The sequence below is a fragment of the Calonectris borealis genome, chromosome 4 (assembly GCF_964195595.1).
Source record: "Calonectris borealis chromosome 4, bCalBor7.hap1.2, whole genome shotgun sequence".
Classification (NCBI taxonomy): Eukaryota; Metazoa; Chordata; class Aves; order Procellariiformes; family Procellariidae; genus Calonectris; species Calonectris borealis.
In genome coordinates, this window is record NC_134315.1 from 83,164,948 (window position 1) to 83,405,138 (window position 240,191).

At 44.8% G+C, this 240,191-nt stretch overlaps 5 protein-coding genes across 5 annotated transcripts; 3 read left to right on the plus strand and 2 right to left on the minus strand.

Annotated features, from left to right (window-relative positions):
* The first annotated feature begins 12,199 nt into the window (after positions 1-12,199).
* Positions 12,200-14,853, plus strand: LOC142082531 (16 kDa beta-galactoside-binding lectin-like). The gene is given in 4 exon segments (XM_075150646.1): positions 12,200-12,232; positions 13,752-13,831; positions 13,961-14,132; positions 14,642-14,853. Coding segments are annotated over 4 exon segments (414 nt in total). The 5' UTR covers positions 12,200-12,223; the 3' UTR covers positions 14,795-14,853.
* Positions 14,854-24,681: 9,828 nt separating this feature from the next.
* On the minus strand, positions 24,682-179,179 carry SHROOM3 (shroom family member 3). Its single transcript, XM_075150381.1, has 11 exons — positions 179,015-179,179; positions 132,136-132,290; positions 57,574-57,702; positions 46,813-46,944; positions 40,535-43,793; positions 37,363-37,439; positions 32,959-33,876; positions 31,364-31,882; positions 30,379-30,529; positions 26,483-26,755; positions 24,682-25,830 (listed from the first exon to the last, which is right to left on the minus strand). Exons 1-11 carry the CDS (start codon positions 179,177-179,179, stop codon positions 25,471-25,473), a joined length of 6,138 nt encoding a protein of 2,045 aa, XP_075006482.1. The 3' UTR covers positions 24,682-25,470.
* Positions 109,400-109,698, plus strand: LOC142081546 (uncharacterized). The gene is given in 2 exon segments (XM_075148215.1): positions 109,400-109,508; positions 109,511-109,698. Coding segments are annotated over 2 exon segments (297 nt in total).
* An 8,850-nt stretch (positions 179,180-188,029) lies between the features above and the next one.
* CCDC158 (coiled-coil domain containing 158) lies at positions 188,030-218,723 on the plus strand. Its single transcript, XM_075150647.1, has 23 exons — positions 188,030-188,066; positions 190,551-190,681; positions 191,071-191,315; positions 191,724-191,833; positions 192,087-192,414; positions 192,755-192,831; positions 193,465-193,575; positions 194,773-194,887; positions 198,289-198,408; positions 199,929-200,126; positions 201,391-201,873; positions 202,640-202,829; positions 204,168-204,320; positions 204,778-204,890; positions 205,642-205,800; positions 207,510-207,602; positions 208,961-209,086; positions 211,094-211,257; positions 212,347-212,406; positions 212,925-212,992; positions 214,539-214,751; positions 217,219-217,320; positions 218,533-218,723. The coding sequence occupies exons 2-23, from the start codon at positions 190,624-190,626 to the stop codon at positions 218,607-218,609; spliced, it is 3,363 nt and encodes a 1,120-aa protein (XP_075006748.1). The 5' UTR covers positions 188,030-188,066; positions 190,551-190,623; the 3' UTR covers positions 218,610-218,723.
* Positions 218,724-221,747: 3,024 nt separating this feature from the next.
* STBD1 (starch binding domain 1) lies at positions 221,748-223,502 on the minus strand. The gene is made up of 2 exons (XM_075150648.1): positions 223,196-223,502; positions 221,748-223,033 (listed from the first exon to the last, which is right to left on the minus strand). The coding sequence occupies exons 1-2, from the start codon at positions 223,500-223,502 to the stop codon at positions 222,225-222,227; spliced, it is 1,116 nt and encodes a 371-aa protein (XP_075006749.1). The 3' UTR covers positions 221,748-222,224.
* Positions 223,503-240,191: the final 16,689 nt, after the last annotated feature.

A 240,191-nucleotide genomic window follows, 5' to 3' on the forward strand; every position in this document is an offset into this window, starting at 1 on the left:
CACTTTTCACAAGTAACGGGACAACCCCAATTGCTACTAAATCTTGTTAAAGCTAGTATTTCTCATGACTACATTTACTGCAAGTAGTACCAGATGGCAGGTTAGCACCGTGGGATTTACAGGAAAAAAAAAACCCCATTGACTGTACAATTTTCTCCAGCCTAAGTTTGCCCATGAAAATGAGAATTGTTAGCCCTTCAGGGGAAAAAAATATTGTTTTTGGAAACTAAGTCACACTGAAAAGCATTCAAAGTTGAATTCTCAGTTTAGCTAACTAATATCCTTCATCCCCAACATAAAGCTATTTAAGCAAACAAAACTTATTCTACCATTAGCAAAAAAAAAAAAAAGTATTTTAAGATATCAACTTGAAGTATTCTAGGAAAAATATTTAATGACAATATATGAAAGCAAGCTAACAAAACATTTTTTTTTCAATATACATGAAAAAACATTTATTAAATTAAATTGTCTGCCTTCAAAAATAAAAGCCGTTGAAACGAACAATAAAAGTACAAACTCAGAAACTTCTAAAAGTACCTAAGAAGGTTCTTTTACTAACCTATGCATCCCCAGTCAGAAGTATAAACCCCACACCTGAAAAAAATAATAGTACCTATCCCCTTATATAGCCTTAGTGCTGGGCGAGACCTGCTTAAAAGGAGGCTGGGAAAGGCTTTGTTCTTATTACACATAGTGCTTTTCTTGTGAGGTGAGAGTTGTGTTGGATCTTACTTGGAGAACAGCAGAATGGCAAAGTAAGAAAAAACCAAAATTAGATCATTTTCTGGGTATTGTTTTGTAGCTGAGGGAATATGGTTGGTTTTTAGTTGTGCTAATTTCAAAAAAAGAAAAAAACAAACCAAAGCAACAGATTTTTATCTTACTTCTGGAGTAAGCTTAAAAAGGATAAATGTGTGTGGGTAAGAATTTTTTGGTGCAAAGCATTTAATTGTTGACTTGAAAAAAAAAAAAAAAAAGCCAGTGAAAAGGAGAGGAAGACTTCAAAAGCTAGAAGGAGAACAACTAAACAAAGGTATAACAAAGGACAGAAAACCAGAAGAAGAAAACAAAGTTTTTCTCAATAGGTTGTAACTGAGGAAAAAGTGGTGCAGTTCTTGGTATGACCTAAGGGTTGGTTTTGGCTGACTCTGGGACAAGGGTTGCAGCCTTATGTAAGAGAGTGGTTGGGCAGACTAAGGGCTATGGGTAGGAGCCTTGGTGCTGAGGCACCAGGGTGTTAAAGACCTACCAAAGCACAGCAACTTCTAGTGCAATATTTTGTGTACAAAGACACAGAGAAGTGATCTTGTATAGGTTATGCTTTTTTCATTAGAGCAGTTAATTTGACCTGGTAGAGCAAACTTCTTTCTGGATGGCTTAAATAAGCCTAAGGCTCGCAGTACTTAAAATAATTATTAGATTTTAGCGAAGTCAAGACACTTAAACTCCTAAAGTCTATCAGGACTTTTCTACTGTACAGCCTGTTCATACAATATAAACAAAACAAAATTGTATTTGTGGAATTCACTTTTCCTCTGCTGTTAGTTTTCTTAGCTCTGATGGCACTGAACGAAAGCACAGAACTGCTCATGGCAGATGGGTCTGATAAAGATTTCTGATGCTTTTGTCTCTGTGTGGTAGTGTTTCCTAGGCAGATGTGTTCTATGTGTTCAAAGGCTACAAGCTATTGAAAAAAAATTTTTTTGAAAAGTCGTGGTTTCTGTTGTGAAGGAAACACCCATCAAAACTATTCACAAGCTCTTCCACACAAGCGTGTCAGTCTGTGGGGACTGGCCTCAGTTTGCATTTCTAATGCTGCCACGGGAAGCAATGACCAAAATCCTTCAAGATGTGTCTGCTGGGCCTCTGTCAAAATAGTTATTGGTTTAAGTCTTTTCCTTCAGTTTTCCTGGGACACAGCTCTAGACTTGAGGAATGTTCTGATGAATCTGATACCAGAAGAGGGGTTTTATGGTATTTAATGTAGCCCAGAATATTCTGGTGAAAATGGGAATTAGAAGAATTTGCATTAGTGTGTGTCTCGGACCTGAAGTCCCATAACTCAGCAGGAACAAGTAGTACAGAGCAGGCGTTGCCACAGGTTGTCCAAAGTCCGCGTGGGAGTTGCATGCCACTGGTAAATAAAAGAGATAGTTTAGGGGAAACGGCAAAGTCCTGAGTCTCGCTTACAGAGAGGAGAAGAAATACTTTTCAGGCCTTAATGGGAAGTGTTATTGCCACAGGGACACAGAGCTGTGCTCCCTCCAATAACAAGCACTTCGTCCTCCTTATCTCCCTTACGTTTCTTGCACTGCCTGGTGATGGTATCTAAGCTGCAAGGATTTGGGCTGCTCTCTTATCAGAGGTAAATGAGTGAGTGGGACTGCGGCCTTTGTCTAAAGGGCTGGCAGCAGCCTTGCTGTTTTGGCACCCTGTCCTTGGCCACCAGGAGCCAGCACTCAGTCCTGTGCTTTGTTTCTTCTCCTGGCCCTAGAAAAAAACAGGGCGCTGATAAGGATGAGGGCAGGGTTTGTGCTCAGAGCCAGGTGGTTTGCAAGCCTGCTAGTGGCTAGGGAAGACAGTGGGGCTTTGGAGCAAAAGCCCAAGAGAAAAGCAAATGCTGCTGCTTGCTTGCATCCTGCAGGGCTTCGGTAGAGGCTAAGCAGAGCTTGGGGGCAGCAACAGGCCCTCCCCTGTACTATCACTTGTTTCCTCTCTTGCACCTGCAGTCTCCCTGTGACTTTACCCGAGGGAAAGCCTGCCTGTCACTGTGGATTGCTTTATATACCTGCCTGGCTATGCCAATGCCTCTGGTTTAGCCCACAGGTGCATCCACGTACACAGGCTGGGCAACCAAGGTGGGACCCTGACTTGACCCCCAAAATTGCACTACATCCTGTGTCCGAGTGAGGCCCTGTCCCTTACCCAGTGCCTGTGCTCATGCCAAGGGGCATCAAGTCACCCCAAAGGCAGGAAGACCTTTGCTAGGCATGTGCTGAGTATTATTGAAGAGTGTAAAATGCAAATCCATGCCAACACTGGAAGGGGATGAACTCTTATATAAGAAAACATGTATAAAACAGTCCAACTGCGTTAGGAAATAATCTTGCTCTTTTTCTTCCTAGATAGCGTCTTGTATTAAAATACTTGATCAGCTGAATTGCCAGCTCTGTTTCTGACTCATAACATCAGCGACAAAGAAGGTAAAGCCTGAATCTGGTTTTAGCATGGGTTTTTTTGCTGGAGTTTTATAAGCCACAAGCCTGTTAACTTGTATTTTTTCTCACCATCTGAGTCCCGGTCGCTACAGTCCATAGGCAAAGGCAAGGAATGTACCACAGCAGTAGGAGACACTAGTTCACAGCAAGCACAAGAAGCTGACAAAAACCCATCAGAAATCCCTATATATAAAGCCTCTTTTCTGGAGAGGGGGCATGAGCAATGTTGCTTTATAACACATAGTATGTATATGTCAAAACACATCTGCTTGCAGAAGAAGATGAGCCACTGCATGGCACTGTACAAAGCTGCGTATCTCATTGACTAGATACAGCTTAAGTGTTTTAGAGGGGGGTGAGGAAAAAGCAACGAAATGCTTCTGCCAGGGCAGGGCAGCTTCCAGGCAAGTGGCTTTAATAAATGCCATCTACAGGAGGTCAGTGAGCCTGGCACTCTTGGCTCCAGGTTAAGATGCACAGATGGGTATAGTCAAGGGAAGTTGCACGTTCTTCTCTGCATAAACAATAGAACTGGTTTAGTCATCTGCTGAATGGCATGCTCAAGGGAAATGCAGATTTTTCAGTTCTGGAGTTATTTGCATCTGATTTGGGTTTTTTTATCTCTTTGCTTTATAAATACTGAATAGATGATTTAAGCAAACATCTTGCAACTCTCCCCTCTTCTTGGTTTCTCATTGCTGCTTCACAAGCCCAAGGTTGCTGTTCCTCATAGCCCTTGCCTATTGATTTAATGTTGGATGGCTTTTTAGCTGACAGATGTTGGAGATCTGTGTTGGAGCAGCAGTCAGTCATAGATCTGTATGTCCATGCATACAGACATAGCATCTGGAAAGTCCTATTTTTCCTGCCCGTGGTCAAAGGGAAGGGCAGATGTCGTGGTGCTTCCCTTGGATTTTGGTATCTTGCAGACTTTGGCAGGTGTGCTGCTTGCCTCTCCTTGGGCTGAGATTTCCAAAGGTGCTGTGGGATTATGTGCAGTCTAGCTCTGTTGGACAGCTGACAGTTTCCTCTCTGGTGCAGAGCACACCTTGGTGCACTCTCATTTACCGTGGGAGGAGAGCGCCTTAGAGGATGCCTCGGTGGAGTCTGCCACCTCTAGCTGACTAATGTGGTGGCGGCTGCATTAAGGTAGCCAGTTGTGTTTGTGCTCTCCCGTAGGACTCGAGGGCACGCTACAGCCCATGGCATGAGTCACGGCTGAGGCCTTTGGCATGAGTCACGCTCTCCCGATTTCCTGGTTCTTGTCAGTGTGAGAAATCCTGGCTGCCCTCCTTTTTCCTTGCATCCTGCAGTGCCCAGGGCTCTCCACCACTGCCACATTTCATCATGCTGTGGCCAGAATCTTTTTACGGACCCACCCACGAGCTGAAAGCGAGCGCTCTCCAGCCTGCAGGGGACTTAGGAGCAGGGTTTCTGATCTGCCCACAGTGCTTGGTAATGATGCCCTTGCTTCCAAGCAGAACTTACTGAACTGCCACTTGTAAGTGTATTTCTCAATGTGTGTGTATGTGCGTATTTCTAACTGGCTCTTTCTTCTTTAGCTATCAGCTGAGATGTCACCTTCCAGCCATCTGAGAAATGGCCTGTCATCAATAATGGGAGATAATCAAATGATCTGCCTGTGTTTGATACTGATTTACAGCTGCTGTATTAAACGGATCCAGTAATGTTAGTCTTCAACCTGAGTGTATCTTTGTTTATTGCACTTCAACAGCCAGACGAGATCAGAGTTGGTTGCTGAAGCAAGGGAGCCCTCATGACCCAGGACTTGTTTCAGGTATAGCCCAAATCTGGCTGATAAAACACTGAGGGAGAAGGTAGCAGGAAGGGGAAGGAACTTCACCCCAAGTAGCATCATTTTCAAGGCCCTTCAATATCTTGGGGCTCAGAATGGACAGTGTTAATGTTTCTGCCAAGTTTGTTGTTACTTTTTTAATTAGCTTGTTCTTTCCAAGGCATTTTCCAAATACTTACTGACAATTTTCTTTTGCCTAAAATTGATTTTGAGAAATTTGAGCCAGCTTTAATACAATCCCTTCTCACTGTGGGTGGCTCAAAGGAGACAAATTCTGGCACACACATGTTTTTGTGGGAAAGAACTCCAGATGGCTTGAGTTTCTAAACCATCCTGGCATGTTGTATGTGCTATATGTCAGCTAGAAGAGAGCTCTTCTAAATCAGTCCAGCTTAAGTTTGCTGGAATGCTTTTAGGGACGCTGGGCTTGATGCAGAAGGCTTGGTCCCACCCTATTCAAAAGCACTGTGAGGTATTTTGCCCCATCGATTTGAGCAAAGCTCCAAAAGAAACTTCTCCACAGTCCTTCAGTACAAGGGAGACCCCTGCCTTGCAGGTTTTGCATAATTAGAGGGACATAAGGAAAATCAAGCCTTAAAGTCATAAGGAGAAAATACAAAAGGACTAACAGATAATATTGCTGTCAGCTGCTGGTGGCCTCTACATCTGATACATGGAGAAGGTGGAAAGGGTGACGTGACTACTGCTGTTCTTATCAGTAATTCAGGTTATGCTTGCCCAAGTTTCCCTGTAGCTCTCGAGACAACTTGAGGATATGCAGTCCTGGCAGTGTCACTGTACCAGGAATGGACCTGTGGTTAGCCATGCTGGCAGAGCAGACAGCTCTTCAGCTTTGAGCACAGCACATCTTGCTGTTGCAGAGCAGGTAAGTGATGCCGGCCTCTGTTGCAGATGACCACGCACCAGGGAAGCAGTTTGGTGAATGCACTCCTTCCAAAGATGGCTTTTGGATTTGCAGATGCCTTGGAAGGTGCCAGACCTGCTCCAGGAACCTCCAGCTCCTGCATTCCCTTCTTCTGACTTCAGCACCGCTAAGTAAAGCATTTCAACCTGGGCAGTGCAGTGCTGCCTCTGCCTTCCAGCCCTGCTGAAGCCACTCCTGTGTCAGACAATAATGGAGGAAGTAATGCTTCCTGATGCGTCTACTGTGACAACACAGATCCAGTCTGCTCCAGAAGAGCATCCCAGGTTTCCTGGCAAAACCCAGGAGCTTCAACTTTATGGATGGCACTAAGTGGTGAAAGCTGATCTGTGAATAGGAAATGAACCACAGACTAGACCCCCAACCTGCGTGTAGTCACCATAGCTCAAGACAAAAGCTACCTAGAAGGCATGCTCCAGTGATGATTCTTCGCCGTAGACACCCCTCCTTTAATTTTTAACCAGAACATGCTATGTTACTTAAAATCTTTCTCCTCTTGCTCCACTCACATGGGGTCCAGAACCAGCTAACCAGCTCTACTGCCTGAGTACGTTGGGGAGGGCAGTGCAGATGCACTCCCTTCTAGCTTTCCTCACCTCTTGAATACCATGTAAATAACTTCAAGGCCTGTACAGTTTTTATTCAGCTGGTTAAGGATAGAGAAAGCCACAGTGCCCCATCTCCCTGCCACCCCCACTCCTCTCTTCCCCCCCCTTCTCCTCCCTCCCTCCCCCCAACAAGTCCCCTTGCAGATGATCACGAGTTAAAAATCAAACCCAGCTTGTCTGGAGCTAGACCGCAGGAATATATAGGGCTTGGGAAGTGTTGCTATCCGACTGTGATAGCCCAGTGAAAAGTGTTCCAGGGTCTGTTCCCTGTTGCAGAAGTTTGCAATGTGGTCATAGATGTAACGTAAACAACAATGTTGTTAAGAAAAATCAATAATTAAAACTGCTGGAGTTGACAGACCTCTAGAAAACATGCACTTGAAGGGTTAGTAACCTCGGGTCTCTGCCATGAATTTGTAGTGCAGTAGCTACTTAGCCTCCAGCTCCAGGGCAAGATCTCCCTGTTTGAGGCATGGTGTCCCAGGGGAACAAGGGCAGGTCTGTCCCGGGTGACAAGGGCCTTGCACTTCAGCATGGCAAGAAATGGGAAAAGGAGTTTCTGGCAGCGTACAGCAGCAGGGCAGCAGACTGCTTTTTACAGCTTTCTTGCAAGCCTGATGACTTTGGAGGAGAGATTAACCTTCCTGCTGCCTGGTGAGCTGCAAAGAGGAGGAAAAGATGTACCTGGATTCATAAGCTTAGAGTAGCGGGGAACTCCAATGAGGAACAAATGCAAACAGCTCCTTTGAGGTGAGGCAATAAACTCTGAGGAGAGGTGTTTGCCACCTGCAAACTTAAAACGTATGGGGAGAGGTGCCAAACTGAAATGAGTCCAAAATAACAAAGCCCCAGTTCTCCTGGGTAGTTAAAATTTGCTCTAGTTCAATCTAATCCACTGAGAGATGAGAGAAACACAGGGATTGTCAGCTTGGGTCAGTGTTAATGAGGGGAATAAAATGATGAGACATAGTTAAATCCCACTGAAGGGATCAGCAAACTCCTTTCATCATTAAGAGATAGTGCAAGAAGTTCTTTATAATTAACTTAATTTATAATTAACCTGGAATAGAGGTGCTTCCCTCTTAATGTAGGGAAAGCTGCAATCAGGAAACCCTCTGGGATAAAAATGCTGTAGTGACATGTGGCCATGCAACCCCAGCTGGCATCCAGGGTGGACTGGACCTTCCGCCCTTCTTCCTGGCACAAACTTCCCTCTGAAGGAGTGCTTTGGGAGGCTCAGTGCCTGCAGGCTTTGGGAGGGCCTCCCGACCTCCTGCCAAATTGGACTGTGGCTCCAGAGTCATGCTTTGTCTTTCAGGAGCAAGCTAAGGATTCTTCTTGGGAATCTGGCTCTACTCCCCCGTGGTCTCCAGACCAACCCTGAAGTGTCCCCCATGGATAGCATAGTGCTGGAAGATACGATGGTGGTGAGAGCATTGTTTTACCCAGCCATGCAAGGGACCTTTGGTGCAGAAGGGTCCAGAGAAACTGTGTGCAACAGAACTCTTCAGGGGATTATGACTATTCAAGCAAAAAGGCAGAAACTTCTCGGATGAGACAAACTAACATGCTACAGGAGAAACGGGAAGAATCAGACGCATCAACAGCAGTAGCAGAGGATTGCTTAAGTTAAAGTCCCCAGATATTCTAGGAGGTAGAAGACAGCCTTGTGTGTGTGTATATATATATATATAACGTGTATATCTATTATGCTGTAACAGCATAATATTTAGGTTGCAAGAGTAACCAGAGGCTATTGCTGAGACCAGGATCCCATCCAGACAGTATTGACACAAATATTCCCTAAAGACACTGCAAGAGAAAGATGCTGTCTTTGCTTGAGGAGTTGAGAATGAACTTGCAGAGACAAGAACAAATCTTCCCTAAAGAAAGTGCAAAAAAACCTCCTAACTTAGAGCAAACTGTAAGCTTCAGTTCACGTTAGAAAAGGGCGAGGAGTGTTTCTTGTCATTATTTTACCGGAATAATCGTTGCACTAGCGAAAATCAATTGGAGCAGTTTTTCTCCCTCCCTGGCCAGCCGAAGTGATGCAGGTGTGTGTTCCCACTGGTGTGATGGTTGAAGCAGCAGTGCCCTCCCAGGGAAGCACATGTACAGTACTGCTGTGCTGGAGCTGAGGCCAGATGCCATCTCTAAAGGAGAAAGCTACTATTGGCTCTTTCAGCAAGACGTGCGGCCTCTTTTTCGGCTACAGCAACGAATCACTTGGGATATGTAGCATCAACAGCTACTGGTGTGTGAGGGTTCAGTGCAGGACAAACCAGGCACAGATACTGAAGAGCCAGCAGTGCTGGCCTCTGCACCCCGTGTCACGCAGGCTAGAGAATATACCATACTCCTTGAGTTAGCCAGCAGCAGAGCTGTGTTTTCAGACCTTCCACAACCAAGGGTAAGCCATTTCTAATGACAGGAGTGATTAGCCGGGGATATGACTTGCCAAGGGCTAGGGTGTATTTTCTCTTGTGGAAGATTAAAAAGACTAACAAGCAGCATGGTGCATCCTCTTGGTATTTACGTTTTTCTAAAGCAAACCTAGGGCATTTCTAGGGAGTTACAAGAAAATCAGACTGGCTAGTTATCTGACTTCAGCCTGGGCAAATCAAGAGATGAATTAAAGAGTTTGGGCTGGGGACCTGGTGCTGGGCAGGGCCCCAGGTCCTCAAGCAAGCCTGCAAGGCCAGGTGCTAGGAGGGCACCCTTAATTTTCCCCGCAGGGGAAAATTCCTCTGGATGAGCAGGAGATTATTTTTCTCTCCCTGCTTCTGCCAGAGCTGGTGGGTGGGTGCAGCACTCTTCCCCAAAAGCATGTGAGAGAGCAGTAACTCCTGGAAATGGGAACATGGACGCGGGATGCACCCCAGCTACTCTCTCTTAGGGCCTGTACGTATTGCAATCCCTTGCTACAAGCCAGATAAAGCTAACTTGGGCTCTTCTCTGCATGCTGTCTCCTGCCCAGGGTTTCTTCTCAGAACATCACCTGCTGGTCCCGGGGTGCAAGAGCAGCTTGCTTAGGGCAGCATCTCTCTCTTTCCCCCCCAGGCCTTTGAAGCACACCCTAATCCTCTGCCTGCCTGCTTTACGCTTTTCCTTAGACACAAAACTCCCATCCCAGGAAGCAGAATGTGTCGGGGGCGAGTCCCTTCTCTGCGGGCAGTCCAAGGTGTCCTCCCCTTCATGTTGTGCAGAGGGGCTGGGGTTACCCCGATGGGGTGAGGCTGGGAAGCGTGGCCTTTCTTTGCAGCCTGTCTCTCTCTCCAAACTCTCTGAAAGGGAAGGAGACCCCCTGGGGAATTTTCTCCCGCTTCTTCCCACTACGGGCTGCAAGAGGGAAGACGTTCCTCCTTCTGTCTCCCCGCCATTGGCTTTAATCCTGAGGAAAAAATGGAGGGCAGCTGGGCATCTCAGCATTGTAGTCTGAAAATAAACACTTTACTGATTTCACAGGGTGTAAGACCAGGAGTGCTTTAAATCAGGGCCAAGACCAAAGGGTTTGTTGCTAAACCAACTAGGCTGCCAGTGCAGAGCACTCAAGGAAAACAAACAGCGCAGTCTCCATGTATTATTAGAAAGGTATTTTCCTGTCCGAACGAAAGGGTCTGAGGAGGAGACTTCAGGCCAAAAAAGCAGCTCACAAGAAATGTGCATTTTAGAAGGGGAGTCAGAGTGGCCGGTGCTACGGCACTGCATGGCCCCAGCACCGCAACTCCCCTCGCCAGCAGCTCTGTCTCCAGAAACACTGCAGCACTGAAAGGAGGAGGGAAGTCTCCAGGGATTTCATAGAGCTGAGTGGAAAACAAATACAAAAACCCAACCGACCAAACAGAATTTGCTCAACCCCTCACACGTGGCAGCAAACAGGGGAACAACGGCACAGTAACTCAGGCGCACAGAAAGCAGAGGCCTAAAGCCTATCTATAACACGTGATCTCAGCCAACATCACGCTAGAGACTGGGGCAAACTTAAGGTGGAATTACTTGGGCTTTCTCCGAACTGTCTGTGGAGGGGCCTGCTCTCAGTGGCGTTAGCTATCTGCACCAACTCTGCTCTTGCAGTTAACTCCCGACTTCAGCATGGCTCTTGTGTATGCGTAGCACGGCCAGGGAGTGAGTTGGAGGCCAGAGCGTGTGCGGGATTTTCCCTGTAGTACTTTCAGTCAGCATTTTGCCCTCTTTTATACACCCCAGTCACAGGCTCCAATTCAGGCTTGTGACTTTCTAGTTGAAACGCAGCTCAGCTTTGATTCACCCCGGAGTCATATGGGATGCTGAAATGCCACGTGAATGTTCAGAAATGGGTGTGGGGGAGATCCGGGGCAAAGGATGGTGTCAGGAGTCAGGATGCTGTTTGTAGAACAGCGAGCACGCTCTAGTGAAGTTCCAGCAGCCTCCTGCGGGGCATCATCTTTCCTCCTGCTATCTAGCCAAGCTAGCTAAATTCCTGCGCTGTTTCGTAAAGTGCCCTGTACAGCCCTTCCTAAAGTTATCTGCGGATAGGTATCTCACAGACTAGTTGTGACTTTACCAACAAGTAGAACGCTGCATTTATAGAGCAGCTCTGACTGAAGTTTTACAAGCGGGATTGTGAAGCTGCATGTCATTAATGTCACTTCATATATGAGGGAAACTGAGGCACGGAGGCTTGAGGACCCTGCTAAAGCCAATCCAAAGCTACAAGCAGCACCCAGCTGATCCAGTCACGCAGACCCACAAAGCACCGCAGCTGCTCCCACCTTCACCTCCCTGCAAAGACCCTCGGGGCAGTGATGCTGTGCGCTTTTAAGGGACATAGTAAAGGGGAAAAGCAGGCGTTAGGGACTAGCTGGGAAAGCAGCCTCCTTTCTTGCCGGCTCTGCTCAGCCCTGCCCGGCCTCTTCCTCCGCTAACAAAGCGTTTCTCTTTTCCCTCTGGAGCCTTTTGCAACTGGAATGGAACCAGCGAGATCACGCTACTTTTCAAAAGCTGCAGCCTGAATTCTCACATCTAATAGTGCCCCCCACAAACAACGTTAACTTTCAGGCACTTTTAAAATGCCGGCATAGAACGTAACAAACCCTTGGGTTTCATTTAACTGCCAATAGTGGTGATTTGTACCCAGGGCTCCCATCAGCCCAGGCTCCTTGCAGGCATGACGCTGGGCTGGGAGGATGCGTACACACATGTATTCTCAGAGGCAGTCACTTTGCAGCAGTAACACGAGGAACTCCGACCCTGATTTTAGACAGGGATCACTTAACGAAAAGCAGCCACCTCGCTGCAGGCACAGAGCCACGCTCGGGCTCCCGGGATAAGAGCCAACATACACTGCATAGCAGCTAGAAGAGCTTACAGTAAGGATTTCTAGGATCACGCAGAAGCAAACAATCACTAGCTTTTAAAATCATACACATCCCGCCTGCAAAGAACAGTATCAATAGAGATCTCCCGCTGCCCACTTTAAATGGCTGGGAAAGCTCCAGCCCCGAACAGCTGCAATTGATCCCCTTCTTCGCCCCCCCTCCATCATGTGATGGTCCTGCCCAAGTGATTTAAGCTGCGGGAGCTGAGAGCTGAGTCACGCTGGGCTGTGGAGCAGGGGCTCGGGGGTGTCCTGTCTGGTGGGGCTGGTGTCTGCAGCATGGAGCAAGTGAGTGCCTTCTTCAAGCTGGAGCGGTGTGCCAAGCAGGACTAGGGTTTGGTTGCGTGTGGGTTTTGGGCTTGGTGCCAGAGGTAGGAGGAGAAAAGAATTAGCTGAGAGGAAACGCTGGGCTGATAGATGGCTGTGGGAGGAATAGTTAGGGCTGACCAGCCGTTTTTCTTCTCCTCCTCTACTCTAGCATGTTATTTAAGTGGGGAGGCTGCTCTAATGCATGTTTATATCTTTGAGTACTCTAAAGGTCTGGGACCATTTGCAACTCTGCAGTGGAATATCCTTTATTCCTTTTTTTCCTTAAACTTTGTATTTTCTTTTTAGAAAAATGCCTTTTGGCTACAGGACTGGGTACAGGACAGGGCTAACTCTCAATGCAACAGCAGAGGAAAGCAGGACGGCAGTGTAGTCTGACCTACCCCTACCCCCCTAACTTGCCTTTCCTCGAAAGACCCCCTGGGCGCTGAGGCTGTGTTTCAGGCTGCGCTCCAGCGCTGTACGAGAAATAGAGCCAGAAGGCGGTGTTAGTGCCGTGATGATAAGCGGTTTAGTGACTGGGGGAAATCTGACCTTAGCAGTCTGTGCTGTGGGCAGAGCAGGGAGTAGGCAAGAGGACAAGCACCGTTGGGGCTGGGTGCAGTCCTGGAGGAGTACTGGGCTCCAGAGCAGCCGGCAGCTGCGGGGCATGGGCCTACACAAGCCAGGCAAGGAGAACTAGCCCAAGTAAACAATATACCTAATTTGAAATAACTCTCCCTGCCTTATCTGGCATGTGGTTAAGTGGGGCTCGGCATCACTGCGCCTGGGCCTGGAGCACAGGCAGCAAACCATGATTTGAGTTACATTTGGCCTCACAGGGTCTTCCTCTTAGCTGAGCTGGTGATGATAAGTGCTATTTTGGGGGTATGTGGCTGGGGGAGTGAATAACCTGGCTCCAAGGAAAGGATCGAGCACTTTTCTTTGCAGTGGGAGCTTCCCAACAGGGTGTTTGTTCTGCTTTGCTGGGCTGCAGCCAGAAGTGGGCTCCACTGACCCCTCTCTTCGTGTGAAGGCTGCTTTAAGTGAAGACAAGAAAATTTTTTGGTGACTTCTGTCATTTGGACACCCACCTAGCGAAGGGGGACAGATCTAGTGTTAGAAAAGCTTTGTAACTCATGTTAATTCTATGCTAATGCCTCTGGCCACTACTGACTTGAAGGTGCAAGCTTGCTTGCAAGGATGTTTTTTGTAGCCGCTGGTAAATCAGTGCCTGTACCCTACTCTTGTTACGCTAGCTTGAATCACCTCCTTGTCAGCTTATGGAGCTTAGTGGGGTGGGAGACCCCAGTGGGGTGGCGGCTGTGAACTAGGATTCCCTGGCAGAGGGCTGAGACAGGCAGCTGGCCTGACCCAACCCTTCCTCGAGCATGAAACTGCAAATACGTTTGGGTCTGCCAGAGCTGGTTTGTGCCATGGCCCAAGCACTGCTGGTAGGCTTGCCTTGGGACGGGCTAACTCCTGTGGTTTGGCCCTGCAGGGACTGGTTGTTACTCAGCTGGACATCCAGCCTGGCGAGTGCATCAAGGTCAAGGGGAAGATCCTGTCTGATGCCAAAGGGTGAGTGAGAAGATGGACCGATGTGGCACTGGGGGAAGCCTGAGCTCTTGCTGTGTTCAGCTTGTCAGCACTGGGTAGCTGGAGCTGCTGCGCAGGCGCCTCCTTCACACTGCCTCTCTGTTTCCCCAGCTTTGCTGTGAATGTAGGGAAGGACAGCAGCACCCTCATGCTGCATTTCAACCCTCGCTTCGACTGCTACGGGGATGTCAACACCATTGTGTGCAATTCGAAGGAGGATGGCACGTGGGGTGAGGAGGACAGGAAGGCTGACTTTCCCTTCCAGCACGGTGACAAGATCGAGGTGAGCCCCCAGGGGTGTGTGCGAGGCCCCGGCACAGACCACTAATGGGCCAAGGGCACAGCTTTTTAATGCTGCTGTGTACCTCTGTGGTGGCAAAGGAGCAGGCATGGAAAAGGGACTAAGCAACAGGGGCAGAGTTTGGCAGCTGAAGTCAACCCACTGTTTAGACCTGCTCTGCTCAAGTCAATGCCCAACAGTTCAGAGGTGTTAAGTGCTCCACTCTGGCCTTCCTTTGCAAGCCACAGAAGTAAGAGCAATTAAAACACTGACCTGAGATTCAGACTGGGTCTGTCTCATCCCTTAGTGGCAGAGGCTTGGAGCTGACCTTGGGGCAGAGCAAATGAGCTTCTGCCCCTCCATGCCTCTGCTGGGTAGGGAGGAGGCTGAGCTAGTGAGCATAGTCTTGACACCAGCAGCCACCTCATCTATCCTGCCTTCAGACTGGAGGTAGTGGGGAGTGAGGCTTGTGAGCTGTGATGTGTATCCTTCCTTCTTGTGGCTTTCTACAGATTTGCATCTCCTTCAATGAAACAGAGGCAACGGTGAAGCTGCCCGAGGCGGAGTTCCAGTTCCCTAATCGTCTGGGCATGGAGAAAATTGAATACCTGGCTGTGGAGGGTGACTTTAAAGTCAAAGCCATTAAGTTCAGTTAACAGCTATAGCTTGGTTTGTTTTGTTTTCTCCCCCCTGCGTAGTGAAATAAACCCAAACTTGCAATGGCTGCTTCCTCTGCTGTTTTCTGCTCTAATCTGCTTGCTCCTGTGTGCGCTACAGGGGTGGGCAGTGGAAAGGGGTATCCGTCTGTGTGCCTACTTACATTGCGGCCTTGCGGCTAGTACCGAGTTAGACCACGTGCCAGGCGAAGCATGATTCACTGTGAATAAAGCTACCTTAGCAGTAGTTGCTCTCTTGACGCTGTTTGCTGCAGTGAGTGGTCCCTGGCTGTTTGGTTTCTAAACTCTGGGACTAGTCCCAGCCAGGGAAGCTCGCACAAGTCTATGTTGGGCATGCGTTGTGCCATCTCTGACCAAGAAGTGCTGCTCACACCTCCTTGCTAGGGATGGGGGACTGACAGGGAACAGGGCATGGCTTGTGCTCTTGCAAATAGCTTTGCGTTCCGAGAACACGCTCAGCAGTTGGGTGCGTTGCGGGCTGGCGCTAGTGTACTTAAGGAGTAGACAAAAGCGGGCAAATCAGGCTAACTGCACTTGCTAGGGTTAAAGACATGGAGTGTAAGGTGAAGCCTGACAGAAAGCTTAGGAGTGAGGTCGTGACAGGATCCAGGTTGTCTGTGCTGCTTCATGAACTGTGGTCTTGATGCTGTCGGAGACCTAGTATTGTGTTGTACCATGAAGTCAACAGCTTAGCAACGTGGCAGGTACGGATGACAAGCCATGTAGCAGCCTGTATCAGTGTCTGTAACACTCGGCAGCTAAGCTCCAGAGGGCTGTAGCCTGAGGGCTGTAGCAAATAGGGTTACTAAAGGTATTAAATCCTGAGTGCACCAAGCACAACTAGCTGCAGATAGGCAGACCAAAAGGAAAAGAAAAAAGCTTAGTGAACAGTCTTTTCTGCTTACAACCTCTTCGCTCTGCTAATGCAATGCCTGGGAGTGTGTCTGCTACTGCTATTCCCCAGCTGCCTGCTAGCCATGCCTACCCAAGACAGGGCTCGAGTTGGGACTGCTGCACCATTTGAGGACCTGATGAAAGGTAAATAAATCCTGCCTGCTGTGGAGAGTCAGGAGCCGGGGCAGGCTGCCCAGGTTTGGGGGCTGGCTCTGTGACTACTGAAGCTACAACAGTGCTACCCCAGTGCAGCTCAGCTGGTAACCGACTGTGCTGGTGAGGTCTTCCTTGGCCAAATGCTGCTGAAGTGGTGGAATTTGACTCCTGTTGGCTAATCTCTCTCAGCAGGGCTGTTCCCGACCAGGGCTGCATTTGCTGCTCCTTTGAATAGCTGAGCAGTTGGGCCAGCTGCTTGGGTAGAGGCAATACCGCTCTGCAAAGTATTTCAGCCATTTAAGGCTTTTTTTATGGAGTGGCTGGCAGGCTGCAAGCCTGTTGCCTTCATGTCAGCACAATTGTGGCATGGCCAAACGCTGTCCAGATCTGTACTACAGCAGCTGCCCCAGAGCTGATGAGTGCTGGGAGGATTTTCTTTGGAAACCCTCCTGCTTTACTTAAGTCCTTTCTCTCTGCTGTCTGGTAACTCTTGTTATAGAGGCCTTCTTACAGCTCTGCCAGAAGGGCATGAGTTGTAGCTGTGTCTTGCCAGTCATCCCGTGGGCACGGACATGGAGACGGTGGATAGACAGGGCGCTTCCTCCTTCCTCTTTGTTCGCCAGAGGTGATGCACCTAATGATAGCGAGGGACTTGGTGTGCAAATAAGGAGGCTTTCTGGGCACCTGTCCCTCCGGGGAGGTACGTGTCTGGGGAACACCACAGGGCTCTGCTGCAGTGTCGAAGTTCAGCAAAAGTTTCCACTGTGCACCTGCTGGGAGGGTGGGGAAGGGGTTGCTGTAACCCATCCCCTGTGTGGGAGGAGGACCGGAGCCTGGGCATGCTGCAGGACTATCTCTATTTGACACTGACAGGGGCACAGATAATGGTGCTTATAATTCCTATCCTGTATATACTGCATTATTTACAGGATGGGATGTTAGTTTTTAAAGGATAGGATGTGTTTACTAGGCAAAGGATAAATCTTGCGGATGCTTTGCCTTGTCAAGTAAGTCTTGAGATTTTTTTGGAAGGCTATTGGTATGTGGGGTGGGGAGTTGGGGAGAAGAGGATGGCTTTTGTCTTGTTTCCCCCTCTCTCTCTGTGTTACATTATCTGACTGAAGGTAACCTAAATGATGAAGTGTACAAGCACTTAAAAAGTACAAGGCCCAAGTTGCAGAGGCACAAGGGACCTTACAGCTGGTCCCTCTGCTGTCTCTGTTCCTGTCTGCCCTGATTAGATGAGGTATGTGTCTGTCAGCACTGAGGAGAGTAAAGCCGATCTCATTTTTGCCTGCTAAGCTGGCAGCCCTGATTTCTAGGTAGGTTAGCCACAAGTGTTCCTGACGGCTATGCTCAGGGTACAAACAGTGCCTTCGGGGGGGGGCACCCCCCTCTTGTACTTTCCACATCAGTTAATTAGGCTTATCCTGCTTTCTAACACTGGCAGCTACCGCTAAGGAGACCACAAAACAGGAGAAAGGGTAGGAAGGAAGCATGCCTGTGCCAGCGCTTCCTGCCTCTTGAGTTTTGTTCTCCCACGTCCCAGAGCTATTAATACTCCTGTTCCTATAAGTGATACTGGTAAACAGGCATAGTAAATGCAGAGTGCCCAGGCTGGCTCCGAGAGCGAAGATAAGACTTCGCTTCTGCTAGAGTGATCAGGAAAGCAAGAACGCTACGCCCCGCTGCAGGGAGAGGGTCACTGTGAATGTAATAGCAGTGGTTGTCCCTGCCAAGCATGCTCTCGTGGAAGTGCACGGTGAACTGAGCTTGTCAGTATCTCTGGGAGGACCCTGGGTCCTGCTTGCTGTGGGGAGGAGCAGAAAGCACCACAGCATGGCCTAAAGGTGCGGGGTTTCTTTTTTTTTATTTAAATCCTGCATTGTGTGTAGTGAGTCTTGCAGTCCTGCAACACATCCTGATAGGAGCCAAGAGCCTACAGGAAGAATCTGCCCCTTGGTTGCCTGAACACTGAGGCTGAGGTGGGGGGGGAAACAAACTGATCCCTGGCGAGAGGGATGCATTTACTGAATCCTGCAAGTTTGTTAATCTGTACTCAGCCTCCATCCCTGGCTATGGACCAGGAATCAAAGCTGCACCACTTTATTTCCTTGCAGTATTGTGGCGAGGGAAAATGGCACCTTGCAAACCCTGCAAAACACCTGGGAGGCTTTGCGGTATAACATGGAGTTTTAGATTGGATATTAGGAAAAACATCTTCAGGGTTGTCAAGCATTGGAACAGGCTGCCCAGGGAAGTGGTGGAGTCACTATCCCTGGACGTATTTAAAAAGCATAGACGTGGCGCTTAGGGACAGGGTTTAGTGCTGGACTTGGCAGTGCTAGGTTAACGGTTGGATTTGATGATCTTAAGGGTCTTTTCCAGCCTAAATGATTCGATGACCACAAATTAAGTCATGTATGTTATCACCTCATGTCTAGGAGGAGGAGAACAAAGGCCCAATTGCAGAAGAGATTAGTTTGGAAACAGTACATGTGGCGGGAATTAAAATCTCATGCAGGACCTGAAAGAGGAGTGATGGCTAAGACAGACCAGCAGCTTTGTTTTCTCAGAAAAAAACTTCTCCCTGAGCAGTTCACATTAACTTCACTTGACAGAAATAGGCCATTCAAGTGACTCTGTAGCTACCCAAGCATGCGACACTGTTCAGCACAGCCTCAAAAGACAGTTGAAGGACACCGTGCGCCCGGAAATTGTGCATCGTCTAAGTATGTGCAGTGTGCGGAAGGAGAGTGCTGGGGAAAGCCAATGGGCGATCCAGGTTGTGGTGGGGAATGGGAAGCCAGCTGGGTCACTTGCCAAAGGAATTTACAAGCAAAAAAGGTGCGAGACAATTTCTTCCAAACAATAGACATAAGAAATTAACTGACATCTGTCGTACAAAAGGAAAAGGGGACCACCGGCCAGCTTTGCAGTGTGCTGACAGGCACGTTCTTTCACCTCCTGCTCCCTTAGTCCCACTTTCAACATTTACAAACCAAAGGGAACTTCTGTCACTTACTTTCAGAAAGTCAGCCTCAAACCGTAAGCTGCATTACCTGAGAATTGGTCCCCCATTCTGATGCAGAGCATGGGAAACCTTAACCACACAATTCCCCTTTCCTGTAGTGTGATGGAGGTGTGAGCACAAGGATGGATACTGCTGGCGTGGGATACCAGCCCTTGGGGTCAGACAGGTACAGACCGTGGTGAGCTGTCTGTGGACAGGAGCAAGGGATGAGGGCAAGTCCCACCATGCAAGTGGGGGACGTCACTGGGCCTGCACACCATGCTTAGACCCCCCCTGGATACGTGCACTGTCATGTACCCGCAAGCCGGGGCCCTCCCTCTGGGGAAACCCCTGTGGAAACCAAATCCCCAACACGCCTGTTTTCCAACAAACTGGGACATTTTTCCCCCTCAACCCCAACCTGGCTGCTCCACAGTGGGTGCAAGCAGGCAGACACAAGCTGCAAAACCTTCCCACATGAGGGAAAAAAATGTATAAAAATATATATTTACTCACCTTTTCTCAGCAGGCTTCAGGCTGAGGTGTGCATGCTCCTGCAGTGCCTTGTGTGTGGGCTCCTGGCCAGCTGCTCCCAAGCCCTGCTGTCCCTCGTTAGCCCTGACTACCCCACAGGTGCTAACTGTAAAAACACACCTGGAGGGGTGGGCAGCAAGCCCTGCTATCATTTTTGGAGATTTTGGTGAGGGATGGGTGCCGGGGCGGGGTCCCGGCGTCCCCCTTGCTGCGCACTGCTCCCTTCAGCAGCGATGGCGATGGCAGCCACAGGTGGCGAGGCGGTTGGGGCGGCCCCGCCCGGCCCCTTCGTGAGGTAAAATGGCGCCCACTGCAAAACCGGTTTGGAGAGCCAAGAGAAACGGCTGCAGAAAACCACTTTCTCCTCCAAAATCTCCTGCAATGGCTTCTCATTTTCAAATGCCATCCTTTCTAAGCTTGCCCGGATCCCTTTTTTATCACAATCTTATTTTAGCTCAGCAAAACACCTGTGGCACAACTAGCTGTGCAAAAGCGGGTCCCTCATAACCTGTTTCCTCAGTATTTGGTCATGCTTTCATCAGCTCTTATTCTCCCCAGCTGAATTATGTGGGGTTTTTTTTTGCATTTCAGTCCTAAAAATTCATCGAGTGCTAAACCGAACATGAATGAAAGAAGTAATGCTGGCTTCTCATTTCATTTGAAGGCTATCCGCTCACAGAGCAACCCTAGCAGAAAGACATGGGCTTAAGCTGCAAATCACAGAAGAAAAAGCTGCCTGGCTCACATGCATCATGTTTTCTTTACAGTGTAGCAGAAAATGAACCCTTTTTCCTAATCCCCAATCCTAATCCAGGTGGAGCAGTGCTGACACCCCCCCCAAGCCCAGCCGAGGGCGCTGAGCCTGGCTGGCTCCAGCTCCCCGCCACCGTGCAATGGGCAATGAGAAAGCAGATTTTTGCAAAGCTTTTTAGTACTAACGCGCAGCAAGCTGCACAAAAGCCAGAGCTACAGCTGGAGAGGTTGTGTTACTGTATGCACACAAGCAACAGCAGAAGCTGCATGCGTATAAGCGTCTGGCAAGCACCTTCTGGACTGCTTGATACCCTGAATTCAGCCTATTTGTGGAGTTTGTACTGAAGATGGACAGTGGGGTCTGGCCAAACCAGGCAGGAAAGGACCGTCTCCTAGACTAAGACCACTCTGGCCACATAAATACATTCAGTTGCACAACACAAACGATGTTTGTTCAGTAATGCATTGCTAGAAAAACCCTGTAACACATGAGAGGTGTACGACACTTGGTTTATGTGCAGAGGCATGAGCAACAGTCCTGTAGGAACACAGCCAAACCATAACGCCGTGCCTTAGTCAGCATACATCCCCTCTGGAGGGGATATAAAGGAACAAACAGCTCTTATGTGAATCAAGTCCATATGTAAACACTGCCTTGGTGGATGGCTGAATAAGGCATGGAGAAACCTGGGGATCGGGTCTGTAGATATGCCCTTAGTTTGCTCATACCGATTTAAAGCACGGGCTCTCCTATGAAAAGCTTGCTCTGTTTCCCATTTTGCAAATGACAAGTCACTGCTCGTGTTAATATTCAGGATTTGTGTGGAGTGAGTATGAAATGCTTGCTTCTCTTAATTAACAGCCTAAACGATCACGACAGTGGCTGAGTTGTAGAGATGATGGATCAGGCCTGATGCATGAACTGTTTTGGTGCTCTGTGTTTGACCGATTTTATAGGTAACCTTCACAAAAGATCTTGTGTATAAACTTACAACTGACAGACTCTAGCATGTAAACACTCTTTACTACTTGAGGAAAGCATCTGATGTGAATTCCTTGTGACCATCAATTGCCCAAGGGCTCTGACAAAAAACAAGCAAATAGTAAGTCAGATGACTAGATTTTCATGGCGCTTTTATCACGTGGCGTGGCATGGCAGAGCAGACTAGGCGCAGCATGTTGCTAAAAGCATGTGAGTACTTACTGAGAGCTAGGTTTAAAAGACCTGCTTCAATACCCTGCGCAACAGACAGCATCACGGTGCAAGTGCCTGCCTCCGTCTTTTTCTGTTCCCCCGTACTGGGCCTGGGTGCTCTGACAGCAATGCAGTTTGATTACTTTCAAAGCCCAGGAAAAGTGCACCCCAGCTCTCTAGTGCCAAGGCTACAGCCTGAGCAGGAGGCTGTGGAACGATGATTTATATCTGCATTTTTCCTGAGAGGTCCCTCAGAAACTGGCTGAAAACTGAAGATAACAATTTAAGGAATGCTGACTCAGGAAAAAATACGGTCCCACTCTCTTCCCTATGCCTTTTCTGACTGGCCTCAAAGACAAAAGCCAGTAGCACTGGGTAAGCTGGAAGTTTTCTCTGCCAGTGAGATGTTAACTGAGAATGAACAATATGGAGAAAGCAGATAACACAGTAACATCCTTTAGTTGCAGAGGTGTGCATCCTAAGCCAGAAAGGCACAGAAAAGAATTAAGCAGAATAGAGCTCCAGATCCCCAAATGAGCGAGACAGTACCGGGAAAATGCTGTGTTCCTAACTGTAATGTGCAAACACAACGTAACATAACAGGCAATGAGGCATGCCGTTGCTTTTGTACAACTAACTTTTACTTTGAGCGGCAATGTATATCAAAAGTGGAACTGCTTTGTCCTTACTAGGATTTTTCCTCAAGCTAGTGAAGTGAGACTGCACATTTCACCCTGTGCTAGGGATCGACTGTGGCCAGCTGAACGGGCCAGGTAGCTGTCGCAGGATCCTTCGACAGTCGATGGACTTCTCCGGAGACCGCTTTGGAGAAGGCGCTCGACTCAGGTACTCTGAACTGACTTGGGGAGGAGTCTCATCCACTGTCACCTACAGAGGGAGGCCACGCAGGCTGGTCGGCGAACTCGGCCAGTGCCGCTGTCCCCGCGGCAGGGTGGGAGGTAGGGTATTCCAATCCAGTATCCCAAACAGATGTTTCAATTATAAAAATAATGCTCATTTTTAGCAAAAATGCTTACCAGTTGAGAACCACTGTTTTTTTGCAAGATGTGTTTTGAATCATTTGATTTTAACATGCCATAATGTTTAGCCCCTGCAGTTGCAAGGGGAAATACCCCAGCTGTAGGATGCACAAGATGCTGCATTTTGGGGAAGGGGTAGCAATGCAAATCATGCTCGCTATATCTAGCTTACTGGTTTTTTCCATTGCAGCCACATAACTACAGGTTCCGATCTAGAAATCTCACGTAGCCAGACCCAAAACGCAGATTTGTTTCAGTAAGTTTACAAGGACTAGACAGTAAGTGTAAAATCCTGTCCATGGTACTCCTGTCCCATGAAATCATGTCATCACTCTGGGAAATGAGTTTCCATTATACTCTAGTTTTAAAAACACAAGAGAAAAGCAAGGCGGGATAAGGAGCAATGAATAGATTCCCCTTTTTGGCAAAGGCACTGAGAAGTAAATCTACTGGCTTGGCCAATGTTTAATTACCTTGAAGTACATGTCAAGCTGTGGTTCTTCCAAACTTAGCAAAACTTGCAGTTAGGGGAGCAATTGTTGTGCAAAGACTGTTTCCCTAATGATAAACTTATCAGTGCTTGCAACAGAAATATGGGCTTTAACTCATTTTTCACCTGAAATCTAAGCTGTTATAAAAATGTAACTATCACTTGCCTAATTAGCTGGTGCTGGTGTGTACAGTGGGAGCACGTGTAGGACTTTCATCATCAACACCCACACTGGCTGGACCACAGAGCCGTGCCAAACATCTGAATTTCCTGTAAACCACCATGAACCCATAACCTCAAAATTTTTAGCTGGAAACCTGACAAAAGAAACTATTTTACACACTGTTTAGTAAAACCTTATATACCACCACCACAAGGCTGGCCAACTGCCCGCCACTTGGAAACACTTGACTTGCAGCGTTAACGCTGGCACGCAGAGTGACGATCGTAGTCAATCACGCACCCTGTGTGGGCGAAGGTGGCTGGACCTCGCAGCGTGCGCAGCCCAACGTGCTCCCCCTGAAGTCAGTTCTGGTTCCCGGAGCAAACAGGCAGACCCCGCTTGGATGGGAGGCTCTTCCTGGCCTGAGGGTAGACTGCAGGACTTACTTTCTCAGAAATAACTTACTAAATGGAAAATGCACTGTTGACCGGTCTCAAGCTGTTCACAAAAGCCCACCAGATTTGCCAAGTCTTTCTGATTTGTTTTGGTAAGCGTAGGATGGGAGGGTGGCTGTAAAAAAAAAAAATCTAAATGAAAACAACTTTTAAATATGATAAACTAATCTGAAGTACCGTGTAGGATTTTTTTTTAGGACAAATTAAATGTTTTGATTGGCTTGAAACAGCTCCCCCCACTGTTTTCCTGAAACTCCTCTCAAGCAAATAATTATTCTTGAGTGACCCCAAAAATGCTTTTCCCTCCAATTTTATTTTTGATTCAGCTATTAAGGCATAAAAATCAGCTCCCTTGCTTAGGGTTCTCGTGAAATGCCGAAGGAGCCTGAACAGCATTCAAGCTCAGAAGTAATGAAGAGGACATATTTGCTGTCATCACAAGTAATTGGCTTGCTGCTTCAAAAAGCATTACAAAACCAGGTAGATTTTCTTTTGCGTATTGGAGAATTGATGCTTGATATGACAGAAAGGCACTGGCATTTTCTTTAGTCTGCCAAGCTGCCCGTGGAAGAGTTATGATGGGAGCTATTAAAAAAAAGGGGGCCTTAAAACCAGCACTGAAAGCAATGAATGTTGTAGTTTTCAGTTACATGCTGGAGTTGAAATTCAAAACGAATGGACTTAAAAACTACATGACTAAAATCTCTGTTCTGGTCCTGGTGGCAAGATAGGGTGGGATGAACAATGCAACACCCTGGAGCAAGGAGAAGCTTGAATTGCTGCTGCAGCGATGTTGCCCTGACTAAGAAATAATCCAATAGTCTTTATGGTAGGCTCTTGTCTATCTAACCAGGGTGCACAACATTATCATTACATGTGCTTGATTTCTGTGGGTAGGAAGAGAAGATCAGATTTCAAGTTAATGCCTCTTCTAGCTTGTAAAATAATTTCTGATGAAGTGGGCTCACACAAATGAGCTACTGCTGTGTGAAAGAAGTCCTAGTGTACATCATCCCTTCACAACAACCGGGCTATAAATAATGTCATTAGAGAGCCCTCTCACATCTCACAGAAAGGCATTCAGGCTGCAACAGTAACACAGATCACTAGTTAGATTATTCAAAACAAAGACAGGCTTCCCCCACGCTCCCGCACTGAGTCTAGACCTGAGTTCGTTACTTCATGCAAACTTGGACTCCTGCGATGCAGGTTCTCATAAAAGCGTGTTTAAACTCCAGAATCAGTGGATCACGTGATCCGGAAGAGGAAAGATTGCATTTTCCTGGTCAAAATCTCCTTCACAAGGCCATTTAATGGTATATTCAGCATGTGTTGAAACAAGTTGAAGCTTCTTCTGGTAGCCCTTTATTATATTAAAAAACAACAACAACAGCAACAAAACCACGAAGAGATGTTCCAAGCTAATGCATGACTATCTTTGGGGTTCCCTCTTTTTGTTAAGGTTTTCACAAAATACAAAATTAAATGTCTTTTCTACATACAGAACAAAGTAGAATCAAGTAACTGATTAGAGTATGTACAAAAACTTACACATTCTGTCTTGTTCTTTAAAAAATATAAATATCAATAATGTTCAGTTGAATGGGTTGGTTTTATTTTTAAGGCTTCATTCTTTTAGATCCTTCATTATTTAATGACGTACCAGGTAGGCAGGAAAGGGAAAGAAAAGCGGAGGTCATGTTTTTTATTAAAGGTAATGTGTTTAATGCTCGTGAAACTCTTCCTCATCTCTGGCAGGAGGAGATTTCCCTCCACATTGATTTAAGTTTCCAGGAAGCAGAGGTGGAAGGAAAGGAAAATAAAACCTTTATTATTGCTCTTTTTTTCCTTCATTAAAATCTTGTTTTAAACCTGTCTCTGTTAATTGTCTTTGTAGAGAACCAACTGCCACGTACTTGGATTAAATAGACTGCAGCAGGAGGACTGTATCCCAGGTCCACCCGGGAAAGGTTAGAGTGAGGAAGAGACCGCTGGAGGTGTTTTACCGCTGACCCCGGCAGAGGTAGCAAGTGCTGCAGCTAGGGCAGCTGCTGCCGTTGCATCCCTGGGCGTGAAGTCTGTGGGGAGGCTTTCCATCAGGCACTTGAGCTGTTCCTGACCCAGTTTGATTTTATCGTCTAGCTCTCGCTGCTCTATGAGGAGCGCGGACTTCATCTTTACAAAGTGCTGGTAGTCCTGGAGCTGTTCCTCAGAGAGGTAGTTGCCCAGGATCTCCAAGACCACCCGTTCTCGACGGTCAAGGTTTTCCTTCAGTTCCCGGGCATCTTCGTGCTGGCCAGCCAGCAGCTTCCTCTTCTCGTTCAGCGAACTCTGCACACACCAGAGAGAGTGCTTCAGTATCAGCAGCACCAAACTCACTGATCCCCCCTCTCCTTCCCCCCGACACCGTGTTTGCCACCTCTGGGGGAGGCGGGATGGCGGCTAAGCTCCCAGACACACAGCCAAAAGCCTGGGGGAGGAGTATGAACTCCTCATTGCGGATTGAATGTGAATCCCACTGAATCAGACTCCAAATGCTCTAGTCAATGTGGGGCAGAAAGCGCTCCAAGAAAGTCAGTAAAACTGGCTTGAAAGCAAAAACTACCAGGAATATCTGGCTTTGTCTCTCACAACCACCCAAAAAATGTTAAAAAGCGGCTTCAACTGAGGCAAAAGGCAGCGGGTTGTTCCACGACGCACAACATCACACAGCCTTTCCTCCAGCCGCGGGTCACAGACATGCCGTCCTGAACACGGCCATTCTGTTTCGAGACAAAAGCTGCAGGATCTGAGACGTTTATACAAACTGGGACCGAGATTCCCAGGCACAGAACCGCGTTCGCTACTGGTTATACGTAAGCACTATGACACCTGCTTTCCTGTGAGCCTTTGGAGGTCCTAGCTTATACAAGCACGTTCTTGTGACTGCTGCTGTCCCGCATCCCGAAAGAGGCCAAGACGCTATGGTTGTGCAGATACGTACCCGCTCTTCACTGTTGGCATTTTCCCCTAGACTACTCAGAACGTTCTCTACGCGGGCCAGGCGTCCCGAGAGGGAGAGCAAGAGGTTCACCACCTTATCCAAATCGCCAATGAACATCTTGTACTTGTCAAACTCGTTAGGTTTGCATAGCCTGCTGATCAACAGCTCCACCTCCTCTCCAAGAGCATTATTCATCTTGATGTCTGCAAGCAGGCCTTCCTTGGCTTCCTTCAGGATTTCCAGTTTGTGGGTCAAGCTCCCGATGAGCTCAGCCTGTCAGAAGGGAAACACATTGCCACATCGGTCATTACCATGATCACCCCGGTCATATGGATGACGACAACAAGAGGATATGGCTACAGTTCCTGAGGAGCAGGGTGAAGTTAGCAACAGCTGACAAAGAAGACATTAAGGAGGAAACAGAGAAAACGCTGAAATTCCACATCCAGGTGATAATCTGAATACAGGCACTACCTCACACAGAGAAGCATCAAGCAAGCATTTACTCCAAAGATGCTGAAAATTTACTTCGTGACTGAGCAAAGACATGGAGAGCACACACCCATTTTGTGAAAATGCTGGCAACTGTTTCACTGCTGAAGAAAAGGAGGCCCCCAGGGTTCAGTTACTCCAGAAATAGCAGTGCTGCACGTGCGCTGGAGATCCTAATTTCTGTTACGATTTAGGGGAAAGACATATGCAAAAGCAGGAGTCTGTGGCCTGGGGCTTGCAATTCTTGCTTCCATTTAGTCAAAACTGAGAGCACAGAGAGCAGGTAAAGCTCTTCATACAAGGGTTGGGTATTTTCAGTCTCTTCAGTTTATGCGCTGCTGAGGCACCATTATACGTATGTTAATCTACTCTGCATACAAACGCTGCAGGACGAAATAGAAGTAAATCACAAGGTTGCCTGAAAATATTCTCTCAAAGTTTACTAACACAGCCTTCTTTCCATCAAAACTGACAGTAATTTCAAGTAGGAAGGTGGTCTACTTCAAAGGAGAAACGATCTTCAAACCCAGGTCAGGCTGGGGGTGGCTCGGAATTGGTCCTTCTCCCCAGGGGTGGCCTGTCAGAGTGGGGGGGTTTAAAAGGCTGGTTTCACAGCCGGGAAGGTAACAGCACTGTTTAGGCAGACACCACTAGATGGTACACTTCCCGTACATCCTCTGGAGCGCACGGTTTTGTGGCTGCACTACAGTCCACTGTCAGCTTCCGCATATATGCAAAGGCTGAACAAAATGCGAGTAAAATTCTCTTAAAACAAACGTGAGCTACCAGACTTACGCTGGAATGACTGCTAAGTCGCACTGTTTGTCAGCAGCACAGTTCAGGGGGACAGGAGAGCAAAGGTGGTACTAAATCCCACCTGCTCGGATGAGGGACAACCAAAAGTCCTTTACTTGGATTCTCCCCTCAGTAGCACCGGTAGCATCCAGAGACAAGAACCAACACTTGCCCTTCCCTGTGCCTATGATGCTAATGCCACCTTCAAAAGAAAGATCCGAGGTCCTTACCAGTCGATTGTTGGACCAAATCCTGAGGAGCAAAAGAAAGGATCTATTTTCAATGATTATGATGCCGGGGGAAAACCCTATAGCAGGACTCTACGGGCTGGACACAAAGTCCGCCATGAACCTCAACATGTTTTCTGGAGGACCGAGCTGCTCAGAACTGGCAGTTGTTCTTCCGTGCTCCGAGAGCTCTGCTCAAGGTGCAGACCTGCCCTCCAACCGTAGCAGGAGGCTACGGGACTGCTCGGAGTGACGTACCTTTGTTCTGAAGACATGGGAGCTGGACGGGGCCTGCGAAATACTTGCTTTGTGTTCATTAATCAGTGACTCTTCTGCGATCCCAAATGCCAACCCATATAGCTCCTTTGCATACTTACAATGGAAATGAGCTCGATTTATCCAAATGACCTCTCAAGAGTAGCTTCCTTCTCAGATAATGCTTATGCAAATGTTATTTCACACAGACCACGAACAAACATGCCAGGCAGATCTTGCTGTCTGGGCCTAATCACTCCCATCTATTTCTGTTTTCCATGCAAATGTAACCTTTGAGGCCTTGTCCTCCGCGGCAGGACATCTACTTGCAAGCCTGTCAGATACTTGCCGCATGTCCACCGACTCCTTGGAGCAGCACCCTCATCTTGTTTAATCACTCCCTACCTTTCACGTTGGTATAAGCAGGCAGCCGGTTTTGAAGCGAACAGCACCCCAAGAATCGATCGAGTGCTACAGACATGGCAGGGACTGCGATTACCTTTGAAGCTGGGTGCTCCACAACCAATGGCTTGGGCCAGATAATTAAAGCAGCAGACAAAGGCCTTAGGCAAACGCTTTTGATTAGCAACACATGCATGATCTATCTGTGTAGACTTGCTACCCAGAAGCTGTGTAGGACCACAGAAATAAGAGATGGCAGGCACGGCGAGTGTCTCTAACCCATTCCAGTGGCATGGTATGACAGCTCCTAAAGACTTGACAGAGTCCTACCTGCACCTCAAATGCTCCACAAAACAGGGCTAATCTACTCACTTAGTACTTACAATTTGTGTTACAGAGCACTTTGACGGAGGTCCCATTCTAGCTGTCATTGTATTAAAGCCTGGTAGGGAGCAGATTTTGCTTAGCAGAGAAAGGCTGAGAACAGAAGCAGTAAGGCAATACGAAAAAGAGAGGTGAGCTCTCCAAGTCAGGGCTGCAGGACAAATTGCACACTCGTAAACACCGCTCAGCCTCACGTCTTCTCTGCTTTTTTACACTTGGCATGGGGATGAGGACCCAGAGAGGAAATGTGGCGTTGTGCTAGAGACACATGAATTCTCCGCACTTTGACAGAGAGGCTGAGCTTGGGAGCCTTTCTTTAAATCCATGCCTGATTTCAGTGCACGAAGAATTGAGAACTGTATTTACAGCATATGGGACTTGCACAAATATTTGTATCCTTCAGTATATTTAAACTCTGCTGTTGTACAAATAGCATGAGATACGGGCTGTGCTCCTCTGTCCAGTGCAATGTAGGATGTTTTAAATTTACAGGCAGGCAGGCACAGCTGCTTTTGACATGAAGATAGTAGGTGTGTGAAAGGAGGCACAGACAGGCAAGTACCTGCTTGTGGCTCCTTGGGATTCGTGAGCTTTGCAACATGTCTGTAATTAGCAGGTAACCAATGTGAGACAACCACAGGGACAAATTAGAAGGCCCTGCAAAAGTGCTGGAAGACAGAGCACCCAAGCCTACAGCAAGAACTGCAGGGGCCATTCCTCAGTGAAATGTAGCCGCAATAAGAGAGGAAAGTGTTTCCTCCTTTCCCGCCCTGCTCTCCTCCCGCCCAAGTCATCACATCAAGGTTGCGTTGACCGAGCTGCTGAGGTGCACATGGCTTTCAGGCCAAGCGCGGGGGAAAAAAGAGTAACCAATGTTTCTTTGGAGGCAGGGAGTGCAGATGGCAGGTAAAATGGCTAAATTGGCTTCACTGAAGAGGCAAATCCTAGGCGAAACCTTATGCACTCCGACAATGCAGTCACTAGCATTCCTGTTTCTAACCCAAGCTGTCCTTGCTCAGGTCACTTCACCTCTCCCTTTTCCTTCCTTGCTACAAGACATGGACTGCCTCTTACAACCTGTACGCTCAGCATTTGCCGTAATACAGGCCCGCCTCAGGGTTGTGCAAGATTTGTACTCAAATTTGCAGTGAGTACTCAGATTAGCTCTCTTCGTTCAATCTGGGTCACCCTAATGAAGCTTCACAGGTGGCCTAAATGGACCCAGCCCCCATGCAACTTGGGACTGCCAAAAGCTGACATCAAATAGAAATGCACTTTACTTTAGGGCTTATTATTATTTCAGGAATGTAACCAGCAAATGGTGGTGTGTGCTGAATTTACCTTCTTCTCATTGATGTCCAGCAGCTCCTCTTCCTCACCTACTTCTTCTGGCAAGTCCTTGATTTTATTCAGCAGTTCTGCTTTGGGTGCTGAAACGCTGTAATAAGCAGGACAGGTGACGAGAGTTACAGGAGCTTCCTTTTCTTCTCTCCTACACCACAGTGAAGAAAAAGGAGGAGCTCAGTCTGAGCCTGACTTTTTCCCATGCCTAGATCCGTGGTTTTCCAGCACTCCCTCTTTGGTACCTTCCCAGTGTTATTAACCACAAAGGAAATGGCCGATTCCTGCCGTCAGAGGGTGCATGTCAGCTGCTTTCATATCTCTCCCCTGCGCAGAACAGCGCAGCTGCTCTGTTTAAATGTTGACTAGTTAACAACTCTCTATGGGATCAGATCCTTGCTGAAGGTATATCGGCACAGCTCAGCTGGTGATGGCTAGACTGACTATCTTATCTGGCATGATGCATTACAACTTATTTCTATACGGTTCTCCAGCTGTCACTTGGGAGTCTCTATCTCCACACCGGAGGACTCGGGCTGATCTTTGCATCCCCCTGTAATAAGTAGGCACCCACACCTCTCCTTCCAAAAATTGGCCTCTCATTATCTTTCTGCCCGTCACTGTTTTGGTCCTGCTTTTACTCTCATATTGCTATTACTGTGCTTTGAACTGAATTGCTCCAGATTACAAAGGTTAAGATAGCAAAATCAAATAACATCTCCAGAGATGGTTCATTTCCTGCCCAAGCTCAGCATCGTTTTCTACACAGCCCAGAGCGTGAGCTCAAAGGCCACGCATACGGCCGAGCTCATGAAAAAGGGCATTCAGAAATGCTCTGCCAGTCCTCACACCTGGGAACTGAGAAACTCACTCTCCGCCAACGTCCACCTATACAGAAAAATTCAGCATAGGCTTGTCCTTAAAAGCAGGCAAGCAGCGAGTTCTGCTGCAACATTAGCCCACAACCCAAAGAAGCAGCGCTTACGTGTCATCTTCGAGTACTGTCCTGCTAGCTTTCTTCTGCCTCATCTTCCTTTTCATGTTGTTCTCCTTCAGCAAGCTGGTTCCACTGGGGAAAAGCCCTTCCATTAAGTCCATGGTTGTCTTCATTTTGGAATCTGGATCCAGGATATCAGCCAGAGACTTGTCTTTATGGACAATTTCTTTTGCTAGAGCCTCTGACTTAATATCCTCCGGGGTCTTTTTCTTTGTCTTTACTGGAGGTGCTGCGCTGAGTGTGCCAGAGTCCAGGCTGCCATTTTCTGACTCTCTGGTGATGACTGCTGGCTCTCTGTGGTTGCCTTCAGGTTGAGTTATGGGCTGTCTATCAGCGCTTTGAGGCCCCTCAGAAGAAGCAGGTAACTGGTGCTGCTTATCCACAGCAGATGGAGAGCTAGTCCTCTTTGACGCAGGTGGCGAGAGGGGCCAGTTATTTTCACCGATGCTGGTGCCCAACCCCGTTATCTCCCTCTCGGCCAGGGCTTTGGGAAAGCTTTGGAAGCTGCTATGGACAGAAAAATTCTGTGAGATGAAGATAAACTTACTACACAGGACCATTGTGAACACATGGCGAAGGCCTAAGACAAGTAAGTTTTCCTTCTCTCTCACTTATTTTTGTCTCTTGCTTCTCACTTCGACACGGAAAGGCCCATAGTATGCAGCTACTGGCACCAGAAGCATACTGTCCCCTCAACCTGGACACCGCTGTTCTGTCATTCCAACACAGAAGGAACTTGTGAGTGACAAACAAGTTCGTTTTCTGCTCATAGGCTGGGGACATTGAGTCTCACCACCTGGGAGTAACATCCTGAGCAGCCTATACTCATTCGTTCTTTTCATGTTGGAAAAGCCAATCACTACCACAGCCCCGGCCAGATTCTTCCCAGATGGAAATCAGAGCAGCTCCTTGGGAGCGAAGGAAGCTGTGCCGAGTTAAACCAGCTGGGCACCTAGCCCAAAGTCCTATCCTTCAGGAAAAATTCACTATACAGTGTTACTGTGACATATTTGTGTTGTCACTTCTTGGCAGATGGTCACTGTTTCATAACAGCATTATTTTGTGCCAGGTCTAAAATGTGTTCTGGGAAACTCTAACTGTTTGAAAAAACCGTCATGGATTTTCATAGTTCTCTCTCAAAAACCAGTAACTGGAAGGAGTCAGCAGGCATTTTAACTCTTCGTGCTGGAGTAAGAAGCAACTCCACTGAAATCCATATGGCAACTGCAGGGAGAACGAGACCAGGATAGCTTCTCACCCATAACCCCCTTTGCCTTGCTTACTAAGCATCAGTGCCGCTGCTGATGGCCTGCAAAGCATTTTGCCTCTTGCTTTGTGCCCTGCCCTGGCCACATCATTTGACAACACTCTTGGCAGCCAGCAAAGCCTAGCGGCAGCGAGTCTGTCTGTCTGTCCCTCTCCCCTTATAACGTGTGCACTCCTCTGCAAACTTCCCTCTCAGCTAGCAGCTGTGGGTGGGTTGTCGTGGCACGCCGAGCTGCGGAGGTCAGTCACGTTTGTCTGGAGCCCCGCATATCTTACTGTATATGGCCCTACAACGCCGCGTTACAGCCCTCCCTTACCTCACTTTGGCCTCCTCTGTGAGCCTGGTGGATTTGTCTCCAGCTGCCCCATTCCCCTCAAGCACCGCCGGTGGGGGAGGAAGTGGGAATTCCTCCGTGCCGTTTGCAGAAGTGCAAGAGCTCAGCTCAGGAAGAGGACGGGATGGCAGTGGGGGTGAGAAGGGTGGAGCGACGACACCGGGCTGGGAAGGCATGACAAACACCTCGTCGTCTTCATCGTCCTGCAGCAATGGTGGGGGTGTGAGCTGCAGGCCCGACTCCGAGATGCGGAGATGGGTCGTCCCCTGGGGAGAAGGAGTCTCTGGGTCAGAAGAAGTGCTGCTCTGTGTCGGCAGGGACTGCCACCTCTGCCAGAACTTTGGCCCAGCTGCTGGCGGAGACACCATAGCCCTTGGGTAGCTGTTGTCTTTGACTGAGTAAGCCCACACCACTTTGGGTGGGAGGGATCTGTGAAGCAGCCCGGCTTTCCTTCTCCACATCATTTCTTCCGTGGGAGTCTCGGGGGATCTATCCTGGACAGCATCCAAAGACTGTGCCTGAATATTAGCGTTTCCCTCAGGGGGAACAGCATCTCGTTTGGCATGGTGCTGTCTCAGAGCGGGGCCATCACCTGCACTCTGGAAATCTGAGGGAGTCTGGGTGGGCATATTAGGGGAGGACTGGCCAGATCCAGCATGAGTAAGGTTAAGGAACAAGGGTTTAAAGCCTTGCTTTTGCTCAGGATAGTGACTCCTTGCCTCTGTTGGGGATGGGACAAGTGCAGAAGTCCTGCTATCTGGCCTGCAAAGTTCTGAGAGCTTGTGGTTCTCGGTCACTGTGGCGGACCCGGTGACAATCTCGCTGCTGTGCTGAGGATGGGGATAATAACTTGTGAACACCATTTTTTCTGAGTGGCTTCTTTCTTTCTTGCTGAAAGACCTAAAACCCAAGAGACAGACCATGATAAGATTAATAATGAATCAATGAGCAAGAAAAGCTATTGTGCACCATATCAGAGGCCTGGGTCAGCGCCCGCTGATCTAGTGAGGTGCAGTTGTGCTTTGAAACTGGTAGTAAAATCCAGTCTACTAATACTAGGGACACAGAGCCAGATCCCATCGTTTTCAGTGTGTGCTAAATCACACACACATGTGCACACATGTAGCAAGCATCGCAGCAATCACTTAATAGAAAAAAATTTAGGAAAACCCAAGTGTCTGGCTTCCTTTCCAGCTTTGCTTTGAATTTTGTTCGTTACAGATGGGGCTAGTAGCGACTGCTGTGAGAAAGACGACTTGACATTATCAACCATCAAACTCCATTCTCAATTGCTGATAATTTTAAGAATTTCACCTTTATGGGCCAAAAATTCCCATAACATTATCTGCTTCTTTTGGAAAGGTGCCATTGAAATGATTCAACTGCCTCCAAGAACAAAGTGAGGCCAAAAAACGCACTATTTTGACTGCGCAGAAAAATAAAAAAAAAGCTCTTACAGCCTTGGAATCCTGTTAGAAAAAAGAGCTCCACTCAGACAGGCAGGTGTTACAAAAACCAAAGCCAATACACTTCGACTGCAAACGGATGTTAAGGCTGCAAAGCCAGCAGATTAAATTATTCCTTCCAGCTCTTTAAGGTGTCCTCATGTGAGTCTGAGAAACGGTGTCGGGTCTTTGAAGTGAGGATCCTGCTCAGAATACATAGAATACAGAAACCTACTTGCCCATATGGTTATTTAGCTAGAAAACAAAATGAGCAGTAATAATAGCGCTAACAGTTGCAAGAGAAGATGCCCTAAAAACATGAGGCCACACCATAAAACAATAAAATACAATAAAGCGCTACTGCCAATATATTTTCTGTTCTTGAGATGCATTGTTCAAATAATCCAACACTGCCAATCTGTGGTGTTTGAGACTTGGGCCCCAAATTTGCTCTCAGATGTACTGGTACAAATTAAGAATAACTGCCAAAGACATGGGTCTTCCCGGCTTTATTCTGGTGTAACTGAGAATAGAATTTGGCAGCCTTTGCCTGAGGGTGGGGAAACTTCCCAGACAGACTGCTCTTGGTATTGTCTGTGGTTCCTGGACAGTAGCAATGTGTATTCTTTTCAGATGCTCAGTGTTTGTCAGAAACGCCAGATGGTAATTCTCTAATTGAAAGATCTCTCCTACTGTGGAAGCAATTGTGGATTCCCAAACTGGTGGAGCAACAACCGTTCCCAACAGTGCTTACGAGACAGCTATTGCATGACACCTGGGGAGCAGCATAAGAGCACGGAGCGTAAGTCACAGAGCGCGTGTGACCGGACCAAGTGACTGCTGACCAGGGTTTCCATAACTTCACCATTTGACAGTTTTCCTCCTTGAGTAAGAGAGGTGGTCGGGATGGTCCCATCTCCTCTCCAGCACATTAAGCAGCTGTGTCCCAAGGAAACCCAGAAGCGTAATTCCTATTGCCTGCTATTGTCTTCCCTGAAGGGCCCGTGCACGGAATACGCTGCAGACAGCAACAGGATAGTGATGGTTAGATGTGAGAGGACTGGCTAGAAAACCAGCTATTTTGGGCTGAGAATCACAAAGGACAGACGACGACTGCATCTCTTAAGGGATGGATTAAAGATGCTACATTAATCCCATATGACCCAGACGGTGAAATACTCACTCACACTGGGGCAGGGGAACGTTCAACAGTATCCTAATAGTGGAACTCCTTCTGTGAATCATTGGCACATGGGTAAGGCCCTGGTCTATCTGTCCCTTTCAGTCTGTGGAGGATTCAGATCTCGTTCTCACTGAGAGTTAAATGTAAAACTTCTACCGGCTTCAGCAGTGCACGATCAGAGCCCTCTGGCTTCCAAAACTCATGCCCATTCTCTTTCAGGACATTTCAGGTGCAGTAACATAAGAAAAATCACTCAGCAGCTGAGGCTCGTAGGGAGTGATTTGCAGCCTGTGTAGTGGGACCCTGTGTCCTCAGAGCCAAGGGCTTTTTCCTCTCTTCTCCCATCCTTTCGTTCTATCTTTTGGTAAATCCAATTCTGATCAATAAGGGAAGGCAACCTCACATCTCCCAGAAGAAGTGTGCTCGCAGAGCATGCAGGATGCCTACGCAGCAGAAATATAAAACTGTTAATACAATAATCTTTGTGCAGTGAAGCGTGAAAATGAGAAACCTACATTTCGTGCCCCAATAAACTTGTTTTCAGTCTGGGTGTTCAATCCCGTTACTTGGAAAATAGGCTGGGGGAAAAAAATAAAAGGAAGCAGCAAGCATTTATTGAGAAGAATGATGAAATGCCATCTCCAGAAAAAAACGGGAGGCATGATGAACTAAAACAGCTGTATTGTTCTCTTAGGAAAAAAAAAAGGAAAAAGTTATTCCAAATCAAAATAAACAGGTGTGTTTTGAATAATCATAAAAGGATGTGCCTGAAGGCAGACTGAGTTCCTCTGAAACAACATTATGTTTTTTTAGGGGCAAAAATGGCCAGCCAGTCAGAAGTAAGATCCAGCTAGACTAGGAGCTTTCCTCTACTACTAGCTGTCGCTCCCTGACCCAGAGCTGCACGGTGAAACCTTTGGAGACAGCAGTGTTAACTCCCACCGTGACAAGAGAGTGGGATGACATTTACTGCAAGTTTGTGAGAAACAGAGCTCCTTTGTGAATAATTCTTTTAGTCCCTCTTGATGGTTTTTACTGTAATATGAGTTAGCTGTTTGGGCACTCAGAGCTTAGGGCAAGCATCTATTTATTATTTAAATGTAAATACAGCAAGACCAACTTCAGTTCTAGTTAACTTCGAAACAATCCACTGCTAAGTGGATAGTTACGTAAGTCCTAATATTATGAGTTTTATGATTACACTTTTCTATTTTTAAAAACATTTCTCTCTCCCCTGTTGCTAAGCAAAATATCCTGCCTGCACAAAGGAAAGCAGCCTAAATGCAAGCTCCCAATTCAGCAAGATAAATGAAATCTCCAGGTTTTAGTCCACGCAAGTGTTCGCTTGCTTTTGGGGAGGCAGCACCCTGGATTGGAGAAAACCAGACAGAGTGGGACACGAAGGTATTTTTTCCTTTAGAATCCTTCAGTTACGATAGCATCTGGGTGTGAGTTCTAACAGCAGATCAAACACATTTTGGAAGGTATGCAATTCGAAATTTGCTGCAGAAACATGCTCCAGGATGACACGAGGACTCGATACTGAATTAATGTCTATAGTGAAAAAAAAAGCTCGCAGCAACTTACTCCTCCTAACTCTCCTGGGCACAGCACACCCAGAACTGTGTCCATGCAGAGGTTTTCTCTAGTTTGTCACGATCCATCCGTTTACATACACAACGCATGACAAATGCTGCTGGCAGCAGGATGGCAAGAGCTGATCCTGCAGTGACAAAGGGGACATTAACATATACCTACCTGGCTCCTGCGCTGGTCACATAGAAAGGATCTCTCACCATGGGGCCAAATTCACTGCTTTCCCTTCTCAGCAGGTCCTGGAGCGCAAAGTCAGTATTAGCAGCCAGCAAAAAGCAAAACAAAATAACAAAACACTGATGCTTCCTAGTAAGAAGAGAGCACAGCACGTGCCATATACAGATGGGAGAAAAAATCTAGCGTGGTGTACCACCCTCCAGCACCCTACTCCTGCTTAGAGGACCTGTCTGCCTTTTTCAGGATGGATTGTAAACCAACAGGCAGACTTATTCAGAGAAATGGTTTTCTTAAAACCTCTCAGCAAATCCTTGCCTCTTCTAAAAACACGCTCAACGGTATCAGTGGAACCTGGGTGTTCACCTCTGGTTTACATGCAAGCAAGAAGACGAGACATCACTGAAGCAGCCTTAACCGGGGAAGCTAAACAGTGAACAATCTGTGCCCAAGCCCAGTGCCAAAACAGGACTGAAGGACTGCAGAGATGCTGAATGCCACAAAGGTTGGAAACTCCAGCCGCACGCAGAGGTGCTGAAAAACATGACAAAATCTGGCGCTTGGTTCTTTTGAAAACCAAAACACAGGAACTACCTCCTTGTTAGGCATTTATGTCATCTAAAACCAGAGAAATTTTGCAGCTGAAATACATTTGTGAACGTGACTCTTGCTGCCCTAGAGCTCCCACCTTAGGACTATTAAGAGACAGGAAAGCAAATGCTAAGCCTGCTTTTGAAGAGGTTGGTATTTTCTCCCGTACGATCTTTTCAGCAGGGAGCATTTCAGGGTCCCTCCTCCCCACACCTTAGTAATTTGCTTTTTTGGTCAGTGTTGCTGCAGAGGGAGGGTAAGTGCAGATCTTGATTTAGGAGTCTGGGAGCTGGGAGGTATGCAGGCTGAGACAGACTAAAAAAGCAGGGAGGAAGGAAGGCTGAGAATGCATTCTGAAGACTGAGAGCTAATAATTCCACATGGCTATCAATTTCTTTATATCTTTAAACAAATCCCTACAGTGACATTGCAATGTGATTTATATGTAGCCTGAAAGGAACATTAGACACCGTACACAAGGCCCTGAAAAACATACAGTGAGGCAGAGAAGTCTGCTGCTAAACTGGAAATAAACATTTCCCGCAAAAAATCTGAAAAGGCCAAAAAAACTTTAAAAAAAAAAAAAAATCACCCTGTTGCTTTGGCTTTGTCCCCTACTTTTATAGCTGTGGTTTTGTATTGGAGGCAGATCAGAAATAAACCAAATTAAGAGAGCACTTAAACATATACTTCTCTTTCAAACAGACACGTGGATTGGTGTATATATTTGAAGTCAAACATGCTTTCTTGCATTAGGATTTAAGAACAGGATTTTCACAAGTGCCTTGCTGCCTATGGGACTAAATCCTCATTCCAGAAGTGGATACAGCTAAATTGCTCTGGGAAACAGCAGTAACGGCTCTTCCCTCTTCTACACTTGCATTGAGACCCTGTGAGCAAGTCTGCACTGCTGTTTGTCTTCCTCGAGTCAGCTTCCAACAGGCAGAAACTCTGGTTTGGCTGCTGAACATACGCAAGATTAAAAATGAGCCAACGAGGGGGAAATAAAGATCTTAAGAACTACCCTGTATGTCCCCTGCCCAAGAGAGGGGGCTGGGTAAAAATGAACTAGGGCTGCTCGTCATCCAACCTGTCATTTAAAAGCACATTTTGGTGATTTTTCTCTTTCTGGATGCCTGTTTGTGTTGTTGCTCTGACTGTTCCGGGAGGTAGAGAAAAAGTCGCAGCTTGGCCTTCACCCTAACTTTCTTAAGGACTGTCCTCTTACCGAACGCAAGACTTGATGATCGGCAAGTGTGACAAAATTGCGCAGGTGAGCCTGATGCCTGGCTGGTGTGGAAAAATACTGATGATGGGATGAGACAGCAGTGGTTATGGAAATGCATTCCAGTCACTTGATATTCACAAGCTGCTTTTTAAATTCTATTTAAAAACATAGCGTGGGATCTGAGGTCTGTCGAGGGAGGACTTTTAGAATGAAGCACACAACGAGTCTGGGAGGACGGCTCCTTCCCCCGCACCCCGGGTTGGCCTGTTTCTGAGACGCTGCCCAGACCCTTCTTTATGTTACTTGACTCAGTACCACTCCATCGCACCTAGATAATCCGTTCTGGGCCAGTAGCAAGTGCAAGAGTAGAAGGAGATGTCTTGGATCTCAGCTGCCCCGTAAATATGCGAGACTGTCCAAACACTCAGAGTATTTGGAGCTAGGAGCCTGTCCACACATTTTGGTTGTTTCCTCCCTCTCCCCGTGATGAATGGAGCCTGGCGTGGAGACGGGGATGGGGCGGCAGACCCACCACTGCTGTAAATCCGTGCGGCTCGACCAGTTGCAGTTACCTAAAGAGGTCTGAACAGATTTCAGCCAGCTGAAGAGCTGGCCTGGGCAGTTGTTCTTTAAGAAGCTAGCCTGTTTCTACTATTTACCATCATCAGAGTCAGTTGAATTCCCCATTTGTGACATCAGTGCAATGTTCCCAACCGCCAAGCAGGGGACATGGAAAGAGCGGCCAGGGTCTACGCTAAGTTTTCTCTGCAATGTTTCCCTCCAGGGCTGGAGGCAAAACATAATGGTTACTTGGCAGTGCCTCCGCCGAGCATTTCCCAGCACTGTCAGGCACAGTGGGAGCCAGGGCAATTTCAAGCAGCCTTTAATCGTCTCTACTTTACATCAGGAAAGTGGGCTAAGGCAGAACAGCAGCAACAGCGTATCACCACTTTAACGGTAGACCCCACCAGAAAGGCAATCGTGCTTGTCCGGTGATGCAGGCAGGTAACAACAGGACACCTCAGATGGGATGTCAGGAGCAGCAAGAACACACGCACGCTACCAGCATATGCACTGAAATCCCAGCATCTCTGCAATCCCTGAAATAGCCCCAGCAGTAAGAAAGCTGAACAGAAGCAGTACCGCACCAGCAAGCATTTAAAACAGCGTCCTGGTAATATAAACGCAATAAACTGTCTCAATCTCAACATGCATTTAACCTCTCTCTAACCAATGGAGTAATTGCCGTGACTGAACATCAGCCTGTCCTCCGACACCCCCCCTCTTTCCCTGGTTCATAGAGCCCTGCTTGCCTGTACGCATGATCCAGTTTCCACATACCTGGTGTTTCTTATCTGCCGTGGGAGACGATCTGGAACGTATATGCACAGGGACTGTCTGATTGTCGTACCTATCGAGCAAGTCTTCCACAGACACCGATTTCCCTGATTTCCTGGCAGTGGAGGGTGTTTCAAAGACCTGCTCCCGCTTCCCGTTGCGAGGCTGGCCCTGTATGCCCAGAGGGTCTGTCTGCGTGCCTTTGGTGAGCTCCGTTTTGGCTCTGTAATCCCGGCACCTCTCTGTTTTCAGTCGGCTCATGACCGAGCTGTCCTGGTGCCCTTTCTTCTCATCTCCGCTCATGTCGAAGCAGCCCATCAGCCCAGGAGGAAGGGTAGAAGACATTCGCCCCGTTCTGGATATCCGCTCTACGGACTCTCTCCGGCGGTAAAGGTTCTGGTCCTGGAGGGAATTCATGCTGGAGGCGGAGGAAAGGCTCTGGCTGTCTGGGCCACCTGCCTGTAGGTAGGAGCTGTGGGAGCGCTCCCTCAGCTGTCCGACATCTTGCGAGGATGGCCGTCTCCCTGTTTTGCGCTCGATGTAGTCGGCGAGGGCATTCTGCTGGAGTTGCTTGAGCTCCGGCTTGGAGAGGCTAGCTGTGGAAGAAGCTTTGCCGTCCCTTTCAAAGATCTTGCGCCGGTCAGCCACCGTATTCTCAGGGAAGACAAAATGAATGCCTTTCTTCTGGAAGGAGAACGGTGATGGCTCCCCATCAGAGATGCCCACCTCGTTCATCTTCTCCGGCTCCGAGTAAGACCGCTTCTTCTGCTCTGCCGTCAGCCGCTTTCGGCCCCCGATGCGCAAGACCTGCTGTGTCTTGGTGTAGTCCAGGGCAGAGAGGCTGCCTTCTGTTGGTGTGACGCTGTGCCTCTCCTTTGGGGTGTGGGGAGACGCTGCCGTGCTCCTCATGCCCACGTGGGCTGAGGCAGGCCTCTGGGTCATCCTCTTGGGTGCACTCCCGAACGGGGGGCTGATGCGACGGAAGGAAGTGGCCCTCAGCACCCTGGACTGAGCATCTTTAATGCTGTTCCTGTAGGCCCTGTTAAATGGTGTGTCCAGCTGCGACCCGTGGGCATCCTGGATGTTATCCTTCCAGAGGATCTCCTTCTCAGGCTCACCTCCCAGCTGGAACGTGCTTTTACTCCTCGGTAGCTGAGCCACCCTTATTTGCACCTCAGTTTCAGGACACAGGCTGTAGTATTCGCTGGGTCTTGCCTGCTTTGCTGAAGCCACCATCTGCAGCTCTACGGGGCGCCAGTCAGCCTCTTCCAGCTTCCCGTTCCTGACGGAGGGGCTGGAGACCCTGCCCTGCTCACTGGGCAGCTGGCCAGGCTCACGGAGCTTGCTCCGCATGTCCTCCAGGCTGTGCAGAGAACACCTCGCGCTGGAGGGCTGGTTCGTCCTGCTCGGCCCATAGTGCTGGCCGAAGCTGGGAACGCCAGTACTCTGGGGCCGGTGAGTGCTTTGCTCTCGCTGCTCAAACTTGCTGACCTTCTCCAGCACCGAGCAGCGGGGCTTGCTGGCGTCTGGTTTGCCATAGGGAAAGCTTTGGGTGCTGCTAGAGCTGAGCCGGCTCCTCCCGAAATCAGAGGTCTTTGGGTGCTGCGGAGAAGGGAGCTCTTCGCACTTTGGTTCGGCAGCATGGAGCGGAGTCACGCTCGTGCCCTCCTCCTCCTGCCTCGCAAAGGCCTGTGCGTCCACATCACTCCACTGTTTGTGCCCCTGTCCCCTGTGATCCTTCTCCTCTTTACTGCTGCTGCTCAAGAAGGACAGTTTGGCGTTGGAATAACCCTCGCCCGGTTGTATCTCTTTTAGCTCGGAGCTGCTTTGCCTCCTGGAGCTCTCTGGGATGTTCTGCAAGGAGGAGAAGCCATACTGCTTGGCCTTGCTGTGACCCCACTGGTGGTTAGCAGCAGCGTTTCTCTCGTTTATCTGTGCGTTGCCATTTTTGTCCTCCAGGGATTCAGCCGTCCAGTCCTCTTTGGGCTGGTAATGGGTTTTTCTCTCACTGGCATCCCTCGGCTGGGGCTGCTGGGCTTGAAAACTGTGTTTGGAGGCCTGTGCAGTACTTGCCGTCTCTCGGTTGCTGTGTGCTACCTTGTAAGGGGGTAACAACTCCTCCTTTCTTGACGTGGTCGGGCACTCTTCTGGGCCTGCCGTGCTAGGAGGTTTTTGCTGGAGAAGTTTTGCTGCAGCATCGTGCTTTCTCTCAGCTGCTGGGGGCTGGTAGAAGATGGTTGATCTGTTTGTAGTGCTTTGGTTTCCATTCTCGTCAAAGCCCAGGGTGCTGCTGGCTATGGCCTTGTCGTAAGAGACTGGAAGAGGCGGAGAGTACCCACTTTCTTTGGCCAGAGCTGGATAAAGCGTCCCATTATTGCTTGCAGAAGGCTGGGGCACCTGGGCGTAGTGCGGCTCTGGGGAAGGTACTGGGTAGACACCAGTAGGGAGCAGGGGCTGCCCCGGCTGGGCTGGCTGGGAATAGCTCTGCTTGGGCTTCACGGTGGGGCTGCTCTCTGGGCTCTTCTCCACCACGGTGTGCAGATGTCCTTCTCCAAAGGGGGTTTTCAGCAGCGGTCCCTGGGATAGGGTGCTGACAAGCGGAGGCCACGTCCCTTTCGGCTGGGTTCGACCAGGCTTGTTCGGATCAAGGCCAGCGCATGAGCTGGGCCTCTCGTGATGCCTGATGGCTGCGTAGCTGTCGCTGCGAGTGGGAGGCAAGGGAGGTCCCTTGGGGGCCTGGCTCTTGCTGTCCAAGGAGCCCTGGCCTGGCTGCGCCCAGGAGGGAGCTGCGTTGTGCCGGCTGAAGCCGTGGAGCCTGCCGTGGCCGCGACCGTCCAGCGAGGTCCGGGCCTCGCAGCTCGGAAGCAAGGCGGAGGACTTCACCTCATACTCCTCGGAAATCCCTCGCTGGGCGTCGTAGACTGTCTTGACATACCTGATGTCAGCTTGCCTCATCCCCTCCTGCAGGCCGCTTCGGGACTGCATGCTGTCCGTGGAGCAGGAGTGCTCCTTGCTGAATGGAGGAGTGGGATACTCGGGGATGCTAGAGTTGGTGGAGAAGGAGCTGTAGGCAGAGTCTCTCTTGCTGTGGAGGTGGGACAGCTGGTCGATGCTGTTGGTGGATTTGGCCGGGGACAGGTGACAAGGGTGGTAGCCAGGGGAGGAGTGGTCCAAGCTCTCCATGCTGCCCCGGGAACTGTACTGGTCAGGACTTCTCCTCAGATAGCCATGCTCATAGCCAGAGAGATCGCTGGTTGAGGAGCTGAGGAAGAGCGAGAGAAGAGTAAAATCCCACTGTCAGCAGAGGAGAGGCACAACTTATAAGTGAGCTCAGAAGCAAGATGTTTAGTTTTCAGAAGTGCAGATGAAAACCCATATTTGGGCCTTACTCCATCCCCTGTTTGCAGTCATCCCAGTTCACAAAGAGGAACTGCTTGACATTGCAACACATGGCTCTTATTTACCACAGAAGGGTGGGAGGGAAATGCAGACAGAAAGACAGTGCATCCCTGGAGCCAGGGAGGATCAACCCCACCCATCAAACCTATCCAAAGCACTTGGAAAGCTGAATGAGCACCGACGCCACCGAGGAGGAGGAGAGGAGCACGAGAGGCGTTCTGGGGGGAGTCTAATATCTTCCTTTTTTTCCCATTTCATTTCTTTTTATGGAGATGAAGGCTATGCCCTGGCAGGCTTCCTGGAAATTCAGCTGTCCCAAGGATAGTTTGTTTGCTGCGAGAAAACTAAACTGACAAGACAGAGAAGAGATGCATGTGTTTGTGCGTGGAGGCAAGTGGGGGTGCAACAATAGAAACGGTTTGAGGATGCCCCAGGAAGTCTTCACAGCCACCTCCTCATGTAGCTCAGTAGGTGCAGGTACACCTTGGCACCTGCTCTGAGAAACACGTGTGTCAAAAAAAGACTCGTGGCCGCCAGAGATACGTTCAAAAAGAAGGATGTTCAGAGATCTTTCTGTAAGTGGGAAGGGAGCTCCTTGTGCCAGCCACAGTTCTTTTTACACCTCACATGGGAATATCACAAATTGATGTGGATTTTCCCCTGGCTAATCTCTCCTCTCAGATTCAAGCAAATACACTGAGGATTGGGGAGCGTAGCCCGAGGATTTCACTTTCCTTCCCTCTGTTCCCAGCTCTCCTCCCTTAGATATCGCTTCCTCTAGTTCCCTGTGCAGCTACACGCGCTGTCCTGGCAAAGCCACAAGAAAGCACCAGTAAAGGAAAGACCGCTGTCCCACGCGAAGGGCGGCAAGACAAGGCTCAGAGCTGGAAGCAGGAAAGGAGAGGAGCCTGGGTTTGCCAGGGTGCGAGCTGCAGCCTCAACTGGCACAGGGAAAGGCAAGCTCCATATCTGCACGCTTTGCTCCACTGGGATAACAAAACTAAACCTGCTCCACGCAGTGGGCGAGCTGGGGATGCACAGCAGCAACCCTGGGCATCAAGGAGGCAGCAGGTGTGTTTGGTAACGGCTCCCTCCCTAACAAGCGTCTGCTGAAGAGCCTAGGCTTGCTCCAGATCATATCCCAGCCGCAGTCACTTCCGCTCTGCTGGATTAACACCCGCAAGCCCAAAGGACAGACCAGGGGGAGAAGGCTGCTAAGGACGAGGAAAGGCAGAAAGAATCCTGCCTGCGAGGGGAAAAAGCAGCAGCTCTGCAGAGGAACACAGAGACAGGCAGAAAGAGATAAGGCAAAACTCAGGATAAAGCTGGTTTACTCATTTAAATGCACCACTCTATTTTAGTTTAAAATAAATATCTCCCTGGCAATGCCCAGCGCAGCCCTGGCCAGCTGGCCACTAGATGTTCCCCGTGCTCCTCTTCAAGCACTCAGGAGACAGAGCTGCGCTGCCAAAGGCTCTGCCAGGAGCTGTGGCTGGGAAGCAAAGCCCCTCGGTGGGAAATGAATATGCTACAGCATGATCTCTGCTGAAGGCCAGAGACGAACATACATTTTTTCTGCAACCATCTCCTCACTTTTTTTAATGCTCTGTTTTCTTTTTTGTCCCCTCTGACAAGGCTCAGTCTCGCCTGTAGAAGAAATGTTTAAACCCCAGTGGCTATAAGGAGAGCTTCCTGCTCCTGAAACGCTTCTGCCTTTCCAGGGAAAATCCTCCAAGGGCAGAATTTAAACTTGTCCCCCCTCAAGCTGCCCCAGGGCTTACCACCAAGGGGCTGCTCAGGGTAGCTGAGGGGTATGTCTGCCCTAGGCAGCTCTCCTCCCCGTACTCACCACACTGCCTGGCCTCACAGAAACAGCCCCAACTCGCTGGGACCGCATCACTGCTTCCAAACTGCCACTGTCTAGAGCCAAAACCAGAGGTGCCTCATGCTACCTTCTTTTAACAGCACTAAGGTTACTAGTTTAGCCGTTGGGGACTGATAAACCACTGCACTAACTTCTTAGAGAAGCAGCCATGTGCATACACCTATGATAAAGCTGACCTCTGCAGAAAGCGATTGCCAAAACCAGGAAATCCCTTGCTGAATTTCTCACCCTGGGAATATCGTCGGTGATGCACTACTGTCACCTACTCCTGAGAGTGGCTCAGTTATGCTGATGGGCACAGTTGCCCTGCTACCTACACCCTTTTCTTCCTTTTTTTTTTTTTAATAGGCTAATTTTGACTTTGGATTTCTTTTCCTTTGCTGGGGAAACAACCAGGCTGCGTTTCTACATGGGAGCAACCCGCAGGACGCAGAGCAGGACTCCAGTTCCTGCATCCAGAGCCACAGAAAGCTGCATTAATGTCCTGACAGTGGGCTCCCATCTTGGTAGGAAGAGGGTTTTTTAAAGCAATTAATTTCCTAGCTGTTAATCACCTCACAGGGCATTTAAAGGAGGAAAACACAGCCACTTTATCTGGGTAACCAAACAGGAACCGAAGCCTTCCTAACTCTAATCCTAACCCTGGCTGCTTGTAAACCTGTCGAACTGTATGGAGGCGACCGGTAACATTTTTCCACCACATCTTTTGTCCCTTTCCTTCACTCCTGTGCTCTCGATTCGGGCCCTGATCTTGCAGTCAGTACCATCAAGACACATCCTTGGGCATGAGGCAGAGCCTCCCTGAAGCTAGCATGACACTGGAAACAAGGAAGGACATAGGACTGGGGGACTAGTTTAGAGGCGTGCTAGCTTGGGAGCCTGATCTCTACACCCGTGCGAGATGTATCAAAACAAGGCAAATGATACTAAATCCAAAATGGACACTGCTTTACATCTCTGCTGATGCAGCACAGGACCACAGCTGTGTAGTGCTTACCTGGAGTGGTAGGACTGATGCCAAGGGGTGCCAAGCATACCCTGAGATATTTGCATCATGCTGGGATCGGGTTGGTTCTCCGCAAGTTTGCTTGAATGCCAGGAGTGAGGTCGGCCTGGAGTTTCACTCCGCCTAGGTAAAAGCAGAAGGATTTTGCGCATCAGCAATAGGTCAGCTCTTCCAAGGAAGATGAATGTGAAGTAACACCAAAAGCCACATATAAAATTGTTCGTGCTCACTTCTGTTTCACTGCAAGTTCTTGTCTCTTCCAAGCAAATCAAGAAGTAATCATGCACAGTTCCCGACATTCACACAACACGCTCCCCCTCATATTTGCAAGGCAACAGGCATGGGCAGACAAGCGGGTTATCGCTGAATGCGGGGGGTCTTCCCCTCTACCTCCCAGCCAGAAGCCTTACCCCTCAGGGACGAGCCTGGGGGCCCATTCACAGGGACCAGTTTACAGGCTGGGCTGCGTGTGGACTCCCACACGACGCACCAAGCGGGGCGGCTGCATGTGATTCTTACAGATGCTGAAGGAGCGCTTTTCTCAAAAGGTTCCCTTCATTTTAAAGTGACGGCTGGCAAGGTCATCTAAAGAATCAAATACCATGAGGGGGTGGAAGCCCGCACAATGCTGTTTTGATCTCTCCTCAGTGCTGATAAAAATGCAGGAAGAGACGTGACAACCAAGTGCCAGCAATGTGCGTCCTTCGCATCCCCCAGGGCCTTGCAGCCGGCCAGCTGTCCCCCTGCAGCGTGTGAGCCTGGGTGCGTCCCCAGGCATGGCACGGCTGGCCTTCGGTTGCTTCAGTCACCAACGCTAAGGAAGGCCTCCTTCAGCTCTTAGGAGGAAAAAAAAAACACCGACAACCTTATTTAAAGCACATAATGGTGCAATGGAAAGTCAAAGCAGGGGATTAGCGATCAAGTACCCTGAACACGCCACACAGACTGTCCTTCGCCCCAGTCTTTGTCCTAATCCTCCCTCTGCTCTCCGAGGGGCATCTCTCCCCCTGCTCTAGCACTCGTCTCCGCAGTTTCTAACTCTTCCTGTGAGAACAAGGAGCAGCACTGGACCTGTGTACCACTGAAGTCCCAAATGTGACACCTGCAGGACAACCTCGACTACCTATAAAGCATAAACGCGAAAGGAGGACATGATGCATCTTTAAAGTCTTTGTCTCACTGAAAATTTCACAGCACAGCACGTCCTGAATACCTCGGTAAATAGATTAAAATACCCTCTGCAGATGTAAACCAGACACCGAAAGAGGACTCTCCTAGTACTGCCTAAGATTGCGAAAGGAAACGAAAGGAAAATGTAGAAAGTAAAAAATGATTGTTAGGGTCAGATCCTTTACTAGCACAAGTTAACACTGGCACCAGCTGATGTTCTGCAACACGGAAAAGCATTAGCAGAAAGTGAGAGGTAGAACCATTTCACCAGTAGGTTTTCCATACAGATTTCAGAAGCACAGGTCATTCTCTCATCACCAGCTAAAGGAAGAAAGAAAAAGGGACATTCTTTTCCTTTTAACATGTGTTGTGACAGGATTGTCTTAAGGAAAGCTGAACTGGAGGTTTACAGACGGCGAGCTGAACCGAGCACCGTTTTACCATTACCTGTGTAGGTGTGTTTAAAACAGAGCTCTTTTGTTAGGTTCCTTGCCCAGAGAAACAAGGAAGCTGAACGCTGCCGGATGGGAAGTTGACAAAACTTTATTAAGAATAACCCGCATTCTTGCCTTTTCCGTCGCAGAGATTTAAAGACTTTCTTCGTACTTTCAAGGAGTACGAGCCCCCAGCACTATTTTTTTGCTTGGGAAAGCACACTGAATGATCACAAGTAAAACACGTTATCCCTTGATTTGATCACTAAAAAGCTGCAAGGGAGCTGCGTAGCCAATCTTCCGAGCCACAAGTATTTTAAACCCTTTTGGTCGATATCCTTGTAATAATACAACACGTGGACAGCGAAGCTATGAATTTAAGTCAGAAGACATGCCGTACCAGCTCAGTGCAGGATAACCTTGCATTGTTTCCACACCTACCTGATCCTGGAAACGTGGATTAAGGGTAACCGAATCTTAGCCGAGCTTAAGCCAAGAGAGGAAGCGCTGCGGCACACATGATCTCCAGCTAATGTTGCAGACTCACGCAGGTGATCTCCAAGGAGGCGGCAGGATGGAAGTATGGAGGGTCTCTGCGCACACGTGTGCACCGGAAGGCAGAGAACAGGGGGCCTGATCCAGTCTCCACTGAATCAACTGAAAGACTCTCCTTGAGATGGAGCTCCGAGGTTGTAAAAGGAAGGCACAGCCGATGCTGCCAGTGCCCGTGTGTGGGGTGTTGGGGGAACACCAAGAAGTTCCTAGCTTCAGCCTTCTGTAACACCTGAAAATAGCACCTTGCTTCACCCTACTTCCTTAAGCTTAGTTTATAATTATGATGGCCTAATTAGGGAAAAGGACTGGAACTGGAGTGCGATATGACAGTGAGCACCACAGTGTCTAAAGGAGAACAGCTATCTCCCGTTACAGATGGAGGGGGAGCTGGACATGTTTAATCTGCCAATTTTGCAACAGCTTTTGGTTACACTTACTTTACTGCACAGCACAACTTTCAGGAAGCAATAAAAACCAGTGCAAGATTAAACTCTTTTTGGCCCGTGGGGCAGAACTGTTTTTGTAAAGCCCACAACGTCAGATCCTGATTCATCCCAGACAAACTGGCTGAGTGATAAAACTTGCAAATGCAGCAGCTAATTCCTGACTTGAGTAAAGACAAATAAATCATTAGATCTTTAACTGGTAGAAATTGGGTGTAGCTCAGTAGCTCCGCCTTCAACAAAACCAGGAGCAACAGCTGACGCTTTGTTCCAGGAGGTTGTAGGATTTCAAAATGCAGAACTGTAATAATAATAATAACAACAACAATAACAATAATAACAAAATGACCTCGTCCCCTTATCCTTTATACTAGTTCCTCAAGGGCTGCACCTGTACCATAGTCGCGAAAGCATCTGGACAATCTCATTACTGAAAAATTCTCCACTTCAGAAAATGGAGAAAGTGATCCCTCTGTTGTAAATGCCAAGGCTGGAAAAGAGACTCCCGGTTCCTCATGGACACCTCCAGTGATCAGATAACCTGGGCATCCAGGTCAGGCTGGCATCATGACAAATGCCTCAGAGCAAAGATACCAGAGAAACCAGTGGACCTTGCTGCCATGCTGGCATCTAAATAGGCTCCACGGCAGCTGTAACACTGATTACGTACCAGATACTGCCAAATTCACACCGTAATCTGGGAAAGGAAAGGGAAAAGAATAGTCTTTAATCTTGCCCAGCTGCTGTTATCTGGGTGCTCCTTGTTTCTATACTAGTCACAGCATTTTCAGACAGAAACGTGACCGGCACATTAGCAGTCTCCTCTAACGCGGTCTGGCAAAGGCTTGATGCAGTCTGGGCTGCGAGGACCATACTGACATTTCTGAGGCCCTTTACCATTAATAGCTCTTTAGCCCTCTCTTATTAGGAAGAGCTGAGCGTGTTCTTCTCTGTAATCTGTGTAGATTTTTTTATGCTTTGTATGCAAAACAGTAATGGAACTTTATAAAGATACTTTGGCACTAACTCTACAAATGAATCAGCACCTAAAGACCAGCCATCTGAAGCTTTCTTCACAGTATAACTGAAAGGTTGACTTATCTTTTTCCCAAGGTTACAAACTAAAACCATCCAAAACAATGTATTCAGTCTAATTTCCATTCTTTACATACTGTTCTCACTGATGCCAGAGTACATGCACAACCTGAGCGCTTTGCAATTCAAATGTACTCCAGCCCAGTGTCCTCCAAGAGCACACAGATACTTCTGTGTAAAAAGGCCCGTCTTTAACCAAAGCAAACAACCTAGCTTCTTCAAATTGCCTTTTTCATTGTTTCTACATTTGCCTAGAAAAGTTTCCCTGTACCTAAACCTCCAAGTGGAGCAGTTTTGGGGGGAAAAAAGAAAAAAAAAAGAAAAGAAAAAGAGAAAAAGATGTTCAAATAACCCGTGCAGACTCCTCTGCTCCAGGTGTCCGACAGCAGCCTCCAGCACACTTTGGCTGAGGCCGAGGAGCACAGCAATACAGCAATACCGACCGCTGCTGCCACGACAAGAACTGCAGATGGATGACTGTCGTTATGCCCAATTTATGGCACTGGTTTCTATGTTAGGATGAGAAGCAGGAAGGAAGCAGTTCCCTCCCCTCACGTGCCATATCCTGGTCTTTCATGGAGCAGGATCCTGGGGCACATCATAGGAGGTACTTGCTGTGCAGATTAGACATAGCGTGAGAGTATCAAAGCAAGCTGCTGAAGCTAGAAGAGAAGGATTTCACATGGAAAGCACCTTCTCTTAGGAAACACAGGCTGAATTTTATCCTTGCAGACAGTAACAGGCTGTAACTCAGCCTTTTAGAAAGCTAATGAGGGAAAGAAGGGGAGGGGATATTGTGGCTGATCAATTAGCAACTCAGAGTCATCAATGCCCCAATGAACTGATCTACTTCTACTGCAACACACCCACAGAGCTTGCGGGGAGTTAAGTTTTCATCAGCCTCACGTCTGTCAAACACATCATCCAAGATGGCTGAAAAGAGACCATTTGTGAACAATTCTTCTTTTACCACTGACCTTGTGCTCATGTTTTCTCTGTCCCAGCAAGCTTCAAAATCCTCCTCAGCAGAGACGGGGAACGCTGAAGATAAAGGCAGCAAAACCTTTCAAGAAAAGCATCTCTCCCGAAGGAGCAGAATCCACCTGCGGATCCAGGCGGGAGCACCGGTCACTGGGACATATTCTCCATGACCTGCAGGGATGGTTTTGACTAGCTGCTGGTGTTAATGGGCCCAAAAAAGATGGGAAACATAGAGAAGAGACCTAAGGCCAAGAGGGTCACTCCGTGCCATCGCAGACAACCGCAATCCCTGTGGATGTGCTTTCCCCCAGCAGCCGTGTGGCCCAGGTGGCTGTGTGAGAGGTTCCCGGAGCTGGAAGGGATAGCCATGGCCTGGCCTGTTCCTCTGGGGAGGTGGGAAAGGACGGGGGCCCTGCAGCAGAGACCCTCCTCCTGTAGAAGAGAAGAAAGATTTGGATGCAAGTGCAAAGTTTGTGCCTCTCGGATCCGATCCCAGGCACTGAGTCACAAGAGAGAAAGCCAAGAAGGCAGCTGGCCATTCTTACCCTGTCATCCTCGCAGTGGTTAAGATTTCAAGCTAGTGATATTTCTAAACTAACAAAAAGTATATGGCAGAGGTAGTATGACCTGAGCCGCACCCCGATGCACGGTGCAGTAGGCTCTTTCTACATGGAGAGATCCTGATCATAGCAATTCATGTGTACCCTCCCAGGGTGACTGAGTACCTGCATCAATACAAAGCATAAACAACGATCTGAATTTTCACTGGTGCGGACCTGTCTCCAAGATGGCCACATCTAAAAGGAGCGCTAGCATAACAAGGATACGTTCTACAGACATCCTAAAGCGCTGCTGCAGTCCCTATGCCTAGCTATTAAGCAGGAGATGAAGGGAAAATTAAAGCACTCGGAAGCCTATTAGGATTTCGACAGAGCGAGGCCACAATCTACTCAAAGCAACGTCGCTCTTAATTAAGGTTCAGTCATGGTTCTAAAAATAAGCATAACAGATGAGGCCAATTAGAAAAAAGTCGGACCATAATGGCGTCAGCTTGATGTGTCTTTCATTGAATCTGTCTTTTTAGGCTCACAGAGCCGTCCTGCTCAATTCTGGGGCAGGAGAGATCTGGAGTGAGCTCTGTCCCTTCACAATTTTGACTAAAAAGAAGGAGAGCTCGTTAGAAAGACCAGAATTATATGAAATTATATTTCCTGTCACAGATCTTGGGCAAGAGTGTCTCCTCACCTATAAAGGAAAGGGAGAGTCGCACCCCCCACCCCTCTTTATGCTCAGATTAAAACCTTCCCTAAGTAAAAAACACACTGAAAAACCCCTCACTTCAGAACACTTAGGTGAAATGTGTGAATATTCTCATAACAGTACACAACCTTCTATTCCACAATATGTTAATCCCTGCAGCTTCTAGAGGACAACTCCCCACCCAGCGAATCCCTTCAGAGTATCTCACAGTTTTTAGCAGTCCCAGTCTTAAAAAAAAAAAAAAACAAACAAACCTCGAGAAAAATACCCCAGGCAAGTTCAGGGCTCTACCCCAGACCAGTCTGGCCTCACTTCTCTCTCTGGTCCCTCTCCCAGTGGCATAGGCAGATGTCATGCCCGCACGTTGCTTCCAGTTGACGTGTCAGACGCTGTTTTCCCCTTTGATGAGCACCACTTGGGCTGTCTGGGTAGCATCAGACCAGGCCCTGAGTGCCACGTCAGAACTGGGAGACAGGTACTGAGCTCCCTAAAGTCTCTCTGGGGCGAGGAAGCAGAGAATCAGAGGCTTCTGCTCAGGTTCCCTACCATTACCATCGCCGACTCTCACCATATCACTGGAAAGAAAAGCTCTGTGTGAAAGCAGAGACGACAACCACGTATGTGGATGTACATACAGATTTTTTCTACCGTTCTTCTCAACTCCACATGCAAGAAACAGCCTGTCTCTCTTCCTCCTCTTCGCTCCCTGGCACCAAAAGCAGGCAGAGAAAAATGGTGCAGAAAGATTATTTCGTGGGTGGGAATGACCAAGGGCACAGCAATGTTCATCACGCTGCCTCTGGTAAGGGCCAAGGTGTGGATGGCTGTGGATTCTTGAAAGTGTCAAGTGCTGCAGCAAAATTTGCCAGAGTTTGCAGGTGACGAAAGATGGCTTTTCTTGAAAGGAACGCTCTCCACCCCAAGCTGCAGAAGGAAGTGCTGGGCTCGCTCAGAGGTGATGGCAGCTATGAGCAACGGTCACTCCTTAGTTGAACTCAGGAACAGTCAAACATTGTAATTAATGATTATTGGTCTTGCATGTCACACCTCTGTGTTATCACATTTCTTTGGTAACCCCCAGGCTGTCTTATCCAAGAACGGGGTATTTATCCATTTTCCAGAAAAGGAAACAAAGGCCTCGAGAGGTGAAGTGACTTACACAAAATCACCCAACGGGCCTACCGCAGAGTGCAGTGCTAAGAACTTGGCCGTGCACTGCTGCTTCATTTTCCCTTTGCCCAAGCATATGTCTGACAGGCAATATTTAGATTGAAGACTTTGCCCTACACAAAGAAAGGGTCCCACTGACATTCCCTGACACTAACCAGACAACAGGCTCGAATAGGAACAGCGAGGCTTTGGTTATTAGTGCGAGAGGTGATGTATACAAGCTTCATTCTGGTTGATAACTGGATTCAAGGACTTTGTCCTACCGGGATCTTCTGACAGCTTTCTTTTTTAAAGAAAGCATTACCAAGCAACACGATAAGTATGATTCAAATTGCAAAATAAAGGGTATTTCAGATCTCTATTTTGAGAAAGTACTGGCCGCCAGGATAGTCCGTCTGCACCGTTCGCACAGGGCTCCGGCTTAGACACGTGGAAGCCAAGACAGCCTCCTGCCTGGTACTTAGAACATGTGTAGGCTAGAATGAGGAGCTGGTGAGCACTGGATTAAAGACCCTCTGCAACTTTCCTCTTCTTGCTACAATTTTACTCTGTTTCCTTTGCTGGAAAAAGAGGAAGAAAAAACAGATATGGAAAAGAGACAGCTGACGAACTTACAGTCTTTGAGAAGGACCCTATTATTTCCTGTCTTCTCCAGGCATTCACATCATCTCTCAGAGCATGGGCAGAAAATCTCAGCAGCCAGACTCTACAGTGGCTTCCCCTGCCCGTGGCTTTGCAGAAGTCACAGAGCCGCATTGATTTATCCGTATTGATGAATTGGCCCAACGGGCTTAATTCAAATAATTTTTCCCCATTCTTCTCCAGTCAGTAAATTAGTTAAAAAGACAGAAAAACAAGCATAGTTTAGATTCTTTCGCACCCTGATATCAAACACACAGCAACTTGCAACAGGAGAGACTTAGAAACAATGGAAGGAATGTGTTTTCCTAGTCTCGTTCAGTGCTTTGGAGGAACTCGGTGGCTGGCAGCAGAAACACTGCCCTGTGAGCCTGATTATCCAAACGTAACGTGGACAATGAGTCACGACAGGTAACCAAGGCGATTTTGAGGGCAAGCGTTTCAGACAGTAGCTGGGTCCTCCTCTGAGTTACGGGGTTACAAATCACAAGCAACGCTAGTAAACTCAGCACCAAAGTGCTAATGTAGAAATGACGAATGGGAGAGAAGAAGAAGGTCCTTTAGGTCCGTGTGCTGAATGTATGTACATGTATACACACATTCGGGGGGGGGGAGGGGGATCCGCTCACAAACAGACTGCTTGCTGAGGTACTGCAAGGAAAAAAAAAGGCAAAGGGTACCAAGGGGAGTTTAAACTTTTAGCTAGTCAGGTGAACTCCTGATTTACTCCCAGCTGGGAATTCACCTTCCCGCTGTTCCTGCAGGGAGCAGGTGGGATAGGTGGCCATCCTTGAGTACATCACTGGGACTTACACCAGTGGGGCAAGTGAAACAGCAAATCTGCAGTGATCTAACACAATTCCAGCCACAGAACAGTTAACGAACCTGTCCTCTCCCTCAGGGAAACTTTTAATCACTTCGATAATAAACATTTTTTTGGTGAAAGACACCCCTGCATCTGGATTTCTAGACCTAATTCTTCCCTCCTTCTCACCTCAGATTGCCCTTTACCGACAGCTAGAGCTGTAGTAACGTGGCTGCACTGGCTGGCAATACCACCCTGGCCTTGTTTATTTTGCGCAGCGGAGGAAATGAGGCAAGCTTCAGGGAGTAATCGTTGCATGTACGCTCGGGAGGGTGAACTGCAGACTGGTGCTGTGCTGCTCCTTTCCATAGATGCTCAACTGCAACAACACCTGAGAAACCGGTCCTGAGCTCTGGATGTTCCCTTTGACTAAGGACATTCATTCATCACCCCAAATTTCAGAAACTGATCGGGACCGCTGACAGCCCGTCACCTTCATCGCCTAGGGTGAGTCTGCGGAAAGTACACAAGCAGGGGAATTGCACCCGCTGCTATGGCCAAAGCAAAGGCCGCTGAGTCTGAAACACCCTCCCACACTCAAATTCTTACACATTAAAGCAACTTCCTGTTTGTAACCAAAGCTTCAGCCCGAGTTAAACTGAGATATGCAGACACAGCCTCCGACACTGCCGGAAAAGTCAAGCAAAACATTGGCTCTGCATCCAAAGACAAATTAATCCAAGTGAAACGCTAAACTTTGGAGCTTCTGCAAAGATCTGCTACTAGAGGGATTCACAGAGGGCATATGCTGAATAACTCATTGCTTTCGGAAGGTGGTGGATGTATGGGAGCTTCTTTCCCAAAATCTCTGTGGGTCACATACCTCAGGAACTGCAGAGTCCCACACCCCAGTCAGAGATAAATCTCTCCCTGATAAAACTAGCTTGAGGAGAGATTTCAGCCTCTAAAATCTGCTCCGTCTGAGAGATATAAGCTATGGTGCAAATCTTCATCTGGAGAAAAGCAATACAAATGTAGTGAGGTTACACATATGAACACTGGCGGAAGAGCTGAGCCCTTTCTCCTCCTTTTGCAGCCTCCCAGGCTGTGCAGGGTCAGCATCCGTAACTGTTTGCAGTGGCTAAAAGCTGGAGCAACTCCACTGAGGTCAGTGAGTTTGCTCCAGAAGTGCATCCTTGCTGGATAAGATCAGAACGTGATTTCACATGTCGCATTCCCTTCTCAGCTGCTCACTAACAGGCACCGGGCCACATTTCCTTCAGCTATAGGAAATCAGTGTAGCTTCTTGACTTCAAATAAGTCAAGGTCTAGCCTGAACGCAATGTTGCCAATAAAAGTCACTGCTTTGACTTCATGGTGCAAATCTCAGAAGACTGAGACACAAAAACCTATGAGGTCACCCAGATTACCACCTGACTCATTTAAGAGGCTCTTTTAATGCCAGCAAAAGCTTTGCCTGCATAAATGCTGTAGGATTTGGTCCTAAACTGCATGGACAAAGGCAAGAAAGCAGGCTCTGCCACAACACTGGCCGATCCAGAGCAATTCAGGAAACTGACTTCTGGAGACATTTAATCATTTAAAAATGCAGATAGGCACTCAGCAGGGTTGTCATGAATGCCAAACTCCCACTGAAACTCACAGACTTGGAAGAAGCCAGGTGATTTTGGAAAGCCAGGCACCTAAAGCTGGGGAGCCACAGCAGGCTTACACCACTTCTGTGGAGATATTTTGGTCCAGCACCTCTGATAACCTTTACCACCCCTGACAAAAGTTTTTGAGGAGAAAGGACACCTCTTCCAGGACTCCTTCTCAGTGAGTCACCCTCAGGCATACTGGCAGCCAATGCAGTAACTATTTTACACCCAGCCCTATGTAGATGTTCCTGACATCCAGCAACGTTGATGCTTGACTCAAGGCCCAAAAGGTGAATTCATTTCCCTGGCACCATGCTGAGGGCAAGGAAGCCTTGGGAAAAGGTGGGCGTGAGGTTAAGAAACTGTCCTGGACCTCTTTCACCACCTAACGCTGCAGGCGCTGGGGATTCACGCTGCTCTGCTCCAGCATTACTGCTGCCCTCACTCCCGCAAGAGGGAAGCGGAGTTTGCCAGCCGCTCTCCAAGAACAGCAGCCACAAGACACACACAGCAGACAGGGACACAGATACACGCATTCCCACCTGGTCTTCAGCCGTAACTTAACTCCTCCTGACCACGTGGTTTTGCTGGGCTGAAAGTCAGTGGTCACACAGTCCGGACTGAGTGGGCTGGGAGACAGGTCGGCGCATCCCGTTGCTGCATGTGTGTCCCTGTCAAAAGAAACCGAGGCCACGTAAACATCAACACACAAAAAACTCAGACCTCGTATCCTACATTTAATAAGGATTTTAGGAAAGAAGGCAATACACAGACCCAGGGGCATCAGTCTAGTTTTTAAAAAGCGTCACAGAAAGCCACGTGTATCCCTTTTCTTCTCTATGTTTTTGTCCAGGCGGGCTCTAAGGGTGAAATTTTGCTCTCCTTTATACCTAGGCAGTGCTCAGCCCCTGCGGGTGCCCCTCACGACCATTTTGGAGGAGCTGCACAATACCGCAGCACTGCTTCTCGGAACGCTGGAGAGAGATCAGCTCCAGCATCCACGGCACAAAACTCATTATCCTACACCTTCATTTTGGGACTCTAAATCCCTAAGTGTGGAGTTCAGGGGTTCCACTGTGGGATATGCCCTTTCCACACCTCACCACCTTACGAGAGCTCAGGGAACGCTCTGAACACACAAGAGAAAAGCTAAGAGAAAGGTCCACACAGTGAGAGCAAGAAAGAGAAGCCTATCCCCCCCTTTACTGATATTTCCACAAAGTTAGCAAACAAATATTTACCCCGCTTCATCACACGCATGCAGAAGTCACACAAACATCGTGTAACCATCACTTCAGCTCCTTCCTTCCCCCAGGCACAGGAGAGCCTGAAACGAGCCAGTATTCCCACTTGCTCCCATTTTTAGCACTGAAACGCGGGAGAGATTTGAAATTTCTGCTTGTTCAAGGAACCCCCACGCTGAATAAAAGCGCGTCTGAAAGGACCCCCTCCGTGCCTCCCTCGGCCCGCAGCGGGCCGTGGCCCGAGGTGCGCTGTAATTGCCTCTTGTTGTGTGCTTAGCGCGCTGCAGGCTGAGCGCACATGCCGGCATCTGGGGCTTTGGATAGCTGAGATGGCTTGGATGCCATTCCGGTGAGAGGCCAGCCGTCTTTGTGTCCGGCTGGGTCCTCCCCCACGCTCCCTCCCCAAGCCCCCACGTGCCAGGCAGGAATGTTAAGCCTCACATTGCGGATGAGATATACCAGGGAAGCGCAGCAGCACTTTCACCTAGATTAGGGAAAGCGACTGGTCCGGAACGGCCTTTTTGCTTGCCCTGCTTATCTTCATCCAAATTTTACCCTAAATCCTGCCTTAGCTGCCTTTTCTTTCCATGTGCCAAATCCCATTCTGCTTTGTCTCTGCCACCCCTCTCCTCTGAGATGATGTCAAGCCTCTCATCAAACTAGAAGGATCTCCCTCCCTGCTCCTGTACCAGCCTTGCTATGTACTCCTTTACTGCAGCCCTGTGAAGTGCCAATACCGTTAACTGCTCTAATTCTCTTTGCTTACCAAGTTTACCATGAAAAATTACTAATTTTTAGAGGAGATTTCACTGCAAGATAGAGAAAGGACAGAAGGCCTGCTACCCATTAGGATTGAAAAGATTGTACATAAACATCTTGTATGTACAAAGAGGTATACAATTTTGTAAGCAAAATATATTTACGGCTGTAGTGTTTAGAGGACAAAGTCCTCCGTTTAAGGCTTTGTATGGAAACACTGGAGAGATGGTCCCAGCCACAAAGAACTGCACTTCTGTCCCTACAACACTGCTGCTGAGAGGTTTCTGTGACGAGGGGCCCCACAAAGCCCCTGGGAGTGTTTAAGCACAGCTCAAATTCGTGGCAAGGCTGCTGCGTATCGTGCTGAAGCCTAATGAGGTGTCTCGCTGACAGCGTCATGGCAGGATCCCATTAGAGGGGAAAGGATCTCAGCAGAGGCACTTGTCTTAACTCCGGGATAAATCCTGACCTCCCTACTCAGGCCTCATTTCCCACGCAGGCAACTACCAGCCCTTACACCTCCCTGGTTTGCTAACGGGGCCATGAAGAGAAGATAGAGTTTACCTGAAGATCCTTCACAGACAGTAGCGTGTTGGGGTGACACGACCTTAGTTTAAAGGGGAGAACAGGCACTTGGCTGTGACCGTACGTGCCTCATTGATTCGGGGTAACCCTTGCATGAGTCAGAACTGGTGGGTCAAAACTGGGGGCTGCCCAGCAGCTGTATTTGCAGAAGTGCCGATACCTGTGGCTCCTCCTGCTGATTTTGAGGGGCAATGCAGGTGCTGAGCCCTTTCGGAAAGTGCATCCGGATGTCCCAAAGTGCCGCCAACTGCCACGGCGCTATAACCCTCCTCACAACACCGAAACACGTACAAAGTCACGGCGATTTCTTTGAGACAATTCTCAGAGTGCTGTTTCAACCTGTTTGAAAGGAGACAGTGACACGGTAGAAGAAGATCTTTGCCGTGTTCATAGGAAACCTCCCTATTCGTTTCCTAAATAGCAGACTTTGGCTCTCCCAGGCTAGACAATAGCTGTACTCCTGCAGTGAGTAAAGCTGCTCATGTCTTCTCTCCGGTCAGCTATCTCCGAATTAGCCAATAACAATATTTAGGACTGGGAAATTGTCCCTGTGCCAAATACAGAAAAAAAGAGTAAGCAGCCTGAGAAACTGATATAAAGGAGTAAGTGCTTACGGCTTCCCCATCACTAGAGCCTAGTGATCTTTCAGCACTTAGGGTCTTCTTTTTTTTTAAAAAACAGCTTTCGAAACACGTGAAGAAAGCAAGAGACAACACAGACTCTAAACTCTGCTGCGAGCAGAGCTTTCTAAGTAAGTCACTTCCAAGCGTTCCTGTGTGGATCCACACAGATCTGACCCTCACAATCAGTGGCTACAAGCAGCGGGAGGGTAAGCAGCTTGGGTGTTCCCTCTCGCACAGTGAGAAACCCGTGCTTGCCAGCATGCATAACTTTGGGGTTTACCTCACAGAGACAAAGAAACGTTAATTAGTGTCTGCATGGGCTCTGGGGTTGTTGTTCGGGGGTAAGAAGGAAATGCAACTGAGTTTTTCCCGAGCCTCTTAAAAAACTATAATTACGGAGCTCTGTGTGGAACGGCGGGCTCAATAAGACATTGAAAACTAATCAGCCAGTCTATAAAAATCACCATTAATCAAGCCCAGTGGGGAACACAAGAGATAAGGATCCTTCCACCAGTGAAGCACACACACATCAGGGATGGAGCACAGCAGCCCGTCAGCAGCGGCCACCGCCGGGTGCTTTGCCAGAGAGGACGATACCCATGCAGGGGTGCCTCCAGCGAGAGCACAGCTGGCTGAGCAGGGAAAATACCTGAGGCCAGCATCAGGGCTGCAGGTGCAGAGGTGGAGACCTCCTCCGACCAGGACCCAAAAACCCAGCACCTTTCCTCCCCTTGCAGCTTTCCGCCTCATACTAAGTCAAGCGATCTGACTGCTTATCCCGGAAGATATCCTAAGTAATTTCTAAATCATTTTCTAAGGCAGCTCAATCTACCGCTCAGGAGTGTGCTAATCTCTATAAAGATACTTCTCCAACCATAAGATGGAAACAGCCACCCTAGTGCAAAGACGTTGAGGGCCTACCTTGCGTCTTGACTGTCGCCACTCAAGCCTTCTCCTTAGGGTGACCGCTCTCTAAAGCCCGAGCTGCCTCCCGACGGTGCAGCGTGCCGGCTCTCTGCAACAGCACCCAGCCCGCTGGGATGCTCTTTAAAGCTGGGGCTGCATTTTATTTCGGGATATTGCAAAGTGCCTCATCACAATTGCATAGCTAAAAAGTATCCCTGGCAAGGAGTGGCCTGCAGTTGTTCTTTTTGTTATCATGTTGTTTCTAAAGCTCGCAAGCGGGAGACAGGAAACCTAGCGCAGTCTATTTAAAACTCCTTTACCTCCCACCTGAGGCTGGCAGCTGCCTCTGAAATCCTTCCTTTTCTGCAAAGTTCATGTTTAATTATGAATTGTTATTTATACTTGCTGCTTCCATAGTGCCTTTGGTATTTAATACCACACATCTTAATGAGTAGCTGTACAAAGACACTCTGCTCAGCTTTTCCCTCATCTAAAAATATGGCCTGCTAGGATTTTTTTCTTGACGCTTGCTCAACAAACAGCGAAAGAATACAATAGTACAGATTTAAGCCTTTTTTAAAGAAAAGCCTGCTCCTCAGAAGTTTCATTGCCCCACAGCTTGGTCGCCTCTGCCTTGTGCAGAGAGCACCAGCCGCCAGAAGAAAGAGGCAGCACCTCTTAACCTACGCAGCAGTATCTCCTCTGCACATCCAGCACTGCCTTTTCTGAAGCAGACATCTGCGAAAGGTTCCCCTAGTTTTTACCACCCGTTTCAGAGCTCTACAAGAAAGCATGGGTGGCCTTATTTTACATTAATCAGCTCCCTACGAGACTGGTTTCCCTGTTGCTGCCATCTGATGTCTCATGTCCTTCCCAAGCTGCCACAATCCCTGCAGAACTCATTCGATGTTTTAGGGAGATCCTTTGCTTCTGACCATACACGACTCTGACCTCCTCTGGCTGTCTTATCTGCCTCCTGCGCTGACCTCCCATTACCTGCATACTTGAAACATTTCATACCATTTATCTTAACCTTTTGGGCTCTTGGCTCTTATTTCGCACTTTCTTTGGTCTTCCTTATCCTTACTTATAATCTCCACATTCCAGTACAGATTGGTTTCCTAAATCAAGCCTAGACAATAAGTGGGGGTGCGTGCCTCCGCCCAGCAGATCCCCCAACAATTACGTCTGAACCAGCTGACCAATTTCAGCCAGGGTCTGCAGAGATATTATTCTCAATGAATTAAAGTCCATGTTTGATAAAAATAGTTCCCTGCGTAATGGAAGTAGCATAAATCATTGCTCTCATCAAGGAAACGCTGCCGTGTGAGCTCAGCTGCCTGGCTACAATTCCCAAAGAGGAGAGAGATTTTAGTCAGGGAAGCTGTACAAAACCAAACTTCTGAAGTTTTGTCTGCTCGTAGCATTTGTTTTCCAGCACATCAGCCTTACATTTCTTCTGTCTGCACTACCATCCCATAGCCTGCTTTTCTGCTTAGCTGTCTGTAGTTCCAGGTAGGATACAGCTGAGACCATCCATAAACAGCACCTGGAACTATGTTTAAAAATGATTAATGGTTTTTTTTAGATTTTTCAAAACGGGTATTTTTCTAATGGTTCCACCTCTTGGAGTCACGATTACTTATTCTAAACTAACGCCAGGTTTGCTGCCACGGTAATAGAAAACCTAAGTCCCAGAGGATCAAACCCCCAAATGTTAATAGGTTTAGTAATTTTTAATGTCTCATTACCTCTAAGCCCAGTGTTATTCCTCGAAGAGAGGATGGAGCTTAAATTCTGATTTTTAAATCATTCGGGATTGACAGGAGGGTTTATAACCACTATCAGAATTAAAAGCTTTCCTAGAAAAATAACTGCTCACACACTGATGCTTCTGAAATTGAGATGAGAGCAAGGAACTCCTCTTCCAAGTTCTACAGCGATTTGTAGGCATTTGCTGATATTTTTTCCCTTTGTCTTAAAATCAGAACGTAAGAGGCAACCCTCCTCCACTACAGAAACATCAACAGCACAGCACAGACACGAAAATAAGGAGAAACAGCAACAAAGCAGAACTCGGCTCAGACAATCCTGCAAGGAGGGAGACGAAGGAGTTAAGGCTGCTGTTTTATCCTTATAGCACCCCGCGTTACACAATGTCACAGGGCGTCCTGAGATCCTCAGCTCAGCCAAGTGACATAAGGACAGTTCGGCAGCTTCACCTCTGGCTATCCTCATCCTGCAGGCTACAGGCAAGCTCTCAGCAGCTGATGAGCTGGAATTACGTCTCCTTGTGAATGAAAACGCCGCCTCCACGACAGTTCCCCATCTCTTGGCAAACAGCAAGCCTTCCTGCCTCCTCCATGCTATTAAGGAGAGGGATCCCCCCGAGCAGGGCTGCAGAAAGGGAGAGAGACCACGCTCATCCTGGGCACCGACCTTGTACGCGCCAGTGGGCATGCTGCTTTGCAGATCCTCCTGCTCCGCCTGAAGTGAAAAGACCGGATTGCTTACGTATTTCTTATTTTGTTACCTCCTGTGGCTAGTCCAGAAATAGCCTGTAATCCACCTATCTGTCACGCTCACAGAATCTCCTTTAGCTGAAGTGGAAGTGCCCTGTGCCCAGAGCACAAAGGCACAGGTCCTCTCCTGGACAGAGCACATGTGGGTCTTAGCTGGTGGTGGCAACGCCTGCTCGGCTTTGTTAGTCTGTGCTCATGAGACCCTCAAACCAGACAAAGAGCCAGGACCACTGGAAATACATGGACAAAACAATTTTTTCATCAGAAAAATTCTCATAAATTGAACTGAAACTTCTCGTTGGAGGGCATGCAGTTTGGACTAAAGCTTTTGCTGGGAAAAGTCTCTCAGTTCCTGGGTAAAATCTCCAGCCTGCCACTTAGGACACTCACCTGAGATGGGGAAGAGCCAGGTTCAAGTCCACAGTCTAATGAGGCAGATGAGGAATTCAAGGCCCTTTCATGGACACCTCAAAACGCAACAAGCTCTACCTGTGAAAACCCCTGGAAGGACTTTTTCATCCTAACGCAGAGCAAGACAGGTTTTGAAATCTCAATAAGCCTCACTGAGCACATGAATCTTGGGGCCGAGTTAGGTATTCTTCCCAGAGTTCTGCAGCAAGATCCAAGTCTCGAGTAGAAACAATAATATCCATGTCTTGGATTCAGATGGGTCAGTAAAGCTCAGGGAAAAAACCCACACAACTCAAAACCATTCAGAGTGCTGCTGGCTGCCACTTCTAAGAATCACGACTATTTAATACAAATTTTCTTGTATGCATCACAGGCACATGCACGTTGATATCTGTTAAGACAGGATTACTAGAGCTGATCTTCATGCCATAAGCCAATCACCAAAAGGGAAAAGAAGAAATTTTCCAGGAACAGAGCAGAGGTGGCTTGTGCTTTTCTAAATGCACAGGCCACTGCTTGAAGGCAAATTAAAGGGCTAAGAAATCACGGAGCTGTGTTGGGATGGCAAATTTTAGATGGATACATCTCACATTCAAGCACCCATCACTTTCAATCTAAGGGCTCCTACGCGGTCATGCCGAGCACGTGGTATTTCAGGGCAAAGAAACACAGAGGCCGAGAAGTCACTTGGAATTAATTCAGACTCACAGCTTTCCTACTAGGAGGGCTCTTCACTTAGGCAACTCCAACTTAAACAACTTCAATGAGCACTGACCTTCAGGTCCAGCGAGAAAAAAATCTAGAGAAAGGAGACCGCATTTTGACTGTGCAATACCATCTAGTCCCACTTGTCCAGTGTTTTTCTGGCTTTCCCTTCCCTCTGAGATTGGATGGGTTTTATTTGACCCGACCTCAATCCCACAATCTGGCTGCGCTATGTTTGCACAGACCCACACAAACGCACAAACAAGCTGCTTCGGCACTGTACCTGTTTGCAAGCAGAGATCTGAAAGGAGTATTCGCATTCATTTGGGTTCCTCACTTCATTTGGTATTGGCCAAGGGATCTTTGAGAAAATGAACTCTCTCTTTGTCTGTGAGAGAGACCTAATCCTCATTTTGCCCTGGAGGATTACTGGGTACTTAGAAAGGCACTCACATGCACATTTTTGGTTCGTGCCAGCTGCATTTGGGTCCACAATATGTAGCGTTCGCTTTGGTCTTTAGGTTTGACAATAGGCATTCCACTGCACCCAGACCTTGCCCCCAGAGACTGCCACCCTTTTAAAGACACTCGAAATCAACACTTTCTGAAATGTGGGCCTTTCCTTGCTTTGCATGAGTAGTTCGCCCTCAGACAGCGCGTGTGAATTCAGTGTGCAGGCAGGCAGCTGGGCACGCAGCCCTGACGACCAGAGTCTTTTCTTGTGCTGCCGAGCCAGCAGCCGGAGTGCATGGTTCCCTGCGTGGCCCTGCCAAAAAGACCTGGACTCTGGCTGGAAGGAAGAACCTGTAGGGCTGAGAGATTAGCTTTTATCCTGGCTTTTTGTCAATTCCTGGCTTTTTGTAATAGGAGTTTACGGTTATACTCAATTATAGCTTACTGTTTGTGCCACAGTACCACCCAGAGAGTCTGCCTGTTCAGGCACTGGAGCCCACCATTCCTGGGTTGTACACCCCCAGGAATGTACGCATTCGGGATGTAGTTCAATGGAAGTAAAGGACTCATCTTCAGCTGGTGTAAATTAGTACTGACTTGAGCAGCACTCTGCCTGCTCAGGGAAGATCTCACCTCCTCAGGAGGTGAGAATTGAGAGCTTACAACTGTCTTGGTCTGTCAAATGGTACCACCACAAAAAAGTGGAGTGCAATCCACCCGGCACCCTGACTCTACTTGTAAGTGAAATGCTTTCCTGCACCTTGCACTCAGACAGTTTTAACCCCTTTAGAAAACAGGTCTGCCTACTTACTGTGTCAAAACAAAAGTAAAAATACATTTCATTCTATTCTACCCCAGGACTAACAGGGCTATCTGTAGACTTGCTCTTGACCATTATTGAAAATCTCTTGAGTTTTTCAGACATCAAGTCACACCGGCCTTTGGAGACGCTGTGGGATTCGCTTGGGGAATCAGAGGGTCGCCCCTCTTCACGGGCTGTTCAGGACCAGACGGCCATTAGGAACAATCTTTCAGACCTGGCCGTAAAAGATTGGGATCAATTCTCCCTGAGGTGCAGAAGCGCTCAGTTCTGTTAGTCAGAGGTGCCCAAAATGAAGACAATGTACTGCAGAGCTCACGTAAGCAGAAGGATCATTAACACATCTGTCCCTTTAAGGACCATGGTTACTGCACACAGGTAAAACAATAACGTTATCTTTGCAGGTTCTGCGGTATCCCAACGTTGAATCATGCTGTTCAAAAGTCATTCTATATAAATTACAACATTTAACTTTTCTTATATAACACAAAACAAAGCACAAGCTGGCTCTAAAGGACAAGTGTAAACGAAAAAAAAAATAATTGCGGCCCCTACAAAGAAGGCAGCCATAAGAAGGAAGCAAAAGCCATACTCATATAAAATAAGGGCTGGTTTCCATCTTAGAATTAGAGAATTAAAATGATTCCATGGGAAGAGACTACAAGCCCTCCATGCAGTTATGTTCACAGAGAGAGATTCAATAAGCAGAAGGTATTTTCCCAGAATTACTCTTTTTACACTCACCCTTCAGAACAGTGATATTTTCCAGATACAAAAGGGCCGTCCTAGGGAGGGGTCTGAATGTCAGGCAAGACGTGTCCCACCTGGGACCTGGCCACGGGGTGCAGACCCGAGACCTGAAAGGCAAGACTAGCCCTCACCAGGACCTTTTCCAACAGCACGTAGGAGCTGGGGCCAGACTCAATCTGCTGGTGCAGTGGTTTGCGTGAGCACTTCCTAATATGTTAAAGGCAAAACAAACTAGGTCAGTTCAGACCAACAATTTAAATGGTTTAAAGCTAAAGATTAAGGGAGTGCTTACACGAACTGTTCCAGTGGCAGATGGATGAGATCTCTGGCACTGATGAGCAAGCGAGGGCATTAATCTCTTCCGCCAGCACAGCTGGATCTCTCTTCCTGGCTTGCATACACATTGCGCTTTAAGGAACACGTCCCGAGATTTTACCCTAGCAGCTCTCCTTTGAAAATATGGATGTTACTGAAGTGCTGGAAGAATAGCTCAGCTGTTTTTTTTGAAAACTGGTCTCGGAGGTTGGTACTGAGTGAGTGACAATCTGAGCAACTATTCAGAGGGGGCAGAAGAAAGCCTCATATTCATATTTGTCACAGGCATGGTGGACATTCAGCATCAAGAACTCACTCAAGTCTGCCTCTGAGTTGTCTCTCTGCTCTCTAACCTGATTGTTTTGCAGTGCTTCCTGGTATGCCAGATTTTAATTGCAGTAACTTGAGGGGTGGAGTGAATTTTACAGGCCTAAATCACCTTCATGGGTGTAGCAATGCCTAATCCCCAGAATATGAGCTACTTCTTATAAGCTGCTTCTCCATCCCACTCACCTACCTCTTCCTGGACAAATTCCTGAATCCCTTACTCAACACAGCACTCATTTACTTCCTCAGGACTTCAGCAGGAGATTTGCTCAAGTGAGAAATGAGTATAGATTGAGTAAGGACATAAGGATTTGGCCAGCTGCTTTACAAAACACAAACTCTGCAGCACCTGCAGCATCATTTTACACAGAGTTCAGAGACCTGTAGCTCTCAGGGACCATAGTATAGCAAAGAGAAAAATACGGTTACTACAGAAACCAGCTATGCCTCTTAATTGTCCATCTATCCCCGAGGCAAGAAATGCTATCGTTGGTTCATCATACCTCCTCTGCACCACGTTAACTGGATAGGTCCAGTGGAAAACCAATGTACTGGTCCAGGGAGGGCACAAAAATAGCCTGGCAACAGCAGAAAGACTTGAGCTTTTCAGGTACATACAGAGTCCACAGAGCGCGGTATAAGCACAGAGCAAACAAAAGCCTGCTGAATACAGCAGAGTTGCAATCTGCCTGATCGCCTCCTTGCATTTTCATTTTTAAAGAGTACAACAAGTTTGCTGTGGTTACTGTCCCCCTGCAGCAGTGATATCACAGCTTTTTTATAACTTCAGCCATAAACGCAGCTATAAATCAATGCAGGCAGCAAAGCCCGTGGAACTGAAGCCATTGGAGTTACAACAGTGTGCCCAAGCTACGGCTATGCCCTCTGAGCATTTTCTGATTCTTCGACTTTCGATGAGAGTGCCGGAGGCGAGATACAGAAACGCTGGCTGCTAAGCTAAAAAATAAATAAATATCTCTTTGTCACTCAAATTATTTTTAGCATCTGCCAGTCCGGCAGAGATGAGAGCTACCTGACAAAGAGTTTGGAAAAGGAGGAGGACTGCAGCCATGACAAGAGACATCAGATGAGAGAGGAACCCTTGGCCCCTCTCGCCTGGTGCTATGCCTCAGTGCATCCCCACTGTGCTCACACAAACCGCCTCAAAGGAGGAACCGGCCTTCCCGACTCCACTCCCTCCCGGCAGCGACGGAGGCCCCCCGGCACCTGCGGCTCCTCCAACAAAGGCAAGGGCCAGCCACCTACCCCTGCCCTGCGAAGCCAGCTGGAGTGTGGGGCGGTGGGGGGCCGGCCACCCCGAGCCCGGTGCCGGCGGTGCGGGAAAGGCTGCCCCGCCGCCCCACCGCACATTCCTGCCGCCAGCGGTGAGGGGCACGCTCGGGGGACGTGCACAAAGCAACTAATTTTAAAAAAGAAGCGGGAGGGAGGTGAAGAATAGGGAGGATTGTAAGTGACTATAAAGCAATTATTCCAGTTTCAGCGGGCTGGGGAAGCATTGTAAGGGTGGAAAAGACAAGTGGGCTTGAGTCTCATGATTAGCACCAAACGGAGATGGATGAGAAACTAACACCGGAGCCACAAAAACCTTCGCAGTTGTCAGCAGCCAGGTCTCAGCCCCTGGTGGGACGCTGCCTGTCTTTGCATGGCGCAGCTGAGTAAAGAGTTAACTCGTCTCTGTCTACATAATAAAGTCTTCATACGTTAGAAACAGGATTAGTAACATCATCACTGATACATGAACAACTGCTAAGAGTAAAGAAGTCATGAACATTTTTCTTTCAATCACAGGACTGGGGAATGTAGAAATTTCAGGCCATTTAGGACTAAGCCCTATTGTTATGCAGCATAAATAGACCTCTGCCTTCCTCCTGCTGAAAAGAGACTACAAGCATCTGTCCTGTACACAGCCCTGTGTGTGGGAGCTCTTCTATGCACCCTGCCAACAGAAAAACTCTTCCCCATCACCTTGTCTGCCGTGTTTTGGTCCGACAATCCCAAGTCGGGACCCAAATCATTCCCTGGGCCCAAAGCAAGATCTGAAGCTGGGACTTTGGATGCTCTACTGTGTGCACTGCAGGGCTGGATTAGCACCCGCAGAGGCTCAGGGAAGCTCACACACCTGGATGAGCTCAGGGTCTTCCCTGGTGATGCCCTTGAGTACCAATGAGGCAAAGCACCTCCAGGAACAGTTAAGAGAAATTACACTACAGATCAGCACGTGGCTTTGATTTCCAGGGAAATGTCTCAAATCCTGCTGGATTCCTGGGAACATGAAGGTGCCACTCTGTAGATAAAGAACCTTTCACAGCTCTTGGGAAACCCAGAAAACCCCACTTAGCCTAAATGCCTATCAGCTTTTAATGGGACTTTCCTCACAAGTCACTTAAGACACATCTTAAAAATCCACCCAAACCCACTCTGTTTGAAACAGTATGAACTGCTTTTCCTTAGAGCGGCTCCAAGCACATTAAGAAAGCACGGAAGAGGTGACCACCCACTGCAGTGCCAACTGACAGTCTGACTTCACGTCTTCCACAGCTAAGCAGAAGGCGGCCATTTACAAGTTAATGAAAGACAGCTCACATGAAAAATTATTATTCCCCAGTGTGAACACTAGCACCCTCTCAAAGGAAGCCGCATCTTTGCTAAGGACATGCAGTGACCTGTAGCCACAGTCTGGAAATCTCTGCTCTGCATTTTCGTCAATACGAAAAAGGGGAGCAATACATATCCCCAGTCTGAGCCTCTTCTCATACACAGGACATGCTGTGACCAACCTCATTAGAAAAAAACCACTCCAAAATTAAGTCATGGTGGAGCCAGTCCCAAACACAAATTGTCATTTCAGTCAGAAGTGCCAAACTCTTTCACGGAGCGAACAGCAAACCCAAATCCTATTAAGCAGCCATCAGTGTCAATATTTATTCCTCACAAATCAGGGACAAGTAGCCTAATAAATGGTGTCAGACAGAGCCTGGTGAGATGGAAGAGGAAGGGGATAGCCTTGGGGAAAGGACATGACATTAATCAGCATCACCCCTGCAAAACCCTTGACAGAAACAAGGTAGTAAACTCATTAGCCACTTAGAAACTAAGCTCCTTTTTTGCTTTGCACAGTGATAGCCCACGGTTTCCAGCCTGAAGGTTTGGCATCCTTCACCACAAAGCCACTGGGCCCCATAAAATCTTTTCCTTTCAATCTACCTCTCAACACGCACCTCTCTCTGGTCCAGAGCAGCTTTGCTGGCTTAACTGCTCTCTTCCCCGACACAAAGCAGCACCATCCTGAGGTCTGCACTGCAGTGCATTAAGCACTCAAATTAGCACGGAGTAAAAGAGCTCCTGGGCCAAAGATGTCTGCACAGGAAGACAAACAAATAAAATGATGATTTCACAAGGCAAACTCCTTGACCGCAAGAGTCACTTCAAATATCGCAGCTTCTCCTTCTCCCCGTGGATCATTCCTGCCCCTGGGTGGTGGTATACGCTGTCTCGTCGGGTGTGCTAAGAGCAGCCGCACCGCAAACCAGGGAAGGGAACCGGCCCAGCTTAACTTCTGCCAGATGACTCTGCTGAAGATGCCTGTGCCAGAGCCTGGAAACAGACGCAGCTTTCCTCTGCATCTCGTCACAAAAAGGAGTTCACGTTGGGTGAAACACAACGATGGTGCCAGGTCTTTCGACTGATGTAGCTCGGTGAAGATATTTCAATGTATATTTGCCCCTCGCTTGAGACACTGGCAAAATTTTGGTTTTGTTTATGTGCTGTTGCTAGGCCTTCTTTTACCCCTGCATTTTCTTGTTTCTCTTTAATGTTTGCTACCCTATTCCTCGTCCTCTGCACCTGGGATCTAATAATCCGCCTGGAGCAGCCAGGACCAATACAAACCCTTAACAGACAAAATGTTGGGAAATCTGCTTAAAAGGAACTTGTTAGCTGCGTAACAATATGGTTTCCTTCTCCCTGCCTAGATGGGAAAACACAATGTTAAGACAAACACAGTCCAGGCTTGATCCTTCCATCAGGGATGTAGCTTAGTTTTTAGAGCTATGCCTTACAGCACAGATTTGCTCCCATCTATCCAGGGAAACTTAAGCTGCCATAGCACGATTAGGATGCAGCCATCTTGCACGGGGGGCCCTGTCCCCGCTATAACTGTACTGTGCACTGGCCATCAGTTATCATCACGTACTTTACTTAAATTAGTCTGAAATGGAGTCTGTCTCCAGCCTGGAGCCTGTTTGTAACTGCAAAGGAATCTGTGCCCGCCGTAACACACGAGACGGGATCAGTTCACTGCTGGAGAGCACTTGGCCTGGCTATTTTTATTGTCTGCCCGAATACTTTTCTTCAACGCCGTTTTAAGTTGCTGAAAGAATAGTAAAGATGAGATTTTTTTAAAAAACAGATACACTGATAATCCATAGGAACTATGTCCTTTTCACTTTTGGACGTTTCTCAAAACTTTACCCTTGTTGCCAGGATGCTGAAGGAATTTTGAAGTCACAACATGATGAAATCTAATCAGGGTGAAGTGGGCTGGTTTCATTTTCATCAGATTCCTCTTTCAAAGGCACAAATTTACCCTTCTGATCCCCCTCCCTACCACTAGAACTGAGCTGATGCAGCAGTTACTGCTACATCAAAAAAACAACCCAACCCTCTTCCATCAAGAACAACTGATGACTGAAATCCTTCATGTTTCTTTAAACCCAAAGGACAGTGCCACTAATTCAAGCACTGGATGTAAAGAATTAGAGAAGTGGCTCTCATCTCAACACAGGCAAGCATGCATCACATCACAGTTAGCCAAGCTTTTCACTCAAGTTAAACTTGGTAACAACCCTCCTAAATCATCACTTTCAAACACACACGGTCTTTTCTTTGTGTCTCTTCTTTCCACTTGGGTATCACAAAGTTTTAGGTATTTATATCCCCTTGCAACTTTGGATTCTTTGGAGTGAATCATCTATTTTCAACACAGCACTTGCCAAGAAAGGGAAAATGCTTGCGAAGACGAGCATGCAAATCGACAGTTTGCATCCTTCTCGGTCTCCTCCGCAGGACAGATGACCCTCGGGGAACCTGCTGCATGCACAAGAGAGAGGCAGCCGCAGTGACAGAAGAAGGGTGACCCACTCTCTGCTTGACTGTCACTGTCAAAATGAGGGACGGGGATGGCTGAGACAGCGGGAGGCTGTGAAATCCTACTTTTGGAGCAGTGTCAGGGCTTGTCTAAAACTGGTACAAGAATTAGGGAAACACTGTCATTGTCTCTCCCCTGGTTTACAGGAGTTTAGCCGAGCTCTAGGTATTGTTCATTCAGGGCAATACGCTTTATCCCCACTGTGCAGCTTGCTTGTATGCCCGGTGATATAAAGGTAGTCTTTGTGTGGCGAGACTCAAGACTCCCAACTGCACTCTTACAGGAATCCAGAGCACAAATAAGCTTCCACTTGGGGACATTCATGAATAAGCATTTGTAACGGGCAATTAGTACTTAATTTCAAATGTCTGACCTGTCACAGATTTGGGGCTAGGTCTGCAGCTAGCAAAAATCGGCTTCATTCCATTTCCACGTCAATAACAGGTTTTCCTTTCTAGCGACTTGAGCATCTGATATGTTGAGAATAGTGTGGCTACAGTCGGCCTGATCCTGCTGACCATAAGTCATTCTCTACTCCCACATTCACTAAAGTCAGCCAGCTTGCCACTGCGAGCACCAAGAACTTATCACATAAGCTCTGCTGAAACTCATGCTAAGGGTCAAGTCAGCCCACCCCAGGTTTAAAATTGAGTGTGTGTTGTTGAATCAGGGCCCTCAAAACCGGGGTTCAGCCTTCACCTGGATTTCCAAAGGCCAGACACTAAGCCATGGTTACCCAACACCTAGTGCCGGCCACGATAACTCTTTGTCTAAACAAATGTTAGCCAAGCTAGAAATTCTGGTGGGAATCACGCAGGGCTAGGGAAGAGTGGCATTATAATATACTGCGTTTGACGTCATATCCTGCTTATTTATTTACTTATACTGCCACTGAGGTGAGGAAGCCCAGGAACAGACCAGGCCCCACTGTGCCAGATGCTCTGCAAACACCATGGTGAAGGACGATTGCTTACCCAGAGGGCTTACCATTAAAGTAGGGTCCACCCGAACTAAACAAACGCAGGAAGGATGTTTCCCCTGTCACTGCTGTTCCCTCAGCACCCTTCTCGAGTCCATCTGCTCGCCGACGCCGACTGTATCCTACTGCAAGGAGCACAGCTTTTCTCCCCTTGCTGCCAAGAGCTAGGCCACTACGCAGAAGAAGAAGGGCTCTACATGACAGTGCTTTTCTTCTCATAAAAAATCCGGGGTCTGCTTGTTTGCCATCTCCCGAACAGAGGGACATTTGACGAGGCTCTCGGCTGCTGCAGAATCACAGCTTGCCTGTCTCCCAGAGCCAGGATTCCCACCTGCCGCGGTAGCAGCCCTCTCTGCAGAGCGATGCCAAGGAGGCTGGAGCTGACTGTGTATGTAGTCATCAGCTTCTTAGCAATGTTTTATACCTAAACTTCTGGCCTGCTGATCACTGGAAGAAAAGCCTCTGTGATTATTAAATGACAGCCTGAACTTTCCCATTAAAATTACAGTAATCCTTATTTCAGTCAAACTGAACTTCCCTCTTCGATTTAAGAGCCACAGGTGCCAAGCACGATTCAATATGGGCCAACAAGCTCCCAATCCTCTAAATCCCCGTATTATGGACCTGCAGGAGCACCCCTCTCTCTCCCAAGTGTACGCTGGCCTGGACTTCACCTCTCTTAGTCAAAGGAGTTTTAGGGCATTAATTTTTCCCTAACATTGTTCCTGCTGGAGTCGAGGAAAATACCAACAAGCACTTAGCAAGACCTGAGTCAGGCCTCCACTGCTGAGAAAATACACCAGGCTGCTGAGATTCACCCCACTGCTTGCTGGGCAAAAGAGGGCAAAACATGACTGAGGTTTGGGATGAAAAATGCACATGCTTCAACGGGTGCTGCTGGTGTCACCTAATGGGCAGGGAGCACTGAACAGATAGGAAATTTAAGGCTGGCTATAAGCAGAAGAACATGCAGAGGTCAGTCTTTAAAAGGCATTATAGCAGGGAATGAGAAAAACAGACCTTTGGACCTTCTGGGCAGAAGAAGCTGAGGAGAAAATTGGAGTGAAGGCAAATGGACAAATGAGGTCTGTGGGTCACATTCCTCCCAAATTTACAAAGAAAGATGCTGGCTGATAATGTTGAATAGACTATAATTTTGAATTATATTCATTTGAGTATAATTCTGTTCTTAGCTATTTTAAAGACTCTGTGGGTCATTCCAACCAGGTGATAAAAATTCTCAGCTTTTGTCCCAGTATCTCATTGCAAGCTGCCTGCCAGCAGAACTACCTCCAAGAACACTACTCAACTTACTAAACCATGCAACAGCCACGCGGCGCGCGCAAACAAGAAACCTCCTGCTGTTCAGATGCCCAGCAATTTCCTCTAGAGAAAGTGCTGTAAAGGGACCCTTCAAACACCGCAGCCCTCGCCCAGCTGCAGCATGGACAGGACAGTTGAAGGATGTGGTCCTAGAGGTGTGTGTGCAATCAGAGCAAAAAGATGGGTTTGAAATCACACCTGGAGAACCCTCCGAGTAATGAGCTTTCACATGTGGACAGAGGGAAGCACAGCACGGCAGGATCTGATCCTACTCTCCTTCCCTCCCTGACCGCTCCCTCCCTGCATCCAGACGCTCCAAAAACACCAAACAAGAAGACAGCACCTGGAACGGGAGGGGGCGGCCGCCCCCAACCGCCCTCCTCCGGGAGGCTCCGCCGGTGCCAGCCGGGCTCCGGGGCCGCCGCCTTTTGTTAGCCCGCCCTGCCCTGCCCTGCCCGCCCCCGGCCCCCCTGCACCCCGGGCACCCCCTGCATTCCGGCTGCCGTGCAGCCCGGTCTCCGTCCACCGCGCCGCTCCCAACACCCCGCTCTCCGCGCACCCCGGCTACCCTGCAGCCCGGCCGCCCTGCCCGCCCTGCACCCCGGTCCCCGCGCATCCCCAGCCGCCGTGCACCGCCCGTACCCCGCTCCCCACGCACCCCAGCTGCCGTGCACCGCGCCGCCCTCGCCCCCGTGCATGCCCCGCCGCCAGCCCGGTGCCCCCGGGCCCCCGCAGCCCGGTTCCCCGCCGGCAGCGGCCGCACTCACCGTGTCCCGGGGCGCCGGCAGCTCCCGGTGCGGCGGAGGCGCCGCGCTCACAGCCCCGGGCGAGGGCGCCGGAGCCCGGCGGCGGCGCCTGCGGCCGCCCCCGGCAGGTGCCGCGGCGGGCAGCCCGCCCCCAGCACCGCCCCGCCGGCCCGGCCCGGGCCGGGGGAGCCCCGCCGGCCCCGCGGCTGCCTCGGGAGACGCGGCCTGGCAAGGAGGGGGCCGCGGGGAGGCTGCAGCCCGAAGCCCCCTGCGAGGTGTTGGTGCGGGCACCCCCCACCGCTTCCCGCCTCCCCTCAGCACCCAGCGCGGGGTGCTGGGGCGAGTAACCGAGGCCGAGGGGCAGCCCGCGGCTCTGCCCACCAAATCTCGCCCGTGCACCCTACCACAGCTGCACAGCCCGGCCACCGGTCACCACAGCCTGCGACACATGCAGCCGAAATCTGCACCGGCCCCCAGTGAAGCCGTACCAACACACGCTGCCTTGCGCTTTTTATGGCCACAATGGCTGGGCAGAAAATCAGCAGTCGCACCGTGCAAAACTTGGCTGGGTACCGAGCTCTCCCTCCCCGCACAGCTCCTCTGGGGCTGCGCCACCAGCATGAACTCCGCCTGAGCTCCCGTCCGGTCGTGGTGCGCAGACCTCGGAGAACTGGGCTCCCGCCAAAGCACTGCCACCCTTTCCCTGACCTGTCCCGGTAAAAGTCCAGTCCCACCATCCCATAAATCAGAGGCCGTTGGGCTGCGCTGCGGGTGCTTCTGATGGCACGCGGATCCCACACTATCGCAACCCTGCGGTCCTCGAGAGCGAGTCTCACCAGGCACAGCAAGCCATGTTAACACAGGGGTGGCATCTGCTGTCACCTACTAGATTTGTTTATCACAGGACATTTAATGAGCAAATGAGCTATATTAAATTAATTTAAAAGCTACATGAAGCTGAACCATTGTATCTCACAAAGGAAGATGACAGGCAGAGACAAGATAAATAAACCCTTCTCATTTCTCGTATTTGCCGTAACTAAAAAAACCCTTTCAAGCCGTGGAACGATTTGTGTTACGCACAGGAGAAGGAGTTAAAGTTTAAAGCAGGAATTTGTACTTCTAATGTCCTGTTCTTGGCTGGTATAAAACGAGCACAGCGCTATTACTGAGCCGAGCTGGTTTATGTCTAGGAATTAAAGTGGCCAGACTTCATGTCGACGAAGTCTTCCTGGCTGAAGACTGCAGGATTTCACTTTCCCGTACCCAGTGATGACAGATTTTGCAGGTGAAATGGAATCGGTTTCTGCTTTCCCTCCCTGCCACTTGCCATCCACCTTCCTGCCCTTTCGATGCCTAACACCTTCCTTTCCCTTTCAGCCCTGTACCCTCCTTTAGGACTCCTGCTTTTTGTCCGGTAGCTGTTCCCTCCCGAGTGGTTGCTCCACGTTCACCCTTGTTCTTTGGTTTTGCACACGGATGCGAATACAGCACCTGCTCCTGACACTACGGCCTTGAACACCAGAGAGCCGTGCAGCAGGGAGATGGCAAGTCCGTGGGGGAACGCGACGCATGTTCAATGAAGGAAAGAAAATACCTTTTGACCCCAAAGGAGATGCTGGAAAAGCTGCTCTTCACAACATGAATATCTGGCCCATAATGGATCTTTTATCCAGGGATGTCCAAGGGCCATCCAAAAGTATCCCTATTTTACAGAGGAAGAAATTAATATTTTATAGAGGGAGGAAAAGGGATGTGCCCTTAATTCGAGTGGGAAAAGATCCCACTCCCCAATGTGCTCTTCACAAGAAAGAGGCACTGGCTTCCCTGAAGCCGTTTATTCACCCACTGTTAAGCTGTCATAAAAGGTTACATGGATAGTTTTATTTCAGTTCATAAGTAACTTATTCTGTCTTAGCTTAAAATGGTTCCTGTCGGTCTTATTTGAACTAAAATATTCTACTCCCCAAAATAATAAAAGTGGCTTAATGGCCTTTTGCACGGGTGCATCTGCATCAGGTTAAATTATGCTCAGCCAGTGCTACTTTTCATGCTGACATCTCCTTCTCTAATCACCAGCCTAAAATGCTTAATGTTTAACAAGATGCATAAATCATAGAGCTTGTGATAAACCAGAATGTGAGACGCGGAAGGAACACTTGATGTGACGTTATAAAGGCAGTAAGGACTAGCTATGAGTCTTAATTATGAAACCCATCATGAAGTGGCACCTCTCACAGCAGAGTAAGTACCGTTTCCCATATTTTTTCCACGTGTGCTCCCTAGTGAAAAATACTTGTCTCTATAAAATCTGGCGTGCTATCACACACCTGGATACAGCCCCGGTTTGTGATGACTTTGAGCACGCTACACAGTTAGCATGGCCATCACGGTCAAATTTCCATCGGGGGACAACAACATACTCCTGCCGTGCACGTGCCTGAGGGGATGCGCCACCAAAATGGGGCAATAATTTCAACAGCTCTAAATGGTTATCTTACGACATGAAAGGTCAGGTTCTGGAAACAGGATTAAGCGGCCTGGTAGTAATGGTGAGGAAAGATTACTCAGGTGATGTCTGCCCTCCGGTTTGCTTTCCGGGCAAGGGTCCCTCTCTGTTCTGAACCAAACACACCCATCATGAGCTAAAAAACCGATTGCTTTATCCAGAAGCAAGTGTGACTACTTGCTGCCAGCAGAGCTCCTGCTTGCAAACGTCATTCAAAGGCATGACTTTTGCTATCACTTCTCTTAAGAGTGATTTCTCTCTCTGACTGGAAAGCTACGTGGAACGCTGTATTTTCCCACACCAGCATATGCAGTGTATGTCACCTGTTCAGGATCATTCCATTAGGAGCCAGATGGACCCACAATAATTTGCTTCATGAAATCATTCCAGATGGTTTTATCGAGACTTTAAAGACTTTAAGTGTACTTTGCATCTTGGCCAGCAAATCTGAGAGATACCGAGTGGTAAACAGTTTCCCAGAAGTTGCCAGGGAATGAAACAAAGTCCTTTTTTGGGATGTAATCATAAAAGCTCATGAACGTTTGTTCTTCCGTGATAAAAACAACAACAGAAAAATTACCACCCATAGCATAAACCTGAGGCTCCCCATAACCTTGGAGTATTTATTTAAGCATTATGTACTTATGATAGCACAGGTACTCACCCTGAGGCAGATGACAGGCAGCTAGTCCAAGTGGGCATTAACTATGAGGGATCATAACAAGCACATACCTCTGACAAGAGGAAACCTTCCACACAACTTCCAGCCGTACCACCCTGGAGCGATGACCACAGCTTCCTCTCTAGATTAAACAGGCGTGGGTCAGGCAAACACCCACGCTGGGGAGCTGAGGTGCTGCAGGTAGCTCTGGCTGATGGACAGCCACATCTAGGAGGTGCTCAGTGTCCACAGCTCACCTTGTGTCTCTCCTGCATCAGCGACACTACCTCTGTTTTGGGTTAGACGGCAATATCTTTCTAAAACACATGGACCATTCCCCTGCAGGATACAGCCAGGCTGTAGGAGAATGTGCTGACCCCCTGTACCACCACTGGACCAGTGCCCTGCTGAGTGGTGCTGGCAGTGTCCTAGCTAGGATGCCCCACTAGCATTACACAGCTAAACACATTCTGCTCATATCTAAAGCCGTGTTCACATCTTGCTGGGTGATGCCTGGTCATCCTGCCAAGTGCCAGCTTGGAAAATTGCACTTTTCCTAGAAAGATAGGATCATAGAACGGTTTGGGTTGGAAGGGACCTTAAAGATCATCTAGTTCTAGCCCCCCTGCCATGGGGGATTCCAACCCCGCTTCCACTAGACCAGGTTGCTCAAAGCCCCATCCAACCTGGCCTTGAACACTTCCAGGGATGGGACATCCACAACTTCTCTGGGCAACCTGTTCCAGTGCCTCACCACCCTCGTAGTGAAGAATTTCTTCCTTATATCTAATCTCAATCTGCCCTCTTTCAGTTTAAAGCCATTACCCCTTGTCCTATCACCACATGCCCTTGTAAAAAGTCCCTCTCCAGCTTTCTTGTAGGCCCCTTTCAGGTACTGGAAGGCTGCTGTAAGGTCTCCCCGGAGCCTTCTCTTCTCCAGGCTGAACAACCCCAACACTCTCAGCCTGTCTTCATAGGAGGGGCACTCCAGCCTTCTGATCATCTTCGTGGCCCTCCTCTGGACCCGCTCCAACAGGTCCGCGTCCTTTTTATGCTGGGGTCCCCAGAGCTGAACGCAGTACTCCAAGTGGGGTCTCACGAGAGCAGAGTAGAGGGGGAGAATCACCTCCCTCGACCTGCTGGTCACGCTTCTTTTGATGCAGCCCAATATACGGTTGGCTTTCTGGGCTGTGAGCGCACATTGCCTTTGTGCAAATCTCCCCTGATCCTGCTTCAACAGAAAAGTGATTTTTCACCATTCAGTTGGAGCAGCCCCGGGTGGCATGCTGTCCTGTACGTGCCTAAGCAGCTGCAGCGTCACCGGGCAGGCTGTGTGCAGGCCTGCATGCAGGGCAGGGCCACCTCTCTGGCACAACTCAGCTCCTACTGAACTACCTCCATAACTTTTTCCAGCAGGGACCAGGCTAAATGCCGAGCCCTTCAGTGCTTATTCTGGAAAGAAAAGCCCTTCTACGCAAACAAATGAAAGAATATATATAACAAAGCATGATTTCTCAAAGGTGTTACAGGGCATGATTCCTCCTCCAGGTGACTCTTGTGACATCAGTATCAAATGATATATCCTGCAACGAGTGAGAATCAGGGGGAGGACTCAGAGGGTTGTTTTTAACATTTTTTGCAGGATTTGGTTTCTTCTTAGTGTTTGCTTCCAATGGCAATTTAATCCTATTTAAGCACAAGAGTAGAGGTCATACAGTTTCCCTCAACAAACTGCAGTCATCGATACAGCTGATTTTCCTCAGTCCTGCTGGGGTTTTCACTGCCTTCGAAAACATATGTCCTTTGACTTAAAAGAAAAACTGATGAAACGAGAGCTGTACTGTCCACTGCCCAGATGGCTTTCCGATGTGTTTCTCCCAACTGTTGCAAGTTGCATGAGAAGCTGAGTGAAATATGGCAGAGACGGATATGAATAAGTGTTCAACGGGTGTGCTGAAGACCTTGCCCATCTCACTGCCCCTTCCCACCTGGTAATGGTGGGAGTCAGATCGAAAGCAGGCAGGCAATTTCATTTTAGCTCCCACGTCACAGCGAACAGCTAGTGTATACGCTGCTGTCATCAGCCCTGGAGCCTGCCAGCTGGATCTGGAGCAGGGGGAGATAGCCTAAGAAAAACTTGTGTACACACCACCTTGACATGCATTTGCTGTGTTTGCCTTGGGGAGTAGATGAAGACGCCCTAGGGCTATGTTTGCACCATTCTTGTAAATAATTGTTGGAGACCAGTTGCAGGAGCCACCACAACTAGAGCTCTGGATGGTAAGGGGAGAGTCGACCCACGGCCGTGATGTTTTGAGGGTCAGGTTACAGCAGCCCACTTTGCGTGCCATAAATTTGTTCACTGCCAGTGGCCACTTTGAAATAAAATCTAGCATTCTGGTCAGCGGACCACACAACATGAGCGGCACACTTTGTCAAATGCGGACTAGGGGCATTTCTGAGGGTCATGGAGGCTTTCAAGCTATTACCTGCTTCAGTTCCTGTCACTGATGGACTTGGTAATGGATTCGGAAGAATAAACACAGCATGCTTCCTCGAGCTGAGGCCATTGCATATTAGCAGGATCAGTGCACGTACATGGTAAGTGGGTACCACTGCCCTAGACCTGCAAAGCACTCGAGCACATTTTTCAATTTGATGCCATCAGTAACTCCACCACATACCTCCCCTTCCCCATGTATTTCACCAGAGATGACAGGAATAACTGTGCTGTGAAGAAACAAAGGACTCAGACATTCACCTGGGAGTTTTTTCTCTTTCGCTTTTTTCTAGTCATCGCAAAAAAACCCTCCAAACCCCAAAATGAACAGCAAAAAATCCAAAGGGAAATAAATATTAAGAGGCTCATCAGAGGACCAACAGCAAATTAAAGAAAGATATAGACTAACTGGCAGAATGAGAAAGCCCAGGTATCACAGAGAATGTGAATGCCGAGAGCATTTTTAGGAGGCCGTATTCACCCTGATCCACCTGGGCCCTGCATCGCAACAACGTTCAACAGCGCTGAATCCAGCGGGAGCCAGCGCTCCTGTTCTCCACCTCCCTGCTCCCAGGCTCCCTGGCGCCTGGATGCCAGGTACTGCCTTGCTCAATGAACAGCGTGCTCCAAGGGCACTGCATAACCGAGAAAACTTCCTTCTTCCTGTTTAAATAAGGCTGCGATGTCTCCTGCGAGGTGGGGGAGCGCCGCACGCCTGCGTGCCCCGGCGATGGCACTGGAAGAGCGGCATGGCATTGGAACGGCACAGAGCCCCGGATCCCTGTGCTCCCCCTCATCCCGCGCTCCCCTGCCTCCCCATCCTCTTGTTTCTTGCAACACGAGCTGCTGGACACAGATCTGGGCTACAGCTGGTTCACACAAATGGAAAAAAGATCTTATTTGGAGGATGAAAGGACAACGTCAAACGCCCCAAAAGGAAACTGTCTTGTGCCTGTAATTTATGTCACTGGCTTGCTGGCCAATGCAGATGCCAGGCTACAGTAAATTTGGACCGGTTTGTGCATTTGCTCAGGCAGCTGGTGTGAAATGCGAGACCTGTGTCACGTTTGCTGGTGGAGGAAGGGAAGGCGCGGGATGGACAGAGGAAATTAGTTTTTGAAATAAGACATGGGCTGCATTGAAGAAGGATGATTTCCTTTGAGGAGTTGTTTGCAACGCCGACCTACCCACAGACCATGAAGAGCGAGAGCAAGGAGGGGCTGGAGCTGGGGCTATCAATCAGAGGAGAGCAAAACTCCAGGGGAGGTTCAGGTTTTGCAAAATGTGCCCAGTCGCCTTTTGATTTTGCAAACCTGAACCGCAAGTTCTTCAGAGCCAGGACCATTTGAGCTCAGGGAAGTTTAGAGAAACTCCCCATTTTGGCTCATCTCCAATTCAAATTAACTCCTGGAAGGTGAGGAGGTGTTCAGATAAATATCAGAAACTGCTCTCTAATGGGTCAAGGCAATTTTTTCCAGTGAACAAAAGTGATTTTTCTTGTCTCTCTCTTACACTGCATATCTCAGACTGAACTTAAGATAGCTGTGAAAAAAATTAAGCAGCAAGGAAGTCCAAACCCTGCGGCCATGAACAAAATCCATTATTAGATTTTCTCATGGAGACTTCTCCCAAATAAAACCAGTGAAAAATCGGTTCAAGATTGAAATGAATTTGAATGCAAGAGGTTTGTAAGGAAGTTCACTGTTATGTCAAGGGGAATTCGGAAAGAAATTACATATTCACATGTGCCGGCTCAGGAAAGTTAATGCTTAATGTTTTTATCCTGTCCTCTGCACTGAAACTTTCTAGATTATGTCCCTAAGCTTTTCCCTCGTTCTTGGTACCGCAGTCACTGTGAGCACTACTCTGTGAGTGGAGATATCCCTAAGATGTAAATGATGATAACGATGATAGCATAAAGAGGAAATAGAGGAAGGCTTCTTAAACGTATCAAGGAGAGGAAAAGGGCAGAAAATAGATGTGCATCTACTTTTCCTCTAGCATACTGGAGAGGTGAAAGGAAGGCAGACAGAATGGTAGTTTTCTCTTGCTGTGAAAAACCTCCTTTTTCCTTCTGAGCTACTGACAAGCAGATTTAGGGAAAAGAAGAGGAAAAAAGGACATTTGTACAGTGAAGAAAAAAGCAGGAGGCTTTGAAGGCCTAATTAACAGACTCTGTCCCAAGTCACTTCAGTTCAGCTGCATCACAAAAGTCTGACAGAGATCCATGGGACCACAGCAACCTGCCTAAGAGAGTAAGACACTGTAAATAAAACCAGTCACTCTGAAAACCCACCCCCCTCCAAATTCAGGGGGCTGGGAAGGGGAGGAAGTTGCAGCTGAAGGCCTGTTTTCCTGCTCACTAATAAATTTAGTTTACAGAACCTTTTGTGGGTCCCTTTTAAGGTTGTTTGTTGATTAAAGCGGCAAACAACAAACTTAGCCTTAATTTATGCTTCTTTTAACATTTCAGGCTTGGGGAGGATGCTTTTTATAGGAGTTAATGAGGCAGAATAGGTTCTTTATGGGGAAGATATTTTCTCACCAAATTAAAACCTGTATTGAAAATAAAATAATGAGATGAAGGTGGCTTTTCTTTCAGAAGTAAATAAATCTTGGAGTAGAAAACTTCTCACGCACTTAGAACTGTCCTTATCGGAGAGATCTGAGAACAGCAGGTTCACAAGATGTTCTCTCTCTCTCTCTTTTTTTAAATTTTGCCTTCCTCCTTTCACCAAGACAGTAATAAAGCATTATTTGCTGAAAACGTGCAAACAGCTCTTGCGCGGGAGATCACAGAAGCACTGAGAGCTCAGCAAAAGAGAAAATGTCTAGTTCCCCTTCGCTGCAGCAGAGCCATGAAAGCCCACGGCAGGGACTCGTCCCTACCGTAACCACGGGGATATCCCAGGCAGGGCACAGAAATGGGCCACATCATGCCACCTTAGACACCCGTGCAAGTCTTAAGGTAGCTCCTAGCAGAATCCCATGTAAGAGAGAATTTTCTAAATTAAAGCTTCCTTGCTGTCTCAAATCTACTGTATTTTGCCAGTTTGGTGTAGCAGCACAAGCAAAATAAAGTACCTGAGTGGGCAGTACTGAAAGCTACTGTGTGACACCAGTAATCAGCACAGGATGTTATTGATTAGGGACAAACCGACAGAACAAGGTCCCTATGTGATAGGAGAGCATCAACCCTGGTTCCTCTTAGCAATGGGAAAGAAAGCCTTCCTTTCATTGCAGGCTACAAGCACACTCGAGAATGATAACCCTGTTTGTCTTCACCGGAAAGGCTGAATAAATGCAGGTCTCACAGGTGTAACAACTGGTTGGTGCAGTCTTTGCCATGTGTGGTGCCGTATATGCAATTGCACTTTTGGGGTATTCTGTTTTTCAATGAAATGTCAATATTTTCTCAGGAAAGAAGACCACCTTTTGGCTTATTCGTTACCAAAAGGCATTTGGATTTTTTTTTTTTTTGCTAAATCGTCCCTACTTTATGGGTAAGAACGGGACTAAGCCTGCTCTGGAGCGCAAATACGGTATTTTCCCTTCCATCTTTTGTAGTCTGCAGACAAGACACCTGTAAGCAGTCTTTCCCCTGACATGCCGGGAGCTTCGCAGCAGCGGCAGGAACGCTGTCCTTATCCTCCCGCTGTTGGCAGGCTGACCCAGGATAGATAAGTCCCAAGCACCTGCAGCCTGCGGAAAGCTGTAGCAATGCCGGTTGCCTTATGCAATCGAGCAACAACCCACCTCAAATTTCAAAGCAGTTGTAAAACCCAGCACCGACACAGAAGGGTATGAATGGGGCTGTTTTCATATCTCTTATGCAAATGTCTGTTAGCACAACAGTATGTTATCCGTTGTTATCCGCAAACAGTAGGTTTTTATCCGGTGCTCGGTCTTGGTCCCTGATGATGGAAAATGCATACAAAGTATAGTCAAAGAAACTTGAGCCAGCAGACAGCCACTCCCTGTGAAACCACATACTGCAGGAATGAGAGAAGGAACTCAACAGGCATCAAAAAGTCAACACCCGGGGAAATTCCAGCGTTTGGTAATTGCTCGGGAAGATCATCCCCTGCAAACCTGCGTGTAGCTCACCTGCCAAGCAGCTGTGTGTGTGTGAGAGAGAAATCAGCCAGACAATGAGTAAGAGAGCTGAAAAAAGAAATTATGTGCTCTCCTTTCGGTCCATGAAAGCATAGCAATAGTGCACTACCATTAGCTACAGACATGCATCCACGGAGAGGCATGAAAGCACTTCAGAGGGAGGTGGGAAAGCAAGGAAAGCATCAGTCAGGCAGGGAGAGGATAGGGTATCAAAAGGGAACAGACTGTCTGGATTGAGCTGTATAAGATGGCAGTATCTAAAATACACAGCAGAAAGATTTACAAGCTGTGAGACCATACAAAGTGGCACCTTTCCTGCAGGTGAAGGAAAGATACTCTAAGAGCTAAAATCACATAAGCTAGACGAAAGCATTTCCAGCACGTTGCAGTTTGGATGGACAGGAGGCAAAGCTTCTTCATGAGTTTCCCTCCTGCTCACTGTGCACACAGTCTGAAATTCTCCAATATTGATACTGAGCATCACCTGGAAATGTTTCCTGGGCTCTCCTGCTGGAAATAATCATCTAAACAAACGGAAGATCCCTCTTCTCAAGTGCTGTGGACATGATGCCTGGCCCAAACTGCTGAAATTAATGGAAGACCTTATGCTGGGCACCTCTAGCTCCCCTCAATTATGATTGCTCCAAAGAAGGATCCACAGCACTTACAATTTCCTAATTAAGAGCTACGAACTAAACTCCGAATCAGACAGCATGAATCAGCATAACTTCTTTTTCCCTCTATCCCTGGTGATGCTGGAAAGGAAAAACCCCGCGCTGACCTTGCTGGGTAAAGTTCCAGTTGCCCCAGTCACAAGGGAGAGGCTGCACCTCACTGCAGATACAAACTGCAACAGCTACACTGTGGGGCAACGAAAATGAGCCCACAGGCTTATGATTTCAATCCTACTTCTCAAATAGACTCCCTTTCAGACACAGGTTGTTTGACCTTGAAATGGGATTGTAACTATAGCTGGTCAAAAATTTACAACAGACACTGGTTCTGCTCAATGAAATGTCTGCAGGAGACGTCTACTGATTTACTTACAAGGTTAAAAATAAATTGAACTGTTTTGACGTTTTTTGGAATGAAATCAGAATCCCCCAGATCTCCCTCTCAGGTGAATAATTTGTTTTGTTTTGTTTTTTGTCACTGAATTCTCTATCTATTTCAGACTTTGAGTCTTTCATTCACTGGTTTTTTTTACAACCCTCCAGCTTCAGTTCCTATCACATGTCCCAGACTCTCCCAATTCTCTCTTCTGTGGTCCTTCTAAACCCTCTTGTCTTCAAGAAAGGATGCAGCTTTTAAAATAAAACAAATTTTTATTTTTGGAATCGAAATTTAACATATTATCACCAGCGAATAAGCTGAAGCAAAATTGCTTTAACTTTTTCCTACCTGGGTTGGTTCTGCAGTGCTGAAATTGTTCAAAGAATTCAGTATTTTATAATCTCTCATGCGCAAGGCACACACAGAAAGGTCACTGCACCAGCTCTAAACTGCCACAATTCTGCTTCCAGGATAACTGCAGCTTTGCCTCTATGTGCCTTGGTATCTCTCGTGAAAAGGGAATCCTAGCTTTAAGCTAGATCTTAAAAAGTATGTTTTAAGCATCCTAGCAGGAATGAAGAGTCAATATCTGAAACACGGATGCAAACAGGTTGCTACAGGAGGAGAGAGGCTGTTGTTGTGGAGAGCAAGCAGCTGCTATTTAAATGAGAAACTGCAGCGCTGGAGGCCTCCAGTACAGCCCTCCACCTTGAGTAAATACATGTTGTGTGTACAGTACTTTTGATTAGCTTAATAGGCCAATGGATGTCACTGTTGCTCTACATAAACCAAAATGGGAAAGCAAAAAAGATAATTAAAATAAAATAAGCTTATAGGAGATAGTTCCCAAGGGCTTACATTTAATATTCTCTAACCTGGTGTGTGCAGGTTGGACAGCTTCTTCGGGGGCTTCGTAAGTGCACGTCTAACGTATCATATTGTTAACTACACAGATAAGGTCAGGCTAATAGCTATGTGTAAAAAAGGAACGCTATTACCAAGGCAAACAAAGATGCAGAACGGAAATCAAGAGATATGCGTGTACAGACAGACAGGGCTTGCATAGCAGGCAGGCTATCAAGTTCTGCTCTACTCCACACTCCATCACTTCTGCAAACTGCAGCCTAAGTGGGAGGAAACACTGAGAAATTGCCCCGAAGGCTGAAAATCAGGGTAGATTTTATTTGGATTTTGCCTCTTGAAAGCCTACAGTACACACTCCCTTGTAATATTTCTGTGGTTGGAAGAGCAAATGGCACAGCAGCTCTGGGATTCAACAACAAATAGAAGGAGGTCACATTTCCCAAAACATACAGCAACTCGGGTGTTCACAATTTTAACGGGTCCTTTGTAATTTGGGCTGTGTCTGAAAACTGGGACTTGGTCATTCAAAACTGATCAGCTGTTCAGACACTGAAAAATTTCACTCATGACTGAATGATTCTTGCCTTTGAGACTTACCTAAAGCCAGATTTTTCCAAGCAGTTATAAGCCTCACGGTTCTTCCCATTTTGCCACTTCTTTTGCAACCTCTGCAAAACCTCAAACCAAAAAGCATTTGTTGATTAGTTTACTAGGAAGGATTCACGCCTGTGCAGCATGATGCTCACTGCTAGGAGAAACTAGGTCACCAAGAGGCTATTTTAGTGATTGCCAGAGATGCAGCTGCCGTATTTCTAGGTCAGCGGTCACTTCTACTTTAATGCCTTTGTAAAGGTTTAAGAAACAAATGGAGTTTTTGCTTGCACTCTTACATGCAAGTCAGTAGCCTAACATTTAATAAGAGCCGGCTTTCAGTTGATTCTCACTGTTTCAATGAGGGGTAATTTACACTGAATTACTGACAAAGCTCAGGGAAACCAGTAGAGAAAGGCAGAGCCACCACAGCACAGAAAATACGTCCCATCCTTATGCATTTGCCCTTATAACATCTTCAAGGTGAGGAAAGATACACGTCTGCAAACAGCCCCATCAAACAGAGTACCCGGCCTCCAACTGTTTTAAGTTGCAGCTGCTTGTTTGGGGCAGTCAGGGAGCGAGCCGCCCACAAGCAAAGCTGCCTCTTATAAACCCTCTCTGAGTCCATGGCCTGTGTCCTGCTGATGAAAACTTCTGAAACTTCAACCTATGTAATATAGCCATCTTCTCAACTGCATCACAACCTCTGTGGGCTCAGTTTCATATTTATTACACACACGATGTCACATTCCACATGTAACATGCCCTCTTGGTTTGCTCTGCCTAAGAGTTGTTCTACTTTACAAGCATGCTTTTGCTCCTAGGAGTTGTTCTACTCTACAGGCACGTTTTTGCTGCTGCCGTCTCTTCCGCCCCCTCCACCAAACTCACTAAGAGGTGCGTGTTCTAACTTAAGAGCAAGTAAGGAGCACTGACTCTTATCACCTAGTAATTTGCAATTAAATACAGCTTGCACAACTCTGATGTAAGCTCGTGATGATGAGGTCCCCACCCCTTCTGTAGCTTTTGGCAGAATCCCAGCACCCTGACCACCAGGCCCACGGGGTCACCATGAAGTGACCCAGAAATAGAGACAAAAGTTTTGAATGGTGTGAGAGAAAACAAAGAAAAAGGCTTCGAAAGATATCATCAGGAGTGTGAAGCTTATGATCCAGATCTAATTCTGTCAAAATGTGGGAGCTGTGATCTCAGTTGCCCCATGTATACATGGACCCTACCTCTGTGACAAGGGCGCAAGTCAACTGGAGCTTGTTTCCTGAAAGGAAGAATATTATTTTATCAATAGGAAAGACAAGTGCCTGAGGCTTACCCGAATTTAAAAGGTCTGGATGCCAAAATACACTTGGGATCCCTCAAAGTCTTGGTAAGAAGAATAATTCGATTTCTTTCACATGCTGTTTCACATGTAACCACTATGCAAACCAATAAAACCGAAAAGGGAACCTCAGCTGCAAATAATTTAGCAATGGGAGCGCAGTGCAGCTACCAGCCACAGAAGTGAAAACCTCTAAGCTAGCAAAAGTAGATTCAGACCTGCAAATTATCATCACCAGGTTTGTAGGCCAAGTATGTTTTTAAAAGAGATTTGATGTGCCACTGGCCAACTGCACGGAACCACTGAAACACATTACTCCAGTCTGCTCTCCAGCAATAAACTTGGTCTGAGACATTTTCAAGATGCTGATGAAATTAATTCATTTGTCATCCTATGAGATCCCTTAGGAATATCTTCTTGCTCTGCCTCAGAATAAGCTGAGCTCATTTAAGTCTCTCCCAAGAACAGGAATCCTGTGAGTTGCCTATTTGTAATAAACAGGAACAAGCCTGTGGTAAAGTCTGTGTCATGCACTGCTGGTAGTTACTGTTTATGCCCACTCTGAGGACACAGAGCTATTTCACAGAACGATGACTCTGTCTGCTCTACCCTGTTATTAGTCCTCTATGAGACATCTTACCAATTACTTCCTGAAATGAGAACTACACTTACCATATGTGTAAAGGCACACTTAAATTAACCTTTATTTTTTTAACGTTCAAAACCTCAAGACTAAAATTTTAAGTCCCTACATTCCCTTTTACAGTTTTGCTTCCCCTGTATGAATCAATTCACTATCTGCAAGTCAACAGGTCTAAAAAACTTTCCCCTGTGCTTAAGAATACAATATCATGTATAAATTTTGTGGTTTTATTGCTGAAACTACGGAGAACAGAATTTGTTGAGCTATTCCTCCAGACTGAGGGATGGAGAATTTGGCAAATGCCAAATGTCTCCTGTAACATGTATATATAAGGGTTTATTTCTGCTCTTAATTAGGTCAGCGTTACTTGGAGAAGCCTGGCCTGGAGGCTTTCTTCCCACCAATGCTGTCCCAGGTGGTACAACAAGGCATGGCTGGAAACAATTTCCTTCTGTTCTTCCCAGGCATCCCATGGAAGAGCTGGTCCCATGCTCTGAGCATCGTGCAGGTGTTCAGGATTACATGGGTGCCACTGAGCAACTATCCTTCCTGGGCTGTTTCATCCACAAGTTGCAGGTGTGAGCTCAAAACTGACAAAGGAAAATAATAAGGGTGTGGTGAACACCCTGCAAAAAAAAGGCCAAGGCTCGGTTCAGTGGAAGGAAACTGTTTCCTTCAGCATCGATCTCTAAGGAGCATTTGTAAGTCTTGCCACTTTATGCTGATGGATTTTTTCAGATGTTTGGCAATGGCACTTTCAGAACCTCCCACCTCTGTTTTTCAGCCCTGTGTTCCGACAGCTTTGACAGAGGAAAACCCCTCTGCTAGGGCCGCCCAGCATCACAACACCGATGCCGTGGTACCGTGATGTCAGCCGCCCTGTGCTGTCACGCAGTTAAACTCTTGTTAACTAAAAGAAATGTGGTTTATTTACATTGGAAGAGGCCAAGCAGAGGAATTCACACTTAAAGTAAATAACAAAAAAGAAACATTTGAATCTCTAAGTGGTAGAGAATGACTTAATGTAGAGTTGGGTAAAACACCTAAAATCTTAGACATCTAAATAAAAATGCCCAGATTTAAGTATGCCTAAGCTGCAACTCATATTGATTTCCTTGGGATTGTCATAGATATTAAGTATTTCTGAAAAGCCAAGCCAGTTATATTTTAATTCCCAAACACTTGGACCCCAAGAAAAGTAATCACTTGAACAGGGACGTCTTCAGGAATCACATAGTGATTCAAGACTACGTGAGAACAGAGCACTGAAATAGCGACCATTTAATAGCTGATCAGCAGCTACTGAAAACGAGCCCGTGCCCTCAATCCACTCTCAAGAAGAGAGAGTCCACCCTACAAAATACCACAGTGGAATTTGCACTAAGTATGGTGACACTGGCAGGCAGAGTGCCCTGGCAGAAAAGGAAGGTGTCCTGTCATTTTATAAGGTCAAGATTAAATTATAAACTACATTGCTGCTATAAAGCAAGGCTGCTCCACAGGTCCTAACTCCTGTTGCATGAAAATACTCAGTGCCACCGCGGTCCTTTCTGCAACTGTGCAAAGGCAAAGCAGATTGTTTTCTAGAATCGAATCCGGAAGACTGCAAATTCAGTGTTGGGTCTTGAAAATAGATCTCTCTGCAGTCGCCAGTACTTCAGCTAACTACTGAATCTCATATCCAGCCCCTGAATAAAAAAACCAACAGAAAAGGAGCAAATATTATGCACTTCATATGACTGCTATCAAACATGCCAACCAAGTGAACACAGGACTTGTCTGAATGACACAATGCCCACCTGCGATTAAGCTCCCAGTGTGATATGATGCTATTCTGATCAACTTGCCATCACCTATAACTACATTCAACAACAGAAACATGCATTGTCACAATATGGAGACCGTATAGAGTCTTTGCAGAGACCGAGCACGAGACAAATGAAGAAAGCAAACCAGCCCATTGACAGCACCATTGACAGGTTGCTGCAAGCGGGCACGGGGTAGGCTGGAACCGCTTCACAGAAAAATGCCATTTCCTATGCATAGCTGGTTGTATCAGCACAACAGATTCAACTGTGTTGACCTATATAGGTTCATGCTTAAAAGAAGAAGAAAACAACGTGAAACAGAACGAGAGGTGACAGCAACATTCAGCGTCCCAGCTCACCATGTCTCTGAGTGTCCAATCCCTCACAAAACAAGACAGACAAAACAAATAGCAGTGAATTGCCTTCAACTGTCACCAAAGGGAGCAAAAGTTTTCACGATAGATGAGGAAGTCACAGCAAAAGGCCTGCCAGGGGATGCTTCGCAAAAGATCCGGTGTGCCCAAGTGGGGTGTAAAACACCAAATCGATTGTAAAAATTGCACAAGCTCATCAAACCCGCAGAGCTGGGGTACGCACCGTCGCGATGCGGTCCAGAAGGCCAGGATCTTCTTAAGTGCATGCAGATTTGACTGCATCGTGAGCTCTGCCAGGAGGCTGTTTTCAGCGAGGAGGGTAAAGTACCTTCACCATCAGCGCTGCGGGTTGTGATGGGGAAGGTGAGGCAGCGCATGGGAAGGCAGGCCAGGGGCAGGAAGGGAGAAGGAGCCAGCCTTGCTCACCCTTTTAACAGGCAGGCAGTAGTAATGACAGAGCTCGCCAGCAGTCAGACAGCCATAGCCTGTTGGATGCTCACAGAACAGTAATTGCCATCGCTGCAGGCACTGAGCTGATGAGACAAGAGTAAAGGAAAGCAAGGTGACTAAAACAGGAAAGGAAAAGCAGAAAGGATGCAAGAGGGAGAAGCTGACTTGTTTGTTACCCCTTAGAAAAGCACTGCCATCCGCTAGGAAGCTAATGGCAGGCCCCTGTGTTTTAGTGATTTTGAGCCGTCCAAGCTCAAACAGATAAGCGCTGCCTCACAGGCTTGAACAAAGGAGTGATGATTTATCCCAGCCCCATACTGACACTTTCTTCAGAGCCTGAAATGTTCTTATAAATAACTATAAAAGCTCCTATTTCAGTTTCACAGTGGAGTCACAGCTCCTTGGGAAATGATAATAAAAAGAAATGGAGGCAATACCAGCAGTTCTCACATCTTTTCTGGTTTTGATCAGTTACCCTGTGTGATCTCTGATACTTATGAAGAGAGATTGGAAACAAATTTTACTGCCAGTTTCACAACCACACCTACAGGTGCTCTCAACCCAGCCCTTACGTTGGGAACTAAAGGCTGCAGTTGGCTAATAGCCTGGTCTTTCTTGGCTCAGATACTTCCTCTTCAGATACTGCCTTTTCTCCTCCAGCAATGAGAACCAGTCCTGGGAAAGTCCTTTGCTTCCCTATACGGAGCGATACTGCAGGGCTGACGACTGGGGAAAAGTTGTTGTCTCACGGGTCCCTCTCCTCCTTCTCTGCTGCTGCTTCTCACCTGCCCCGGAGGGGAAGAGAAAGAGATGAAAAAGGAAGGGAGCGGTATGATTGAATTAATAAGGGAACCCAAAAACAAATGACAGAGAAACCACACAGAAAAAGAAATCCAGAGAAAGGCAGACAAGGGAATCCTTATGAGAACAGGTCGCCTTACTGAATCACACACGATAACCTTTCTGTGCATATTTTGTGCCATCCTATCAAACTGAATCATTAATTTTCTCATAGAGGGTACTATTAAACATTTATGAAAAGGATTTAATTCCTTATTATATCCTGAAGGATAGTGGCTCAGTTAGGTCCATCATGTACCCATCCACGTTAAGTTAAGTAAGATTTTCCTGTAAGACAAGGGCATTTTTGCCCCACTCCCCCCATTTCAGATCCTGAAGAAAGCAGGCATTTTTTGACCTGTCATATAGATAGAGAAGCTGAAGCACTGCTAAATTTATAGATAAGGATCTTTAAAAAGCAGGTGCCTAAATTCATGGCCTGAGTTTCAAAAGCACAGCGTGGTTTGCAGACCCCGCTAACTTCAAAGAGTCCTGCTCAGCCATTCACACAGTTTTAGAAAAGAAGGAAAAAGATAAGGATCCCTTTTGATTGAAAGCTTGGCCTGTAGGTCAGGGTTCGGGTGCGAAACGGGGCTGAGCAAAATGAAGGCGCAAGCACATTACAGGCTCGGTGCGGGAGCTTGCCGTAATCCACTAGTTTACCATAATCTGCTGTGTTTGCTCTGGGGGGAATGTGGTAATTTTCCCAAGTGAGCTCTGCCCTGCCTTCTCACTGTCCCGGTACAGGGTGTGTTTGCTAAATTTATGGTTATTTCCTCTCCCCATGCAAGGGGTCTATGTCTTCTCACTATATCAGTAACAGGAGATCAGTCTACCTTGAGCTTCATTAACGATGTGCTGAAATTCAAAATGTTTTCTTTAAAGAGTACACAAGCAGCAGGGCAATGCTCTCCTTTGATCTTCAACCTGCTCACACTGCTTCCTGCTCTGCTCCTTCCCTGATCACTTCTGATACTGAACTCCTCCGGACGTCCCAAAGAACATGCCACCATAAAACAGGAGGACCAGAAGCAAGAAAGTACCAATAATCTGACTCCAAAAACAATATATCCACTCAACATCTCTAATTACAGACAGCCAGGACAGATTCACGAGCCTCAAGCTGGAGACAGGAATGTTTTTAATTACATTCGGACACTAGACTGCCAGGTAGCCAATTGCTCTGTCAAATTATCCAAGTATGGTTCCTCCCTCCTCATCATATACATCTCCGAAGCTGCTAACACTGAAAGCAGGTACACCCTGGTTTAAAGATCACGGTGGATGCCAACCATAGCCTTGCTAATACTTCACAACAAGATGGTTTGCTGGATGGGCTCTCGTCAAACACCGCGGGCGTTAAAAGATTTTGCCTCAGAATTTGTCTTGATTGGATTAACATCATCTGTCCACAGACTCGTGAGACCCCGCAGGGGCTCTGTGTAACACTGTAATTAAACAGCAAGACACGGCAGGGCAGAAATGGAGGGGTATTCATTCACATCTCATATCTTGAATATAAACCCTTGTCAACGGTACTCCTGACAGGGAAGTGAAATGTCCTCTAATTCTTGCTCCACGGACAGAATTTGCAAACTCCTATAAAATGTGGGAGGAAAAGCAGGATCTGTCTCTGCCACTGGCTTCAGTTCAGGTAAGTGGGTAGGGTGAATCTAATATTGGGCATTTCTGATCACATGCCATTCTTGAAAGTTCATCAAGCCATTATTTCTATTATAGTAGAGAAACCCTTATGACTTCAAGTAAGAAGCAGCTGCAAAGGTAACCGTGATGTTGAAAATAAAGTGTGGATCTTTATACACATGACATGACAAGGAAATGCATTGTGTGACTCCAAGGAATTAAATAAAGCCAGTTAACAATGATGGAAGCAAAAGCACTCCACCACAGGGAAGGCGGCAGAACATTTTAAGGCAATGTAAACTTCCTTTTATTGCAACATAAAAGCTGCATTTACCTTCTTAATCTGAATTATTCTGCCTGCAGAAAACATGGTCAGGCTGTGATTCAGACACTTCTCATGGAAAGAAAAAGAGACCATGATCTCTTATAAATGATCTCTTTTTCAGAAGCATATCCTACTTAGGCAAATATATCATGAGCACCTTTATCAGTATTTTACATCCAGCTGAAACCTTATTATTGCTTAACGGATAAAACATGAGTTATTATAAATACTGATAGCATTCGAGTTACCTGACCAAACAGAAGACACAAATTGTCCAGAAACTCTGGCTAACTATGAAAGAAAGCTATGTTAATTAAAAAACTTTCAGCCATCCCCTTACTTTTAATCCTAAAGCAAAAGGATTCTGAATACAGGGCAGATCACTGCCTGCAGACGGAGAGCCAGCAGGTCTTGGGTGACCAGCTTCTTCCAGCTGGGCATAAGTCCCTCAGAAACACCTTTCACCTTGGTCATTGGGTTTTCATACACATAGGACTCACTGCAGAAACAGCTCCTCTCGGAGGATTTCACCAAAGATACTAACTCAATGGCTTGATAAACGTAGAACTTTGAGGGAAACTCAAATGATGCCATTTGTGATAGTTGAGAATTTCCGTATTTCTTAAGAAAAAAGGACATACTTATAACACAACTTTTCACTCAGATATCCTACATGCAAAGTAGTTTACTCTCATCCAGCACTCAGGATCCTTGTATCGATAAGTCCTATTTCTAATTTTAATGCAGCACAGAACAGAAGCATGATCTTTCTTATCAACCTCTTCCGACACCCTGACACCCTGAACATGGAAAGAACTATCAGCTTCTACTTCTGAACCCTGATTTGGGAGGGTGCTTGAGGCTGGCACTGGCTGTTGAGCACGTCCCTACGTTCTGTGCACATGCTTAATTTGCACCACCATCTGAAGTCCACTATAATAAGACTCACACACAGGCTTGGCGTGACGGAGAGGCTTACATGCTTTCCTGAATACAAGCGGCTGAGGCGTCTGTCTAACTGAGAAGGACCGCGACCCAACTTTCTTTGCACAGGGATCCGCTCAGCAGACTGGGTTCAGCAGCCTCACAAATCATAACCAGACCGAAAATTTTGTTTGCTGAGAGAGCACAAAGGTTCCCATCTAACATTCTACCTCCTTCCATCAGTTGCACAGTAAAATCCTGATTCTTTGGAGGCAAAATGACTTCTGAAAGGAGGGCATCTCACTGGCAAGCAACTTGTTACTTACCAAGATCAAAACTAGAGTTTTCTTTAGTCACTAGGTCTCACATAAATCTTTCTCCTGCAAAACTGTCTACCTGGATGATGTATTTTGTCTAAAACAGTGATACTGATAGATCTCCGCAAGCTCCTTCACCTCTTGGAGAGGTTTAATAATGAAATGTGAAGCTTCACAATGTCACATCAAGTAAAAGTTCTTCACAAGTTCATTGGATATCATAGTGTAAAACGCCTGCTAAGATTTCTTTGGTGGCTTTTTTCAGTCTGCCTTACTGCCATTGTGACAAGATTTATGCAGGAAAAGGCCCCAAGTTATCTGACACAGCCAAGTTTTTTTATGTTTAATGCAAGTTTGGGGAAAAATGAAGGCAACTTGGCATTCATTGCTTCCAAGACACAACACAAGAAAGCACCTGTACTTATGTTAACCTGAAGTGCATGCCCAAGAGCTTTGCTTAAAGCAGGACCATGATTCCTTCTGCAAATATTCATACATAACTGATGTTGCATTAAAACCCTGTCTGTTAATTTGGCATAATATTAGCTATGAACCTTCCTGTTTCCTGACGGCAGAGATGCTGCAGGATAACCTTCGGCCACGCTGGCAGGAGCTGCCAATGTGCTGGTAAGGTTCACGAAAGGCAAAGTCAATGTGTATGATGGGGGCTTGGCTGCTAAATGATCCTGTTCCAAAGTTTTCATGTGTTTCTAAGAGGAAATGAAGTTTCAAGCTAAAAAGTAAATGCTTTGTTTTGAGCAGAAAATGATGATTATTTTCATGAAGAAAGCCAGTGCCATCCAACCCCTGTCATGGAACTGGGAAATGACACCACACTGTCCTGTGAAGATTGTTATTCAGTTACCAGGTTTGGTCAGGCAACATCTCTCATGATGGCCTACCTCTTCTCTCCAGGCAGATAAACTGTGGTGAAATGGGTGACATAACATCCCATCATGAAGCCCAGGCTTCTAAGTAGAGTGAAAGAGCATGTCACCTAGGATGGAAATATTTTGGGGTTTAGTCTTCAAAATTCCACATCTTTTTTTTTTTTTTTTTCCTTCCAAAAGGGTTGAGGGGACAGTTTTCACTAGGTCTGTCACAGACATCCATTCGTGGTGTCTTGTTTTGCTGGTTGGGTTATTGGACGGCCAGACCCACCAATGTTACTGCTGATTTACTGTTGGTTATAGGTAAATAACGCTTACAAGAATAAAAATGTGAAAATGCAAGTTCTCAGAGCCTCATCAAGAAAAACCGCCCACGTCCAAGTCTGAGGGTTTTCAGAACTAGGGCTTTGGTTCAGTTCCAGTACTTTATCTAAGCCATTAAGGAAATGGGGTTTTTTTGGAAAAGTTTGGACCTGTGACTGAGTATTTGCAAAGTTCAAAACTGAAGCTTTTTCATTTTTACCAGAAGTGATGTTCGTCTTGTGAGCTGAAACCAACGCATCGATGCTAGCAGAAGATCCTTCTGCACAAGAAATGTAGTAAAAACTAGGTAAAATGACTGGAGAGTATTTGGAGTGGCCTGGATCGCTCTTTGCAAAGGCCAGACATTCAAGGTCTTATTATTCCCTAGCATATACCATATCAAGGGAAATAGACACGTGGTGCACACACGTTATTTCCCATATACTCCAGTATAAAAGAGAACAGAATCAGACTCCAAAGTAATTGCTTGAGAACTGTTAGTGAACTTTCTCTGTAAGTCTCTGTAAAGCCCAGAGCCACCCATCATGCATACGGTATTAATTTTAAGGGGATAAATAATGCAGAGCAACGAAAAAAAATCCCATGCAGTCAACCCACAACATTCCAGAGCTATTTACTGGGTGGGTTTTTTTGTCATTTTATAGGTTTTTTAACAGTTTTAAACACTGTCCTGCTTGATTCATTTGTTTGGACTCCAGTAAATAACTGGAGGTTTTTACAAGTCTTGCAAACACTCCGCTATTATATTACTCTAACCCAAGCTATAATAGTAGTGATCTGTGACAGTTTGATAGCTGCTGTATATACAGAGCTGAAGCTTGGATTTTTTTTTCTTTCCTCCTTTTTTTTTTCCTTTTGGTGAGAGCTGGGGGAAGGCAGCGACAGTCAATCTTGCAACGTGCTGATTTGTTCTGCTGGTGTCTCTCACCCTCCAGCTTGTCAGATGTATTTTTCAGCGTACACTAAAAAACTAATCAAAACAATCCTGCAGCGTAAAAGGTGCAGGCAGCGACTTTCTGACACTTTTCAGGGATTGCCATCACTGGGAATTCTCATGCCCCACCACCCACCCTGAGTAACCTTCATAACAAAACAGGGCTGAATGCCTTCAGAAATGATTCAGGTCAGAGCAAATGTTGCTCATGTTTTATCACCCGGGAAACTCAGAAACTTTCCAAGAATGAAGTTATGGGAGCCGGGCAAGCCAGGGAGCTCTAATGTACTGTCTCTCACAGACAACAAGGCCTCAGTGTCAAAGCAACAAGACCAAGGGCAGAGAGAGCGGAGAAGAAAGCCGCCCTGAGAACCTGCAGGACACTGGTTACAAACAGGTGGCTGAATACTAAAGAAAGAGACACAGAGAGAACAAGCAGCAAGACACAGGCCTGAATGGAATATATTTTACAGCCTGGCATGAGGAATTTAAGGAATTAAGAGGGTTCTTTTTTGTTTCCCAGCTTAGCAGAAATATTCAGGCTTTAATTATCACTCGTCTTGTTGATGGAACATAAATCCCCAAGAATCCCCTTCTGGGGCACTCTGCAGTCTTTGACTTACCTGACACCCAGAAAGAATTGGATTTTGTGCCTGACATTGCTGTCAGCAAATAAGAGAAACTGGTGTTAGAGGTTTTAGCCTCCTTTGTTGATCTTGGCTTGCACAGTTTGAGGACTTCAGGCAGATTGGCATTAAACAAAAAAGCCCAATGTGCTTTTGCCCTAAATTCCAGGGTGCTACTCTGTGACAGGAGTGCCAGCAGTCACCTCTCTCCCTTCCTTCAGCACATGGCCTCTCTATCCAAGGGCTTGATCCTGCAAGGCTGCGCGTGCTGTCCCCACACCAGCACGGGCGTAATCCAGATCATTTCAGTGGAACTACTCACATTCTTAAAGCTGATCATGATCTTAAAAGCTTTGCTGGATCAAATCAGAATATTTGGCAGTGCACGGGAATGAGTCACTCGGGAACCACGTATTTTGGTGAGCCTGATCACCTTCATGGCAGCATTGCATGCAAAAGGCATTTCTGAAGTGATTTGCCTGCACTTTGCACTGCGCTATAAACTCCTGATTGCAGGCAACATGCCCTTTTGCTTAAGCAGCCCAACAAACATCCCCAGTAAGTGACAAAGGCAATGAAATAATGAGCGGAGCAATTTCCAAAGTCTGGGACAGGTCAGAGCCAGACTGAAGTGTAAACCATGCATTTTTGGCTTGCCTTTAACTATGTCAGTACTTGCGAGTGAAGTGAGTAAAGAAAACCTCATGACCTCTAGGCCTGGAGCAGCTCACTGAACTTATGGGGACTCACCATGAAAGGCATGTTGCAGGTCTGAGCCCAAGGTGAGTATTAACATCTTCAAGACTCTTTAGCTCAGGTTTCAAGGAAAATCTCCCTCTAATTCACCTTCGTTTCTGTTAGAGCCCAAATGGGTTTAAAGACAATGTCAGGTGAAAGATCTGGAGGGAGTTAAAGCCCCTATTGTCTGTCAGCCTGACTTTAATCCCCCAGCGGTGCAGAATGTGTTTTGGTCTTTGCCCTGCAGCTCTCGCTATTCTAACCACATTGCATGAGCTGTATTCTGCCCCATTTGCTCAGCCTGTTTCCTCCACCGGGGTCACAGGACTGTGACTGAAAATAAATCTATCAGCTAGAGAGAAACCTCCTCTTTACATCTCCAAGGCCTGATGTAGTTTATGCACAGGATTTAAAGCAACTCACTCTGTTGTTCCTGTGCCCTCTGGCAATCCACATTCAATGCAGGAGCCAGGTTTTATAGCATAAACAAAGCAGGTTGCTAAATAATTGAGCTGACAAACTGGTTGGAAAGGTTGTGCTTCCAATCTGGCAAAGAGGCAAGCTGGTCCCTTGACCTCAGGAACAAATCCTGCCCCTGCTTTTAGCGAACAGACATCACCACCGCCCCCCGGTCCTACCAATGTGTCAGGTGATAAAGGTAGGTGATCAAAATGTATGGCTCTTAGAGATTAGGCCCTGAGACATCAGAAATCCTGCTTGGCTTAACCTTAAAACACACAGGCTAGCAGTCAAGTAATTGCTTTTTTTTTTTCTTTTGAGGCATGGGAGTAAGATGTGGGGACAATTCCCAAGGATCCTCTTTCCAGCCTCTACCCCATTCCTCTCTGTTTCTCCAGAAGAGGGAACCAGCAAGACGTTGGGTATCTGCCTAAAGGAGAGGGAGGAGTCACAAGAGCCAGTGGCAGAGCTCAGAAACTGGGAAGGGCACCACGGCTGCGCACCATCACAGTGAAATCTTCCTAAAGGTAATCAGTGAATGCTTTTCCTGGAATACTCTTACAAACTTAACTAATTCCTGCCTTCCAGAAACATAGCAATGTACCATCTCCAGCATGAACTATGACTGCTTTGTTCAGCCAGCAAGCAATTATACTGTACTCTTCATTTCCCTGGAGGGAAGCTGAAATGGCAGTGACACTGAAAAATAAAAATCTTCTCATCAAGCAAATTTTATCCTTGATGAATCCCTCTTTGAACAGTAGCCCCCGAAGAGCAAACGTGGATAAGGAACCTGAAATGTGACAGCATGAACTCAGAGCTGGCATAAGATTTACACTAGAGTCATTTTCATTAAAAAGATAAGATCCTTCAGAATTCTTAGGCAGCTTATGGTAACTAGGAACCCTTATTCATTCTTTAAAAAAGCCATTGTTACAAACTCTCATAAGCCCCCCACACACAGGCGTACGTCAGATGAAAGATGTCTGCCCGCTAAGTTCCATGACAGAAAATATTTTAATGACACTGAAATTAAAATGAGATCCTCTTACGTACACCTTATCTACAAAAAAATAATGCTTAGCTCTTAGGTCTTTTCTTTAGGAAAAGGTAAAGCACTAATCCAGTGCCACCTGGAGACGAGTGGCAGAGCTGGGCGTGGAAAGGGGTCTCGCATATCTGAACGTAATGGAAAGATGAATAATCACTGTAGAGCAGAGGAAGGCTGCAAGGATCAGTTACAGCGCCTCTGACGAGTACTGAGCTGTTGCTATTGATGTTTGTCACCAAACAGCACACTTCGCAAAATTTCTATTTTCAGAACTGTTCTCAGTAACAGCTAGTGCCATTTCATGTCCTGCTGCTCTGAATGACTTCTCAAAAGAAATTACTGTTTTTCCGTAACACCAATCTGTTGATGCAGATGGGATTAAGAGAATGCAGCTCAGTGCATAAACGTATAAGAAAGAAACCACGTGACTTTCTGCTACTGAGTGTTGCTTTGAGAACTAACCTCACATACCTCATAGGCACAAGTGATACCATACATTCAAAAAGAGCTGCATTCCTACTTAATGAGGTTATTAAAATGGCTCTCTTCATTTATTTGTGAATTAGTTCTTTGGAAATGACATGAAAAGTGCAATCATCAAAAAAAACATTTGAACATCTCATTTACTTCTTATCACGGAAGAGAAACAAGAAGAGTCTTACAGAGGATGGAAAGCATTTGGTAAAGCTCATCGATTTCACAAGACAAATGTCTTGAACAGTTCAAGACTGCAATGGCCTCTTTCAAAGCAGCTCTCAGACCAGCCACACTGCTATGCCACTCAGTGCTTTTCAAACCTAAAAACTTCACACCAAATGTCACTAATAAAATACATGTATTTGGGCCAAACAACTCCACGCCGTAACTTCACAGGCAATACACTTCTGTCACAAATAAACATGACCTGCTGAATCAGCCCCGAGGGTTGCAGTGCCGCAATGACGGCCGTAACGCCCTTTGGGCTGATGAGGACTACCTGATACCACAGGGCACACTTGGAGATTTCTGCTGCCTGAGGGCCTGACTCTGCTTTTTGCTCTGCTTTTATGGCAGCAAGCACTGTTGGTTCCTAAGCCACGAGCAGGGCTCATAGGAGATACAACCATGTAGATAACAACTAGCAATAATTAGAAGCCACTGTCCTGACTCCAAGGCCAGTGCTGTATCCAGCACACCTTACTGCCTCCAGCTCACATGCAGGGGATTGTTCATTTTTTTGAAAATTGTTTTGTCTTAATCCCCTCATTTCAGCTACCTCGCTAACAAAGCATTGCAGGACTAGACCTGATCCAAGGCATCCGCTGGATAGGAACCAGGTCATGAAGTTGACCAAGGCGTTTATGAAAAAAAAATATAGGACATATTGCAAAGGAGCTGCTCCACCCTACCATCTGCTAAAACAGAAATTCAGGATCAGACATTAACACCAAGTAAAGCTGACATTGCTGGACCTTTCTCCATTATCTGGACAGCACGTTAGCTCCTCAGACTGTCCTTTCCACAGAGGCTCAGACAAAACTGGGACAAGGAACAAAGCACCTTTCACCCCAGAGCATGTTGTGGGTCAGAAGGTCATAAGACAGCTCAAATTAACCTTGCGACTGCTGCTAAAAAGTTCAGGGCCGTGGAAAATACTCCTCTGCACATCTCCCAGGGTGCGGTCAATGCTGGGAAGAACAAATGTGAGTGTGGGCAACACTTGGCAGTTCAGGCCTGCAAGCTTTTACTCACATGAGTAATCCTTACTGTCTGATTAGTCCCACTGCAGTCATGAGGGGAGGGGGTGCCCATGTAAACCTGCAGAAGGAGGAGAAGAGGCCTTAGCAATGGAAACTGCGCTGAGACATACACGGCGGTATTTTTGCAGCCCCTTCATCTGTTGTGACTTTTCAACATTTCCTAGTCCATCCCTTTGTTTTTCCTCTTTCTTTTCCTCTAGTGTTTGTCCTTGTCAGTGAGGCAAAAGCCCTTGGAAAGAACTGCCGGCGGTTTTCTGGTGGCCCACACACATGGCAGGCTGGATGTGCTGTCTAGCAATGTCATCATGTGGCATTGCATCACATAGGTGCGCACGGGGGATGTAAAGACATAGAAACACCCTTAGGAGAGGCTGGGAGTAACAAATGTATTACAGGAAAACCTGTTTACAAGAGCTGTACCAACTCAGTGTTACAGGTCCATCAGCTGCTCAGGCTGTTCATTCTGTTCAGTCTGCACAACTCAGGGTCAGCCCAGCACTTACTGCTGCCTCCTTAAACAGCACCCAGAGTCCCACAGGAGCACTCCAAGACCCCCAGGAGCACCCTAGGAACCCTAGGAGCATCCTGTGGGCACCCAGAGACCCCCAGGTGCCCCCTAAAACGCCCAGGAGCACCCCAAGACCCCCAGGAGCACTCCAAGGGCACGCAGAAACCCCCAGGAGCACCAACAGCATGTGTAGGAGAAGAGGCTCTTGCTTCACTACTTCCACCGAAGGACAAGTCTTACCTGCAACCTGCTTTTAGTGACCAGCTGCACTTATGTATGTAAAGCACGTAACGAACAAAATACCCCAAAAGACACGTGGACAATTTGCCCAGCAAAACTAAACTCCCCGTTGTTCCTCACCGTTTCTTTCCCAGCACAGTTCTCTTAAACAAGCGTGCAGAACAAATATGGCTTACTTTTGGTAAGCAATGCGTGCGCCTACACCCACACACACCCATTCCCACACCATGAGCTGTAAAATGGCTTCCAGCCCTGTGGCTTATGATTTATCCTCAACTTCAAACAAACAAAGATATACGTAAAGGAAGGTACAACGCTGCGTTTTCCTGGGTTCTCCTCTGCGGCAGAACTGCTTTATGGTACCTCCTCGTCATGTGTTCTTCATTTCTGGTGAACCCTGCGAGAGCTGAAAAACCGCAGAATCCTCAGGAGTGGGGAAATGCCAGAATTATAAGCGTAAAAGTGATTTTCAGCAGACATCCTGAGTTAAGAGGCAAGACTTTCAGCCAATATCATGACCTACTAGGACGGCAGGGAGCAGACCACAGGCAGTGTCAGCTTTACGTGTGAAATCCTATAGATTCTAACACTTATGGAGAGCTACAGGTACCTGGGGTGCTCTGTTTATTATGCATATATTCAGAAGTACTGGAAGCACAAGCCAAGTTTGTAGTGCTCATGGTGCCAGCCCCTCCACAACGACAGAACGACCAGTTAGGCAACGGGGAAGAGGAGAAGCAGAAAGGCGAAGGTCATACACGGGCCCTGTGACCAGAGCTCCCATCTTCCAAGCGCTGGAGACACATCACAACTACCTGCCTGGCACTGCAATCATGGCATCCTTCCAGCTACATGAAGTTCGAACACTACTTCTCACCACCACCAGCAACGTCCTGCACGCCCTTCACTCTAACTGGTGGATTCTTGCTCCTGAGCTTGTGGGGCTGAATAGACCTGGGGGCTCCCACAGGCTGGATGGCAGGGAGAACGATGAAGAATCTGTTTCTCTTTTTAGCTTCAAAAGACTCATTCTTGGGTGACTGAGGCTGAGGAAGGCGATATTTTTCTTTTGCTAAGAAGAAGTTCTCGCCACCTACTTAGCAGGAAAATCTCCTGGGCTGCGGTTACAGCAACCAAGTCAAAGTACAAAGACATTCCTCTGAAAATTAGAGAGAAAGACCTTATTTTTTTCCTTTTAATTGCCATTTCATACCTTCAGCGGTGCAATGTATTTTGCAAAGTGCTTTGCACATGGTAATTAAGCCTCATAACATCCCTCACACACTGCCCAGACAGAGAAATGCAAATACACAGCAGTAAACATCTTACCTCTCATCCCACAGTGAATATATGGCAAAGGCAGAAATGAAACCCAGGCATCCTGGCCCCCTAATAATTGAGCTCATCTCTCCCTGACACCTCCAAATAAAGGAGAAAACTCTTTTCTGCTCAGCAGTGACAATCTGGTGCCTATTCTACTGCTCTCTACCAGCCAGCCCTGCAAGCACAGAGGCTGAGAGCAGAGGGCACAGAGACCAGACTGTCCCTTCAGCTCTGCAGGTGCTCCAGCCTAAACAGAGAGGAGTCAGTAACAAATTGCTAAAAAAGTCAGGCTGATATAAGACCTGTTCCATAGGGAGAAAGAGACTGCCAGTTTTCAGGCCAGCCAGCTTGCTGGGTAAGATGCAGGTTTCTCTGCAACTCCAGGGCCCATTTATCATCAAAGGCCTGTTTATGTACTAAGCAATTGCTTTTCTGAGCAGTTTCCTTTTCAGAGTAATGGAAGTTGACTGGGGAGTGATGGGATTATTCACAGATCTCCCTCTTTCTGGAGGAGCCACCATTTATATTTCTCCCTTGGCAGTTTCACACAACCTGACCAAGACCAACAGGCTAATGCTTTCCCTGAGTGCTAAGCTCCCACGTTATTTTGATCAAAAATGTGGGACAAAAGCAAGAATGCTGACCAGCATTTTACTCTAGGTTAAATGGACATCGCTTCACCAAAGTCACAAGATTTCCATCCCATTTGCTGTAGGAGGACCAGCCCAGTAGCATATCTTTGCATTCCTAGGCTGCGTGCACACTGTCTCTTTGCTTCTAGACAACACCTGCACAAAGCAAAACACCAAGTTGCACAAAATTGCCCCAAGAGGAAACAGTTACCCATCATTATAGCAATCCAACAAGAGTCTGAAATTGTACACCTAGTAATCAGACTTTATACAATGTAACTACAGGCCTTTATGTTAATGTTTTCTATGAGGAAAGAGGTATACTGCTGATTTTTTAGAAGTAGATATTGGTTAATTATTATTTCCTTAAGCTTCCAAGGGGATTAGAGCTGGGTAAACAGTGAAGAATAATACTAGCTGCCTTACTCCCAAATTTAAACGATGTTAAGCACTGACGGTTTGTATTTTTCTTTGCCCCTAAACATTCACGTGAAGGCTTGCTGTCTCTTTGCAGAGCACCAGACATGCACACGTACTAAGACTGCACACAGATCTTACTGAAGGGCTCAATTTCAGACACACCAAAATGCCTCCTGTCCTCCACGGTGCAGAATCGAACTGCAAAAAGACAACAGACGCTTCCCCCTCAACCGCTCACTCCGGCTACGCTTAACTTCAGACTCTGCAATAAAAGGCAGCATGGAGCTCCCGGCCGCACGAGTAGCGCTAGGGAGAGCTGGGTCACAGAGAGACCTTCTTCAAAGAGATTGGCAGAGGGGCGACATTTCCTGACATACGCACCTTGCTAGTAATCCAGGAAGCAAAATGAGACAAAGTCACGGTCCTCATGTCTCTCCAAGAAGCTGAAGTGGCAGCACACAGAGATCTAAGAGGTTGTGTCCTACACCACAACCAAAGCTAAGCTCCTAGGACACACACCACAGCCGACACTTCTGGCTATTTACACTGCTACCTCCGCTAGTTGTTCCTGGAAAACAGTCATGGTCTGAAAAAGGTTAGTCGAGAGTATCAATCAAGATCTTAAACAAGAGATAATTTTATGAAGTATCAGCATCTGCTTTGATGTTCTTAAAGGGAGGGGAGGAAAGGCCATATTCATTCAATGCATTTGTTTATTCCGAAATTACTGATTCCTTCAATGCACCTTCTTAAAATAATTCAGGGAATTGTAGCTCTTCCACACAGGCACGACCATCTCTCCTTCCTGATAAACTGGTACCTCACTTCAGTCTGTGCTTATGAATAATAAATACGCAGAGCTGAAATTGCTGGTATTTGTTTGTAGAGGGGTAAGGTCACTCACTGCCTTAACTCCAGGCCTGGAGCCACATCACTTGCTTTTGTCCTTAATGACATCATGAAGCTCGCGCCCTTAAAAGACTGCTTATCAGCAGCAGAAAAAAGAAACGCCTAGGAGGTTCCAAAAACTCATGTCTGAAGGCTTAATAGGTTGATTTATGAGTCTGGGTCTCTCCCACTGTGGCTCAAAGTAAATGTTCAGTTATGATCTTGTGAAGGACTGGCTGATGATTTCCTGCTTTGTCAGCTTTACTAAAAGGAGAAGCCTCTGTTCCTTTTCCAGAAGAACAGCCTCTCTGATAACTTGAAAAAACAAGAGCAGTTCAAATTCCAATAGCACTAATTCATCATTAGGCTCAAACTTCTTTTCCTTAGATCATTTTAAAAAGCCTATGCCAGGCAAGGGAGATAGCACTAAACAACATGGCATAAAAGCACCTGGATCCCGAACAAAACATGAAAAGTGCTGTGTTTGCATTTGGTTGGGGAAAAAGTCAGTTCTTACCTGGCATTAGCAGCCAACCTGGCAATCTCCAAGAAGGACAAGGCACGGGGGATTCTCAGGTATGCTAGCACCTGGGGATAAACTTCAGGCACTTCTGAGGTTTTAGAATATGAAAGTGGCAAAATGCCTTGTGCTCTCTATAAATTTTGCAGCTCTATTTCCAGAGTGTGGGCACGCATGACCCGTGAATAAAATTTTTCCTACTCGCAGTTGGATACAATACATGGGAGGCATGTCCTGGGACGGGACATTCATAGTAAACCAAAGGACAACTGGGCCACACGCTCTAAATGGTTAAATGAGGTGTGGGAAGTGTCACAACAGCTGAGCCAGTATGTATTTTGCGCAAGACCTTCTAGCACAAAAGCTGTTTTTTAAAACGTCACAGGGAATCTCAAGTGTCCATGAATTTACCAGCATCATCCAAGAGGCACTTAGACGTGTAAATAAAGTAGCTGTGCACTTCGTCCTGGCTCCCAGCATGTAACCCCTGTGCAGGAACAAACTTTGTCAGCTCTGATAAGGATATAGGCTGGTTACACAAAGGTGACTGGCCCCACAGATGGCATGTTATGAACCAAAGAAACGCTTTAAATGGTTTAAGGGAACTAACCTGTTTTACCAGACGGCGGATCTGAGGCGGGTAATCCAAGCCTAAAGCAATCCAAACCTATCATAATGCAAGGGGTTTTGGTTTGGATATGCTGGATGCACACATAGGTCTTTGGGGGACACCTCAAGTTGACTTTTAAGAATTCCTACTAGTCAGTATAGAAATGTCCTTGGAAATTGTTATGTTTATGTATCATGCAGAGACAACCAGGCCAACGAAGTAGCCTCTGACAAACAGAAGAGAAATTAAGCAAGTATTCCTTTAAGAATTACTGAAAAAGCAGCATATCCCAACCAATTTAGGAACAAAAAACACAGCTGAAGTGATGGCAATAGAGCATATGGAATAAAAAAATATGAATAAACTGAAGGACAAATGACCGCAGACAGAAGAGATGTGAAAAAGGTGTGGAAAAAGGTACAGAGCAAGCTGATACAGCTGTTGCTAACCTTTCCAAAGAGAAATCACTATAACCAAAAAAACCCAAAAACCAACCTCTTTTTCTCTGATCCCCAAGTATCTGAGAAACAGAACTTGCTGCTGCAGGATGATATTGGGGAAAAAATCCTAAAAAATACAAGACTGAAATAAGACTCAAAGAATCAGTCTCCGGGGTGTACTGTTTGCCAGGTATGTTACTGAAAGGAGCCAATTCTATGTACTCTGAACCCCTCTTTGTTAAGTGATACTAGAGACAAAACACTAGGTTAAAAGGAACACTGATCTTCTTAGAAAGGGTCATTCATATGTTACTGAAAAACTATTAACCTTCAAAATGGTGTGTATTTTAGAAGGTCTCTGTTATGCAAATTCAGTGAAGACATTTTTCAGGGCCAGGCCCAGCCCCAGGTTGTTTAAGATTAACTAGTTACTATGTCGGGAAGAAACAAAGCCAGTAAGGGACTTGGGAAAGGAGGTACTAAGTGTTATCTGAAGGTGCCCCATGATAACATCCAAGGTATCACAAAACCGGCTATTCATCACCTGGGCTCTCCTATGAAGATAGGAGAAGCTCGGTGCAAATGGAGAACATGCGGTAGGCTGCCACTACCTGCGGTGAGCACACCGAGGGGATGCCTGTGACAAGCGTTAGTGTGGTTGGTGCTCTGGAGAGCTGGGGTCGTACACTGCATGGCTTCAGTGGCAAAGTTTATGTTGTTCCAGGTGGTTAAAGTTATTAAGGTGAAAAAATCTCTAATCAATGTCATTGCATTCCAATCAACAGACACTGCAGTATCTGACATAGACTGACAGCTTGAGGAGCAAGGACACAGTCCTTCAGCTCCCCTCTGGACAAAGATGAGATGGTACCTAGGATCAAGCTTTCTATTTTTGCTAAATAACGTGCCACGAACGGTGTAATTTCCTGAGGCTAGGCTCACCTCTTTAATGAAGTAATTCCACAAACATTTACTTTTACCCTACACCAACCTCAAGTGATTCCTTGGAGTTGTGAGAGTAACTTCCTCTGCTAATATCTTCCTCAGCATATTGGAAAGATGAGGCTTCCAGACCAGCAGTCAGTTTTTGTGAGCTACTTGCGGCTTGCTCTCTCTCTCAGGCTGCTCTCACTCACATGTTTGCATGTATGCACCGTGTTATTTTCTCTCTGGCCCACACACGCCTCCTTTGCAGGAGACACACTGCTAAGGTAGAACCTGCTGTGTTCCTTACTCTACACGGTCCTCCTGACCCTTATGGAAAAATATCATACGGAGTGCAATCACACTAAGGAGGCTTAAAGATGCTACTGTGCAACTCCCATGTCTCTGAAATTTGAACGGATATTTCTGCGAGCAGGTTTTGCCAGCCAGAACTGCTCACTCAGCCTACAGAAATCTGCAGAGTCATATGATCAAAGGGTCTTTCCCCCCCAGAAGAATTTGGACTGCCAGAGCTGCCTATTAAGGAAATACCAGAAAGTTGGGTGTGTCTGGGCAGCTATCTGCCTCTTTTCATGCTATCGTGCCTGCATGTAAGTGAGAGACAAAGGGGAAATCTGCAAGTCCACAATGCAAGGATTAGACACTTTTTTTGCTAAGTCCAGAGCAGAAAAACATGCGTGGAGAGACCCATTGCTGCCGAGCGCTCAGAGTGCTGTACTGCCTCAGGCTACACATGATCCATCTGTGTGGAGTGAAATGGCAGCAGTGAGTAGAAAAGACAGGCAGAGAGGGAAAGAAGACATGTCACTTGTTAGCCTACAAGCTCTCCCCCTTCTTAGTGATAACTACGCACAAAACACACCTCTCTTTCCAAAACAGGTTAAAAATGAGTTTTCTGCTGAAACATCAACATTTTTCAACATGGACAGCAGCTGGTTTTGCAGCACATTTTCTCTAAATGTTTCCTGCTCCTATGGCATGTGGGTAACTTCAAGCGTGATAGAGTTTGTATCGCTAACACACCTTCAGACAATGGCATTTATTTACCAATGCCTTGTCTGATCCTGCCTAGGAGATGCCTAGACGCATGGATAGACGCTGGAGACTACTCCATGCCACTAAGCGTACGGCAGGTAAGCATTAGCTGTTTTGGAAAGGCTTGAGAAGAGTCCAGGCTAGCATACGTTACAGTGACGGCTGTGAGCCCACAGCAACTTCACCTTGTCGTTTTTTATGCTCTCAAGGCACAGCTGCAAAGATGAGAACAGAGCTTATGAGCTCCAGGGCCCACACCAATACACCACTCGCTCCAGGATACAAAGAAACCAGAGTATGGTGCTTTCTCCCACTTCACCCTGTGAGACATGGAATCACAGCCAATCTTCAAAAGCAGGCATTTGAGAAAACATTTTCAATTAAAGAGAACAAATGAATGGGCTCCCACAAAGATCAAGTCCCAGCATTACTTGTCTGCTGTGTGTGAAGGCTCGTGCTGTACTCTAGAACTCTTTGTAATGCACGGAGCTGTTAAAAGGGCATAATAAAACCGCAAGCAAGCTTATAATGCCAGTTCCCAACTTTTATTAAAGCAGGAGTCGCCCACATTGATACTATGGGATGTAAGTTAGGCCAAAGAACTAGACCAATAGTGAGAGAGAGTGAGCTAATAGGTTTGGAGACTAAAGTTCACTCAGGGCTCACAGCAGCTCTGTAATATTCTTAGACTTCCCCCCACCCCCCCAAATCTCAAAACATCCATCATGCTTTGGAAAAGCCAAGTTCTCACTGGGGCTTTCCTGGCTGCAACTGAAAGGACCACATCACACAGCTCTCCTCAAGGTGCTCCAGGGGAACTGGAAAAGCAGCAAAGAAATGGCAACATGAAATCAAAAGATGAGAATTATTCACACTAAATCGTCTCCCTTCAGTTGTCACCCCCAACCTCCTGCTCCAGCAAAGCAGAGTCAAAAACTGCGCTGGAAACAAAGCCCTCCTTTTGTTCTCTAAAGACTAGAAGTCTTTTTATATTTAAATGAAAATCTGTCAAACTAATTAAGTGAATATGTAACGGTCTCATTTTGTACTCATTAGAGAACATCGTAATGGCCATAAATTCCTCTGACGGAGCGTGTATGTGTGAACATGAATGTCTGGTAATGTCTCATAAACTTCAGGCTGGACTATGTCTTTTGTCTTTAGGTTAGACCTTGTAAGACAAACAAAAGCCCCAGTATTGCTTAAATTAGATGCAAAGTGCTATGTTACAGCAATATTATAAGCATGATTCTTGTGCACACAAACAAACCAGGGGACTCGAGTGATGGTTCCCACCGTGACTGCAATGTGGCCCTTGTGTAGGTCTGTAATGCGATGCATTGTCCGAGATGATGTACAATTTTCTGCTTGAAGATATATGGGCAATACAGCTGTTGCTGTGGATTGCTCTGAATATACTGTCAGTATAACTTCAACAGGAGGTGACATTCTTGGCATTTTTTTGCTTTCTGATATCCCTAGATAAAAGGAAGAAAAATAAATAAAGAAATATGGACAAGCAGCACTGAAATAAACATGTATATATTTTATCTCATTTATAATTCACATTCTTTTTCACTCATTTGTCCTTAGCAACGAAATTTTCCTCATGTACTGATGATGGATAAGGGAAAAAAAAATCAGCATCAAAGACCATCTAATGCTACATGTTGGGGCTGAGGCAGAAAATATTCAAGAACATTAAGGATTCTGGATACCTGCTGCAGTGCAGGAACAGCAACAACAGCAGCTAAATTTTATATAGAGAAATGGACTCCTGGGCAACATGAGACAGAGGATACAGACAACTCGTCTTCTCATCTCAAGCTAGAGGCACAGTGTCTGTGTTTAAATACAGATGATGGATAAACTCTTGGATGGGACCAGGCTGCTAGAGGAAGACTAACACAGACCTGGTGATTGTCATGGTCCCCAGCATCTCCAGCTGCATCAGGTAGGAAAGACTTGGAAGTTTGGACCAGCAGTTCTCCTACCCTGGAACCAGCCTCCACGTGGAATCACCATGACATTTCCTGTCACAAGGGTTTTGTCCAAGTAGGTGTGTTAAGGGGCTGTTTTCTGAACCTCCTCTACCGGCCACTGGCTGAAGCAAGATCTCAAATTGGGTGAATCAGTAGGATAGTCCAGTATTACATGATGCCTTATGAAGCTAGGAATTGGGAAACATTTCCGGGGAGGTCAGATGCAAGGAACAGGCAACGTCCACAGCCTCCTCCTTGAACCGATCAGTAGCTGTTCCTAGAACTGAGCAGATCGGAGGCTTTAAATTTTCTCAAGATTTAATGACCTTTGTGGCCAGCTCCTTGTGGTGTGAAGAAAGACAGACTGACAATGAGAGAGAACTCCTGCTTCAGCAGGGGGCTTCATTAGACAGTTATTCTTCTGCAGACATTTCTCCTCTCCACTCTGGAAACTTTGATGCTTTTCAGGGTGGAAGAGTGTAATGAAATGATGCCAAAGGAAACGATTCATTTTCCTTTCTCCCCCATCCCCAAAGAAGTTATTATAATGCAATGATAAATGTTGCTGTACTATTGCAGAAAGACAGATTTCTGCCGGAGTAGCCTCACGCAAAAGATGATGTGTGAGATGAATGGATGCTCTCTTGACGCCATGGGCTGGATTTTCACGGGTAACACGGCGCCAGGAGCCGTGATGGGAGTGAGTGATCTTTACAGGAAGGAGAAACTTGAATATCACAAAAAGTCTCTGTCCCTTGCATTATGCTGAGGCATTATGCTCCAACTGTGTAAAAGCATGAATAGGCCCCCAAAATCACATGAGCAGGTTAAAAGTCATCTACTTGCCACAATTAGTATACGCAGAATTTTGACTTGCCTTCTAGGCTTTGAATCACGAGAGCTAGAAACTTGAAAAGCAGATAGCTTCACAAATCTCCTGGGTCAGGAGCTGGAGCTTTAAGGCAAGTATTGTACGTCACATAAACCGGCAACAGCACTCTGTCTCAGTAAAGCATCAAGCCTGCATTTCTGGTTTCATTTTAAAATGTTCTTCAGAATGGTGCAAAGTACAAAACTCTATAATAAACACTGAAAAGAGTGAATGAGATTGAACCTTAATAGCGCTCAGTCACCTACAACCTTCCTTTACTGATCCCACTGTCCAAAAATAAAACAACCCAACTTCGCTTCTTTTCCTTACAGCTGCGGGATCGTGGAAGCGTCCGTGCATGGATGAAGGATCTTATTCTACATTACAACAGCTTTCAAGTAAAGAATACAGCAAACCAAAGAAACGAAAGGTGTAACTTGATGCTAAGGTATAGTTAAATTGAGTCAGATTCTGTGTCTACTCAGTGCAGCTCGTAACATCCATTCACAGCTTGCTCTTGTTCTTTGCTTTTTCCAGCTAGGCCAGAAATACTAACAGCCTCATGCTGTACTTCAAGCTGGCAACTGACAGACCACGGTCTCCAACTGCTGAAAAATATTTCTGGGGAGGAAGAAGAGACTAAAGATGAAGGAAGCATTGCAGAACCCATAAAAATACCCATACTGGCTCACTGAAGAAATAAGCATGACTAAACACACCAAGTGCTTGATTTCAAGTATTGTTTTCTACGCCTTACTCCCCTAGTTCTTCTGCAGGTCATTTACTGGAAAGGAAAAGCTGTAAGAGCATGGTTATGACTGAGTAAGCTCCTGATTAAAGCTAAAGCCCAAATCTCTTGTTGCAGAAGCATTGCTGTTTTCCCTGAATGAGATCAAAAGTAAAAGAAAAAACATATGAGGAGGTGAAAGGCTAATGGCTCCTGAAAATAGTTTGGTGGTGATAGGGCTGAGATTATTTCTTCGAACAACGTTTCTCTCATTAAAAGCAGGTAGGTATCAGATTTTAATGACTTGGTTTTTCCCATCTTGGTAGGACCAGAAGGACTTTACTTCCCTGTTCTCCACAGCCGTCTTGCAGAAGAAATGCTTTACCTGCCTTCTTATCACGGTTAAATGATACCTGCACTTGAAAGCAGGATTTTTACCCTTCTCTACAACCTTAGGCAAATATACCTAGTTCTCAGAGAGCTGACAGGAAGGCAAATCACCTACCGCAAACTGACAGCTGTCAAGTGATAATAAATACCTGTAACAGGGAGAGCTGCACCCCTCCATGTACCTATCAGCTTTCACTGAAATTATACCCTCCTCCCTGTGATCAAGCTGTGTGCCCAGCTTCAAACGCAGCCTTGAGCACCGGAGGGGGGTCTGTTGTTTTTCCTTCCCTCTCCTCTTGCATGAACTCTCTTCACAAATGGCATGAAACGTCTGAGAGATTTGATTTGGTTTGCCAGTTCCCTGACTCCCTCTTGTCTATGGGGGCTTCTCTGCAAATTTCTGTATTTATTGCAGGCTGTTAGGCATAGAAATACTAAAGAAATCAACATACCGTTTGGAAAAGTTAAAAAGCCCTAACTTCTGAATGTCTCACCTCAAACCTCTTGAAACTCTCACATAAAATTACAACATATAATTCTTTGTCTTAAAGGAATTAGAACACTTGCTTAAAAACAATCCACTTGGCCGAGTCACAGCAAGAGGTTGAGCAATTTGCAGGAATGAGGCCACAGTTACTTGACAGCAGGAAAAAAAGTTAAGGTGTGGGGAGAAGTCTGCATTTCAGAACTGAATTTCCAGGGGAAAGGAAGGAGTAAACCCATTCACTCAGACAGACAGTTCCTACCCCTGCTGCCTTGAATAAAAGCTCTTTCAGCACCAACCCTTCCCAGCGGCATGCCGTTTCAACACTGTTTCTTTAGGAGATAGAGTTCTTACGTGGCAAAATCTTCCCTGGCATAGAAGTGTGCATCTCTCGGTAACATCAGTGATGCTGAGCTATCTATAACCTCTGAGAATCCGGTCCCACCACTTCACTATGCAGCGAAGCCCCTTAGCTAGAAAAGAAGTGCTCCGGGCCCTGACGAAAACGATAGGCACAACAAATCAATACATTGGGGTTATTTACACCCGTTATAACCTTGGCATCTGTAATAATAAGGCAGAAGTGGTCTCTGTTTTACCAAGAAGGACAACCGGGCTACACAGCCACGGGAAACTACTGAATATACCTCATGGCAAATACAGATCCACTATTGATTTGAATAGAACGAGATTTTGGCAATTAACAATAAATTACACACATCGCCTCATGTTCCTAGAATGTCACAGCTCAGAAAGGAAACGCCTCCCCAAACCAAATATAAGCTGAGCTCTAAAAGACCCTTTTCTCCTTTAGCACGCATCACTCTGTAGCAGGAATCCCAGCCCCGTTCCCGCTTATTCATGAGTATGCGTATACAGGAGCGGGGAAGAGGGCAAGGAAGAATTTCTTTATGAAAAAAAAAAAAGCAGCCCCATTCCTGCGACGCTGTTGCTATGGGCCTGCGGGGTTCACAACAGATGGCAGCGAGAGCCATCCCTGCGCCTGGCTCTGAAGCTGTCCACTCAAGCATACCATTCGCATTCCCCACATACCTCCGGCCCCACGGCTTCGGCACAGGGCGGCCCGTCCCCCTCGACGCCCCGCCGACCTCTCTCCTCGAGGTGCCTGAGCCAAGCCGCGGGGCCGGGATGCAAGCAGCGGGCCGACATTCAGTCCTCCCACCCCCTCTGTCTTTCACAGTCCCTCTCCATCCCTGTGTTTTCCTACAACTGAGTTGTGATATACAATTTCAATACTTTATCTCCTGAGAGCTTCAATCACTGGGAGAAAGTGGCTTGTTAACCAGAGGCTCAGACCAGGCATCCTTGCACTGGTCTGAATCAGAGTGAGAGAGAAAACAGCCCCTTAGGGCCTGATCCAGACCAGGGCTGTGCATATTCCTGCTCCCTGGTCGGAGGAGGCAGCAGCCTTCAGGATAACAGCTTGAGGTGAGAAAGGCTGGACCGAGGCAGAGACATCCTCTTTGCTGCAGAGGACATCATCACATCCAAAACACTTTAGGCGAGCACAGTTCAGATCCATGATCACTGCCAGAAAGGATTCACTATCTAATGGAGGTTATTAACAACTAAAAAGTGTGAGAGAAAGTGTGCAGAGGGAAAACAAGGTAAAGATGGAGTAAGAGAAGTACCAGGTGGGGAAAACCATGATTTAAGCAAACTCCAGGTACAGCATTCTGCCTTGCTGCTCCATCTAGTCTAGTGCAGGGCAAGATTACCTGCAAGAGCCCCCAAAATACGCAAAACCTTGTTGAGAAGCTGCTGGGGAGTTCAAGGTCTCAGCCTTTCTCCCTGTGCCCTGCAAAATCCTGCCTGAGAACCAAAGCGTGCCTCCAACTGCACAGCAAAGCCTTCCCAGCTCCCAGGGCACAACCAGGCTAAAGAAAAGTCAATCTGCCATCACTCCCGCACGCACGTTTGACACTTAATCGTACCGTTCTGGTCTCCTAAACCCAAACAACAGACATGTTGGCTCTGCAGTAAGGAATTTGAATGTGATTTGCCTGTTGCTTGCTGATCACACATAAGAGGGCTCTTTGGGGCTTATTTGCATTTGGCTGCTGGAGTCACTGGTTTTTTCTTCTTTTTTTTGGGGGGGGGGGTGGTTACAACAACGGTGGAGACAAAGCGGCAGATGCTGTAGGCTAAGCACGAAGAGTGGCGCTGGCCGTGCGCAGCTGGCCGTTTGCATTGTGCTGAGCTGCAGGGCTGCTCCGAGGCAGCCTGGGAAATGCGCTCGCTGCTCATCAGCAGGTTCAACCAAAATCCTTTGCCACTCTCCTTTATGGCTGTGACTTGCTTGACCCTCCTAAATGTTGTCCCTCCAAAGCACCAGGGGATAAAGTTATTTTCTGGTTCATTTTTCTTCTGATGCAGACAAGGAGCAAGCATTAACTTTGAGAAATGAGTATGACTTTTGCTAAAAGTCGGTTTGTGCGACTACATGTGCAGTCTTTTCTGTGCAGGCATGCAGGAAATTCTTCCTCCCTCTCACACACACAATGGTTTAGATTTGGTATTTATGAGCTTAAGTTAGAAATAAAGGAGGAATGAAGTTTCCAGGTGGCTCTTTCTTTCTTTAATCTTTCCTATGTTTCTCCCTCGCTCTCCCTCTCTTTTCTATCAGTCTTTAATCAAATTCCTGCTGTTACTTTTATTGAACAAAGGAGATGCTGGCACAGCCCTGAAGTGCCTATGCACATGGGTTGCCCTATAACAGCCAAGTTGCTGCGATTTATTGTTAAATGGCCCCCGCAGGCTGTAATTTCTAAAAAGAAGAAAGAAACGTCCAGGCTTTGGCAACTGAGGTAAATGTTAATATCTGGTATTTCTTCAGCCACTTGGGTTTCTATGACGTATTGCCTTTAACCCTTTGAAGGCTTCAGAAAGACTTATCTTTAAGAGACTATGAAACAGACCAGAGAAAACAGTAACATCAGATTTTTTTTTTCCATTCACTTGAAAAAGGAGATCACCAAATCTCTTTAATTCAGGCATCTCTTAAATTTCAGATACTATGTACATCACCTTTCTTCACATTATAAACTACAGAGCACTGAATCACTCTGCTCAAATTGTTCTCAGGCACAGAGAAGAAATACATGCCTGGCTCATCTACAACCTGATACGAAGACCACAGGAGATGTCAAATCACTCAAGCGGGGAGTGGACTAGGACCCAAACTAATCCCTTGCCCGTACATGATTGTCCACACTAATTTATAGCTGAACGCTTCGTTTGCAATACTGCCTGCCTGCAGTCCCCCTCAGGAGAGAATCACAGCACATGAGAGATGCAAGTGGGAAAGAGATGACGCTGTCCTTTGCTGAGCTCCCTGCAGCCTCGTCGTGTACGTACATGGGTCCTCCAGCAAAGGACAGGAGGTTCCTCACATCACTGCAGTCTGGGAACGTGCCCATCCGTGCAGGCATCAGGCCACGCCTCAGGGTGACGGGATCCTCTTCCTACATGCTGCGGATCTGTGTCATCTCCACTGCCTCAGGAATCTCTAGGGCTACTCACATGCCAACTAGTTTTGCCCTTGACGGCATGTACTTAAGCAAATGTGTGCTCCTGAGAGCAGGCAAACGTATGCAGGCAGGAACATACATGAGCTCACCATGCAGATGTCTTCCTCAGACGGGACAGCTGGCTTGTGAGAAGCCAGTGGGACGCTCCAAGGACTGAAGTCGACAGCACATGGACACTCTTTCCCCAGCCATTCAAAGATGCTTCTTTGAATTTGGTTTTAAAGAGCTGGCTCAGGCAGGGCAAAAGGAGGAAATATGGGGCAATCTAAAGTGACTGGGAATTTGCTACCCAGTAACTAGAACTGTAACCAGTTCTAGTTTTATTGTCTAAATCTCCCTGCTCTTTAAATATTGTAATAATGAGTGCATATTAGGCAAGGTAGTGTGCTGCGCTCGCAAGTCATGGCTACATCTGTACTTCAGAACAGGGTGTTTCAAGTTGATTTTCTTAAGCAGATAATCTAGAGCCAAAAAATACTCCATTTTACATAGACAGGGACACAGACCTCACTATTCCATTAGCACCACTTCAACTCGCTTTCACTCACACTGCCAACTTTCACTAAATGGACTGGATCACCACATTGTAGAAAAAACACACAGTTACAACAATTTCAGCTGAAGTGCACAGCTAAAGGTTTGGCCCATATTCACAAAAAAAACCCCAAACAAACCTAAAGTTAAAGATATCCTAATAGCAATGAAGCAGGTAATGAGTTTAAAGATTAGTTAATGGGTTTACTAAAGGAGTTAATGTCTCAGGAAATAATTAAAATCAAAGTTCAATGAACTTAGTTTTATGATTCACAACCAATCTAAAAGGGTGTATAGGTGTGTATAATATACAACAGGTCTTCAAGGAATGCAAATTTGTGCAGGCCCATACTGGAGCTATACTGATTGCCATCTCTTTAGAATCAGTCTCTCTCACATTCTCTTTCTGCTATCTGCAATGTTAGCATACTAATCAAACAAAAATATATCCCAGACTGGCTAACCCATCTGTACTAAACATTGATGCCGAGTGTTGGCCTGGTTTGATGCCCACTTTAAACAACTCTCGACTTATAAAAGGTGAAGGCCAAAAAGAGTGCCACTTTCTTGAGCAGAGAATCTTCCAGACTATAAAACTGTAAAATGCACCCGACACATCATGGTGTGTATGTGAGTCAGATCCTCCGCTCATGAGACTCAGCGTCCCAAGTGCATGGCATTATTATTAGCATTCTTTGACACCAAGGGAGGAAGTGGCCTTAAACATGCTGTACTCTCAGAAGTTCACCTCTCCTGCGAGCTTCTGGCACTTTTCTAGCCTAAAGCCCAATAGATTTGCTTACACTGCTCAACAGCTTCATTAGTGACAGAACCTGAGCAGCAGCGCGGCACTGGCTCCCCGTTTGCTGCGAGCTCGCTTGCGACAGCAGCTGAAAAATCCCCCATGGCACTGCCTGGACACTCATTTGCTCTGAAGTTTATGATGCTCATGACGTTTAGGACCAACAGGGTCCTTAAGACTCCTGTCTTCCCTCTCCCAAAGCTCTGCCGCGAGGTCCGACTGCCTCCACAGGCACAAAGCCATGCCCGGATTGCTTTGCTGTAGCTGCTGAGAGGCTGCTTACCTTTTGAGACACAAGACCAAGTCTTAGGTATTCCCATCCTTGTGGCGGAGGCAGCCTGCCATTTGGCGAGCGCAGTCCTCGGAGGAGGGAATGGCACTACCGCCTCGGAAAGTGGAGAAACAGGAGCATAGCGATTAAGATAACAAGTTGCAGATACAGGTGCTGTGCACAGAGGCACCTCAGGACTAATCCCGCAGTAAAAAGCAGGAGGTTTGCTCAGCAGAGGCAGCTCAGATTACTGCCCTCCTACCAAGCAGTCGTCAGCAGGCCTGACAGACAGGAGCAGAGACCGTGAGGAAGGGGGAAATTTGCTGAGTGAAAGTGCCAGTCAGCTCTGTCCTGACTCCCAGCAGATTGGTGGTTGGTCCCCTCTTATAATTAACACTGGGATTCTGGGGGAGAGAGGAGAAAAGCAACTAAATGCAATAAAGAAGTATTTTCAGCCAGCCAGGAATTATTTCTTATTTCTCTTGAAATTCACCATTCAAAGTTCATTTGAAAAAAGTAATTGGAAGTGAGAGTGTGGGATAAAAACCCACGGTGGAGGAGAGGTGTAGCAGGGACATCAATCTCTGTTGCTCGCTGGCCCACGAGTTAGGGCACAGTAATTCGACTGCAGGTTCAGGGTTGAAAAAGACGCCCACGTGGTCCTCAACACGCTGGACCCATCCTGGTACAGAGGATGTCAGCCTGCTGGAACCAGGGAGGTTCAGTTACCCTCTACCCAGCCAGGCTGCCTTAACATCCAAGAGAATGCTGAAAACGTACATTAAATATATGTTACATATATGAAATTAACATGCTTTTCCTACGGGGAGCAAAACGTTTCCTTTCAGGCCAAACAGAACACGCAATTTCACTTCCATTTCACCCTAAATATTTTTTTTCCCCAGTCAGGCTGTTAGATCAAAACATACATTATTCACAATCTCACCCATACTTTTTACCTTACTTTCTCCATCTTCAATGTCCCCTTTACTTCAAGAGTCTGAATACATCATCCTCTTCAATGCAGTTAACTTCCTGACACCCTACAGGCAGGAGAGCTGTATCTCCCTTTTATAAGGCAGGCGAGTATAAGGAGTATCTGTCAGCAGGAGGAACCAAACCCAGTGCCCCAGGCCCAACACCAGCATACTGGAGGAGTCTCCCGTCTCCCCAAGACAGAGGATGGCACTTACTGCCTCCATTCTCCTCTTGCAATTTCACCTCATGATAGCAATAATTTTTAAAAGCCTGGTAAACATGGAAGACTAAGAGGTAACTGAGCTGAGTTAACTGGCTCTTTTCAGTGTCAGAAAGATGTATTTTTTAACCAATATTTCTGATTTTAATTAGCTTAGGCATTCTTTAATAGAAAAAAAAAAGTTATGGTGTACTTATGCAGGTATAACCTCCATGAAAATGTTTTACATACATGTACTGAAGACCGACCCTGTCTCTCTTCTAATGCCAAAGTCAAAGGCAGAAAGGCAGAAAGCCGAAGAAAGGCGTATTGGAAAAAACAAAAGTTCTATATTCTAGAGCTATTGGCGTAGCCAGCGTTTTGGCCAGGTGCATACATGTGAATACTCTTCGTCCACCTGCATTTGTGCGAGTGAGTTAGGCTGCCTTTCACTACAAATAGGAAGATTCATGCATCTGTGCAGTTTCTGCTCTTCATTATTCTTTTGACTGAGATATTCCATTTATCCAGCCACAAGGGAGAAACAATACTATGGGATTTGGATGATCATCCATGCAAGCCCATTCATGAAAAAATGTAAAGTAGTTACAGGGACCACTACACCCTAACATCTGTTTTACTGAAGTAAATCCAGGCAAACTCAATTTATATCAGTAGGATTACGTTAGTGTTCATTAGCCTTTCCTGACTCCACCTCTCTTTCAGAGGAAACCTTGGATCAAGCAGGAAAAACATGGAAAAGTTTTTGAGAAATGGTTTTATATTCCTGGGTAATTAGTGTAGCTGAGCAAAATAAATATGTAACCCGGCTAAGGATATGTATACATCAGCACATATCAAACTAAAAAACCCCTTATAAATCAATACTTATAGCCAGCTCTTGAAATTAAAGCCATGCAACTGGAGCTTTTTACAATAAAGATACTGAAATTCAGTTATTCTCAGTTCTCCCCCTGCAGCTGCCCTGTGAAGCTGTCATCCTGCTGTCCTTTGCACCTGTACAGGTAACCAGAACCTCGTGCAAGTCCAGGTATTTGCCCTATCGACTAAAGGTCAGCCTAGACACAATCACAGATAGAGAAGCGAGGCACAGATCAGTCGGAGAACACATGCTTGCTTGTTCGAGTTTTCATACTATCGTGATCTGATCCAGCTCCAACTTAATCCTCAGGAAATTCCAAAAGAAGGACATTCACACCCTAAAAACCACTTTGTACGGCGCTGGCAGAGATTTCCCAGCTTTTCCAGTGTCACTTTCTGACAAATCAAACCCCAGTTTGATTATTGCCTGAAGAAGGCAAACTAATCCAAATGCACTCGGTGAAAGAAGCAGCTAATGCAGAGTGGCAGTGGCTAGAAATCACCGTGTTTCTAATGCAGTTTCAGGTGAGAGGTCAGTCTTTAATGTCCCATATAGGATAACGCATTATGGTGGCTGGCATTTTTTTTTCCCAAGGCATTTTCCCACTGTCCCCATCAGTGGCTTAAATCTTTTTTTCAAAAATCGTACCTAGATCTTCTTCATATTTACTACTCACTGTGGGAAATTTCCTAAAAGCGTGGCAGTCCTAAGCTGTAGCTAATTAAATCCTAGACAGTAAGCCTGTTGCCAGCGATTTCAAAATTAAATTCTGTTCACCTCTTAGCTGTCTGCCCTGTGTTTCACATTGACCCTTCTTAATGAGATAGGAACTGCAAACGTTTTGATGAATGCACAGAAAACTCCTCTAATGAAAATACTGATGTTTGAGATAGTTAAAAACTTACCAGTTTCATCCAACACACAAGCAAATTTTAAAGCCTTTACTTAGCTGGGAACAGGCTGTACAGACCTGGGAAATACTGTACACACCATGGGCCAGGACCCTGATAGGCTTTGGCTGGTCGCACCCAGCTGAGGAGCTGTGTCTCCATGTGAGACTCCAACTGAAGGCTCATTTTTTTAGAGTGTTAAAAGGATGCTCTTTAAAAGACACCCTCCCTGTCCCAAGATCAGTGACACCTGGCAGATGGGGAGCTGAGAAACAAGGAGACATGACCAAGGGCACACTGGAAAGCTGTGGAGGAGTTCACAACTGAACGTACAACGGTGCTAATCACAAGACCACCTTACCAGCCCTCTACCAGCATTAAAGCCAGCTCTGCTGGCTCATTAAAGCCTCTCAAGCTGTCAGTCTTAAAACTTCCATGTGCACGAAACCTTCCTTTCTCCTGTTCCCCAGTCACCATTACTAAACAAAAAATAACTGCACCGCATAGCAGCTCTTTGGAAACATGCTCCTGCGTTGCTAGAGAGTGGGGTGTCAGCCAATGCCTATTCTAATTAATTTCATTCACAAAACTTGGATTTATTCGATGCAATTTTTTGGCATGCTGTCAAATACGACACAAAATTAGTGTCATAAGAGGAAAGGATTAGTCCACAGAGTTCTTTCAAGAATTGTGTTGGCAATTGGCTTTTTGTAAAAATGCCAGCAGCTTCCCCTCTCTCTAGGGGAAATCACTGCTCAGTGAGGATCTGAGCCAAAGCCTTTTTGAGTCTGTGGGAATCTTTCCACCAATTTCCATGGGCTCGAATCGACTCTGAGCCTTGGATGTCAGTCGTACTGACATCTTCCTCCCACACTTTGACAATTCAATAGGGTCATTTATCAGGTAGAGTGTAAGACTTTTTTTTCCTTTTTTTTTTAAGCCTTAAGTTATAGCAATTTGCTGCCGAAAGAATAACTTTGTAGCTATGGCATAGGTGTAAGTATTCAGGATGTCTGGGTTTAATTCCTGATCTTGCCACAGTTTTTTAAATGAATTGATTAGAAGCAGATTTGTCTGAAAACATAATACCGGCCATGCTGTGGCAGAGCGGAGGCCCATGTAAGCCCAGCACCTTCTCCCTGACAGCACTGGAAAGCAGACGTCAAGAAGAGGATAAAAGCAGAACTAATATACCTGCATGTCCAACGTCCTCCCAGCCCCAGCAGTTTGCAGTGCAGCAGCAACTGCGTAAGCGTGAGACGGCCCCTGGCACTTAGCAGCAGGTTTTCGTCCGCCACGGGACTGATGTTTCCAGGGGGTGTACTCCTGGGTGAATTCTCAGTCTGTTCAATATCTGAATTAGCTAGCTTCCCTCTGAGACTCCCGGTCTCAGGACCGTAGGGTAATTCTCCTCCCATTATCTCCCCCAGGTCTCATTGTTCAGACAAGGGGGCCTGGGGACAGGGATGTGCCAAGGGAATAAGCCAAATAACCCAAGTGACCAGGGAATCTGTAGGAAAGCATGAAAATGAACACGCAGATTACGGTTATAGCCACGGATAAGCTTAATCCCTTTTTTTTGTACAGTTTTCAGCACAACAGGAAAATGAGGATAATGTTTTCTATCCCCACGCCTCCTTTATTTGACTTATATTTTTAGCCTAAGACTCTTTGAGATGGAAAAGAATTGCAGGCACTGCTAAGCTTGAGGCAGACACAAACTACCAACCACTAGCACTAAAAACAGAAAATCAACTACCTTGAATACTGATCTTTGCTATGTTTGTATCTCTTTGTTTATTTACACCTCACTACAAGCTGCCCCAGAAAGAGAGAGAGATGATACAGTCAAATGTCTTTCACTGTACATAAAATATACTATGAGAACTGGGCAAACGCACACCCTTGGGACAGGTAAAGCTGTTAGTAAAGCTGTTAGTATCTATCAGGAGCAGCGGCAGCCACGTACTTTAATTGCAGATTCTGTCTTGACGGTCATGGTTAGCACCAAGCCCGAAAAATCACCTACTGCTGATTTGTATGAGCAGAGGATTCGCTCATGGGCGGCTTTGGAGAAGAACAAGGCTGAGGGATGGCTTTTACTGTGGTGGTCTCAGAAGCACTAAGTTTGTGTGCCTTGAGCCTCAAGAGTGCAACAAGATGCTAGGGCAACTATACGCTATAGGAACTGAATGTACTACATCTTTGATATAACATTGTATATACTACATAAATAATACTTGAACAGGCTTCCTATGGTCGCTTGTATCTGGATGATCGGATATATGCTAAGAACACACATGTTGCGCATCTTGGAGGTATGCAGTTTTGCTGTAAACCACAGCTCTTTCGAGATTCACGCTTCATGCAATCTCACTGGCTCTGCAAATGCAAGTGTCGCCATCAGGGACCCTCACATCCCAAGTCAGAACCTATGTGCTGGCCTGAACCCTAAAAACAACAGCCCAGAAGACCTCTGCAGGCCTCCTGCATGTCAGCGTGTACAGAGTAAGGGCCTAAAACATTGGTAATTCTCTGCAGAAAATTTTTACTTGCTGTTCCACTAGCAAATTTTAATAGAGCTTTGCATTCATTAACCAAGACTGACGCTGGATCCAAGAGTTTAAAGAATCAAAGGGCCAAATTCTGACCTGAGGTAACTCATCTGAACTCCATTCAAGCCAATGGAGCTGCTTTACACCCACCAAGAACATGGAGCAAACGGCCCATGGCAAGCTCACTTCACAACATACTGTCGTCGCAACAAGAATGACTTCATGTTTTCACCTCTGCCCTCCCTGCACCAGGCAACAGTGAATGCCACAGCAACTCTAAGGAATGGCTTGTAGGAGGCCTTAGTTCAAACAGTGTTTGTGTTAGAAAGGGTGTCTGAGAGTTGTTGTCCCTGTGACTGGGTTTCCTTCAGCATGATATTCGCAGAACAGCTACATTTGCCATCATGCCTCAGTGATCTAATTGCTGCTGTTACAAACATGTTGAATGTAAAACTATGTAAACAGTGTGACGCTCTGACAGCCATTCTTGCTTACTGACCTGTGGAAAAGTCTATTTTTGGCAACTGCTGTAGGCCACTGTGGTCGCTGTAAAGCAGACAAGGCAATGCCCACATTTTATCTCCAGCCGGTACAAGCATGTACAACACAATTAGATTGAACTGATACCACTGGAAAGGCTTGGGTATTTTTTTAATTGCACCCAACTCTGCTTGGATACTGAAGTTGGAGAGGAAAAAAACAAGTTAGAAAAAATAACCCGTCTTTCACAATTAAACAACTAAGCCTTATTTCTGTAGCTTTAGCTTTAGGTTTCAAACACTCAGTCTCCTCCAGCTGGTTAACGATCAACTGAGTATCAAAAACTATCTAAGGTAGTTTGGCCGAGGACAGTACGCAAGCCTCCCGCTACAAAATTAAACAAACTGGTCTCTCCAGTTTCTCATAGTGATTCACCTACTGTTCCCAAATTGGCAACCCACGAGCAAAAAGCATCAGCCTGTGGATTCCTGAGGCTTGATGGAACTGGTTCTGCTCATAGCCACAGTGAGAGACATTTGTCACCAGCAGTGATACAGACGTACTGAACACTATCACGGGAAATACTTGTGGAGACCTCTCTTCTGAGGACCTAGCTTCTTGGCTCGCTCCCATAGTCTGTCACCAGTGGAGCAATACTTGTTTGTTCCTCCCTGTAGAGCAATATTATCTTGTCTCTTTGCCCAGTGATAATTTTAAAGGCTGTTTCCCTCACTCACTCGTTTACCTGTGGCAATTTGATCTGGCTAGCAGAACTGATCACTCAAGCAGCGGTACGCTTTTTGCCTGATTGCTCAGGTATGAAATATAGCAGAATGAAATGAATGTGCTTTCTTCCGGGCCAGCAGAGGAACGTGTCCTGAAAAGCCCTGTATTAAAAAGCAGGGAAGGAGAAATCACGTGATTTTGTTGTGTGATTCTAAACATCTTAAGAATCAGATGGCAGAAAAAGGACTAGAATGGACCACGAAGCTAAATCCACCTTGCCAGCGGCAAGCACTCAAAAGATACTAGCAGCAGGGTATGTGAGGCAGGAAATCGTAACTCAGCTTAGCTGGGACTGGAAAGTGCACCTAAGGTATACTCCGTAAGGCTCTGTAATTCCCTTTGATGCAGAGTAGCTCTTCCTCTGGCTTATTCTGGCTTCAGCACAATGAAGTGTGAAGTATCAGCAAGCTTCCTCATAGCACACCAGTTGCAGACTGAAGTCTTCAGGAATGAACAAATACATACATGACGAGTCTATTGTCCTGGAAATGAATGGGCAAAACAAGTACAGGGAGGTAGCAAGGAATGGGCAGAAAGAAAGGAACTGGCTTTAGGAACAGCCTTTTAAACAGGTTAGCTATAAGCAGCCCTGTTAAAGAAGCAGAGAAAGCTGAACATTTGAAAACTGCCATTGAGGGCTTCTGAGCTGAGGATGAGACAAACAAAATGCAGCTAGAGAGCGTCCATGAAAAATCATTTAACAGTTCTCTCCCAAATAAAGATCGTCTTCGAGAATGGGCACAGTCTTTACTTAACACTAGGGCTCACTTGGTCATTCTCTGCCTCTGCTCTTCTGTAAGTCCATGTGCAAGGAAGTAGAAAGCATATAAATTCACAGCTTTACATGTCTCTCCTACTGCAAGTTCCTCCCTGATGTCAGCAGGATGTTTGCACAGGAGTGAAAGGCAGACTATGGTCCTCATGTACTAACTACGCTGGTACCGGTTATTTATTTATAACCATTCATATTTATTAAGTATCCTTGTGAGATAGGTAATTTTCCTCCTCTCTATTTATTTCAGCCTTTCCTCTCATACTGAATTTTCTCTGATTTTCCCTTCACATTCCCTTCATTGAAACTATTCCCGCTCTTTTCCTCCATTAAACTCATCAATAACAGACCGATGAAGACTGACAGCGATGCATCAGTACTGAGCTTTGCAGGTGGCATTCCAAGGGAAATAACGTATCATTGCAACAGCCTGTCTACAGACCAAGCAGGGTGTTGTAACACCAATTTTTGCTTAGTAACACAAGCAGAGGCTCGCTCTGCTGCCACTGGTACCAAAAGCTTACCTTTGTCCTAAAATCTAAAACAAGATTAAATAGCAGTCTGAGTATGTTACGTGGGCTACACACGTGCATGGAGCGGGTCAGATGAATTCTGTTGGTCCTTTGTTTGATGGTCTTACTACAATACATTTGAATAAAAAAGTCTGTACTTTCTGTCCATTGTGATGTCTGGTGTCACCATCACACTGCTATAGAGAGCTCCTGAGTTCTTAATTTGAAAAACAAACAATCAAACCATCAAAAACATGCTGACCTTGAATATGCTTTGGAAAGAACCAAAATCACATACACCAAGTAGACTTTGCTATTGTTTGCAAATGACTTTTAAGGGATAAAGTCCATGTCAGTGTGAGTTTGTGTCACTCCTAAGCAAGAGCCCTCACGGATACTGAAATCACAGACTAAAAATTCAGGTCACAAATGACTGGTCAGTGAGTTTTCAGACTGCTGGTATTTGCAGCAAGCAACCCTAATCCACTTCACCTAAATCATTATGGCCAATTTACAAAAATCAGCATCTCAAGCACTCAAAAAAAAATTTATTTTCAGATGATGTAGTACTGCAAAACATCATCTTCTTGTCCACACAACAAAAAACAATCCCAAGTGGGAAGCACACTAGTGCTTCCTTTACCAGTCTTAATGGCTAAACTCACTATGTCTGGGGTAAAGATAATCTGCACATCCTTGGTGCTGTAGCTTTACCTCAAGTCTGGCTTGCAAACCTTTGTTCACATGTCATCATACAGACGTGCTGCCTGCCCAGCAGCATCCCCTTAACTGAGATGAAGGCTCCACGTGGCTCAGGTTCTGTACTGAGCTGCTTTCCTTAACTTGTTTCTTTTGCATCTTGCCTCATTTCATTTCAGATTTTTGAAAGCTTTTATTTAATGCGGAAACTCACTTTCCCCTCGCTGCTTTCCTCTTTCTCACCATTCTTCTCTGGGATCCTTCTGTTATCGCTTCTCGTCCACTTTCCCTCTGGCACTGGAGACAAAATCTTTGTCTTCTACTTTGCCACCAGCTGGCCAGAGTGCTGAGTCTTGCCACTTTTGGTGACAGAGAGAATTCAGAAAAACTCGTGAACCACTGCCCACAAAGCAGTCAGGACCTCACATTTTTGTTCTTTTGCTGCTTTCATGCCAGCACTGCAGGGTCAGCTGGGACTGTGTCAAATTACCTGAACTGAAGGCTGGGCTCTTAGCCCTTAATTGCCATTTTTCAGTTCTAAGTTTATGCATTGTTACTGAGCTTTAAATGTGCACAAAGGGCTTAAAGTACCTTGGCAAGGGAAATAGTATGCGAATGTAATACCTCTTAAAGTTAACGTGCTTGATCTTTGTAGTGGTGATGAAATGAAACCATGAAAGGCTCCGAACCAAATTTTCTTCAAGTTCACTATAGTATTCCAAACCAGGAAAACATCAAATACCCTTGCATACTCATTAAAAAGGAGAAGAAAAGGTGAAAAGGTCTTGGGAACTTAAAAATAATGGAGAGAGAAACTATTACGTTACACTGTGAAGTGTAATTTCGGAACAGAAAACACTGCTGTTTGATTGTGGATTTTTTCAGAGGTGGATCACCTCCTTTTTCAATAACTCATCAACCGTAATGAGAACCATGTGACCGATGCCCATTGGGATTGCTCTGCCTCTCATGATTCCTACTGCATGTGAAAAACTAGTCAAGGAAATTAAAAAGTTGCTCATTTTCTCTTTTAGCTTGAAGAAAGAGGCCTCAAAGCTTTCTAAGAGATGTGCCCGTGATTGCGGCATCTCCCAAGGAACTGCTGAATTTTGGCCTGGCTATGACACTGCTGACCTTGAGTACATCACTTCTCTGTGTATAAAGGCATATATGCGTACATACATACACATACGTGCATGTGTGCACGTACGTACGCACTGTGTGTGCATACATATCCAGGCAGAGAGAGAATGCTTATTCACTCCTGGTGTCCAGTTAGAGACACACAGGAACCGATCTTCCCAATGTACTTTTTCCAGTTTGTAGGCTGCAAAAGGGTTTTTCACAACATGGGCAGCTTTTAGTCTCCACCAGAGAAATGCTGCTAATGAAAATATCTAAGTGAAGTGGAGAGGAACAAGTCTGGGACGAAAGAACTGCAATGGGACTCCAGGCTTTGCTTGTCTATCCTTTTCTTTCCTTTTCTTTTTACCTCTTAGGTGGGCAGATCAAACACCAGAAACAATTCTCAATTTACACTAAACAGAACCAGCTACTTTACTAGTTCATCTTGGCGAAATGAAATTAAACTGTGACAAAAGGGTTCTACTTTCACAAGGTCGTAAGGTCATCGTCAGTACCTAAAGATGCTTTAGGTAAACAACAGAATATAGCCAGCAAAAGCACGAAATATACTCCAGAGAGCAGGAGGGTGTCTAAGCTGTTCATACCTGCCCTACTCGGACATCACTGCTCAGATGTTAGTCAGTTGTTCCAGCTTAGGGACCCAAGCTGACACCTTTTGTTTGGCTAAGGACAGCTCCTCAGCTATGCTGATCTTGACCCAGATTCCTTTTTGGCTAAGTGTGGAAATTCAGGACAGAGCACTCCATAAAGTGATACCCGCTATCACCTAACTGGCACAGAAAAAACTGTTTGGACATGTCCACAGTAAAAAAAACATACAGGAACCATCTCTATTAAGGTCTTAAACTGCCCCCCCTGCCAAATTCCAGACCCAAACATCTCTGATTCAAAATGCGCATCAAGATTCGAGTTCTGTGCCCTGACCCTAAGACAAACATATTTATTATTCATGTCACCAGAGAGGATCAGCACAATTTGCTTAGCTGAGTTACGCCCAGCACACCATCAAACCCAGCGCGCTGGCATCACTATTCATTACCATTTACAAGGCCTTTGACAGCCAGGGAAACGGCGACATAGAACATGTGAGAGATCACTTATTCAACGATAGCACAGAAGCTGTTGCTCAAAAGATGCAGGTGAAGTGGCTGCTCTTCCCCCTAGATCGCATCCCGAGTACAATATTAGTCAGACTGCTCTCGGTCAGCGCAGCCACCCTATCACTCACCTGCAGAACATGAAACAGCTCCAAATCTTGCTGAGGCCAGTGGAAATCTTTCTGCTGTCACAGCAACAGTGATAACATGCAGCACATGAGGCAAGAGCTATGTACAGAACCGCCACCCTTTCACAGGGAGCCCCAAGCACTCTGAAGGAAGATGGAACTGCTTGTAAATCACTGAACAGGAATCCTGGATTGTCATGTGGCAGGGGAGCAGTAGAAGAGATTTGGATCAGTATTTCACATGCTTGGACGTATCCGTGACAAAGGAGTCACAGAAATGTTGGCTGAAAAGAACAAACATTTGCCCTTGCGCTCATGCCTGTGTGCTTAAAACAAGGCTCTTGCCAAGATCAGGCCAAGTCATAGGCTTTCAGCTGGAGATGTGAGGGGAATGGCTGTGACACCCTGCAGGGCAGGAGAGAGGGAGGGAAGGAGTGTTGGATCTTGCCTACCTGCGGACGACTAGCTTCAGTTTCTTGTAGGACCCTTTAACCAGGGAGATGGCCTCTCTCCTGGAGCTGCTCAGTTCCACCTCATTGATGGTCACCACTTCGTCACCAGCCTGCAGCTTGGAAGGCAGGGAGGCCGCTTTACCTCCCTCTTCAATCTGCACAGGAAAGAGAGGAGAAAGAAACGGTGAGACATGCCTGCCACAATTTGGCTACCACATGCAGAGCTGAGCATGCATTTCTGTTGAAGGAATTAGGTCTACCAGCCCCAAACTCGGCTCTCTGACTAAGAAACATTGTCTCCCTTTGCCAGCCAGCTTCCTCAAAGGTCTGTGCTTGCCTCCCCTACATTTCATATAGATGGAAGCTGGGGATTGGCAACCAAATTAATTCTGCCAAGAAGCATTGTTTTGAACAAGCCTGAAAAGCCTTGGAAGCAGTAAACACCAGCAAAACACCCATGGAACGCCTCCTGATAAGAGCACCCAGGCACAAGCCCCAGGGCAAAGCTGGGATTAGAAGAGCTTGCATGTGATTTTTTTTGTTCAAGCTCCTCTTCATGATCTAGCTAGCTGATTAACAACAGCTTCTTGCTTACTGGCCAGAAACAAAGCAGATGCACATAGGTATATGTAGTTAATGACATGCAGCACCTCTGCAGGGTTTTTCAGCTAGGGATTTAAAGAAAGTAGTCAATTATTTTAATTTTATGAGAAAGTAAGCAGCCTGCTCAAGGCTATGTAGCGGCAAAGCTAGAAAGAGAATCCTAGGGCACTTTTCTCTGTTTTGTACGGTCCATCACGTATGTTATGTAGTCCTTCATGCACATTGATTCTCCATTAGTGTGCCAGCAGAAATACGCCAAGTCTGCAGAGAAGTAAGTGACAAGGCAGAGGACAAGAAAATTTGGCCCAGAATCTCTGAATCTCAACCTTGTGCACTAATGCACTACCTCTCTGCAAAGGCATACTAGCGTAGCAGAGGGCAAGGTTATATATGGGTTAATGCACTGCAAATCCTGAGTTTCTGGAGACTCAGGAGTGCCACCAGTTCAGAGTGCAACTGATATAGCTTTTATTACAAAACTTGCCACCACAAAATCTGATATTCAAAGCACCTGGCAGTCCCTGTTCAACAGAAGCTGTGACCTGTGTTAGCAATTGTCATTGTGACCCACACTTAAGTATAACATCTCATGGCACATTAGAAGTATAATCTCTTCCTTCAGGCCTTCACCTTCCCAGACATCATATTGAGACAAAGAGATGTATCTGAATTGGATGAAGACTCTGATCCAGCCAGCGGAAGGGCTGCTATTTGCAGGGGTACCATTTTCTGAGCAGTGAAATTGCACGCACTTCTGGAAGTTACTTTTATTTCAAGTCATGCCAGGCAAAGTGTAATTGAGCCATAACCCAGACATGTAACTCAGCACACGTACACGTATTACCCAGATTTTTAACAGAACATTAGTTTCAGAGCTGAATGGTGATTTCTCACAGGCAAAGCCGGTCTGTTCTTCTGAACAATAGTATTCCAGCTCATGTACCTTCTAAAACTTAAAATCTGACTTCCACAAACATTAGCTAATAAATTCTCTGAACCCCCTATAAAGGTAGGTAAAAATCATGGTCATTCATCCTACCAGGAAGTCATTCCGCTGATGAATGAGTTTTTTCTTTTCTTCTTAAGAATGGATAAAACCACAGGAATGAGACTTCATATAAAGAGCCTTGTATCACAATTACCAGGAAGGGTGAAAGATGAAACATTAGACCTTGCTGCCAGCATAAATAAATAACGAACTAAAAATGCAGTATTGCTCCAGTTTATTGCTGCTGTACAGGAAAACAGGTGCGTATCATTTCAATGAAATACAACAGAGTGAGATTAACTTCTGATATAGTCAACAGAAGAGATTTTTTTGTTTGTTTTTGTTTTGTTATGTTAGATTACATATAATGGAGAAAAGGCATTCTTGGAAAAATATCTCCTGTGACAAATACCAACTACTTCAAAGGCTGAGATACTCATCAGAAGCATTTGTATTAACTTCTGCCTTGATGAACCCTGACCTTAAAAAATCAACAAAACTGTGATCTGTGCTTTATCCTCTAATAATCCAAAATGTATTTATATATTCTAGTTTTTTTCACTCCACAGGATCACTGTTTCAGGGTTCTCTTTGCAACCATGTGGGCTAGACATTTCTTTTTCTCCTCTTTTTTAGTGAAAATGGAAATTTGGATTCTTCCATAATAACCTTTATAAATAATGTGAAACCAAAGACTTTAAGGAAAGACTAAACCCCGCAATACTTCTGATAAGGTTGCTAACGTTATGAACAGTTCTGAAAGAAATCTTTCTTCAAATCCTGATGCGTTCCAGCTTATGCCTATGCCAAGGGCTCTTAAACCGCAGCTTGCAAGGCCATGTAGCCAGCCACCGTACCGTAGTAAAGAATGCCTTTAAGGAAAGTTTGCTAGCACGAGTACGGAGTCATCTGCAAATAATTCCAGAGGCCAAAAATGATCTGCTTTGCTGCTGTGTACTTAAACTATCCATGACCAAGACCTAAAACAAGACCCACTTTTTGTGATTAGAAGCTTTTGATGGCAGCATCAAAACCGTATTACTTACGTACCCAGAGAGAATATAAATGGAGATATGGATTGATCTTTTGTGCTTTACATCGTTATCTCATCTGTTAATAATCTGTTAGCCTTCTCATCTGTCTATTGCTTAGGCACAGTTGTGTCACCTATTCAGCAGGGGTTCCCTGGATGCAAATTCCTTAAAGTTGCCGGAGGAAAACATTCACAACAGGCCTGTGACCTGGCACTACCACTCGGAGAGTCAAAAGAGGCGAAAAGACTCCCAGGTTTCCACCAAAAGTCCAGAAACAAGGCACTGTCTCCCAAAGCAAGGCTCAGATGCTCCACGTTCATTTCTTCTCTCTGAATGCCTCTGAAAATATTTGTGTTTAAGGAGTGGTGATATTTCAAGGAAAGGACTGAATGATTCAAACAAAACAAGCTGCACTAAAAACACAGAGCTCTATCTCTACGCAGTGCAACAATTATCAACAAAGCAAACAAACCTCGGCGTACATGCAACCTATTTAAATGAACACCTGCTTCACTGGACAAGGCTGAACAAAGTCAAGGAAGGGACTCTGCTGGGTCTGTGATGCACTGAGTAGTTAAGGATGGAAGATGCTTGGAAAGCTATGCATGCCACAGTAGACAAATAATAAGCAGGCAGGTCACTTCTACATGTGGTTACCTTCTCGGAACAACCTGTCTCACCCTGTTGACCAGGTCCCAAGTGAGAGTAAATGAGAAGGCAAGCCTTCCATGCCTCAGTTTCTTACCTGTAAAATGGACACAATCGTTACTACCTTTGTCTGTCCTGTCTATATCTAATGTGTGAGCTTTCTGTGGGTGACAATGATCCAAATCTTGCCTCTCGTTCCAGGGGTTGTCTCTGCGAATCCCTAACTCACAGGCCCTGACCCTGGGGAAAGTCCGTGCCAATTAGAACTATGCTACAGGAAAGTATCCCCTTCGGAGGGTGTTCCACCAACCATCTACAAGATGGCTCCTACTTCCTGTGAAATCCCATCAAACTTCTGTGATTTCAGCATCTCCCCCACACCTTTTTCTTTCTTCTGTTTTCCACAGACATATCGAGCTGATTCTTTCAGGTTCTTTCAGAAGGAGAGAACAAGATCTTCCCTGCCAAGCTGGCCTCGCCTGAAATACACCCACTTCAAAACGCCTCAATAGTCTCATTGGGCTGATGCAAACTCAAGTCCCTTCAGCTGTCTTTCCTGCAGTAAAGCCTCCCATGCCCACTGCCCTTTCCTGAAAATCCCAAAGGCCACCCCTGGTCCTGCTTTGCATTAACACTCCAGTCCGTTTTCTTGCATTAGAGGAGGCTTCTTGTCATTCAATAGATCCTGCAGCAGACTTTGAACCCATCTGTTCTTCCTTTTTCTGGCTTACTGTAAAAGCAAGAAGTTGCTTAAGCAGATCACCAAGGATACATAAGACTTATTACTACTGTCTTTTGTTTGGTTCGCTATGGTTACTGTAGGTTCAGAGAATGCTGTCTAACTGAGATCCTTTCTTGATTACTTTAAAGAAGTCTTCCTTATTTATTCCTCTTTTCTCTTCCCTTTCTTTGAGGAGCTTTTGTAACAACAAATTCTCTGTAGCTTTTAAGATGGATTATTCCATCTTTGTGTCCTTTATATTATGAATGGTGCATGTGATTCCTAAACTTACTTGCTGAAGTTTCTCAACAAAAAAAAGAAGCAAGCAAGCAAGCAAGCAAATACGTATGCACACTGCATGCAGTTATACAAGTGAGAGCTGTGCCATGCAGCAGGTTAGTACAGCTGCTGAGTGACACCGGGAGATGCTCTGGAAAAAAACAGTAAGCCAGCATAGCTGCGTGTTGACATAAGCAACAGCAATCGCACTGACAAACTACTGCCCTTTTCGTGTCAGATATTATAATGATGGGAAGGGAAGCATCACAAATGAACTGCTGGAGATGGCTGTCCAGAATTCCTGAGCTGCTGAAGAAGATTTTATAGGAACCGACAGGGTGAGAGAGGAAGAAATTTTGCTCCACAGAGGAACTGAGAGAGGTAGCTTCTGCCACTGCAAGGAGTCCGTGACTCACCCAGGAGGAGCATTACAGAAAAACATTCTCTGCTTTCAACCCCTTGTTTTCAAATATTTTATTGGAACCATTTTCATTCTTCCCAGTGGAATGATGCATTTCCAGTGAAACTGGGGTTCATCTCTTCCTTCTCCTTCACGAGGTCATTAGCACTGGTGCAACTTGGGAGAAGGGGTTAAACCAGCTGTGCATTTGAGAGAAAACACAGGAAAACTGACTGTATCCGTTTCCAAATTCAACAGTCAAGGTTATAATCACTTCTCAGTGCCCAGAGTAGACCACCAAACAGGTGAGACTGGGGTCTTTCATTTACCTGTCCGCTATTAGGCATAACGCAGCCACACCAGACCAGCCGCGTATGGCACCCAGTACAGAGCAGTACACACAGCAGCCCACTGGGCCAAATTTGGCTTGCTCAGTAAACTCGTTGAGTAGCTGATTGATTTAGGCTTTATGTTGGAGATGGAGATTTTTAAGCCCCTGTGGAGTTCAGAGATGGTTCTCAAACCTAAAAACAAAGTTACAGAGCTGCTGAATGACTCCAGAGAATATGCTGCTCCTCTCATTCAGACTTAATGCCATGTCACAACTTGGGGGCAGCGAGTGTTTCCCATGCAGCAGACAGAAATTCTTCCTCATTGTCCCCAACCTCTGTGTCAGCGTGACAGAGGAGTTAAGACAATTCAATCAAAAAATAGTTAAGTCAAAGGTCTCCCCCTGGAGCCGTGTCTCTGCTGGATATCCCCATCCCTGATGCAGACATGCATCTTGAGAGTATTTAGCTATTGACATTTACTCCAAGCCAAAGAAAGTGATGCCAAATTAGTTATTGTTTTATTCTGCAGGGAAGCAAGGAAGGGATTTTTTCTCATAGTGCTCTGGATTGTTCTACAGTAACATTTCTGCTCCCAAGTATACAGTATAGTAGTGGAGAGATTAATTTATTCCAGGTAGTCATACAAGGTTCACACAGAATGAATTCACCTTGAGAGGCTGAACTTTATTCAGTAGAAGAACAAGTTAAACTACACGGTTTTGAAGGGTTAGCAGTGCTATTAAATCTTTCTGGCACTTCCAAAAAAAAAAATCTGTTACTTAACACAGGCAAAACAACATATTTTCTCCCACACTCAGCCTGAACCATGTTAATGAATATAGTTACTTGGCTTGGAGCAAGACACTTAGCAAGGAAAACTCCAGCCCTTACCACTCACAACTCTAACACTTCTGGCATCCCCAGGCTTATTTTCCAGATACTACATCAGAGAGGCACCACTGTAAATCTAGAGGGACATTTACTCACCATGTTGGCAGTAACAGACGCCAGCTCTGATTTTAGCATTGTGGCTGACATCAGAGAAACTCAGCAGTATTTGACCCCATAAGAAAAGAGTCACAAGCTCAGGGCTGCACCAGACTGTCACAGACAGCTCACGGCTTCTTTGCAGCATGCGTGTGTGTACGTGTCTCTGGGGACAGACAGATTCACTTATTTCCTATGTCTCAGGACAAAATCAGCTCACCTGCCCCTCCACTGAATTCATCAGCTCATGCTCTAAGGATATATATAATATGCTGCCTCGATTCTCAGGAGTGGCAAAATTCAATGTCAAGGCTGTGGCAGAGAGCTTCCAAGGCTGTAGTTGAGGAGACCAAGACAGCAGAAGCTCGGCATCTTCTCTCAGCTCTTTTGCCAGCACCAGGTGCACTTGGCTTCAGATAAAGCGGTGCAGCTAGCCCTGAGGAAAGTGGGGTATCAAGGAGCACAGCCAGCTCACAGCCCCTTTCCTCTCCCCTCCCCACTGCTGGGGTGCACTTCTGCTGTCAAAGTTGGTTTCCCCACTTCCAGGTGGCCAAAGGTAGGTGCTGCTCGGAAAGAAAGGCCATCCATCCCTCATTGGGGCAGTGGAGCTTCCTTCAAGACGTGTCTGGAGAAATCACTCCTAGTCTCTGTGGCTTTATTCCTCTCCTGTTCCCCTGCTCTGTTGTCTGAGGCAATCTTTATTTTGTCTGTGCCTAAGGCTGGACCTGATGAAAGCTGAAATGAGCAGGAACTACTCATGTTGTTTTCAGAGGAGGGATTTCAGGCAAATAAGTTGTATTTACCGAAACTGGAATCTGTCCAGGATGCTGAGTGAAAATGGTACAGAGCCTCTGATACAAAGGAAACCAGGAACTCACCTTTTACGGTTATTCCCGTCAAAGTCAAAATGAAGCACATGCAGCGGCAGCAAAGTCTTGCCTGTTCCCTGCCGAGTGCTACAGATCCAGATGGAAACCTGCTACCCCTTGATGACTGAGCACCACCCCTTCTCTCCCTGCCTGCACCTGCACTACCCCGGGGACAGCAGGGAGCATCACTGACCCTGTGCCATTTATGGTGCCTGGCTGCACACCCGGCTGTCCCCACTTCAGGGGAAAACCCAGCCCAGGAGCAAAGGAATAATGACACTGCTTCCCCAGAGTCTCCGAACCTGGATGGTCTGGAAACCGGGAGCGCAGGCAATATACTGGAGTGCCCCTGCGCCAGGGCAGGCAGAGGCTCCCTGAAGGACCAAGACCTTTTCCAGTATAATTTACCGAGGGCAGGCACCAAAGCAAAGTGGCTGTGGGCACCAAAACAGCAATCCAGCTGCAGAAATGCCACTGTGATTCATGCAGGGTGGATGCAAGTTACTGACAAGTGGCAAGGATTCAAGGTCATTCCTAGGACTCCCCTGCAGGCTCCAACACTTCCACACCTTTCCATTTCCTGCGTGATTGTTTCCTGTCCTGGGAGCAAGGTTAATCTCAGCAGTCAGCCCCTCAGCAAAAAGTGGCAAGAAGTGAATGGAAAACAGATTGCTGGCTTCAGCTACAAGAGATAAGAAGACATGCTTGGATGAGTTTGCATCTGACTCCTCTTGGTGACTCTAAATTCCTAAGCCAGCAGAGGAAAGAAGGCTTAACTCCTAAGATAATTTTCCACCTTCTTAAGCACAGAACAGTTAGGCTCCCACAGAGATTTTTACATTTAAAAGTGGAAGGGGCAGGGAAAATCAAGTCTTATTTCAGCTAATGCACAAAGAAAGATGGACCTACGCTACAGCTTTGATTCAGGCCTTCAAGAAGACCTTCAAGAAGGATCTTTACTGCAACAAGAGACAAAACTAACAATAAATTTTCTCCACCCCTCTCCATATATACAAGACCAGGAACTAATCTGTGTTTGCTCTACGGTAACACCTAGAGCCATATCAGGTCGTCTTTTAGAGGCATGGTACAAACACATCATCACGGACAGTTCCTGCCCGAAGCATTACAGTATAAATGGACAGGTTAGACAAACAGAGGGACAGGAAACAGAGATATGGAAAAGCTGTGACAACAGCAAGCAGAAAGACAGCGGCAAAGCCCACTCTCAGCTACACGGTGACATTTGCAACATATGGACTGAACCTAGAGGCAAGGAGAAGCAAGAGCACCTGCAGGACAGGGGAAAAACCAGCTTGTTTTCAGCCAGCATAAAGCTAGCTGTGACTTGCCCAGGGACCAACTGCAAAATGACATTCTGACACGCTTTACAGTGGCGTGTAACAGTCCTTTTCCTGCTAACCCAGAGAGACAAGAAGAAGGTGGCTAGGGGACAGGAGATGGCTTCTTTCCTGGCTTTCCCAGCACTCGGCTGCCTGCTGCTCCATGTCAGGGTGTCCAGCGAGCCAATATCTCAAAAGTCATTAATGCATCTTCCTACCTTTCCCTCCTGTTGTTCACAGCACACAGCAACAAGGCAAGGGAAAAAAGCACCAATGTGCACCTGAGTCACAGACAGAGCAACTACGGAAAAGCGATGCCTGTACAGGTGCAGAGTAATGCTCGCCCTTTTGCAGCATTAAAACTTGAGGGATCGCTTTCTCCTGCTCTTTCTCCATTTCCTGCATGAGGCCAGCTTTTATCCCAGCAGACTCTTGCCTGCAGAACACACCCTGCCGGTGCAGGTGGGAATCCGAGCACCTTACTTCTTTGTTCACTGTTTGGTTTTTGCAAACAAACCATTCCATGCATGCCACAGAGGGTATATTACCAGGTGATACAAATACTGGGGCCTGGAGCACGTTAACTTGATCCTGTTAGGTCTGCACCGATTATCAGGGTGATATCAGCTCAAGGGGCTACAAGAACTCATTCCCTGTCACTCTGTTGTATCTGATACAGCTCACCCCTCTCCAGAGCAACAAAGCCAGTGACTGCACATGTCTGAAAGTTAATATTTGCTTTGCAATGTGAGAGTTAAAAATAGCTGTTTGTTAAAAAGTCTGCTGGAAAGGTCTTCTGCTCTGCCCCAAGCACACCCAAGGTTTCCGCACTCAGGACTCTTTTTTTCACCCTGCTTTGCCATCCTGCCCCCAACTTCACAGTCCTTTCTCACATTTCTCACAAGGCTTCAATAATTAAAAACCCAGTTCCTATGACATTTGGACAGTGAACTCGTTACAGTCTAGGCGGAGGGCTATCAAACATGTGACCACCCAACATATGAGAGAGCACTGCCTCAAAGCTACTGCACAGCTACTGAGTCCATCGCAGCGGTGCAGCTTGGAAGAGCGTGGCAGCTGGGGATCACTGGCAAACCTCACACACTCCCATTCCTCAGCCACTCCTCTTCCTAGTGTGTTCCTGGTATGCAGGGTGCCACTCATCATCCTCATCACCGTCTCCATTCTGGTCATTGTGGCAGGAGCCAATGCAGCATGCACCAGCTTTACTCCCAGAGATTAACTGAACCTAGCGCTTAATGTTTCTCACCCAGTGCCCCAGAAAAAGCTGGAGATGGGCCCGTAGTAACAGTTGTGATTATTAAAACTGAGGCGAGGTACTGTTAAGAGACCGCCTGAACCCTACAAACCCTAGGATTTTGAGTCAATGACATCAAGTGCTCCGTAATCCTTTCCATAGGCACCTGTACAGACACCCCATACCATCTCCAAACAGCCCTTCTTGGTGGTTGCAGTGTATCCCTCAAACTATGGGATGTCATGGACCAACGTTCGCTCACAAACCAGAATGTAAAATGTGCAAGGACTGGCCCACCTCAAGAAATGTCACCTTTTGCACTGAGTGCAAATGGATAGGTATAGGAACATGTTATTATTTCTTTGCTGCTGGCAGTTTCTTTTGCTTTGCATGCTCTCTTCTCACAGCACGACCTTATGTACCCTCCCTCCTCCTGTCCTTGCCATCTAAAAAAAACCAGTTGGAGATGCATCTGCAAAATTACATTTATTACCTACTCCAAAGACAATTTTTCAAGCCTGGGGAAAGCCAAACCTAGCATCACAGGAACTGCCTTAGTAGGAAACCCAGTTATTTCTTTAATCTCCCTCCTGTCTGTTTGTGCTGGGCTAGAGTTCATCTTCATAGTAGCTAGTACGGGGCTGTTTTAGATTTGTGCTGGAAACAGTGTTGATAACACAGGGATGTTCTCGTTCCTGCTGAGCAGTGCTTACACAGAGTCAAGGCCTTTTCTGCTCCTCACCCCACCCCACCAGTGAGCAGGCTGGTGGTGCACAAGAAGCTGGGAGGGGACACAGCTGGGACAGCTGACCCCAACTGACCAAAGGGACATTCCATACCATATGACGTCATGCTTAGCATATAAAGCTGGGGGAAGAAGAAGGAGGTGGGGGACATTCGGAGTGATGACGTTTGTCTTCCCCATTAACCGTTACGTGTGATGGAGCCCTGCTTTCCTGGAGGTGGCTGAACACCTGCCTGCCGATGGGAAGTAGTGAATGAATTCCTTGTTTTGCTTTGCTTGCATGCGCAGCTTTTGCTTCACCTATTAAACTGTCTTTATCTCAACTCATGAGTTTTCTCACTTTTACCCTTCCGATTCCCTGCCCCATCCCACCAGGGAGGAGTGAGCAAGTGGCTGCGTAGGGCTTGGTTGCCAGCTGGGCTGAAACTATAACACTGTTCTAAAAACAAGGAGCAAATGACAACATTTGGAACTTGCCTTTCAATCCTCATTACATAGCACTGCCTTGTGCCCTTTTTTACAGGATGCTTTACACATCTTCACAGACTTCTGTATTACTTTTCTATACTTGCTGTTATGAGCTATATTGCCATAACACCTAGAGGTTGTAGCTTGACGGTGACCAACTGCCATGAGACTTTCTTTGGATTGTGACTTTTTGGGGTAACTGGAAAATATTTCCACATAAGAAAATACAGCTGAGATGTACGCACCTGTGATCGGTTTGGAGAAGGCAAAAGACAACCATAGGCTTTCAAAGTACAGTTGTTGAGGGTTTTTTTCACCACATGATTAGACAGTGAATTTCCTGCCTTGCATATTGCTCACATGAATTCAAAACAGAAATGCCAAGAATCTGTCCTGCAATCAGGTAATTCCATAAATGAGGTAAACGTAAAGCTACAGGATTTTCTGGCTACCGGAACAGGTAGTACTTACGTCTCCCGGAGATAGATCCTTGGCCCCAGCATGGGCAGTTACTGCTTTTGATGTTTCCCGTTTCTTTTTCTCTTATTTCCCTTCCCAATATTAACACTTCCATTATTCCCATTATTATAAATAGCAATAATAATAGTAATGACAACAGTAATAATGATCCTCGCGATCTTTCCTTCCATTAGCTAATTTGACCTTTCAGCACCATGGAAAGACAGCAGGAAGTATTGTTCCTAAATTAGAGAGGAATAAAAACAGGAGCAATGTTTATGTAACTTTTCCAGGGTCACAGAAAGAATCACACATTAGCGCCGGAGTTGCACTCTTTACTCTGACTGCCAGGTCACGCTGTACTGATGCCAAATGATACTCCCCCCTTTAATGATGCCAAATGATACTCCCCCCTGTCCCCAGCATTGAGACATTTTCTCTCATGGCAATTTTCCCTTTTCTACAACCAAAAGGAACTGCTTTTGGATGTCCTTCCGTCTGTATTTCTGGTTCACCACTTGTCTCCATAGTTTTCATTCTTCTCTATTTCCTGTGGTTGTCCTCTCCTGCATTGTGCTATTATTTCCCTTTCTTTCTTCTGCCCTATATTCCCTTCTTCATCATGCTCCTCCTTCCTCCCTGAGCCTACTAATACAAACTAATAACCACTACATGGTCTATATCTGAGAGGAAAGAAACCAGATGATGCAGCAGAGCCATGCTTGATGAACCGACTGGAGCTCTTGCCAGGCATTCAGTAGCTGCCTAAGGGATTTAGGTATTCACTTCTCACTCATTTTAATGAGAATCAGACATAAAAATTTTTAGGGACTCTTTGAAGATCGAAGCTTAGAGCAGCCAACAGCAATTAAAACACAGCTGAACATCAAGAGACGTGTCCTTTAGGGCAAGACAGTACTGCTGGCATCCCTAGGTAATGAGAAGGAAATGCTAACGGACTCTCCAGAAGTAGCTGGGCCGGCAGCTCGGTGCTTTTTGACTCACTGCCAGGTCACACACACTCCACAATAACGCAGCGAGAACTCCCCTCGGACCAGATAATGGCAACAGCGTGCGGCTTAGAGTGACGGTGCCAGTATGAAAGAGGAATTTTACGGTCCAAGCCATTGTCATCACATCACACTTGGCAAACCCTTTCTTTTCTCCCCCAGCCTTCTATAATTATTAAAAAGTCTTCTCAAGTGAATTTAGTGCCCATGAAAGATGCCAGGCTCACAGCCCTGGAGATTCATTTTCCTTGCCTACAGATCAGCTTGTCACCCTTCCTCCCTGCCCCCTTCTCCCCGCTGCACCTCCAATGTGTTTTAGCGCTTTCTTGAAGGAAGAGCGTCTTGAAGACAAAAGGAAGACTATTTCTCTGAGATCCTCAGTGAGACGGCAAGCTCCACAGATCCAAGTGCAGCAGCTATTTTTTAAAAATGGGCATTTGTGCAGCAGAATGTATTTCTTCTCGTCCCCCACGCACTGCAGCATGGGAGCAGATCGTACACAGGCATGGCTATCTGCAGGACTGGTCTTCATGTGAAGAGCAGTTCATGGCACCATCTATGAGAGTCGTCTTGCCCTAAATTGACCCATTAAAAGAATTCCTTGGCAGCGTTTTCTGTGACACTACCGTAACCCCCAAATAGTAAAGAATCACAATCAAATACTTGGAAATGATCGAAAGCACAGGAGGGAGCAGAGCAATTGTTTTAAATTTCATACAGGAAGAATAAGTACCTTCAAGATCAAAGTGTCTGTGTACTTCTGACCGCCATTCACCTACTGCTGTGCACACCTACTTGCACACGCACATGATCCTGTGACTTTGTGCCAGGACAGGCTGGCTGAGCATTTGAGAACCTGCTCCCCACAAACCCACATGAAAAGTGTGCAGTCTTAGCTGAGCAGGAGCGTCTTCCTAAACAGAGTTCTACCAGCTATCCAAATGGAAAAGAGCACAGGAACTGAAAAGCCTGTTCTTGCTCAGGCCTCGTGGATATCTTGCAGGGCTTCGTGGTCCTACTGGGAGCAGCAGGGAGCTGGAGGAATAAACTCCGCGAGGGAGATACACAGCTTTGGTCGGTTTGTTCAAATCCCTCACCCTGCAGCCACTCTCCTTGTCCCCTGCTGCCACCCGGCGGCAGTTCAAAATTCAAGGGACAACTGCTTTTCTCTGCGCTACTATCTCGTTTGTAGCTGGTGGGATTCAGTGGTGAGGGATGCTTTTCTAATGATGGGCTAAAAGAGCAGCTCATGTAGTGTTAATGAGAAGAGGAATGAAACCCTGTCAGCTCGTTCCTAAATCTGAATTTCACCCTTCAAACCTATGGGCACTGTTTTCATTAACAGGAGTTATGCACGAGTGGCAAATTAATCTGAAAGGCCATTCAATTATTACTGTTGTCGTGAAAATAGAGCAGTTGCTGCACTTAAACTAGAATGAATATCTCAAAGGTTCAAAGGCAGATGCATGAATAAATTTTATGGTGTGGAAAAGCAAGAATAAACTGTTAAACAGTGGCATTTACCTTATTTCTTAATTTAGATATCGAAAACCCAGACTCACCAGGGAATGCTGCAGTCCTCTGTCTAATTACAAAATGAGAGAAAAGGGGTCCTGACCTCTTCAGCCTGTCTGGCCGATATCTTTCAATCCTTCCCACTCCTCCAGCCATGATCTCTGTGATCTCTTTGCTCTGCAGCTCTCTAAAATTTTTGCTGACAGTACCCTTCACCTTGTGGTTCAGAGCATGTTCCCTATCAGTTTGTCCCGAAAGCACCTTAGGCTGCTAAACATTGGATAACATTCATGTTAATAAGCACTGAATTCATTTTGTTTGGGCTCCGTGTCAATTCTTCAACTAGTGCCCAAGAGGCCAAGCGCACCCTCGAATCCCCTGCCCACATGTCAGCCTAAATGTCTTCAACCTGCACATGGAGGGTTTTTTGCCAGCTCAAGAAAATGTTAGAGCAATTTTGAAAGTAAGACGATAAGAGCAGGCTTAGCTAGAGATTAGCAAGGCATTTCAGAGCAATCCAGGAACTTTCTTGTTAATTTTACACTGCAGATGTGGACATTAATAATGCAAAAGCTGCTAGGGTATGCAAGGATGCATATTTGTTCTCTTCTACCTTAAAAAAATCCCTTCAGATATGGGTGACAGGGAAAGGTATTCCCTAAAGCCACTCTCACAATAGAAAAGCAAAGGTACTTGTGCCTGCTCTCTGCATTTCTTGTACAGGTATCCTGACAAACAATGCATGGGAAGAGCTCCTCGTCCTTATAAAGTATCATGCCTGTTTTCCTAAGGTCCAGCCTTTATCCTCTCAAGAGGGCAACAGTTTTTCCCCCACCCCAAGTCCTCTCAGCAGACACAAGCTTCCCAAACCACTGCAGCTCATACGGCTGTGCAGGGATGACTTTGAACTTACTTAGTTCGGGATCGCCAGCAGCAGAGCTGAGTGTGGAGCTCAGATTCCAGAATATGCCCCAGACAATCAAGTTAACAGCTCAGGCAGTAAGGCTCTGCTCTATTTTGTCCTGTCCCAGCTGTACTAGCAGCACTGAAGTTCATTAAGATATGTGCACAGCACCTATCCTTCCCCCTGCTTGAATCCGCTGAAGTAGGCACTTCTTTTCTGGTGTCTTATCAAGCCCTTCTTTTAAGGAAGGGGATTTATAGCTGCATTCCAAGTTTATTCATTTATCAAGCCAAACGCTTTCTGGCAAAACTATTTTTAGCTGCAGTAGACACATAAATGAAGTTAGCTGCAGTTCAGGTTGAGGCAGGTCCAAGTTTTCAGAGTCTGCTGACAGGTGCCATGGAGATGGATGAGGTAACCATACCTTAAAAACACCAGGCACATTGCCCACTGTCCTCCTCCTTCCTGCCTGCCAGAGAGCTCTTGCTCTTAAGCTTGTCTTTTGAAACTGTTCTCTGTGTGAAGACAAACTCAATATTCAGTCCAGATGGCTGCTAACTTTGTGGAAGCTTATATTTACACCTTGCCCTCCATCTGAAATGCAGGGCTTACACCCACCAGTACGACATGTAAATGCCTTTCTAGAGTAAGGTTTTAAAAATCTTATTCTGCTGTATATGCCAGGGAAAAGTCCACCGCAAGCATCTCAAAACAAACTGAAAACGTGCATTCCCTTCCTGCCTTCTCCTCGACTTGGTACCATTTCCTGGTTTCTCACAGTTCTCTCAATTTTTTTGCTGCTCTTCTGTTTCCAAAAATGTCATTGAAAATAAACTGATAGGACAAACAACTACAAGATTCCCACTAACAAGGGCAATGTGAAATGACCTATTTGGCTATCGGCAGCGGAAGGCCCTTGATATCAGGAAAGAATTGGATTACAAAGGCACGTTTTCCATAAGTACTGCTAGGCTTACTCTAGTTTTATACCTAAACTAGGGCAGCACACAAAAAGTGACCTAACTCCTGCACCACGAGAAGGCCCCTTTGACTTGCTGGTCTCCTCTCTTCTTGCACGTAGTGTTGGGTCCCGGACGTATCAGCATTAAAGACACAAGGGGATGGATGAATGTGTATGGGCTTAGCTGGACTGGGTACAAGGAACATCTGAACATTGCTCAACCTTTTCCATTTTCTTGGCTTCAGTCTTAACCACCAAAGAATCCTATTTCTTGCACAATGGGAGCACTTAAGAGCACCCATCGGGCCCTCATTCCTTGGCAGAAGGTAGTTCGGTCTGACAGCCAGGATGAGGCCTTCTCAGAGATGGTTCCCCTCTGAAATCCGTTTGATTGATTTTACAGAGCACACTTTTGTGACCGTGCAGCTACGTGAAGACCGCACGCTCAGAATGCTACCTGAATAGGGCACGGGGGCTCGCTGCGTGTGCTGTTTACGCAGTGCACTGGAAACTTTACACTTGCATCTTGGGGATGGGGAGGAGAAAGAAGGGGAGGGGAGCAGAAATAACTAGAAGGGAAGGGAATGTGCCTGCTAAAGCCAGTCGTTACACATTGGCTAAATCGCATTTCTTTAATTGCCATAGCTCCAGGGGCTAAGGCAGCAGGCACATGTTTTTATAAGCTGAATCATACATTAATGAAAATCCCAGGACATTCCTGTAAGACCAGAGGCATTAATGGTAGCTGGGATGCTGGCCAAATTCCAGTGAAGGTAACTACATTCTATTTCCCTATGGTCTCCCCGCCACTTCAATGAATACGGTCAATTGTTTCAGCTCCAAGTTGCTCCACAGCATCCCTGAGATCAGCTACCATACCCACAGCATCCTGTACAGTTCTCTGGGATATCATTCTCCCTTAAGGAATCTTTGCGGAATTTAAAAATAGGTCCTGTGAATGATGAAAATGTCCCTTCTGGCAAACAAGTTTGCAACAACAGCTTTGAGTCAAACAAGCTGCAGAAAACTTTAAGATTGCGTAAAAGTCCTAAGAGGAAAGAACAAAAAGTACACTCGAAACCTCAAGGCAGAAATATTGTGGCAGACACTGCTCAGGCTGTTTGGAATTAGTTTAACTAATATCCTTCTGGGGACTTGACCAAGCATTGTTAAATTCAGTATATGTCTTTTCCATTCAATGGGGTTTGGATAAAGCCTGTCCAGGAGTATTTTTCAGAGAGAAAGTCCTCCCATTGTAAGGGGGCTTGGGATGGGTATTCCACTCTGCTATGACTAAAGATGGCCAATAGCAACCCTTCCTCAAGGCTTTCAAATCCAAAGCAAACCCACACTGTGAACCCTGAACTTTGCAGCCTCCTCTCTATGACAGCCCGATCCGCTACCTCGGAAAGCAACCCTTGTCCGTGCTAGGCCTGGCTTAATCCAAGAAGCAGTGAGCAGTGATTCACAAGACTAACTCTATTGCTGTCAGCTGTGCCACTGACCCTATGCATTAAAAACCTCTAGAACCTAAATTAAGATCTAAATCTTGGGCAAGATTTTTCCCAGCTTTTTTCACACCAAGCAGCACGACAGCCCTTCAATGGTTCCTCCACCAGCACTACCCAGAGAGCAAGGTACTGCGCAGAGTGAGAGCAGCAAGGCCTGTGACATGACCCTGGACTCACATCCACTAGGTCGACGGCAAGGTATCTCATGGAAGGGATAATTTTTAAAGATAGCCTCTCTCTCAGAGGGAGTGTCTTTAACCTAGTAAGTTAAAAACAGGCACTGTCTAGTCAGTATCGAAGCAGTCTGTGTTGAACACGTGAAAAGCTAGGATGAGCTTTAAAGACTTCAGATCACATTCAAAGGGCCTGGCAGGAGAAGAGCAAAACCGCAGGGAAATGGGACAACAAACCTTAGGGCTGTCAGTCTGACTTTCCTGCTGTCCCAGCAGAGACTTTTGTGAACGCTAATATTGAACTGCTGCTGTTTACTCTCACCCTTGCCAACATAATAATTAAAAATGTAGAGTGCTGGCCCTTTGAAAAGCTGCACAGAGCAACAATTACAGTAAAAATCCCAGCATCTGTTCCTCAAGCTGAATTAGGATCAAAGCCAGCTGACCTTCTTTTTGTTGAATCTCCCTTTTGCTGACAGGACAGACCTCCAGATTTGCCCAGAGGCGTAGCAGTTTGATTCTGTCCTGCATTTTGGCCCTTACTGGGGCAAGGATTAATACCTTAATCACATGGATAGCCAAAATACAGAGTTTCTCCCTATGTATGAAAACAGCACAGTGATGGTTGTGGCCTCTTGACCATTACTGTTGGCACAATAGTGGATCCTAGAGATCCCTACCAAAATTACTGCTGCAACAGTATGCTTCTGTATGTCTTCACAGAGCTAAAAAATATGCAAAGCATAGATAGGGATGGAGTGCTATGCTATCCATTTCTCAGGTGAAAGTGTGGGCAGATTGAGGGATTTGCTGTCTGCATAAAACGGCCTGCAATCGTCCCCAAAACCGAACAAAGACATTCCTCAGTCCTAGCCTGACGTTTAGCTTCCAGGTTGCCCTTTCCTTTGCCTTAGAAATTCACTTAGGAATCCCAGTCTTGATGAATCAGAAGCTAGATAAAATAAACTTGCCCTCCTCTCTTCCTTACTAGAATTCCTCCCCAAATCAGTAAGACAAAGAGATGCATTTTAATAGGCCTTGCCGCACCAGACTCAGGCTTGCTTAACTAGCAGCTCTGGGGACAAGGAATTAAGTTTCTTACAGTGCTCGTGCTCTCCACTGCCACCAGCTCACGATCGCTGCAATGGGATAGCTGGCGCAGCTGCACAGCGACGTTTACCTGGATGCATAACAGAGGCATGTGACGATGTGTGCCACAGCGCTCAGCTCTGTGCTATCTAAGTACTGAGGGAGTCCACGTTTTTGAGTGCTTTTGCTGCACCCCAAGGGACCAAATCTGTTCCTGGTAACTCACTCCAACTTATCTTTTAGGAAATGCTTCCTTTTTCCCCACTCCTTCTACAAGGGTCCTTTTAAGTGACTACATTGCAGCCATCAGCCTCCCCCAGGCAGCACCTCAGCTGGCATAAACCACTGAGACACCCTCACTTCACAGGACTTCTGATGGCTAAAGAGCTCTTGCAAAACCAGTCCTCTACATTTGCCACTTTCATTGTCACCATTTGTCACAAGAACTGCCTTCATTTTGGATGTCCATCTATTGGGAAGTTGGCTTCAATTATTGATAAAATGTATGCATATAAACACCACAACCCAGACGTGGATTTCAGAGGAGCCCGGGTGATTCTGGTCAGCGTATGATCTCAGCCTGCTTATCAGAGGAAGAGATATTTTTCAGTCAGCCGTCCACCTGAAATACGTATCGTCACTCAGTGTCCTGATTGATTAACTAAGTGAGGGCTGAAGGAACAGCATGTAGTACTTAGCTAATTACACTGGTCGAGATCTTTTGTTCTGCTACCGTTGGATCGCCTCAATTGATTCTTTCAGTCCTTAAACAGCTTTGTGGGCTGTATGCCTGGGCAGAATAAGGTCTTTTGTCATACGTTAATGAACAAAAATGTTTTAAATCCTCTCCTTCTCCCTCCACTCCAAGTAGCAGCCAGGGTAACCTTGGTACAAGGACAGCTGTATGTGGCTGATCAGTATCTGTCACCTGCTTTCTTGGATGTGATTGCAAATGCACTCCTCCCCCCACGTGAACATACTCCTCCTACCAGGCTGTGGGAATTGACACGCTTCACAGCATCGGCTCTCCGGTCCATCAGTTTATTGAAGATATGTATTGCTGCCTCCATCTCCACGGGCTACAGTGGATTTAAGTCTTGAAGACTTCTTCTAGAACTCAGATAGGCTCTGACCGCTAAAAATGTGTTAAAAGCAATCACAGCTATTTCTACGGCCCCTCAAATGAATAAATAAGTCTCAGGTATCGGCAAACCAAGAGTACAGTCCAGCTGTTAAAATCTTCAGCAACTTTGTCTAGCCCAGACCCCTGAATAGACATACCTTTTGTAAGAAAATGAATCATCTAGAGGCTAACACTATGGAATTGATATCAAATGAGCTCTGTTACAAACAAAACAGCATTACCTCCTGTGTCTGCTTTTCTCTTTCATCCCATCCTCCCTTAAGTGAGATATTTTTTGTGATCAGGATTGTCTCTTGCTGTGTGCTTTGGTTATGCCTAGAGCAAGACGCTCCTGAGAATAAATCATGCTCCCTTCTGCTCTTCTGAGAGCAATCGCTGTCTTAGCACTAACACAGTCATAGCACTAAATACAGCCACCTTGACACTGCACTGATAGTTTTATAAATTAAGTGTGAATGTGCAATAAGAATTTTTTTAAATGTTTCTGATTTCACCTCTCAAACAGATTAACAGTTTGATTCCTGACCTTACCTTCCCTTCTCTGCAAGATACTAAGAGCAGACGTTATCAATCCCAAGACAGCTAGAGGTATGCTAGGAAGCCAGAAAAGAATCTGATTCAGTTTCTGTGAACAAATACTTTACAACAGGTTTTGTCAGAAAAAGTCCAATCGTACCTGGCAGTGCTCAACATTGAATCTGGTGCTGAATTCTCACAACTAAGGTGAGTGCTGAGCAAGTCTTAGAAAATCTTGCAAGCACAAATCACTTGTGAGTGCAAATCACTCGAAAATTTGTCCACAGAAAGTCTTTGAAGCATCACCTTTCTAAGATTTTAAGATTTGTGATCCTGAGAAAGTAGTTACAGGCTTATCCCATTTGCTTTATGAGCTTGTAACAACTTCTGCAAGGACATAAATGATTCCTACAATTTTCCTACACTTTGTTAGTCAAGTTTGTAAACCCCATAAACACCATGAGATAAATTTCTAGATTATGCTGCCAGAAAAAGCAGTTGCGAACATTCAGCATAATAACACAGGTTCATGATTAATTAATTCCTGCACAAACCAATCTGAAACGTTTTTTTTTTTTTTTAATAAAAATAAAATCCCACCTTCAGTTTAAAATTTCCAAGGATTAAGAAGCTGCCGTGGTAGACTTGGTAAACTGTTCCACTGATAAATAGCCCTTCACAAATAAAAAGCTACCCCTTGTTTCTAATCACGTCTTTTAGCTTCAGCATCCAACCACTGGTGATGTATTTTTTGTAGTTAAACTGAAAACACTTAATATGCAATTTAAAATGTGAAGCATCAGGATCGGCAGTGTGTTACTGAAGTTCTCCACAAAATGCCTCCTAGTCAGTTAATCTAATAAACTTCTGCATATAATGAAGACTTTCTCAGCATTGTCCGGAGTCATTAAACCTGGCATAGCCTCCTAAAGTACAAGTAGTAAAATGCATACATCGAGACCAAGCTATAACTGTGTTCTGCTCTATGTGCCCATTCTCCAGAGCTGATTATTTTTCAGCTGGCTGAGTTTCAGATGGAAACTAAAGTGATTAATAAATGAAAAGACTCTTATCATCCATTCCTGTGCTCACAGCCCCTAAACAATTTTGCCCTGACACTTGCCAATGAAGTTGTAATAGCTCATAATACATGCTTCATCACTTACTGAGATTCACGATCAAAACTCAAAATTTATTTCGGTAATAAGGGCAAGACACATTTCTTTTCCAAAGTAATGGACTTGGGGAAGGAGAGAACACCTTGGGACTAACAAGCAGTTGTTAACCTACCGTGATCAGAAAATAAAGGCATACTACTCTTTCGTAGCTGCTACTTACACTGAATGGTCTCCACGTCAGATTTGTTCCCTTTGAGTTAGAGTAAGTTGGTTTGAGTGCCAGCTTGGCGTGTCTGAAACACTAATTGTCTTGTTTCTATTTCACACATCATCATCACAATAACATTTCTGAAACTGGAAGACAAATGCCAGTTTGACTGATAAGGCAGACTGAAATACAGCCAGATAACCTGCAGGTTTATTACAACTTCAAATATGGCTTTTCCCTGTCTTAAAAAATTAAGATTCTGGCAAAACTGCAACCCTAGTGCTTTGGTTTAAAAACTGTTGTTTAGAACAATGTCTTTTGCCCCAATACTCACAGCATGTTGAGGTGTCTGTCGCCTTTTGAAATACTCTAGTATCTCATATTCTCATAGACTCATAAATGCTTCTTTCATTCAGGAAGCACAGAGAAGAAATCAATGCAGAGCAGTATAAAGGCCCACGTCCCCAAATGGATGCAGGTGAAATCAGTTTGGAGTTCGGCACCAAAATACTACATGTATATATATTTTCTCACAGATCTTAAAGTACTATCAGAACAGAACACATTTCTAAAATCAGAATTTGACTATCATCTGATCGATGAGGAAGAAAAAAATGCCTCCAGATCACCTAATGTGACAGGAAAATTTTCCTTATCAGTCAAAAACCAGAGGCCACATTTTAAAATCTAGTGGTTCTTGCATTGTCTAGCTCCATTTCCTCAGCAGAAGTTTAAGAAGTTGGCCATAGGATTCACTCTATTCAGATGGTTCGCTGGATTCAGGGAATTAAAGCCATATAGCATACAGAGTCGAGCACCCCAGGTCATGCTAACTGAACTTCAAAGGCATTGGAGTTATTCTGGTTCCCTTAGACCGGAAATGTATCAGTATATGACCACCCAGCTCCTTTTCTTGGCATGTTTGAACCTCACATATAAAAAGAAACCGCAAGTACTTTTAGCAGATTAGGTTTTCCCGTGCCCACAGAGACCGAAGACTATGCCAGAACAGCAAACATCACAGCAGCATTTTACATCCTTGGTAGCTGGCAATCAGCAAAGAAGAAATCCAATACCAGCCAAGTTGGTACAAAGCTAAGAAAAAGAAGCAAAAAGGAACTTGCCAGTTCCAGGGATCTTAGTTACCCAGCAAACCACCTCCTTCTCTCATCAGAAAGCACAAGTTCCCACTGGCTTCATTCTCCCACTGTTATTCTCTGAGCACCGTAAGATCACAACTTACAAACACCTTTTGTGGAGCCTGGATTCTGCTTCTCCCAGATGGTATTTACTCAGTAACTTTCACAAACGCCCAAAGACAAAGATGAAGTGCTAAGGAACATCTCGCAACTGCCCTTTCACCCCCACACTCACCCTCATCCCTGACTATCTGCTCTCTGCACGTCTCCACCAACTGCCCTTCTAGCGCTTAAAGGCCTCGGGAGAAGGCTGACGCATTTCGCAATTCCATCTTTTTTGTCTGAAGTGTCAGGCTAAGATGTACGGTAGATACGATAAATGCTAACGTTGATACTTGACACTGCTTGTTCACCTTCTCGCGAGGAGGAGAAAGAATCATAGAAGAATACCGTCTGTTAATAAAGCAGACCACGAGCAGTTATTACAATCAGGTTTCAAATACTGTATTAAGCATCCTGCAAGTTTACATATACACAAACCCCGAGAGGAATGACTTATGACACACAAGCATACATAAATGTGAAATTTGTATGGTCACATTGTCCTTTGTTAATAATCAGATGCAAGCAGAAGCGAAAGGCTGAGAGTCCCTATAAATTATCTAGGCGTTCAAAATCAATACAGCAGACAAGAGGATAGAGTTGAAAAATATAACCTATTGTTTTCTACCCTCAACGTTAAGAATAAAAAGCGCATGAAACGGCAAGAGCTGAAAAGCACAAACATTGATGTTAGTTTAATTACCACATTTCCTTATACACACCAGAATCTCAGCCCATTCGATAACACTGGATCTTACAAAATAGTCTTGTCTAATACCATTCATTACAGCAGCTTTTTGTATTCTATAGACACCCCATCCATAGTACAGTCTAAGAAACTTCCAGTTTTGGAACCATTTTTCCAACAATGTAAGTATCTACGCTGTTGCTTAATCAAATTCTTTTGTGATCCCCTCCAATCTCACAAGCAAACATGGAAATGGCTGATCTTTAAGCAAATGTCAGCCAATAGATATTTCTTCTTTCTCACTTGGAACAATACGGTTGGACTCGATGATCTTAGAGGTCTTTTCCAACCTTAATGATTCTATGATTCTATGATTCCATGATTCAATGACGAGAAGCGCTCCTTGCCAAACCTGCCTTTTCAAAGGAAAGACTCCTCTCTGAAGAAAACCTGTGTGGGTCTTTATTTGGGTAGCAAAAGAACTCACTCAACTGAATGACTTGATGCATTTATTAGTTTCTCTGCATTTCTTCCCTGTCTCCTCCTCTCTGAAATGTCCGTTCAGAAGTTGAATGTACTGCTGAAGCAGTACATTAAATTCTTGTAACACGTCTACTCTTTCTTTTCTCCTGCTGAATTTCTATCCCAAAAGCCAGCTCTCTAAGAACAAATATAACAGGGCACTCTACTCGTGTCTTGCTGGCATCCTTCCTCAAAGAGCAGGGCAAGGCAGGAAAATCCCCCTGCAACTATTGCAAGTGAATTTGCCAAAAGACCTAGTCTGAAAGACAGCTGGAAAATTATTTTCTCTCAAAATTCTGCTGAGCATTGTGTCTGAGTTTTATGCCCAACACCGCCTACCTGAATTCCTGAGTCCTTCCTTTGTGAGAGAGCAATATGCCTACTGTAATTAGTTTTGTACTTTAGGGACACATTATTCACTCCAGAGAAAGAAAGGGTGAAAGAAAAACACAGGCCAATTTCTCAGTTGAGAACCTCGTGTCTTTCCAGTAGGATCAATGTGTTGATTTACATCAGCTAAAGCGCTAGCCTCTGGAAATCATTCCTACATGCATTATATTGGATGAATTTGATGAATCAGGTAGCTTTCGTGGGAGTGATGGAGGAAACGAAATTGACCCAGGATCTAAGAAAAAGGTCACATGGCTATTCAGAACTCAAAGGAAAAGGCCATCATGTTTTATTTCTTCAGCAGTAATGAACTCTACTTTATTCACACAATTCCTCCCTCTTTTTTTTATTTTTCCCCAGACAGCATGATCCTGTGAGCATGCTTTTTCACTGGCGGTGAACCAGCCCAGCCCAGCTGACAGCGTTACTTGGTAATTTCCCCTGTTTACAGCTCTAATCAATTTGCTCAACTTCCTATCTGCCCATTCACGGCTCAGTCATTGTCTTCACCTGGGGAAAGAGAAGTCTCAGCATGCTGAAATAAGCTCAAACCAGCTCCCTTTAACTCAAAGAGGGAGTAGGGTCCCTCCCAGAGTGAGACGGACTTTTCCCCAAGATCTGGCCTCCCTGTTCTATGAAAGGTCTCCTCTTCATAGCTCAGGCATAGCTCCCATTTCTCTTTCTCCCATCACCAGCTAATTCAGAGTCCAGTTGTGGCCTAGAAAAGACAGGGGAAGCATGAAGCAAAGGTGTATCAGACGGGAAAGATGTTATCTCCCCTGCTGCTGGGAGAGAAGCGGTTCAGATGAAAAAATGCTGTCTTTTGATGCCATAGCGCAGATATGGGATATTGGCCAACTCCCAAGGGCTGTCCTCAGATGACTTTGCTGTTGTCTCTCAGTTTCTCTAGCCAAATAATGCTCACCCATCACACTTAAATAGCTGGAACCAAATTCTGCTTCAGTTACGTCAGTGCGCAGCAGAAGAAATATTACTGACATTTCACTGACTCTTTCCAGGTTTACCACAGGACAATTTCAAGAGCAGATTTCCATCCTGAGGGTTCATCACGCCCCTCACAGATGTATTCAGCAGTCTTACTTTTAAAGCCCTTGTTGTGGAACACTTCAAAAAGCCCTCTGTGTTCGTTTTAGTCTCATGGCACATCACCTACAACTAGGACTTTGTCACCTGCTACCACTGAAAGTGTCTGCTCTTGTCATGCATCTCCCATGTGTCAGTAGGGAGAGCTCAAGCACGAGGATTTTCCTACTGCATTTTTGTCTTGAACTGGTAATATACATGTTGCTGATCCAAATCCTCAGCCTGAAAACTGTGTGCTGTCCCACAGCAGGTTGCTCTGGTGGTGTAATATTTGGGGAGGGCTCAGCAGTGTTTTGCATCACAAAAAATGACTCCATATAAACTACAGGTTATTGGAAAACCACACCTTACTGCTGCAGGCACTGTACAAAGCCATTGTTAAAGACAGAAAGTTTGACATGGCAGAGTTGAAAATTTTATTTTCAACTGCTGGAGTCTCTTCTGGCCGCAAAACAAAAGTGAGAGAAAATATGGCATGAGTGGGGACCAGAGGTGGAATCAGATTTTAAGCAGAAGCTCCTTGGTCCTCCCGCAGGGCCCCTTCTCTTGAACCGTACTGCTTTCCTCACTGCCCAGGAATGAAACTGCACAAAACCACAGTGGAGAAAGGATCAGGCCTGTAATCTGGTTTCACTTTTATTATTTGTTCCTAATCTCTTCAGTTCCCACGCAGTTTTTGAAGTATCGATCACCCCATAGAAAAAGCTTAAAATGAACAATGGATTCATGGTTAATGAGTTTCAGTAACTCCGTTCACCTCACTTGAGCCCTTAGGGTGAGAAAGTTAAGTGCTACTGTACAAGCTCAAGTGACTGCTCACAACTTCCTTAATATTTCAACTCTTTGTATTTTGTAGTTTGCCGCCTTCTGAGCTAATGTTTATTTTTCCAGAGAGTGGTTATTGTGGTAAACTGGTATCAGACCAGCAGTGTGGGAAATGAGATTTCAGTGCATTCATCTCCTGTACTTCAATACTTCATTCAGGAAGGCAACGTGGACAAAAAAGAATCAGTCTAAGAGCTTTTTTCTCATTAAGAAGGACGACACCTTGTTGCTAGTGCAATGATGATGTCCCCAGAATCAGGGAACTACTTAACCCCAGCAGCATTTCTGTTTAAACTAAGGAATGGGCAGTACTGAGAGGCAATGTGAGTTGTAAGATGGTCTTAAAAAGTAGGAGGAGGTGATGTGCTTGAGGGTGAGCCTCCTGACGTCAGTGAAATGATACTGATCTACACCAGCTCAAACCTGACACAGCCTGTCCATCCCACTTGAGTGGGATGGAAGTCTGAGCTGTTTTGCTTTTTGCTTTCTCTTCTTTTTTAGCATCATCCTGATCCCTATTCTCCGTTCCCAGGCCCCATTTCTTTCCATTGTCCCTCCTTGATGCTTACTGAGTCGCTCTCACCAGTGATTTTCTATAGCAGGAATGATTTAGATTCCAGCATTTTTTTCTCATGGAGAACATATCGCATTCCCCTCATTTCAGTGTGAGCATCCCTTGGGCACATCAGCATCTTCTAGTGTTGTCTGGGTATTAGGACACCAAGATCTCTAGGAACTTGATTCTCTTCTGTTTGCTCATCTTATTCACACCCTAAGCACATTTTACTTTACCCACATAAGTAATGTTAGAGAAAATAATGGGATTTCTGAGCTGAGAACGGACTAGGCCCCATTTGTGTGTTTGTAGAACTCTACCATCCAAAACTGTGGAAGAAAAATCGCCTTTTACTTTTGCAGTTGTGGAGAGCAGATGGTTCTTTATGGTTAATATAACTCTCTAAGAATGTTTTCTATTCTAATCTTGCTGACTAATCTTTCTTCTTCTAAAGTTTTAATCTTGCTTAAGGAATAAATGTGTGATATTGTGTTAGAAAAGCCAATCAAATGCTCGGGCTCTAGCTGGGAAGCAATGTGAGTTCCCCTTTGTACAAGCTCTTCTCAAATGTGATTGTTTCCCCAGTGTCAAATTCCATGGATTTTAGCAGCTGAATGGGTACAAAATTTGACATGGTCAGAAACGTGTGCTTATAAAAACTTATTATCATTGAATAGCTGGCGCATTCTTGGTGCACTCATGTGCAAACTGCACTTTGAGATAGCTGGCTGGCATCACCTCTGGGCCTCATTAGCACACACACGCACAGACCCCAGAGAGAGGTCTGGCTTGCGCTCCCACCCTCCTCCCAAATACCGTTCTGACTGTTCCCATGTTTCACGTGGGGAGGAGATGCATGAGGCCAGCGCGGAGCAAGCCAGCATCCTGCATACAACAGCTGTCCTCAGTTAACCTTCGAGCTGGCCGAGTCAGTTAAACGCCATGACTCCTCAGCCAAGGCAAGCCCTGGGGAGTTAGGCAGCCCTTGAGGGCGACAACTCATGTGCCGGGAATTACAGCCATCTCAATATTTAACTGAGAACAAGGTTGGGCAGAAGCACCACGTCTCATGACCTCCCAGCTGACATTGCTGTGGGCTGCTAGAGGGTTATGTTGAGCACCAACACCCAAGTAGCTCCCACTCCCATAGCATGCTCCACCAGGCTGATAAAAACCAGAAATATGTAGTTAGATGCCAAACACGAAATGCACGGGGCAGCCAGAGACAGAGCTAAGTGGCTGAGGTGCGGGTCATGCAAAACTGAACAAAGAATGGCGAAACGCATGACAAAGTGTCAGTTGTCCAACCTTCGGTCTCACCCGTCGGAGAACTACAGGCCAGTTTGGGCTAGGGATGTCTGCGTCACTCTAACACATGCATATGGCACCGATGCAAATGGAGCCTACGTGGGTGAATCTAGCGCAAAGTCCACAGCTTACACTGGCACAGAAGTACTAGCCTGGTGTATATACTTCAGCTTTAAGAAAAGCTGCTTCACTCTCACAAGCCGCTCTACTGACAAGGCCTTACACTACGAAAACCTCTTTCCCTGGATTAGTGCTACCCCCAGATTTAGAGACAAATCTCAGAAGTTATTTGGAATAGTTGAAATAACAAGGTTTTGGCAGCTGGGGCCGTAGGGGGGAGGTTAAGCACTCATGTTGAGCACACAGCGTCTCCCTCCTCCTTGGCCTTATCCAGTTCTTCACAATCTTCTGCTTAGAGCTGAGCTTTTTAGCTCAGGCACTGGGAACTTCTGTTCTCCCGTGGAGGTCCGCTCACCAGTCCTGGGGATGATGGTCATCACAGCAGGGTAACCCCACAGTACTCTTTTTCCCTGCCTCTCTCCACTGCAGTTTTCATGCGCAAAGGGCCACAGTATCCCCTCTGGGTGGAAAGACACCATGGGTGAGAGCTTCTGAGTATTAATAAATAACAGCAGTAGCCAACAGTGAACGTGAGTGAGAAAGTCAGATTTTTTAAGAGTACTCAGTCCTACAACTAAGGACCAGGGAAACCTCCCTGGACACTAAGTGTTCCTGCAAATCCAGTTCTCATCTACTTTGCTTTAAAGACTGCTCATCAACTTTTCTAATGCCTATGTGACCTAGGTGATTAAGTCCGATTGGTGACATGTTAGTAGTGCGAACATTTTCCAAACACGTACTGATTCTGATAAGATATTCATTAAAAAGAAAACAGCCTGAAGTTCACCATTTTTAAAAGAAAAATTTCAATTTTTCAGTTTAAATTAAAATTCATTATTTGATTTGATTTTAGTAGCTGAAGTTATTTCTGGGAATTGTCAAAACTAAAACTGTTATTGAGACAAGCCATCTGTATCAAGTGCAAATATTTTTTTAACATCCAGTGACCATTTTTCACTCAGCTCCAGTTACCAATAATAATAAAGAAAGATAAATATCTTTCTCCCCTACCTTCCCTGCAGCTTTTTGGCAGCGCTGTTTATTGGCAATGCAAAATAGGGACAGGATAGGAATTACATCTGGCCAACATTTTACAGACAGCCAAGGAGAGCCTCGGGCTATGACAAAGAAATAATTTCATGGATGTGTATCAGATAGAGAAGGGCTGCTAAAAATGCCTTTCATACACATGTAAGTGGAATAAGAGCACAGTTGTTTTGCAGTCTTGTGTTTGCTTGATCTTTCCCAAGCATGCCTTGACAATGCCACACTCTTCACAGTCAAAAGACATAGATAGCTGGGTATAAGACAGTGTATGTTTATCTTCCTTAGTGACTATACAGGAAGAAAAGGGAACTGGACACACATATCTTTGCTCTAGTATGTGCCCAGGAGATTGCCTCTGGGGAGTCAGAAATGTAAAAAGTAACCACCTTTAGGTATGGTAACACTAAGGTACGAAGACTGCAGGCCTTTGCTAGCATTTATTTCCCCATGCAGCAACAAAATCTCTGTTACCTTCAAATAGTCGAGGGAACATGGAAAAATTATTTTCGTAAGTAATCTTCCTTTTACCACACCTGTGGTTCATCTGAGACTTCACACATAGATACTACGCCAGTAAGAAGCATAAGAAATCCCAGAGAAAGTTGACTAGATACATCAATTTGGATCAGAAAAAGAGGTTATACAATAACATCAACCCTATTCAACTCACTAAGCAGCCAAAAATGCCCAACACACAAAGACTGAAAGCACATCAATCCTGTATTTAGGTGACAATGAACTTTTGGGATGTGTAACATCATTTTGCACATCCCACTACCTATCGCATTCCTCTCAATCAAAGATTGTCATAGTCTCCAAAAATGCATTTACTCATTTGTGCCATTGCTCAGTGTTATTTTCAGAGATGTTTTCCGGGGTACACTTGAAAGGAAAATTGCAAGACACTGGTGCTTGGTAAAAGACAAAAATAACTATCTCCTGTGTTAAGTGCTGAGTCTCTAAACAGGGGTTTGGTGCATGGATCTTTGCCAGCAGGTATTCAATTACAAACATGTCTAAGGATTAGAGAAGGTGACATTTGGCCGTTTGACATCAAACAAGCCATTTCCAGTCCTTGGCTTGCAATGTGTACATCAACCAGAGAGGATAATGGCTACCAGCGTAGAATGTTGTTCTAAGAGCACACAGCGTATACAGCCCAAATGTAAATCAGTATTTATTCTGTGAATATTATTATTTATCAATAACATCTGATCATAAGGCCAGTACTCATGTGGAGATGCCTTTTCTTTCAAATAACCTGCCACGCAGAAGAGCTCAGACTGCCTTTTTCAGAATCACTGGTAATTGAAAAATATTAAAAGTTAATTTCTCCTTAATGTGAGTGGTACCTCAACTTCACAAGTGCAAGAATTACAAAGGATTCATTCACCTGCATCCCTGACCTGCTGACCAACCCCTTCTTCATTCACGTTACTCCATAGGCTGCAGTGGATCAACGGGCCCATAAAACACTTTTTGTTATCCCTTGTAAAACTGTGTCAGTAGCCAAGGATGAAATGAATCGGTATTTCTTGCAAGCAGAAATATGAAGCTCTTAGAGAAAAAAAATAGCTCTTTGTATGAAAACTCTTTGTATGAAAGTAACCCACAGTTCTGAATGACTCTGTGTTTTGGGATTCTTCTGCTGACACCTTTCACACTGGAATAACGCTAGCAACGCCGCATAACAAAACCAAGTCTACATTTGTCAGCCAGTATTGCTTTTCAAGACTGCCGCTCCCTCTCCTATCATTAATTTTATACAGCCTTTAGCCACAGGCCCTGTGTCTCATCGCCAGCCAGTATCGGAGTGCTCATTTTGGCCTCACTGTGATGCCGTGCTCAGAGGAGATATGGGGAGCTGTAAAAGGAGCAGAATAGCGTCCCGTGTTGATGCGCTGTGCCGGCTCTTGATGCATTTACGAACGCGTTTGAGAACTGCTGATCTGAGACACGCTTCCTCTAGTTCCCGTCTCGGCAGCTACTATCGCTCGGACTATATAGTACAGGACGATTCCAATCCATCCTTATTGCTTCTATACACAAGCGGAAAAAGAGTAACCATGAATCGGTGGATATCATTGCATACCCGTATAAAAGATGTGTTTCGAAGCATCACAATGGCGTTAGAAATACGAAATGCACAGGAATAATATCCAGAGATATTACCACATACATTCCTTCATGAAAATTCTACTTCACTACCTAAATTTTCCTAGGAGCTTAATAAATTTCCTAGGAGCTTACTATTAAGAAAAAGTCTTAAAGGAGGATTCTCGCAAGTTTCAGCTCTATTTCACCAGAAGACAAAAGGTCAAAATAAGCTACAAAGATAATAAGGAATGTCATTTGTAGGTTGCATGAAGTCTAAATTGCTCCACATTCAAGCAAAGCTTTATTTTGAACGACATATTTTGACAAGAGCGGGGCATCGTCGTTTAGCTATAGTGTGATTCTGAGTGGCAAGAACAAGGCTGCTTCCACATGCGGGTTAAATGCAGTAAATGGTGTTGATCCCTAAAAGGCAGGGGAGAAAGAATAATTTAAAAGGGCTGAAACTTTTAACTCTGACATTTTTAAAGCAGAATATTTTCAGTTATTATTTTCATTTCCAAGTTCACCTGCATTTATTTTACAGGGTCGAGCAAAACTTTGCAGTTCAACACAAACCCCTACTTTTTTTCTATTCTTTTTGTCTTGCCGCAATTTTGATTCAGGGTCCACAAGAACTAGTCTCTTTATACAGGCCACCAAACCAAGGATATTTCATAGTTCTATGTTCTTTAAGCTTTCCATGTATCAAAAATTAGTTTTCACGTGATGGTCAACATGCTGCGACTAAATAAAACCTGTAAATCCAAGTGAACAACCAAACTCCTGACACCGCCTGCTCCAAATGCACTCCCAAATGTCTCCTCCTCCACGCCCCCCAACCCAGCAACATGCATATATACAGATATACAAAAAGATAAAGGGAATTTCAAAGTCCCCAGGCCATCAGAATTCTTCCTCTGATCTCCTCCTGTCCAGGGTCTTTGGGTTTCCAGCATTTTTCTTCCTGGCTGCTGTTGGTTTTGGCAAGAGCAGTAATACCACTAAGAACTTACAGACCCTCTGTTCTATTCCAAAACTGATTTAGCCAACTTAAACCAGCAAAAAAAAAAAAACCACCTCCTTGTCAGTTGGAATTTCCACTAGTGCCTGAGGGACAGAGGAAACCAGAGAGCACGCTACAACCCAGCAGGAAATATTTCTGACCATGATTAATGTTTCCGTTAGCAGTGCAACAGAATCTTTGCAAATCTTTGTGGATCCTTGGAAGAGCTCCATTTACTACTCTCCAGGCCATATTTCGCTGTGAAAACCTTATTACATAACAGAAGCATTAAGAGATTCAGAGTAAAATAAGAAAAGATGTATTATCCTAAAGATTTGGAGAACGGGGGGGGGGGGGAAGTTAAGAAAGGCACACACAGTTTTCCTTTCATTCCTTGTGATTATGTTGTGATAATGCCCTCTACAGACCTGTCCATCACTTGCGGGCTCAGGTCAGAGAAGCTCTCTGACCCGACCAGCTGGGTGACACAAGCCAAACAATGACAAATTCAGCTTCAGTTGATCTTGCCAGAAGAATCTCAGAGTTGCCTGTTGAGCAGCTATGAGACAACCACACTTTCCTTTTGTCCATCTTCTTTTTTTTTCTTTCCTTGTTTTTAGGTTTGGGTTTTTTTTTGGTAGGGAGTTTGCAGGGATATATACAGAGTTTGGAAAGGCACAGTCTCTCACATGCAGAGAGGTGTCCTTCTAACTTTGGCTTCCTCACCTAGCTGCCACATTACCAACTTTAAGAACGTGTATTCATTCATACCTTGAACTACTTTGTTAGGAAATATTTTAAACCCCTACTTGGGCACAATAAACTTGCCTTGCAAATTTCTAGGTACTGCTACTGAAGATGGCCAACGATATCCCACAGTTTTAGGGAGCCTCGCAACACTGGCACTCAGATTTAATTGCCATTGGAATCATTTGTGCCCTTTGGATCATTTGTGAATGCCACGGCCACGGACACGATGGAAGATAACACTTTTATTGGAAATGGCAGGATACTCCCACCATTTTCAAATCACCCTAAAAAAAAGCAGACTCACTCCTGATCGCTGAAGACTCAGCAACTAACCAAAGACATTTGACTAAGTATTCTGCCTGGTCTACAACTGGTCACCAAAAGTACTAGGGCAGACTATAACCCACTGTGAATTATAAAGAGGGAGTAAAACTGAGATGACGGGATGCGTAGATCAGACCTCTTAACTAGCACCAGTTGTATGTTGTCACCATCAAAATGTCACAAACGTATTATGCAGGCATTGAATTTTTGTATTTACTCCTTTCCCCCTAACTCCCACATCTCTATTTGCTGTGCTAATGGCTTGTTCTCTCTCACTGTCCTTAAAACACTGATTTAAGCCAAGAAAAGAACATGCAGTTGGTGTGCAGGGACCCCTCCAAATCCAAATCCCAATGTATTACCTCTCAGTTCTATATTCCAGCGTATATTCTGACTCCGCTCAAAAGCATGAATTTTTTTCATCCTTGTACTTTATGGGATTACAAACTATAAGCACCCTCAGCTCGCACACACACAACTATATATACACATATATATATACAAATAGATCCATTTCACTGCAGGCACTGCCATCTGCTACCACAGCATCTCACAACAGCTCCCCAAAGCCCTTAGCTGCTCTAGAACAAGAAAAAATTAAGATGACGGTGCTGGTGTTGATATGCAATTTATCCCAAACAGAATTTGGCTCATGGGATCACATTTTTTTCTAGTAAAACATGCCACCGACTGACCTTCTATAATATCTCATCACCAAAGCAGAACGTCTCATAGAGCAGCGCTATCACACCCTCTCCACCTCAAACTCTGATGGGTCAGTGATTCAGCACTGACTCAGGGGGAGCAGGGCTACGGACTGAACCACTTTGTGTCATTTCTTATTGTGTTTCACAGTCTCCCAACCAAGCAGTGACAGAGACCAACCTGTTAGGCTAATGAGAGCTGACAAGATCACAACCCGAGAATAATAAAACATACAGAACAATAGATGCTTACCCTGGTTCTCTTCAGCTCCAAGCAGCAGAGGAACCTTTTGTTTAAGCAGCTGATGAGATACACAAGAAGTCGTAGAGACACAGAGTCACTCAAGCGCACTTACTTTTGTTTCTGCTTACTCCTTTCTCCTAACCTCCAACTTCTATTGATGTGCTAGTGGCTCACTCTATCAATCTCCATTAAACATTGATATAAGCCATAGAAAGATCATGTCATTGGTAGACAGGGAAACCTCTAAATGCAGTTCATTATTAACATCTGATGACTGATTAAATAACAGCCAGTCTTAAGGAAAACACAGATTAAGGTTCTCCCTAGACTGTATACCACCAGTTTCTTAGAAAACCATTATATATAAAAGTTTCTCAACTCATACGGTAGCACAGTCTCCCCACAGTCTTGCTGCTTTTCGACACTGGCCGCAGGGAAATAGAGACCGAAGCACTTCCAGTTCTTGTGTCTGATGTTAACAATTTGCTACCGCAAAGAACTGCATTGCATCTTAGTCTTAGTTTTAATGTAGGTCATGAAGAGAAGTCACACTGCAGTTGACTCCCTAGCTTTACTGACAACACTGTAGAAGAACATGATACTCCAGGGAAGAGTGATTTTTAGATCTACCCATTACTGAACAGGTGAGGACATAGGTGCTGTCTGGTAGGTCAACATCTGTTGCTAAATTAGAGACAGACTTGGGAAGACGCGCAAGGACTCCTTTTCCCAAAGTAGAAGCAAGTGTCAATAAATTGGAAATACAAAGTTTTCTGGCAAGCAGGATTGGGGAGGTTTATTGCTCTGAGTGGCCCCTGCAGAACAGCACAGGGGGGTGCATGGGCCCCTGGGCCAAACCCAATTGCCACTGACGAAAGCAGAAGCGGCAAGAGGGCCTTGGTCTGGAAAAAATGGCTGTTTTGCACTTTTGGGCGAAGATAGGCAGAGACACCCGCCCCTGTCTGTGGCTGTCTTTCTGGGCTGATAAAAAGGGTAAGTTGCCCCTGATGAAGCTGTGATGGAAACCTAATCCTCTACAACAATAGCCCAGTGCTAAGAAACATCCATGGGTCCGGGCATGAAAGAAAGCGAGGACCCCTTCTAAGGGCATTTGTTTCTACATCGGTCTTTTGTTGTGTCTTTCTCCCTCACCCACCTCCTTCCCTGCTTGGTTATTCCAGCATTAGTTTGCACGGGCTGTTTGCAGAGACAGAACAACAACAGAGGTCTACTTGGAAAGCCAGCAGAAACCTCTTAGCTTGACATCAGAAATGTGCAGAATCCCAAAAGAACAAAAATGTTTGAACTTGCCTCCCCAAAAGTGTTGTATTCATTGACTTGCAAGCAGGGGGAATAGTAGTAGTACTTTAACCTAGGGAAGAGTGCCAACAACTTATTTAATTGCAGAGTTTGTGCCAACAACACCACAATACAACTATTAATACAAGTCTGCAGTACAAGACTAATTCTACTAACCTTTTCTGTTGCCTTATAGTCAGGTCAGTGGCTGCATCCCTTCTGTGCTGACACTATTCGACAAACACTGGCAACTGCTTTTAAGCAAACATGAAATGGAGCAGGGCAGGAGGGAGGGGAGCGGGATCATTGATAAAATGAAGATTCCCCCCACAACCCCACCCCTCTCTGTCCAAATGTTTCGCATTTCTTTCTCTATTTCAAGCCTCTCTCTTGAAACTGAAAATGCGTCTTGCCATGAATTTGCTCCTGGAAGACAGCCAGATCTTTGGTCTGAATTCCATCAGCTCATTTCCCAGTTTCTATGAGACTGCATTTGAGAAATGTGGATCTCTCTGTCCACTGGCAAGGTTGGTCATCAATCAATGCATAAAAACGTGAGGTCTGACGTTAGGGACCAATCCACTTTCTAAATGAAGCATTCATTTAAATAAGGCATATTTTTACAGAAAAATAAAAAATAGCAACAATGGATCCAGCGCTACCGCAAGTTTCCAAGGACACAATTATTCCGGCGATTATGTGCCATTGTAAACGTCTTAAAATCCAACATTAAATACCGCAAAAACTCCAAGTAACATAATTATTATATGAGGTAGTAAATGCACCGGTTCATTTGCAGACTCGACCTTGCTTCACTCTTCATCCATTGCCGTATTTATTTTTTTATATTTACATCTTGTGACATATTTATACACAACTATAAATTCTGAACATCCGGAACCAGATTTTTTTATTACACTCATAAGCAGCAGAAAGGGGTCATAGTTTTCAACTGTGACCTGCTGGCACTACCGTGATAGAAACAATACATACTGATTACAAGCTGAACAGAAAGCCAAGAAAAATACTTCCGTATGACTATAGTTAACACTCTTTATCAGGAAGTCAGTAGTTCTCCATAGGTGTTAGGAAATTTTCTGCAACATGTAGTGGACTATATGCTCTTTCAATTCTTCTGAAATAAACACCTCTTGCCACAACAAGAGGTCTTCTTCAAGGATCCTGGAAACCTTTCCCGCCTCCTTCCACCCTATAAAACTGTTTCCACTTTGTACGTTTTGAAACAGATCTGGTTTTGCCATTTCTGTCTTGCAAATATTTCTGTAATACTTGTATCTCCATTTTTATGTGAATTAACATTTTACATTTATCCATGCCTTTAAAAGGAAAAAAATCATGAAAATTCTTAGAAGTAATGGCAAATCTGAAGATTTGGCGTATTTTCAAAAACTTGCCTTAAATAAAAAGGTGAAAAACCTCTAACAGTGCTAATAAAAATTGACCCCGCTGACAATACAAACCAATTCCCTGAAGACTTCAGCACCACAGATTGTACCTCCATCTGTCAAGTCATGTTCAGAAAATGACCCACTACTGATAATGGCTATTAAAAACCGGTATCTCTTCTATCTCTGTTGGCTGGTGTTTAAAACTGCTGGTGATTTTAACTGCTGATATGAACAGGACAAAACTGCTTACAGCATCATTGCAGAATGTGTGACTGAATCCCAGTAGAACATGGAGCTATGACATTTGTCAGCCAAACTCGTCATTCATCCGTGCATCGCAAAATCCCCATTCTTGAGTGAGAATAGGCAATGGCTTTCAGGCTGGCAGATTATCTGGAGGGGTCTGTGGGAACTGCAAAACACTGCACCTGCCTGAAAAAAATGGCACCAACTCAGCACAAGACGTTTCCAGAGGAGAAAGTTAAGATATGGGAGGAATGCACATAAATCCTGTTATTTCTTAATGGGATTTGGGAGCTTATTTCTCACCCCATGCTTTGAAATGTATCCCACAGCCTATTCTACTAATGAATTTAAGCACAGAGATTTTCTTATCAGCAGGAATCATTCTTCACTGGGGTCTGAATTTTATTTTGGTGGGATTTTTTAATGCAAGTGTGAAAAATTAATATTATGCTTGAATATCGGTTAGGATGTTAACAAGCTGTGTCCTGGATAAGCTGATCTTGTCTGTTTCTGTTGTCCTTTTCCTAATTTCAATTGACCAAGAAATCTGGAATCATTTATTTGTTTGGGTTTTTTTAAGTTTATAGCAAAGTAACAAGAGTTGAGGAAACAGATTTAGGCAGTGTCTGGCTGAAAAAGGGAAGACCAGAACTTTATTTCCAGCTCAGCCATGTGAATTAACCTACACAAGCCCTCTCTTACTTAAAACAAACTTACAACATTTAGGAAGATGTTTTTTCACTCGGAGTGCTAAGTGTGATACGCAGACTCAAACTGTATTTCCACAGGGGAAAGATGCTTCCCGGCATTTGACAACTTCTGACCTGAGTCTCTTTAAAGAGCTACGGTTCTAGCACGTCCATCTGAAGTATACAGTCCAGATCTCCTTCAGAAACAAGGATCTAGTAAGTGAGCCAAAGCTGAGGGTTTTAAGTGGATCTACAAAGAAGGCAGGAACCCTTTGGATGAGACACAAACACAGATATGGCAGCGTATGTGAGATGAGATTATAAGGAAAAGAAGAAACATATTTAGTGCACTTAAAATCTACACTTCCTAAATTATATTCATCTGAGACACAGCAATTAGCAATATCCTGCTCCAGCCAAGGAAAGTATTTTTCAGGGAACCTCCAAATATCTAGCAACCTTTGCTCCATCACTGGTGTGTGATAGTCGGGGCTACCCAAGGGTCTGATTTCCACATCTCGTGTACTAAGCAGGCTTGGTCCTATTCAGCACCAACGCTGGCCAGCATTCATAATACAGACCACACTGTTGACTTCGCAGAAAGAAATCCAAGATGTGAGGTTGATGTGGCTGGGCGCTAGGCAGCTAGAGGATGCCAAATCTTCCTGCAGACAAGCTAGTCCTGATGTTGAATTGTATTTTTCTACTATTAACTGGATATTCCCTGTTCCAAGCATAAGGGCAGGTTTGTGTCAGGCAGGAAGAGAAAGCCTCTCCTAGGCAGGATCAGAAATGCAGCCTGAAGACTCCAGAATGATGGCAGAACACCCATCAGTTTCTGTTGTTCGTGCTCAAAGGCAAAGTCTACTGTCTCAACTCTCAAGTGGGGCAGAGGTTTGCCTCCTGGGCTGATGGATACCAACACGTTTCAGAGTTTTCTCACACCGGTCTTGGATGCTCTCTGCTGCCACCAGATGGTGATCCACTCAAGGCTTTTGAAATACACAAATAAGTGACAAAGATTTTGTGGTTTAGCAGTCTATTTTCAAAGGCCTCTGGACATTTTTTCTTTGACTACCAATGTCTGTTGGCAAGCAAATTAGAGTTCATCTCATTTTCACTTTCAAAGATCCCTCCCAAAGTCTGAGTTGTTCACGCACAATAGATCCATGCTGGATTCACGCTCCACAGTTTTGAGCTTCATCAAAAGATCCTGAAGGCAAACACTGATGAAATTTGAGACGAGATTAGCTCAGCTCCAGCTCTATTATCGATGATGTTTTTTCTTCATATGCCTTGGGCTCCCAAGAAGCGTGGGAAAGGCTGAATGTAGTAGAACCTTTCACAAGCAATCATCTACCCCGCACAAACACTGATTTAAAGTGTATTCTCTGGTTCTCATTGTAGGATCAGTGTAAATCTTAACTCCGGTTATACCTGCTAGAGCCAAGCGAACAAGGATACATGGCATTTTTCTGTCTAATCTCTTTCTTGTAAACTAAAGCTAGGGCAGGATTTACGAAGGCTCCATTTATTGACCCTAAGGATTACATGTTATGTTTAATCACACACGATTCCTCGCTGTGCAAGAACCTGAGAAGAAAATATTTCTTCTATTACACCTTTTTGTGACTCTGAAGGACATTACACTGCATATGGTCCTCTCTAAGTCATGTAGTTGCAATGCAGTGGTACAGACCTGATCTTAAAGACGAGCTATCTCTGTGGATTTGGACCAAAAATTCGCAGCTTGGGTTCCTCTCTGGTAAGGAGGTAACTCTGAAGCATGACTGGTCAACTGGAGACAGACACCTGTCAGTCATCATCCCCACCCCTTGTCAGCACAGAGGCATGACTTTTTTCAAGGGTAATTTCCTTCCACATGCACATTCATAAAAGTCGCGTCACTGCGTTGTCTGTGCGCCTTGGGATTCATCTGTGCTGATTTTTGTTAATAAGGACAAGAAGGTATTCCCAGTAGCAGGGCTCATCGTGATGCATCACAGACCAACTGGCACCACCCCTTCAGGCAGCCTATCTGCAGTCTGAAAAGCTCCTACTGACTTTGCTGGTGCAGCAGCAATTCCCAGCAAGCCACTGCTCACGTCAGTCAGTTTGTCTGCAATTGCTAATTCAGTGCTGTGGAAGGGAACAGAAGTCTTTTTGTGCTAGAGAACGATGGGCAGCCTAATGGAGGGGGCTGACAATAGAAGTCTTTTCATCAAGCAACTCCCTAGCTTTAAGAAAAGGTAGACGATCCTGTCCCTTGTGCTGGCATCAGCAGTCTTTCGTGAGGCCCTAATCTGAGCCCTGAGAAACAAGGAAGAGTAGTGAGGAACTGCCCCTCAGCTTTCTGAAACAATTACAGCATCAGTTCCCTTCTGCCTCTCTGAAAGCAAAGGTCTGCATCATCCAGATTTCCTTGTTGTCTGGGATCAGACATCTGCCTTGTGTGTTGCCACAGTCTAGCAATAAGAGTCAGATGTGCAGGCAGATGATTTTGCACAATGAACCCCTTAGCTCATCAACAGACAGAGCACACCTTTCTCCAGTGCCAAACCTAAAAGGAATACTGGGGGGCAGGAAGAGGGGAATTGGGAAGAAATAATTTCTGTTGACCAGGCTGGTTTGGTCCTTGATCTTTTTACTAAAACCCAGACAGGATGCCAGTCAGTGCAGGTCTGTACTTCTTTTTGCTCACAGGAGCACCTTTTCACCTGCCTTTGGACTGAGACCAAGCACAAGCAATTGATTATGGTTTAGTCCTAGACGAATTACTGCCCACTTACTGTTCACATACTGCTTTACCCAGTGAATACAAGAAATGAAGGAACAACAAACGTGCCAACCTTCTGTGCCCTGTAAGCTGATGTAGTTAAATAGTAAGAGATCAGCACTCAGGCGACTCTTATATACCATTCTTCTTCTGTTCTTACACAAGAAAAAACACGTTTCTAAGGATCTGCCATATTATACGCAACATCCATATCTATGGCCCTAAATGTATAACCAGTGCCGAAAATGCTCTGCAAGAAGGCATGAGCATAACAATGGCTTTGAAACGGAAAACTTCATCAGCCCACTCGCGGTATATTGGACGATAAATAGTGAAAAGGGGTATTTTTTTTAAACATTAGCAACACAGAGGCCCCAAGCTATTCTTCAACAGTGAGGAGAAAAATAAAGTCCGTATCTAACCAGACGAGAATAAGTGTGGAAACTTTCAAAGAAAAAATAATAATAAAAAAAATAATAATCACAGAACAAGTCACCATGCCTCTGGCTCAGTTTCATGTCCTCATGCCCAGGCCAATAAGTCTATTGTGACTCTGCCAACTTCAGACAAGCCTCTCTAATATGAGCATTGGCTGTCTTTTTTGTGCTTGCAGTCCTACAAAAAGGTTAACAGTTTCTAAATTGCCATTTGTCACACACAGGGATATGGGGAATGGATGCAAAGAAACTTTGCCTGTCAGTGCATAAGATAATTTAATTTGGTTTATGGGGACTCTGGGCATTCGAGTGGGGAAAGCAGTGGGCTCCTAAAGGGAAAACACTGACTCCGAGTGTTTTGATCAGAGGCAGGGATAAGTGTCTGTGGGTCAGCTGGGGTCCAGAATGGCCTTTTGGGTTTTGTTTTGTCAAGAACTGTGGAACGATTCTCATTACATGTCACTAACTGCTCTATGAACTCACTCAAGTGAGGTGAACAAGGCATCATAACCAAAAATCTTACAGCAGCAGCACAGGCATGGGAGCCTCATGCAAAACAGCCTGAGCCAGCTCCTGTAAGCACCAATTGCTAGAGGGCTATTCATTTCATCAGAAGTTGGATCAGGCTCCTAACAAGGTTTAAACACCTTACAAGAATTCAGGATTATTTCTCAGGCTCTGTCCCAAGCTGTTCGTATTATTATTAAACTTTTATTGCTTCCTACATCCCTGCTGAGAGGTAAACCTCTGAGTTTGTGTCATGCTTCTGGCATGAGGTCCCTGTAAATGACCTACCCTTTCGAGTTAAGGGAACCGATGAACTACAGCACAGCATGTGAAAAGTGTTCCCACGTAGCCGCTATCCGAGAAAGAACACTTTAGATGCTTTAATTCCTGGGCAAGAGAAACAACTCTTTTGTTAGAATCATCAACATGGAGCTCAAAATAAAAGGGCATTTCAGAGGCCTACAACAGCTAAAACTATTCCAAAGGTTTGTGTGTAGCAAGGAGAAACAGACTGCAGAAATAGTTTGCCTGGTTGAGACTGAATAATGTTAATTACCTTAAACTAAAAATTCTTGCAGGAAATCAAGAGGAAATGAACACTTCTGTTACCAGTTTGCCTTTACTGCCTAGAACAGTCAGGGCTTTTATTTTTGCAATACTGATCTTACAGCTCAGGATGAGCCAAAAAAATAATATGCAAATGGAAATCTGGGTTTGCTTCCAGGTATTATCATGGTTTTGAGGTCAAAGGAAATCAGGTTCCAATTAAACATTCAGTGTCACCTGCAATCACTTTTGCATTTCTCACGAAATTTCTACTTCCAGGTGAAGAAAGCACTTGTTTAATGAGATTTCCACTGTGAGCAAATTTCCCCAAAACTAGGCCAAAATTACATGGTTCTAAATTACTCAACAGGTATAATAAAAAAATGGAGGTTGAACTATATGAACCAAGATCTGAAAACAGAGAAGCGGAGGTCACTACAGGGGATTTGACTTCTCCTGTTTCTGAAGTATTAGCGACACATTTATGATACCAAATTACCTTTTAAACACTAATGGACAGAAGAAGAAAACTGTGATGTTTAAAAAAAAGGAAGGTAATTGAAAATTTGAGAGCCTTCTTGCTAAAGCAGCATTTGATAACCACGAGTAGCACATTTCTGGAGATGTAGGCTGCATTCTTTGAGATCTACAAACTTGCAAAGTTGTCTCAGCTGGGAAAAAATTAGCATAACATGCTCATTCTAGAGAGATGCTTTATTCCTGTCACCAGCCTCTTTTTCCTCTTCACTTCCAGAAGACATTTATTTATTTGAAAACACAGGGAGAAACTGTGAACAGTTCTAAGTAAAGAATTTGATTGACAGCTATTCTCTAAGCTCATATAAATGAGAAATTCTTCCCCAGGAAGAATGTTAAGACTATAGCTCCCTTTCAAACTCACACCTACACTCCTCATTGACAACATGTTTTACACCACAGAATCAATACAAAAGGGAAAATACATTTTGTTAATTTGTAGCCTGGGATTCATCTTTTTGGACACTGTCCCATCGCTAACCAGTGACATTCTGGTGCTAATTTAGGTACTGATTTTTGGACACTCCCTTGAGGCGCAGCCGAAAAGCAATGTGCAACTGACTACTTTTTGCTCATTCTTGCATTCCTTTCCTTCTGGTACAGCAAAAATTAATGTTGGGAAGATTCCACAAAGCTTATTTCTGAGGCTCCCTCACAAGCTTCTGCTTAGGTAGCAGACCAGGAATACCATGCACAATCCTAAAGCACTGTGGCCCAACAGGCAGCTCCAGAAGACACAGGGAACTTCCTTTCGTTCCCAAGATGGTTAAGTGCTGCTCTAGGACAGTCAACACTCCGAGTTTCCATTTTGCTGACACACTGTTAGCATTTCCAAATTTCTTTTCATTGAAAATCAGTACGTTCTTTTAAATGTCCTATCCAGCCAGAATCATAACATATTATGATTCTACAGCCTTCATGTGATGAGTTGTATACAGTCAGTCCAGAAACAAGAGAGAAAAAAGTTGACTAGCGGGAATGTCAAAGCAGCTTCCTTTGTGGAGAAGAGAAAATGTGAGTCGGATGTAATAAATTTATTTAAGGTCTGCCCTCACCTCCAGCAAAACACATTACAGAGAGACCTGTGTGGAGGACTTAGCTGTCATGAAACTGCTTCAGTATAGGTTTGTCTTTCCACAGGGAAAAAAGAACAGCGTTAGCATAAAAAGGTCATCTGTTTTAACTACCTAAATTCATGTTAGCTGCACAACCAACATTTCTGACAAGTTGATTTAGGCTTGGTTGCATGATGTGCTGAGCATCATGGCTGATTCAGCAAAGCATTTACTAGTGTGTTTAACTGTAAGTGTGCCTATCCGTGCACTCAACCACACACACACTGAGAAATCGGCCTGTCTTGTTGCACAGAAGCACAGTAATACATCTATACAGCAAAGGGACTTTTACTGAAAGGCGGTAGATAACTTTTTCTTATTTTGAAGGCGATACTAAAACTATGGTAATCACATCTCTAAAACAGCACCTTCTACCAGCTGAGAATATAGGTCTGGTTTTTGCATCTTACACTCCCAATTGTTGCTCCCATTGCTTTTGGGTAATTTCTTGGCATATTATTGGTGGAAAAGTTTGTCTTTCCAAAGAACTGCACCGGGCTGCAAGAACCAGTTTTCGTGCATCTGAGCCTTTTGTAAATTCACTCATCTTGGTTTCAGTGCGTCTTGTAGATGCATTGAAGCTGAGACAGGCCAATACTTGTGGGTCCCAAATGAGCATCAGTTCCTAATGGCTAGAAAGAACTATTGCGTTCAAACAGATTTGCTATCTGTCTAGTATTCTATAACAATACATCAGTGTTGTTACTTGGACTGTTTTACGTCATGTTGCAAGCTTTCATGGGTGCCAGCTTAAATATTTGCCGAAATCTACATTTTTATTTACACTAAGGCCATTTAACACCACTCTGTCAACGCAAACAGACAGTTAAGTGGACATAAATATAATGTATACGCCAAAACAGAATAGGGAGTCAAGACAGAACTGAAACTCCTACCTTAATTATGAATAATCAGAAATGAAAAACTCACATCCACATTTTCTGACATTTACAGGTAATATTTTTTAGAACTGTTATTGGATCATTCCTAGTGTGTAGCGACATGAGTAGTGCAATCTTTAATGGTCCCTTCCAACCCAAACAATTCTATGATTCTATGATTCTATAAGTATTCTTGTGCAAGTACAGAATTTAACCTGTAGCATGATTCAATTTATCATTTCCCCACAGTTCCTCATTACTTCACAGTATAATCAGAAGAAGAATACTGAATTAGCCAAATGACTAATATGCAATTAATTCTGAAGAGCACATAGTGAATTCAAACACAAGAGGAATTTCTCAGCTGAAACTGGAAACCAGGAAACAGCTATAGGTGCTGCATGAATTCCAGAAAGCACAGCTTTCACATGCAAGCCATTCAGCTCTGCATCACCAATGCATGAGCAAAACAACGACATGCAAACATTGATAGCACAAACCAAGAGGTAGCTACAAGTTTAAAAAAAAAACAAAACCACACAACTATAAAAAAACCATCGCATTTCTGCAGTGTTGTTTCACAGAAGGCAGGCACAAGTCATACAGCTCCCAGTGGCACTATGCACGCTCCAGGCATGTTTGACATTAAGGGGCCTGGTTGTTGTGGAAACCAAATCCCATAGATTAATTAATGTTCAGCAGCCAGAACCATCTCTCTTCCTCTCTGCCTCCCTGCCCCCAATTAAAAACAAACAAAAAAAAAACCAAAAAAACAAAAAAAGGGGTGGCGGTTTTTACATCACAGAAGAATATCAAAGCAAAAAGAAACTTTTTCCTCACAAATGCAGAACACTACCAATAAAAGTGAACAACCTGACTGAGGGACTGTTAGTCCCTCATGTTCATAAAATGAAAAAATATAACACCATTTCTGTGAGGCTAGTTTTGCTTTATGTGGCTATGCCAAACTATCTGCAAGAAAGTCCTGCAAGAAAGATGATTATGTGAAATTTCTAAAATCCCTTTATGATGAAAGAACTTTTATGGAAGTCTCCCTTTTTTACTTTCAACATGTAGATGCACTAATTACAAATAATTTGTTTCGGGTGAACTATTCAAGTGACTGACAGTCTTCATGTGAATGTGTTTGCACAGTGAGTTGCAGGATTTGAATAACATTGATTCTGAGAATCAGCATTTTCTTTTAGCCGACATTGGTTCTGATCCTTTGAATTCCCCACATATGTCCCAGTTTACAGGAGGGAGTAAGATTAGACGTAAGTACATATATGCACCTAGCAGCTCGCTATATAAATGCATACTATAAACAAGGAGAATGCACCAAACAGATGACACAGAAGAGAAACATGGTTAAAAGCCACTACAGGTAAAATTTCAGAATTACCTAAATCCTATTTTCCAAACAGTTTTGGGGCCATAGGTCAAACACATTTTAGATATTCATAGATTCAATTTGATGCTTTTGAAAATCCGTTGTCTTCAATATCTGCATCCTGAGGTACCTGGGTACTTTTAATAGCCCATTTCTGATGAGAGTGACGAACTCTTTCTCCCATTTTTTTTCCCTCAAAATATCCTTGAGAGCTATGCTACTAGTTGCCTGTTGACAATAGTCAATCATGAATAATTAAAATAATAAAAATCTTGAAGGCGTACCATACTTAATAGATATTTAGTAAGTAGAGAGTACGCAGGGTGAGAAAACCGCTAACATAGCATAATATATACATACCAAATAGGTACAAGTATTTATTATTCTATTTTCCCACACACACTTCTAATGAGCCAACATCACATCCTGTGACTTAAAGCACTTACTTCCTTTTCCCTTCAGAAGAGGTGGTGATGGATTACTGAACATGCTCAGATACGCTATGACTTCATGACACAAGATCACCTCATGAGAGTCCCCCACTCACTCTCATTCATAGCAGTGAAATAAATAGAGCCAATTTCTGCAAGCCAAGATACTTCCTGTGGGACAAAAACTGCACTTTGATAGTTAAACAATGCCGAGAGCTCTCATGTGTTTCTCAAATACGTAATTCCTGAGCCAAACCTACTGACTTGAATAGGTGCTCGACACTGTTCAAAAACAAGCCAAATATAATGTCAAATATAACATTTCAGTATTATTTTTACAACTCTTGCCCTTTAAATCAGGCACCACTCCTAACTTGTTTGCATTTCATTTAAAATAAGAAAAATACCTTTGAGATGATTAATGGCTCCCCGTGCTCCAGTCCGCCTTTCAGTGTGAATCCCCATGGAGCGCCTCCTTGAAGCAGTGCCTCCAGGTAGATATATCTTCCTTTATGGGTAATGCTGGACTCTGAAGATAATATGCTGGTGTTAATATTGTCTAACATCCTCATCTGTCCTATGACATACTCAGTCAAATACCAAACCCATTCGGGCAATCACAGAAAAACAAAGCTGGAAATTAAACTCCCCAGAAGCCCACCACAAGTCATCCCAGAATACGTGAAATAAGAAGAGTCTGAGACAGAAAATTTTTCTTCAGAGCTAGAGTCCAAGGTGATAGGTTAAAAACATTTCCCATCAACATTTCAGCATGCTGTTTCTCCTTCAGAATTGCGATGTTTTACTGGTGTTTCAGCACTGTGCTTTCCCCATTCCCAGGTATTCTCGGCATGGTAGCTTTGTAAAGATTTCTCTTCCTGTCTTCGGTATATCAAACTTGTGCTTTTAAAGATGTGGGCAAAAAAAGAAACAAAAAAAGTTTATAGATTTAAAAGCCCCCGGCCAGCAAATTGCCAAAATCCAAACGAATGCTTCATTTGTGATTGATTATCACTCTTTTCTTCCTTTCTGCGTGCAATTTACCATTACAATGGCCTTTTTGCCTCAGCCCACTGCACTAAAAGAATGGAAGCGTCTTCTCCCTCTCGCGCTCTCAGTTACTCTGTCCGCTTACTTCACAATTTTCTGACTTGTCAAAAAAAAAAAAAAAAGGCTGGGGGAGGAGGAGAGAGAAAGTCCATTCCTAAAACTATTTAGAGGGGTTTAAAATGTGAAATAACTCCATACTTATTGGGTTAAAAAGTGCAAAAAAGTTTATCAGGAAAACTGGAGAAGCAGGTGAAATCCTTTAGGAAAAATGTTAAGACGATAGCTGAGCTCTTTTCATTTTCTGTGCTCTCCCCGATGATGTGCCAAAGCTGCAGCAGCCACTGCTGCTATGAGGGAGGGTGAGGAAGTGAGAGCGAAAGAGAGAGAGATGGATTAAGGCAAGTAAGGCAGTGCTGCCCAATTGTGCGCATCAAGCATGCAATTATAAAATGCAGTGTGCAAAAGCTGGGGCTCACCCTTTTATTATGCCCCCGGAAACCACCATCTTTCTATTGTACTTGCCAAGGAATTGTAACAATCCAAACTGCCAGTTGCTGAAAATACAATGGACCTGTTCCAAATCAGCACCGTGGAGCACTGCTAATAATTTTGCTCTCATAAAGTGCTTTTCCTCCACATGGAGCCTACCAACTTGCCTGGACATCCTTCTTTCCCCCCATTTACATTGTCATAAAAGGTCAATGCTTTCCGAATATATGGAATAAGAAATAACACTAACAACTTAGGATACTTTTATTAACGTAGGCAGTCGCCAATGACTACTGTAGAACCTACCGATGCGGGTGCATCTGTTCTTGCATATATGCACGTAGGCTTAGGCATTTGACTTATCACTTAAACAGGTGTTGACAGCATATATCACTGAAGGTATTAAAAAAATTTTCTGTTTTTTATCGGCCTTTGAACAGGATGATAGAGAGGGCAGCCCACAGACCGCTCCCTTTCCTGCTGGCATAGCTGAGTGAACAAATAGTAGTGCCTATGCCTCTAACGTGCCCGCACTTTTGATCTTATAGCGCCTGGGATGTGCATTATTTCTCCTTCGGGCTTTGAAAGCTGTGAAGATCTTGTGTTAACAAACCCATAATGAACTGTTGGGGAAAAGCTTTGGAGCTGCGACTCTAAAACCAGAGATCTTTGCATTTGTTCATGCCTTCATGCTGCCCCATTCCCATCCCCTTTAGGAAGTTACAGTTTTCCCAGAACCTTCTATTTGCCCCATGTGTTCCAGCTCTCATTCCCAATAGCCATGAAGAGGAATGCAGAAAAGAGGCCCCTCCCTTTATTTTTCATGGTAGATGATCCTCAATCCTTGCTTACATTGAGCTTCGTCCCCTCTGCTTCCCTCCCAGGGGCTGAGTTTTCATTAGCTTCACATGGTGGTCAGACTCACGGATTGCTTTTATGCAGAACTCATCCTTTAGCCTGATTCAAATCAGATTTCTGTAGTTTTACACTCCTAGTGTTTCACTGTAAAAACCCGCATTCCAAGTGACCACAAAGAACAATTCATTTCTGTCCCTCCACAGGCCGCCTAGAGACTGGCTAAGGCTCCGGGAGCTGTCTCTTGGTGCCATACATCCTCCTATCCATAGCCATCAGGACTACTTAAAACTGTAAGAATATGCCAGCCTGTTAACAAGCCAAGGTACTTCTTTGCATTATATCAATTTCCAATACAAAACGTTGGTCACTACACCTAATGTCTGCGGCCACCAGAATTTCAATAAAAGCTATATTTCTCACAGTGCCTGTCGTGGCTGATGATTCAAGTTATCAACGTAATTTCTGAGATACAGTTTTTCTTCTACTCCAGCACTGCAAATTCATTTCAGGTGCTGAATCCAACATCATTTTTGCCAGTATCTCCACCAAATTTGCCACCATTGCAAGCACATAATTTTCTCCCCCTACTACCTCCAGATTTGCTAGTCCTTTATACTGCTAATCCAGCTTTAAAAAGGTCACATACAGGTGCTTGCATATATCAGAAACCCATGATCAGCTAAGGAAAAAGGTTTGATCAATCACCCAAAAAGGGCTGCCAGATACTGTGCTGCTTTCTCAGCAGGCTCTTATTCCACACGGGAGTTAAAAATCTGTCAGGGGCTCGTAGAACCCAGTTCCCATCTGTGTTACTCACACATTTCTCATCGAGAAAACTCTGGGCCATCCTTACAATGCTAACCTCTTGGCGATGTCCAAAGAAACCAAAGGATTTTTGGAACATTAGAGATAGCAGCAACTCCAGCCTACACATGTGGGATTTCACTTCCTGCCAGATGCAATGCAAACAAAACCAGTACAAGATAACTTAATAACATACAGCAACTATTAACGAAGAAAGTGGGATTAACAACATGCAGATGAGCATTGCCGTGCTTTAGCTGAAAACTAATTCTTCCGAGAAATAGATTTCCGTGCTGAATACAATTAAAGCAATATTCACCATTCACCTACATATAAACATTTCAAAGTATTAAATACAAACCTTTTTTTCTCATTTTGCCTCTGGCAAGAACCTCAAATAGCACAAGTATCTTAGCACTGTTTGCTACAACAAAGGAATTCTTCTATGAGGAGTTTTTCTCAGGACAGAGCTGAGATACTCTCTGTTGGGGTGCAATAGAAGAGACCTGGGTTCAGAAAAGTGCTGTCCACACAGAATAATGTATTTGAATTAAAATTTTGCGTGGTTTCAGTGTAAGAGAAAATAAATTTGGTATAGAGTCATGTCAGAACCCTTTCCCTCAATTGTCAAGTACTACATGGCTAAAGCAGGAGAAGTTACCATAGATTTCGCTTTTCAGAGTTCACAATCAAACCCTACATTTATCATCAATAACGGCACTGCCTCCTTGCTAGCGGCTGCTCTGACTTTCCTAAATTCCTTCAAATATTCCAAGTTTCTTTTGCAAATGAAGTTCATCAGAGCAACACTGCCCCCATCTGCTGGCAGTATCAGTCGTCAGTTTAAGTTGACTTGATTGATTTAAATGCAAACATTCCACAGTTTAGTTAATAGCCATTTGCTATGCTTTTCGCTTTCAGAAAGGAAGCAGAATCTTTACTAAGCATTCAGAGCGCTGTTATTGATCTTACCTGGGTCCCTGAGCTGCCAGCTTAGGTCAGATTAAAGGTAAACCTAGAAATCAAAGAAAGGAAATTCAGCTCCTAAATTTTGTACGCATCTGTTACTGCCTTTTTGGCTGGGGAATTAAACATTATGCTTAGTTCAAATCTACTTGCTGTTTAGTTATATCCTGCAAGTTCAGAGGAAGCAAATTCACAACTTCTCTCTAAAGAGAAGTTTCATAAAATAAAGCAGACCTCATCTGTACTGAAGAGACTTCTGAGGAGGAGTAACATGCAAAAATGGCTCAGAGTTGGACATCAAAAGAGCAAAAGTGTAACTGATTACCCAGTATGTCGTGTTTTCGCAGAAAATTGTCATTACAAGCAGGCTGACAAAAAGTTCAGGATGAGGAGTGGGGCACTGATCATCTCGCATTTGCTCCTGCTTTTGCAGTCTTTTGTATTTCTAGTTGTGTACAAACTGCTTCTGAGCGAGGAAAAGGCTTGCAACAGCCCTGATCGGGAGAATTTGTATTTTAAGTTGGCAAGGTGGACGAAAGGGGATAGAAATGTGGGTCTTCGTACCTTTCACAGATGCGAACAGAGGGAACGGGTGACTTGCTCGTGGTCATACATGAAGCATGAAAAGGTTGAAAAATGAAAGCAGTGCTTCTTTCTCCTTGCTCACTGGTTTTATTACAGAACAACTTCTCTTTTTCTTCCAGACAGGGCTCTGTATAAGCTGAAGAGCTTCAGGAATTTTAAATAATAATAGACGGCCTTCAAGCACCAGTGGCTGTCCCAGTTTCTTCCTCTCTCTCTAAGTCCTGAAGCCATTCGCCTAAATCTGCAGTAGGACGGAACAAAACATACGTGTCAAAAGACACAACCCTCCTGAATCAGCCCAGGATCCCTTAAGAAGTGAATCATTCCTCCTTGGGGTAACAATTCCCCTGAAGGTTTATTTTATTAAAAAATTAGAAACACGTAAAAAGAAAATATGGCTTTTCTATATTTACCTCCAATCAGCTTGAGCTGACTGTAACATATCCATCCACTCAGCTCTGTTAAATGTCAGTCTTGCATCTAAAAGAAGAAAGGACAGGAAGGAACACATGTTAAGACTCTGTATGGCCTCAAAGGGATTGCAATCAACTACCAATGTTCAAAATGGTTTCTACAGGAGACATTCCGAGGGCTACACAGGGAAGCTTTGCTCAGATGCCAGGTTGGATTTGAGTTCATCTTCCTTCCGAGCCACAGAAGAAGCCTGCTTTTCTGGACAGGCCTGAGGTAAAATATGAAAAATCAGACAGAGAAAGGGAAAGACGGAGATCTGAGAGTTAAAGGAGAGAGCAAAGCTGAGAAACAGAAGCTGCAAAATCCATGAATCTGCATTCTTTTTGTGTTGGAAAAGGCACTTGTCTTTGAAGTCTGAAAAGAAAGAATTTTCTTTGGTGAACATAAAAAAGGCTCTCCATATAATATTGCCTCTGGCACAAAATAGCTCTGGGCCCCTCAGCTACTGAAAGCAAACTGAAAAGCAACAAGCCAAGGTGAGGAACAGATCCATCCCTCTAAGGACAGCACAAGTGCTGTCACAACTGAAGGAAGTGAATTCAGGGTATCTGAATTCAGAATTGCAGATTTTCTCTCTGCATCTGAATTTTCACCTATCTGATGTAATGCACAGAGAATCACCCTGCTGAAACAAGAGTTTGAGTCAGGAACCAGGAATCAAAAAAGAGTCATCTCAGTACAACACCAAAACCTTAAAAAATATAGGTGGTTGTTATTATTATACAAGCATTATAACTGTAACAACATTGAGGCCACTTCAGCAATAACAATCCCTGATTTTCTATATATTACTGTAAGCCCTTCCATAGAAACAGGCCATTTTGCACTCTGAATGGACTACTTAACAAGATGCACGAAAGCACGGACATCAAAGGTAAGTCCTCATTCTAACACTAAATTAATAAAAGATTCCACAATTACATGGAATTATCCAGTATTATTATGCTAAAGGGGTTTCCCTTGTTGACACTCAGTTACACACTTTAGAAAAAGAGAGAAGCACAAAATGCTCAGGGCAGCCATCACCTCATTTAATTGAATAGTTGTGTAGTATTTATCTCTATCTTAGCAGGCTGTGTACATGATTGGACAGCTTTTAGATATACCCATCTGCTGAGATCAGAGGTTTCTGTGCCAAGCTACTTCTGTGCCAAGCTATTTCTTGCAATTGTTTCTTGCAAGATGGATTACAGCCAAAGTCACCTGAGGCACCATGGCCAGCTGCTCTTATTGTAAGGCTGGACATCACAGCAAGGTGTGATGACGCAGCCCTGTGTCTGAGCTCACCCTGTAAAGAGCAGGGCAAATTCTGTAGACATTTATGTTTGATATGTGGCATATGAAGAAACACAGGAAGTTCAAACAGGTTAATTTCCTGGGGGGAGAGGAGGGGGTGCCACCCCCCTCCAAAATAAGATGATTATTTAACAGTTAAAGCCATTAGTAATGCTTTTAACAAAATCTGAAATGGCTGGCGGGTATGGCCCAGGTATTTTAGAAGTACAGCCTCTGCTGGCATAAATTACTCCACTACCTTCCTCTGAAGCAGCTCATAGTCCTCTCTGTGGGACGAATGGATTATTTTAAACACAAGAAGTTTATCTTTGCATCTTGCTGGCAAACCTGTGGTGATTCTTAGATTTTTGTTCTCAGAGATATTCCCAAAACAGGAGAAAAATTATCCGGGAATTACATTCTAAAAGAGTTATTCTGTCCCCAGGTTGTAACTGCTGTTTCAAGAGTGGCAGGGGGAAGCAGCAAAGGGGCTAGAGTGCTCAAGACCTGGACTCCCACAGAACACTAGACAAAAAAAGGCACCTGCTACCAGGAGAGCTAATGCCCCACGGAAAGCACCCCGCCACGGCCCCGATGGGGAAAAGCTATCAAGTTTCCCGCTGAAGCCAGACTTTGTGGAGAAATTAAACACTGGATGCGGCGTTTATTGGCTCCCCCTCATGCACATGATCAGCTCCAGAGGAGGAGTTTGTTCCCAAGGCTACCGAGTCGGGCAAAGGGGCTGGGGTAAGGGGCAGGTGGCTCCTAACGGCTCCGGAGGGGTTTGGGAGCTGGATGCGCAGCCTGCAGCAGGGCAAAAGCAGGAGCGAATGCGAGATGATCAGTTCCCCCTCTCCTGTCCCAGCCCCACACCAAGGAGCAAAACCTCAGTGCACCGTCCAAAATACAGGAGAAACAAAGCTCACCAGTGTCTCTCAGAGGTAGGTGCAGGCCGCCTCACAGATGAGTTTTCATGCTTTGTTAACACCTGAGAGTGTTTGAGCATTGAAACCTGGCTTCAGAATATTTGCGTCTTTTCTTTGTGGATAGAAGAAAAATACATCTTTTCGGTACTGCCTCTTTTTCTGGGTGGCACAATAGAAAGTACTTCTTTCCTTGAGCTGTTTTCCATCCTCTGCGTGTGTTTTTTGCTGCTGATGCACTGACAACTCTGCAGCGTGGTGCAGCTGGGAGAGTAGAGACCAGAGCTCTATTTTCAGCTCGTTAATTCTTACTTTTCTTCGCTCAGTCTGAAGAAGTCCATGTAAAACCACTTTTCTTCCTTTGTCTTTAGGTTTGTCTTTTAGCACTAGGTGAATGGTTTTCTTCTCTTGTAAATTAAAATGATGTGTTCTCCGTTATGTGTTTTTCTTCTTAGTCAGGTATTTAATTATATAAACATACATGTCTGTGTCCTGAGCTTGCTCCTACTTAAGTTCTGCAGCTCTCTGATGATTTTGTTTTGGGCCCAGTTCATACACCTGTGCCTGGAAACTTGTAACATGGTGTGTCTGGTATAAGCTGTTGACTGTTATTTTGAATAACCTGAAAAGAGGGACAGCCTGTTGAGTCTGCATGTTCCCTCTTGAAATCAAGATCTAAAATGGGACAGTCAGCCACATCATTTTCTTTGCTGAAGTAAAGCGATCATTTCTTGACTCTGCACCCACTCTCCCACCAAGAATAAAAAATACCAGTCAGGGAGTTCAAAAACATTTCATCTCTAAAGAGATTGGTGTAAAAATAAAAATATTTTGATTTTTACTTCTGAACTTGATTTTTGGGTCGATGCTTTTGGCCCTCTAGCATTTTCTCTGGTGGAAGGAAGCCTCCTCACCCCACCTTCTGCCTTCAGTCAGCTTATGGTCACCCCCCCAAATGTGCTACCTTGCTGGCCAAATACCATGAGAAAGATGAGCCAGACCCTCCCCTACCCCCGTATGAGAGGATTTTTATCTCTCAAGCACGGCCTGATTAAATCACCTGCCATCACAGTCCAGCGGCCGCGACGGTGCCTTAACTTCTGTCCCCACAGCCTCAGGGGGGCACACGTGAGCGGCCATTTTGGGGCTGAGGGGCTCAGCGCCGGCGTGGGAGGGGAGTGGGGACAACGCTCAGGCTGTGCCGCCGCTGCTTTCCACACCACAGCTTCTCCGAGGCCACGCTGACATGAAAGCGGGCGGGTCCCTGAAAATCGGGTCGCAGCCGCGGGAGGACCCCTTCCCGGGGAGGAGGTGAGAGAAGGGACGAGACGTTTCTCCTCAGCGTGAGGAAACAGTCTCTCGGGGAAAGCAATAGCGGGTGCACGCCCTGATGAGGTAAAAAGCCCCTCGGAGTTGCGATGTGGAGGGTTTATAGAGGCTAGAGGGGCTTTGGGACAGACCTGCGCAGGTGGGAGAGGCCGGTCGGGGCACTCAGGGGTTCCCTCGTTTCCCGCCACAAAAAGGCAGGTGGTCGCGCGCGGCGGACATTTTGTCGGCGTTCGGGCGGGTCAGCGCCGCTATCGTCGCTGGGGAGATCCGCCGCTGCCCTCGCCCTCCTTCGCCGCACGGAAAACGCATCCGGGGCGGGGGAAACGGCACGGTCCCTTTCGGTTAGGAAAAACGGTCCTGTCGTCGTGGCGCAGTTGAACTTTCAGGGGCTGCTATGTGAGGGTTGGAGGCGATGTTTTCAGGTTAAGGAAGCATTTCTGGTACTTGGGATTGGGGTCGGGGCTAAAGGGCTTCCCTTTTGTCCATTACATGCCCTTAGGAACCCCCCACGGTGCTGTGGTCTTTTTCAGTCAAATGGGTATGTTGAAGGTGTCAAATTATCTACGATATGGAAACTGCTACTACAGCTACCTGTGGACTTACAGTGTAGTCCCATGTCTTCCAGAGGACCAGTCACCCAGGAAAATGCAAATAATGCAAATAAAATACCATCAGATACCATCCGGCTCAAAGCTACTCCCGAGTAGTAAGTTCTTCATTTTTCCTTTCTCTCCCCTGCCCCCCCATGAAAAGGTTCACAGACTTGTCCCCCAAAGGCTATTATTTGGAATCACATTCCCAAAACTCAAGACGTACAAGTCTAGACTTGTCCACCTTGGGCTCACCCCAGACTTCAGTTTTTCTTTTCTTTTGGGCATACCTCTAAAAGTACTTTTGTGAGGAAAAAGACTGTTTGGCTTTAATCAAGGAGATTGGGGTAGACAACATTTATAGATCAGATCAAGGCAGACATATGTAGAAATCTCGTCTTCAGTGTTTCTTGTAGAAAAATTCTGTATCTGGAAACATCGTGGGAAAGCGGTAGTTTCTTCACAGGTGCTGTTACAATGAGCGAGAATATCCAAGAATTAAGGTAGTACACAGGTTTTGTTTGTTATTAGAGAAACTCCTGTACCTGCTGTACCTGTCATTGCAGTAAACAGCACACTCACTGTGGAGTCGAAGCCAACAGATTGCCAAGGTGTAGTCTGTTACACTAATGTAATAGGAAAGATGTGAACACAAAATTTAAGGATATGGGTGCACAAGGCACTCTATAGGGAAGGATGAATTACACTGCTCATTGTAAGTTGTGTGACAGGATAATAGCTTCATTTCTATCCACAGCGGAATAAGTTCTTCCTGCTGGCAATGGGATATCTGCACATATAGCAGGATATAGTACTGCCCTTTGATAATGAATTTGCAGGGGTCCAGGACTCTGCCTGCTATTAGATTCAGAATCATTCAGCATTGGAAAAGTGATACTTGTGAAATTCAGTGATTTTACTGGTTTGGGTGATTTTTTTTTTCCCCCCAGAAGGTGGTGCTTGGATTTAGTGATTTTTATGTACAGTTGGTGTATCTAATATTTGAAAGTTTCTCCCAAAGAAGGATCATTAATGAGTTTGAAAATTAATGGCCAACTGAGAAAAATGGGGATGGTATTTTTCTTTCTAAAGCTTTGATTTACTGATTCACTCAGACTGTGATGGATCAAACCAGTGTCATCTCACCACTGTGCTTATTGCAACAGTGTGTAGTGGCAGATGCATAGAAAAATGGACAGGTAGAAGAGGTGTTTTTGCTTAGTATACCTCAGTATCTCAGTGTCCAGGGAATTAGAATGCAAAGACTTACTGAGTCTGAATTGTCTGTCCCAACCATCAAATTTATTAGTCTTGGGCGTTTGTATAGTCATTCTTTTAACCTGTTTATGCGTTTAGGTTATACTCCACAGTAACAGGGCCGTGTTGATAGAACTCCACCCCTAGTTGTAGCTGATGCCCCTTCCTCCCACTTTCAGGGTAACAGACTCTTCAGGATGCTTTTCCCCATACTCTGCAGCTCTGTTTGCACCTGTGTCCTCTAATCTTTCTTATCAGTAATGTTATAGAATGAAAATCCAGGTTTATCAGCATGCGTTAATACAAATGCAGAGAGGCGGCATAACAAGTGCAGTGCACAGACACAGGGACTTGTTGCATTGTGGAAAAAAAAGTGCTGCGTGGACAAAAATGAACTGTGCATGTTGTAATTGGGTCATTTGTGAATGTCACAGTCCTGCTATGCACACACAACTACTGACGCTAGATGACAAGGAGCTCCTCTCCTTGCTGATCTCCTATTCCTCCCTCACCTGTAGACTTGCCACTTAAAATATTTTTCCATAATTTCAGATTCCTCTTTGTCCCTCAACTATTTTTTCTTCATGTTTCCTCTTAGCTTTCTTCTATTTACAGCTTATAGGTGAATTGCCAAAACTCGCCTATTACTCTCACTTAGACTGGATTTCTTCTCTTGGTCAGAAAAATTCCTTTTGCCTTTTTTTTTTTACCTTATTTGTTTACTTTCTTTGCACATACACATTCCCCCCCGTCCAGGAATGTAAGATCTGTGCCTGGTCAATTCCAATAAGATAAGATGGTGTGAATCTGCACAGGTTTCCTTTCTTCTGTGCTGCAGGTTTTATACAACCAAACACTTCCCTGGTTCTACAAGTTTTCTGAGATGTTACTTATTATGCCTGCAAATCAAGTATTCGACAGATTTTTGTGGGTTTGATTGACCATACAGTTACAGTTTTGTGTCAGTAAGGTAGCATTTTATTGGCCAGCGAGGAGAAAAAATGTGGAAATAAAAGGAAATCCCTTTTCAAAAGATAAACCAATTTAGTTCTGTTTGTTTGATGAAGTGTTATTTTACTTGTTTGGACTTTTATACATTATGCCTGCTAGTGGCAAAACACAGTAGTTCAGTTGACTACGGTGGAGCTGCAGCAGTTGAAGATGTGGCACTGTGTTGCCAAATGTAAGTGCAAACCATAAGTGCATTACCAAATAAATTCTTTGGATTCGCATCTCTTTTCGGTTCATTTATTTCAAGTTGCATTTGGGATGCGGTGCAGTTAGATACTCTTCTGTATTCAGTCCTGCCTTTTCAGCAAATGTTCCTATGTGCTATTCTGCAGGGCGGCACTGGAAAGACAAACAAAAGAGGCTCTGAAACTCCACGAAGAAGCCACCAAATTCCCAGTGGAATCAATGATACATTCTTTGAGTCATGAGGAATCTTTACAAAGTGGCAATATGCCTAGCGTGGGTAAGTATGAAACAGATTTCAGAACAAGATTTGGGAGTAAATCACTATAAACATTGCAGACTATTATGTGATTTGGAAGGGTGCTCATAAATTCATGTTTCACGTTTCAAGCTGAATCCTCTTTAGGCCCTGCATCTTGAACAGCTCTTGTTGACGCAAACCCAAGTTAAAGGCAGAGCAGTTTTGAAGTGTTCTTCTCTGAACCCTGTGGCATTCCCCATCCAGTGTGCAACCCTAGAATTGGCTGGGTTTGTTGTCTTTAGAAGATGGTTCCTAGGTTTGACTATCGATAGATAGGCACTGCAAGGCACTAATGCCCAGTTTGTACGGATGACTGTTTATTCTCATGTAACGACTTGTTTCAACACTTAAATTTATCTGCCTTTCAGGCGCTGCTAGCCCATTTCTCGGCAACCAGAATGTTTTAGCTTCCTCGATTCTCAGCGCAGTGATGGAAAACTCAGCCTCTTCTAGTACGGGTAGTAGTCCACCCAGTAGTGTCTTCTGTTCCAAATATGAAATACATACTGATTCTGAGAAAAAAAACTTGAGTGGTGCTGGCAAAGAACACATGGAAAACATTCTGGAAGAATACTCGCAGAAAGGTGGAGATGTGCAGAAGAGGCCGAATGAAGTGAGTGGCAAATTTGGGGCAGCTTCTTAAGTGTAGATGAGCTTTTGTTGTTTTTATCATTGCTGAGTCTTTGGACAGTTTCGCCAGCGCTATTTTGAGCAGCCTCTTGGCTGCTGTAAATTGTACTTGGCCGTCATGATTCCCACATGTCGTTTGACAGAAATAGGCAGCGGGTAGTAATGTTGTTGGCACAATCCCTGTAACGGTGTTCCAAGCATAGTCAGTCCACTGCAGCACAGTGTGACTAGCTGGTTAAGTAAGACATATTTAAAAAAAAAAAGAAAAGAAAAGAAAAAGAAAAATAACCTCTTCATTCCCATACCCATGCTGCTCTCAGCCTCATTTTTTTAGGTTATGTATTCAGTATTTTGGTTGGTTTAGCTTGGTGGGTTTTTTTTTCTCCTTTAGACCGCTGAGCTACCTGAGCAACAGAAAATCAATTTAAGACTGATCATTGCTGATTTGCAGACCAAACTGATGGAAATGCAGTTGGAAAGAGACGCGCTTCAGGATACCAGGTATGAAGGCCAAGACAGATGTATTCTAGAGAGTGTATACGTGGGGCTTTGAGAAGCACACCAGATCTAAGTGAGAAACTTGCCCTCAGGAACGAAGACAATGAGACTATGGCACCTTGGTTTAGAAAACGGCTTATTATGTAGTTGTAAAAAACAGCAGTTAATCAACCTAACTATTACACCTATTAGTCAGGATAAAAGTCCGTGTTGTGAATCCTGTTTTTTAAATTATTTTTTTGGTTTCCAAATTTAGACAAAAGGAATCCCAGAGTCAAGAGAATGTAAAAATACAGCTAAAAAATACTATTCAAGAGCTGGAAGCTGCCAACCAGCTGCAGGAGGAGATGCTGAGGGAGGCTGACAGCCAAACTGAGCATCTGAAAAAGATGGTACACAGCCACGAGGAAGTACTTCTGGAACTACGTGGCATCCTAATGGACTACGAAGACGGCACAGGCAAGAAGTTCTATGAGCACGAGAGTATTACTAGCCTACACATCCACAACCTGAACACAGCATTTGCTGACGTCCTGCAGGATTTAGGCTCAGAGGTGTCATACCTCAAAGAAAAGGTTGTCCTGGTATGTGAAGAAAGTGCTGCTTTTCCTTCCAACACTCTGTGTTCTGTTATTTAGAAAATATTTTTGAAAACTCCATGAGTTCCCATCTAAACTGGCCTAAGGAAATGGTTATGGCATAAAGAGGTATAAATGCTGCTTTGGAGTTAAGATGGCAGGTGCTGGTATGCCAGGCTTTTACGCTGTCCCCAACTTGAGATTGGGTTTATTGCTGGAATTTAACCTGTATTGTGCACATTTTCACAGTTCAAGGTGGAAGCAAAAGGAAGGAAATCACACTTTAAAAATTACAGTTTAGACTGTCTTTTCTTCAGGGGTTAGCATTGTCATCTGTTTACAACAGGTGGAAGAAGAACTTGAGTCATTGAAAAAAGATTCACAGACCCAAAAACGACTTCTGCTTCAGCAACATGAAAATAGGTACTTGTTCTCCATTTATTTATTTGTAAAACCTAAATAGACTTTTTTTCACGTTCCACAGATAATTATTTTCTGATTATGATGATATTGGGGGTGGGGGGAAGTGACGGGGGGGCAGCAAGCGATGTTTTTGAGGACTTAGTAATTGTTCCCTTCCAGATGTTTATTTGCTCTTGACTTTCTGCTGCTTTTTCCTTCCATGCTGACAAGTTCCTGTTTTATTCACTGCCTCAAAAAATACTATTTTGGAAGAATCTGTACACCTTACTTTTGTAAGTGCGATTGGTCGCTCTAGGTGGACATCTAGAATTTGTTGGGAGACTAGTTCCACCGTTAAAAGAAAAGATTGAAAGTAATCACTTAGAAACTGCTGATGTAACCAACTTACTAATTTCATTAAGATCTTTGTCCTTCCTTGTTCAACAAGTCCTAATTTCCCTAGCTATCCATCTGAGTTATACAGTAACCTGTTCACAGTAAAAGGGTCAATAACTCAAAAGTTAGTATTTCATTCACAGTAGAACATCAAAATGATTACATTTCTGACTACTGAAAAATATCATTACCTCTTCAGTGGAGAAGTTATTATTTGCCAAGACTAAACTTATAACCAGTATTTTCTTTTTGAAACAGGATCGAGCAGCTAATAAGTGAGCATGAACAGGAGGTGGCAGCACTAACTGATAAAGCTAACAGTGCACGCAACTATGCAAATAGTATCCAAAGCCAGGTGGAGATCATTGAGTATGTTTTTTGATTATAGTATAGGCAATGTTAAGAGTAAGCTTAATTTGAGAGAAGGCTTATGCTGCTAGTATACTCTACACTCTGCCTACGCTTTTGGTTTCTTAGTGTCTTTGTTTAAAGAGTTAAGCAGTCCTTGCATAAGTTATGGAATAAAGAAAAAAAGGGAAGAACCAAAAAAACTTTAAAGCATGCTATATAGAGGATAAGCAAAATAGCCATGCATTAGGCAAACTCTGAGAATCGAGAGAGTTGGGCTGGTTCTCTTCTCAGACTGCTGCGGTTCAGAAGAAGAATAAAGCCAGCAAAGTCAGTGGGAGTTCAAACTGGCTCGAGCCGTCAGCTTTGTTCTTGCCACCAGCTTTTGGAATGATTAATCTCTGTTATCTGAGTTGTGAACAATTTCTGCGGAGTACGTGTCTAGAGTTAAGGGATGAAAGCGTATGTAAGCTAAGAGCTGTGGCTGAGTGCAGTTTTAGGTGGCTGCTTTGCACCGTGACCTTTGCCTTCTAAATATTCTATGTATTTGGATACAAAATGAATTTCCAGCAGCATTATTGGTTGAATCACAAACAAGAATGGGTAAACAGTTGGGTTGTTTGCGTACATGTACAAATAGTAATGAACGGTAATTTTAAAGAAGGGGTAATTTTCATTTGGGAGAAATAGCTGTGTTGGTACTGTTGACTTTGGCAACAACTGGGTGAGAATAAAAAGACAGTAATTCTCACCGGCCACCTGATGACTCAGAAATCAGTGCTCAATGTATCAGTTCAAAAAATGAGGATATGCCGTGCAGTGTTGCAAACTTAAGATGAGATTTAAATATCAGTACGCATTAATATCTGACTTGCGTAGTTGAGACTGAATAGCTGATAGCAAAATGCTTCTCAGTTCTGCTTGTAGAATAGTTGGGTGCATTTGAAAGCAGACTTAGCTTTCTTAGAACTTGCTTGATAATAAATGAGTTATCAGGAATAAAAAGCGTCAAGATTTCAATTTATGTAATTTTATGTGAGATAGATATCAGAGAGCAAATCTAACCAGTAAGAAGGTGTATTTTTTATGTGATCCCACTGTGAATGATAATCATACTTCAAAGCATGGTCATACTGATTGCAATGTAAACAACCACGAATGTTCCAGGCTTTCATGGTTCTTACAGTTTCTAACTTCTCCACCTAAAACTTTTCTTAGAGAACAAACAAGAAACCAAAATTCAGCGCATGCACATCAAGTTAGTCACCTGGAATCTACAGTTTCTCAGCTGTGTTCTGAATTACGAGAAGCTAAGAGGATGTATGAAGACAAGGTGCGTATGGATTTGCGCGTTAGCAGTACTGCTGATAAAACTGGATATGTGGATATCTGAAATGTTCCGGATGCATAAGGATAGTCTTTTGATAAGGGATTGCTTCAGAAGAACTGTGTGGACAATAAGATAAATTACATTATCCTTAACTCCATTTGTTTGTATTATTTTTAAGAAAGAGTTGTCTTCCTCTAACACAAAACAGCTTTGCAAAACTTACTGAACACAAAATAGTTTTGCCGAATGTATTGAGAGCATACCATAAATGATGCCTTCTGGAAAAACATAAAATGATTCTGCGGTACAAACATCACTTGCACATACAGGATAAGAACATTGTTCCACTATACCACTAGGGAATATATCAGCAAAAAACAGGCAGTAAAAATAGCTTCTTATTTAAGTCGTACTGGCCAGAAAAATCATTTGGTAACTTTGTCTTGGTAAGTGCAAGGATGAGAGAACATAGAGATTACAGCAGTGCTTGAGAAGCATTCAGGTGTCCCGAGAAGCCCCATTGTGAGTTAAGAATCTTAAATATTCGTTGAAATCCAAAGGCTTCTTATCAGCAGCATATAATATAGGCAAAAAAGACAGGCTGGCCAGCACTTCTGTATTCAAACCATTTCTTAATCCCATTAGAAAACATTGGTCTAGACAAACTTTTTAACCATGCTTCTCCCTGGAGACCAAGTTTTTTCCAGGCAGTACAGCAAGGAATTACTGCAGACAAATGGAGAGAACTTGTACATTCCCGCCACAGAATCTCTGCCATGTCGCTAACTGCAGGATTTTATATCCCGTTTCCATATCACGTCTGCTGCGTCTTCGACTTATTTCACTGCTTTGGATTCCAGTTTTATGAACAATTTGGATATCTTTAAATTCTTTGTTATTTTTGGTGAAAGATAATTCATGTTTTCCTTAGAAAATGACCTGACAACAGTTGCTCTCCACTCCCTTTAAAAATTAGTGGAGCTGACCCATGCAGAAATGCTTGATGGATCTAAATCCATCTTAGATTACAAGTCATGAGGATTTAGGCATCCTTCTCCTACATACTATTGGAAAGGGAAAGTTTAGGTCACAAGAGTGCCGTGAAGTTTGGCAGTCTCTGATAGTCTCTGATCCGAAAAGGTCTGAGAGTGGAATGGCAGGGATGTGCAGGTCAAGCCTGTGGAGCCATGGTGTACGTGTACTTGCACTATAAAGCAGAGCAGGAAGGACTTTATGTTTATCATTTCTGTAGGTTTCCACTTTCATCAATTGCATTGACTCACATGTATCAAAACTCACACTAGTCGGTTCCAGAAGTGACTTTTTGCAGCATCATAACTGAACCATGGAGAATTGTAAATTAATCTCCATTACTGTATTTCATCCTCAAGGAAGAGTACTATATACGGTATGCTTTTCATGTTGGGTCTATTTACCTGAATTCTTTTGATTTAAGTCATGCAGTGCACAGCATAAAGTCATATCACATATATAGCTATAACTGTAGTGTATATTTCTTAGGCATGTTCCCTTTCGTAAAGTTTACCTCACGACAGATGTAAAATTGGAAACTGGGAATCAATTTAAGGCTATTTTTCACAGTCTACCAACTCCAGAAAATGTTGGTTTTGTATATCTATAAAGGAATGTACTACTTGGTCCAAGAAAAATTGCTTTTGAATAGAAAGTGTAATACACCAATTTGCTAAGGTAGACTTCAGTGCGAGACAAGTTGATAGCTGGAAATCATTTGATCTGAGGCTGTTATGTGGAGTCATTCCTGGGAAGGTGTGAGAGAGAATCTAAATAAAGCTTTTACAAATGTATGTCTCTCTTTTACAACAAGTATTTCTCCGCAATTTCTCTGGTAGGAATACACTTTAGCAACTAAAATTTTCAAGGGAGTGGGTGAAAAGTAAAGCCAGTGTAAGTTGTTGATACTAGATAATTTCAGCAGTCAGAAAATCTGGTGACTTAACTTAATGGATATAAATGTAAATATTCAAGCATTCTGTTTGGATATGTCTATGTTAATATCTTTATTAGGAAGTGGTGTAGACTGGTCCATTATCTCATCTGCTGCCAGAAGTTGCATCCTTTCAGAGAAAGGGACTACCACTTGGAGCAAAACATGTTTGCCTGTAGATTTCTTAATGTATTCATAGTGAAGGACTATCCCTCCCTGCCTTAGCTACATAAAACCTGCTGTTAGGCCTAGGTGCGTCTGAAGAACTTCACTGAATCATTAAACATGAAGTGAATATGACGGAATATATGCTTGGGACCAAATTCTTCCTAAATTAACTTAATTGTACAGGAAAGGCCCTGTGTGAGGACAGCTCTTTCTGTCACTGTCTGTGAAAACCCTATTGATAGTGTTGTACACAGTCGTCGAGCTCTTCAGAGCGTGTACTTCAGACTTAGATTTTCTGTGGAAATGTGGAGTAGTTGTGTAAGGAGGGTTTCGGGGAGAAGTAATCTAGGATTTACTGAGATTTCACCTTCTGAGGGAGGGCTCCACAAGATGGGAGGAAACCCCTTTCAAAAAGGATCTGAGACAATTACAGGAAGAAAAGGCCCTGATAATGTCCTTCTGCTGCTTAGGCATTGGAGCTCTAGAAAGAGAAGATTACTGATTTTATGCGATTTTGGGGAAGAAAAACTTCATAAGAAGATCTTCAGAACTTTCCTTGACAACATCTTCTCATATCATCCTGATGTTCCGAGCCCCCATTTGGGGAAGGACATGAAGTTTTGGGACTAGCTCTATGTAAATGGTCCATTACTAATTGAAAAGAATTATGTCATCATTATAATTGTATGCGTGAAAGAAGGGGTAGGGGGGCTGAAGAGGAAGGGAAGAGATTATTGCCTTTGTCACAACCTGAAGAAACATTTTTAAGGAAGTAGAAAGGAAATGTCCGGATTTTGGTGTTAGCCAAAAGAGAGATTGCAGATCCTAAAACGTTTATTAGAAGAGCACTGTAGGAGATTCCATGTATTTTCTCTTTGACTGATTCCATATAAATTGCATTTTACTTACACTTGCATTATATTGGCTTTTCTAACTAGTAGTACTGCAAATCAAGCAAGGAGCTTGAACTTTTTTTCTAAAGTGGATCTTTGCCCATTTACAGTGTAGGTAAGGAATTTTTTAAGAGCTGTGGATCAGGGCTGAAGCCAATTCATTCTCGGGAACCTCAGTTAACTCTACAATGAAATTGTGCTTAATCACTAAAAGAAGACAACACAATTCTGAATACACCTAGGGAATAACTCTGCTGAGCCAAAAGATGACATTTGGACTTCTTTCGAGTAGAACCTAGAAGAAAACTAGAAGAAATCCAATGTAGTACTAGGAACAGATTAAGATAACTCTTAATGAATATTTGTCTTTATTCTAGGTCAAAGATCTTGAGAAGCAATTGCACCTAGCTCATTCCGAGATAGCAGAAGCTCAGACAGAACAGGATCAACGCAGCCAAGAATCTAGAAATCTGAATGACCAGATTCATCAATTGTTGGTAAAAACAAGAAATAGTATTGGAAAAAATCTTGCTTTCTAAAGGCCTCTCTGAACTGCTGGTATTCAGATTTGCACATTGCTTGTTGCCGACGTGCATCGGCCCCCTTATAATTTAAGTTTGAGGATTATTTTTTACTAGAAATTTGAATTGGCTGTGAAGGAAATTTCCCAGAGGCCTTTTCCATTAGCTATGCAAGACATTCAGAGTTAAAATTAACTTTGTTATAAAATCAAAATCCTTGAATCCTATGCAAATCATATTAAAGATGCTGAGCCACCTTCACTTCAACCTCAGGGTTTAGATCCCTCTATTAAGGAACCTTGGTCCCTTAACACATACTTTGCAAGACATATCCAGGATTTTCCTAACAGCACTAAACATTCCTTTGTAACTGATAGAGAATACTCGCAAATTGAATATACAGTATAAAAAAATTTTGCCACATAGGGTTGGTTTCATCACAACTGGTTTCATATACTATAATTAGCCTTGCTTTTCTTCTTACATGAGATTATTCCTTAATGATCGAATTTTGGGATATTAGTTTGTGTGGTTTCATTAGGTTTGTCTGCCCGGTTAGTGTCACAGTGCTTCTGAAGGAGATGTTGAAATTATTTCATTCCATTTAGTGCTGTCCTATTCAAGAATATGTTAGTGTAAATAATTTCCTACAGATTATACATAACTATAGAGAAGACTGGAGTCAGAATAATCATGCGTAAGTGAAGGTTAGGAATCTAATTTTAGGATTCCTTTTGTTTCTGTGTCTTCAGCTCATGTTTTCTTTCTGCCATTCTCTGAGCTTCCTACTTAGTTCTCTACTTCAGCTTTAATAATATGTAGATAGTTAACAAGAGCAAAAGTTATGATTAGCAGAAATGCCTATTGATAATTCAGTTTGGGCACATTTTAAATTAATATTTTTTAAATTGGTAGCCCTGAAATGTGTATGTCACTATTTTTAATATTATTTATATTTTAAATTATTATTTATAATTTCAATTATGTACTGTTAGGATTAGGTCTGAGGTGGAAAAGATTTAAGCTCTGGAGAATGTGTGACTATTTACTGCATGAAGTAAAACAAGCAATGAACAATTCTTACTAGTGGTGAAGATGGGTATTTATCAAGAGCAGCCTTCCTTGGCATGTAATGTAGTGCTTCATTGTTTTTCATTTGATGTTGACACAATATAATCTTTTTTCATTTTGTAGCTTATAGTGGTTTTGGGGTAGATGTAAATGACATGAAAGACTTCAGCATTAAGGTGTTACAAACTTTGAAATAATTATAGCAGCAATATATAAAATTGAAAGTTACTGCTTTGTTGGAAGAAAATGTGTAGGAGGTGTCAGGCTAGTTTAGCCGATATTCCCGTCTTCGGCTAAGTGTAAACCCATGCAGTAGTCCCTATTCAGATGTGTAACCGTGTAATTGAATGTTGCTAATGTTAAGGGGAAGAACAAAAAAATCCTAAATGTGATTCAAGGAGGGAGATTACTTTAATTTCTTGTAGACTGAACTTCATAAAAAAGAGATAGAACTGAGTCTAGAAAAAGAGCAGAACAAGCGATTTTGGGATCGGAACACAGACAACAGCATCACCATTGACCATCTAAGGAGAGAACTAGACAACAAAAACATGCACTTGCAGCGCATGGAAAAGACAGTGAAGGAAATGAGGACCAAATGTCACAGACAAATGGAGCGCCAGGTTGGTGAGCAACTGCAGCGTGATAGTGTTCAAGATAGCAAGTGCAACGGCTGGGGGCTGTACTTCAGACAGGAACACTGTAACTCTGGTTACCATGGCCAGGAGGCCTCTGTAGCTCATGTGCCAAAATTTTCCTTCCAAAGATGCAGTTACATGACAGTCAGAATTGGCATTTTTTTTTTTTTTTTTGTTAATCTGACCCGTCCAGCCTTTATTTCTCTTTACTGATGAGGAAGCAGAAGCATTATTTTTAATTTTGATTTTTGACATAGAAGCCTTGAGAGAAAATGAACGTTCTGCTGATAGTCTGTTTGATTTTGACTGTAAACCTCCAAAGCAGCATTTTGTAAATTTCCAGGAAGTTTGGTGCTGCCAGACCTAACAAACTATTGAAGGTAGTATTTTCGGTAGCGAGCACTTCTGTAAGAATAATTAGTAAATTAAAGGCCTTCATAATGCCTTACTTTGATGTAGTGCTTAATGAAAACATAATGAAGTTTGTGTTTATAATGCTAAGCTGAATGCAGTGCTATGTCAGAAGAATTACTTCTGGCAAAGTAGCTTCCTAGACATTGACTTGTAGTGCATTCCCCTTTCTTCAAGACTTCTGCCCCTCAAAAATGAGCTATAATTAGGTAACCCACTTTGCATTATGAGTAAAGGTCAAGTTAATTCCTTTCTTTCCTACCAGCCACGGGCTTGTGCTACCTCACACATTGTTCTACTTTTTCTCAAACCATTATTTTTCCTTTAAAATCCTCCCACCAGGAAGTTCATTCCTGTCTTCTGTTTCCATTTTGTACTATTAGCAGTTCCTGAGTCACAGTACTTTGTGCTTTAAGTGGTGCACATCGCTGCCTGCAGGAATAAAATCAGCAATAAATTATTCATGTAGATACATTTTTTTCCCAACTTACAGTGCAGTCAGTTGAGTTTTATCGCTTAAAATTCTTTAGACCCAACTACAGTCAATTTTATAGTAATATTGCCGGTTTATTCATTTTTTTACGTCAGTTTAACATTTTTCATTTTCTATGATTAGAAAACCAATATTCTAAGCAATACTTAATTTATTTAAATGGAGAAAGATGAAAAAAACCCCAGAAGAATCACATAGTCATTGTAAACCCGACCATGCTGACATGATATTCCTGTAAAACTTAGCTATTTAAAATGAATTATAGAAAAACAGAAATGTGACAGGAAATTCTAAAGGTAGAAATAAACGTTTCTCTTGGTCGATGCTTATATTGCTATTATTCAGATGGCTGCAATTAAGGAAAAAAATGAAAGCATTGGAAGAAGCTCCTCTTTGACTGCCCAACTGGAGTCAACGAAGGAAACACTCTGTGAAGTTAAAGAAGATCTTACAGCCAAACAGATCGATTTGGAGACTGCTGAGAAAACAGTGTCAAATCTGACAGCCCGTCTGCAGGAGAAAGGGAGCGCCCTTGAGGTTACCAATAAGGAAATCAAGAAGCTACATCCACGGCTTGGCAGTAGGATGCAGGAGCTCCAGCATCTAAAGAATGAAGAGGACTGTTTACACAATGTGCAGTCACAGTGTGAAACACTGAAACTGCAGCTCTTGGAGAAGGAACGGATTATTGAGATCTTTCAAAAGCAAATTGATAACATGACGCAGATTGTGGGCCAGCATAGTCGAACTGCTGGAGCAATGGAAATTGAGAAATCTCAGCTTATAAAAGAAAGAAATGACTGGAAGCTTAAAGTAGAAGAACTTAAGGTGTGCAAATGATGCTGTATTTATGTCTCTGTAAGACAGCAAATGTTTTCTGTTTTTAGGTCTGTACCTTAATGTGCTAATACTGTGGTTTTAAAGCAGGTCAGACAATGCAGCTTGAATCCTAACAGCGCTAGAAGAGTTAGTGGGCAGAGAAGAAAAATATTATCACATTACTGCCAAAAATGAATAATTCACTGGTGCAAAGCAGTTGCCAAAAGGTTTGTGAAAGCTGGCATATAACATGCTGTCCTCAGCGATATAATTGTCCACACCAGTAACAGAACCAGAAATACAAAGTGTTACTGAGAAATAACAGAGAGTGAGCGCTCCGAATTCCAAATTGAGGACACTGTTTATAACTGGTTATTTCTCAGACAAGAACTACAGGATAGGGTAGTCTTACGCAGGTCAGCATCTTCAGAAAAAAATCACTCTAGGTAGGGAATTTCATCCTCTTCTGTAAGAAGACAGTTGAGCATTAGGAGTGAATATGGAGGTAGTGCTACAAGAGGATGGAAATAATTTTCATATACACTTGGTAAGGTTAAACATGCTGTGAAGCCATCACATCAGATTCCCTTCTACCCTTTTTGCCTGGATTAGCAATTTTCACAGAAGTAATTTGCCTATTTTTGCTGTTTTTCTTTCTTGCCCCAAACTGTTGACAACTGAGATTTAAAGTAATGATGATGTCTGCACATCTTTGTGGTTATTTTATATAATTATGTATATTACACATAATTACTATTGGTTTTTATGTAAGTAGATTGCAAAGGATGAGAAAGAAGCCAGAATACATGACATGGAGGCCAGACTGAGCGAGCTGGAACTGGAAAAGGTTAAACTGGTAAACACATGCAGTGAGAGGCTCCATGCACTTAATGATATGAAACTGGAAAAAGATCAGCTAATGAATGAACTCCAAGCCGGTCGGAGTGAGCTAGCTGGCCTTGCAGGTAGGGAGCCTCGACTTAGCTCAGCTCCGATAGCTGCTAAATTGGGCTGATGTTAAAAATAGAAGAGCGGCTTGCTTGCTGAATCCAAATATGGCTGCTGGTACAGCAGAAGGTTCCCTGCCAGCATGGGATGGTCAGATTGCTTCAGAGAGCTAAGTCATGGTTTGGGATTCTGGCACAGAATGATGGGAGTACAATCTTTATGGCAGTCTCTCACTGCCCTGAGCAAAAATACTTAAACCGCCTGACTCTGGAGACCAAAGAAGCAGATTTAGTAAATCACAGAATAGAAACTTGACCACTTTTTCCTGAGTGTTATTTAAGAGCACTAGTGGATCCCATTAACCATCGGTGGTCAAATGACAGTGGAACTTTGTTTGTGTTTTGTTGTCGTTTTGCTACAACGTTTTTTAAAGGTTTATGTTCTAACTCCAAGCACTGTTTTCACAACTAATGTGTGGGGAAGCAGATCAAGATAATATTTAAAAAAAAAAAAAAATTAGGGGCTGGACCCAAGGCAACCACCAAAATTCAGGGAGATCCTCTGTGAAACCTGCACTGCAGCCAGACAGATTACACTGTTCACACGCTTTGCTGTCTACACACCCCTGTACTCTCATACCCATTGGTAACATCTGTTTCTTCACAACTCAGCTATACTTCTAACTTCTACTTCATTAAGTTTTATAAGAATTAAACAGACACTGTGATTTGACATGGAAGGTCTGACGTAGCTTTGTATAGTACTATCAAGGTGAATGATGTGTAAGAAAGGCTTACCGGAGTGAATGGCCACAGAGAAATTAGGGCCAAGCTGTTGATAGAGTCTGAGCACACAGCTGGCTGGCTGGTAGTGGTACGGGGAGGACATAAGAGGAGTTGAAGAGAGATACAAGAAACAGAGCTGAGAAGCGGAGTTGCGGGGGAATGCTTGACAAATTAGATCAGTTCAGACCTAAGTCTGGTTGTAAGTGCGGCTGAGAGAAGAATGACCAGGGCAACATGCTGTCTCACTGATACCCTTAACTTTCACAATATGCAGTTGGTTCCAGCAGCAGGAACTCAGAAATGTGGATTTAAATCACTTTCTTGAACTGTTGCTTTGGCAAGCAACCAAAGAACGGGTTTGTTTCTGGTGAAACAGAAGCTTTTGCTGACATGCAAGACAATGAACTACTAGTTGTGCATTTGTTAGCAGTGGATGTTATTTGCTTTATGTCTTAGCTATCTGCATATCTAATACTCCTTTAAAGAGAGTAAGCGACAGATCAGTGATCTTAGTCTAGAAGAATGATAATTTTTGTCGCTATAATTTCAATCTTTGCTTACTCTCACCAGAAGGATTTGAAGATTTGAAGAGGGGTTACCAGGATAAAATCGAGGAGATGGAAAATACTGCAAACAGACTGAAAATGCAGTTGAAATCTGCCCAAGCTGAATTGGAACAGACCAGGACTGCTCTAAAGACTATGGAGGGATCTGATGGCCATGGTAATTATGGATTGATCTCCCCAAAAATCACACGTTTGTCTTTTTAGTAAGAGGATTTTTGTAAGTATTGATTCCTCAGTAGATGTTGTAGTAATATTCCAGATAGTTTGAGAAATAAAGAAACAATATTGCAGGTGACAACATATTTTTATTTTACCGTTTACTACATACTGTAAAACTTAAACCATGAGTTGAGTTTTCTCAGGTGATCTTTATGCAGATTTCCAGGGAATGCGGTCTTTTAGTCTTGTGTGGGTCTGGTGCCACTTACCTTGGACAAAACTCCAACTGATTCTACTGGGTGGTTTGCACACATAAGCGACTACAGGATCATAAGTGGTCCTGTGGAACTTAATTATTCTAACATATTGCTGATAACGGATTTCCAGAGTCTTTTGTCGGGACTCAGAATGCATAATCAATGTGGTTCATTGAGAATTAACCTTGTCTTTTACAGCTATGAAAGTTGCAGTGGGAATGCAGAAGCAGATCACAGCCAAGAGAGGACAGATAGATGCGTTACAGAGCAAGATAAAATTCTTGGAAGAGGCAATGGCAAATGCAGCTAAGGTCACACGAGCTCCGTGTAAAAGTATTTAACTGTATCTACGGAAATTTTTCTTCGAAGAAATGCATGGCCAAAAGCACAATTGGCCCAAGAAGGACCAAAGACAATTTTACTTGATGTAATGGGCACCTTCCCTGTCCTGCTAGCATATAGCAGGGACTGTCTCCACCCCATAAATTAGCCTTCTGCATAGAGACAGGTTTTAATTTATATTAGTTCTCCATGAAAGAACAGTACTAGTTGCAATGAGAATCAAGCTTTTACATATCCATTCTTTTTAAAAATGTCTATTAATGCATTCTATATCCTCCTGAATTTGGCCCACAGTGCTTCCCCTCTTTATTTTCTGAGGCGGTTATTTGCAGTTCTGATTGTAAACTCTATGTCACAAAGAATCATTCAGTTACCGATAGCTGGAGTTTACTGAATGATTATTTATATCTGTTCACTATAACCTGTCCTCCTTCTTTACTGGCTTTGGATCCTGTGGATCCTGAAGCTTAAAATTCCAGTTTCAAAATGGATCTAAAATCCAAGATGTTACTTCATCGGGACCAGTCCAATTGTACTTTTCTTTATAAGACCTGTCTTCGTGTTGAAAAACCTCATCTCTCTGCAAGAGAGATGCTAAGCTTCTGGAACGGTTAATTCATATCTTTCAAAGAGAAGAAAAATTGCAGAAAACAAGTGTGTATAATGTAGGTAGTTATAAATTCTTGACTCGTACTTTTGCTGTTCTTATCTTAAATTCAGGAGAAGCATTACCTCAGAGAAGAAAATAGTAAACTAAGTCAAGAATTGAGCTGTATTACAGCAGAAAATACCAAGGTTGCTGGGGAACTGGAGATCCTGAGATCACAAGACAAACGTCTGAAAGAAAAAATATCTAAGATGGAGACAGCCCTTGATAAGGTAACTTTCAGTTCGGTGAGACTTCTGGGGGCTTTCCTCTACAGTCACTCGGGAGGAGAAAATGTCTGACCTCTTACCATGTATTTAGTGTGTCCTGTTCACGTGTACTGTAAGATACTTACCTGAAGAGATGTCTGTAGTTAAGACTGTCTTCTGTTTTTTTAATGGTAAAAGGCTTCTATTTTCGTTAAGAGAATTCTTGATTTACTCCTTACTAGCTCAGGGAAATACAAGCTGCAGGGAATTTAAAGCAGATTGACCTTCCAGACCTGCCATTGGCTCTTGGCACAGCTCCTTTCCCTGGCGAGGGAGACTACTATTCAATGTAACAGGGGCCCCACTGGAACCGAGTGTGGGCACACACTGTCTCAACACACTTGTCCATGCTCAGCCCTTTCTGGGACCTTAGTTAGCCAGCTGTGGGTCCCTCAGGGTAAGGGACATTTTTAAGAACATCGTGTTGTTTCATTTGCCTTTTTTAGTTGAGGTTTCTGTTGCTGACATACCTTACTCCTAAGGCTAGGTTCTACATTTTGGTCTGACTGGCACATAAATCCCAGGTGCCCTACAGGTAAACTGCTGCTTTTCCAGAAGGAAGAGTCCTTTTCAGCTGCTCAGAATTCTAGCTTTTCAGGATGTAAATTTCCATGTAAGGTGTCATTCTCAAATTGCTTTATTACTTCAAAAAAATAATAAAGTAAAAGTAATGGTGATACCTCCTCCCTAGTGTGGCATTTTCTTACTTTAAATGCTTGATGCTGGAAATTTAACTTTCTTTGTAATATATATCATTGTGCACAGTCCTAGCCAACTGACAGAGAAGCTGAGACACAGTGGAGGCAGGTGCTCGCTGAAAAGTAGCACATACGGTACACTAAATAACAATTCTTAGGAATTAGTAAAGGTTGTACTGTGTCGTCTCACAGGATGCCAGTATATGCCATTGCAGAGCATTCATTGTATAAACATCCTAAAGTGTAATTTGCCATCTTGCTCATCGTTAATGATTCAGAGTTAAATGTTCAAAAAGCTGCTGCTTCTAATCATACATCCACAGTGCCTCAGGGAGCCTGCCCATGCTTCCCTCAGTGGCAGTCATAAAGAAGCACAGAGAGCCAGGTGTTTTTTTAAAACCAAAGAGGGAACTCAGCTAGAGTGATAAAACCAGTCTGGTTCATAAAGATCTCTCTCTCTCTTTTTGTGCTTTGGCTTAGAGCTTCCTCTCTTCTTCTTGCTATCCTGGTAAGTACTCATAGAAAAATAGCTACATTATTAGATCTTCTCACACCTTTTCAGAGTAAACTTTTTAAAAAAGAAAGAGTATATAACAACTTAACAAAGACAGATCAACGAAGTTATTAGCCATCCATTTTAAAACCTTGAGTATAGTTTTGCCTCACTAGCACAGCTGAATTTTCTAATCCCAGAGGTGTTCAGTAGGTCTAGGGCTGTCCCTGACAAGATTAGCTCCCTTCTGTGATATGACGGTGTGCATTTTACAGCTACTAACATCATACAACCAGTCAGCTGCTTTTGTAAGCCTATCAAGAAAGGTATCTGGTCATATTGCAGTATTTCTGTACTGATAGCAGTAGATAAATACAGCATCTGTGTGTGTACCTTGTTTCTTTATCGGAAAGAAAACATGAAAGCGTAATCCACAGCAAGTTAGCAAAATTAATTTATGCTGCTTCTATCCTCTCTTACAGGCATCCATGCAATTTGCAGAATGTCAGTGCATAATCCAGTGTCAGGAACAAGAAGCTATGCGCTTCAGACTGCAGCATACTTTAGATGTAAAAGTAAGTACATTACTGAGAAGCATGGGTATAAAGTTAGATGCATTTACTTTGCGTCCTGACTTTAGGTTTAACCCTATTTATTGCACATACTCTAAGAAGCTTGTATTCTGAAACCCTTTTTTACGTGGAATACCTCATTGCTGCACAAGTCACGTGCATAATTTCAGTTCCTTTGAAGCGCTATTTACAGTAACGGCCACAAAAAAGTCAAACAGCTACAGGAATATTGGACCATATGTTTCAGCTGCTAAGTTTGGTTTCAGTGACACTTCAGCATTTTCTTGCAGCCCTAGGCAAATAAAAACTAGAAATGTTCGTGGCATTATTATGAAAAATGAATTAGAGAGACAAGGTCTGTAGGGATGCCTTTTACTAGTGTAACTGTTAGAGGTAGAAAGCACTAACAAGCTTTTGGGTGGCCACATCCTTCTTCAGGCCTGAAATAAAACCAGCAACCTTAAAGCTACATATAGGCTGGAAACAAGGGCTCTGAGTTTAATTTGATTATGCTAATTAGTTAGGCAGCACCAAAAAAAATCATTTTTAAGAAGCAAAGAGAGATGTTAGCAAGGGGAAAGGAAATATGGTCATGAGGCATCTGGGACAGAAAAAGGAAAACATGCAATTGGTATCTGTCGAGCTATATAGCATTAGTGAAGGATAGAGTACAGGGAAAATCATGCAGTAATGTAAAGCCAGTATCTCTATTATAGAGCCCAGAATTTTTATTGACAAATAGATTTAGTCCAATCTGTATCTTTACTACTGAGTTTAGTAGAGAATATTATTTACCTGTGCCTTATTTATAACCATAGACCATTAAGGCTGCAGTGAAACTACTGCTATAAATGAACGGTACACTGGGAACAGTAGTTTTGTCATAAGAAATTATCGTTAATTTTAGTGACCCACCCCAGTTGCTAGTTTTGAGAGAGAAGCGAAATGTTATATTCAAAATACAAATCGACATAAGCGATACAAAAAATACTTCATATGGCAAAGGTGGGGAATCTCATATTCCAACGAAAAAAATTTTCACCCAAGTAGGGGAAAAAAGGCACAAGAACTGTGGGACAGTTTAATTTTGTGGTGGCCCTGAGATGTCCTCCACTTGAATGGTTCCAGAGCATGTGTTCTGACAATAAATGAAACTGCTACTCTTGCACCCAGTTCAGTCACTAAAAGGGTTATGTCTGAGCACACTTAATAAATACTAGGAAGTGTTTTGAGAACCGAGTACTGCGTTTTATAAAAGATTTGTCTAAAAGTGATGCCCTGTTACAGAGGGCATGCTGTCTATACCCGTTTATTCTGCTTAGCTATACTTGCTTATTCTGCTTGGCTAATGTTTTCCGCAGGAGCTGCAGGGCCCGGGCTACTCGTCAGCTTCTGCTTCAGGCAAGCTGCGGCACATCTTGCCTCTTTCCCACCTGCACTCTGCTGTTGTGCCACCTTCCCAGAACTTGGCCAGCTATGCCCCTCACGTAAGTACCTGCCTCAAAATGAGAAACTGCACGGGAAATGGAGATGTTCCAAAGAGTAAAAATAAAACGGAATTTCTAAATGGAAGAACATCTGGTAGGAGTGTCCAAGAGGGAATTCTTAACACCAAAGATGAAATCATTTTCTGTAGCTTCTCGTATGTTACGGCCTTTCAGGTTTTCTTTTTTTCCGTTTGCAAAATATATGTAAAAACCAACTGGACAATAAAAAATTCTATAGGTTGCAATAGGAGTTTATCTTACCTCCATCACCAATAACATTTATAAACTATTAAAATTGAAGGTACTGATCTGTAAGCAGTTTGGGTTTCACTTTTTTTTTGGCTAGTACTTTACTTGCTGTAAATCACTTGCACTTGGCAGTGAAAATAGACTTGTACATAATTCCTGATAAATTTCATCATCTGATTGGCCTGTAGTAGCTTTTGATACTTAAATCGTTCTCCAAGCTGTCCTTCACCAATTTTGACCAATTTTATCCTAAAAGACACATCATTGTCATTCCTTCCTTCCTTCCTTCCTTTTGTTTTTGTACAGCTACATTTAGATTTAAATTAGATGCTAGTGTTACTCTAATTATTCATTACAGAAAACACCAACTGAAATTTCTCATGCAAAAAAAAAAAAGTATTCTGGCATTTTCTGTATAGGTTTTGTATAATTCTCCAAAAGGGACCTGATGTATCTCCCACAGAAATTGGTAGCGGTCTTTTCATTAATTTTTACCTCAAAATCTGTAGGAGACTACAAGTTAGTGCAGATATTTTTCAATAATAATTTCTGTTTTACTTTCTGATGTGGTGACAAACATTTACATCAAGGAACACAGGACAGTTAATTCTGTGAAATCCCTGCAGCATCATGCACTCCCATTTTCTTTCCTTTGAGTTAATCAATGTTTACTTCTGAGGATTAAGAAGGCAAAAAGACCCATTTTTCATGTAATACCGTGGTGAGGACCTAACAGGTTGTAGGGGAACTTGATTCAAGGTCTGCTTGAATCTTCCTGGTTCTTGCATGATTAGTTATTGTACAAAATGAAGCAGCTCCAACACTTGAGACAGAGACCCTATCTGGTCGATAGCCTGGTTTCTTAGCCGGAATGTGGGAAAGAAGGATTTGGTCTGACTCAGTATCACATTGACCCATTATGAAACTGAGGATTTATTCTCCATATAAGCTCTGCTGAAACTAGTGTGTTGCCATTGGAAATGACAAAATGTTTTTAGCCAGTTCCATGCACAGATGAAGCGTAAGTCAGTGGGAGCAGGGCTTTGAACATGGGAAGTGCTGAGTAGTCTGAAAAAGCCAGTTCTTCACAGAAAGAAAGGATTCTTTGAACCAGGCCTTTGCCTCAAGTCCCGATCAGTAAAATGAGAATAATACTGCATTTCATGTCAGAGTATGGCTGTGACAATGAAGTGGTTTATATTTGCAGGCAACCCAGCTGTTACAGAAATGAGTGCCTAGAAAACACCCCGATATACTAGTATTTCTGTCTTCAGAGCTGTGTTTGTGTACTGTACAGTAATACCTGGGATCACAGGTTAAAAAGGAGAAAACAAGAGTTGTCAGATAAGCAAAGATTATTGGTTCTGAGTACTGAAAAAGGTGATGGTTGTGGGAGGGAAGCTTTCATAATTAAAGGCCTATTTTAATGTTTTTGACCTTGAAACTGTAGCCGTAACCTTTTTACAATATTTATTCAAAATGCAGATGTTACTCTGTTCTCCCTCAATCATATTTAGTTGCTTTACACATTTCTGTCAGGTAACTTTCCAGATAAGAGTGCAATCACATTCAGAGAGTATTTTGAGAGTCTTCAAGTTATCATGATCTAGCCTCCAACACTTCTTAACTAAAATTAAAAAAAATCCGCCCTGTTTCTAACTGGTAAGACAAGAGTAGAGGGGGAGAAACATGTGGCTCTGGCTGGGTATAGGTAAGAATTGAAAAAGAGAGTGCCTTTATAAATACTTTGTATTTCAGATGCCTTCCAAGCCAGGCATTTTGAAGGAAGAACCATTGCAGGATCTAAAGAGGATTCTTCAAGAATTAACAAGCTCAGACAATGACATTCCCTCTGTGGATCTTGGGAAGGATGACAGCAATGGTGGGAGAAAATCACCTTTAGCAACCATGAGGAATACAGTGTAAGAGTAATATGCTGTTATTTCTGTTGTGTGCTTTTGTACTTGTGTTGCCTTCTAAAACTAGGATCTGGCCATTCATATGCTTCAGAAGCAATATAGGATGCCTTTTTGCGAGACAGTTGCGTTTATGAGTAAGCTTGAGATAATCTGAAAGCTTTCAAAGCTTCTGCTGTTTGGCAGGTTCCTCAGATGCTTTAGGTGGTAGGGATATAGAAGGTGACTACACCATTTGCCTTTATTGCTTGCTTTTCATCATTTCTGCTTTTATTTTCATTTAGAACTCCTTTCTTCTTTTTCTGCCTTACGTAAATATGCCTTCTGTCATTGTTGAAGCAGGCAATTATTTTTTTTACAAACAAATTATAATGGCAGCGGTACCTGAAGTTGAAAAATCAATAAAGCACAAATTCTGATGTTTCTAATCCAGAACATACTTCATAAAGGAAAATATAATTCATCGACGTTGATTAGGATCAAATTTATTTAAACCGTGACGCTTCTCCCATAATACATACTGGTGGAACAAAATCACATCAGTCCCAATATCCTATGTATTCTGGGTTTTTCTGCTTTTCCCAGGTATTTTTATTGAACAAGAGATCTGCCTGTTATCAACATGCAAATTTTTGACAGCTTCAATATAGAAGCTTCTATTTCACAACCGGAAAAAGGATTCATGCACAGAAGTTGGTCTGTCTGTCTGATTTTTTTAAGTAGTAAATGTACTACCTCTTCCTACCTTGACTTTGCCTATCATAGATAGAGCCCTTTGGAGGCATGACAATCAACCGTGTCCTTTGCCAGCCTGTACTATATGATTATTGCCTATGTTCTGTGTTTGTGGTGGCAGTGGGAGAAACTGTTCTTTTTCAACATATGGTTGCAAGCTTTTATGGTTCAGACCATGTCGATTTTATGAGAATTTTTCTCCCTTGCAAGAGTGTTCTCTTGCAGAGCTGATATGAGGATGGGAGAATCCTAAACCTAATCATCCCTCAATATACAAAGCTGTCTGTCAAAGTACGTGACTATCTCAGTGCTGTTGGTAGTGCCAGTTTTGATGTTGTCTTTCTACATCCTTCTGCACAGAGATGGTGCAAGTAGAGGATGTGCTGCTGTCTTCAGCCTACGATCAGATCCTTGCAGGAGGTGAGAAATCACTCTTCTGAAAAGGTCACGGACAACACAGATACAGACGTCGGTCGAGTGAATACAGTAGGACGATACAGACAATATTTTGTGAAATAAAAAGAGACTTGTTGTGCAAAATGGATTTAAACATTGGGAAGAAAATAATTGTTTGTGTTCTAGTAAAAACTACAAGTCCCTTACAGATCAAAATCCTGAGATCGCTCAGTGAAGTAGTGATATATAAGATTCATTGACTAGGCTTTTTTAATACAGCATCAGTCCTGAGCTTGTTTGTATTGTTTATTCATAATGCTAAAAGCTTCCTGGGAATTACAGAACAAAGCTGTGATGTTACTTTCATCCCTCTTAAGAAAGAGCTCTGGAACTTATTTACATTGTTTGCTTTTAATTTACATGTGTAAGATCTGGAGATGACATATGAGAGCTTCACATTCTCACTGTGGAGGCTAGCTAGCATTATCAAAACTTAGCATAATACTGCCAGAATGCAAGTTTTGCCATCGTTTTGCTTGCAGGGATCCTTCATGCTTACATACCACAGATCTTCAGTCCCAAGACGTTACCTTGCTCTTTCCATCCCGTGGTAAGTTTTCACTGGCCGCATTTGAGGATGAATGTGCCATGTTGATGTCAAACTGGAACATTACAGAATATTACAAAAAATATAGTCCAAATACGGTATATTTTCTTAGGTCATTTACTCAGATGCCTCCTAGCAGGTGCTACTACAAAGTCTCTATTGCACTTAACTGCAAAATCCGTATCTTATTGCAAACCAGCTCCATGAAGGCTGATACCAGCACACCTAAAATGGATACCTTCCATGGTAGTTATTCATGAATAGCGATAGTCTTGTGTAATTAGCATGGATAATATTGTCAAATTTTTGGTGCCTAAATTTAGGCTCTTGAATTCTGTATTCAGGTATCTAAATATGGATGTGCTTTTGAGAGGAACCAGGTCATTGCAAATTCCGTTGATTTCCTTCCAAGTACTGGGTGGTCAGGACCTTTTAAAATGTAGTGACATGAATTTAGTAACCTAAACAGAAATACAAGGATATGGCTTTGAGCATCAGGGTTTGAAGATGCTAGTCTTAGCCGCCTTCTGTCTTCTTGCCCATAGATTATCTGTTCTGTGAATTTTCTGTGAAAATTGCCTGCAGACGCTGATGTATTTCATTGTTCTCTATTAGTATTTAAGCCACTGTGCTTCAGAGATAGGACAAACAGAGGAGTTCTAGCCTGAGGAGTAACTACTATGGGTCCTCTTTTTATACTTCCGAGTATTAAAGACAATCTCTTGGGTAGTTACTGTCAGCCTTCTGGGAAACCTACTGCAACATCCAGGGATTTTTCCTAGCTTCCAAAATAACTGCAAGTAGCTTTTTTTACAGAGAAGACTCGAGGAGGAGTTGAACAAGGGCAGTTTGTTAGAAATCCCCCCAAACTATTTTCCAGACATCCCAGGAGGGGTGTTAAGAGTAAGGAAACACACTATGGGAAGAAAAAGAGAAGAATTGTAGTAAATCTTCCCCTCATTAGTTGCATGCAGACTTTTTTTTTTTACACATAAACAGTGTGCCGTATGTATGAAAATACGTTACATAATCTGTTGATTGCATATTTCTGTGCGTGTCTTGTCTCTTTTCCTTGTGACTTACTTTCTGCCAGGAATTCAAAGCATATCAATCAGTTATTGGAAAGGAGGGAAATGGCAGACCTGTGTAAGCAACATTGTTTTTTTCTGCTGCTTATACCTAAGTAATGAGATCCAAGTCAGCAGTAACGTGTGGGGAGTCTTGGGTTGTTAGCGGCTATGATACTCCCATCAGGCTGTTTTGGAAGTAAACACGAAGTGAGTAGCCAGCAGAAAAAAGCAGGCCCGACTTTCTCCCAGGCAGGTTTACTGGTCATTCTTCACATGACAGTCACTTTAACAGAAACAAGCATGTTTTGCAAAGAGGCTATAGTCTCCTGCTACCTTGGCTACTAATAAGGAATGGAAAGGATGAAGGAGTGCAATGAAAGGAACCCAACCCTATAACTGTTACAGAGATAACGTCAAAGCTGGTATGGGGGTTTCTCTTCGGGTGTGTGCTCACTGCTCTTTGCTTGGATATCTCCTAGGAGGTGCATCCATCTTCTCAGCAACTCCTCGTTATACATCCTCCCCCAAGAAGGTCTCTCAGGACGAGAGATACAGAGATAGGTCTCCGGTACACTTGCTATTAACTGCTCCACCCGATGACCTTGCAGCTGGCCCCGGCGCCTCACCAGAGCACAGATCGTCCGCAAGGAAAGTTGGCTCTCCAGAGGGTGCAGCCGCAGTCCCCCAGATAAGTAAGTCCGGGCCCATTTACTGATGCAAAGAGCTTGGCTGGGTCTCTTCCCAGCCAGTACAGTGAGCGCGTTACAAACTGTAGGTTAAATTCAGCCGTTTAGCAATTCTGTGGAGTCCCACCATCATTCACCGATACAGTCTTTTACAGTTTATGATTGTGGTACCTGTGCTTCATACTGCATTTACTTTTTATGTACCTTTGTCATACGTCACTTAAGGAATCCATTCATGTTGCTGAACGTAAACACTAGCAATTCTCAAATGTATAGGGCTAACATGGGATTGATCTTCCGTTTGTGGTGCATTTGTGCACCACCAAGTGCAATTATAGTATGCAAATTTATTGAAACATGATTTACGGATGGTTCGTTTTAAAGCACTGCTTTAGCGGTTCTGGCCCACTTACCTAAAAGTGACCTGTTCTTGCTTACATCAGACTGCCTTCACCCTGTAACAGTTCCGTTCAAGTAGAAGGTTTTTTCTGTGATAAAGGAATTGTGAGGAAAATGTAGCAGCTAATTCATGTATTACACAAAGAGAAGAGAAGATAAATTCCATATACCACTAAATTTAAGAACTGATAAATTGCTTTATTCATGTAAATAGCCTGTAGGGATGCTTAACATTAGTATTTGCAGTAACAGGCAACACAGTTGCCTAATACCAATATTTTAAATAGTTGTTGTGGTTCCTATAACACATTTAGAAAAGTTCTGGGGTTTACTGAAAATGCTGATGTAAGGCTGTGTCTGTGTAGCTCTTAAGTGATAAAAATAAGCTTTCCTGCGTCACAAAATATGTGTGAGGATGATGAACGTTTTCAAGGTAGTCTGTTAATTACTTGCCAGCGAGCCAGGCTGTCAGGACTGCTTTATTACATTTAAGTGGCAGAAAGATCTCAAGATGAGTAGATGCAATAGGAAAAACAGGTAAGCAACTAAATTTTTTAAATAATACTTACCGAATACCATTTTTAAACATTACATTTCTTTATTTTGCAAGGTCTGAAAATACCGTTTCTCTTAGAGGGCACATAAGCCCTGCAGGTAGGAGTGTAATAGAGATGCTGCACACCGAGCTCTAAGCTAGTTCTGATACAGGCAAAAATCTAACCATAGCTCCAAGGAGCTCAAAAGGATAATGTTTCCTGCTTCTCAGGTGGGATTTTTTTTGTAGTTTCAACCTAACTGTAGCATGTCTGTATTGTGTTGTTATTTTATTAACACAGACTTCTCAGTCACTTTATCTTTTGCATTTTAGAAACATCAGGATCTTCTCTTTAAGCAGAGTGGTATCTAAAACAGCTGGGCTGAGCAGTCATCCTGACTAGAACATTAACATTGTTGCTCATTGACCTTTGCTTCCCCTAGCTGTCTGGCTGTGCAAAGATGAAGTGCATATTTGTTAGCTAATCTGTATTTTTAATGCATGTTTAACAACTAAGAAATGCCTATTCATAAGCAGAGCGCAAATGTGCGTGGCATTTCCCCATCGAAGCGCTGAATTGGCTGTGTGAGTGAGTACATGCAAATTTCTGTACCTGTAGAGCAACATAACCATCCCTGCAATGAGCTTCGGTTCTGGATTGCACCTGTTTTAGGAAACACGCAGACTTTGTGGTGTGGATATCTCTGCAATTGGACATAAACCCCAAATTGTTTCCATGTTGACCACAGAAGATCTAGCAGATCACAACTGTAACCTTCAGTCAATTGCCAATCATTGCTCAGTTCAAAGAGAAAGATAAGTGGCATCACTCTTTTTTTGTTGTGTTTTGGGGTTTTTGTTTTGTTTGTTAATCTGGTCAGCCAGTTACCTCCATCTCTGGCTCCTTTTTTTTATTTGAGAAGTGATGATTGTAGCAAAAATGAAACGGTCCAAGTTCTGGTCAGAAAAGGGTCCAGGGTGGGAGACTGTAGTTGTTTGTAAAGTACTGGCGTGACAGTGTCAGTCTGTGGGTGTTAGTGTTCAGTCAGACAGGCACAATGCCTATTGAATTCTGCACTGGTCTGGATCTTCAAAGACTTGGAATTTCTGGTTTTATTCCTGGCTTTAGTAAGTTACTTCTTTCTGTACCTTAGTTTTCCATCTGTAAAATGCAACTGACACTACTGCTTTCCTTTGTACAACCCTTGCAGTTTTACTGGCGAAGAGGGACTTAGAAGTTGTGGGTATAAATACTATTTTAGTAACATAAAGCACTTTTTCTCCATACCCCAAAGGGGAAAATTTATAGGCAAAATAGAAATGTGGTTGTATTTTCACATAAACGGAAATACCGCTAATTATAGATTTCTGTTAATAACCTTGTCTTTTTACTCATTTTCTTTGCTACTGGAAGTTTTATTGTTTGAAATCTTATTTTCTAAGAACTTTACTTTAGATGGAATGTTTAAATAATTTATCATGACCTTTATTTTTTTTTTTAGTCTGTGATAACATGTTGATGAACGATTTTCTCATTAGCTTCTCAGCCCATGGAAACTAGTGAGAATACACCTAGGAGGCTACAGAACAAGATGGAAAGCCTGCAAAACCTGGTGGAATCATTACAGATAAAAAAACAAGGTGCCAGAATTTACCAAAAATATTTCTATTTTATTTAAAATACCCACGCTCTCCAGAAACTGTTCTTGTTACCTGCCAAAGCTGTACCTGTGTTTCTGCATGAGGTGAATTTAGATGTGCCTGTTTTACTAGCAGTACCCACTTCTACGTTATCCTGCTCCTAGGAGAGTAATTAGATTAGCTCCACAGTGCACTGTTGCTCAGCCCCTTAACTCTAATAAGCTTCAGGATCCTTAACATTTCAAACATGGCAGCTGGTCAGGGGTGCCCCCGTGTGCTGTCGTGTCCAATTAAATGAAATTTTTAACAAGCTGATGACTCTCTCGTGGAAAGTAAAAGATACTCAGACAGTGGTAGACTCCAAAAACTTAACTTTCCCAGCAGTGGCCTCAGAAGCATATCCTTTCCTCCTCAACTTTTTTTAAATCTGAGATGACCACAGTGACAATGGAGAACTTTTCAGGTTCTCTTCTTCTCCCTTTGAAGTCACTGGTAAAATGCTCATGAACTCCTTGATGGCAGGATGCCAAGTGAGACGGCATTTCTTTTCTCTGCATTTTTTCTTATTGCACATTCCAGTTGCTTCCCCTTTGCCCCCTTAAGTTTTGCTGCATAGATTTGGGAAATTATTATTTCCCCGTATCATACAGTGCACACATGTCAGGGACATAAAAGCGACGTGATTTAGGTAAAACTAATCCAAGTATTTATATAAAGTATAAGGTAGGTGTTGTCATTTTTATTCTTTTCCATCCATTAACATCTTCAGTTTGCCTGTTTTCTATATCCACATAAACATATGTATTCATATCTGTAATGTATCAAGAGTCACTATATAAAAGATGGCGGGGAAAAGACTTTTATGCACACGCTAAGTAAACCCGTTTCCGTGAGCGTTGGACCAAAGGTGTTAATTTCACACCATCCCATAAGAGAGATGCTGCAATCAATAGCCTTTCGCTACTCCTCCAGCATTTGGTGCTTTGGCTTCACGAAGCAGATGAGGTGGTGCCTGTTCATAACTAGGTTCATCTTTTCTGTTAAGGTCCTGCATATAAAGAATTGCAAACTAAAGTTGCATTTGTAAGGGCTTGATAAGTACAGTGCAATATGCAGGAGGGTATTACAAAGCTTCAATTGTCTGCACCTGAGGCCTCAATCATTTTAATATAAGGTGGTGTTCAGATAATCTGTTCTTGCTGCTATTTTTAGCCATGTCATCAACGATCAGAACTCAGGAAATGAAGATAGAGAAAGCAAAGGAAAAAGAGAAAAAGCTATCAAAGTGAAGACACCGCATATGTTAGTGATTACTTTTCACGTATGTACGTTGTGTTTAACATACGTTGTATTTTTGAAGATGAATAATAAAAGCTCTCACAGTTTGTAATTCTTGCCTTGAACCAGGACACTCTTTACAGTCAATGAAAAGTGCACTCTCAGTTGTGTTCAAGGAGCCAAGCTAAAAAGAGTTGCAAAAGACTGCAACCCTGTGAGAACGGAAGGGAGCAGGTGGAGAGGAACAAATAGCCAGAGCGAAGGGAGATCTGCTAAGCAAAAAAGCAGCTTTACATCCTTGTGCTGGAATTCAGCGGATTTGGGAACAGGTGTGGGCTTTCTGCCTGCCACTAGCAGAAGAGAAAAAATTGGCCTGGGGAGGCCAAAAGGTCACAGACTCGTGGGCCCAAGAGCAGCTATATGCGTCCTGGACTTTGCAGCACGAATAGCACTTTGTTATTCCATGTCATACAGGTGGATGACAGGAAGACTGTTAGGCAAATCTTGACCACAGCAGGACACCACAGATGGCAACCCACCCCCTAGAGAGAAAACCTAATGCCAGTCTAGAATTTTTGAATGGATCATGTGGAGAGACTCCAAACAGTAAGTTTAACTCCCAGAGAGAATGTGGGGTGGGCATGGTTTTTGCAAATGCACCTGCAAAGTGAATAGGAAGCAAACAAGTTGCAATGCAAGTTTCTGTATGTGACTTTAAACTGGCTTATGCCCAGTACCCCTTCCAGCCTCAGGCTGGCTGCTCAGCTTACCATCCCCGTGCAGCATTTAGCATTTGAACACCAAACTACTTCACAAATAGGAATAGATTGCACTTCACCTAATAGTAATCAAATTGTTTTAATTTGTCAGAAGTTTGTTGTCAGCAGTATGAGCAGGTGAGCTTAAAAGGCAGATAGCCGGTTGGGGTCTTTCCGCCTTTGCCAAGCTGTGAGACTGTTTATTATTTGCTTTTAGATACCCTGAGCTGCTGGCTGCTAGGCTGTTACATCCACATAGGAATGTCAACAAGAACTTGTTTCTCACATGTAGCTTCTCTAGTCTCACAGCCAGGACCTTGTATGAGACAAATATCAGCCCATTCTAGCATAATCATTTTTATGCAGCGAGGCAACTTTGTTTAAATCTGCCTTCACGCTTGAGTGAATAGATTGTTCAATAATGATAAATCACCTCTGTAAACTTAGAGGAAGTACTGAAATCCAGAGTTCTTTCTTTCACCATACAAATAACATTTCTTTTACATAGCACAGGCCCTGCTGGGCAAGCAGTGATGTGAATGGCATAATAATTTAGAGGTTATAGCAAAGTGCAGCGCAGGTCGTTGTAGAAACCTTGCTTGATCATTCAGCAAGATGATGCAATCATGAGGACTATATGCATTGTCTGTGGGATCAAAGTGCAGGGTGTTTAATTAAAAAAAATTGCTCTCAATTTGAGAGACTTCTTAGGGTTAGTCTGTTTGAAACATGTTCATCAGTGCATTAGAGAATCTATTCTAGTGTAGGTTAAGTGGCTTTCTAGTGAATATCTTAATCTAATACCACAGTTAATCTTCTCAGACGAGCCTCCAATGTACGTATAAATACACTCAAATATGACAGTGGCTGTTGGACAAGTGCTTTTTAAGTTGACAATATCTCACTATTTGAAACGCTTGCAGTAATGGGAAAAAGAATTGTAAACAGCTTGAAATAACATGATTTGTTTTGACTTCAAGGATCTCTGAAGATGAACTTCTCTTTCAACTGTACCTCTGTATATTAGGTATATTGTTCACTTAAATTTATTGTTGTAAAAGCTAAGCACAAAAAATGCAATTACGGTACCAAGCCGTTAGTTCCAGCACAATTTTACCTATTCAAGTTTACCTAAAGCTGTAAGTTACTGACTGAAACCCACATAAATGTTTTGTTCTCAGTGGTGGTATACATGGACAGAACTTGAGAGCTTTCTGTTTATAGACAGTAAGCATAGTCATAATTAAACAGTAGAAATACTTGTTACAGTGAAGCAGTAGCCCCTAAAGTGAAATAAGCTTCATGTTAATATTTATTTTTCAACTGAGGGTATGCTAACTATGCCCTATTTTCACCCTCCCACGATTTTCTTTAGCTCTTTTGTGGCTATGCCTGCATGAGCAGGCAGCCCTGCCCACTCTCAATGGATTTGTTTAATGAAACAGCTGGTACTTAAGTCCCCGTAACAACATTTCAGACACTTGTTCTTCACCGCAGCTCTAGTATGGTGCCACCGACTGGATGTCTATTAACCATTAGATGCTGGAGATAAGCCTCTGAAGCTCATCTTCCAGTCAGACACCAAAATCCTTTCTATTTCCCATATTCAGACTGCTCCACCATGCAAAGCAGGCAAGAATTAGCAGAGACACTTAGATCAGCAGTGTACTTTTGAAGTAAGTGTTCCAAACCAAAGTGCTAATTTACGCACTTACAGGACTCCTGCAAAACTATGCTCTTCAGATGAAGTTCACTCTAGGGGAGTGCTATTTGCAAGCTAGGTTCCCCATGACGGAAAGAAGAGCTTGCTTACATGGCATCATGTATTTGTAATCAAAAAGCAGGCAAGCAGAGCAGTTTTCTGCTTCTGTCATAAAAATATCAACTGGTTGAAGCTGGAAGTATTCTACCTTATCTGGCTTACTAGAAGGCCACAAATGAGAATAAATTTGCGTTGAAAAGCCTAGTCTTGAAAAAAACATACAAGTCGAAGCTAAGCAGTTGCTAACAGTACTGTAATATTGTTCATAATGTTCCAGAATATGCCACCTAACTCTGTTTCAGAAAGAATCCTATTCCCTAGCCATCACTGCGGTCCAGGTTTTTTTAAAGCCTGCTCCCACCCTGACAAAGTAATTCATTAAGCCCAGACAGTCCTTCCTGACCTTTGCTCTCCTCTCAGCAGGATGAGCTGACTAAAAGGGACCTACCTGCCAAGCCTTCATTTGAGCTGAGGTGCTTTCTGGGGAGTAGGGAGTAGAGAATGAAGTACTTGGGGGTTAACCTGTGTTACTCCAGAGGGTGCCAGCCACTTCTCAGTAATTCTTCACCACTAAGATTTCAGGTCAAGTAACTCACTTCTATCAAAGTTATTAAGAGTCAGTTCACTGGTCAAGTTGTAAAGGACTGTCAGTCTCAAAGTGTTTATTGCTTACTTAATACATTACATAAGTTAAAACACTTAAGTTCCTGCTACAGTGTAGGTAACCACACTTCCTAGTATGCTTCAAAAGCCCTAAGCAGTCGGTACAAAGATGCACACCCCATAGCCCCACTCAAAGCTACACAAACTCAAGTCCAGTGTCCGGATTTACCTGGACAGGCAGCTGCTTGGAATGCTGCTCATGCCTTCATGGCCTACCTTGGACATCTTCAGAATGCGTTTGAAGTTGATTTTTCAGGTTGCCAAATCATTTCCTAAAGGGGATGGCAGAGATCTGCTGCTCACGCAGTTTAAGCAGGTGTGATACGGGATTTACAGAGCTCTGCACTTGAGAAGGTCTCCTACTGAAGAAGGGGTAAAGTTTTAGGGGCTCTGTGATTAATCTAAGCAGGTTTGCCATTCGAAAAGCAGCTTCCAAAATCCCATTAATGGTATCCCCACCACTGATGAACAATTTGATCTTCATGTTCAGTCACTAGGGTCCTATTGCCGCATTCTTCCCAACGTCTGACCTTCCCGTTCTCCACCAAGATAAATTTCCACTCTATTTTGGTGTCTACTGGCAGAATAATGGATTCAGACCAGAAGCCATCCTTGTCGTACTTGAGGGGAACATAGCTGTGCCACTGGCCCAGACACTCGTGGTCACCAGTAACGCCAATCAGCTGAGCGTCGGAGTGCGTGATGTAGTGTACACGGAAAGTCACGTGGATATTTTGAAACATGGGGGGCACAGCTGCAACTCTCTTTGCTTTGAAGTCCCCATCAGGGCAGTCTCCTTGTTCCCATTCCTTGCTGTCGGAGTCTTCCACGCTGCCATTCTTGCCAGCCTCCCCCCAGGCCAGGTGCTCGGAAACAACTTCCCACTCTTCATGGTCCAAGTCCCTACTCTCAGCTGGCTGACCCGGCCGCTCCTCGCTTCTGTCCTTACAAACATCAGCGGAGGCTCTTGCCAAGTTCATCACACACCATCCGTCACTTGCCTGTCCCATCTGGGGTCTCAATTTGCCTGCCTGGCTGCCATGCGTATCAGCCGGATGCTCCCTGGAGTCGGTGGCACCCTGCTTCGGGAGCAGCTGCTCCATCTCCAGAGGTTCTCCGGAAACTCCACCAGCTTGAACATGGTTAAGCACTTTCCGTGGTACAGCCACCGGATCCTCCCCTGGCTTCCGAGGGCTGGACAGGGCAGCAGCCTTGGCCTCGAGCAGCACTTGCTCACCGCTCGCCAGATCCTCTAAAAGTGACATTTAATTAAAAAAAAAAAGGAGTGGTTTGAGCAATGCAGTTAAGCTTAACGGCAGCAAACCCACGTTCTCGCTGGCAGGCTTGAGCAGACCGAGACGCACCGAGCACCGGCTCTCCCAGCAGCCCTCCCCGCAGCACCACCGCCCGGTACCTGTGGCCGCCGCCGCCTCGCCCCTCGCCTGTGGGGGCCCCTCGCCGCCGCCCCGCAGCGGGGCCGCCCCGGCCGCCGCCGCCTCGGCGCCCTCCTCGCCTCGCCCGTCACCGCCGCCGTACCAGAGCCAGGCGACGAGCGCGGCCAGCAGCCCCACCACCAGCGCCGGCCACAGCCCCGCTCCCAGCCAGCCCCAGCCGCGGGCCTCGGCGGGGAGGGCCTCGGTGGGGAGAGCAGCGGCGGCGGCGGGGAAGCGCGGCGCGGCGGCGGGCTGCCGCAGCACGGGCGGGCCGCGGTCACGGGCCATGGCGGGGCGCTGGCAGCGGGGCCGCCACCGCCCCCCCGGCGCCGTTTTAAGCCGGGCCCCGGCCCCGGGGAGGAGCCGCCCCCGGGGCGGGAGGTGGCTCCCCTCGGCGCCTGGCGGGGCCGTCGGGCCGCCCCTGGGGCGGGCGGTGGCTGGGGTGAGCGGGGGCGGCTGAAGGGAGGGAAAAGGCAGGTCAAGATAGAAAAGTCACAAATTAGGTGAGAAAAAGTTGAAAGGCTTCCTCCCCCCCCCCCCCTTTTCTGCCATCTCCCCCGTTTTTTTCCCTGGTCTTTCCTCCTTCTGTCTTATAACTAGGCACTCTGCATAAGGTAGCCACGCTGCAAGTGTTTTAAACCCCAGATAATGCAAAAATGAAGGGAGACGACATGCAGAAGTTGAGGACTGAATGCTTGAGTTTCTTTCCTGTTTTTGCATGACAGAAAGCATTGGAGCGGTAGTAACTGCAGAGGTTTTTGAAGTTTAATTCTAGCAGTACCGGTGGGCTTAGATTTCTATGCTTTAACAGGGGTGTGCTGAGGGTGACTGATTTGCTTGTACTTTTAATGGTTGTACAGATGAAAATCCAGGCTTTCTCTGGCATCCCTGGGCAGTGAGATGAATTCACTACTAATTTTGTAACTTCTGCATCATACTCTAATGACTACAATTGGATTTCTTAACATTGTCCTGCTCTCCTGTCTTCCGTATTATGCTCAGGAAGCTTTTTTGGGCTACCAGGACTTCAGAGTCCATTAGTGCAGAGGATATTTGGTGCTTATTTTAATTTACGTTCATTTTACAACCCAATTTTCCTCTTAAAGTGATGATGTCAAATTTTACTTCAAAATTAAAAGGTTATACACATAAATCTTACTAGGAACCCAAGAAATTTAGTAAATGCAACTTATAACTGTATTTTGAATTGGTAATTCTGGAGTGACAAACTGTAAAAATGTTTATCCGTGTAGACTATTGACACCAAAGATTAACACACGAGAAGGAGTTAGGGGAGGCAGTTCCATTCAGTTTTGACTGCTGTCTTTTTTAAATCCATTCTCTTTACCTGAACAAAGGTTGTCATTACTTGATTTCTAAAGCCCACTGATGAGATTTTATCGGCTATCTCATTAGAAAAGAGAATGGCTAAGTGGATGTCCCAATAAGTCTATTTTCAGTGTGTGAACTTCTTAATCTTTCAGTGTCATTTAGAGCAGTGCTACCTCAGCTTAACAGGACAGTAAATGTCATTTGAATTTATAGAAGCACAAGTGTGCAGTCTTTGCGGTGAAGTTCCCTGGCTGATGTGGTATACGTTAGCCTGTGCGAATACACAGAATTCACGATCTAAATATTTTTCCTTTCTTTGCTTACCACGGTAGCTAAGACACCTTCTCTGAAGCCCTCCTGCCACAAAGTGCTGAGCTTGTGCTTAAGTAAAAAGATCTATTTTGGTACTTTGATGTGTGGGATGCGTTCAGGCATGTGCTAAACATGCACTGCTCAGATCTACTGCTCAGTAACACAGTGAAAGAAAAGAACTGAGAAGCTAGGACCTGCCTGGGCACTTTCTCAGTGAATGTGGTTGCGGGTGCACTCTCTTTTACCACTCTTGATGCTTCAAGGTGCAGCTTAGCCTTGCTACTTTAAACAGATACTTGACTGTAATGAGTTGTGTTATCTACTGAAGCTCTTTGCGTAATAGCTGCTATTTTTGCAATTTACTTATATTCCTTTTTTCCTAGCCTTCAAAACAGAGACAGTCCCATGCTCTGTATTTGTACACCACCTTGCTCAGCTGGGATTAGCAGTTAGGGCACCTACGTACTACTGTTCTTTAGGTAATGTGTGTGTGCTGCAATTTAAAATTCCTAGTCATCTCCCTGAAGCAGAGCAGACAAAAATCATTAATTATTGTATCATTATACTAAAAGAGCATCCTTCTGCCAGCCCTCAGCACAGATGAAGAGGTAATATTTGGAGCTGCTATTTCTTTTCTTAAATATATTTGATAAAGCAACTTAGGGAGGAAGAGACACCAAACTAACACAGCTTAGAAGTGACTATTACAGAAATCCTTAAGGAACAGTTTGTTTGCAGAAATGCACATGATGAAAGGCAGGGTGCTGCTTTAATGAGAAAGAAAAGAGCAAAGGTCTCCTCTGGTTCTGTTCATCTTCCGTGCTCATAGAAGTCTCTTCTGTTGCCAGACTCTTTTTCACCCAGTATCTGCAGAAGAAACTAAAGCAAAGCACACGAATTGCTTTGAGTGCTCAGAGAGTAATGTTGTTACTAGTAATGCATTTGAATGATTACAAAAAGAGGGAGTCACAAAGGACCCAGGTGCCACCAGAGACAAGCTTGCCGCACAGCCAGGCGGGGAAGGACAGTTCTGTAACCCAGATCCGAGACTCCTGCTCAAGTCCTACGTAGTCCCCAGAGGGCATCTGCTATTTTTGCCCAGTGGCTTCCAGGTGCCATCAGCATCCACTGATGCAAATGCACTTTGAGTGCTGTGGTCTCCTAGACCAGGGCCATCCTTGTAATCTGTTGTGGAACAGCCACAGTTCAGAGGTGAGGGAGGTTTTGGTGAGCAAGGGGTTCAGCTTTATCAATGATTAGTTGCTTGCAGTGGCTGCAGTGGGTGGCAGGACCCAAAAAGGCTTCATAATTTGCAAACCTCCTGGTAGGATCGCACTTTAGTCCAGCGTAAGTTCACACTGATGCAGGAAAGTTGTCTGACCCTTCGGCTCCCCTGTCCTCACTGCCTGTTTTGTGCAGGCCTTTGCTTTCGAGTGACCATTGAAGTGGGTCAGATTAGGTGACTGATCCAGCTGAAAATTAATGTAGAAAATTAAGAAAATGTTTCTTTTTAAGCACACAAATACTTGTGCCAACAGATGGGAGAAAACAAGAATGGGTGGCTAAAAGAAAGGCAGATCTTTCCCCTTCAGAGGCAATGTGGATTTATGCTGGATATAATTAGTTTTAGGTGGTTCAGTCATGATTGTAATAATGATACTCTGTCCAGGTAGCAGTGAATTTGTGCTTTGGAACTCCTCTTAGGATGTCTATAATTTATTTTCTATTTCCTTTCTTTAACACAGGGTTCTTGGCGGATACTAAGGCTGAAATTCCTGAGTCACTGCTTATCAAGTGTTAGAAGCAGAGATACTGGACAGAAGGTAAGTGAGAAGAGTCACGGCCCAGAGCTCACAGGAAGCTGAGGACTGAGGTTCCTGTTCTGAAGCAAACGCACAGATCGTTGCAGATGGTAACTTACCCCTGGTTTTTGGTAGCCCTCCCTCTCTAGGAATTCTTGAAATGCTCACATCCCGTAGAACATGGAGACCTCTGCCTCCTAAGAGAATTTTCAAAGCAGATTAACAGAAACGCTCCAAAATGTATCTTGTATTTTTTTAAAGGTTTCATTGGAACCAAACAAAGCGACAGTACAATAAAGGGGCAAGGAAACAGTTTCTGGAAGTCTCAGGGACACTACCGATTATGTTTCTAATTAATTCAAGATTTTAGTTTGTTCATGCAATCATTTCTGATGTGGCATTAGTTTGGAAGTTAGTGTTCTGTGAACTTCATTGCACCATTGTTTATTCAGTAAATGTGACAGTAGTTGCTGGACCATATTCTGAAAAGCTACATGTGACTTTGCAGAATTACCAGGCAGCTGACTGGCCTAAGATCAGGAGCCTCAAAGCTGCCACTTTTTCACATTTCAAAACCAAAACAGTAGGGCGGTTATTTACTATTACAATTCTATAAACAACTCTACAGCCATAGCTGTTATTAGGAAGTCCTGGCCCACGTGCACTGTCTGAAATGAACTTCCTGAATTTTATTCGGTAAGCTGTGCCATCTAGTGTTGGTGACAGGGAATCGCAGCTGTAGCTTAGGAGCGAGTGAGAAACGCCCTGCTGAATCAGACCCGCGGTGCATCTCTCCCACTATTCTGGCTCTGACGGTGGCAGTAGGGGATGCTACTTAGGGAGTGCTTTTGAGCCTGGCCATTGTCTGAGCCCGTGGTATCCACAGCTGCTGTAGTAAGGATATTGAGAGTACTGCTCTTCAACAAGCCTTGTGCGTGTACAGTGCTTCTTCCGGTTTTACTTTTATGATAGAACAAAATGGAAACATGAACGAGTACAAAAGAAACACAAATTAAGGAGCCCTGTTATTCCCTGGGGCTGTATTGGGGCATCTGGAAGTTCCACAGACAACTTGAGAATGAGAGTTTGGCAGGGGAAACTTTATGGAGGTTTGCAGAGAGCTCTTCCTGAGCATGCGTGAAAAATCCAGTGCTCTGTTGAGGAGGGAAAGGAAAACAGGTCACAGGTGAAGCTGGAAGCAGGTAGCAGCTTTCTGATAATATTCTGTCGGTGTTTGCTCATTGCGAGGCCTTAGACTGTGGCTTCTCGCTGTCACGGAGGGAAAAAACAAGCAGTCGTTGTCACCAGTCAGGTGAATGGTACGAGACACTATGCCTCTTACTCTTGCTGCAAGTGGTGCACAGGCATGTTCCCATAACCTGCATGCCCTGTGGTCATTAACTCCGCTGGGCTCAGTGTCAGTGGTACACGGTGCTTATGGTACATTTTTAACGGGTGGTGTCGTAAAGTTGTGAACACCATTACCTGCTTCTTTGGGATCCATTAAAGGTTTGCCCATATTTTGCTTTTTCCATGTTTTAGGGTCAAGGTACCAGGCACCATATCTACTCTTAACAACTTTGGGCTGGTGTGATTCCTAAAAAATGTAGAATAATGTGTAGTAATTCTCTTAATCATATTTCCTATTGATAGAGCAGATACCAAGTACTAGTGCTTTGGTAGTTACCCCCTGCAGTAGCAGTAAAGTATAATCATGTTCAGCACCATTGATTCTTTCGGTGTGAAGAATACTAGACAAAAGACTTCTGTCCTGAATACTCTTTTTGTCAAGTTTTCTAACCCAGCCATTTGCTAGTGAGTTGTTTTTTCTTTGCAGCCAAAGGAGTACACAGTTTAACTGGAAATGGTCAGATTCGCTTGGGGATATACCTCTGTAGTAAAAGAGGATGCACAGTAGAGTGGAGGAAGGCAAGCAGGGGATAGTGAGAAGGGAGAAGCACATATGGAGCTGTGGAAGCTAGTACAGAAGTAAGGTATTCTGTTCATCTCTTCTTCCTGTCCCCAGTGAGAAGGTGTGCCCAAAGGCAGAGCTAAAAGGAGATGGGAAAAGGAACAGCATCATCTCACAGATATCTTAACCATAGCTCACAAAGCTTAGTCTAAAGTAGCTTTCCCTGGAAGCCGGGTTAAAATCTAAAATTCAAGACTCTGCTGCCACGGAGGTTTTCTTGGCAGTTGCTTGACACTTTCTGTGTTGGGTCCCCACCCAACCAGGTAGAAAAACGGGGAGGGCAAAGTATTCATATACGTTGGACCTGCATCACGCTCCGGGAAGAAACCATAATCCTGACTGACTTTCTGTACCATCCTTTTCCCATACTAATTGCGAGTAGCTCGGCTATGAACACTGGACGCTCTTCTCTGTGCAGCATTTCACAGCAGCCAGCAGGCGGCACATGAGGAGTATGTCTGACAGTAAAAGCTCTTTGTTTCCAGACAGTGAAGAGATGGTTTCTCTCAGTTGTATTAGCTTTTGAAGAGCCATGTTTTCCATATCTTCCGTCCTAGATTGCTGACCAAGAAGTTGCTTTCTGCAGTAAGACACTGAAGAATGTAGGGAGAGCGGAGAAGCAGGCAGATTAGAACTGTGGGATTGCTGTCCTCAGAACCGGCCTTCAGAGTGGTTAGTAATGAGGATACCCCAGATCCAGACTTGCTTTACATTGTCAGCCGTTAAAACCTGGAAAGCAGCCAGTGAAGAGGGTGGAAAAGCTGTTTCTCATAATGAATCAGGACGTGTGTCTATATGGCTTACTGTCACGGTGAAGGAAAGCCAGGCACCATCTTGTGTCCAAAGAATCAAAGGCAATAGGCTGAAAGAGACCTCAGAAGTCCAGTTAAGGCTGGTGTCTGCAGGCTGCTGGTGGCCTGGAGGTTGTCCATGAAGGTGTTTATTTTTAATCTCCTCGCCTCCACATGGATGGCAAATATGTTTGTGCCTGTCAGCAGGCACAAGTTCACAACTACTGCAGTTACAAATTTGAATGTTTATCATTCTAATAGTGAAATCAAAGTATTGTAAGACAGTAAAGCTTAGTTATATCTTAAGGTCTTTGCTCTTCATAGCCACGAAATAATTGTAAAATACAAGAGGGTCTGTGGATTCTCTTCAAAAAAACTTTTTATCTTAACAATCAAAAAGTGCTGGTCTGTTTTACCCTTCTGCCATAAGACAACATCAACCTGCCGATGATTATGTAAGCTGATCTTGAAAGAGGGATAAACCAGAGTCTTCAGGATGATGTATTTCATTATTTAACTGTCCTTTCTGTTAGAAAATCATTCCTAGTTTTTAACCTAAATCTGTCCACTCCCCCTGAACTCACTTACCCTGTCCCAAAGACACATGGGAAGCAAAGTATTTCCAGTTTCTTTTTATCACCCTTGTACTTAATTGGAGCTTCTTATGCATGTCCTCAGTTCTCTCTTATCTGTATTAGAAACTCAGTTTGCTCTATCTTGGCATGTTGGTCGTAGGTGTGTAATCATTCCTGTAGCTCTCCCCATTTTCTTTTGAATTTGTTTACATCTTTCTTAAAGAACAGTAACCAAACCTGTACACAGATATCACCCCCAGAGGTGGTCTTACCCAGGCTGAGAAGTACAGAACGTTATTGCATGTTCGTCTTTGTTCTCACGATAGGATGCTTCCTTTTTTTTTTGGCACAACCAGGACGTTGCTGACATTTACAATCTACTAAAATTCCTGTATCGTTCCCTTGCTGAACTCCTGCCTAGCCAGTTGTTCTTCATTCGGTATTTGCGCAGCTGAGAGGTTCTGCTTGGGAGAAGTCATTCGGCTCTGGTTTTTTCACTCTCTTATTTTCCAGGTTTTGTCCAACGTGTCAGGATCATTTTGAATCCATTTGAAGCTCTTCAGCATCCTTGCTGTGTTTTCTAGCTGGATGTCATCTGCAAATTGAACAGATTCTTTGGAAGTACACCGGTTTTCCATGAATTTTCAAGGAAACAGCTTGTGACTCTGAGTTTGTTCTACTATTTTTCCATATTGTAATGCATTTCATCCTCACTTAGCTGACTGAAAACATGCTGGCCAAAAGAAGCACACAGGTCTAATGCCATTCTTTCCTAGTTACCCATAGTAATCTGATTTGGAATTCCTTCTTGAGTTTGAGGTAGAAGTTTATCACTTGCTGAGGCCAGTCTCTTACTGCATTTCCTGTGCTTTCTCTGAACTTGTGTACTGTGCCGGTAGTATCAAGGAACGACAGCTCTCCCTAAATCCCTTTTCCTCGTAGATTTGTTTCCGTGAGCCACTATATGCCAGTTTTTTTCAGTTTATTACTCACTCTCTTTGAAAGTCATGCTTTCCGTTTTGTTCTCCATTCTCCTTTTCCCTAGCTGGTACAGTTGCATTTCACATGCCATTTGATGATTGGTGCCTTATGTTTTTTACCTCCTCCCAGGTTAGAATCAAATCCCTGCTAAGGATTTTAAGGAGGAGGGAGAAAATACAAGACCCTGCAAGGCAGAGAAAAAGAAACATTGAACCAGTGAAAATCTCGTCTTGAAGCCCAGTAGAAAGGGATCAAAGTTGCAAATCTATAGATCTTGCTCAATGAAGTTTTTCCCTGTGCACAATATTTTAATCTCTGCCCTCTTTAGAGACATAATGAGAAATGCCCCAAAAATGTCTTCCTTCTTCAGTGGAAGTTTTGCAGGCAGCAGAGCAGCAGGGTCACTATACTGTACAGGAATGGACTGAAACGATAATATGACATTATTCTGTTATATTATGTTATTTTGTCAGTGATGGGGAGCAGCAAAGACCCCAAAGCATAAAACATAGTATAATACATTTGGCTAAATTCTGTGAAATGTTAAGTGTCTCAAGCTCATGTCAGGGTTCACTGAAGTTGTGGTACCCAGTAGCTCTTAGAAATTGAATCATAAATAAAATGTTCCAGCAAATTCATGCTGCTAGACTCTCATGGTTGTCTAATGTCCTAGAGACATTATGCTTTGACTTCCATATAGATTCTTTACGTTGTCAGGCCCATAGAAAAATGCAGCATAAAAGACATCCAAATATTTATTTTCAAACAATTTTTAACACAAAAATTTATCAAAGTCCAAAGTCTGAAGAGCACTGAGAAAACAAATACAAGCTTGAGTTTTGTGATTAAAAAAAAAAGGACGTCTGTGTTTGTAGCTGACAGGTAATCTTCTAAGCTGGAGAGAGAAAACAGTTGATTCTGAGAAAATACCAGAAATGTGTTTTTAGCTCCTGGGAAAGAACAGCTTCTGAGAGCACACTCAGCAGGGAGCTGGTGTAGAGTGTGGTATCACTTAACGCTCTTTCTTACAGCACGTTACCTGTGCTGGCAAGCTTTCCAGGCAAATCTCTTTTTTCAACTAGAGCATCCCATGTGTATTCTCTTAACCTAGCTGTGATGTTTATTTACTGTGAAATGAAGCTTTTTGTCATAATCGAAGGAGGCTTTAGAGCCATGTCACTGGTGTCGTAACCAGGCTCATAGAAATATGGCTTTTACAACGTCTTAAATATCCCCTTGGATTCAGTGCCAGGCATAACAATCTGCCTTTCTAAGGAAGGAGTTTGTTAAGTTTTGTCTGAAGTTTATCTAAATGAAGTATCACGTGAGCCAAGTACATGTAGAGAAGTGGAACAAAAGTAAGTCACAGAGGGCTCCAGGTGAGCTTGCTTTATTTTGAGGAGCACTTTTCTCACCCCTAGCCTGGCTATATATTCTTTTACACTTCTTCACATATCATTGAGTGCAAGTCTTTCATTCTCAGGAGGTTAAGATACTCTTAATCTTCAGCAGGTGACTTGGGCCAAACCTGTATAGAGTTTCTGAATATGCATCCTTTGTTTAAATGATGCTTTCCTGAAAGCTGCAAGTGATTAGATCACTTTATGAATTACATGATTGAATTAAAAATGAAGCTTCCAATTCCCTGCATTTGCCTTTTTTTCTGTGTTGCCTGGCTGCCTACCATACGAGGACTCTTTACAACTCTCTTGAGAAAGGATTCTCCCAAATGGTCTATAAGCTCTGGTGGTAGAGCTTCACAACCCGAACAGGCTTGATTACAGATCTGGTATCACGGAGCTGCATGGGGGTATCTTCACTGATGTTACGTATTTCTTCTCCCTGAAATAAGAAGCCAGGGATATAAATAAGACAGCAACAGGAATCTTTCATGTGTCTTGAAATACAGTTTTGCTGACATCAAATCTGCATGCCCTATTCTGAAACTGTTCCCGCAAGTTCCTCTTTGCTGAGTTAAACGTTTGAAGGAGGTTGTCATTGATCACTTAGTCATCATGTGCTGCTTTGGTCTCATGACAGGAGAAAGCATAAAGTCCTCTCCCACTCAGTCATGTTGGAGGAGAAGGCAAGACATGAGCCAGTAATTTGTGCTTTTCAAGCCAGCACTTGATGCAGTGACTCCATCCTGAGACCCAGGTCACATGCTAGAACCAACCAGGGGTGTGATTTTTTTTGCTTCCCCAAAGTATTCCCTGTATTTTGCTTCCCCCAAAGTATTTGCCCTGACTGCAGTGTCAAGGGATACAGCTAACCTATACAAAATATTGCAGACTGCGCTGAAGGTCTAGCTTAATGGTTCCCATCCTAGGGACCAGCACTGCTTTTGGCCATAAGATATTAAATACTCAAAATTAAGGCTGGCAGGCACAATAAAGTGCAACATTGCACTGGGGCTGGTACCCAGGGTCTGACAAGGAATGGGGACAGACGAGCTAGATTCTGCAAGATGCATGGGCCTAGAAATAGCAAAAGTGTGCTGGGTTGTTTGCCTTCCTGGGGAAAGTGGAGGTGGACAGGCAGTGCAATAGGTTCTCAGGCAGCATTTGCCCTCCCCTTCCCCCCCAATGCTTTTTCCCAGTGCCACTTTTGTGTTGAAAAAATGGTGCAAATAATTGAATGCAGCATTGCCTTCAACAGCTGTGAACAGTTGTACTCCTAGATGGGTGACCTGCCCATCCAAACAGTTGGTGAACCTTGTTTACTCTACTAGAATAAAATCCTGCTAAGCGCAGGTGCTCGTCACATCGTGGTGCCAAAGCCTTGCATTCAGCAGGCGGACTGAGGGGCAGTGATTCTGAGCCACTGACCTTCTGCAGCATGCCTCTGCACCTCCTCAGGTGAGGCTGGGAGATGGACTACCTCCGTTGAAGGGAACAGTTCGTTCCGGTTCGTTCCTCCTAAGAAAGGAGATGCCATAGGCTTCCTATGAGGATTAGTCCCCTAGGAACCCCCTCATTTCTTTAACTGCCCGGTCTGGGCTCTTTGAACATTGTTTCCTCCATCCTTCTCCTGCACTGGTCACTTAAGACCTCCGACGTCTGGCATATTTCCAGAGAAGCTAGTGCCTATTATGCCTTTAGCTAGTGTTGCCCTGCCCCGGGACAGGAGCCGAGGGCTGTCACACACACACACAGCCTCATTGTATAAGATGGTAGACATGAGCTATTTGTATCAAGGCTGACATATAAAGCATTTGTTTACCAACGGCTGCCACCAACTAGCCGGGAGTAGGGCTAGGGAATGACTCATTCTGGCCTTATTCCTGGGCCTACCAAGTATGCGTTTAACTGCACCAGACATTGGGAATCAGGAAGAGACTCCCGATGTGAGCCATTTTGGTCTCTTTCCTCATCTGTGCCAGAAAGTTTGGTGCGCTTAAGGACTGAGACTGCAGGATTTGTGCATGGTAAGACTCCAGAGAGCTCAGCTGTGCTGCTCTCGCTCCACTGATACTGCCTGCTAAAAGATACTTACACTTCAGAATTTTAATTAGATCGCCTGAGTAAATAATAATGTAATGCAGGCTAGCAAAATCATCTAATTGCAGCCTTCAGCACCTATGTTTATTTCAGGAACAAGGGAAGATACCAGCCTGTGACATAAGACAGGCTCAAATCAAAGCAGACACTGATTGTAGGTCTGCAGTCTTGCTCAAATGCACAGGCACAGTCAACCGCAGTTAGCAGAGACTGTAAAAATCCCATGTTTACTATGCAAGACCTCCACTTTTCCTCAATAAAATAGTACGTAGAGGTAATGTGCATCTAGGTTTTAATGCAGCAGCATACGTTTTAAGCTCCAGAATCTGCTCTTGAATTCTTTCAGATCAGTAAGTTGAGCATAGGCTAAGAAAAGAAAAAACCGAGACTCCTTGAGCTTTGCAGTGGGATTTTCAAAAGTACCGAGTCAGGTGGTCCCTCAGAATTATAGAGAAAGCTTGTCTTTGTCTTCAAAAGAAGAATGATGTAGAGCGCTGAGCATGGATGTAGCAACAACACATTTCAAATATGCTTCCCCAGAGTCTGTCCTATGATACTCCAGTGGAGCATTCTTCACCTTTGTAATGTCGGAGTGGCATTCATGTGGAATATGACTCACAGCTCAGGGAAACGTGTGCTATTGGTGTGCTAATTTTAAACACGCCCTCTGTAGTACAGTTCACTTAAAACTAGGTATGGATTTTTGAAACTGTGCTCAGTCAGGCTGAATCCAAAGTGAGGCAAATAAACATAACAGGTCTCTCTCTCCGTCCCCTCCCTTCATGCCAGCAAATGCCGAAGTAAACAGATGCACTTGGCAGCACTACAGAATAAATTGACTTGTGATTTGCTTTGCACTTTGGCACTCTCTACGTACAAAGCTCCTGTCACATCAGAGGGCTTGGGTCAGGGGCCAGAGGTTTTATCCACTGCTGTGGGATATGGGCCCTGAAATCCCACTGACAGTTGTAGACTGTAATCTTCACTTTTTTAGGGGGCGTATGCGTCATAATATAGGAACAAGTATATGATCACCATTTACTCTGAGAGATTCTTTACTATTTCTGGCATGTTCATCATGAGATGTTTTCAAGGCTAGAGGGGAAAGCCTCTGCTCTCCAGTGTCTTATATTGACGGGAAAGTGTGGGACTGGTTCAGTAACTGACCTGTGTGACTAATCTGACCATGTTAGCAAGGCGTCTCAGAAACCTGCCAGCTCCTTATAGCTTTCCCTATAATAAGATCAGAGATACATTTTTATGGTGATTCAGGCTTCGTTGGCTTCCTGTTTGTAAGTAATAATGAGGGGCAGGGGGTTTATAAGGCACGAGGGAACACAATCCTGGAGTGGTTTTGCATTTCAAGTGCTGGATGGATGCTGACTTCAAGGAAGAATAGCAACAACTATATTGTCTTTACCTCTGGAAAGACACTGTCTTTCAAATGAGAGTGAAATAACTGAGGGTGGTGGCTTAGGTGGTGGTTCATCTCTGTCGTGAAATGCGTCCTGGCTTCCTGCTTTGACCTGAGCTTGCAGTTGGGTTTAGCAGATGTTTTTCCGTGCCTTTTGTTGAGCCAGGTGGGATCTAGGCTGTAGCAGAGTCGGGGGGAGCCCCTTTGGGCTACGGATGATGATGATGTTATCACACACAGGATTTCTGAAATCATCCAGACTGCTTTTTAAGAACCGCCAGCACTGGCCATTAAGCGAATCTGAGAACCTCTGTTTGGTGCTGCGTGCTGGCAAGCATCTTGATGACAGCTTTTCCTTGTACCTGAAACCAAAAACCTCTAATTAGTGCAGGAAATACTGGCTTTATAAAGAAGCGTGGTTTAAGACTTACTTTGCTTGTATTAAGAAAGCAGGAATAAAAGGCTTACCAGATCTGGCCTGTGCTGTGACAGTTTAGCCCCACTGTTTGCCCTGTGTGAAACCAGCACATGGCAGGGGAGTTCACTGGTTGGTGTCAAAGCTGAGGACCAAACATGCAGGACCACTCAGGCTTCAAGGTCTCAGGGTGTTAGAAAGGAGCTGTGCTAGATGCTGACATTCAGAAGCCAGGCGAGGGACTAGGTTACAAGCCAGAGGCTGAGAAAAGCGATTTGCTTGTTTTGCCTGTTTTCCCACTAACACATTTAAGAGGGAAAAACTCAGGTCCAAACCCTGCTAACTCTGATGGGTGTGGGCCTACTCCAGCTGGAGCTTCAGGAAGGAAGAGTGAACATGCCAGGAGAGGCAGATGAACGAAGGAGCGCAAGGTCCTCGCCAGACCTCGCTGGGTCCCTTGCTCCCACTCACCACGGGGCTGCGCTCATCCTGACAGCTCCAGTCCACCAGGCCCTGGCTGCCTGGCGCGGAAGGGCCGAGCTTGTGGACTCCGTGTCGCTAGGAGACTGCGTCCGGAACTGCCTGCAGGGCCGCGAGAGGTTCTCGGTGACATAAGTCATCCCCAGGCTCTCTCTGTTTTCTCTGCCCTGTCCTTGGGACACGTGCCCCACACGCTCCTTTTGCCTTTCCCCATGCTCGCCAGGTCTGCCAGGAGCCCTGCCAGGTGACACATTGCCTTCGCTGCTGTTGCGGCTAAGAAAGCTGAGCTGAATTATGGCTAGCCTCTTCCTGTGTCAGCACAGCCGGGCTCTCTTTTGCTCTACTGCTGTGAATAGCATGGGCACATCTCATCTGTGCTCTCGGTTCCTCCCTGGGTGCTGCTGCACTTGTGTTTGTCCCTTGGCGTGCAGAGGGTGTTCCCAGTAGTCCCGCACTGTTTGCAGTGCTGATCAGCAACAGAACTAGCAAACCTGCTTGGCCCTGGAGCTGCTTGAGGACTGTATGTAAGACTGAGGGCTTGGAGAAGTTCTGTCAGTCTCCCTGGGCTCTAGCTGTCTAACCCATAATGGCTCCTCCCACGACCTGAGGTGTCCTCGGGGAAGAAAGCGGGTGGAGAGTAGGACTTAATGCACAAGAGTATACGATTAAGCGCTTGGTTGTTGACTGTTGCAATCTGCATTGGAGGAATATGCAGTCTAGCAGCTATAACTTGATTTGAGGTAGTAAAATCTGGACAGTAGGAGATTTACTGATTAGACGGGCTTGGCGCTGCAAGCCAGTCCTCAGCAAACTTGTTAGGCTGTTTGGGTTATCCAGACAGTGCCACATGCCAGAGTCTCCCATACGTTCCTGTGCATGCCCTGCAGCTTCCTTTCCTTTCCTAGCAAGATCTCTGTTTCACAGCTTAGTGCAAGTCATAGCCTACCTTACACAGCCACCAGTGACATTCTCCCACCCCACAACATATTTCCTCCATCTCCCATCCCCTGGCATGGTTCCTTGGCCACGTTCAGCTTAAGAGTGCCCTAGCTCAGTTCTAGCATGGCTCTGTGGTAGTGGTGAAAACGAGATGTGCAACTGAGTAAAGAGGACATAGTGCGGGTGAGTGGTCAATGCGGTGGGGAGAAGAGGATGGGGGCTGATTATAGGCTCAAGGTGAAGTTTGGAAGAGAGCGGAGTTGAGTGAGGAGAGACATCTGGATGAAAAGAACAGTAAGGAAAAGGTGGCCTGAAGCAATGCTTTGTCCTCCTACGCAGGTGGCACAGTTTGCCACCTCTGAGTCATGAGGCTCTATATGCAGAAGCAGCTGATGAGTCAGGGAAGCAGCAAACCAAACCAAAAGTAGCTGATGGGTGTGAGTCGCTGCACTTGCTAATTTTGGTATAGCTCAGATTATGAGGAATATGGTAGTGTATGTGTGATTTTAAAATGTACTACATGATCTATATCACAATTACAACATGCATGTAGAGGTACGTGGCTTACAATTTAGCTGGAGAGGTCAAAAACATGAAAGTCAAGCAGGACCAAATTTCAGAAGGAAGAACATTTTTGCTGCTGTTCTTGTAACAGTTAAAAGTATTAATTTCCTCAAAGCAAAAACAAGTGCTGTAGACTAATCTCTCATCTTCTAAAAAGTCATTGTCCTGAATCTAGAAGTCAAACAGTGTTCTAAACGCAAATCCCAGCCTGGCCTGTCCGATGCACTTCGTGTGCATCCCTATGCAGCTAAACCAAGAGCAAAGGCTGCTGTTACACAAGCAGCAACTTTGTTCATCACAGATCTTTCCGAGGTTGCTGTTGTAATTGCAGGGTATCTCTGCCCTATAGTGAACTACTTTCCTGCCAGCAGTTAATTTGTACTGTGTGGGAAGAATAAATTAAAGCTTGAGTACAGTGAAATTTGATCGCTACCCACTTTCAGAAATTTCTCAACTCTTAGCTGAAATCAGTATCTTTTAATTAGATTAGTATTTTATTAATTATGCATACAGTACTAGAAACATACGTAGTATGTGTAAATTCATTGATGACAAGTATGTGTGTTAGCTGCGCATGAAAGACAGAAGAGCAAAGTCTCTGAAAACATTTTCCTTGTATATTACTGATGCACTTGGGTGTTTCCCAAGAGCTGCTCCTCTAAGACTGGGAGTGTAATGCGCGTAAAGCTTTTTCTGCTGTCCTCCTTGGCCCATGCTGTGAAACATCCAGCCAGCAGAAGCTCTCTGTAGTGAGCTGTGAGGAAACTTGAAATGTTAAGGACCTGCGAGTTACCTGTAATATGTTTGACGTTCTGTTGATGAGCTGGGCTGAGTTAAATGGCAGCCAGGGCTTAAATTCCTGACAGTATGCAAAAGAGAGGGATGGCCCACCTTCATAAAAGCACCATTCCTGATAACTCTAAGATGTCAGTCCCTGTAATATTTACCTCTGAATTTCTTCTGTTGTATATCCCAGAGGAAAATACAGGTAGGATTCACCATTCTCCATGGTGATGGAGATGGAAGTAAACAGAGCACCACAGATACATAGATGAAGGCAGACTGCAAACATCATGCAGCAGAAGATGAGTGGACAAGTCTACCAAAATTTTAGATAAGACAGAAACTGGTAGAGTATTTATTAAGTAAAACACTATTCTAGTTACGATTGTATTCTCACTGTTGAGATGAAACTACACTTGATTCTGGAAAGGCTGTTTGCCTTTGTCTCTGTATGCCTTCAGGTCACAGCTCCTAAAGAAAGTAATGCAAGATTTGGATCCAGTTAGACCTGGTGTGAACAGGTCTGTCAACAGTGGCAGATGATTGTAGCACTTAAGTATGAAGTAAGGACAAGCACGATTCCTATCTTGGGTGGTGAAGACCAGAGATCCATGAAGTGACATGGATGCACACAAGGAAAAGTATCCTACCCCTCCTGTCTGCTGTTTCCCTCCCTCTATTGTGGCCAACATTCGCTAAAGAAAGGTCTAATAGTTACTAAATCACAGGAGCAGGATTAAGGATTTCTGGGATCTGTTCTGATGTGGCTGATACTGTGCTGTATGAGTTCCTAACTCCTTCCTTGACAAGCCTTTTCCTTCCTTACGTAGACCCCAAGGAGCCAAGCAACTGGTGTTACACAAACTGAAGAAGCCACGTTGACAACCTCAGTAAGTAATGACTTTTTATATTTCTTAAAGATTTTCCCAGTGCATGGGTCAGGGCTATTTCATCCATGGTTTAGTTTTTAAAAAAGGGTTCTCAAATCATTTTACCACACAGAAATCACCGGGAGAGGCCCTGAACTATTCCCCTGGGAGCATGAAGCTTGCCCGTTTCATCATGAGACACTGCAAAACCTAGGGTAGCCCAGCAGTATATGTGGGTGATGGGGGCA

Coding starts and splice junctions, on each gene's coding strand:
- SHROOM3 (XM_075150381.1), bottom strand. CDS start 179,179: ATGAGGATGTTAGACAATATTAACACCAGCATATTATCTTCAGAGTCC. Junction 37,440..40,534: donor CGGCAGATAAGAAACACCAG/GTATGTGGAAAC, acceptor TTTGCGCTCCAG/GACCTGCTGAGAAGGGAAAG. Junction 26,756..30,378: donor TGGACATCAATGAGAAGAAG/GTAAATTCAGCA, acceptor CCCTTCTGACAG/GCTGAGCTCATCGGGAGCTT.
- CCDC158 (XM_075150647.1), top strand. CDS start 190,624: ATGATACATTCTTTGAGTCATGAGGAATCTTTACAAAGTGGCAATATG. Junction 193,576..194,772: donor AGCCAGGTGGAGATCATTGA/GTATGTTTTTTG, acceptor AACTTTTCTTAG/AGAACAAACAAGAAACCAAA. Junction 198,409..199,928: donor ACCAGATTCATCAATTGTTG/GTAAAAACAAGA, acceptor AATTTCTTGTAG/ACTGAACTTCATAAAAAAGA.
- STBD1 (XM_075150648.1), bottom strand. CDS start 223,502: ATGGCCCGTGACCGCGGCCCGCCCGTGCTGCGGCAGCCCGCCGCCGCG. Junction 223,034..223,195: donor CGAGGCGGCGGCGGCCACAG/GTACCGGGCGGT, acceptor TGTCACTTTTAG/AGGATCTGGCGAGCGGTGAG.